Genomic DNA, 248,351 nt, shown 5'->3' on the forward strand with positions numbered 1-248,351 from the left:
ATCGCACAATTCATGTTTGTACATAAGGCATATGTGTATTTATTTTGACTGCACTTACGACACTTATGGTGATTCTGGTGCTTTATAGTAGATGATTCAAAGCTCATGACGGCAAGTAGGGAATGGTGTACGCTAAAGTTACAGTACATATCCCCGAGATGTCAAATTTTTAATCACATATATTACAAATTATGCAATGTGTTTTGTAACTATGCAATGCCTAGTGTTTTCCCCCTGTTCTGATATTCATTTTGATCTTGTAAACCCCCTTACACAATACCCTTTGGCCCTGTAAGGTTCAATAAATAAATAAATAAATAAAAGTAAACCTACAGTTTAATTGGACATTCTTCATTTCAATAAGTGTTGTACTGCTGAATTCAAACCTCAATATAAAAAACATAGTATAACAAATTAGGGTCAAAAGAAATACACTTGCACTGCATTTTATTGTTACACCCAGTGCTTTTAACTTTTTTTCTGGTGTGGGATGTTTTTCTGAAGCGCAACAAAATTAATTTCTAAGCAATACATTAGCCAGCTTGATATTCAAACACTATGTATTGCCGATATGTCACTGAACATTTTTCAAAATTTTTGACCTGAAGATTCAAGGAAGAGTTAAGACTTTTTGCTAACAATTTTAATTGTAATAATAAATGTATCTTGGGCAACATGACCTCTTTGTTGCTGCCATTTTCCCTTGAAGACACGTCGTAATGATCATTGAACTCTTCTGAATCAGTTATAACAAGTTCTTAAACTCCTGCATCTTTCAAAAAATGTGCAGGCCTTTAGCTCTAGTTTTCTGCCATGTCGGAAAATTCGAGACATGAGCAACATTGACAGTCGATAAACTTTGTCATGCCGTGTGTCGTATAAGAACAAAACCTACCATAGAATTTTAGTTTAACCAACTTTTGAGTAGATGGCGCAATGATTTCACTGATGTTTCACATTCAAAAACTATCTCGGGTATGGCCAGGGGTGTGCATTGGCGGTCGGACGAGTATACTCAGGCACAACACTGAAAGTGTTTAAGGCACAGGGTGGACCCTATAGCTGATATCTGTTCTTGTCCATGTTCATGACTCTTTTTTGCATGAACTCTCAGAGTTAAATATATAGTTTTATTACAATGTACAAAATTCTTTGCTCTTTCTATTGTACCTGAATTTTAGTTTGAGTGTCGCGGTCTTTTTGGGTTCTTTATGAGGTGTGTCAAATTTTTTGGCAATGCCCTGTCTTGTGTAACAAAATTTTTTCACCTGCTGTGGTAGCTCAGTGGCATTGCACTAAGCACAAGGTTGTGGGTTCGATTCCCGGTCACGGCAGCCACATTACGATAGAGGCACAATTAAAAAAATTACACCATCTTCCCGTAGGGGAACCCTGAGTAGTATGCATATGCGAAGCAGCCATGGGGTCGACTCAAGGTAGTTTTATCAGCTGTATAAACTTGGACATGCAGCAGCACCAGCAACGCGCAGAACTGTTGTCGACACCGTCAGCGTTTTGCCCGCGTTCGTGACTGTTGCCGGTGCCTCTGGGGCGCCTACTGTCGCGCCTCTAATCTAAGCTGCTTCGCATTATCACGCGTGAAGCCGCAGGTGTTGCCATTCGTTGCACAATCTGGAGAGGAGCGTCGGAGAGGAGAGGAGGAATGCCGAGAGGAGAGATGAGACAAGGAGAGGATGGGGAGCAGGATGTGCAGAGGAGAGGAGCGTCGGAGAGGAGGAATGCCAAGAGGAGAGATGAGACAAGGAGAGGAGGGGGAGGAGGGTGCACAGAGGAGAGGAGGAATGCCGAGATGAGACAAGAAGAGGAGGGGGAGGAGGGTGCGCAGAGGAGAGGAGGAATGCCGAGAGGAGAGGTGAGACAAGAAGAGGAGGGGGAGGAGGATGCGCACAGAGGAGAAATGAGACAAGGAGAGGAAGGGGAGGAGGATGCGCAGAGGAGAGGAGCGTCGGAAAGGAGAGGAGGAATGCCGGGAGGAGAGATGAGACAAGGAGAGGAGGGGGAGGAGGATGCGCAGAGAGGAGCGTCGGAGATGAGAGGAGGAATGCCGAGAGGTGAGATGAGACAAGAAGAGGAGGGGGAGGAGGGTGCGCAGAGGAGAGGAGAGGAGGAATGCTGAGAGGAGAGATGAGACAAGAAGAGGAGGGGGAGGAGGATGCGCAGAGGAGAGGAGCGTTGGAAAGGAGAGGAGGAATGCCGGGAGGAGAGATGAGACAAGGAGAGGAGGGGGAGGAGGATGCGCGAGGATGCGCAGAGGAGAGGAGCGTCGTTGAGGAGATGAGACAAGGAGAGGAGAGGGAGGAGGATGCGCAGAGGAGAGGAGTGTCGGAGAGGAGGAATGCCGAGAGGAGAGGAGATGAAACAAGGAGCGGAGTAGGAGGAGGATGCGCATGTGCAGTGTGGGTGTGGACGCCGCACGGCGGATTCAGGGAGGGACATAGCCTCGAGCATAAGATGCTTCGCATCTAAAAATTTGACTCGCCATCTCGGCCTTGCGAAAGCGGATGTCCAGCGGAGTGTTGAAAACCACCCCTACAACTGCTGAGCAGGTATGATGGTAGTAATGGTAATTTTGGCACCATGCCGTCGCTAGTCGTATTGCCGTTTCTTTTCCCTTAGCCGCTACTCGTATTCACGCTGCCCCTCGGGAGTCCTAACTATGCGTTACGTACCCATAGCAGTGCTACGACAACAATGAAATCGGTTGCTAGGCTGGTTCTTTTATATACGAAAGGCTAGAGACGTCATCCCCACGTCGTAAGCTGCCGTCGCCTTGGCAGCTTGCGCAACAGTAATCTTTACCGGGAAACGTATGTGAGGAGTGCTACGTGCTTCGTATTGTTATCAGGAACGCCTTATAATCAATTATCTGGTTCGGATGCTTGTTCTTTATTGAAACGAATGCTGTTCTGTATGTTTTATGCGCAATTCTAAAGAATCTATGCACTTTTCGCTTCACTTTGCTAAGTGCTTGAAGCCTCTGCCTTATGAGGGTACGAACCACTGGCTCCTGCCCTGCACTGCTGCCGGGATCGGCCCACATTTTTGCTCATGGACACAAAAATATGCTTACCACCGAGAGGCTAACACCGCTGTATAACACGTGTATCATGCTTTGGGTGCTCGTTAAAGAAACCCAGGTGGTCTAAATTAATTCAAAGCCTTCCACTACAGTGTGCTTCATAACCCACTGTAGTTTCTGGATGCTGAACCTTACAATTCAATTAAAAAATTCTTCAGTGGAATTTCAGTAATGTGTTTCAGTAAGGTCCCTAATCTGTTCACTAACCACTGGCAAAAAGTTTGATTCCTGGCACTTTGGGTAGCTATGACAATGGGACCAATGAAGAAATAAAAAACAGAAAATTTATCTTGAAATGAAAAAAAAGTAGTATTATACACCAAAGGCAGTCTAATGTCTTACCTTATAAAGCATAAGCTGATACTTATCACCAGGATAAAACTGTTTACTTTGCTTGGTGGCTTGCCTTCTGGCCTTCACCTACTGTACATCAATTGGATAGTATTACGAGTCGATGATACCGATTTCCATGGAAGTGGCACTTCTGAAACAACTTATTCAGCTTCGCAAGCCTTTTAGCTTTTGAATTCTAGCTTACAAATGAGAAAGCAATTTGCCTCCATATTGAATTACGCCGAAGGAAGGCCTGTCTAAACATTGTGGTCCAATAGCAGTTAGGCAGCATAGGGACATTGACTTGGCTCGAAATGGCTTGTTATTGCCCAGCAAAGATTGAAAATCCCTCTAAACATGTAAAACGTAGGTGCTGCAGGCACTGAGCGCTGCTACAAATAGCCGATAGGGTTTAAATAAGAGGACGTGGGGTGGTCTCTACAGAAGTTTCGATATACTACTTAATTACTCTCCCCAAAACGCCACACTTGTGTAAATGAGGTACCGAGTTTCGTTCACTAAAGCATGTGCAAATTAGATTGCAAAAAACAAAGTTGAGTTTTGTCATAATTTTGCTGGCCCTGTTATAAGTATTGCAAAAAAATTGTGCACTTAGAGATCCTCTGCTCTGTTAACTGAAGCAACTGCAGGGATTGTGTAATGGAGCTAATTTTGTTGTGTGCCACAGATGGCAGACACTTAAACGAGCCCATAGCAGCTGCTGCGATTAAGAAACAAGCTCCACTTGTTCAAGTTCTTGCGGCTCATGTCCCCTTGATCCCCCATTTTTGTTTTACGAATAAGAAAAATTTCAAAGAACATCCTTCTACTCTTGAAAGGAAAGTACATATATTGTCACCCACCTGACCGCGGCATGAAGCAACAAAAGAAACCCATACGGGTTTCTCTGAAAAAGCTTCGTAGTTGAATGCATATAACAAATTATCGCATATAATAAAGTAAATATAAATGTTCTTGCTGATATCAACATGTAACGGATGTACTGTATTTATTTGTGTGAGACCCACACCCCCTACTTACGAGGTTAAAATATTGAAGAAAAAAAAAAGTATTGCTCACGTTACCTGCCACGATGCATGCACTTGCACAATGACCATCTTCAGGAGTGCGATGTGAGGTAGTAAGCTTCGGTAACGACAGAAGCGACATCGCGAACGGGGGCATTGAAGAGTGAAATGAAACTTGATCAATGGAGCCGAATCTTGAATAAATGTGCATGTATTGCAGAGTGAATGCTTGCATTATTTTTCGTAATTCGTCACATTGGGGCTTGAGCGGGTAGTCATATGCTCGACTCACGTAAGAGCCACACCCTGCCAAGAGTCAGGAAAAAAGAAGCGCAGATCCTGCACGAGTAAGTGTGCTGTGCTTATAAAGAATACCATATTTACTCACATAATGTTCACAAGTCTTTTTGTGGAAAATTGATGTGAAGTTGGAGGGTGTAATAATTACATGGGAAAAATTTTATTGAAGAACATTTCAGGTGCTAAATAACAAAGTGAGTAATGAAGTGACTGTCACATGAGCTGCTGTGAGCTCAAACCAAATATTTCTTCCAAACACTTACCTTTTTAATAGGAACACTGGTTTGGAACCGGCACTATCCGGAACAAGTAGCTGCAGCAATATTCAAGGGTGCGATGATTGTGCAAGGGAAAAAAATTCAAGTTTTTGAAGGCCAGTGTGATGGGTGCAAGCATTATGCGAGTAAATACGGTATAGGATATAACGAATGTATTTTTCTGTCCACTGCAGCTTCATTATGGTGAAGTTAGAGAGTGTCTTGCATACGAATGTAAATGTAGCAACGTTTGTTGCGACTTTCTGATAAAAATTGCACTAACAAAGATCGTGGAAGAAAGGGTCTTGATACAACATTTATTGGCAGTTTATTGAGACACGTACGCATAATGTTAGCAAGGTCACCCTTCTTTGCTGGTGAACATGGACATACATACCACAATGTGTGATAACTATACCCGTTCATTCAGTCAGACGAGACAAACAGCGTATGTACAAATGGCAGAAGGAAAAATGTGTCGTTTGCACAGGGAGTAGCTGCAACATGCATTCCCATTGTCTTCAGGCAGGCTTTCTATGATGCTTATCTGCTGAGGAACTTTGACGCAGCTTACTGTGACAGCGATGTACCACCTGTGATAGAGCTTGCTGATTAGACAGCCATCACTTCTGCTACTAAAAGAGCGGGGGAGTAGGGTGCTATTATAGCTTGGCACTTCGGATGAAGGAAAGCTGCTGCAATAAAATTTACTCTGCTAATTTGCCAAGTTTTACCAATGACCACATTATATTCAACTCCTCGGATGAACAAGACAGACATCAAGGACTATTTGACGTGCCTGTCATATTTTGTTTGAGGAGTTAATTGCCGAGTGTAAAAGTGTGCAGTAACGTCATAAATTGAAAAAGAAGTGAGTACAACTGGTTTAAGTACTTCGTTATCAACCATTTAAAAAAGAAAAATAATAATGCCTGGATAAGCCAGAATCCATTGCAGTCATGAGGCTTTGCTTGTAGGCAGCACATTAATTTTCATATGATGAGAAAATTATTTCAATAAAAACATTCTCCTAAAGAACAAACAAGCTATAAATCAATCAGTGTGTAGTTCAGAAACTAAACTAGAACAGATTTCCATAATTCATCAAGAAAGCCACCGTAAACACAGGAATAGCGTGTAAAGAAGTTAACTACGTAGGGCAACATTTTTACAGGCAGATGCGCCTGTGCCCTACACAGTTAACTTGCAATCTACTAAGATGTTGCTAGTACACAGTCTTTCTCATGCTTGTGAGAGAAATTGCTGAACTTTCACACTGCATAGCCTGAAGCTTTCACAAAAGCATTCTTCTCAAGCAACATCAGATGGTTCGATGAATGACCCAGTCAAAAAAATATGTATACAGTTCATGGTCTATAACACTCTTGCTAATCCCAAAGCACAGTTGATCTTCATTTGTTTCAATTCATTTGTATTGATTCAGCTGTGTCATGGAGAGAAACCAATGTAATACATCGAATGTCTTTTGCTAGAAACCCCAGCAATATAAATATGGAGAAATAAACATTGTTCCGACTCTTTTTTCCACAATTCAAAGTAGTCTAACAAAACAAAAGCTATGAAAAAGTCACTTTGATCTGAAGCATCTTCAGATGTCATTAACGCACTGTTAGAAGCTGTGTGGACGGAACGATTGGGTTTCATAAAGAAACGCGACACACATGACAGAAAATGCATTTATCACGACACCGACAAGATTTTAGCGACGACAAGACATGACATCACATAAAGTGGACGGTTATTAGGTAGTGTGCCAGTGATATACGTAGGGTACCGCATTAGTAAACAGGAACATGGTTTCTCTTCTTGTGATATTCAACAAATATTTTGGCACTCCCATCACATATTTCGCACGCGAACAATTCAGTACGTATAGATTGCAGAAAGGAACAAGAAATGCAACCATGCAAATAAAGAAAGCACATGACGTGGAATTCTTTGTGAAACTACACTTGCTTATAATGACCTGCAAATTGTAGCTTCCAACATATAATATCAATAAATCGATATTAACAGCAGCTGTTTGCCAAATAGTTGCTGGGTGCACCTTATGAAAGGAATAATTGGCATGTACTCGAAAGTAATTCAAAGTTGCAAAGTAAACTCGATGCTGGTCCCTCTGAAAGAAAGCTTGACAGCTGAAAAAATATTCAGCTGAAAAAATTCCCTTTTCAGGACGGTTGCTCTACCAACTTTTCCGGTGGTTTCTACTTTCCGGGGTCTTGGAGCGACCGCTCTGGAAAGGCATTGATCCAGGGTAAGATCTTTGGTCCAGAAGGAATTTTTCTTCAACTGCGAAGCTTCCTGAGAAAACTGTATTGAGTTTCTTTTGTAGCTTTGTGATGCTGTCATCCACCATCGGTGAATGACAATTATCGATCTCATTAAATTTCCTGCGCGTTGCTGTTTCTGCACAACTTGTCTGCTATATTTGGTGCACCCTACTTCAACACTGTACAGTAGACACATTGTCGGCGCAAAGCCGATCGGATGACCTAGCTATGAAAAGCTGTGAAGCAGGTGAACATTCTGAAAATAGGTTTGGGTAGGCTATGTTCTACTGGCATTGAAAGATTACGAAGCCACAGGACCTCCAAAAAAAAAAAAAAGCTGAATTTCGACAAAGTAAAGGCACATAGCCTGGGAGTGAGAGTTGCTGTCAGCAATAATACTTGTAACCTATACAATACAGTTAAACCTGCTTATAACGAACCTCCATATAACGAATTCCTGGATATAACGAAGTTTTTCGATTCCCCGCCGTTACTCCATAGAAGCACATGTATTTGAGACCTCTACGTAACGAAGTGGCAGCGGGAGACCCCCTCGATATAACGAATTTTCCCCTCCGACCAACTATAGATTTCGCCCCAAATTTTGTCATTTTTGCACGAGCAGCAACCGGAAGCACCTTCTCCGCCGCGATGGAATGCGAAGCAAGCGCACGTGTGCATGCGTGCGTGTGCGAGGCGGCCCTGCATCCCTGACCCGGCGATCTTGCCGCCGCGGGCGTGACCTTTCCCCCTCTCTTCATTCAAATCTGATCCTGCCGCTTGCTGCAGCTGGCCTAGCACGCCAAGCCGGCACTCTCTCCTTTTCCAGCTGATGTTGCCGACGCGCTGGTACACGCTGTGGCACATCAGACTCGATGAGCGCGGACGCACGCGGTCAAACGCTGGCGGCGTGTGGAAGCGCCGCTGGAGAAGCGAGCGAAGTGACCTTCGTGCTGTTGTCTATCGCTTCAACGCAAACTGAGCGCCGAGAACACATAGCACGCAGAAAGCTACGAGCCGCCGACGCACCTACACTGCTAGACTCTGCCCCAACGCAGATCGCTTTCAAGATACGGCCTGCGCGACCGCGCGCCGCCCCGCTATCCCCTCCCCCCTCGCTCCCTCGCCGGTGCCTCGAGCGCAACGGAAGAAGGCGCGCTTCCTCCCTGCTTTTCTTGCGCGCGCGAGATTTAGACTCGGTCGTCGGCTCCCCTCGCACGTTTTCACTCGCACATACAGCATACGGCGCGCGGCGACTGCGTTATCGCCCTTGGACTTTAGGGTACCGCCACGCTAGCGGCAAAAACACGCAGCAAAAACGCGCGTCAGAAACGCACGGCAAAAGCGGCAGGAATCGGGGGTCTGCGTGCCGCGCGAAATGGGTTCTGCGGCAAATGCGGCGTGCCGCGAGATGAAGAACCAATCAAGAGCGACGAGGGTGACGTCACGGAGCCATCACAACCGGAACGCCGCCGGTCCGCGCCGGGTTTTCAATCGACGATCGTCGTCTCTCCATGTAAACAACGAGCGCTCGCGGTGTTGCTCGCCCGTTCGGAGAGCGCGGGAGATCTTCGCTGCCGCGCGGCGAGACGCGCGTGCCACGGTGGCCTCGCGGCAAGGCGTTGACGCGCGGTAACTTGCCGCTCGCTGCATGATGCGCGCGTTTTTTGCCGCTAGCGTGGCCGTACCCTTATATAAGGAATATCTATGAGCCAAAACCAATTTTAGGGCCACAACGCGTCATGGACACCATCTTTATATAGCAAATACGGATCTCAAGGGCCATACTTTTGCTGGCGGAAACCGAAAATACGTCATAGTTGTCGCCCCCGGCACTTTGGGCGGCATGCCATCGTCAAGCCACTAAGCCAAGCGACATGAAAAGTCAAAATGGCCGCTCGGGCCGGCGCGGGGTGGCAGTTCGCAACGTATGATGCGGGAACGGTCCCACAGTTGCGACGCAACAGCGGGGTTACCAATGCATTGAGTTCTATGGGAGCTGTGCCGGGACCGGTCGAAAACGACGTAACAGCCGGGAAAACGCAGCCCCCGGGAACGTAACAGCGAGGTTCTACTGTAACACTATACGACGCCATCGTGACGCTCGCTCTTCGTTTCCGATGCTACGCGCTTGTGCGAAACGACACGCTTTCACGCATCCGGTACCTGGTGTGACATTCCGAGGATGAGTGCTTCGACGGAAACGGAAAACGGGTGCGCGTTACAATTGAGGGCGCGTTAGAATCGAGTAAATACGGTAAACGTTTATTTTTCGAATTTTCATGCCGAACCTGCATATAACGAAATCCTTTTTATAACGAAGTTTTTCGGGAATTTGTCAATTTCGTTATATCCAGGTTTAACTGTATTTCATTTCAGGCTTCGTGCCACAACTGAACAGAAATTAACCCTTCTGCAGAACCTGTGCTTTCAATAGTTTCTTCCTGCGTCTCTTTGATTGCCACATGTACAATAAAGTCCAGTGTAAAAGGTAACAAGTGTGCGTGGCATCTCGTCTGATTGCAGCAGACATGCTGGCAGACGTATGTGCAGGAACCCAAGCAGCTGCTCTGTGCACTTACTGCTGCAGCTGCTTATCTGATGTCTGGCACATTGCAAACAACGGGCACATGATTTACCTTTCGACTTAACACATGCAACATAGTTGACATTGCACAGAACAGCGCAAAATGACTGCTGGCAAACTGTCAGGTGTTGACAGGCATAGCTTCGCTCTAACACCCTGGAAATTAGAAACTGCTTGGAAATTTGGTGGAGCAACCACCCCGGAAATGACCCCTTAGCCCAGAATGAAGTTTTTTTACATTTCTTTCTGAGAAACCTGCAGAAATTTGTGAAGTGGCTTTGTGTAGTGGCCATCACCCACCCAATCATGGTTTCTCAATTAGATAAATTAACATTTTGTAGACAAAAACGAAGAGTAGATGGCATCATGTTAAGACTCCCATTGGGACGGAAGAACCTGAGTATTTGTTTGTCACAATTATAGAACAAAACTGCATGCACACAATAACATGATGGGTTATGAGCATGTTAATACACCTCTGCACATGCTAGAAAGATGCTGCATCGATAGCACTTAAATAGGCAGCACCCTTCGCATAAGTAGTTGCCCGCAACTGCTATCATCTCTCTTGACAACTGACTCATTAGGGAACGACATCATTGTGGCATGGCTCTGCAGTTTATTCCTCTAATAACATAAGACATATGAGAACACCTGCAGCCCTTCCAACAATTGCTGTCTGTGTTGCAATTAAGATAACATACTGTGAGAAAAAAAAAATGTTAGTGCAGTTACAAAGCAGAATCGTCTGTACAGCTCTGCATAGACAAAACAAAATGTTCTCAAGCACACCACTAAAGTGAATGTGAAGTCAGTGCTCATGCTCCTGACAGAAACACTATGTACAAGCTACTTTCATCAATGGCAGTGCCTGCTCCTTGAAACTTCCGAAACGTAAAAGTCAGTTCGCCTGGAATTAGTGGTCAAAGCATTCCAGTGTGTTAGAGAATTGCACTGTGACATGCTTGACATGGGCAAACTCAGTACCATTTCAATGATCAGCAGTAATATGCATGCAGCAGGAGCAACACTGTCTTGCTTCGTTGCTTTTTTACTGAGCTTGTCCAGTAACTAATTAATGAATGCCATTTGGATATGGACCACCTCAAGACAGCAGCCACTGTGAGTGGCACGATCTACACACACACTGAAATGACAGTTCAAGCATGGTGGCCGTTCAAAGCCATTGCTTCTGTTTTAAAAGTGAACACTCGCAGCTTCCTGGCTGAGCGGAAATACTGCATTATTCACCCTGCATACTTCGGTGGTGAGTTGACAGTTCGCAGAAGTTTTTGAGGCACTTCAGTTGACAAGATGACCACGCTCTCTCCCACAGCAAGGTGCACTGGTCAGCCCTTGTGCTGTCTCACTCAGCAAGCTGATCTTCGGGCTGTCATCCAACAAGAGTGTTTTGGTGTCTTGGCAGTTTGGCAAGCGCGGCCACAGTTGATCAAAGCGCAACTTTCAGGGTTGAAAAATGCACTGAACTGCCTGCTTGCATACCATTTATGCTAGCTAAGGACTCCAAGAGCTTCCACCAGGATGCAATCGACAACACAGTAAACAAATGGTGAAATGCTCCAATCAATTAAGTCTGCAGGGTGCTTTCACCAAATCCAACTGAGGCAGGACTGCACAGTGCTGGTTGGGTTACCAGTGACCCTCTCGAGGCAACCACTCTTATAGTCATTGACAGAAGTGGCGCCGAGCGGTTGGTTCACTGAGACATTATTGCCAGCAGTGTGACGCTACGGGAATGAGAGGTGGCTTGTGGCTCTGATCGACCTTGAAGCTCTGAAGGGTCTCTGAGTGTCGCTGCACATGGACTGTGGCCTTTATGCCGGCTGAACCTTGAAGGCACTCGAAGCTGCTTGTCCAAGATGACTCCGTATCACCAACTTCTTGAAAGCACCGGATAACCGCAACTTCTAGGCTGGCACAAGCAACAGCTACAACAACCCACCCTGCAGTTAGCATCAGTGTGAATGTACCAGTCACGAATGAGCCTCTTACAGTTAGCCAGGTCATAATGCCAATCATTTAGAAACTGATACAACTTGTAAGCATCAACCTGAACCTCGTTCAGGTTGCAGGCTTGCGTGTGCAAGTCAAGAGCAGATGACGGTTCCCTTCAGTACCCACTCCGTTGAGACCAGAATGTTCCAGCACAAAAGCTGTCAGTTCGTAGCACTGCATTGAAGGACTGAATCGAAGCGAGCAACACGGCACCAGGCAGTTCTTGCATGAATAAAAAGAACACAGAATCATATGTTGACTCCGGATGCAGGAGGGCCGCTAGTGCTGGCCGGATTGCTAGGATGCGATGGCTTGAGCTCGAGGAACTGGTATGGCACGTGGTATGTCTGCCCTTTGTATTCGACGAGCAGATGACCGCGCCGAGGCGAGGCGCCCACAACCACCACGGTCTCACTCTTGGGCAGCTTCACCTCGCCCGCCGATTCTTCTAAAAAGAAGGAACAAAGAGGAGACATCTCAGATTCAATGTCAGGACTTGTTTGCATGGTCGTCACAATGTGGAGCTGTAAGTCTGTCATAATGAAGTGGAGTAGAGCAGAAATAATTCGAACTTTGGTAGTTCAAAATTTCAGTGGTTTAAAAATTCTATGTCACTCCAATGCAGCAGCACAATGACGTAAGATTTCTTTTAAGCAGCAAACACATTTAAAAGAAAACAGCTGTGATATAAGCAGCTTTTAGTGGAAAAGAGCGCGAGAAACCTAGACCGACGCACACACTGTCTTAGCCATTGTTTCTCGTGCTGTCTTTCACTACAAGATAGATTAGATAGATAGATAGATAGATAGATAGATAAGATGCAATGGCAACTATCCCAATGTCCCACTCTTTTGCAGATATAAGTACAAAAGAGTTCAAGGCTAAAGAAGAAAACAAATCACAGGAAGGCGAAGACCTGAAGTGATGGACACTGGGTAAAAAACAAAGGAAACCTCAACTGAAGCCAATGTTTCAACTAGTACATGGTCTTGTCTTTGTCAGGACAACATGCGGGCTTAACTATGTGATCAAGATAAGCTAAGTTGTCGAGGCATTGGCGCTGGGCCGAAGGTTTTATTTTTCACCCACTGTTACGGATAACATCTTAAGGGTTGAAATGGAACGTACATTTGATCATAAGACAATTACATTTACTTGTGTACATGCACAGTGTATTATGTGTCTGTTGACACATGTGCACAGTGCAATGTGTTGGTTTTTTAAACATGCATATTTTCATTGCCTACCAATCCAAAATTTTAATTCTCAGCTTAACTATCTGGCTTCACATCACATTCTGTTGGAACAGTGGCTGAGCATTCCAGCCATGGCTGGCAATCAAACCCCATGACAGCAGAACAACATAGTTGATGAGCTGCTACAGCAAGTCATGTGTTTGCTTGAGCAAAAAAAAGTGGGCTAAGGCTTCCTAAGGCACGGTGATAATGCTCTGCTTAGCAGAGTGAAGCACTTGCCAGGGTAGTTCATCTTCATCACTCGGGTCTGGGGGTAGCCCAGCTTTGTGTTGCCACTGACAGTGTATGGACGGCTTGGTGGTACAGGAGGTGGCCTCTCCTACATAGAAGAAGAGAAAAATGTAGTTGTCTTGTTAGGCAAACCATCGTCCTTGTTCATTTCACATCGCTCTAGAACTTTCATAAAGGAGACAACACACACCGCAAACCAAAGCGTCAGTTTAACAATAATTCTGCAGCATTGAGAGAGAGCTTCAACCGCAAGAGAGGCCGACCGCACGAGCTGTCCTTAGCATTCTATTCTCTGTAAAGGGAAGGGGGATCGGTGGGAAAGAGGAAAGCAAAGTGGAAGAGATGATGGTGGTAAATACAGAGAATATGTACACCAGCTCATCTGACAGAGTTAGGAGATGGAGGAAAGGTGGCAACAGTGGTGTAACACATGCACCATATGCCACCCATATTTCTAAAGATTAAGCAAATATAAGCAGTTGCAAGATACGTGAAGATGGGTGGCCACCTGCCACCCATCTTCTTGGAACTGGAGTCTGGAGTCACTGGAGTCTGGCTATTTTTGCATGCGTGTCATTTACTAATAGTTGAATCTTATTGTAATGAAGTTGCATCCTACCTAAACATACCTTCGTAATATCTGATATTCCTTATAAGCATATGTGCATTACATGTTTCATTGCGCATTTCACATTTACTTCATTATATCGAATAATTAGTCACATATGACGCACACTCAACTGCGCAACGTGGTTCTAGAAAAACATTCTCATTTGATACGCAACTAGTAGTGTTTTTTAGTCACCACCTGCATTGTATTCTTTAATGACCAACTTGTGCCAACTGCATCTTCGTAGATTTTAGCAAGGCATCTAACAAGTTATGTCACAGACTGTGTTTGTATAGGCTACTTTACTAAACCTCGACTGTAAAATTCTAAAATGAATTGAGTTTTTTCTTGCTAATTGGTAACTGCCAATGGTTGTAACTTGCCGCTTATCAAAGTAGAATCAGGGTTACCACAAGGATTCGTTTCTCGGACCACTTTTATTCTTGATTAACATCAGTGACCTTCCTTTTTCATTGTCTTTTAACATCCACTTGTTCGCTGATGATTGTGTTACATTTTAAGAAATTAAAAATACGACTGACACTGTTGCCCTTTATTGATTTAAATGCGGTATCTGAATAGTGCAACACTTGGCTAGTGTACTTAAATATCAACAAATGTAAAGTTATGCATGTATATCGAACCAATAACAACCATTTAAATACTGCTTCAACGGCACACCTTTAGATGCTGTTAGTTCATATGAATACCTAGGTGCTCACATCACTTCTAACCTAACTTGGGCAATCATACACAACATAGTATTAGCAATGCTAACTGCATTCTCGGCTACTGATGTCGTAAATTCTCCAAAGCACCATCTTCTCTCAAGTTAATGCTATATAAAACACTAGTTAGTTCTAAACTGGAATTCGCGTCAGCCAGTAGCGCACCTAGGAATTCTGCTAGGGGAGGGTTGACAGTTTGCCAATACCATATAAACAGCACTAATTTCAATTTCTTCACGAGAAATTGTAAAAAAATGCGCTTTGTGCGAGTGTGCAGACGATTGCGCGTCTTACATCTTAGTTGCAGTACTCAAATGCGCAAGGAAAGAAAAGGGGGTTAAACAAAAGGGGGGGTCAAGTCGGCCTCAGGGGGGGGGGTTACAACCCCCGAAGTTAAGGTGCCTGCAAAGGTCGCGTGCACAGGCGCAGACGACGAGATGCGATTCAGACGAGGAGCGCATTAAACGTGATCCCGATGTGAGGTGCATGCCAGGTACTCTTGGTACCTCTTTGGTACACGTTAAGAAGCGAATTGTAGAGCTATGCGCGCGGCTACAACCAAGCATCATCGGGCTCAGCAGACTGCTGTGCAGAGAGCATTACAAACTGCAGCTCGTCATCGATGCTGGGCGGACAGTTGAGATTGCTGTCGTCAAAACGAGGCAAAGAGACTTTGCCGCGAAGACCCTGGTGTGTGTGGTGCCAAAGTTGCTACTCTTAAGCTGCTCCACCAGCTTATGCTGTGACTGTGCTGCGTGTGCCGCGCAGGCCTGTGACTTTTTACGAAGCCTTAGCTAACATTGTATAACTAGGAGCAATTTTATTATGTAATAATGGGACTCACTGTATTCTGTTTATATGTACTTTGATGCTTTATACTACCATAACTCCTCTCTATAATGCCATATGGCCCTGAGGGTACATGAAATAATAAATAAATAATTAAACATCCGTGTTCATTATGCATATCAACGTTTGACTTACAGGTTAACTTAATATACTCCTCCTTAAGGTCCCTTCTATTTGTGATAGAGTAAGTGACTGTGGATCGTTCCTACAGCAAAATGCTACCAGCAAACCAAGCACACCACTTCTGATGCACTTGAGCACTAAGAGTTCTCGTACCAAATCCAGGCCAAACAGGGAGCAGGTCTGCTGGATGGTTTTGCTGTCACACCGTTCCATCTCTGGCGGGGGCGTTCCCGAGATTGGCTGCGGCCTTGGTCGGCCCTGGATTCCGACCCCCACCAGTGGTACTGCTGGCTGTGACCTGCATTAGGACAGAGTACAGTTGACTGATATGGCCAGATGAATGTAAGCACAATGTTGAGTTGGGTACTGGTTTGGGCGAGTTGGTATGTGTAATTCATGACGCCAGGCTTTACGCAGTACTAGGAGACAATAACACGTGAAGACGCTTGCACTTGTGTCTTCATGTGTTATTGTCTCCTAGTTTGTGTGCAAAACCTTTGGCCATGGATTATAAGCACAATGGCCACAATGTATAAGCACCTGTGGCCATAATGTGCAGTGTGATGAAAGTCTATTAGCAGACAGAAACCCTCTGCGTAAGTGATTGTGGTGGGACTTCTACGCTAATCACCTTCTTCCTCAAGGCAAAAAAGATGCGTTGCCTAATTTCAAGTGCGAGAAAAGGGAATGATGTGAGCTTCAAATATCAGATACATGCTGAGCAGAATACAGGCACAGTGGCCATAACCTCTGCAGTTACAGTGTACAAATTTCTGTACGTGATTCGTTTTGCCGGTTCTGTTGAGTCATAGCAAAGAAAACAAGAAGAACACAGTTTCACCCATAACGCACAGCCGCAACACGATAGCTGGTGAAATATTGACACGTATACATGTTTATCTTTCACCGGTGACAGCTCTTCACTGGCTAACAAATGTTATCGTTATCGCTCGGCGCAGGACGCGCCTGTATCGGAAGTTTCTAGAACGTTATCGATGCTTCTTTCCGTTGCCTCTTTTCACCGACGCTTATGTTATCTGATTGTATGACCGACGCGAATTGTCTAGAACTTTCTGGAAGACCCGCGGGCATCAGGGATTAATCTGGAACCTTCGATGACTCAGGTATAAAAGCCGACGCGTTTCGCCGCTGATCAGATTTTCTCCGACCGCCGACTGTGTTCGCCGCTTTCATTGTGCTTTGAGTGTAGCTTGCTTTTGTGGGCACAGGTTCGCCCAATAAAGAATCAGTTTCGTCATACACAGTTCTAGACAATTCGCGTCGGTCATACAATCATATAACATAAGCGTCGGTGAAAAGAGGCAATGGAAATAAGCATCGATAACGTTCTAGAAACTTCCGATACAGGCGTGTCCTGCGCCGAGCGATAACGATAACATTTGTTAGGTGGTGAAGAGCTGTCACCAGTGAAAGATAAACATGTATACGTGTCAATATAATGAACACCTTACACTGTTTCTTGTGGTCTTTGTTGGAGTGAAAATTCACAGCTGCGTGTGAGCAATCTCTTTTCAAAAAGGTAAAGAAGTGTGAGTACCATTCATTTGTGAAAGTCGTGCCTACTGCTGGTGAAGTGGAATGACACAGCTTTTCTTCCTCCTCTAACTTATCCAGACTTAGCCACTGGTCTCCACTAAAACTACACTTCAGCTTCTTACTGCTGGATTTGTTTGGCTTCTCTCAAATTTATATTTGGGCTAACCCATTAATAGGTGTCACATTATCCTTGAAGAAAAGAAGACAATGTGAGCGCCGTTCAATAAACACGAGCGCTAGAAGAAGACGACTAACAAAGACGAAGCAGAAGCAGTCAATCACTGTCATTACATGTAGAAGAAGAAAACTTAATTTAGGACTGCTTCCACATCTGGGAAGGCGACATGCTAGAACATGAAGAAGGTGCGAATGTCAGCTCTATCCAGGATGCAGAGGTTTAGCGGGCGTTAGCAAATCATAGCTGCTGGTGCAATCATGCTCTCCAAGATCAGTGTTCTCCTCTGCTGTAGCATCGGCAGAATTGCTGAGAGACTTCCAACCAGACTGGTATCCATTGTTGATGAAGTGTAGCCTTTTGCCTCCTTTTTAGAGAACTGTTTACTGTAAAATTGTACTGTGAAGTGCTTGTTTTGTGCTTGTAGATGCCGCTATGACTGTTTTAGCCACTATGTAAATACCTTACACATGTATGTTTCATATTCGTAATAAATACCACGAAAGAAAAAAAAAATAGCGAAGTGGCTGAGAGGTAGAATCTGTTGGTCATAAGTTTGAATCCTCTCGGCACATTAAATATTTTTGTTTGCTTCTTTTTTTATCACGAAGGATTGCGAGATTCCAGCAACGGAGAGTGGCAGACACTGGCAGACATCAAAACAACCAGGGGAGCAAGCTCATAACTGTAGAAATAGTGTCGTGAGGTCATAAGAAAGACTGTGTGAGCACGTACCTCATGTTGGCAACCCGTGGCGTCCTTCCATGCAGTTGCAGGCTCCGGCGTAGGCTGGGCCACCGTAGCCGCTGGTGCCAGCCACGCCACACTGCCTGTATGAGAACGGCAGCCGCATGCCGCCGCCCCTCACGGAGGTTCTCCAGTTGCTGCCGGGCATTCTCACTGCAAAATGGATGGGGTGAGTTAGCATTGGAAATCCGAAAGCCATGCATGCAAGGTGCAGCATAGCTGCATCGTGTGCGTATTCTAACACATGGGCTTAAAGTGATATGTACAGTCGTACCTCAATATAACGATCACTGATATAAGAAATTATCATATATAATGAAGCATAGCTAAAATGTCTCTTGCCGATATGACAGTGTAACAAATATATGTTTATAACAAATATTGTTATAACGATGTTCGACTGCATACACCAAGCACCCCAGTGCCAATGTTGGAACACAGCTGTGACATTTGTCCTTGTGTAGCCACTGTCTACTCCAGTTGTGTGTATATTGATGGTGTTTCCCCTGAAACCGGTCTTACCACGCTTTCTAGAGAGAGAGAAAGAGAGCAACACAACTGAAGAGTACTGAACTAATTGCATGAGCCTGGATTGAACTGGAAATTAACAAGGTTTATTAAGTTACACAGCTATTTGTGACATTCCTCTCTTCTTTTGTGCACCGTTGGGTAAGGACTGTGGCTGGGGGCCTGCCATCTGATTTGCTTCCCCATGCTTCGATCTCCTCCTCGCCGATCCTCGAGCTGCGTGCCGGGTCAAAGTGCGTGGCGGTGCGGGGCACATGAACCGTGTTCTAGAATCTAGCATGTCTTCTTTCTTGCGTTTGTCCGTCGCTTCGTTTAGTATACCACACTAACGGCCCTCCTTCCCCACGAGGAGTTTCGAAGTACAAACTGTCTGCTCGGGTTTATGTAGCTGCAAGCAACTCAACAGACATTTGTCTTCTACCCTCACGCTTGCTGCTTTAGCGTAGTGGCTATTGCATTGCGCTGCTAATCTTGAAGTCGGTGGTCTGATCATGGCCGTGACGGCAGCATTTCATTAAGGCAAAGTGAAAAAATGCTCGTGTACTTAGAATGAAATGCTCGTTAGCCAAAATTATTCCAGAGTCTCCCACTGCAGCATGCTGCCTAATCAGATTGTGGTTTTGGAATGTAAACTGCCAGAATTTTTTTTTTCTTTCACCCTTTGATTCTGCGTCCTACATAGTATCTAGTACAACAGCCAGCAGTTGCCAAAGGCCAAATGTCCTGACCACATGACCTTACGACAGCTTCAATACACTATTGTTTTAGTGAATTAGAAGAACAGCAAGAGGGCAAAATGTAAGCGATAATAACCTGACAATAGCTGAAGGCGTAAAAGAACCGTGGAGACGTTCAGTATGTATGGGAAAATATTATGAAAAAATCCAGAAAGCAAGCACTTTCTCGAAGACTGGTGGATACGTCATGGATAACAACCAGCTCTCAGCAAAACGTTTGTGCCTTGCGAAGAGCACAAAAGAGGAACAATTACCTGAGAAAGATGTGTCTCTTGCCCAGAGCCCAGTTGACAGCAGCATTGGACAGCTTGACGTTCTCGATCGCCTGACTGAAGTACTCCAGGATGAGCTGCAATGAACAAGGCTGCCTGTGTTAGTATCAGCAGTCACAAACATACATATTAAGTTACACAGTCGAACTTTGTTATAGCAAAGTCATACCTGACACAAAAATACATTCATTATATCTGGTATTTGTTATAAACATATTGTTACTTGCTGATATCGGCGAGGAACATTTTAGGTTTACTTTGTCATACGTGATAATTAGTTATGTCGAGGTTTGACTGTACGTGTGATAGACATCGAAGCTGCACCTTATATTGCAACGAAAAGTGATTTTCCCATGCGGCTCGTTTTTAATGCAAATGAGGCATGCAATGCAAAGATGTAAGAGGCACAAAACTGTTCACTGCATGTAGATAAAGAAAGTTATTTGTTGTCCCTCAGGTGGATACTAAGTTGTCTTAGCCTAACCCTGAAGCAATGATTAAGCGAGAGAGCTTGTGGCTGGAAACATGGCGTCTACCTTGCAATCTCCAACTGCCTTGTCCTCCGTCTTCTTGAGTATCTTGAAAGGTGCCAGGAGGCGGTAGCGCACGTTGAAGGCCTTGAAGCGCATCCGGTGTGGCAGACCTACGTGGCACAAGTGTGAACAGTTGAAGCCTCCCCAAAGCAAAGAGGGATGATCCGTAGCATGCCTAGGCTGTGCCTACTATGCTCAAGATACTACAGCGGTTCTTCGTATGGGGACTCTGCCGCCTTTGGATGTAATACAAACATTTTATAACTTATAACTTTATTTTATAACTTTTTTATAACTTTCATAATTTTATTTTATAACTTTCGTGTGGTGACGTCACGTTCATGCGCTGGTAAATGCCAATAGTGTTTGTATAACCAATGTCCAAACCTTCCAACCTTAGAAATCAAGAATAATTCAGTGGAAAGCAAGAAATACAAATTCGTTGAAGAACAGTAAACGTTTTTTGAACATTTCATATGTTTAACGCTTATTATAGATTCGCGGGCTTTATTCTGTAAAGATGATATGAACAGGCATGCTGCCTACGTAAGCCGCAGCAACAGTGATCTGTGCCGCAGTCAAGCAGAAACGTTTATGAAGTTTAATAGCATAATATTCACTAACGGCTCTCGGCCGTTTTACATTGGTTCTAGCAGTTGATGTCGATGTCGCACGGGTACGTCCGAGTAAACAATGGGTCCGAAAAACTGGGTCATGAAGAATCACTAAGTGACTGTACTTGTCTTTCTCTGGAAGTTATTTTTGCCCTAGAATATGCGCAAAAGAGAAATCGTAAAATATTTGTGTCAATACGAGAATCGCAAACAGGACTAAAAATCAGATATTTCACAATAAAATAGCAATATTTAGCAGGTATGCATGTTTCATGCCTTTGCACCAATAGACAAGCCAAGCCACATTTTATGCCAATTGCTCGGGGAGAACAAAGGGAGCTCCTCAAATCCTCAGGGAAATCAGTGGGTTTGTTTGTGTGTAGGCGACATACTAGTGAATGAGAAGAGGAACACAATGAGGGGAGATATTATTGAAAACGATGAAACAAAAAGAAAAAGCAATATACGCGAAACTGAAGACCTATTTCAGTGTCTAACACGCGATTAAAAAAGTGGTCGCAGTTTCACCTGAAAGGCGAAGCATCAATTGCGATAGCAAACTTGTAGAGAGCTATACGGAGTAATGATATTAGCTTTATCAGCTGTATAAACTTGGACATGCAGCAGCATCGGCAACACGCAGAACTGTTGTCGACGCCATCGGCGTTTTGCCCGCGTTCGCTCAAAATGTGTGCGGCGTTGGTGACTGTTGCCGGAGCCTGTGATATAAATAGGCACTTGGTGCCGCAGCTAAACGTCGCCTCCCTTCCCTCCCCCTCCCCCACGGCTTCTCGCGCGTCGGAAGAAGGTGCGTTTGCTCTACATATATGGTGATTGTAAAGGAGAAAAGAGACGCCTACTTCTGCAGCCCTTAAGCGAGCACGGCGCGTAACGCGCGTTTGTTCCCCGCCGTGCGTTCACTCCCCGTGAAAGACGCGCCCCTCGCGCCCTTTTACTCGCACATACAGCGTTCGGCGCGCGGCGACGATTTCTTCTCCAAATGACGTCATACGGAACCTCACGGCGACGGCGACGGCGACGCCGACGGCAGAAATCTGCTTTTGAGTGTCCATATAATTGCTATCGCAATAAAACAAAACTTGTTAATTATTTCTTGCTTGATTCATTATACTATATGATGATTTTGGAAGAATTCGCAAGAGTTCTCTGAAAATGCCCCTTTATAACAGGTTTCTCTGCTGAAACACCTTTTGAGTGGTGAAGCGCACTTTACACAAACGCTTCTGCAGCAATGTGGTGAAGCATCGGTTCATTGCAACCTTGCGAGGTAACGACGAGATTGTGGCAGCACACCGCTTGACTCAAGTGACTGATCGATGCTACGAGAATGACGCGACCTCAAGTTTGTCAAAGGTGTGGGAAGTGCACGTTTATGGAAGTGACGCGCGCCCAAAGTGCACCACGCCCGTCCTTTTAATTGTGCCCTCATCACAATGAGCCCAAGTACCGCTGCCTTGACTGCACCAAAACAACGCGTATAGCCACGCATGTCAGCAGGGGCCGTATTATTGGGCAATCACTTTCGGGGATCATTCACTTTTGCAAATTTCGCATGACTAGCACTGGACACGATAACGTTCCTGGCACACAAAATGCCGAGCGTGCTGTCCGGGGAATGCTGTTGCCCGACCGTGTAGATGCCGACGCATCCGGTGCTATGGTCACGCAAAATTTCGTGAAAGTGACTTCACATGTACATTCGTACACGTGAACATGCGGCATGCAAATAAATAAGCTACTGTGTCTACACTATTTCGCTACTGCAGCGTTTATCTGAATGGTTATTGCGCAGATAAGTTTCAATTTTGTGCATACCTTATATTGCGTGAACAGCGTCTCGAGATAATGCCACGACACACGTATAGAATACGAAAGAAACAAGCCGCACTGAATCGAGCCTCACCTCCAGCCATGAGGTTGACTGTCTCGAGCACCTGCAGCGCCCTGAGCTGCTTCATCACCACGGTGCGCTCAAAGTGACCGGGCTGCTCGTGCTTGTTGGCCTGCATCATGAAGAGAGGGAGAGGTTGAGATGTAATGAATGACGGAAGATAAACGTCAATACTAGTACTTACTGTCTTCTGCGAACACCCAGGTAACCTTATTTCATCTGCTATAGTGAAGACCGTTGCTTCTTAAACCACTCTACGGAGGCTATCCATTTTATCTAAGATAATGTTGTTTACGTGCATATTTCAACCTTACTGCCATTCTTCCGTGCAATAAAACACGGCCCGGAATCGCATGCCTGGTTACGTTACATAGCCCGTTTAAGATACCTGACTCCTGCAATTGTTAGGGCAGGACTGTCCTCTATTTTTTTATGTCACAGGACACGCGATGATTGTGGGAAAAGAAATTCGTCACTTGACCGGGGCTTACTGTATTAGATCTGCAGGCAATGAAAAGTGAATCTACTATTGGGTGGTGCGCTCAACTGCACAGATGTCGTCTAAAATTTTCCTACAAGCGTATGTGACATGTCTCTTAGAAACAGTACTGGCTACAGGGAACGTATTCGATTGACGTGGCAGTGCAGACACGGAACGCAGCAGCATACGTACCCGTATGCAGCGGACAAAGTGTGGCTTGGCGTGGACCAGGGTCCGCAGCAGGTTGTCCAGTCGTGTGTGGAAGTCCTGGGTTAGCGTGGACACGGGCTCGTCGCCATTTTGCCTGTTGCCAGGAGATGCGCAGAAGAAAAAAAAAGAATGTCAGATCACCCCAGCGCCATAGGCAAAACTGCACTGGCCACAAAGAAAATGAGAGAGAGAGAGAGAAAGGAAAGCTGTCAGGTCAACCAGGCATGCATCCGTTTTGTTACTCTGCGCAGGAAGAGGGCTGAGGAGATAAAAAATTTGGATGGATGATATATACATATATATATATATATATATATATATATAAAGCACTGCACACACACAGGCACTACATCACTTCTACCGTCACTGAGGTGACTGAGGTGATTTCAGAAGCTGTAGCGATTCCTGTGTTGCTCTGTCAGCCTGAGACACATGCGTCGATGGACTTTTGTCTCTTAAAATGCTCTAGGATCTAACCGGTTTAGTACTCAGTAGTTGGTAACGCTTGACATCATACTTCGACAGAAACACAGGATATGTTCAATCACCTCCTTATCGGCTGCATGAGGTGCATGTAAGTGTGTCTGCCATTACAATTAGGAAGAAGTAGGCTTTCACAAAAACTGAGTTCAGAGTTTAGAACTAGCTGCTTTTCCTATCAACGTGTGCACCGTGGAATTCAAAGGCACATTTTGAACTTCCATATGCGACCACTGCTATGCATGTCTCAGCTTCTCAGCCTAGGCCATGAGAAAGCGTAGCTTCTTCGTTAAATTTATTTATTTTTGTTTCATTGTATCTATGGTACGCAGACCACTCCAGTCACTAGTGCACCATTCCCGAGATTATTGCTGAATGCATTTTTTTTTTCATTTTGTTTCACCTGCCTTTACTGCCATTTCCAATGGCACAAGGCGCTAGCCGCGTAAATATTTGCAATTATCGGCTGCAAATAAATAGCTGTCTATTAATTTAAGTGCATAAATTTTAATTTAAATGACAATCAAGTGAGCTGTCGTGATGACAGCCCCTTCGAAACTTGTGTTAACTCTCATCCACAGAATGCAACACATGTTCTGGCCAACAGGCTTCACCCCGGAGAAAATAATTTAACAGAAAATAAATAAAAAAGAAAAATGTCTTGTATTCACATAACACTTACAGCTCTGTGTGCGCTGTCGGAGATACCCTGAAGGAGACACCGCGAGGAGCGACACCTGCAAAGGAAGCAGCACAAACATGATGCGATGAAAAGAAAGCTTTGGTACTGAACTCCATATGAAGTACGCAGTAAAATTTTTGCTCACGATGGAACAGACCCAAAACCTAAGACGTCTCAGTCCTCCCGCACTTGCTGTCTCACTACCAAGTCATCCTCAGCATTTTCCGGAATTTGTTTATTATTGATCGCTTATCGATTAGCAATTGATTGGCTATTGCAAGGTATTGGCCCCGTATTTAGGCTAGGCAAGCACTACCAAGTCAACCCCAGCATTCCCCGGAATTTGTTGATTATTTGTCGATTATTGATTAGCTATTGATTGGCTATCGCAAGGTATTGGCCACGTATTTGGGCTACGCTTAAACACCTCAGCTAGTTCATTCATAGGGGTTTGTGTCATTACGCTTGGACCCTCTCTGTACTACTGCCAGGATTGGCCCACATTTTCTGTTCACTCTGCACGGACTGACGGTCGGCCTAAACAGCTCCGCTGTTAAAATTTAGCTCGCTGCAATACGTGACTGCCGCTTGGCTCAATTAATGTACACGGAACACAGCAGCGTCCCTGAGTTTGTGATGTGTAGTCCCTGCATCATTGTGTCGGCTGATCGAAGGCTCGTGCCCGATGTCGTAATAGCGCAATTTAATGCGCATAGGCGTCAGAATAGAGAAGGTGCGGGTTTACTTCCGGAGAGCTGAATTGATTCAATAGCTTATGAATATACGCTTGGTGTTGTCTTGCCGAAGTCGGCAGAAACACGAACACGCATACAAGATTCCAAAGGCCCATTCGCATGTGAATCGAAATGAATCACTGAGTCAGGCTTCTCCTCAGACAAAGCCTTATTCTGGTGAAGCCACCTCTAGCGAACGCACGCACGCACGGACGCACGCACAGCCAACTGTCGTGGCGCTTCTAATATACCACCCACAAAGCCATACTAATAGCCCATGAAAGCAGTGAGAGCAATGAAAGCACGCACCATCGGCGAACAGCGCCTTGAGCTCACTGCCGAAGAGGTGCGTGGCGAAGCCGAACGTGCAGGAACTGCGGTGGAAGACGGCCACAACGTCGTCGGGAACCACGTCTCGGTTGGTCTCGAGGAATCCCGACGCCTCGTAGGTCACGTTGCCCGCATAGTGCCGGATGCCGAAAGCAGCGCTGCCGCACTTGGCCTCGAAGAACCTGCCGGTCGATTAAAATGGTGGAATCAGGGAAGGTCGCTGGTTGTACATTACCTACTGGACGCAGAACACGGAGGGGCCCAATACGAACAGCAACGGTTGACTGGACTACAGCAGCACGAACGAGAACGTCCATTGCTGCTACCTATTTGAGTATAGTTGTCGTTTTGAAGAATACGCCAAATAATACTTCTCGATTCCAGCGTTAGAAACAAGACTATAAACTAAAGATCGTGGATGCAAATTGAACAATAACTTTCACACTGATCCAACCAGTACAGGTCACAAACGTGGAACTGGGACGGGTGTTGTCGCTCACCTGGGACTAGTCTTGTGCTGCATGCGGACCTTCTGGACGTAGGTCTCGGGTGTACCGCGTAGCGAGCACTCCACGTCCACCATGCTCAGCAAACCGGTGCGCTGTGATGCAGAAGACGCGGTGCTCAGAGCATATAAGCACGTTTGCAACGGCCACTCACAGCCATTTTATTGAAATAGGAATTACATGAACGCTCAAGACGAATTCCCACCGCAGTCGTAGGCATTGCCGTAAGGTTCCGTATAAAGTCTGATAAGAGCGCGGCCACGCGCTGTATGCTGTAGGTTATGCAAGAAAACGCGTGCGAGGGCTAGCCGAGAAGGATGGTGGTTTGATACGCTGCATCTTCTCGAGCGCGCAAAAGAGGGAGGGCAGGTTAGCGTGCCATCTCTTCTAGCCCGGCAGTGCAGGGCACGGCCGCGCGCTCCCCATTTTGGAGGTAATCTGTGGTGGGTACGCAGTTTAAGCGAGCCGAGATGGCAATGGCTTCGTGTGCCCTGTGGTCTCACAAACCTAGTTCAAGTGGAAGCGAGAGGCATCATGAAGGGGAAATCGATCACCGCTACTGCGGCTCTTCTTCACGTCAGCATTTTGACAGCGAGTGTTCACTGTCATAGAGTGATATCTGCTCATGTTTGACCATGCGCACGTGACACCATGCTGCTAACTCAATTAGTGACCAAATGTTTACTGCATCTTACACGGCCGATAAAACTACGAACATTGCTTCGTGTAAGTTTAATACTTTGCTATCGCTCTCACTTTCGGGCGAAACTGCTCCTTTTTTTTTATCCCTGTAGCGGCTCCATCAGAAATTCAGAGTTAGCAATGTCATTTTTCAGCGAAAAGCTAAGAATTCAGTACGAGCTTAGCCCACAGAAACGTATTACACGTGCTCTCTGCGCCTCTACACCCCGAAACGTAGTTCCCGAGACGTTGGCCTCAGCCGTAACGCCACGTAAACGAGCGAACATGATTGGCTGGCGCATTATACAAGTTATTTTTGAAATTAACAGCGCTGTACTTGACACTGCATTTATGGGTTGTCGCCGACTATGTCCTCGAACGTAATACGGCACTACAAGCGGTCGTTCACGGTAGTTGCCCTAGCTGATTGGCCACACGTGAGTGACAAAAGACTAAAGATAGTTGCTGTAGGCGTACACCTATACCGAAGTGCTGTCGTGGCACGTAATGACCTGCTAGATTTGCGGAGAACACAGCTCGGCGGTGAGTGAGCAACAGCTCGATGGTTATGGCAGTTTTTCGTGCCAACATCTGCAACACAGCGTCTTGTCACTTAGAGAACTATTCTGTTTTTACTTGCATCTAACCGGTGTTAATATATTTGGAATTTTGCCCTGTAGCCACACACCGTTTTCATTCTCGCCTTAATTTTTAATTAAGGAGTCCCTTCGAGGTATATAACAACAAACAAGAAACAATGATCTGCTGTCGCACTAGCTCTATGTCGCCAATCCATAAAATAAGAGGTTGTTCCACGTACTAACGAAGATCAGAATAGCGGAGCTGTAAAATACAGGGTAACCATCACATTGCGGTGCTTTGAAGATTTATATGCGTCAAGAGGTATGGGCCCATGGTTCTTTGTAAAAACCATAAAACAGTGCATTTCTTTTTTCAATTTTGAACATTCACCTTAAAAAGAAACTTGTGTGCTTACATTCAGAAATATCGTGCAACTAAAAAAAGAAAAGAAAAAGAAGAACAAGTTCCGAGCGCAGCAAAGCTGAGCTGCGACGTACCAGCGAGGAGATGAGGTCGATGCAGGGCACGTTGTCAGCGTACTCGATCTCGAGGTCGGCTAAGACGCCTTCTTCGCGACACGCCTCCATGCTGCTCTTGAACACGTGAGTGTTGTAGAAGTGCTGCATCGTCTCGGCGCACAGGTTGATGCACAGGTGCTCCAGCTGGCTCAACTGCACCGCACACAATGACGAGGTTCTTTGAGATGGATCCGCTGATCACAGGGACTCATCGCACGTACACCACCGTAATTTACGTACATTTACAGGGTCAATAAATACTTGAAATGTGGTTCTGGCGCAACAAAAGTAAGAAGAAAGAAGAAGGGACAGAAAGAGCACCAACTTGCAACTGAATTTATTACATATCAATTAACACCCATATTTTATACAGTCAGGATTGACATGCGCAGAGCCATTGAGTGTACTACACGTGTACAACATTGTTTTTTACAAATCACCATAGTGACTAAAAATTTGTACTGATTATATTTCAATGAGAGCGACGGGACACAGACACAAGCATCACCATTTTTCTTTATGAAAAACGCCTCCAGCTGCTTTTGTTGCGACGCATGCGCCAAGGCACGCAGAGCACCACGTGACCACGCAGAGAACCAGTCACAACTGTTGCGTCATGTAGTGGTGACTGCTTACCAACTGTAGCGGCGAGAAATCGACAGGATCTCGGGAATCCCCACAATACGTTGTTTTTTATGTCCCTGCAAGGTCCAAGTGGGGAAGCGGCAGCACATAGGCAGGCGTTTGCTAGCTCCCTCCCTTTTTCCAGTAGTGCACTGCCAGGTCAGGGGGGTGTTCTTAGGCTCCTTATAAGGGGTGTTCATGTATTTGGAGTGTGTAATTACAGAGATTATTCAAATTTCGATGGGCTTCTGGCACCAAACAGCTCTCTAGCTACACAAATGCATTCCCTAAGTCATGAAGGTTTTATACCCTTATGCCTTCAAGCAGAATATGTGCGGTTATGGCATGACAGCTACAGAGTTACCTGTGTGGTATAAGTATAAAGTATATTTCATTTAATGAACGCGCAACAGAAGATGCGTCTCTCTACACTCTAGGGCGTCGAAAAGTACTGGCACGTAGGGGTGTAAAATAATGCATAAAGCCTTAGTGCGGCAGAGCAGCTTACCTTGACATCCTCGAAACCGAACATGTCGAGGATGCCGATGAATCCATCCGTAGCATGGCGCACGGCCGAGTTGAGCACGCTCATCGACTTCGAAGACTTGGCGCCGCTCGAGCCGATCGTTGACGCGTGCTGGCTACCGGTGTCTGAAGGCAAGGTAGGAGAGCGATAGTCCCTGCCCGTTAGTCTCGAACCAATGGTACACGTATACTTTTCAATCAAAGAAGACGTTCACTCAGACTCGGAGAACCGAAGTTACAAAGAGGGATGTCTTCACCTCGAAACAACGTTCTGACAAGTTGTTATTGTTGACGCGTTTGTTGTTGCCTGCCGCAGTGGCTCAGTGTATACATAGTTTTCACGTGACGTCACAGCGCCGTCTGCTAGTGGTCGTCCGCCATGTTGGAGCACTGCAACCGATGCGTGCGTTTGTTTGAGCGCCATCTGTGCAGTCTTTCGGCGTTGATTTTGTGATTTGCGAACTATCACATGTTTAATGACGGCGATGGCCAGGCGGAGAAATTCTGCCCATCATATTTTGCCGAGCTGGTGGGCCCGACGCGTGCTCGCTACGAAGCAAAAATCAACATGTGCGACGGTGTTGATCCGTACACATTGTGTGGCGGGACCGACACGACGACGGACATCGACCTGCTACCGGTTACAATGCATGCTGACATTTAAAATTATTTGGTGCTGTCGACGAACTACGTATCGCTTACTGAAATGAAAGCATACAAGTCTCTTGAGGCTCATAACTACTTCACAAGTGGCCGAGTAAGCAGTATGACAGCAATGCAGCTAGCCTCCAAGCGCCTCATCGTGTTGACCGAGGTAAGGTTACAAACATTTAAAAAATATATTTGTAAATTCGTACCGCTGGATTAACGTGGTTAACACGGTACCCATTTGCATGAACTCGTTTGTTAGCTGTTCATTACGGCACCGTGCACTGTTCCAAGTGCTCGATGCAGCCGGGCAGTAAGTACGACGCAAAATACCTTATTTCGCTATTCGCTTACCTAAATAGGCCTTCTGCAACCCTGGTTAAATATCGGCGTAAAAGGTAGAGCCCACTGCGATAGCGTTTCACTCCTTTTTTCAGTAGTTCTCCGTAATGGCGGCCACCTATCCCATACACCCCGGATGTGACGTCTGTGAAAACTATCATTGCGACGCTGAGCATGGGGGTCGTGTGTTCGATATCCTGCCGCGACGGCCGCATTCCTGAAGAAAGCGGCATGCTTGTGTACCGTGCTTTTTGGGTGAAGAACCCCAGGTGGTCATAATTATTCAAATGTCTTCATAACCCACCGTGCAGTTTCGAGACGTTGAATCCCGCAGTTTTCTTCATTTATTTATTTGTTATTGCACAAAGTGGTTGTTGCCTTGACCAAGACAAATCCTCTTATCGAAACGTTGGCTCCAACTTGAGACATCCACTCTTTGACCGGTGTCGATCGTGTGCCTTCAAGTCTTCCTCGAAAAGATTCCCAGCGAAAAGTGAGGCAGCATTAGCATTATGGAACATCGTTCCAGAGCACAAATAAACACGGACGGGCAGAGTAAGACAAGAAGAAGACATTGTTGTCTTTCTCTACTCGTCCGTATCTATTTGTGCGCTGCAACGATGTTTCCTAATGCTATTCACAACCAACTAGCACGCAGCTGTCTACGCTTAGAGGCAGCATTAACATACCTGTGTGGTTGTGGACCGACTCGTTAGAGTCAGAGCTGAGCGTCCCCGAGGTGGACCCCATGCGCTTGAGGCTGTTGGCGCGCCGCACGATGGTGGCCACGGTGCGGCAGTACAGGGCCTTGGCCAGTGCGTCGCGAACCTGGCTCGCCTGAGAACCGAGCGTTAGGGAATCTCATTAGGCGGCGTTGGGAACTGAATTACACCTGATGACCTGTACTGAGCTAGCATGTGTGGTTACACGATGAGCGTTAGCAGTGCGCGCTCAACGAAGAAATTGAAAATCAGCATTTCAAGCCTATCTGACCTTGTGCACCGAACGAGAATCAATGTCACCACTTGGTGTTTGATAATCGGTAAGTTCTGCGATAAGGTTACGTAAGATAAGAACTTTTACTTTCATACTTTCGCAGTTGTTAATATTTTGTGTTCGCAAAGTATGCTATCATCATCATTATACTATTTTACGTCCGCTGCTTATCGAACGCTTCTCCCGGCGACCTCTAATACCTCCTGTTTACCGGCTGCATGCTGATATTGTGCCTGCAAATATATTCTAATTTAATCTCATTTTATAATCCTCTGCTTCATTAGACTGCGTTTCTCTTCCCTTAGAACCGCTTCTTTAGCAGTTCACTGGTTACGTTATCTACGCACTGCATGACCTGCCACAAATAATTTCTTTCGCTCAATCTCGACTATATAGAATATCAGCTGCGCACTTTGGTCATCTTATCCCTACCACCGTCTCCCTGCCTGTTAACACTGTCACCGACCGTTTTCCGCCCACTATTCGTTGTGCTAGTAGTACCGGCGAATAATATGTAGCCACACCAATTCGCACATTTCTATAGAGTTGTGACTGGATATGGTGCAGAAAGGGCGCATTCAAAAAGCTCATAACCCATTGTTCTACAAAATAAGCTGCTAACAAGATTATAGCCCGTGCCGTCGGCTAATCCTTGGCAAACGTCCCTTCCCCGCAGGGCCAGGGGACTGACCGTGCCGGCGTCCGAGGCGGTCTTGACGAGCTGACCACGAACGGACCGGGTCCGTGACGTCAGTCCCTGGAAGAGCGCGCCGCTGGCGACGCCGAGCAGGGAGGCGACCGCCTTGACCTCGCCACCCTTGGGCTCCAGCTGGTGGTGGTCAGAGTCTGAGAACTGCACGTTGCCCAGCAGCAGCACGGCCGCCAGCACGCGGACCACGTCCAGGAACGGGATGCCCAGAACTGACAGGCACGTCTGCGAATTGGCACGCGTCGGTGTAGAGCGTTAGCTTTTATTGCGATAGCAATTATATGGACACTCAAAAGCAGATTTCTGCCGTCGGCGTCGCCGTCGCCGTGAGGTTCCGTATGACGTCAATGGAGATGAAATCATCGCCGCGCGCCGAACGCTGTATGTGCGAGTGAAAGGGCGCGAGGGGCGCGCGCTTTCACGGGGAGTGAACGCACGGCGGAGAACAAACGCGCGTTCTGCGCCGTGCTCGCTTAAGGGCTGCAGAAGTAGGCGTCTCTTTCCTCCTTTACAATCACCATATATGTAGAACAAACGCGCCGTCTTCCGACGCACGAGAGGCCGTGGGGGAGGGGAGGGAAGGGAGGCGACGTTTAGCTGCGGCACCAAGTGCCTGTTTATATCAGAGGCTCGGGCAACAGTCACCAACGCCGCACGCATTTTGAGTGAACGCGGGTAAAACGCCGACGGCGTCGACAACAGTTGTGCGTGTTGCCGGCGCTGCTGAATGTCCAAGTTTATACAGCTGATAAAGCTAATATCATTACTCCGTATAGCTCTCTACAAATTTGCTATCGCAATTGATGCTTCGCCTTTCAGGTGAAACTGCGACAACGTTTTTAATTATTGAGGTTTATTTACTGCGAGATGTTCTCCGGGGGGGGGGGGGGGTAGTATTCTGTAAGAGTCCACGTAGTGGACTGTCCATTTTGGCTGTCGCTGATTGGCTGCAGCTGTACGAATGAGGAGACAGGCACGGGACACCTGTCTCCTCCTCGCTCGTGCAGCTCCAGCCAATCAGCAGTGGCCGAAATGGACAGTCCACTAGGTGGACTCTTACAGAATACCCCTCCCCCCCTGCCCCACAGTCGGACATGCTGAAATCAAAAAAAGGAAAAAGGGTTTACTTAACATGATCTTTGTAGGGCAAGAACTCGAAAATAAAAAGGTAACAGTGAGAGACGAGAGGAAAGGAAAGACGAGCATACGATTGCAGTTGCAGCGCTCGTCTTTCCTTTCCTGTCGCCTCTCGCTGTTCCCTTTTGTTTTCAAGTTCTTGCGCTACAAAGATCATGTTAGGTAAACACCAACTCTGCCAAGAAGATATTCTGCAGTTTACAGGGACACAAAGGAAACCTCATGTAAGAGCCGGCATTTCGAAAAGCGAACTTGTCTTCGTCATGGCACCCGGCGAAAACACGACCCCTGTGGGTGCAAACGTTCAGGCTGGAACGTTCGCTCCAGCCTGAACCATCCCTCGTTAGACCATTTCTGATACCTTCCAGCATTTGTTGATCGCAGAAGGTTTGATAATTGACCTTGTTCATGCAATGAGGTTTTTGGAACAATGCTAAACGATGGGACAAGAAAGACAACACGTGTTGTCTTTCTTGTCACTTCGTTTAGCGCTGTTCCAAAAGTCTCAATGTGTAGATTCACCACCATCCATCACAAATGATTACAAAAATATATGTGCATCTCTACAACCGCATTGCAGAATAGTTACTACTGAAATGATGGACACAGTGCATTTAGAGATTGGGAGACTGGGCAAGGTACTTGGGTACCAACAATTAAGGCACAATCCAGAAGGCGAACGATGACGCAAGCGAAAGCGCGTTCTGCCTGATGCTTCTCACCTTCCAGGCTTCAAAGCGCGCGGCGTCCTGCGCCTCGTTCTGGCTGACGTCACCGCGGTTCAGGTAGCGCAGATTCTGCACCGAGTACCCGTCCAGGTGCAGTTTGCCTGCGGAGAGAGGCACGTGATGTAGAAACACGGGCACATGATAGTGAAGGAGGGAATCTCGTACGGACTTTTCTTTCCGCAGTATATTGCTAAGCAGTTGGGTGTACATCAGAAGAAGAGGAAAATGATCACGATGAGATTGGTAGGAAATCAAAAGCACAAGGCGAGGCAACACTGAAAAAATGTACCCAAGAAGCTCCAGATTATATGGCGCAGGTATATGGACGAGCGTCCAAAGTGCACTTAAGCAGAGCAAGAACCGCCGTGGCCCTGATGACCGCGAGGCTGGCACTGTTTTCTAAAAAGAAGACCAGTGTTTTCAGTCCCAAATCCACGACCAGTTCAGACCGGTGTCAACTGCAATCACCTGCCTGCCTCCGTTGTCTCTCTCACAGTATACCTGCATCTTTCAAGTCAGAAGTTGAACTACTGTAACAAAATGTACCTGCTCATACACCATTTTTGTTCACGCTTCCACTCCTCTCTGTAACGCCTCGCGGCCCTGAGAGTACGTGAATACGTAAATGAATGAATGAATGAATGAATAAATAAATAAATAAATAAATAAATAAATAAATAAATAAATAAATAAATAAATAAATAAATAAAAGGTGCAGTCCCAGTGGACCGGAGCTGCCCACAGATCGCTGCTTGAGGTGTGACAACGGGAAGCGAGCCGACGTCATTAATCTCGCGTGACTGCACAGCCTTAACCCAACACAAACTAATTATATTATAAACAGGCTACCCGCAGCCATAGATCCTGCACGTGGGGAGTCACAGCTCAGGAAGAGAATCCTGGACTCCCTGAAGTATCTTTGGGAGGCGTCTCTGTCTGCCCCACAGATATAACTCGCTCCTTTCCTCTCGTCTCTCACTGTTACCTTTTTATTTTCGAGTTCTTGCGCTACAAAGATCATGTCAAGTAAACCCTTTGTCCTTTTTCTGATTTCAACATGTCCGACTCTGGGGCAGGGGGGGGGGGGTATTATGTAAAAGTCCACCTAGTGGACTGTCCATTTCGGCCACTGCTGATTGGCTGGAGCTGCACGAGCGAGGAGGAGACAGGTGTCCCGTGCCTGTCTCCTCATTCGTACAGCTGCAGCCAATCAGCGACAGCCAAAATGGACAGTCCACGAGGTGGACTCTTACAGAATACTGCCCCCCCCCCCCCCCCCCCGGAGAACATCTCGCAGTAAATAAACCTAAATAATTAAAAAGCTCACGCTCTACACCGACGCGTGCCAATTCGCAGACGTGCCTGTCGGTTCTGGGCATCCCATTCCTGGACGTGGTCCGCGTGCTGGCGGCCGTGCTGCTGCTGGGCAACGTGCAGTTCTCAGACTTTCCCTTCGTTCTTTCATTTCTCCCCACCCGGTGACCACCAAGAGAGAGCGTCGTGCCCATTTGTAGCGAATAAAACAGATTCAGCATCAACTTCCAAATCATGGTGCATATGAGGGCGGCGCTAAGCGCCAGGAACGGTGCCGACAGAACGATGGTATTAAGAGATAGCATCAAATGAGTTGCTCTGCGGGAGAATGACGGTCGAGTTGCACATTAATTCCTTTTGATCATTTATATGCTACGTATATTCCTTAATAATTATTAACGGCTGACTACCCTCACCAAATCAATGCCAAGGCGATGTAAGTCGGTGGTAGCTGCGCAGCAAGCATTTCATTTGCAAAGAGGTGGCACTCACTTTTCTGACACTTGTGTCGTTTCCTAACCTCCGGAAGCTCCGTTCCCGGCCGTAGCGGCGCACTCGTTCTTTCAACACGCTAACCTACCAAATCGAGTGGAATTCTTTTTTTCCTGCAGTGACCTCAAGAAGAGAGACTCAAGTGCCACCCACAAAGAACAGAAAGTTTGCTTCTGCTGTTAGTCATTATCATAGAGCAAGACAGAGGCCCCCCACCAGCGATCTCCTATTAGCCCCGTCTCTAAAAGTCACTACGGTCTTTCCACCACGGTGCCACCCGAAACAACGGTGGCGGGCGCGACGACGACGTCAATCCGGCTCACATGTACCGGACCACGACACCTAATTTCAAGGTCACGACTAGTCACGGGCAAATGGATTTACATTCCTTGGCGACTTTTTGTGCCCCAACGTGGTGCTGATTAATTTTTCCAGCACTTAAACGGGCACATCAACAGACCGAGACAGCTGACGCTCGCAAAAAGTGCAGAGGGTTGAGCCACGGACGTCGCGCACCATGCGAGCATGCGTACATAAATAGATAAATTAATGAATAAATCAATCAATCATTCAAGACACTTGGTGGGTACAGACGAAAATCCATTTATCAGGCTTCACAGGGTTACCCCCCCCCCCCCCCATTAATTCGCAGACAAGGCGGCGCACGATAAACACAGCACTTTGGACAGAAATGAACCGAAGAGTGTACAGAAGTCAGGTGTATTAATTGAAATATCGTAAATCAGTTACTAATGCCATAAATACTACAAGTCTCTCTTCTCTACGTGCCTCTCTCCTCCTGGTTGAGGCCGGCGAGCATCTGGTAGAAGATGTGGTAGTTCTTCTCGTTGGGAAGCGGCCGCACCACCCGCGTCTGCGATTCAAGAAATCGTCATCACGCGAGGAATTATTATTACATTATTACTATTATTATTATTTGGTTTGACAACATGTACACACTTGAGACATAGCAAAGGAAAGGAAGAAGCAGCCTGGCAGCTGTTACCGGAAGGGGCACAGTGCCTGTATATACTTACTCTTCAAGAAATAGGGAAACAGAAACATGAAAAGGGAAGACAGGAAGAAGAGAAGGAAAAAAGTAAACAAAGAACAATATGACAAATCTCAAAGGATAAAGTGGAACAATGACAAAATATAGAGCACGACCAGTCACTGCTAGTCACGCAGCCAAAAGAATTTTACAAAATAGAAGAAATAATGCCCGAAGTTTTGTCACCTCAAAAACAAGAAGCTACAAATGAGAAGCAAGGTAGAGAAGCGAAAGAGAATATACGTAGGATATAGCTCTCTTCGAAACGTGATGTCTGCGGACACGAGCCACGCGACACATTACTCACCTGGTCTAGGAAGTAGCAATGAATTTTGGTCCTGTACAGGGCACCGTCGGTCACTTGCACCTCGATGAAGTGACCCTGCGCAAGGTGCAAAGGGGAACGAAATTAAAACAACATCAAACATGTAAATTAACTCAGCGATTGCAATGTGAGAATGCTCCATAATTGGTAATGACTGCGCAATAAAAACAAGGTAAGTTCGCTTATTCATGGATCAAGGTCAATTACTCACAGGGGACCCTGATCGTGAGAAGGAAATTTACAGAATCGTAAAAATGGGTTGGAGTGCATAAGGCAGGCATTGCCAAATCCTGACTGGGAGCTTACCACTGTCGTTGAAAAGGAAAGTGTTCAATCATTGCATTCTACCAGTGCTAACATATGGGGCAGAAACTTGGAGGTTAACGAAGAAGCTCGAGAACACGTTAAGGACCCCACAAAGTGCGATGGAACGAAAAATGTTAAGCCTAACATTAAGAGACAGGAAGATAGCGGTGGGGATCAGAGAACAAACGGAGATTGCCGATATTCTAATTGACATTAAAGGGGCCCTGATCCACCACTCGGGCTTGGTGAAATAACGCAGTCCGCGGGTAGCATACGCTGCTGTGAACATCTCAGCCAAGTATTACTGTCGTACGCGGCGCGTGGAGCTCGCAAGCGGAGCGCGAAGTCACCTTTCTCTCAAACGCCCTCATTCAACAGAGCAATGATCCTCACTATCTTCTGTGTGATTTATTGTGCAATAAAGCACATTCTAATACGCGAGTAAAGTCCGAGGTTCTTCTTGTACCACTCCTCCACTTCGGCGTCCGAGACGCTACGCTAGTGAGGAGGATTGCCGCTACGAATAGCGGCGACAGGATCGCTGGGTGCTTCTGGTAGATTGAAGTAGAGACAGATGACGATTGAAAAGCACTTTCTATTTACAACTATTTACATGGCATTACAAATACAAATACAAGGCGGGACTGGAACGCATAGGGCGACCCTATATCGGCGGAGCCGATGGTGCATAGCACCGTACTTTGTCCAGAACGCTTGGTCGGGGCAACGGGCCCACGTTTTCTACCCTTCGGTGCCCCGCCCCAAACATTTGCAGCCAAATCGCCACCGAGTGGCTTGGAAAGTGGTCAGCCGGCGCACCAATCACTAATCGTGCACTAGGATCGTCTTGTGAGGGGTTCGCCGGCATTTCCAGTATTGCACTTCTTCCAAGTGCCCTTTCCTCTACCACCTTTTACGGTGTTTTTCTCCCTCTCCGTCAAAACAACATACCAATAAAAACAACGCACCAAGGGGGGAGGGTGACAAATGCATAGCACGCGTACTCCCGCGCAAAGCCACAATGGGCACACTAAAATGCCAATAACACGTAGCACCTGCAAGCCGAAGCGATTGATCTTTGCTGTGACCCCTTCTCCGCTCGTACCTATACGAAAAATTTGTCGCAGTTTCACCCGAAAGGCGAAGCACCAATTGCGATAGCAAATTAGCAGAGCTATACGGAGTAAGGATAGTAGTTTTATCAGCTTTATAAACTTGGACATGCAGCAGCACCAGCAACGCGCAGAACTGTTGTCGACGCCGTCGGCGTTTTGCCCGCGTTCGCACCGAACGCGCGCGGCGTTTTTATATAAATATGTACTTGGTGCCGCAGCTAAACGTCGCCTCCCCTCCCTCCCGTCCCCCCACAGCCTTTCACGCGACGGAGTGTGAGTGATTCTTAGAAATAGGAGAAGATATATATATATATATATATATATATATATATATATATATATATATATATATAGGAGGAAAGATACGCTTAATTCGGCAGCCCTTGAGGGAGCACGGCGCAGAACGGGCGTTCGCTCCCCGTGAAAGCGCGCGTCCCTCGCGCCCTTTCACTCGCACATACAGCGTCCGGAGCGCGGCGACGATTTCATCTCCGTTGACGTCGTACGGAACCTCACGGCGACGGTGACGGCAGAAATCTGCTTTGGAGTGTCCATATAATTGCTATCGCAATAAAACCGATAGCGTAACAGCTACGGGTCATTCGCCAAAGAAAGCTGTCAACCGCCACTTTAGGCTCTGTTCAGTAAATGCTTGCCCAGAGAAGCTTTTCACGACGGTCAATTGACACCGGTCTCCGAAACGGGTTGTCAAAACGGTTACAATGGGAAAGGGGCACGCGGTGAATAATGAGTACTGCGTTCACGCGTTCAGTGCCGATGACACGCCCGGCACGCGCACCTCAGGAGACAGCGGTAGTCACGGACCTCTTAGCTTTTGCTGTCAGGGCGACTGCACGCGATGTACGTGACGAAGCACCGATATTCCCTCTTCTTGAGGTCCGCTTTGTGCACTAATGGGCACTAAACGCGTCGTCGTGCGCCGCCCCGTCATCGCTCAGATCCAGTAAGCCCGCAAGTACATTTGGTTAACCGTAATCGCGTCCGTCACGTTTGACACCACTTGAAAGCGTGTCTCCGAAAGAATTTCGGAACCGCGTACGCCGTAACCGACAAGGGTCGTTGACGCGTCATGACTTGCTGCCACTAATCGCCCCTCCACGTGCCGGGTATAATCGGGCAGTGTCATCAGCCGTTCGCCTGCCTAATCTCGGGCCGGCACCATGACAGGCAACCGCAGCTGACAATTAATTATCCTATTGCGCTTTGCATGTCAAGCAAGGACCATAGGCAACCCACCGCTAGCCGTTTCTCTCCCCTTTCTTCGCAGCCGTTTCGTTCGGCGAGACCAGGTTGAACAAAAATGCCGATCTTAAGCCCTCCGAGCAGAAATTAAAGAACTAACGAGCGCTTCTAGCAGCAGGGTTACACCCCCCACCCAAGACTAGGCAACAACTTGTCTACAGTGTTGCCTAAAGCAAAACAAGAAAAACGCCGGCTGCGTGTAGCATCGCAGTTATGCAGCAGTTGAACAGAAAACGTTCTCGGAAAAAAAAATAAATAAACATTGTCGTTTCCACCCGAAGGAACCGTGTGACATATAGGCTACACCCTTGGTAGAAATAAACCAAAAATTACCGCTTGCACTAGCTAAGAGAAAGAAAAGAAAACAAATAGAATACAGCTGAAACACTTCCTACACGCGGCATGTCATACAGAACATGAAAATATAAAACAAATATCTAATCCACGGGAAAATAGGGCATACCAGGAACATAGAGAAGGCACCCACGGCAAGAAAGAATCATGTCCGTTGTGTCGCACCCTCCAAAGAACCAATTAAAAAAAATTACACATGAGCGAAACAAACGGTAAACGTTTCACTGATGCTACAGAGCTCTTTACCTGAAAACAGCAGTTAACATCCTACAAGGCTGTAGTGTTGGGGAAAGAAAAAAAAAAAGTAGATCATGCAGCTTACAAGATGCCACTCAATAAAAGTAACGCACTAAAAGTACAATGTCCACACTGAAAATATGAACGCATGAGTTCATTGTCCAGTGTCGTACGCAAGTTATTTGCGTCATATCACATAACACTGCACTCATTTCCTCTCCTCCACTTCGTACACAATGAAGTTGCCCCCGTCTCACCACTCGTCCCTGATCGTGGTCGAGCCGTGACATGCCTAAGCTGACACTCTAGATCTGGCTAGACCCAAAAAATTGATCTGGGGAAATGTGGCGAGATTGCTGGCCCTTTGCAGGCTTACTTAAAATCTTACGCAGGCCAGCCAACTCTACACACGTTTATTGGCCCCCGGGGTCAAATACATGCACGGACAAAGTCGCGATGAACATGCGGACGCGGAGCGAGCGACATAACCCCCACTGCGAGCTAGCTCCCGACGCGCACTGCCGCCTTCGAGTAGTTAACGAAGCTCTAAAAGCACAAGGAATACCTCCACCACTAAAATACGCTAGTGGTCTACAGCTTTCCCTGACCACTTGTGTTGCTTCCGTAAAGCGGTGGAAAGACTCCCCGTCGTCTCTCGACAGCTGCCTGCCATGTGGATTCGATTGCGACCAACCGTGCCCCCGAAACGTTGGGTGGTGCTCGCGGTGCCTTCCTCACCACGTGATAGTTTCAGGCTCATACCTGAAACCATCTCGTCGTTGCTCGCGTCGGTGCTTGTCCGAATCGTTGCATCCGCACTCCTTTTCCAAATCACGTGCAGGACGCCATCGCAAGACTGTTTCCCCTCCGAGTCCGAAAGGCGAGCTTTGTCTGCCTCTTGCCGCAGTATTGTGCGATCGCCGTCAGCAGGCTGTAAGGACGGAGCTGTACAACGTGACCCGGGTGCGAGACAGACATGGTCATCCTCGTCGCGCGACTTATGTTCAAAGTGGGTCACGATTATGAAAGGTGATGCAGGTGTTGATTTGGCTGTCGTCAGCTCAGAGCCGCAACAACCATCACCGGCTGGGTCAGCGTTTGCAACTACCAGCTGGGCCTGTGAATCGTGCTCATCTTTTACTGAAGCACTTTCGCGCTGAAAGCTTTCCTCAGCCTTGCAACCAGCATCCGCCTCCTGATAACCCTCAACGGCCTGTGTTGCGTCGAGCGCAACTAGGGTCTCAACCTCCGACACTACCAACAACGCGCCCTCACGCCCTGTCTCGCACGCGCCAACCAACGCCGCTGGTGCCTCCTCCGAAACCACATCAGTGGAAGCGTCCGACGCCTGCTGAAGATCACTGTCAACGCTTTCCTTTCTACAACTGGTCCTGTTCCGCACTGGCAGCTTATTGCATATGTCATTCCGATCCAGTGCGAACCTCAACCCGGGAAGATTTCTGCGCTCGAATGCCTGAGTTCTACCCTCTAGTTCTGGCGCCCATTCCTTACTTCTCTGATCCTCCTGCAAATCTCTCGCTTGCTTTAGCTTTGCTAATTATAGCTTGCGTTCCAGCTGCTGGCGGCGCTCCAGAGCCAACTTGAGATGGTGCTGCACTTCTAGCTCTGAGAGCTCGCCTGTCCCCTCGCCGCTGCCGCTCATCCATTCTGGCCACACGTATCTCTGAAACGTCCCTGATCAGCCTAGCGACATTTCCCCCGGCTCGAACACGAGAACAGGAGCGACATAAAATGAGACCAAAGCAACTCACTCCGTTCTGCCGCCTGTTTCCATTGTCGGTGGCTTCGCCATGTGCGGTGAAGGGTGGTGCCGCGGTCTGCTGGAGGGGACTCGTCAAGGGCTGCCTTGAACCAGCCTCGCCACGTTGTCTTGAGAGAACGCACTGAATTCTACGGCCTCCAGCCGCTACAACTTCCTGCTGCCAAGTCCGTCTAGACGGTGTCGACCGGAGAAAGAACAACGTCTTCCGTTGTAAGTTCCTTCTTCGCCCGGGGTAATGTCTTGCTTTGCCCCGCGAACCCATCCTGCCGACTGCGCCAGTAAAGTCCGAGGTTCTTCTTGTACCACTCCTCCACTTGGGCGTCCGAGACGCACCGCCAGAGACGGTGTACGCAAGTGAGGAGTACTTACGCTACGAATAGCGGCGACGGGTTCGCTGGATGCTTCTGGTAGATTGAAGTAGAGACAGATGACGATTGAAAAGCACTTTCTATTTACAACTATTTAATGGAATTACGAATACAAATAAAAGGCGTGACTGGAACGCATAGGGCGACCCTATATCAGCAGAGCCGATGGTGCATAGCACCGTACTTTGTCCAGAACGCTTGGTCGGGGCAACGGGGCCACGTTTTCTACCCTTCGATGCCCCGCCCCAAACATTTGCAGCCCAATCGCCACCGAGTGGCTTGGAGAGTGGTCCGCCGGCGCACCAATCACTAATCGTGTACTAGGATCGTCTTGTGAGGGGTTCGCCGGCATTTCCACTATTGCACTTCTTCCAAGCGCCCTTTCCTCTACCACCTTTTACGGTGTTTTTCTCCCTCTCCGTCAAAACAACATACCTGTAGCGCCCACCGACGCCGCAGTGCTGAGCGCTTTGTTCGGCGCTCTCAGCCGGTGCTTTGGCGCCGGCTATCAAAGAAAGAGAAAAATAAAGAAGCGCAGCGCGTGCTCGAGGCGCAAGCTCGGCACGCGCAGTGTCGTTCTAAAGGCCAGCCACGCTGGTCGTCGCAGCCCCGTCGCTCGGCTCGCCGCCTTCGCCCTTCTGATCAGGGACGACGGCACGGCTCGTACAGCTGCCGTCACGTCCCTCCTACATTGGTGACCCGGACGTGATATGAACACGCAACCTTCTGATCAGGGACGACGGCACGGCTCGTACAGCTGCCGTCACGTCCCTCCTACATACCAATAAAACAACGCACCAAGGGGGGAGGGTGACAAATGCATAGCACGCGTACTCCCGCACAAAGCCACAGCGCCCACCACAATTGGCACACTAAAATGCTAATAACAGGTAGCACCTGCAAGCCGAAGCGATTGACCTTTGCTGTGACCCCTTCTCCGCTCGTACTTATATGAAAAAATGATAGCGTAATAGCTACGGGTCATTCGTCAAAGAAAGCTGTCAACCGCCACTTTAGGCTCTGTTCAGTAAATGCTTGCTCAGAGAAGCTTTTCACGACGGTCATTTGACACCGGTCTCCGAAACGGGTTGTCAAAACGGTTACAATGGGAAAGGGCCACGCGGTGAATAATAGACAGTTTTAGTTTAGCGTGGTTACCGGAATAGCGGGCGTACCGGAATAGCGGGATCGAAGTGCGCATGCGCAGAACGCTAACCGACCCATACCGTTTACCGTGCGCACGCTATTTCTCAGTTAACGTTACCGTGTTAGCGTGGTGTACGTAGTGTACGTAAAACATGGCGGCGGTCCCGGTAGCCCGCTTCGAACTGAATTTGGCGTTGTTTTTGTAGAATTCACTTCGTTCGTAGCAAATGACTGCGTAAACGGCTTTTGCTTAGTCTCATGCCGCTTCGCCGAGAGTGTTATGGCTAATCTTGAGGAATTTTCGAGATCGCTTCTCGTTTCGAACGCGCCTAAGCCTAACGAGAGAAATTTTTTTCTGAGATGCGAGCGCCATCTGTCGCTAAAGTCGGAAGATAGGCGCGACGACGGCATATGGCCTCTGAGATGGGAGGATGTCGGAGGCTATGGTAGACAGCTTGTACTGCTTGTCTGTTTCGTTGCAGATCGACGGACATGTGAAGTAAAAATACAACGCGCTCCTGGCTTCCATTGCGCTGCCTATCGCACTTTCCGGACGCACACACACATAGAATTATGTGCCCTGTGTATGCGAAATTCAAAGCGTAATGGAATAGCGTCCCGCACGTAAACTACGCTATCACGCTATACTAAAACTCTCTTTCTGCAAAGTTCGTTTGCGGAACGGTAACGCTATTTCCCGTAACCCCGCTATTACGCTAACGCTAAACTAAAACTGTCTAATGAGTACTGCGTTCACGCGTTCTGTGCCGATGACACTCCCGGCACGCGCACCTCAGGAGACAGCGGCAGTCACAGACCTCTTAGCTTATGCTGTCAGGGCGACCGCACGCGATGTACGTGACGAAGCACCGATATTCCCTCTTCTTGAGGTCCGCTTTGTGCACTAATGGGCACTAAACGCGTCGTCGTGCGCCGCCCCGTCATCGCTCAGATCCAGTAAGCCCGCAAGTACATCTGGTTAACCGTAATCGCGTCCGTCCCGTTTGACACCACTTGAAAGCGTGTCTCCGAAAGAATTGCGGAACCGTGCGCCGTAACCGACAAGGGTCGTTGACGCGTCACGACTTGCTGCCGCTAATCGCCCCTCCACGTGCCGGGTATTATCGGGCAGTGTCATGAGCCGTGCGCCTGCCTCATCTCGGCGCCGTCACCATGACAGGCATCCGCCGCTGACCATGGGCCGTATTCTGAAACGTTCGCCTAGGCGAAATCAGCGTGCGCGCTGATTGGCTGGTTGAGCAAAATTGAATGACGTCGGGCTCAACCACCCAATCAGCTCATCCAATTTTGCTAAAACAGCCAATCGGCGCACGCCTGAAAGCGAAAAAAGAAATTTCGCCTAGGCGAACGTTCCAGAATACGGCCCCATTTTGTGCTTTGCATGTCAAGCAAGGACCATAGGCAACCCGCCGCTAGCCATTTCTCTCCCCTTTTTTCGCAGCCGTTTCGTTCGGCGAGACCAGGTTTAACAAAAACGCCGATCTTAAGCCCTCCGAGCAGCAATTAAAGAACTAACCAGCGCTTCAAGTAGCAGGCTTACAACGCGGCTGCTATTCGTCGCTGCGGTCGGTTACACTGCGGCCGCCGCGGGGTGCCGCCACGAGTTCACTGGCTAAGCGCACTGCGGCTCTCTTAACACAACCGCGTTTTGGCTTACGTTTAGCGCGGCGTAGACACCAACATCGGAAATCTGAACTGCGCGCCACAGTGACCTTCTGAAGGCGGAGCGTTGTGGCCCCGCCCCACTCCGCCGTAGCGATCGCAGTGCAAGGGAGGGGGGAGACAGCGGAGGCTGTGTTTGATTGCCAGTAACCCCGCTTCTGCTAACGGATTGAAGTACTTTTCGCGGCAAATTTTATTGCGATAGCAATTATATGGACACTTCAACCGGATTTCTGCCGTCGCCGTCGTTGTCGCCGTCGCCGTGAGGTTCCCTATAGATAAAATCTTCGCCGCGCGCCGTATGCCCGAGCGGAAGCGTGCGGGGACGCGCGCTATCACGGAGAGCGAACGCACTCATCTCCCATGCGCAAGCAAGGAAGCAGGAAGCCAGCGCCGGAGGGAGCGGGGGGGGGGGGGGGGGGCTCACTTCTACTCTGCCAACAACCGCGCCCGTCGCTCGTCCGCACCGTCTCTTATCTCCACACGGCTCTGACCTTTATGCGCCGTGCATTCGCCGCTCCGTTTCCGTTGAAGCGATAGACCGCACGTACCTTCGCCCGCTGCGGCGTATGCGCTTGCTGCCAGCGTTTTGACAGTCGTTGTCTGCAGTCATTCAGTGTGATCTATTCGTGTTTGTTTGTGCGCGATCACACCACGCTTGTTCATTCAGTTAGTAATAGTCGGGCCACATTTTCCAACGCACGCTACACACGCAATGCTGCCCGGATCGGCAGTGCAGCGCTACAGGTGTGTCCCTTCGCACGTGCTGCCCACGGGAAGCGCTTCTCATCAACACCACAGTTTCACACGCGCCTTCTCGTGGTCATCCAGTCTCTCTTCATGTCGGTCTACTTACGCCGCAGCACACCTGCTTACTTAATCAGCTCATGTTTACTACAATTCATATTGCTACCAAAGCCGCTCACCTTACTTCGTATGACATTGCTGTGTTGCTATCGCATTCATTGCTTCGCCCTTAGGGCGAAACTGTGACATTTTTATTTCTGGAATAGCCTATTTTCACCTCAAATGTTTTTCTCCATTTCGACAAAAAGTGGTTCCGGGCACATTTAAAGAGAAATAAAATGGAGCTGGACATGTCATGTATTGCGTATAGGATGGATAACCGGTGGACCATTAGAGTTACAGAACAGGTGCCAAGAGAAGGGAAGCGCAGTCGAGGACGGCAGAAAACTAGGTGGGGTGATGAAATTAGGAAATTTGCAGGTGGAAATTGGAATCAGCTAGCGCAAAACAGGGGTAATTGAAGATCGCAGGGAGAGGCCTTTGTCCTGCAGTGGACATAAAAAAAGGCTGATGATGATAATGAAGCTCGCAGTTCACCCTTCGACAGCAGGTTCTACTGGTAGCCTATTTAAAAGCAAGAATTCTCCGAAGGACGCAATTAGATTGGAATGTTCGTCATTATCAGTACAGCTCCTCGGTGTACGAAGGTAAAAAAAAAAAAAAATCGGTTAGGCATCCGTGTTCACGCCGGTAGTTTCGTCAGAAGTGGCTCGCTGCATTGTGTCTAGTATGCAACGCCGTTCATAGCAGGTTCGCAGGACAGGTTTTTAGAACGCGTTTATGCTGTCACAGATTTGTTACATGTTACGCAAAAACATGTAAAGAAACAACCAGACCAGGAAAATGCGTCACTCATGACTAACTTTATTCAGAGAAGACAGGCACACGTTTAAAGAGGGTACCAGGATGCGCAGACAGACTAGATAGCAGTGGAATTGGAATCGGCAAATGCATGCTTATCGTAGCATACGCGCGAATGATTGATGTTCATCGCGTGCGCAGGGCCACGGGCGTATCGCTGATACAAATGTCTCCTTTGTTGGCGACGTAATATGACCACATTACCTCACGTGCCAAGGCATCTTCGTCTCTGCCGACTACGCGGATATTACGAATACTCGGCTCTGACGCGCAGGAATCACAATGCATAGGCAAATGTGGAGCAAGATGGCGAGGTGGCCGAGTTGGTTAGGATTCCTTTTGAACGAGTGACAAAGCGTAATCAAACAGGGTCCAAATGAAGCAAAGACGACGCTGATTCTCAACTGACTTTATTAATAAAATATCACGCGTATTAAAAGAAACCAATGGTGGAAAATAAAAAAAAAATTACTCGTCATCCAGGCCCTGCGAAAGTGGATGTCCAGCGGAGCTGTGGAAAACCGCTACTACAACTGCTGATGGGGGTATTCTTTAAATATACGAAATAATTATATGGTCCATGAAGGCGAAAAATCCGGCATTAACATCCGATGGTACCAAAACCCACGTGACCAAGTTGTGACGTCACATTTGACATGATGATGTAACGTGATTACGTAATGACGTTTGAACTTATTAATCACGTTAAACGTCACGCGATGACATCATCACGCCAAACGTTACGTGTAACGGCATCGTCACGCGACGATAGCGCCTGATCACGGAATCTGATGACGTCATCACCTGACGCGATGACGTCTTCGTCAAGTGATGATGCCACCTGATGACGTCATGTGATTCCTCTTGGAGAAGCACCACACGGTGCACTTCCCGCTTCTTTGCACTGTCTCCGGGATCGGCCCACATTTTTGTGTGAGCAAAGGTCGCGCATGCGGACACGAAAAATCCCGACCAACTAGAGGCCAAGAGGTTCGCTGTAAACCGGACATGCGCAGGACGCAGGGCAAGCACCAATGATGCAGTAAAATTTAAAAACAATCAAGATTGTGGAAGTAGTGAAATTCTTTTCGTGAAGAGTCACCGACGGTTCACTTATGCAACCCAATTCGTACGTTGTAGGCGTCGGCTATTTATCTTGTCAAGTGGCTTGCATGCTTGCAGATTGCTGTTTCTTTGAAAAGTGGAACACAGCCACATGATTTGCAATGCACTGCAAGAAGCAGTGCCCCAAACCTCTTCGGATTTATTTAATTCACGCCAAGTCGGACGTTAACACAGTGCTTCTTTTGTCAATTTCAAGCAATGTTCTTCTTCATTGAAAGGTGGAGTCCTTCGCTCTGTCATTACAATGCAACCACAGCTGGTTTAAAATATACATTATATGCACTTTTCGCGCACTGCAGCGACGACTGGTGACATAGAGTAAATAGATTACTGCTAAAAGGAAACGGCCCACCCAGGTGACAGACCAATCCTGCTGACCTGACCAACAGGCGCCACACATGTGCCAGGAATAGAGCACTATACACTGTCGCCGTTTGCGTTTGCGGTGGGGAAATGGGAGGCGCGGAACCCTGTATTCGAGTCTCGCGAAGAGCCCTCGTGATGCCACATCTTTAGCGAGTCGCTCTCCCTCGCAACGCGGCCGCGTCTCGAAGTAAGCCCGCGATCATCCGAGATTGCGCGGACGGCCGTCGGGCTCTTTGATGGGCGGCCGCGCTGCGGTCAAGTTGGCGCAACTGCGAGAGCTAGACGCCGCCCTCATCTCGCCAAACGAGATGGGGTCCACGTTCTGGCGCGTCAATCACGGCCGTCACTGTCTCCGCGGGAGGCGACCGGCGTGATAAGAGATCGGCCAAGCGGCGAAAAAGAAAGCAAAGAGCTCGCAAGTTCGGTGCCGCGACGGAGAACGTCTTCGTCAGGTGAGCGGACGCGTCTCGTGCGAGCACCGAAGCCCCACGACGCCGACAGCTTCCGGATCGTCCGCCCGAGCGCGCAGCGGAGGCCGTCACGTGTCGCTCGACGTGTGGACAATGGCGGAACGCGGCACTGGAGTACCACGGCTGGAGAAAGGCACGGCTGCTCGCACGCCAGCTGAGTATACGATCGGGCAGCTGCTTGCAGAGAGGGCATCGACTATAGCTTTCCTTGTCAGGATCGTTGGTACCGCACGTGTAGAGAAGGTCAGACGGTTCTGTTCGTGTCGTCACTATTCGTTTTTACAGCGCAAAGCAGCAATGCCCTAGGGATAGCCGAGTTTCAGCGTGACGCTGTTGTGTAAAACTGAACGAATGAAAACAACGGAGGTGTACGCAGAGGATGGAGGCTCTCTTGTTCCACCACCGTTCACCACTTAACGATTGAGCATTACACGTGCCGTAGTCGGGCCGCCATCTCCGTAACGACGCCATTTTCTTTCTTGTGTCGCTATTGTTGTCCTCTGAACTTGCGGCTGTTTACGCGCTGTTCGCACCGCGCATGTATTGCAATGCGTTGTTTTATCTACTGTATCTGCACATGTGTCCATGGGAGCCACGCGACATTACGACATGGGGCTTACATTAAACTAAATTCTGGGGTTTTACGTGCTAAAACCACTATATGATAATGGGGCACGTCGTATAACTGGGGGACTCCGAATTAATTTTGACCACCTGAGGTTCCTTAACGTGGCCCCTACGCAAGGTACACGGGCGTTCTTGCATTTGGCACTCATCGAAATGCGGCGGGTGCGGGATTCGATCCCGCGCCATCGAGCTTAGCAGCGCGACGCCAAATCCACTACGCCACCACTTCGGGTCAAGGGGCTTACATGCACAAACGGGGCTTACATGCACAAACGGGGCTTACATTGCATAAACGGTTGTGTATAAACGTTGGGACTTATTGAGTGCCTTCGGGAACTGGCTGTGTACATCTGAGTGGTTGCCGCAGCACGCGACAATACCCAGTATGGGGGATTGGCCAAGTGTCGTCATGTTGTCGTCATACGTACTGCAGTCTTCGGCGTTGGCCGCCTCTTGCCGTATCGACAGATTTGGGCTGGTGCGCACGAACACGTAACAGAAAATGTAAGCCACCAGTAGTGGGTTTCCTTGAGCAAAAGTGCAGAACATGTTCACGCGTAGATCAAAGAAAGAGAGAGAAACAAGCTATACACTGTTTCTAAAAAAAAAAAAAAAATGCGCTATAGCACTATAACCCGCCCAAAACGACCATCCGGCCTGTACACTGGAGAATAACACTGGTTTGATCGATTGATTTATTGAAGCTACATCTGTCGTCAGCTGACGGAGCACTAACGCGTAGCGTGAGCGCGTCGCCTCCTCAGTTTGGAGCGCTGGGCGACGCCTAGTAGTTTCCACTGCAGCGTCCCATCACAGCGTAATCGATTTCGTATACGTAAAATTACTCGCCATCCTGGTACTGCGAAAGTGGATATCCAGCGAAGCTGTTGCAAAACCACCTCTACAACTGCTGATATGCAATGCTTTATTGGTGGTTCGGATGCTTGTTTTGAGCTTGTTCTTTATTGAAACATACGCTGTTTTGTGTGATATATGGGTGATTTCAATGAACATATGCACTGTTCGCTTCACTATGCTGAGCCATTGAACTCCTTGCTTGCTTACGGGGGTATAAGCCATTGCATTTTTGCTCGCTTACTGGGGTATGAGCCATGAGTGATGACGATAGATGCTTGTTTTGAGCTTGTTCTTATTGAAACGTACGCTGTTCTGTACGTTGTATGCGTGATTCCAATGAATGTATGCGCCGTTCGCTTCATGCTGCTGAGTGCTTGTAAGCCTCTTCCTTGCGGGGGAGTGAGCCACTGCATTTTTGATGGTTCGGATTAGATTAGGGGGTATGAGCCATTGCTGATTATGATACTTCTTGCTCACAGACAGGACCCGAAAAATGCCGACTACCGAGAGGCTCACAGCTTCGCTATAAAATGCGTTGTAACAGCTATGCGTGCCTTTAATTGTCGCACGCGATGTGCAGAGCTCACACCATCGTCGTAGCGCAAGCCCTTGGAAATAGGACACCTCGCGTCCCGATAGTGGCTTCACGCCTCGTACATTCAAACGAGATAAGGTATCCTCGTCGAGTTCCGCACACGGCGTGCTTTGCAAAGGAGACACGAGCCAGTTATAGCCTAACGGAAAGGCTCCGAGCACGAAATTGTGTAAAAACTTAGCGGTACTGCCAAAACCCGCTGCTATCGGACACGTTTTCATTTGCGAGATGGCCGACTGATTTCGTAGGATTTACCTTCCTAAAGGAAGGCAGTGGCCACAGACACGCTGTACATGGAATTAATTAACGTGTACTTAATGCCTGGAAGCATTAGGGTTCACTGTAAATTGACAGAGATAGCGTTGCTAGACTGCTTTGAAGTTAGTTTGAAGAGCTTGAAGACAGCGGCGTACTGGCCGCATGCCGCAATTTCTCGATCCAGGACCACTGTGGGGTCTCGGATCAAGGTCGAATGGTCGTGGCAATCCGCTTAAACGGTGGTAACTGCAACAGTTAGCTAAAAACATTTTGTTTTGCTCACATTTCAATATTATGTATTTAGAGCGACACGCCCGGGTAGTTGAGTGGTTATGGCGTTTTGCTGCTTTGCACAAGGACACGGATGAGCTAGCTTGTGTTGAACACGTGGTGACCTTGAGCTCAGTACGAAGTCACCAGTCGGTCGAAATTAATATTGAACCCTGGTTATATTACTGCGTCTTTCCCAGCCCGTCTGTCACTTTCGGGAAGGTAAGCGCCATGACTCGTTCACTTTGAGCAGTGCTTGGGCAACCATATAGTCCGCATAGCGCGGGAGGGACAATTCGCATCACTGCTGCGTTTTACAGAGAACTCCAGAATATTTCTTCGAGGATGAAACACGGAGACGGGGATCGCATATACAGCGAACACTTTCAAAAATTCTTAAAGCTTGCCTGTGGCAGATAGCCCAATTCTAGTTAATGAGCTGGTCTACTTGAAGAGGCGGACATTACTTGCACGAAAAATTGAAATGCATAATCGACTAATTAACATAAATTCACTAATTAAGTTTTTAACTAATTGCCTAATGGCCCATATTGCAATTTACAAATTGTAGCCGTGGAGTTCGCAAGGCGCATACACTTGGAATTAATTCTCAAGATGACACCAGTTTGGAGATATTAATTTCTGAACTTTGCGGAGAAATGCATTGGCGTTCCAGTTAAATTCTCAACAAAATGTCGCTTTATGCATTTAAGCACACAACTAACTGGAACGCCAATGAATTTCTCCGCAAAGTTCGGGAATTAATATCTTGAAACTGGTGTCATCCCGATAATTCTTTACAGGTGGATCGGTCTTGCTAACTCCACGGCTACAATTTGTCAATTGCAATATGGGCCATCAGGTGATTAGTTAAAAACCTAATTAGTGAATTTTTTTTAATTAGTCGATTATGCATTTCAATTTTTTGAGCAAGTAATGTCCGCCTCTTCGAGTAGACCAGCTCAATAACTAGAATTGGGCTATCTGCCACAGGCAACCTTAAATAAATTCTGAAAGTGTTCGCTGAAACACCCTGTATGTCCCTCGTCTTAACACTTCTTCCGAACGAATCACTATAAAGTCCGCGCAGATGTAGCCGATATAGTATACATTGATAACAGTGGTAACGGATATAAGACGCACAGGGAGCGCGAATGTGCACACTATGTCGTTGTGCTTTTGCGCGGAACTCACTTTTGGCACTGCGCGTGCGCGATAAAAGAAAGACAGCGTCCTGTCCAACTCGAACATGGGAAAGGCTGAAAAAGGAATGATATCCACAATCACCAGCGTTAAAAGCGACTGCTATGGTCGCTTTTAACGCTGATGATTGTGGATATAGCGACCGATCCTTCGGCGGTTAAAGAACTCTCACGAGACGTGCAGCAAATGAGGAAAGTCCAATCGCGGCAGTCATTACAACGCTGCATGGAGCAATAACCTGCAGCACGTATGCACACGCACGCGTATTTGCACGGGTGCATACTTGAACATCTATCCTGCGCGTTGTCTCTCTGCTATTGCCATTGGTGTTTACGCTCTCTATCGTTCTGTACTTCTAACGACCCATCAATATTATCGCGGCTTCTTTGTGCGTCCTCAGGCACTTACGATCCAAACGAACCTCCACCAAACTGAACCTGCGGAAAACCTTGAACTGAACCTGGAACACGGCCGCTCGTTCGACACGAGACGGCGCCGCTGGTAGTCTGCCTGGCTTCCACCAGGGGCAACGCTCCTGGTTTACGAGCACCACCGGCAGCAGCCGAAGGGGAAAGGGTGCGCCGTAACAAATTACACGTACGTCTCTCCTCGCACAATCCAGCCCAGGTCGACGCGGGGAGCTCGCTTCTTCGGTGTTCCTCTCGAGGGGCCTCCGGGTGCAAAGAGGCGAGAAGGAACACCGCGCCAGAGGGCGCCTTTTCAAGACAACCACCGGCACTACCATTGGCAGCAAACGACGACGAGAAAGAATAAATAAAAAGGAAACCATGCGTGCGAACAACGGCCCAACGAACAGTGTACGCGATGCGGTGGGGGGAATATATAAAAGAGGGCCGAGAATGCGGCGGCGCATATTCGGCAGATTGGCGGCGGTTTGCCTCCCTGAGAATGGAGGGGGGAGGCCAAGGAATGCCGCCTCGGTTACGCCTCTCGCTCCTCCAGGGGGAGCTGTCGGCGCTGCTAACCCCTCCCCACTCGACGCGGGCCAGAGAGCACGCACAAATGTGCGTGTGCTCTAGGATTCATTAATCCTGCCCACTTTTGTTGGAAACCGAATACACGTTTCTCCTCGGATTGGAAGAACGCGCGTCTCGCGCCTGGACGTCCATTGTCGGAAGAAGCTGAAGTGACTGCGCCGAATATCCCAACGCCGAAATCGGGGCCACATCAAACGCGAGGCGTTGGAAGTCGTTATTTGGCCGAAAGCCCGCACTCCGTCGCGAAGCGGAAAAAAATACGACCGTTTGGTGACGCTGCATACAACTCGGAACAAGAGCTGTACGGAAAGTTTGCTCGGAAAGCTTTCTTTAGCGTCGTGCTCTCGATGTGGGCTCAATCGATTATCATTTTGATGCGTACGATGTTCGTGACATTCGTGCTCATGCGATCCGATTCTAAATCACTCGCCAGTAAGAAGGGCAACCGACTACATTGGCCGCAGTATAGGTTCAGAGAACAAAAGCTTACCAAACAGAAACTAACCCCCCCCCCCCTTTTTTTTTTGGCGGGTGGTTGTAAGTATACCGTTTTCCTTGGGGAGGCCAGTACCAAAGCTCTGGACTCCCACCCACTATTTGGACAGCCCATTTCTGTGGGATAGGTAACGAGGGAAGGACAATGATCAGGCTTACGTCTCCAGCAGAGGAAGTGCCGTCAGATGTAATTAAGTACTGATGCGAGAGAGACACAAAGTAAGACACTTACCATTATTGTTAAGTCTTAAATGGTCACAAAGAAATTGAAAGCAAAAGGAAAGAACGGATCGACAGATGACATCGTAAACTTCAGAACCACAAGCTTACACTTCTGCTATTTCAATCACAACACAGTGCCGACGGCATTCCGGAAGAGGGAGAGAGCAGACAGTAACGTGCCAATGCGTAAGAAGCCACGATACGTTACGTGGAACAGAGTTGACGATAAACCCGACAAAGCAGGGAAGAATGAGCGTGTCGGGTCGAAAACCGTTCGCCGGCTTCACGTAAACGCTAGCACGTCGGAGAAGCTTGTGTAGAGACCAATTCTGGCAACCCGCTTGCAAGGACTGGGTCGCTTAAGCTTCGCCTTTAAGAGCGGAACGCGATAGCATTCAAAGATCCCTGAATGCTTGTCAGGCTTCCCGGCAACTGCAGCTTTCTTTTTTTTTCTCCACCTTCGCCTCTGCGCGCCGCTACCGTTTTACGCTGCCGAGGGGGTGACCGCCATCTGGATGGGGTTTACGCAAGTAACCTACCCGGTCGCGCCGCTGTTGGTATGGTAGAAATGCTGCAAAAGGGGTTTGAGTTTCTTCGTAACAGAATTATGTTTTCTCGTACATTCAAATTACAGTCAGACTTTATCATGTCTGCAGGTTGTGGTTAAGTCGTACTTTACGATTTTTTCTGACTTATTTTATTTTGAGAAATCCAATTAGTTCACTATAACGCCTCTGCGCCATGCGAAGGACCTGCGTGGTCGCGGTGGTTCGGGATGATTTTCTCCGCCAAGGACGCCGACACCCATGCCGACGCCGGATTTTCTGCGACACGGGGCCCTTAACGCTCTCGCGTTAAAACGCGATCGGGTAGGATTGAGTCAGCTCGACTTCTGGCTCGCGTCGAGATCACGTAAACGAAGCCTGTGACGCGGTAGAAGCAGAAGAAAGCGCAAGGAAACCACAGCGACCGCGACGTGGGGCATGGGCTGACGAATGACATCGTTTTGAGCGACGGAAGTTCCACGACGATCCTTTGACGAGTAAAGGGCAGCGGTCAAGAGAAAGTGGCTAGTTGTGGCATTTGCGGAACGCGATTGAGACAGGATAAACATCCCCGTAAAGTATACTCCACGTGCGGGACGCGCCGAGTCACGACTGGTGCTCGTCTCAGGAAGCAATGTCATGCTTGGAAACGTCGCGTCGTAGCCACACCTGGACCACGAAGATGTGTTGTGGCCGACCGGCGTTTCCATTCAAGCTGCGACCCTGACCACAGCCACCCCTAGCGCTAGTGGGTGGCGGAATGCGCTTCTGGGACGAGATGCAAAAAAGAACGGTGTTGAAGGCGGCACTGGCTTAAAAGAACAACCGAACCAGCGGCCAAGAGGACCGTTGTTGGGAATGCTGCGAGCTTTTGTGCATCGGTGTGTGTTCGCGGGAGTGGAGAGGGGGAGTTCAAAGGTCGACCCGTCACAGACGCCACCACCCGTGCCGACGTGGTGGGACGCAAGGGGAGGTTGAGACGGGCGGCGTTGGAAGGCGAGCGGAAAGCCGAAAGCGAAGGAGCCCTTTATGAATCGACTCTCCGGTCAGAAAAGCGTTGCTCTCAACCAACCTATGCCGCCGTCGTAGCTGAGGGAGAAGATGCCGGAGAGGGGAGGGCGGCACGAGCTCTGCGGAGGAGAGGGAACGAGCTGAAAACGATGAAAGTATCCAAGCAAGATAAACACATAAAAAAAGAAAACGGGCAGAACGAATCGATGCAAACGAGAAGGAAATGATCGAAGTAGCGAGGAAAAAAGAAGTGAAAAGAGATGAAGTAACCGACTCAAATGTCGCAACCGAAAAAGTTTCCGAAAAAAAAAAAAAAGGTGAGAGGGCGCGAAAAATACCGAAGGTAAGGGTAGGGTCATAGGCTGAAAGCCCCGTCGGCGGAGCCGGTGTTCGGGACGGTGGCATAAGAGAAGCCACCGGGAATCCGGTTTTCGAGGAGGGCCCGCGGTGGGGCTGTCGCCACTCGTCACGCGCAAGAAGCGGCCGAGTCCTCGCCGAAATAGAGGGCGCCACCAGCTCTAGCCGCAGGCAACTTTCTGAAAGACGTTGTTTCGGCCCCGGGGCGGAGGCACGCACGTGCAGGTTGACGGCGGAGAGCGGTGAGGCCGAAATGGACGAGCGGGGAAGAAACGTATACATCGACGCTCAAAAGGACGAACCGGTGCCATCAAAGTCCCAGAGGTGCCCGCAGGCGATCGCTTAATCATCGCCGCCGTTTCGTCACGGGGGCCAGTTGCTGCTGGTTGTTTTATATTTCGGCCCCGTAGAGACTTGCAGGCCTCTTATACGCCGGACCGTAAAAGCTAACGGTCCGGTGCCAGGTAACGGCTCGAAGTATAGTGACTCCTTTTCTCAGTGGGTCCCCGCTATTGCTCCTGCAGCGTCCGCGACGCTGGGATTACGAGTTGTGACTGCTAATTTTCTCGTTTAGACTTCTCTTTTTTTTATTTTCTTCGAGGGACTGTAGGGTGGAATCTTGGGAGCCCAACGAGTCATTACCTTCGCTACAAGCAGAAAGCAGACACTAACGCGAAATCACTGGAAGACGCGATGGAAAAGACGCGGCAAATGCACCGTTTGCTCCTTGGTCAGAGCAAGCCGAGCACTAATGGACGAGTTGTTCTTCGCCTCGAAGATGAGTGAGTTAAGGCATCCAAAAGGTACCTGAGGTTGACGCATAAATTCGCCGAACCCCCCACCCCCTATTAAAAAATAAAGGAGGAACACCGGACGTATCGGGCATTACAAAACGCGCTGTGGCGAAGTGCTTACCGAAGTAAGCATCCACAGCAGCCTTTATTGTTTTTTAGAGGGAAATGTTACCGCAGCTCATCATTATCTTAGTAGCCGGTGAGGAGGCCATTGCTTTCGAAAAGAACTACGCTATCAGCTTGGGAGGCATTCATGCAGCGCCTGTCTGTGTTTTAGAGGACTACTGAAACGACATTGTCAACTTCCAATTTCTTACTCTAAGTTGGCTCATACTAGAAACATTAGAAAAATCATTGGCAACCTCAAAGCGCCCAAAATAATTTACTATATAGCTTTCTAAATGAACCAGTTTCGGTTTCGCTTCCCAGTAGGTGTGTGTGTTGTGACGTCGTGGTGAAGATGTGGTCACGTGGGAGCAGGACATCCTGACGTCATGTCACTCGCTCCGGCATAGCAGATTACCATCGCAACGTTAATGATTATGTTGGAGAAGGAACGCGAAAAACATGGCGAAGTGAGCAACATTGGTGACCTCGATCTATGACACCAAACACGTTCAATCGCCACGCTTTAAAACCCGTGAGCTGCAGGGTCCAAAAGCCCTCGAAGAAAAGAAAAAACGGCAACCAAAATGCGAATTCAGTGAAAACCACGAGTACAGTGTATTATTATGAGAGCTCCCAAAAAGTTCTAGAACGCAGCAACGTTTTTTTAAAATTATTATTGTTGGGTTTGTACTTAACGCCCAGAAAGTACACGGTGGGGCGTGAGGGCCGCCGTATGTGGGAGGGCTTCAGCGTAACTTTGTCCACGCGGTCAAACGCTGCACCCATAACTGCGCGAGCTTTTGTGCATTTCGTCCCCGCCGAAGGCAGTCGAACCGGCGACCTCGTGCTCTGAGCAGCCACTGAGTCACCGCGACGGGTTTCCAGGAACGCTGAAACAAAGATCAAACTGCCCACAAAGATGCCGTTGAGATATGGTGATTAACGAGAGCGTAATTGTTGTTTACTTTCCTCGTAGTCTTTGTCTATACATCTCTCTAAGTTTACATGCACACTTGTGGCCTCCTCTGAGCAAGGCACGGATCGCGGGGCGCCCTCGTCGGCCAGTTGAATCTGTAGCTTTTAGCCCGTCGATCCCAGACAATTATGTATATATAAACATTACGTAAATATTGAATGAAATTTTTCTACTGTTCTCGCGGGCCCCGTCTCAGCACGGAGACAGGTGTGCGCGACACCTGCTCGGGCCACGTGCATTGGCGCCACGTCCGCGTCTCACAAAAGGCGGCGACGCATCCTTGAACCCGACGGCGGACACTGTTGACGGGTCCGGGTGAAACCGCGGCGCCAGTGAATTACGTCACGAATGACTGAAAGCCCTTTCTTGGAGCGCGCAACGAATTCGAGAACAACATTTGGCTGTATACCCTGTGACGCCGTGATGTGAAACTGCCGGCGGCGTGACGCATTCGAGCAAGAGCCCTGGTGAGCCTTAAAATATTGCGAAAGTCGCTTGATTCCAAAGTACAAAAAAAGAAAAAAAAAAGTGCAGATCCCACGCACCGTGGGAATCGCCGTTACTGGAAGCATTTTCCAGGCAGCTCGCTTGCAGCATTGTATGGGGTTCCGCAAAGCGTTACTATATATAGGTTGACCAATGTGTTTGCGTAAACCCAGTATTTATGTGTGCGAAGCGTGTACGGTGAATGAGAATTAACGTGAGAGTACGTGTGTGTTACGGCAGCAGCAAGACGACCACGACGGTTACGACGATTTATACGAACGATCGAATTCACGCGAACGATCGACACCGAAGTGCGAGACGTGTAAGAAACGCCGAAACTAAATGCTCACTGAAGGCAGCACGTCGTATCAGGTGGAGGGCACAAGACAGGTGACTTGACGGCAAATCTGAAGCCCGTGTCTTTTTATAGCCATTCGGACGAGTGTGCAGCTGCTCGCCTTAGCCGAGCCGCGCTGTCATAGTTCATATAGTCAATGCTTCGCATTAAAGGAATGCGTAACCGCACGGCCGAAGATTATGGGCCCACTGGTCCAAGGTAAAACCTGGCTATGAGAGACGCCGTGCTCGGCAGCTCCGGATTAATTTTGATCACGTCAGATTCGAATGAATATATTTAAACAATGGTTCGGGACTATTTCGAGCAATGAGTAAAGGGAAGGCAGATCGAGGGCTGAATGTGGCTTCACTATGAAAGCTGCGCACGCGATGAGTGAGTCTCAAGTGTCTCTTCGAACTTAGCCCGTGACCGTAACCAGTCCTCAAACGACGCGTCAACTCCGGAGGCCCGTACTTTTTTTTTGCCGGAAAGCCCTTTATCTTGCGCATTCTCAGACGATGTCATGCGCAATCACCCCGGTTTCCTTATACAGTCGAACACGGATATATCGAATCTCAAGGGGATCAAAAAAGTTCGACATATAGATAATTCGATGTATAAAATAGAAATGTTACACAATAGTTTTCAAGGGGATCTTACTGTTGTTCGTTATACACAATAATTCCTTATATGTGGGTTCGATATATCCGGGTTCGACTGTAATAGCGAGGCGCTGACATACAGGAGTGTTTTCGACTATCGGCCAAGTAGGAAAGCGGCCGACGCATCCGGGAGTCGAATCCGCTACCTCGTCGTGTTCAGCAGCTGACTGCCCCAGACAGCCGCGACGAATATCACCGCGCTGTTAGCGTAACGACCACATGACAAAAAAAAAAAAAAAGAAGACCGATGGACGTTGTTCCACAGAGGCGATCGGGGAAACCAAATCAGAACGATCCATCGGATTAAACAACCTCGACAAAACATTCATTTCGCTAATTATACCGCTTACACTAGGGAGTCAGAACGACCGATCTTTATTTCTTTTTCATTTTTTTTATGTTGCAAACAGCTGAATAAAGGAAGTGACACATTCCCGGGGCTTGCGAGCACGCTCTTCGCGACCACTATAGAGCGCGAATAATGGCGGCGTCCGAGAGAACAAATGTGTCCATTCACATCTGCAGCCGTCCTGAGACAATTTGTGGAGACTATACAGAGGAGTAGCCCGAATGAGACACTGGTCAGCAATTGAATACAGCTTTAGATTATAGGACGCAAGAGTCTTGCGTCCCGCGTACGTGCGAATGATGCCGCTTGAGTCCTAGCAATACTATACAGAGCGTACTTTGGGTTCTCGGTATATAGGCAAACCGCTTGCATAGCCTAACCTAGAAATTAATACCTGTCTTTCACGCATCGGGTCGAACTTGCGCTCGGGAAACTGAGCATAGGTAATGATATGTCTGCTTCACTAACCCCCTTGAAAGAAGATATTGCAAGCGAAGCGCAAAAAGAAAAAAAAAATTATAAAGCTCTAGTTTAAGTTAGCGCATGTGTTGTTCTGTGTTCTTAGCGCTTCACTTGCAGTATGTCTTGCTAAGAAGGCCGAATATCTACCCTTATCAAGATAAACAAGCTCATGTTTATTATGTATCATAAGCGCTCGTTATCAGTACATCAGTATCAGTACCCAAGCTGACGTGACAGGAAAACGGTTCGATCCATAGATAGATAGGTAGATAGATAGATAGATAGAATGATGGATGGATGGATGGATGGATGGATGGATGGATGGATGGATATATAGATACTGAAAAGTGCGTGATACATCCTAAGAACGATATTCACATTAATAAGCTACCTTCCAAAGCCCTTTCTACACCTACAAGCAGAAACTTCGCAGCACGAGATCAACATGAATCATGCTTCAGTTATCGCCTGAGAAAGGAAATCGATGCAACGACAATATATGGAAGCTTCGAAAATTCAGACAACGAAGGATGCGCGGGAGCGACGGTAATACCTCCCACCTTAGATCATGGCATTTAATGATTTCCCATGACACTACACGATTGGCATAGCGCTGGAGCTTAATCGAAGTAATGTACCCGACTTAACTCATCGTGAAATGTGCCCTGACTTGACACAATGCACGGATCCAGAAATACAGAAAACGTACCCAAGACAAGACCCGTGGCCAACGGTGCACAGTACTTTGCGTAAAATACATCAACTAGCACTATTCAAAATGCAGCCATTAAACTACAAATTTAAATACTATGAAACAATCTAGCACTAGTGAGCTGCGACGTATTGTTGCGCGAATGAATACAAAAGAATGAGCACACAACGACATAAGTAATGTTACAAACAAATGAAGAATGAATGTTTAGCAAAATATAGGAACCTGCCATTTTGGTAATTAAATGCCGTCATTTGTTCTTGCTCATACAAAACCGGCGCCGTTCTTTAACTTTTGACGAGATCCCTCTATGTGCACATATCATCTACTTTTCATGGTCCATAATTAACATGGCAGCCGTGACATGGCCAGGGAAGACGGAGGATTGTTATGCTTTCAGCTGGACTTTTCACGGTATGCAGAACACCCAGATTTAAAGTATATGCCGGGCATGCGCAGCGACCGAAAGGCGAGTGCTAGGGCGCGTTTGAAAATACACAAGCAAGACAATGCTCTCGTCGAGAGAGGGACGTCCCGCTCCGATGCGCATCGCTGCGTAATCGTTGCACGCGTGTCCGAGGCTTACAGCGGTTCGTCCGCACCGGTGCCTTTTCGTCGCTCAAGCGTTTGAAACATAAGCAGCGCCGCAAGACTAGAAGGTACGCGAGCACCAGCTAAAACCTTCGACGAGCCGACGCACATGACCCGCACATGAGATTTCGGCCCGATCGCCGACTGTGGTCGCCACAAACTTTCGACAGAACGCGATTCGTCCACGCGGCAAGGAGTGTTCGCACGTGCCTCGTTCGCGAGTCGGCAAACCTCGAGAGAGTGTAAAAAAAAAAAAAAAAAAAAAAAAAGGGCGTCGTGAATGAAGCGACGACGTGCCTTCCTTGTATGCCCGTTGAAGCACGACCGCTAAAGGCCACTCCCTTTTTTTACCCCGAAGTGCCGAGTTTCCAAAAGCTCGGCGCGTCCTTTTAACGGCCCACGGTGCGCAGCGGTGGGTCCGAAGCGTCGTCGCCTCCCGCCCGCGGCTGGAACCACCGAACGGACACGCAGCGGGCGTCGCGCGGTTCCTGGAAGAGCTGCAGGAACGAACCGTTGTACAGTGCTACACCGCCGCAGTCTCTCGATCGCGGTTTGCGAGCGAAAGCAGCGCTGGCCCACTTCCGCCGTCGGTGCCTGCTGCTGTTATCGGGGCGGCCGGGTGACGATCGGGAGCGGCTCGCAGGGTGGGCCATAGCGTGCACGAGGAGAGCGGCCCCGCGTGGGGTTCTCGCCTCACTTCTGAGGGCCCGTCGTCAATCTGTCACTTTCCGTTTCGGCGCCGCTTTGCACCAGCCGTCGACGACGTTTTACGGCTCTCCAAGGCACGCGCGCAAGAGACTGCACAGGCACGAGAACAAGAAAAAAAAAAAAAAAAAAGGGGGGGGGGGGGGGGGCGAACCGGACGTAGCGTCTGCTCCACAAGTGCGTGTGTCTTGCTGCTGTATTTTTTAAAGAAAAGCTCTCTTTGCCTACACACTCCCGACCAAGCGCAAACTGACTTATGTCGCTGCGTTTTCGGTGATACTCGACAGCAATAAAAAGCACCGTTTTGATCAAAGAAGCCGTATACTAGAGAGAGAGAGGTCGCAAATGCGAGTGGTTAAACTAAATTTTCTGTGACTGCAAAAAAGAAGAAGAAAAAAGAGAAGCTTTCGTAGGAAGCCTAAAATTGCATTTTTCGCGATACGGAAGACAAACAAAACGAGCACATGGCGTACGAGTGAAAAAGACAACAGCGCTGCGCTGCGAGGTGCACCATCTCGTACGGAACACTGATAGCGCAACGACGAAACACCGCAAGTGCTCTGGTTACCGTCGATAGCCGACAACTGCACCAAGAAGCGTTGCGGCTGCCACATAACAAAACGCGCACCCGTCGCGCACTGCAGCTGGCATTCGAGTCGGCTTACACGCACGACTGCGCGGGCAAGAATAGCTTAGCAAATATATTGTGAATGGAATTGAGGGGCTTATGCAACGAGTTCCGTGCGCAAATCGTTCGAGACTTCTTTACCAATGAAACGGCACTGCTAGGGGCAGAGACGGCTAGTATATTGGGGCAGAAACAGGGAAAGACAGGAAGGCTAACGAATGTAAACACCGACCGGTTACCTTGTGCTGGTTTGAGTGAGTACATGGAATGAAATGTGGTCAGAGAGACGAGATAAACGAAAAAAATAAAACGAATTGAGCAGACAACCATCGACGATGATTGTCAGTGCAAGCGAATAGCCGAACACTTCCAGGAATTTACTCGCTTCATTAAATGAATGGTGCGCTTTATCGAAGGCCTATATTTGTTGCAGTGAGGAAGCAGCGCTTGTTGCTTAACTGCGTGATTCCGTGGCGAGCAGAGCCGTTAACCAGTGCATCTGTAGCTATAGCGTATTGGTGGACAGCGCGTGCGTCTCAGTGAACTGTATAATATTGGGCGATCGGCGACAAACACTGGTTTGCGCGAGAGCACGCGCCAGTTGCATCGGCGCCATTGTGTCGGCGGTGACAGAGCAACCCAGAAAACGAGCGAGAGTGCCTTCTGTCAGGCGGCGTGAGGCGATCTCCAAAGCCCAGCTGACGGTCAGCAGCTGGACCGCGGGATCCGAGCTGGACTGGACACCTATGTCCTCCCAGTCCAAAGGGTCATTAAGTTGGAGTTCCGCCCTAGGCTTTAGCCCGGGGCAGTCGCTCAATACGCGTGTCGGGTCCACTTTATGGGCGTCGCAGTACTTGTAGTTAGGTGAGAAGCAACCCGGATGTATTAGTGAATACTTGTAAGCGGGAAGAGAAATCGCGCTTCGCAGCGGAGAAAGAAGCGCGCGGAGATTTCTCGCTAACAGGTCCACGATGGATTGGTTGCTCGCTTCCGGTCGCGTCGCTCCGTTTAGGGTGGCCAGAATTCTAGGCACCCGAGCTTGCTGAGCCGCGGCAGCGCAAAAAAGAAACGCAATTTTTCGTCGCTGCTCATCCGGTGTCGGGTTACGAGCCTCAAAAGATGACGCTGAGCAGAGAGCGAAGGGACGAGGTATTTAAGAGAAAATCACCAGCCCTTCCCCTGTCGAGAAAATGGGGGTACGCGAAGCTTGTCGTGTGTGTATCTGACCTTCGTGGTGATCTTTTTTTCTCTCTTCCTCTCTCTCTTTCTGTCTCTCTCTCTCTTTCATTCCCTCTCTTCATTTTTTTCTTTCTTTCTTTCTTTGACGTTCGTGGTGACTTTATTTCTCTCTCTCTCTCTACCTGTCTTTCTTTCCCTGTCTGCATATTTCCTTCTTTCTCACTTTCTCAGTCTCACTTTCTCTTTCTCTTTTTGTCCCTGGTATATGCCATTGAGCTTGGACCTTTTGTGCACTATCGCCAGGACCGGCCCTTTTTTCAGCGTGACACCGCCGCCGCCACCACCACCACCGCCGACACTTCTGAGTGTCGTGACCATGACTGAGCAAAAATGACAATGACTCAGCGAAAAAACATAAACACTAAAAAATCTCTGCTGAAATGGGTTCGGACGTGGGTACTAAGTGAAGGAAACACTAAAAGATTGTGGTAGAAGTCATAGTCATGAGCATGACTAAGCCATTCGCCTTAAGGTTTCTTAGGTGTAGCTAAAGGGACTCCTGAGGGCTCATGACATGAATGTCATGACATGCGTGTCATGTAGGTCATGAAAGAGCCGCCTAAGTCTTAATGCTCTCATGGTAGTTTTGTTAACTTGGTAGGCATCCTGCACACTGCTTCGCATAACATCGATTCCCACAGGGCGTGGGATCTGCCGGCTTTTTTTTTTTTTTTTTCGCTCTACGTACACGATCAGTGCATTGTATCTGAAACATGGAGGACAAAAATGAAGCCAGAAATAAATTTTTTTAAGGGTCACGCAGCAGGCAATGGAACGATAATGATCAGCGCTATCTTAACACAGGGGAAGACAGCAGCGTGTATAAGAGAGCAAACGGGGGTAGATGACATTGAGAGGACAGGTAATGCGCAGGTCAGATAGCCGGTGGTATACAGAGTTACACAATGGGTGCCAAGGAAATGGAAGCACTGTCGAGGACGGCAGATAATTAAAGGGTGTGATGAAATTAGGAAATTTTGTTGACACGGAGTCAAATGACAGGAGTTATCGGAAATCGCTGGGAGACCACTTCGTCCTGCAGTGGACATAAAAACAGGCTGATGATGATGGCAACGAATGATAACATTATAATTCAAAGTAAATGGAAACTTAGCCTGTAGCTTTTGGTGACCTACTGCGCGCGCACCAACAGGCGAGAAAAGGCGCGAAAATACCGTGATATCAGCGGCGTCACACTGGGGTCATCGACGCGAAAGTAGAATGAAAAAAAGAAAGAAAGAAGAGAGGAACAAAGAAAGGATCGAGTGCGGCGTTCTTGAATTCTCTCTGCCGATTCTCGGCCCCTTTCGTTGAACGAAATGCAAATAGAGATGATATTACCCAGCAGTCGACATTGACTCGGTCCTTCCGTCCCCGCGTTATGTTGCCATATACAGTCGCATGCCGAGAAATCACGTAAAATAAAGGCGCAACAGCGATACTCGCGGTGACAACAGCGCCACCGATTGGATGCAGCCTGTCTCACCACGTTGCGCTTACTCCTGAGAGCCACGTCGGGCGTTACGCGCTGAGCAAGTACCACATAGCAATGGCGCACGCCCCCTGAAGCGCATACGATGCCGCGAGCGTCCGCTAGATAGAAACACCGAAGAAGTAAAACGAGAGGGCGAGAAAAAGCACGAGGAGAACGAAATGATGCGCAGAGGAAACTACCGGACGTGCCGGAGCGCGCAACACGCGAGGCCTCTCCGCTGCTGCCATTTCGTAATAGCGAGGCTCGGCAGAGGCTGTAATAAGGCGCCCATCTCCTTCGACTGCCCTCTCCGGAGGAGGGGTGGCACCTCGAAAAAAAGCCAACTCCCGGATGCGAGCGACCACGGTTGGGAGGCACAAGTGGGGGAGGGTCACGGGGGGACGCTGGCACTTGTGTGTAGAGCGGCAGCTTCCATCGCTGCGCGCTAACACACACGCGAATGCGCCATCGAGCACAGCGGCACATGCTCGGTGCAAAGAGGCCCACTTCGGCTCTTTGCACAGACGCACGCACCGTTCACTGCGCAGCCTTCTTTCTTCTGCCAGTGGAGAGGTGGAAAGGGGCTTCGGGAAAGGGGAGTTAGGAGGGGGGGGGGGTGACAGAGGAGCGCCCCGAGTCGAGCAGCCAATTTTCGCGGAGAGGCAATAATCAGCGCACACCACCACCACCAGAGCGGTAGGCACAGTACTTTGCAACGAGGGGGCGAGCAGGGCGATGGGTTTGCAGGTGTAGTTGAGCAGCGGTAGCGTCGCTGAAAATCGGCGATGGAGGCGTACACACGCGGCAGTGCGCGTAATCTGGGCGTAACGACAGCGACGGAAGCAGCAAGCTGTGGCAGCGGGGACGCTGATTGTGAGGGTCACTCGCGTAAAGGGAGAGAGAGGATCACCGATGGCATCTTCTGGGGGCGCAGTAGCCGCACGCTGGAATGTGTGTTCATCGTTTTTTTTTTTTTAATTTGTTTTCGTTATGTTCATCGAGAGGCGTTCAACAGCGATACGTAACCTGCAGCACGAACAACTTGAGCGGCCGCAGAGGCCACCGAACAGGAGATGGTCTGGGTTGCGTAAGGAGCCCGTGTCTGATGGCGGGTGTTTTGCCGCATTGCCCGTGCGATTGATTCTAACCTCATTATGCTGATCTCACGTTTCGTGCAGAAGCTGTAATATGAGCGGGTTTGGAACGAGAGCAAGGCGTGGCAACGGCCGGCGCAAACTGGCATCGCTGGGGATCATGAGTTGTTAATGACAAGGCTTGTCGCGAATTGTTCCCGAAACGTGCATTTGCTGGCTAAGCGAAAATCCTCGTTCGACTGACTGGCTCGAGGCAAGATTTTATTTCAAATCAATCGAATATCACGGAATGTCCTTTGCAGGACGCGTAACATCGGCGAGGAAGTGTTTTCCACTAGCCCGAAAACATGTCCGAATGCTAACCTGCAAACATGCTGAGATGCCGTAATTGTTCTGACGCGATAATAAAATGAGCAAGAGCAATAGGGGGAACTCTAGAAGACGCCGCCGTTAACAGAGCTGGAGCCCGTTTTATTTTCTAGGCACAGCCCACATATTTCGCACTGCGGTATTCACTCTGCAACAGCGGATTACAGCGTCGCGTACAAGCGTTGTTGAACAAAATATCAGAAAGCTTCCAAGTCGAGCTAATCCGCTAATCCCGCAGTTCGGGAAATCTAAAACCGCGATAAATCCCCCTGAATACAGGCTGCCGCGCGCAAATGCAGTCGAACCGGGATATATCGAATCTGAAGGAGATCACAAAAAGTTCGATATATAGGCCATTCGATATATAAAATAAAAAAATTATACCAAAAATTTCAAGGAGATTTTACTGATTTTCGTGAGACACAATAATTCGTTATATGTGGGTTCGATATATCCGGATTCGACGGTATACCAGCATGTAAATTTTATTGCATCTGTACAGCATACAACAGACTACGTATATATATATATATATATATATATATATATATATATATATATCAATCTCCATATTTACAGAGAATAGACGAATAAACGCCAGTCATAGATGTCATAATAAGCATGATAATGAACTGCAAAATAACTTAGACCACGTCGGGTTCTATCGATCGTGCACCTAAATCAAAGCTCAAAGAGCATTCCCGCATTGTCTGCTGCTGGAGGACGCGTGGCCGCCGCGGCCGGGATTCGGACCCGCGACCTTGTGCTCAGCAGAGAGCCGGCGTGTACAGTCGAGAAACCGTAGCTGTGGGGCGAGTTGAAATGGCGCGACTAGTGCGCACCACATGGCCCTGGAACAACAGGTGCAGGTACCGTTAAAATTATGCTGGTTGCCTGGCACATTCGGCACGTGCATAAGCTATAGAGTCGGGGAAAAGACACGACTACTATGCAACAACGAAAGACGGCATTCTCATAAAGCAAAATATTAGCGAAAAAAAAAAAGATCTTGAAAGTATAGTACGCATGCTTTTTAGTATACAGCATGCTTTAGCTATCTTCAGAAGCCTCTGGACAGCATATAGTGTTGCGAGTGTTTTCTTTCAAACAGCGATAGCGTAAGCAGCCCCATTATAAGTGATCACGGTATATACTGACGGAGGCACAACTGCGACGCAAGAAACCTCTCACGAAGAACACCAGAAAATGTGATTGCAATTACGATCATTCGTGATCGGGGTTGTTGTTAACATAAGTAAAGCTCCAGGGAGGCGAGAAAAAGGCTAAACGCGACTGACGAATGGTGCCTTATAGTATATATACGAAATGAGCAATGCGCAAAGTGTGAGATGTTCCACACTCCATGTACCCAAATGTTGGTGCATATGTCGCCATTTATACGCTTTTTTACGCATTTATACGGCCGCAGAGGGGAATCTTGAGTCTTCGCAGACGGTCGTGAGCTATAACGACGCCCGCAGCGAAAGCGGCTACCGCGATCACGTTCTCTCTTTGCAGCGAGCCTCTTTCCAGGGCGCGTCGCATTTAGAGCCTCTCTGCCCGACCAGTATTTAGTGCAGTGTCCGAGAAAGTGGGCTAATGCATCGGGGACGCGTTAGAGCGGCTGCACAGCTACCAGGCTGGTGACAAGCGCGTCGCTGTGGCGTTTTTATTCGGCCAATCTTATGTACGCGCACTTTCGAGTGTCGCCGCTTGGCATGCTAGCCCACGGGCACATGGAGGGGAGGAAGAGTTAAACGCAACTCCCCCCATGCCCTCTGAGAGAGGGCACAGATTCGCCTAATTACGTATGGCCTCCTGTAAAAGACGCAGGTCACAGCACGTTCTTCAAGCAGAGATCTCTTACTAAACGGCGAATCTTTCGCGTAAGGTCGTCATCGCCGTACTTTTGTTCACTCTTCTTCAAGTGTTGCTCTTATTTCGCATGCAGACAGCTCATTATTCTCTCAACAATGCGCTGTCGCATTTCGATGGGGACGGAATTTTGGAACGCTAGTGTGCTTAGCTGCAAGTTAACGAACCCCAGGTGGTTCGGTATGTTTGAGGAAGTCCGGTATATGGGGCTGTGAAAATTCGGTCGGTGACAGCATTTGTTTTCCTTCCAAGTTAGGTTTTGCCCTACACTGGACGCAAATTACAAATGGAAAGATCATCGCTGACACGACAACGATCGTAAACAAACTCTGAAAATCAGGCACTTCAGGATATTTTCGTAAGAGTGGCAGGTATGCAACAGATCACGAAGCCAAGGGGGAAAGCCTTGGAAGTGACTCATATTTTAAAGGTTACCCGTAGAAATAACAAAGTAGGTGATTAACTAAACGGATGAGTTAGAGAACAATTTACTGGGAATACACACGATTGGGCGCGCTTGTGTTGCGGCAACGTTCTCTACCGGGCCCAAACAGCGTCTGCAACTGCTGCGCGCGTCGTCTGCTACGCGCAGCCGCTGACCACGAGCCAGCCACACCCTCGTGCGATCGGGTTCCTCCGTGTTGCTGCAGGCAGGAAGAGCACGATTCCAGGGGAGGCGTGGACAGAGAAGCGCAGAGCGTTTATATAACGGGCCGGCCATTGACTCGCTCCCAAAATCGCGCATTGCGGTGGTGGTGGCGATGACGATGCGGCCTCCTTTCCGGGTAACGGGGCCACTGGGTCCTGGTCGTCGGCGACCATCCCCCCGGGGGCGATTGCCCGCCAGAGTCTATAATCACACTCCGCCCCCACAGTTCCGTGCAGTGGAGCCAAGGCTAGGGCTCAGTGCCAGGCACTCGAGGTTGTTTTCGTTTTCCATTCTTTCTTGCCCTTTGTCATTGGTTCGCACAATGTCGAGCCTCCGCTGTCGGTCGAGATCGGTCGCTAAGCGGGACGGACGATAAGATATGAATAAACTCAAACGAAAATAACTCTTACGTTATCCGGGCCCCGGTTGTGCATTCTCAGAAGTGGAGGAGGGTTCGCCCATCGTTCAGTACTATCCCTTCCATGAGGCTACAATACAGTTGGCGTCACAGAAAGTGTTATCAGTGGCGGACATTGGAGGAGCGAGCTCTCCTTCTGGTTCTATGTTCTCGTTGGCTGACTCGACGCCTAGCGTTCGCAGCACTGCACGGATTTAGTGAGGGGTAGCACGGACACACCTGACCAGTCGCACGTCTAACGTGCACGTGCAACCCGGTGCGTTTCACAACCAGGGGGTCATGCGCACGTGCAAGAGATACAGAGAGAGTCGTTCAACTCGCTGAAGCTTACTAGACTAATGGTTCACGCTACTTAACGTTGAAAAAGTAACAGTAAAAGCCCCACTCAGCGTCGAAAAACAGGGCGTCCCGTTTCTCCGAGCGTTCACTCATATTCTCGGCGCGAACGCTCTATATAACCCAACGTATCTACAAACGTTGCTCCAACCGTGACGGCCTAGCGTAAAGTGGTCAAAAGGGAGATGGGCGAGCTAACGCGATGAAAATAAGCGAGATCTGCTGTCAGTGCGCTTTTAACTAATTGTTTTCTTCCCTTCAGAAAGCGATGTGGGGGACAAAGGGGAGATAAAGATTAGGTACATCGGTATCGTGTCAGAGTTGTTGAATAGACAGGCTGGCAATAAAATCAAATCGTAGGCTCCCCGTACTCCTTCAATACTGACTGTACAATGCATCTGCAAGTGAAGTCCCCCTGATCGATTATCAGCTGAACGCTATAGTGGCCGCGCATTTCTGGGCAGCGCTATATCGCATGAATGTCGTTTATTTCACTTCGTGTTATTATTGAACGTGTTTCCGTTTCTGACGAAGCCGATGATAGGAAAACGACCAACGCTTCAAGTTACAGTCGAACCCGGATATAAGGAATTATCTTGTATAACGAATAACTGTAAAATCCCCTTTAAAGTTTTTGTATAAAATTTTTATTTTATATTTAGAATTAGTGATATAACGAACGATTTCGCGATCTTCTTCGAGTTTAATATGTCCGAGTTCGACTGTACATTAAAATTAATCGATCGGTCTCTAGCTTGCCGTTAAAGTATATAGGGCAGACACTGCGTACAAGCGTTCGCAAGCAGCACACGAGGGCACAGCGGGTCACGGTCGCGATTCGCAGTTAACAGATTGACAGATGCAGGTCCCTTTGTCCAGTCGCGAAATAAACCCGAAACTCACTGCGTAAGCCGCGCGTGACACTTTTCACGGCAAACTACGGTGCAGGATTTTGGGCGACGGTTGAGCTCGAGGTCGAGTGTTGGATCTACAGTGCCTAGAATATACTTACTATATATTCTAGGCACTGTAGTTGGATCCAGGCCGCATTTCGACGGTGGCAAGAGGCAAGAACGCTCGTGCGATTACACACCAGGCTTTGTGGTGTCTCTGCGTTTCCTTTGCGTTTGCGTCTCATTTTTTCCTCGCTGGTTTTCTCAAGTATAAGGATTAGATTAAGGTGCACGATTAAGGTGCGAAATTATTCCCAAGTCCCTCACTATAGCTACGGCGCGCCATCGTAATCAGACCTTGGATTTGGCACGTAACACCCTGGAATTTAATTTAGTTACTTAAGAATTATAAATCAGAAACGTACGCCATCTAAACAACAAGAAAGAAAGGAGAGAGAAACATCTCTTATTATCGCGCAATGTGACAGTAGAGAACAAACGTATACAGTAAACCTTTACTTCGTGTGACGAGCTGCTTGCAGTCGGTTCGCGACAACGCTGCTACATGTTATTCCGCTACGCTGTATTACGCTTTAACTGGCAAATCAGTTCTAGAAAATCCCGCAAGGTGGAGAAAGTATCATGAAAGGCAGAAATTGTCATCCACCCGAATGTAGCACACGAAGGTACAGAGGAAAACCATACGGGTTTCACAGAAAGAACAGCTTCGCCGTTGAGGAAAAAGTCGTCCTGGTCCGCGATCCGCGTTGGTCCCGGGTTCGAATTCCAGAGCAGGACGAATTTTACAGCGAAGCTGTACACCTCTACCAGCCAAGGAAATGTTCGTCTCGGCGTAAGCAAGAACGGCCAGGCTGAATATTGAATGCAAACGGCACATCTCCGTTAAAATCAGGCATACAGCATACAGCTCTCGTTTTCAAAAGAAAAACCTCAAAACAAGCATCAAAACCACATGATGGATGATAAGGCGCGTGTGAACAATGGGAACACCCTCCGACGCTTTCCGGTAAAGATTAGGTTTGCAGCTGCTTCGAAAGGGGTTGATATCATTCAAAACCCTCGTGAGACTAATGTCTCCGGTTTCACTCTTTGTAGAGCCACGTGTGTGGATTCAAGTGACGTCACAATGAGTAATCGTTGTGGGTGTCGTTTACAGCTTCGCTGTCCAACCACCTTCACAGCGTTGGATTGGAGCCACAGTTTTTCCTCAACTGCGAAGCTGCTCTTTCTGTGAAACCCGTATGCGTTTCCTTCGTAGCTTCGTGTGCTACATTCGGGTGGATGACAACTTTTCCATTTCATGCGCTTTAATAAGAAAAAGAAACAAACAAGTGAAACTGTCTTGCTTCTTCTGGCACAACACCGAGATGATATTTCGAACAGTGTTTGAGTGATTGACTGATAAGGCTTTTAACGTCCCAGAGGAACAACGGGGCTACGGGAAACACCGTAGTTGGAAGGCTGCTCCAGATTAATCTCCATAACCCAGTGTTATACGTGCGTCCAAAGCGCCTCACACGAGCGTCTTTGCACACCGCTGCCCCGTTGACAGTCGGCAATCGCACTCAGCAGCCTAATGTCATGGTTACTGAGCAACATCTCGGCGGGTACGTCGAACAAGGGACGTGCAGGTCGGTCTTTATATATATGCGCACTACTCCCGCGCTTCCCGAGTCCATTACTTAAAGAGGTGTGCAATTTAGTAACGGCAATCTTAGCCGGGCGTTCGATACTATCGTCGCCAGACAAGCATTTCGGGAAGGTTGCAATCTTTTGTGGTCCGCGCAGCGTTACTGAGGCGAAAATGGCCGCTTTAATGAGCCGCCCCCATCGAGGAGCATACGGGGCATGCATTCAGCTTTTTATAAGACTGGAATGCTTATTCCGATGACTCGTATTATGCGGGGTTTAGCGGACGCCTGTACTTGTATAACACTTCCGCACTGCGTTCAGTGCGACTGCGTGGCCCTACACGAAAGCGCGGCAGCGGCTGCTAATTGCTTTCGGAAGGGACGGGGCGGAGAGAAATCCAGTTTTTCGCAACAAAGCCTCCTCGCATTCTCGGCACGAAACTGCGCTGCAGTGAGAAAATGAGTTGCAGCTTTTTGAGCCGGTGCAGGTGACGTAGAACTGGAATATTTAATCTTCGCGGTCCTCGTCGGAGAGAGGTGTTCGTTCAGGTGAGTGGACACACGCGATGGCGTCTTCAACTGTCACGGCTACTAGCCAGTTAAAGGGGTAAGCAAAGTCAAGCAGGATCGGTGAAATAAACTTCCGCAATGCCAGAAACCTGGAAGTTTTTTTTTTTCTTTTTGAGCTGACCAGAGCCAATGGAAACCACAAGTGTAATAAGGCAACCAAATTATTTGGATGCTTGATGTTTGTGTGACGGTGTAGAAGAAAAATATTGAGTCCTCATCGCGAAGCAACAAATGAGCAGTACGTGTTCACAGGACGCGGACTCCCCAGACTTGTGTTTTCATCAGGATTATTTTTTTTCTTTTTTTCAACAATGTAGCTTACGACGAGTGTTTCAACTTAACGTGGTATGCATGAGAAGAATCACTTGCGGATATGTACAATGTGCCGAGTTATTATCCTTAATAACATTAAAATTTTGCGTTTAATGCTTCTTCGTTCTTTGCTAAAACTGTTTGCAATATTGAACTTTCTTCGTCAGCGCATCGTTCAATGTAAAAAGAGAGGATATTTGCTTGATTGGTTCGTCCACACACACACACAAAAAAAAAAAGAAAAGGAAAGGGGGGGGGGGGGGTGCAACCATCGTATATGTACATCTCGCTGTCGGAGTCTCAAGCTGCTGCAGGTACCTTGGCTGCCTTCACTGCCTTTAGGAAGCTAATCATCATTGGTTTGGGAGGCGCAGAAACAAACACACAGGCTGAAAGAAAATGACTTGAAAGAAGCAGGCGTCAACAAATAAACGCGCGGACTGTGCCGGCATGCAAAGACGCGAAATGTTTTGGTGAGCAACACGAAGTCAGACATCCAGCTCGGTCGGAAAGTTTTGAGGGGCAACCAAGCAGCGGTAAAGAAGCGATACGCAACGTCGACAGACCCCACGCGTGAGCGCCTCCATGGTCAAAGTGGCCCACGTGCATATAGAGAAATGTGATGACTCACGATGCGACTAGATTGCGCGTTCTGCTGCGTCTTGGCGCAGCCCAGTGAGCGCAGCACGGTGAAGGCGGCTGCCAGGTGCTTGAAGGCGTCCGTCTCGCATCCGCCGCCGGCCACGTCGAACAGCTGGCGAAGAAGAACCATCGACGCGTACGTCTTGCCGCTGCCGTTCTCACCACTGCGTCAACACGAAACGGAGAGGGGGGTCATACCGAAACTGGTACACTAACAGTGCGGGGAACGCGAGACGTTATTGTAGGTTTCTACACGTTTTCTTTTTTTTTTTCAGGGTTTATAGAGAGAGAGACAGAGGTGCAAGGAGAAGAAAGGCAGGGAGGTCAACCAGAAGAGGGTCCGGTTTGCTAGCCTATACTGGTGGTAAGGAAAAGGGGGAATAGAAAGAGGAACAGAGAGAGTACTGAGCACACGTGGGATGATGCACAGGGACACTATAAGCGGTCTCTTAAACCGGTGCACTTGAAATACTGTACTAATGCACATAACGCTTTTTGTGCCAGTGACGGGTGTAGCCACGGTCCGAGTATCTTTGACTCAGAGAACGGTCTCGAGTCCAGTCGGTTTAAAGTTGTCCCGAGAGAGAGGCGTTGTACGTCGTAGAGAGGACAGTTACCCAATAGGTGCTCGATGGCTCCCTCGCACATACAGGAGTGGCACATCGGGCTCTCGGCCATTCCGTACTGCGTGCACAAAGGCACACGGAAATAGTAGAAGCGACGCCGGGCTGAAATTCACGCTAAAGCAAAAAAAAAAAAAGTATATATTGGTATCGCATGACCCTTAAACGTTTGTTTATTTAAATTTTTATATGCGTAAAAGAAGCACTAAATTGCAGAAAAGCGGCAAATAAAGTTCAAAAAGGTGCGTCTATTTGACAGCAAAATCTACTTCCTCATCGCTTTTCTATCACTAGGGACCTTTGCTTTCTTCTTTTTATTCTGCGTTGTTTTCCCCCGCTTTTTTCGTGTTTTCCTTTCTTTCTTTTTTTCTGCAGCTAGCGATTACTTCACCCACGCGCATAGAAGCTTTTTGTATGACACGCCAGAAAAGTACCTCATTGTCGACTGTATCTTATCCCATATACACACGCGGCTAAAAGCGTACTCATTCACGAGAAGCAGCAGTTGGCGAAGTGGAACTCCCGAGAAGCGGAAATCACTGGCGCGAGGAAAATTGCTCCGAGCCGACGCTAGGCCTCGTGGATGGATGGAAGGGGGTGAACCGTGAAGCAAGGCCGACACCTCGGCGAGTTCAAGGTAGTTCATCTCGATACTGCGGCGCGAAAGCGGGAAATGGACGCCGGGAATGCAACAGAAAACGCACCAGCCACGGCCACCGGCGTAGATACGCCGAAGTAGGATTGCAATTTCCCTTTTGCTTTTTTTAGTAGCAGGCTACAGCAAGCTATAGCTCTATAGAAGTTAAGCTATAGCTACAGCAGGCGACAGCTCAGACCGACTTTTCTGCCTTTTCTAGAATAAAATCTCTTCGCCCCAAGAATAATAGCGCGCTCCCGTCTCCTCTTCCACATAGAACAGGCAGCGGAAAGAGAAATAGTCCTCCACCAAGTGACAGCGCTGCCACCTTCGAGAGTGCTCAAATCCTTCACTTTGTCAAACAAAGCTTGAACGACCTGCGACATAAAAAGAAGGAGAGGAAAGAAAGACAACATAGATCGGAATAGTCATTTAACCCTAGAATTCAGGTCCACTTTGCGACAATCGACATTGTCAATCAGAAAATAACGACATAAATAACGACTGAAACGATTAAGGAAACAACTTTGGCAGTATCGCACGAAGACAGCGATGACAAGCTTTAACCTTGCGCTCAAACTCCTCGTACGGTGTTCAAACTCTACGCGGTTGCGACGTGTTGGCGCGACGCAGCACGCGAGGCAACCCTTGATGCGCAAAAGGAACAGCGCCCCCGCAGCTATACCAGGCTTCTCACAACGTTGGCGTGAGGAGGAGCGTCGGCGGTGGCGTTGCAGGTGTCGCGCAGTGATACCGACAGGACACCGTTAGCAGGACGCGAACGCGCCTTGAGCCTCCGTATTAATGCTATCGCAATAAATGCAACCACGAAATCAGCAAGGAGGAGACTTGAAATTGGCGGGAATGTATGCCGTCAAGGTTAAAGACGGCAATGTCATCAGCAATTTCGATTATGAAATAGACGCAGCAGAGAGATTGTATATTGAGAGAGAGAGTGAGAGATAGAAGGGAGGAAGGAAAGGCAGGGAGGGATTAACCAGACTTTCGTCCAGTTTCCTACCCTACACGTGGGGAGAATGATGGGGGAGTGATAGAAAGAGAGAGAGAGAGAGAGAATTACACGAGTCTTGACGACACTTTCACGTGCACTAAGCTAGCTGCAGCATGTCTACAGTCGGGCACTTAAGTCTGTCGCGTTCGGGTACTGAAGAAGAACTCGAATGGCTTTCTGGGTTGATGAGCTGTGAGGCCAGGCTCCCAAGACCACCGAAGATGGTACATTGAACTTAACAGTTCGGAAACGAGCCCGGCAGCCCAGTTGCAGACTGAGAATGGAAGTTCCATTCGTGACTGTGGCCGAAGTTAGAAAAACTTTGTAATGTATGTCCTGTAGTGGAAAAAACGTCGAAGGCTGGAATAACGGTCGATGTAAACGGGGTTAGCTGCTGGAAAAGCTTGCACCTCTTTATAATTAAGGAAACTTGCACAGTGGGCTAGTTGGTCAGAAATAAAACGGTTGCGCAAAGCGACGAAGGGACAGGACAGAAGCGAGAACACAAAACACGACACTACACGACACTACACTTCAAAGTCTACCTGCGTCCTCTATCAGCAAAACAGATATTAGCTTAATGCGTCACAATAGAGGGCGAAGGAAGACTTGGAAGAGCATCTCTCCGCATGTGAGTACAGGCTGTATGTATTGTCGCGCTTTCTGAAAAATTAAACAGTTGACAGTTAGCGCTCGGGTGTCGTGTCCTGTTTTCTAGCTTCTGGGCCTGTCCCGTCGTCGCAACAGCATTATACACTTGCAGTCCCCACGACCTCGCATCCGAACAAAGACCCACCTAAGGATGATGGCCTGCGGGTAGCCGGTCTCGGCCTGCTGCCTGGCCGCCTCGTGTACCACCTGCAGCAGCTGAGGACACCGGGAGGCCGCGTGGGCGCTGCGGAGCGTCAGTGGGTTGCCGGTGTCCTGGTACGCGTTCACCGACACCAGGATGGGACCCACGTTGGTCTGCGGACAAGGCGCGGTTACACTACGTTGGACCCCCTCGCACCGTAAGTTCCTTCCGTAGCAAAGTGTAATAAACTATTCATAAGGTAGCATTTCACTTGTTCTTGGTTGGGGGGGGGGGGATATTGTGATCGAGAAGTGTACCATTGTTTCTCTATGCGCGCTCAAAGTTCAGAAATCGCAAAACTGGCGGAAAAGCGTTTTCGACGGCCGAAATTTAAGCATTTTTTTTCTGGCGAACAAACTTTTTTTAAATAAAAAATAAGTTCAGAATCATTGTTCTGGGCCCGAAACCTGCGCCTAAATTAAAAATTCATCAAAATCAGGAATGGTGACCAGGACCACCTGTTAGTTCTTATCTGCATTCACCCGATACTCTAATTTACCCATTCAAAATAAAGCCCGACTTCTACAAGATTTCGCCTTGTCCGAACTGGTTATAAATGAGCGGTATGAAAGGAATCGTGACGAAGCTGCAGGACTGGTAATTGTACAATTGTACTGACCCTCTAAAAAAGGCACTAATGAAAGAATGATTTGAACTGGACTGGTATAAATTACTCTTATAGAATAACACAGAAAGCCATGGTGACAAGAGGTTCGATGAACCAGAAAATACGCAGAAAGGAAATACGGGTGCCAACACCGCCTTCAAGATGTCATGAATTTTGACGGCGTCTGCTCAAATGTAGTTTCATTTCTTTGTCTGCATAGATGGACTACATTATATTCTAAAGGAGCCTTACACTGGACTTTGTCAGGATTCAAGAACCAGTAGTGAGGTACAATAGCTTGAATAAAAAAAAAAAAACAAGAAAACAGTGCGTTGAAATTCGTGACGTCAGAGTGACGTATCGGCGCTGAAATTAGAAAAAAAAAGTTGAACTTTCACTTTCACTTCTAAGAATTAACCTATTAACATGAAGTTGGCGAAAAAGGAGTTTTGAAGACTGCTTCATTACTCTACATTTATTTAGTGTTTCCTCTGGTGGTTGCCCCAGGTCCCGTCTGTCAAGATTTTCAGCGCTCCGCGGGCGCCACCTATATATAGCGTCGGAGGTCGTGCCCATGTCACCGCGCTTGTTCTCAACGTTCTGGGCTCTGTGCCATTTGCGCCGTCATGGCGGCGTTTTTCACTTTTCTTTCGTAGTTTCGGTATTAAATACGTCAATCCTAAATATGTATCTACTCTTAATTAGAACTAAAATTTTTGCGCGAGGATCTCTACACTATATCGAGAGGCCGACGGAATACCTTCGGCGAGGAGGATATACATACTGAATGAAGAATTAAAAAAAAAAAAAAAACAGAGCAAAATGCTTTTCTTTGGCGAGTTCACAAAAATTTGGCGAGTGCTCGTTTATTTTGTGTTTCAGCATATCTACACTATCTGAAACTAAGGTCTTTTGTGCGGCCCGAGATTTCCTTGCAGTAGTTGGCCTTTAACATTCCTCCATTGTGCACGTATAACGCGGGACACAAGCATGCTCGGCCAAAAATACTTACGAAGTACTCTCGGCTGAAGAACCTCGCATGGAGCGTCCTGAGCACAGCGTCCTCGGTCAGCGGGCCGGGCAGGTGAATGAGGTCGCGCACCTCTGCGCACGATTTGGCACCCTGGTGGTGCACCGCGGCCACCGTGGCTGCTCCGGCCGGTGGCCCCGGAACGACACCGGAGCTGGCTCTGCACGCCGCTAGCTTGGCGGTGTTCACGTCACCTGCGATATGCACCGTTTTGCACACATTGACGTCTTTCCTCGTGAATGGTAGGGCGAAACAGTGAGATGAAAAAAAAATATATGTGCAGAAATCACCGACGATTTGATTGTCAACGTAAGCGAATAGCCCCAACCAACGAGCGAGCGAACCAGAGAGGAAGAAAGAGAGAGAGCGAACAAACATTTTCGCTGCCGAGGACGAACACCGACCATTGACAGACCACCGACCAAACACGAAAACGGCTGAAAGAGCAAAAGAACGCTTTTCGGTTTCAAACAGAACATAAAACTGGTGCTAAACCAAAGCCTGGAATGACCCTATTACGAAAATGCGGACGACATGCGTCATTCATGCGGTAAACGGTGGATAGTACACGGACGATTCCCTTTCAGGGCGAACGGTGTAGCAGGTGTAGTCACGTACCTGTATATTTCGGCTGGTATGTGTGAAGTGTGTTTAAAGACACAGTAAAGACTGCGCTAAAGAAAAAAAGAAAAAAAAATGTCACAGTTTCGCCCTAAGGGCGAAGCGATGAATGCGATAGCAACACAGCAATGTCATACGAAGTAAGGTGAGCGGCTTTGGTAGCAATATGAATTGTAGTAAACATGAGCTGATTAAGTAAGCAGGTGTGCTGCGGCGTAAGTAGACCGACATGAAGAGAGACTCGATGACCACGAGAAGGCGCGTGTGAAACGGTGGTGTTGATGAGAAGCGCTTCCCGTGGGCAGCGCGTGCGAAGGGACACACCTGTAGCGCTGCACTGCCGACCCGGGCAGCATTGCATGTGTAGCGTGCGTTGGAAAATGTGGCCCGACTATTACTAACTGATTGAAGAAGCGTGGTGTGAGCGCGCACAAACAAACATGAATAGATCACACTGAATGACTGCAGACAACGACCGTCAAAACGCTGGCAGCGAGCGGATATATACGCCGCAGGAGCGGGCGAAAGTACGTGCGGTCTATCGCTTCAACGGAAACTGAGCGGCGAATGCGCATAAAGGTCAGAGCCGTGTGGAGATAAGAGACGGTGCGGTCGAACGAACGACGAGCGCGGTTGTTGGCAGCGTAGAAGTGCCCCCCCCCCCCCCCCCCCCCCCGCTCCTTCCGGCGCTGGCTTCCCGCTTCCTTGCTTGCGCGTGGGAGAGATAAGAGACTGTGCGGACGAGCGACGAGCGCGGTTGTTGGCAGAGAAGTGCCGGCGCTGGCTTTCCGCTTCCTTGCTTGCGCGTGGGAGATTGAGTGCGTTCGCTCTCCGTGATAGCGCGCGTCCCCACACGCTGCCTCTGGGGCATACGGCGCGCGGCGAAGATTTTATCTATACGGAACCTCACGGCGACGGCGACAGCGACGGCAGAAATCCGGTTGAAGTGTCCATATAATTGCTATCGCAATAAAATTATCTCGTGGGGTATCCCTCATTGGCGAGCGGATGCACCTTCGTGATCGACCGGCTTCTACTTTTGCTCACGACGAGTGTGACTCACATCGTGTTTTCGCTACATAAAACCACGGAAATTATGTTTAACTGTTTAACTGTCACCCGCCGGGGTGGCTCAGTCAGCTAAGGCGTTGCGCTGCTGAGCCCGAGGTCGCGGGATCGAATCCCGGCCCCGGCGGCCGCATTTCGATGGAGGCGAAATGCAAAAACGCCCGTGTGCTTGCGTTGTAGCGCACGTTAAAGAACCCCAGGTGGTCGAAATTATTCCGGAGCCCTCCACTACGGCGTGCCTCATAATCAGAACTGGTTTTGGCACGTAAAACCCCAGAAAGAAGTATGTTTAACTGTGACTGCCCGAAAATATGGCGTAGGCTTGCTGGCGCTAAAGGCCCTAGAAATTTTTTGCTTTCTTTAAGTAGCGACAAGCTTTGAAGCACCGCCGACGAATCTCATTGGGCGACGCTCATTCCGGCAGCCATGTTCTTCCTAACGTTGTTCCCCCGCAGTCACTTGCACGCTGCTGCGAGCAGCGTAGATAGCAGCGGTCGTTGACGGTCGCATGCTATCTAGGAAGATAATGGCGGCCGACTGAGTAGATGTCGCTACTTAAGAAAGAGCAGGAAATCTAGGGAATTTAAAAGAAAGAGCAGGAAATCTAGGGACTTTAGCTGACGCTAGCCATCTGACTCGTCGATATAGCAGCACCCAGACCAGTGTATTGCGAATGGATATTTTCGCCCCGTGTTCGTGGTCGACGCTTACCTCGAGCCCCACTAAAGCTAAGGGTTGGGTGCGTTTTCGTGTGGGAACGTTTACGCCGACAAGGACGTGTGGACAGTCCCTCGTGTGCGTTTGCTGTTTATTCCGTAAGCTTGAGCCCCGGATATTGCAGACCGGTCTCGATACGACGGGGCTCATCGCACTCTCCTCACTTTCCGAAAAGATACTGCCTTGGCTTCCTGTTTGAAGCGCATTTTACTCTTTTAGGATGGGAACAAACAACGCTTGGACGGGACGAAGTGAGTGGCTAGGCGCTGACTCCATTGTTTACGAGTGACAAGACCTCGCGCACCGTTTCAATTCTACATCATGATCATCATCATCAGCCTATTTTTATGTCCACTGCCGGAGGAAGGCGATCTCCAATTACCCCTGTCTTGCGCTAGCTCATTCCAGGTTGTGCCTGCAAACGTTACAATTTCATCACCCCACCTAATTTTCTGCCGTCCTAGACTGCGTTTCCCTTCTCTTGGTACCCATTCTGTAACTTTAATGGCCCACCGGTTATCCATCCTACGCATTACATGGCCTGCCCAGCTCCATTTCTTTCTCTTAATGTCAATTCGAATATCGGCTATTCCCGTTTCTCTGATCCACACCACTCTCTTCCGGTCTCTCAACGTATTTTCCGTTCCATCGCTCTTTGTGCGGTCCTGTACTTGTTCTCAGATTCTTTGTTTATCTCCAAGTTCCTGCTCCATATGTTAGCACCAGTAGAATGCAATGATTTTACTCTTTCCTTTTCAACGACAGTGGTAAGCTCCCAGTCAGGATTTGGCAATGACTGCCATATGCACTCCACCACGGCGGCCGCATTTCGATGGGGGCGAAATGCGAAAACACCCGTGTACTTAGATTTAGGTGCACGTTAAAGAACCCCAGGTGGTCCAAATTTCCGGAGTCCCCCACTACGGCGTGCCTCATAATCAGATCGTGGTTTTGGCACGTAAAACCCCATAATTTAATTTTTTTTTGCCATATGCACTCCATACCATTTTCATTCTGTAAATTTACTTCTCATGATCAGGGTCCCCTGTGAGTAAGTGACCTCGATAAACGTACTCCTGCTGATACTCCAGAGGCTGACTGGCTATCATGAATTGTCGTTCCTTTGCCAAGCTATTGAACATTATCTTTGTCTTCTGCATATTAATCTTCAACCCTACTCTCACACTTTCTCGGTAAAGGTCCTCTATCATTTGGTGCAATTCATCCCCACTATTGCTGAATAGGACAATGTCTTCTGCAAACCGAAGGTTGCCGAGATATTCGCCGTTGATTCTCACTGCTAAGCCTTCCCGGTCTAACAACTTGAATAATTCTTCTAAGCATGCAGTGAATAGCATTGGTGAAATTGTGTCTTCTTGCCTGACCCCTTTCTTGATAGGTAATTTTCTACTTTTCTTGTAGAGAAGGAAAGTAGCTGTGGAATCTTTGTAGATATTTCCCAAGATATTCACGTATGCCTCCTGTACTGCTTGATTACCCAATGCCTCCATGATTGCTGGTATCTCTACTGAGTCAAACGAATTCTCATAATCTATGTAAAGCCATATAGAGAGGTTGATTGTACTGCGGAGATTTCTCAATTATTTGATTGATTACATGGACGTGCTCCTTGGTAATATACCCCTTCCGATGGGAGTGAAATGGAAAAACAATCGTGTACTTATATTTCAATGCACGTTAAATAGCCCCAAGTGGTAAACGTTAATCCGAAGCCCCCCATTACGGCGTGCTTCATAATCATAACGTGGTTTTGGCGCGTAATTCATTAGAATTGTTCAACGGTAGCGAAAATAATTACCCGATTTTCTGTTCGTTATAAATGCGTAGCTGTTGAATGAATCATGTCGAATATACTTTCGATACTGTATCACTTTGTGGATTACGACAAAGAATGCAATAAAAAAAACAGCGATAAGAAAGATAAGACTAAATCATCATTGAAGTAACATCGACGCCGCTATATACAAATGCGGGATTCAAGACAGCTTTCAACTTTTGGTGAAGGAGGTCTTCATGTGCTAACATGGATGGTATGACCCAAATGCTAAGCTCAGTTCGAGCGCACCTAACAGCGCTGAACATACAAGCTACTACTACATACAACGTTAGAAAACACCTCTTATCGTTTATTTCTTTTGGTGTTTTCTTTTATACGCTTGTGAAAAAGAACTTGGCATCTTTACGCCGCGAACGTTATTTCTTGTTTTTGGGGGGTTAATATGAGTGCGAAAAATCAGTGACAGCTGCGGGACACAGCAACTATCAGTCACAGTCTCTGCTACGTCACGTGTATGCCCCTGCAGTTCGTTAAGCCCGCTGAGTCACCTTTTCCTGCGTTCTACGGTGAAACAACGTTGCCAGACCGCGCGAAGGAAAGTAAACGGAGCCAATTAGGGCGACACCCAAATGAGATTTTTCAATTACTAGTTCGCCTGTTCCGCTCGGACGTCGGGGCTCATTAGGGAAAAGCGCGTCCGGTTCTTATCGGAGGTGAAATTGATCGCCCGTCGTTCAACGGAAATTTACTGCGGGGCGAAACGCGGAAGGACGCCTACGCGGCGGCAGTTGCACGCGGGCAGGTCTCGCCATAGGAAGGTCGTCGTAGTTCATACAGGCTACTATATATAGTACGGGTAGAATCGATACGGATCAACCGCTTATGTCAAAAACTTAGCTAAGCAAGAACGATGTGCTATAAAGAGAGAAAAAAGAAAATGAGAAGACAGTGCACTGACAGGGCCCGTATTCACAAGCGACTCTCAAGATAGAATTGTTTGCGAAGGCGAATTCCACCCAACCTTGATGCTGGACACATTAATAAACAAGTCAACCAGCCAGTGGCAAATGTCACTTATGAACGAAAGGCTTTGTGGATCCGGCCCTACAGTAGGACTCAAACCTAACAATAAAGAAACGTGCGAGAAGTAGGACGAACAAAAATTAGCCTCGCTTTCATAGCCATACAAAAGGCGCCGGCCGGCGCACAATATCTGCCGTGTGTACTCGTGTCGATAGGTTAAAAAAAAGAAAAATCAGTACATGCGTCGCAGTGGCTTGCTCATTGCCTCAAAGGGCGAGAGACGGCGCGGTCACAAGTGGGTCTGCGATCGCGTGATAAGGCCCATTGTGGACGCATGCGAAGGCCGGAAGGGCGTTTCCGGAGGTCGCCCGAGCAGGGTCACGGACGAAGCCGAATGACATACGTCGACGAAACGCAAAATTAACTTCACCATGGCGAGGCTAAGCCAACTGTCCTTACATATATTTTTTTTCTCTTCCCGTTCGCTAGCTCTTGCTGGACGTATAGCCGTCGTCATAACGAAGCCGAACAACAAATGCAAATCTATAACGACTCGACTTTAGCAAACATCTAAGATCGCTTCATGTTATAGAATCAAATGTGATCGCCAACTTCCTGTTTTATTTTTATTTAGTACCCTAAGAGCACGTTAGGGCCTTAATTACTAGAGGGGGGGATTTCATAATTTTCTTAATTTATAATTCAACATCACCCTCCTCCTCCTCCTCCTCTCCCTCATCAGCCTATTTTTATGTCCGCTGCAAGAAGAAGACCCCTACGAGCAATCTCCAATTACCCCTGTCTCGTGCAAGCCGATCCCAAGTTGTGCCTGTAAATTTTCTAATTTCCTCATGCCACCTAATTTCCTGCCGTCCTCGACTGCGCTTCTCTTCTCTATAGGCACCCATTCTGTAACTCTCCACCGGTTATCTACCCTACGCATTACACGGCCTGCCCAGCTCCATTTTTACAGCGAAGCTGTTTTGATCCGCTGGAAAGCAGTCATATATTGCTTCGCTGTAAAAGCGACAGGATAGAGAGATATCATCATTATCAACATCAGCCTATATTTATGTCCACTGCAGGACGAACACCTCTCCTTGCGAACTTCAATTGCCGCCGTCTTACGCTCGCCGATTCCAACTTGCGCCTGCAGATTTCCTAACTTCATCACCCCACCTAGTTTTCTGCCGTCCTTGACTGCGCTTCGCTTCCCTTGGTACCCATTCTGTAACTCTAATGGTCAACCGGTTATCCATCCTGCAGATTGCATGGCCTGCCCACCTTATTTTTTTCCCCCACTTAATGTCAACTATATAGATAACGGCTATCCCCGTTTGCTCTCTTATTCACACCGCTCTCTTCCTTTCTCTTAACGCACGCCTAATGTGTTTCGTTCCATCGCTCTTTGTGCGGTCCTTAACTTTTTCTCGGGCTTCTTTGTTAACCTCCAAGTTTCTGCCCCATATGTCAGCACCGGTAGAAAGCAATGATTGTACACTTTTCTCTTCAACGAGAGCGGTACGCCCGAGTCAGGATTTGGTAATGCCTGCCGTATGCACTCCAACCCATTTTTCTTTGAATCTGTAAGTTTTCTTCTCGTGATCAGGGTCCCCTGTGAGTAATTGACTTCGCGCTTTTTTTTTTGTTTACCGTTAATCTGAATGTTTTGTTCTTCTTTTAAGCGTAATTTTGTATAGAATCTCTGCTGCAATTGGTACTTATTGCTTTGTATTTTCCAAGTGTATATTTTTGTTACTAACATTACACACTAGTTTTGCAGGACGTGTTCCCATAGTTCTTACTTTAACAGCTCTTTGGATGACTGTTTTCATGAAGTGTTCGTAACATTAAATTGATAAATAAACGTGAAGAAATTAATTTCGAGACAAAAAACACGGAATGCAAGAGCACAGATCTCATGATTAGGAAGAGGCATTAGGCTAGCACCCAGTCAAGTCATTCCAACCAGAAAATCCCCACAGCAGAAGCAAAAAGGGGTCTTAAGGCGTGTTCGGTTTAAGTTTAACGGCGGCCGTACAGTCTTACTTGAAAGTTTAAAGGCCAGTCTGTGAGTGACAATATCGAGCAAGGCACTTGCAGCAGAGCATCCGTATCGCGGTCTGAGCTCCGAAACTTCGCCAATTTTCTTATTACGCCAGCTGGCAAAAAAAATTCTTTCTTTCTCTGTATCTCTTGTTATGCTGAAGGTAGTGCAGCACGCATAAGAACGAAGATGTAACGTTACAGGAGCAATAAAAAAGACAAAAAAAAAAAAGAATACAGCATTGAAGTCGCAATCACCCAGGAAGCTCTTCTCGCGACGTCATTAGTGACATTTGGGCAGGCATGCAGCGCGAAGAGAGTTAGTAGCGACAGCTTGAAGCAGTGTTGTTTCAACTATCAGTAATTACAACGTCCTTACCTCACACTCATTTTGCTCGTGGAAAAGACAAAACCAAAATGATGCGCTACGAACGTTACGTAAAGCCTCCGTCATGCGTAACCCGCGCACACCTTAAGTGTCTTTTTGTTTCTCCTGCGAATTGTGTTGGAGAATTCTGCTTAGGGCCCCTTGAAGCTGTTAGCTTAATGCATCTTCCTTACAATGACTCGGATGTTTGTTACCTACAACCTACGATTGCTAGAAATAAACCGCTCGAGATGGACCTTGATTGGTCGGGTTATAAGGTTAACGGCAACTGTATGTTGCCGGCGAAGCATTCGCAGCAGCGAATAAGCTGAACACAGTCGGTGAGGGTAACAAGAGCCCAGCGGCCTTAGTCTAAAGGCAACTTCGCAAGGTGATTGAACACACTTGCCGCCATATAGTGTTGACGTAGAACACACAGAACCACTCTGTCACAAACAAAAGTCTCTGAAAATTCACAACATATATAAGTACAAATGATTAAAAACCTACAGATACGCCCCATTAGGTAGAAAGGACTAGCAAATGTTAAGCAAAATACAACTTCTTATCCCTTCCTGTATCAACCGCCATACTACGTTCCTTTCTCGCGCACCCAAGTTATGGGAGGGGAAGACTTGACTACAACCACACTAAATGAGCTAGACCGGAACACTGTTGACGTTCTAGTCATTAGTACCGAAAGCTTATTTGACCTATTTGTGTAACCGTATTGGAACTGCTCGTGTGTGCCACTGTACACTGAAATATGCGAGCTGTGTAATTGTTTTAGTAACTGCCCATATGTATAAGGGTATTGTGTGACTGTTTGTATATTTGCTGATTTGTTTGTATAACTGAACCATATAGCAAATCGTCGTGCCACTGCTGTTGTATGGGTAGCCAGAGCTTAGTCAAGCTACCCGCCGTGGTTGCTCAGTGGTGTTGGGCTGCTGAGCACGAGGGCGCGGGATCGTATCCCACCGCGGCGGCCGCATTTCGATGTGGGCGAAATGCGAAAACACCCGTGTACTTAGATTTAGGTGCACGTCAAAGAACCCCAAGTGGTCCAAATTTCCGGACTACGGCGTGCCTCATAATCAGATCGTGGTTTTCGCACGTAAAACCCCATAATTTTATTAATTTAATTTTAAGCTTAGTCAAGCTGCGCAAATGCAGTTTTTTTTCTCTGGCCCCCTACTTTCACTGTAACAATGTATCGTCTACCGCCTACAAAAAAGAAAAGAAATCGTGGTTGATCGATTGACGTCGCGAACGGCAAGCAGGTGATCGCCAGCAGAAGTCACAATTTCAAGGGCACGGATGGGTAGTGCGCAAGCCAACGCCCCCCTCCCCCCTCCAATTCATGCGGAAACGCTACACAATTTTCAGCCGCAGTGTCTGGCGCACGTGATCATAATGCACAGATGAACTTAGAATTACCTGAATTCCGTACAAGGCGGGGTGGGGCCCACTACTGCTGCTACTGCTACTACAAAGTAATAATAATAATAATAATAATAATAATAATAATAATAATAATAATAATAATAATAATAATAATAATAATAAGAGGGGCTTGTACGTTAATGTCCTGCGCTCTGGAATCGCTCTCGCACTCAGTTCACGTGCTCAGCAACTTGGTCATATATACTCAAAAAAGAAAAAAAAGAAAAAAAGAAACACCAGATAGAAAGCAAGGAAGCCGGAGCTGCGACTCACGAATGTGCCCACCCACTGAATCCGTGCAATCTTCCGTCGCATCGCCCCTCGGTGGTTCTCTGGAGAACCACGGAATACTTTGAGGGAGACGAAATGAAATTGCTCAAAAGGAGCGACCCCTTCCTCTTCCCTCAGCTCGCACCGATTTGACCCCTTCGCCCTCGCTTCGCCCCCTCCGCTGTACACGCGCATGAGGCTCTTCTCCTCAGCGGTCGTGACGGCGGTCAATTTCGCGGCGAAACCCGCGCGACGATCGGGAAAGAATAAAATAAAAAGCCCCCAGAAAACCGCGCGCGCGCCACGCGGTCGGGCGGAAAAGCGGCGGTGGGAACGCTCTTTCCGGCGCGTACACGCGCGTAATGATGGCCGCCCCGCGAGAATCAAAAGCGCAGGAGATGCGCGCATGAGGTGCCAGCCTGGCTCAGTACACACACGCTGTTCCTCGCGATGCGCATAAGAGGTCGTGCCGTATTGTGCGCGCACGCGGCCGCCATCACGTTCCGCCTGAATCGTGCTCCTTCCGCCGCAGACATCGCCCCTCCCCCCCTCTCTTCGCCCGATGTGCAGTTCTCGTTTCTGTGCAGTCTCAAAGTTTGCGTGCAGCCGGGGGAGGGGGGGGGGGGGGGCGGGGTAATTAGAAGGCAACAAATAAAAGTGAGCGAGCAGGGCGACGTTGCCGAACGACGTCGAGCTAAGAGCGCGGTCGTCGTCGTCGGGCCTGCCGCCGCCATTATGCGCCATTCGCCGTGTTTCGCTGCTGCTGCTCTCGCATTTCACGCCGAAAGTGAGAACCACGGTGCGAGGCCGAAGGCGCTAGTTTCGTGCAGTGAGTGCTGGACGCAAGTCTGGCGCACGTCTGAAGGTGACAGCAACCAGAAAATGGCAGTTCGTGCTTTACGAACGTTAGACCTCGCAGCTTAATTAAGCAATAAATTGCGACTACGGCGGCAGTTAGAAACGTGCGCTGGTAACGTTCATCGACCGCGCGAACGAACGGACCGCACGCCGGTGAAAGACGCCTACGTTCGTTAACGTCTTAAATTGAGAACCAACCCCAACTCCCTAACACTTGCGGTTCCATTGAAAAAATAAAAAAATAAAAAAACAAGTTGCGATAGAAGGATCCTATAGTAAGCTCATACTGACTTTACAGAAGCTGCCCTAGATATTAACATAATAAATGTGCCTGAAATGAATGAATGTCAGGTGTATTGAATTACTCAGATTCAGCAATAGCGTGTTTAGTGAATAGTTTTAAGGCAAATGTCCGTGTCCGAGGGTGTGTGTGCTGCTTGCGTGATTAATATGTATACCCTAATTCTCACTACCATAACACCCAATGCCAGGGTTCCGGTTCAAGTCCGTATCTCTCACGTGAGCGCTAAACGGTGCTAAACAGAGTCTATCAGGTGAACCTGGAGCAAGCATAAGCCTAAAGAACAACGAAAGAAACAGGGAATTAAGCCGAAGCGTGTTCTCACCCGAGACAGCGCCGAAGTCGAATCACACCGTTCGACGGACTTTCTTGTCTGGTATGTCCCGCTGAGGTGTGCGCTCTCAAGTCTAAACATAGACTACTACTATTTCGTCCACGTAGGCCAGCCGCCATCGTGTTGCAATCCTGACACAGCCGGCAGAGAAGACAGCTTCGTGGTGACAGCATCAAAGTGTCTGGCGATAAGACTACATGAACAGGTGATGTCTACGGAAAGCAACATAATGAAGTAGTGTCGACAGAGCGCCTTTAACCGGTTGTTTTAAAGGCCCGCTGAAGTGGCCGTGGGCTAAAATTTGAACCGCGAGTGCTGTTTAGGCGAGAGTGGAGTTTAGGCATAGCAGCGGTCTTGGGAAAACGCAGGCTTCGGAAAGCGATGTGCGCGAGTCGGTTCAAGCGCAGAAAGTGTGGAACCGGTCATCTGCATTGACGCAAAGGAGCAGAGACCAAAATGAAGCTCCAGAGAGTGTGAGAGAGATCCCCGATTCGGCCGCTGAGATGAGAGGAGGTCACGGAGAAGTTTGGAACACCGACAGAAAGAAGGTTCGGGGGACGGGAGGAGGTACTTGCGAGGAGGGAGCTAGAGACGCGAGAGGAGGCTGGCGACAAGGAAGATCACCGAGGCAATGCCAGCTGCTTCCGAAGCCGAAAGCAACCAAATCCTTTGTTTCAGTCAGCCTCGGCGAACCACCGTGTCGCCACACGACTGCCATGCGCCACCCTCTGACTAAATTATTTAGAGTAAGTGAGAGTAAATTTCGTATCGTTATAATAAAAGCTACGGTAAATAGAATTAGAGAAATTAAGCGCATTTCATCTCTCACGTGTCAGCGTCTAGACTTCTTCGCGATCATGTAAAGACGAAACCGCTATTACGCATGTGAAATGAAGCGTGAGGTCTGCGTCAACTTCATAGCGTCGGTATACTTGCGTGAGCAAAACGTAGGAATAGCGAATCGTGGAAATGCAGGCAATGTGTGTTTCATGACTTCCCTGCGGTGGCTACGCGGCAGTGACGTTTCGCTCCTGAGCACGAGGTCATGGGTTCGGCTCCCGGCCGCGGCGGTCGCGCTCCAATAGAGGACAGAATGCAGGAACACTCGTGTGTCGAGCACTATGGAGGTGCGCGCTCAAGAATTTCATGTGTTCATAATTAACCCTGACCCTTCCATGTCGCGGTCACTCGCGAGCCTCAGCATTGATTCGGTACGTTGAACCCTATAAGAATCATAGCGAACAGGTACAAAATTCTCTCACCTGGAGTCGCACCGCGAAATAATTATGCAGATCTCGCGAACTGCGGCAATCGATGTTGTGCGAAGCATTTTGGAGGAACTGGCTGTGCAGCATCGTTTCGAGTTTTGCAAAGCGTTGCCAGGTGGACCAACGTGTTTGCGCAGGGCGAGCAATTGCGTGTGACGTGAGCGCGCGTGTGATGCTAGCAGGAAGGCGACGATATAGTAGTAGGACGGCGATGGAATGACCACTTATTCGTAACACTCCGGCGAGGACACGTTGCGACCTGTTCCATTACGGCCTGGGCAGATCCCGAAGGCGGTACAGTATGCGGAAAACTGACCCGCTCTCTCTCTTAAAATCAACTTATTGGCAACCTATGCGAAGTGATGCACGCCACAAGAAATGTGCCTGCTTCTGTGGTCTAACGCCCGGGGGCTCTTGCGCTGGGAGAGCTTCACTGCACCCCGCCGTCGGACACACATTTTAATGCGATAGCGTTAATGGCCCGTGTCGCAGAGAATCCGGCGTCGGCGGTGTTGTCCGCCCAAGAAAATCATCCCACGCAGGCCCTCCGCGTGGCGCGAAGGCACTGGTGAACTAATTGAATTTCTCAAAGTAAAATGCGTCAGAAAAATAGTAAAGTACGATTTAACCACAACATACAGGCATGATAGCGTCGGACTGTACTTTTGAATATACAAGAAAACATAATTCTGTTACGCGGAAACTCCAACACAAACCCCTTTTCCAGCACTTCTACCATTGGTACAGCGGCGCGCCCCAGTCCTTGCAAAAATGCCATCCAGATGGCGCTCGCCTCCTCGGCAGCGGCGCGCCGAGGCGAAACTGCAGAAAGCTGCAGTTGCCGGGAAGCCTGACAGTCAGGGATCTTTGAAGGCGAAGCTTAAGTGACCTCTAGGAACCTACGGCCTGCAAAGTGGCTGGTATGCGGCAAAGAATGCTCGCATTAATAATGCGCGCATCACAGCGGCCCGGAATATCGACGCCGCTATCGGCCTCCCCCTACACCGCCGGTATCAAAGTGCCGGCCGAGCAGCTGGACGGCGCAACTTGTACAAACCCGGGGCAACCGGCTCGACTAGCGTCGGCCCAGCTCGCCCCGCGGTCCGTGGCGTGGTTCCAGAGCTCACGACAAAGCGTTTAGGAGATGAAAAGACCGCGCGGTGCGCTGCTCGGTTCCGCCCCGGCATTAGCACGCGGCCGATGAGCCGGAAGAAAGCGAAGCGCGCCGTCTGGGGCCACGTGGGTGCACTGCAGGGTGCGCGCGCACGTCAGTACTAAACCTGCGCGCAGCACCCACGGGCCGGTACCGGTCGCCTCGGCTCACCTCTGCAACGTGGCTCGGTCACGCGGCCTATGAGCTCACAGTCGATAAGGAAGCATGACAATGCACTGCCATCGCTGTATCACATCCAGTTGGGAGAAAGTTATAAATGAAAGGCAGGGAGGTTAACCAGGACTGAGCCCGGTTGGCTACCTTACATTGGGGGAAGGGAAACAGCGGACTTTCTATTCTCTTAATCTTTCTCCAGTTGGGCAATGTTCACGAAGAGTTAAGAGGGTAATTAACGAGGAAAATATGGTTGGTCTAAATTTCGTTTCATGTAAATTCAAGATTTTGGCCAATGATCCAAATTTTGTCTTTCTTTTACCCTTTCATTTCTTTTGTAGTTTAATTCCCTGCTGCGTATTGTGAATGCTTATATATTTTGTATTTTTATAAGCATTAGTAGGTTGTTCTGTTACTGACTGTTTTATATCTTGGGAAGTACTTTGAACGCCTACTTATAGGTACAGGAAGTTCGATTTTAGTCTTTGGCTCTGGGACGTTCTTCTGCATGCAACTATACGTAACAGTATATTGAGAATAACAACATTTATTGTGATTCTATGATTATGATCGTTACTCGAATGCAACGCGGAACGACAAGCGACAGGAAACGGAGGAACCTGAAAAACTCTGCCTCGCACCAGCAAAGTATCATTGAATAGAACGCACTCTAAAGAGTTAGGCTTGTTACTGCGTACCATACCAGTAAACTTTTGCAATTAATGAATCTGGGTGTTAGAACCGGGTGGAGGGGGGCAGGGAAGGAGGATTTGAGTAACAGAACGAGTGCCAAGAGACGGGATGTACTGTCAAGGATGGCAGAGGAATCAGGGGTGTGGTAAGGCTACAGCCACTAATTATTATTATTATTATTATTATTATTATTATTATTATTATTATTATTATTATTATTATTATTATTATTATTGGTTCTTGTTATGTATACTGCGCCAGCAATTAGACGTCATGGTTGTTCATTGGCACGATAAATGATTGATTGATTGATTGATTGACTGATTGGTTGATTATTATAGGACTAGCAACGTAAGGAGAAAAAATTGGAGACGTTGGGACAGGCTAATGGAAATAAAGTAAGCTGATAATGATGATGATCATAATAATAGAATCTGGCACAGTGCCTTCCCTTGTGACAAGAAAGTCTGTGTAAAGATGAACAAATTTCTGTAGAAAGACGAACGAATTGTAGGAGAAGTGGTGTGGTGTCGATTCATTTGCCACGAATACAGCAAAAACCTATTTTCTTTCAGAAACCTACAACTGACGTTTGTATCACTGGTATTGGAAGTTGCTACTTAAGTAGGGCACCAGCGCATATAGGTCTTAAATGCAAAAAGAAAAGCAGGATCTTTAACCAAATGTTAGTCACGTCGGAAACCGCTATATCGGCTTTCGAAGTTAGTCGCTTATTGACCCTTTTCGCGGCGATCCCGTGGGCGCTGCCATATTTGATCACGTGGTGACGCGTCCATTGCTTGCCTCAACTGCCTCCGTTGCCTCCTTGTTTACAATGGAAGTGTATGACGCCGGCGCGGCTTAGAAAACCTCTGTTTTCGGAGATATCGTAGTCTGTGACTAGGTGGACGACACAAAGCTTTGATCACAGCTTCAGAGAACATGCAAAAGCGCTTTCGTAGCTGATTAAGCTATGCCCAAACGGCGCAAGCAGCGTATATGGTGCTTGTTCTAAAAGCGGGGCTAAATATGTGTTCCAAGCTATCCAAGCTTTCCGATTATGAATTCAGTCAGGATTAGTGTGCTTTGATCCTTGTTCTTTATTCGGCAAATATTTTGAAGCAGTGGCTTGCCAGTTTCTGACTCAGTGAAGTTCCTCGGTGCGGCCACTATCTGATTATTTTCTGCATGGCTCGCGGGTGTGCTCAGTTCCGATAGATTTTTTATTGCTGCGCACAAGGCTCGAAACGTAGCTGTTCTGCACATTTCAATACCTTGTAGCAAATGCGTATTATCGCGAGTAACTCGCTTACTCTTTTGGACCGGCACGAAACATTCAGCTTCGACCATTCGTGCGCTATCGATGTAGTACCGTCACTTATTGTGCGTATATAGTGCGCATATATTCAAGTGTGCGCCCATTCACTTATTCTTGATACGTCGGCGATAGAGTGGGCGTAAGTTTTCCTGCCATTTGGGACAGATGTGTATAGATAACGCGCGCGAAACTTACTATGACAGGAAGCGCGCTATACTCCCTTTGTTTAAAGAGTGGTACTCACTCTTGCCGACGTTCTGGGGATGAAGCCCTTTCTTTGAAGGTTAGGGATACAAGGCTGGCGGATGAGCAAATTTCTGTATCCTCGAGGAAAGCCGCACATCACGAAGTGCCGGTGACACGTTCGGACAGTTGCAGCAGCGGTCCGCGAACTTGGACACAAAGATTAATTCTATTCGTTAACATGCCAGTCACTATTTTTGCAGCCAACTACTGTACACGTCTTCAATCCACATTATTCAATCTAGCATGATTTGAGCACAGTGTGTTAGCGAAAACTCAGTTGCATTTCCGACAGCTGATCGCACAGAAGCAAGGTAGAATCGGTAATGGTTTCGTATTCGTGCGCGGTCGCTGAGGAGAGGTATGGCGCGCCGCCGTGAGCGCCATCTCGTTTCTCTAAAACAAACTGCTCCGCGAAAAGGGTCAATACGCTTGTGCCGCTGCGGTTCTCCGTTGGCGAAAGAATGCGCACGCTTCATCATCATCATCATAAAAACTTTATTATATAGACTGGGGAGTTTGGCTTGAAATTCCTCATCTTCGAAGTTCGTTCAATTTTCCGATGCTCTCTCTGCCTCGTCCGCCTTCGTTTGACACTCGTTCGGTTGCTCTGAATGGCCATCGGTTATTTTTACTCCGCGCAACATGTTACGTGCACAAGGATGCTCCCTTCCCCGATTAAATGTATAGCGTATGCGTTTCCTGGCTAATCGATGTTTCCCATCCGTACGACCCCCCCCCCCCCCCCCTCTTAAAGCTTTAACTAATTTGACTTTAAAGAATATCGAACGTAGAGGAGCATATCTTAACGAAATGACGTAACTTGGGACTCTTTCGGGACAGTTGTTCACGATCATGCTGCATGAAGCAATGCTCATCACTATACACTGCTAGGTGACTGTTAGCACTGTGAGTGAAAAAGAAGACGTCGCGCTGACAAATGTGATGACGAAGAAGCGGTGGAGAAGGCGAGACGACGATGTTCCGCTTTTATGGCGTGTGTCCACTTAGGGGGATTGAGCAAGAATTGGGCGGCAAGCGGTAGCTTACGATAATTCTTATTTGAAGGGGAGAAATGCAAACTAAAAGGAAGAACAAAAGAAATACCTTAAAAGCTAGAATGGTATGCGAATGAGCAGTCAGACTAACTGAAGGAAAATAATGAAAGAGGTCAAGCATCAAGGAGAGAATAAAGGCAACGTTATGAAAGGATTGGGAGAAAATTTCCGTGAAACGATCGATGCGCTTTTCTACTTCTTCCTGGGGTTTTAAGTGCCAAAACCAGTTCAGATTATGAGGCACGCCGTAGTGTAGGGCTCAGGATTCATTTTGACCACCTGGGGTTCTTTAACGTGCACTACAACGCAAGCACACGGGCGTTCTTGCATTTCGCCTCCATCGAAATGCGGCCGCCGCGGCCGAACCGCCTTTCTTAATCTGTCGCCGTTTTTCTTATTTAACGAAAAACAATGGTTCTAACCCAGCTTGGTATATATATATATATTTTTCATTCCGGACATTCTTCGCGTTATATGAATGTCTCAACCCTTAAGAAACATTGCCCTGCATACTTTAATATCAAAGTTGTTTCCACGAACCACTTTCAGGCGGTGTTCAGAGAGAGAATGCGATGACCTCACGACAAACTGGCTCTTGCAGTTCCGTGTATCCCTGTGGCAGCCACACGCCAGCCACAAGGCGCGCATCACTCGCGTTTATTGTTTTATGAGCGACGCTACAACACTAGTGGTGAGCAGTGGTCGAAGAAGGAATGCCGCTGAAGCCAACGTTCCGAACAAGGGCACTTCTCTTCGCCAGGGCATCTGCTACCCTGACCAAGAGAAGTGCAGCATCCATCGCTTCGAAGCCTCCACCTTCTTGTAAACGTATTTCTTGTTTGGACCATCGCAAACCTATAGCCTTAATGCGACGCGACGTCGGCAAATTTCGGTCTGTGTCCACGAGGTCAGTTCGTGCATTTCGAGACAGCTTTAGTAGTAGATTAAACTATCTTATAAGTGTTTCCCAGCTTTCGTGCGTCTTGCTAAGTGTGATCCTCTTTTGCGTGCACGAAGTCGACGGTGGAGTTCCTACAACTTCAAAAAATATGCGTCACCACTCCTTTACGTTACCGCTTCTGCACATGGCTCGCGCTCTGAAGCCGAAACGTCACTTTCATCATTCATTTCCTCGTATTGTGATTGCACGTGCACAACAACTGAGACGCAGTGGCCTCACCTTGCCCGTAGGGATGCGTGGCGTTTCCCTGCTGAAGGACGTGCTTGTCCTTGAGCGCCGGGTGGGGCACGGTGGGTGGCTGCGGGTGGGACATGGGGCCACCGTCTCCCACGGGCACATGGCTGGGATCCTGCGCGGGGGTCGCAGCACAGCCTATATATAGCCCGACAGCCAGCGGCAGTGGCCAACTCTACCGAGGTTCGATGTACACACGGTGAAAGGAACACTAAGGACTAAGATTGAATCAGTTCACACTAGTAGATAACCGTAAACCCTCGTTATAACGAAGGCATCATAACAAGAAATATACTTCGTTGGCAGCTACATTTCCTTAATGGCAGAGACACTAATGAGCCGTACTATACAGGGCGGGACGCGCACTCACAGAGAAAACTCGTAATACGTATACTGACTATGACTGTATACATAAACGCATACATTCATATGACTGTGGAAAGATACAAGGAGAAATTATGCGTAGAATGGCAGGAAAGTTAAGCAGATATGTTTACGGTTGACTAGCCTCACCGGGGGCAAGTGGATATAAAGAGAAAGGTTTGCGCCGTATACAAACGAAGTAAACCGAGCACACAATCCAGCGGTATAGCAACGGTAGGAGGCAGTGTTCTTGCAATGTCTAGCATGCATATAGGCCCGTGGACCTCGCAATCTTCAACAACGTTGGTATAGCCGCCTGTATGGAGTTACTTTGGGAATACGGATAAGAGTAGTATTGAAAGAATGAGGTAGCACTGTCATCCCACTTTTGTCAGGAAGTGCTGTATGCTCAGTGCTGTGTGGGCAGAAGCGTTCTTGTGGTGCAGACGCGACTGAACGGGGTGCTTTGTTCCAACTTCGAACTACAACACACAACCGCTTGGCCCATTCAACGTAAAAACACTGGTTGGACCTGTCCTTGTGATACAAATTCAAAACGAAGAAGCTGATATCCAAGAAATTGTGCAGAAACCATGGACGTCAACGTAAGCAAATAGCCCGAACGAACGGACGAGCGAGAGAGGCGTAGGAAAGAAGAAGAGAGAGAGAGCGAACGAACGAAAACTTGCCTTTGCCGCGCCCAACCACCGACTATTGACCCTCGACCACCAACCACGAAAACGGCCGCAAAAGCTACAGAAAGCTATTCGTTGTAAAAAATTTGCAAGAGCGAACAGAACTTGGTCGACACACATTACTTGCCACAAGGACGCTCGTTGGTTAAGCGAGGGAGATGACATTGAATAGAACGCGCGCCTAGTGGCACTAGTACGTATCAACTTCCCTCGCGCTTCAGTCAAACAATTTTTGTTACTTTACGAGTCAGCCTCCGCATGTAAATGATGGCGCCAGGCCTATTTGGGAAGTGACTAAGGGTGATCGGGCTAAGTTTGTGCTCACTATGATGCGAAGCCCCGTAGTGAGTTAGGCGTCTATCGTTGGCCTCATGGCCGGACCCAGTCCTCGAACTACGTCACTGCCTTGGGACGGTATATACCTGTCCCGGAATACATATAGTCATCCCTCTTCCTACACGATGTCATGCACGCTCGCAGACACCTCACTTGCAAATGCATAGCATTTAGCCGTTGAATGAGGGCAGTCGTGATCACTGCGCTGCCAACGCCGCTTGCCATAAGGAGCATATACTTACCACGATGGCGGCACCCGGGGAGACACCACCGGCGGTGGCCGATGCGGGTGGCGAGCCGATGGCCCCGACTCCGGGCGCCAGCCCCGCGGTCGCCTGCGACACCGGTGCCGCGGAGGCCCCGGATCCGACCCGCGCTGCTGCGGCCGAGGCATCCTGCAGGATGGCCACCGAAGAGGCCGGCGGTGACGTCGCGACCTGCGGCTGCTGTCCCCCACCGGCCTCGGTGACGTGCAGGCGGTTGCGCAGGGTCACGAGCTCGCAGCTGAGACTCTTGAGCCTCTGCTGCAGGTGCACCGCCTCGTTGGACGAGGACGCATCTGCGATGAGACGGGACAGGGAGAGGCAGAGGTCAACGCGAGGCTTGTCGTGTAGGCTGGTTCGTACCCACTCGGTACACCGAAGAGATAAATAACTTGGTCTGTATTAGTAAACTACCTTTCTAAAGTACCAAATAAGATAACAACACACTGGAGGAGAGGCCTGGTAAGCCAGAAAAGAAGCAAAAAGGCAAGACAGGTGGCGACGCCGCCTTGAAGTTCCCGCACCAGCACGGCGTGACGTCATAGGTTTTGACGGAGTCTGCTGGGGCCCAGTTAAATTTTTATCGGCAAAAATTGAAAACAGTGTATTGTGAAACAGCGAAAGTCTAAACTTAGCACGTTTCAAAAATGTTTGCTATAGAACGGTCCAAATACGAAAAAAAAAAACGAAAAAAAAAAAACGTGTACGGTGCATTGGGTGCACGTTAAAGAACCCCAGGTGGTCTAAATTAACCCGGACTACACATCATGCCTCATAATCATATCGTGCTTTTGACACGTAAAATCCCAGCATTTAATTTCTAATCTGTGACACTTGTTGAGGGATGAATGGCGATGACAGGCGCATACAGAGAGTAGTAGGATATCTCGCTTCATTTAATAATTACGTATGTCTTCTAACCCAGTTGCACATGTCAATTCTGGAGGATTGGCGAACAGTGGTCACACACCGAAGCACTAAGTCAAAGAAGGTGACGTAAATAAATCAATACGTTTAACATAACGGGTGCTATTCCATTAAAAGGTCGGTATAAAGATACATACGAGTAGACGTTATACGTTCATATTTCATGGAGGAATTTATTCTTCTATTGCGCAGAACAGAGGTGCGCGTACCGGTACTATTTCGTCAGTCAGCATACAGGTCTTATAAGCACGTTTGATTTACAGTGGTGAGCACTGTTCCGCTGAACACCTCATAAGTATTCACGAGCCTAAAGCAGTTGATGTTTAGCACAAAATAAAGAAAACTACTACGTCATCATTAGGCATCGCATTCGGCACATTTCCCCCCTGAAGTAGAAAGTATGTTGAAGTTATACCAACTCGAATACTAATGACGTGTTCACCTTAACAGTGCTATATGTATATATATATATATATTCGCCGAGATACCGAGCCATGCAGCAGTCACGCCATACCCGGAGGGTATATATGGCTCTAAAATGGCCGGCGTCAAAAGCGTAGAGGGCTCGCGGCGCTATAGAAAAAGTGGATTCTTGTCCCGTAGTCTTTATAAACCAGCAGGCGCTCTGGTTAAGCCATGTCGCATGGTATATGTACTCTTACAGTTACATACTGGCTTATGCGAACTATACGGCATGGGCCACCACGCTAGTGCACGTGTTGACCGCCGGGTTGCAAAGCTGCAGTAGCCATCAACTATAGCAGCGCTCATCGCTTTCCAGACAGTGCGGGCAAGTAGATGTACTGCCGGACGAACGAATCTTTCCTTCCTATTCAACATTGACAGTTTTTACCAGAGGCCAAATTCTTCGTCATCTGGCAGGCAGTGCACAGACGAATGATCCGGAACAGTGGCACTTTTCTCACAACGCTACGACAAAGCTCCAGATGACGAAAGAGTCTCCCAGTCATAATGCTTTCGAGTACAGTATACTGAGCTAGTTGGTGTCGCTGCATATTGAAAATTCAGAACCTCTAATCGTGTCTTCTTTTTTTTTCTGTCGCTTCGCCCGTAAATCACGCTACATTTTTAGCATGAAAGTATAGTCAGACTACGCATAGCACAAGGGAGAAGAGACGTGACGGCGCGCTGCTGCAAGAAAACGTCAGCGCGAGCAGGCCTGCGCCTTCAAGATGGCGGCTCCCTTGACGCGAAACAGAAGTAGTGCGCAAGAGGCTTAAGGCGGCGTCCCGATGCACTGATCGTGCACCAGGCACCGCTATAGACTATATGTCGAGCAGAAGCTTCTGCCGAAACGTCACCTATCTCGGGCACCGTCGTTTATATTTCTCGCCCGGCGATGGAGGCCATAATGGGGGCCATAATGAACGCATTTCAGAATGCGCCCGCAGGCAGCACTGGCTGTTGTTGCTCGTTGAATATCAGAACCCGAGAAAATGGGTCAACGAAGGGCCGACAACGTCAATACTCGAAAAATAAACTACAGCGACTAAGGAATGTCAAAAAAGAAAAACCTACGAAACAGAAACAATGGGAGCAAGGAAAATATATGGGAGGAATAAAGCAGTGCATCACTCACGCATAGCTCGCTATAGTAATATATCTACTGTCATTGTGTCAGAGCGCGCGTTACCAGAAAGGCAATTATCTGCAAAGTGGCACTACATGAAAACAAAAGACTCGCACAAAACAGCGACTAATGGCCATCACTTCAAACACTATACATGTAAGATATTATACAGCGCTTGACTTTTCTATGCGGTCCTCCTTAAGCCTTATGATGCTCAACTTCGGCGACCTGACGAGATTCTGCGCCTTCAGTTACGACCTAACTGACGATACGACGGGTCGGATGCAATGCGTTTGCTCACTCGAATCACGTGGGATCGAAGCATGGCAAATAGAGAACGCGGCAGCGCCGGTGAGGATTGTGCGCCTCAAACTGTGCACAAGCACCGTCTGACGTTGACATTTACGCTTATTACAATGCGTTCTTACAGAAAAGCGAATAACCTTTCGTGTCAGTGCCTTTATGTGACACTTTCTTGTGGGTTGTCTTAAGTGTACTTATGTGACTTTAAGCTCGAATGTGTTCGATTGATTAAGGTGAGTTGGATTTACCTGTTCCTGTGTTACATATGAGACTTTTTTTTTCTAATAACGTGGGCTTCTATTGTATCGAATTCTAAGCTATAAAAATGTAGCCGGCGTCACTTAGGCGCCGGCTACTTCATTTACCAGATCCCCCCCAATATCGCGCGTTAAAAAAGAAAGGCGCGCTCTGAGATGAGCAGTTCTCATCGTAACAGCCGCGAAGCGAACCAAACCAAACCTCGTGCACAACAACGGCAAACCAGTCCGCCCACGGCGCCTCGCTTAACCAGCATACGCGCCGCGAACGCCGTTCGTATGTAAACTGCCTCCACCGTTTTGCCGTTGATCGTTTCCAGCTACGTTATATCGGGCCACTGACGATCGATTATGTTCGGCAGAACGCGAAGCGAAACGCGCGAGATTCTCGCGATGGAAGGAAAACCCAAGCAGGGACGATAACGGCGGAGAGGAAGAGCGATAAACGAAGTAAGAAGAAAAGAGTGCCGGACGAAGGAAAATTGGGCTGGGTCTCTGAAAGTAGGCCGCCGCCAGGCAACACCGCAAGCAGGGCCTCGCCGGCGCTGGGCGACGGGCAACAAAAACACACGGCCTCCTCCGCGAGGCCATTACCTAAACGGTCTGACGCAACACGACCGCTGCTGTGGGAGGGAGGCGAGGGACCGCGTGTTCAGCAGTGAAGACGATCATTTCTGGCGGCATCGGAGCGCTTCGGGACCGTCGCGTGGGAAACACGTGTCCACGAGAACTGTCTCGCTCTATCGTATGCGCCTCATCGTGGCGACAATTAAGGCACCGTCGTGTGGGTCTGAGACCGAAACGCGAAGCGTGAGAAATGCGTGCGCCTTCTGGGCAATAAGTCTCGAACGGGGCTCGTTTGTTCGAAGGGAGTGCTCGGTTTTAGCTGTTTCGGCTGCATATACGGTCCTTGTCCTAGTTTGTGCTGCCTTCGAACGCGTCCTGACCAAGGACACCCGACGTCTGTAGACGTGGCTCGTGGTCTGTTTAGTGTACGTTCGAGGCTGTAATATAACCGCGGCGCCGTAGGGTTGCACTAAGTGCGCTCCTGTGTGCACGCCAATAAACTAGCGCGTAAAACGCCTTCCAGAAGGTCAGCAGAAAACTGCCCAATGCGTCGAGCAAGCTGCCAAAGAAGAGGACGCACGCCGCGGTAAAACAAAGTGAGGTCGTTGGCTTTTAGCGATGCCATAGGCCCAGAGGTCAACAAAGTTTACCGCGAAAGCAGTTAAAGGCTCGAAGCTGGCTTAATTTCATGTGTCCGTCCGGTCGTTCTTCACGTTATGGCGTCATTGTCGACCGGTTGTTGCCACTTTTACAACACCAAAAAAAAAAAAAAAAACAGTCGTTGTAATTACCACTCATGGTTGTCACAGAATTCACTACCTTTGTATAGCTACAGATGCTAATTGTAGAGTTAGTAACATTACTCATTAAACAAGGCAGTCAATGGTATACTACTGGGTCTCAGCTCGGTTCGAGCCCTCGGTTCCCATTCTTTCGTTTATTCATTGCGAGGGTCTCGAATCTGGCAGCCATGATGTCATTAAGTAGCATGCGAGGTTTTATTAGCCACGTGCCTGCTCTCCCAAGATCACGTGTTACGTGACGCCATTGGGCTAAAAAGGATGTTCCACATCCGCCCGCCATGGTTCTGAGTGGCGCTGGCTAACACTCCTAGCAGCTACGTCAGCTAAGTTAGTGGACGAATTGATGGACGTCGCCGTAGCACAATAGGTAGTGCAACGCACGCGTAATGCGGAGGTTGCGGGTTCGGCTCCCGCCGGCGACAAGTTATCTTTTCGTCCACTTTCATTTCCCTTTTCTACATTCCAATTTCAACTACACTTAATTTTCCCGATGCTTTCCTTGGCTTCATTGTTTCTTGGCTTTATGTGGTTATGGGTCTCAACTAGCAATTCTAAACACAGTTACCTCACCACATACAAAGTTTCTAGCCTATAATGCATAGATCGGACCCACTCTGGTGTAATCCATAGAGGGTTCGATGAATGTGTCATACACTGCAAACTTTGCATCCGGTGGAGCTAATTACGTTAGGAATTGGTAGCTGAGACCCATTAGTAAGTAAAAGTGACTGCGTTGTTTAGTCAGTAATATTGCAAACTCTACCATTACCAGCTGCAGTTATACCAAGGTAGTGAATACTGTGACAACTATGTGTAGTAACTACAACTACTTCTTTTTTATGAGTGCAGGCTACATGCTCATCCTCACCCTTACGACATGGCAAAGAACTAAACTTTGCCAACGTCGACCCGCTGGATTTCCAATGCTATAACGTGCAGTTGGAAGCCGGACGCGCTAGCCACTCGGCTACCACGCAACACTATAAGTTTTGTATTTAGAGCAGGCTATTATGTGCCACGCGGACTCTGAGAGTGGTGGAACCCACGCACGCATTTCGGAGGCAACAGCAGGCAATCCAGCAAGACAGTGGACGAATACGACAATTGTAGGCCTCACATGGAAGTTGCTCTTGAGAAAATGGCTGTGTCTGATATGATAACAAGAAGCTGACGCGTTAAATGAGCTCAGAGCTGAAGAAATCACTGAAGTTTGCTGATTTCTCTTTGTTTCTTTTTAAAGTGTAGACAGAAAACACTCGGTACTACTGACACGCCAGACTTTGCCAATTAGTCTGAATGACATTCTACACTCACGCACTTCACAGTGATTTGCGTTTGAAGCACAGTTCGCATGAAACTGCTGCAGACGACGAAAGGACGCCCGAATCACGAATCCGCTTTAACACAAGCCTCCGATTTAAAGTGAATGAACCCGTACTAGGCAAAACCTTGTTAAAACAAATAATCATCAGATGTAGATCAGGCAAACATTAACGGTGTGGGACAAAACTGTTGTTTTTCCGCTGGGTTTACGTAGCCGATAACAATTCACCGTGCACTCGCTTGTGCTCAGAGAGCTACGTAAGAAACAACGCCGATTTCTTTAAAGGAAGTGCTGTAAGCAAACGAGGGTGTCTTTTCTTTTTAATCCACGAGGTCCTCTTCAGCTTAGATGCGTCGAAGTGTAAAGCGAATTTTGCTTCGAATAACATTCCTTCCCTCCACTCAGTTTGCCTCGACTCTCACTGCAACTTTATTTTTCTTCGCTATTACGCGCTTTGCAAACATTCATCGCGCGCGTGCATCGATCACGGATTACTACGACCGAAGTCCTCGACCCGTCCACCTCTCGCTCGACCTTTCTGTTTCGAGAGAACGTAGACAGACTAAAAAGGGTCGACGCTGCCGCTCAAAAGAGCTAGCAAGGACGGACCGAATAAACACGTTCGTTCCAGCTCCACCCGCGCGCGTGATCACGGACGACAGCACAAAGTCGATGAAGACGCCACGCACGCCAGGACTCGTCCGTATAAGAATTTGCTGGCTTTCCCGTAATCGAGAGTAGTGCAGCGCGCTCGGCGTCTGTCGCTACTTCTTGTCGCGGACCGCTCACGACTCACGGACCGCTGGCGTTCAAAAGAGCAGCGGCAACCTAACTGCCTTTTGAACGTCGCTATTGGAAATCACAAATAAAACTTTAGCGTACTAGAAGTTACAGCCTGAGTGATATTGTGAACAAACATTAGGAAGAACTCGGAAGAAATATTTTTTTGTAACTTGTTTGGGCAGTAACGAGCGTGTGTAATGCGGCCCTGTACAAAGGTATAGGTGGCCAGAGACCGCCTTTTCTTAACTTTTGAGCAGTTGCCCGGATGATCTCGTTTTGTTCGCACAACGATGCGCGGGTGTTCTCGTTTGAGTGCCCTGATAACGGCTCTGGCTTTTGGCTCAAGGTCACTCGAAGGTCGCCGACAACGGGAACTAGAAGCATTTCATTCTTAATATACTCACGAGCAACGCGACAGCTGTTGCGGCGTTGAAAAGCAGCGCAGCGCTTGGAGGAGTAGTACTTTTGCGGCTGGCAGGCCGCTATCGAATGCCTCCACTGTTGCAAGGGCATGGCTGCGAGCAGACGATGCGCCTCGTGTAGTCTGCTTCCGCACCTCGATCCTTCTCCGTCGACTCGAATGTACTCACACTCGAGAAACAAGAGCGTTCGTGAAGCACTCCGCTGTGAGCACTCACATTAGGAGGAGAAAACAAGGTGGCACCTCCGTCGATATCGCACGCCGTTCACGTACGGCGTTCATTGGCGGCGGGGTCGACGAGTCGACGCGCTACAAATTCGTCGCAGCAGGAGTCTGCGAGCGTACGGTGCGAAGAGGCAAGGACGCGGCGTCCTAATGAACTGGTATCGCAAAGTCTGGCGACGTCTTACGCGGCTTCCTGGCGGCAGTCGAGCATCTCAGATATTCCAGTCCTTGCGCGATGCTGTTGCCTTGGGTGAGCTATACAAAACGACGTCATCGCGAATGTTGCCCGGCCAAGTAGTTTCCATGCAGATCACTCTCGATATACACTGTGCCAAAAGTTGCGGCAGATGTAACACAGCCTAAAGGAAGCCGCAGATGTGATGACTGTAAGCGACTGTTTATACAGAAAAGCCGGAACAGCCTTATGGCCGGATTGTTTGAGGTTACTATCTTATAAACTTGCCTAAACAATAAAAAAAGGGGTCGCCTTTTATAAAGGCAATAAAATAAAACAAAATAAAGGGAAAACGACCAACTCTATTAATCTTCAAGAATTGGTTGTTAATTTAGACGCCTCTTCGAAGTCTCTTTGAAAAGCCATGATAAAAGTTCTGAACGTGATTCAACAAGGATATCACGGTTAGCGCTATCATATATGAGTTACACGGCTCTTTTTGGTGATTACAACAGCAGTTAGGTGAAGTTTAGCGCACTCAGCCTTCCATTACTGGTGAGCAACTTATCTGCACTAAAGTGCGTTCTATACAGGTGGCTAACGCGGACGGCTCGTCGCGGGAATGTCAGAAGGTGACAAATGAAAAGCTTTGCAGCGTCTGCGTCTATATAGAAGGTTACATATGTAACGGTTTGTGAGAGAAAATAATCGTTGAGCACTTCTGAATCTACACAACCCAGTTGCCACCTTTGAGACAATATCACCATAGTTGATGTGCTTGTATCACCGGTTCTAACTGCACCGTAACCTAAACCGATCAATGGCGACTGTCGACGATTCACTGTTCATTTCTTGCTTAGGTTTAGGCGTGGAAACTTCGTACGCGCGCAGTATGCGTCGTTGATTTTGCAATGGGATCGGCACAGGAACAGAACGTATACATAGACGATCACACGAGCACGCCACGGTCTTCTCAGTTGCTGGTCTGGTAGGACGTCAGGTAATTAACCATTTAAACATCGCAAGTGCAGATGCAATGTATTCCCAAGCAGTGCGGACTTCGTCGCAAGATTCGCTTGTTGTTCACAACGCTAGGTGAGGTGATTCAACGAGCAAAGAAAGCACGGCGTGACACCATCGGACACAGGGTGGTTCACTGCGGAGACGCGAACACTTCCAAGATTAACACCGACACGCACGCACACAAGACACACACACACGAGCGATTTTTCGTTCTGCTGCCGGAATGGTGGACACAGACGACCAGGACAACGAGGCTACCAGACGCTTCTCCCGAAGTAGGCGCCCGGAGGGCCGCTCGGTGGTGGCAACACACACACACACACAAAGGACAAGCAGATGGAGGCAGACAAAGGATGCCCGAGAACACTGTAATCGGCGATGTGAGGCTAGCAGGAGTAACACTCGAAGGCGATGAAAAAAAAAAAAAAAGTGCGGGGTCGCCAGCCGACCGGGAGTATACGTCTGGGCCACGACAGCGAGTCAGAGAAGCACAGGAGTTGAGGCTGCACGCAGAAATGCTCGTCGCGTGTGTCTGCTACTACCGGTGGCTCTGTGGCCGGGTGGCAAGTCAACTGACAGCTAAGAGGCGGCCGGAAGCCGACGATTTCGCAAAAGTCTTTTCGCAGCAGCGACTACGCCGGCACAAGTGGAACGTTCTCGCCACGCGTATGTCGGCCTCGACAGCTGGCGCGCACGGACGCTAACCGGCTGGTCTCGCGCGCGGCTGGCACGCGCCGCCGCAACTGCCGTCGCCGAGGCCCCCGGGGCGATTTTGTGCAGAGGTGAGCGGGTCGGCCGCAGAGATGTGGACGCACGCGAGCCAGGGCCGGCTTTTATGTCGCGGCATCGCGACGTTGCGATCGGTGCCGGCGCCGAGATTCAAGAGGTAGGCCAAAGGTGCAAGGGACAATATGCCCCGAAGCGCGGCAGTTGGACTATACGGGGACCGCGGGATTAACGCGCGTGTTATTAACAGCGTATACTTCCAGTTGTTTTGCTTTTATTAACGCGCGTGTAAAGATTAGGTGCTCGTGGAAGGCCCGGCTTTTCGTGATGCTTGCAAAAGGGACTACCGAAGAAGCAGCGAATGCGAGAAGTACAAAAAATGGTGGAATAAAAGAAACATCGTGGAAGGAGTGTAGTTCGGCCAGTGTTGACCAATTATTGCTCATTGACCACTCGAATGACAATGTCACTTTGGCGCATCAAAGCGACTTCCTGTACGGGGCTCGCACGGCAAGAACGTCGCTACATGCACAGGTACGGTGCCATGCACTGTCATCAGATCGATGACATCACAGAAGACATGGTCATTGAGCCAATGAAGACATTCCTTGTCGTCGTTCTTGGGCGTATCATTAAAGCGGAAAGGACACAGAGCACATGCTCTGCCATTTATACTGCGCGAACATCGCATGATCGTGCGTCTACGTTTAGGCTTTCACCAGTCGAATGCCAGCAAGCGGACCGAATGTGCACCCGCACAAAGAAAAGTACTCGAATCCGCTGCATATAGGCGCATTGTTAGCCAAAGATGATGAAAAAAAAAGCGAAAAGTGACGATTGATTGAAGGTGTTGCTGTAGCTCTTCCGGGGCGAGGGTCCAGGACAATGACTTCCACAGTACGAAGCGGTTTCTGAGTAGATGCATTCTTGTCCTTCGTGCACGCAAGAAAGAAGAAAAAAAATAGACCGGAAGCAAAAAGGCAGGTGGGGACCAACTATAACGCCATGTTCCCACCACGACCGCTACGCGGCGCGACCATCTGCGCTTAACTCGTTCGCTCATCTTCGTAATCGTCTGCAGCGCGTGTTCCGTTGACCGTATACGCGGCGCCGTCATCTGCCTAATCTGACAAACGTTCAACGCTTGCGTGCTCTCGCTAATTAGCGAACTTGCCGGACCAGAGGGAAAGCGGTGAGGGCACGGGACATCCGTCGACGTAACAGCGTTGGTGGCGACGAAAAGTACTTAGCGCACATCAGGTACAAAACGTCCCGTCTAGCTTCGTGAGCGAGCGTGAAAAAGGCGTCGTCAATTACTGAGAGAGAGAGAGAGAGAGAGAAGTCATAAGGGAAATGCAGGGAAGTTAACCAGGCTGAGCCCGGTAGGCTACCCTGCACTGGGGAAGGGGGAGAAGGGATTGGAAGAGGAGAAGGAAGAGAGAAGTTCACACCCTGCACAGTTACACAGTCAATCGTTCATCGCTGAAGTTTATCGGCTGCTACAGTAGGTCTGATTTGCATTTTCTGGGAATACAAAAGGATGTCGCGAGTTCTCACTGCAATCATACATAATCACCGCAAATTATGCTTCCTTTAGCGTTTCAGGACACTTGTCGACAGTCAAATGAAGAAAAATGCGAGCACGACAATTAAGAAAATAAGGTTACAACTTTGTAGCAGTAGCGAGCCACAAAGACACACTAAAGCTGGCCGAATATGCGGTAACTACACGACACGAAATGGTAAGGCCAAAGGTGACACGTTAAGTCCGAAGAAGTAAATGGCTGAAAAGTAATTGGAGATGAGCAGGAGGTCATCGTTCATAATGAAAGTTAAAGCTCTCTGGCATGCGTTAAGCACTTACCACATGACCGCCAAGGCCGCTACCGCGGCAAATGACAGACGCACGCAATGCGCAAGATTAAGAAAAAAAAAAAGATAGCACGCACTGACTAGTTATTGTGGGCAATTTTACAAGAAGGTCGTTCTACCATGTAATCGCGTAGTGCTTCCGTGAGGTTTACCTCGTCAAAGTAGGAATATATGAAGGAAACCCCTTTCTGAAGAGAAAATTGTTGCTCTATCCCAATTTGCGAAAGCTGCTATACGAACGAACGAACGAACGAACGAACGCACGAACGCACGAACGAACGAACGAACGAACGAACGAACGAACGAACGAACGAACGAACGAACGAACGAACGAACGAACGACGAACGAACGAACGAACGAACGAACGAACGAACGAACGAACGAACGAACGAACGAACGAACGGACGGGCGGACGGACAGACGGACGGACGGACGGACGGAAGCAAACGGCCGGCTGTCTTCGAACCACGTGCTACAAGCTCGGATGTCAAAATAATTTTTATTTATTAATTTTTTTGACACGACATGACACTGCCCGGTCATCAGGACAAAAGGAGATGATTAACCTCCTGACACGAGTTATTGCGATCCCGGTCCAGCGATCTTTTGCAGATAGTAAAATGAAATGTTTCGAATTGCGCTCTGACGAAGGCAAGAAACCAGCGTCTCGGCAATGCGGCCTCGGGGGCCGAGTTCACAAAGCGTTTTGTTCGTAAGTGCTCTTTGCCATAGGCAGGGCGCATCCGCAAGAATAATATGTATGGCATGAGGATTGCTGCAATATTATCTTATAAAAGCTAAGAGCTTTTTTTTTTTTTCTGGACACGGGCGCAGGTGTTTACACATGCACAGACGCACATACTATATCACACCAAGGCACACGCGCCAGCCTCACGTCGCTCCATTCGCAATTATTTATCGGGGCCCGTCGGTGTCCCCAGCGCAACTGCGATGCTCCCGCTATATAACCGATCCCGATCTGCATTGCAAAGCACTGCACGCGCCGCCAGTGTTTACAAATTGCGCCTGAAATCTGCGCGGACATCTTCCCCGCGGCGGCGGCGGCGAGCTTCCATCCGCCGCCGGCATGCAGAGCGCCGCGCGCGTATACTGTAATGACAAAACACTCGCGCGGTCCTTTCCTCCTTGCGCGCAGTCTCGACACGAATGCCCGCCGAGTGGCCATTTGTTTTTATTTTTATATTTCTGTATATTTTTTTGCTCGTAAAAAGAAGCAGCAGCAGGCGGGGATGCGCGCGGCATCAGATTTCTCGCGACGATTGGCCGGGCGCGTTTCGACGGATCAAGAGAAGCCCTGTGTGCTGGGGAAACTGGTTTCGCGCCATATCTCTGCTTGGCGCGTGTTCGTGCACTTAAAACGCGCTGTGAAAACAGCGCCAGCGTAGAGTTGTCGATCGGGGGACCGGCAAAGGAAACTGTAGCACGGGAGCGAGAAAACGCCAGAGATAACGTTTATACGTATATATATGTGTCTTCTTTTTCTCGCAGCTGTGAACGGCTAGTTTGATAACCGCGGAGCTCTATAGTCGGGCATTAATTATCATTATTTTTTTATTTTTGCCATGGACAGCACTAACGCGGCGTTATCTTGACAAGTGATAGGATTGTAACGGCAGTGATCATGATATGGATTTGTCACGGGTAGTCACGTAGGTTCGTTTGCGGTTACTGTACTTGTACAGTAATAAATACATAATAATAAATACTTGTACCCAGTGGGGATCAAACTCATGACCGGTTGTGAGCCACGTGTTCAAACCATTCTACCACGGTAGTACCGTAAAAGTAGCGAGGGCAGAATTCACAAAGCCGTTTGTTCGTAAAAGCTATTTGCCGTTGACCGGCGGCCTTTGCTAATGATATGGCCAGCAGGAAGATCGGCTAGCATTTGTTCTCGCGAGTAATTATAAAGCATTTCCATGAGTAAGGGCCCAGAATAGCGGGGGAATAGCCTCTATTTCGGAGCAATCAAACGTGCTGCTTTGCGCATGCCTGGCGGAGAGCTGGATGGAGTCTGTCTTTGCAAGAGCTGTCACTGCGCGACTGTGAAAAAGCAGACTTCTTTGTGTAGCTATTCCCAGTCAACACAATTGTTAAATGGCACTGAGTGGGCATTGTCTACACAAAGTAATACGATGTATTAACTGAATATATATGTGTAAACGGCGATACAGCGTGTTGTTCATATATAACGAAGACGTCTGCGCATGAAAAAGGACACAGCAAAGAAAAGAAAAATAGAAGAAAAGCAGGGTAATGGCGACTATACGCAGAATATTCGCTGTGTAGCAAAAGACTTGCCTGAAGTACAAGCTATACAATATAATGGCGGATTTTTGCATAACGGGATCTGTAATCCTGCGCAGTCGTAAATAACGCCAGTCGATTGCGGTTGCCAAAGCGTACCGGGTCCTTCGCTACGGCATTCTCGTCTTATCGGCCACAGGTAAATCTTTCAGAATCTAAAAAGAAAATTAAAAAAAAAAGTCGAGGTCGTGCGGGATACGTTGATAACAACATTTTTCTCTTCACTGCCACAAAACACGACAGCTGAAAGTTTGCGCCTTCTGGGGCCGAAGACATCGATATGTTAATCAAAGCCAACTACACCAACAAAAAGCTCTTCAGGATTATAGAATTATAGGATTATAGCCTTAATAGGATTACATCTGTGAGGGTGCCATTTGGACGAAGAAGGATTGTATAAAACGCAAGTGATCGTTCACATCTTTAAGCGGGTTTTTATGCAAGTGGCGTTTCTTCCTGAAAGGACATGCATGTAATATCGAGTAGTATAGTAGTACACTTAATCAGGGGAAGACATTAAGTGATGATTTAACACGGCGCAGCACATTAAAGAGACGATGTTCTTTTGAACAAATAATTCTCAGCAGCTGACGTTAAGATGCTACGCGATAATAATATTTAAACGAATTAACAAGAACTGGCTTTCTAGCTCTATTTGAAGGTACGCTTTCTAGAATGCTGGGAATAACGTCATTTTCCAGAAAGGCACTTACATTTGCATGGTAAACTACATTGTTCTTCCAGTTGACATTTTTAATTAGCCCATGTGGAATGATGTTTTGCGTTTGTACAGGTGACAAAGAAAAGCCCTTGCACTGGATGTCCTCAGAACGAGTGGACATTTAATACCGCAAACACAAGCCATAGTGTACAGGGACCATCGCCCTCGCTTTGATCACATATCGGTATCAGAGCAAATCATTTTGGAATGCCGACCTCATAAACCATCGTAGCTGCTAGTTTTTAAGGACAAACAGACATTCAAAAGCGGCTGTAGTCTGAACTAGTGTTCCTTGCGCACCATTGGTCTTGTGCTGTGATAGTCTGCGGTGATGGTGACACCGTCAAAAGAGGAAAACTATGTTAATATATAAGGAAGTTTACAGGTAGTTACGTTCTTATCTATTATCTCTAAACTTTCTTATATATTAACATTGTTTTTCTCTTTTAACCATGACCGTTTTTTCACCGGATTATCACTGTTATCGATTCGTCGCTCGGCGCAAGACGCAGCTGTCGCGCTGTCACGTTTCTAGTTTACACTGCTTCTCGACGTGCTAGTACCCGAAGATGGCGGCCGGAATGACGTCAGTGGAAACTCTTCGAGCGAGAAGCAATCGGAAGCGTATAGTAATCAAAAGTGAGGCGCCATCCGTCGCTGTGCCGCTTACCGTGTCCAACATCGAAGGTCCCGTGCGAGGACCGGGAGTGGAACCAGGAGAGAACGCAGCCCGCCAGAGCGCGAGTCACCTCCGACATGCAGGCGGCACCACGATAAAGCGATGAGCGCGACAGTCAGCGAGCGCTGGCGCAAGCTCTGATGCACTGAAACAGAGCTCGACGGGCCTTAGTTCGAGACTTCTTTTCGACGAATGCGGGGAGGAGGAGCAGCACTAGCCACGCGCACTGTTTCACGATGGTGCCCGTTTGCTGAGCCTGACTCTCGTCGTGTGGTCTCAACTGCGGGAAGCCGCGTCAGGGTCGAGCTCCGTCAGCACATTTCACTGTTCGTATTTAGTATGGCATACCAGAAATTACAGGGGTTCAAAGACGTATTCAGATGAGCAGGCGATGGTTCTGGGCGCTGTGGGGTTCGGTAGGTGCCATCTTGAGGCAATGATGATAGCAACCTCTGCACGCAGGTATTCTTAACAAATGCGAACTTTGAAGGAATGCTATGCTGGCTTCTGGTACGCTCTTCAGGAACGTCTCGCTGTCGACACTGGCGTCTGAAATCCGCTGCCGGTTGTACGACGTCAGTGCCAGAATGCATCCAGTGCCGAAGGAATACTCAGACGAAAACAGATCTTGAGTGAAGAGCGGACGAGCGGTGCGAAATACGTCCTCGTACACGACGAGCGCTGTCCTGCCAAACTTCGCAGGAACGCGTTGCTCTCGAGGAATCCTTCCCGATGAGGGCTCGAAGACCGGTCCGAAGACGTGAACGCGGCGTGCCTTCAAGAACATCGAGTGCCCGAGTTCATCCAGCACCGCAGAGTCTGCGGCGAGTTCAAAATCCCGGTGCGAATGACGTTTATACTTGGGGGGGCGAACGCGCTGGAGAACGTGCCGACGGCGTGGAGTGTTGGACTCTCCAGCCGCGTCGAGTCGAGCGACGATGCTCTGTGTCGGCCACACTCCGCATACGCCGTATAAGGGCTCATTCAAACTCGTTTCGATCGAGGTGCGCGGAGTGAGCGCGCTACAATGCTGACCCACCTCGCCGCTGTCTCTGCAAACGGGGAGGTTTTATAAAAATGGCAGCGCGCGCGCGGCTGTAAAAACGCGACCACTCGAGGAGCTTCGGTTTTTTTTTTTCTTCCACGGCGTCTGGCGACGCGCGCTTTTCCCTGGGAAGTACCGTGCAGTGCGGAGGAGGCGCAGGCCTAATAGGAACGCCGAAAGGCTTAAGAGCGTCATGTCGCTATTCGGCGCTGTATCATACCTCGCTTATTTTTCCACAGCACTATTCGGCGGCCTGCAGGCCGCGATAACTAAGCTTGCACGAAGTCATAGTTGAGAACTCTTGAGGTAACGCTCAAGCTGTTGGCAGAATAAACTGAAGTACACTTCTTAACGTAAGAGAGAAGGCGCGCCTTGCTACGCTCTTCGAACAGCGTTGCACGGAACTGGCCGCGTTGACTGTGTATATAGCTGGCCGCCGGTTCTCGCTTCCTGGTTCGGTCGGTGTACGAGCGGGGATTTCTACTTCACCGTTGCTCTGTTGCGTGCGAGCACAACTGAGGAACGGGAAAAAAAGGGGGGACGCCGCGGCGCCTGATCTATAAAATAATAAATAAATAAACAACGATACCTCACCCACGTGCGGACGATATACGCACAAAGGTTTTCGCCACTTTCCTTCCCATTTAACGGTTCGCACCAATGACCTTTCCCCTCCACTCTTTTGAAGCGCGCCGTTGGGGGGCGATAAAAGAAAAGCGCCGAGCTCGTGATAAAGTGCCGTATATTCTCAGTTTATGGAGCTGAAGGTAAAGCGAGAAATTGTGGCCCACAGCACACAGATTGAAAGCAACGCGCCAGATCCCCCCCGCCCCCCACCCTTTCATCCACATTCCTTGGAAATGTCGAGCTTCGCTGGATGGAATTCACCCGCCAAGCATCGACGTTTCTTTCCGCGTTTTGAGCTGAAGTGCCTTTATCAAAGAAATTGCGGCTATCAGGAAGAGCGCTGCGAACTCTCCGCTTCATTTGTTTTGTAGGTTCGTCAAAGTGTTGCTCATTGATATACCATTTTTGAGAAGATGATGGCCACACATAGATCCACGGGCATAGTTTTAAACTTCACTGACACAAACACCCCTAACTGGGTCTATATATAACTGATAATCAAGGCCCGTATTCAGAAAACTGTTCTTGCGCTACAGCTGTTCATAAGAGCAGGTGCCAGACATTCGTAGTGATGCACATATTAGCGAAAGCGGTCGGTCCATGGCAAACAATAGTGACGAACGAAAAGATTTGTGAGTTTGGCGAGGTAGAATGATAAGAATGCATGCAGAATGCGGCTCTCTCGTATAACTCTGGCTATTAAGAAACTACTACGAAAGAAAGAAAAAAAAAAGTATCTGCTTGCTCCCAAGGGCCGCCAGCGATATTAAGGAAATTGAAACAACCAGCACAGATCTTAAGAGGGAAGGAAGTCGCGCTGGGCGTGTTTTGAGTAAACGCTGGCTTCTCTGTGACGCCTTGCATCTTCACGTTCAGTGCAACAGCACGCAGGTACAGCGCGTTCGGGCAAATGTGGCAAGGGTCAGGCATCTGGAAGGACTGAGCACTGATTGTGGCACATTGGTCGACAAAGGTACCGTAAGAAGCGCACGCTTAATTTCCACGTTTCTGCGCCCTTACGGCTAGAACTGTTCGTAAGAGCGAATGCCGGCCAGTCGATCGATGCCTAATATATTATTAGCGAAAGCGACAGCCAATGGCGACAGTGCGAACACGAATTAAAAGCTTCGTTAATTTGGGTAGAATTAGGCAGCCAGCTAGGGCCGTATTCGGAAAGCTTTTCATCCGTTAGTGCTGCTGCTTTCGCCGGCTGCCTTAATACGCTAATAATATGTCCGTCATCTCGACTGGCCGGCATTCGCTCTTACGAACGGCTCTGCCGTGAAAACATTTTCGTGAATACGGGCCCCGATTATTACGCAGGGTGCCCGTACACTTTGACTGAAGTTTCTTAATGCTGCGCGAGGAGGTATTTTCCTCCCCGACTTTCTCGATGTTATATTTCATTCTGATATCTGTAAAGCAAGGGATACGGGGGCCGACTTCCTGAGCTTTTAATTTCGACTGGACCCGTGTTCGCTAAAAGCTAGCACGCTAGAATTGTTCGGAAAAGCAAATTTCGGGCAATTCTGATGCTCTACATATTATTACGAACAAAGAGTTCTGCGATTTCAGCCGTCTTTTTCACTGACCGACCGCTTTCGCAAACAAAGTTTTCGCTACCGTGACTATAACTCGTAAACGCAGGCGAACGGTGTCTAACCTTCCAGCTAACTGCTTTGTGCCCTGAGGGCTCAGTCCGGAAACCAAGCACACAGGCTGCGCGCGCATGTTCAGAGTCGATTGATTGCAGACGCTATAGCCCCGCCCACGCGCGCTCTTTTCGCCCCACCCGAAGCTTCCGCAATCAATGAACGCACCCCTAAAACTCCCGTATAAGTGCCGTCATCTCCCACTCCTTTCTCTTCCCTCGCCACTTTTTTTTTTTTTTTTCGTCTTCTACGCGTTTCTTTGGCGGCGGCGCTTCGCGCATGCGTAACGCCTCCACCGGAACGATTACGACCCACCGTGCGCGCGCAGAACCGAGACTAAGTGCGCGGCGATTTGCACGCGATCCGTCATTCCCTTGACCCCCCTATCGTGTTGTCGGGCTCTTTGCCCGAGCAGCGTCACTTTCCTTCCTGTCTGGCGTCCGCTTAGCGGGCACGTGCAGCGGCTCGCTTCCAAAGCGGCGGCAGCGTCTTGTTCCATCATCGCTCGACAAAAGCTGGGCCGCGCGGCGGCGGATCGCCTTGGATGTCGCTGAGCCGCCAGCGGAGGAGACCGGCCGTCGACGCGTGCGCTCCAAGCGGCCGGTAAACGCAGCCGACACAATGTCGCTCACGAGGGAAGGATAATTCGCGTAGCCAGTGTCCACAAAGTCACGAGAAACTGACGACATATGAACGTCTCTAGACATAGCGGTTAAGCCAGTGAGTACAAGCTAGGTAAGAAACGCAGACAAGCGCATGTCATATACATTGGCGGACACCCAGTCATCCAGGAAACATCTATACATGCAATCGGTGAACTACGTATAGTAAGAAACAAGTATATATATATATATATATATATATATATATATATATACATCCAAGTTACATCCGAGTTATACCGCGACTGTATATAAACATTATCGCTTATCAATGAAAAAAAAAAAAGCAGGTGCGCGATTTCCACTGCAGATTAGTACGTGAAGTTGGCACCTTGCAGGTCGGCAACGACAACCCTGCGTCGATAATATCTAGAACCCATCTAAGACAGGTGAAAAAAAAAATAAACATCATGGCCAAAACCACGATCTGATCATGAGGCACGCAGTAGTGGGGGGACTCCGGAATAATTTAGACCACCTGGGATTCTTTGAGGTGCATCTAAATCTAAGTACACGGGTGTTTTCGCATTTCGCCTCCATCAAAATCCGGCCGCCGTGGCCGGGATTCCATCCTGCGACCCTCGTGCTTAGTAGCCCAACAGCATAGCCACTAAGCAGCCATGGCGGGTTGCAAGAAAGCTGCAAATTTCGAATCCACGACCAAAGGTCGTGCATTTGAGTGGCCGAATTAAATCAGCTAGCGCAAGACAGGGGTAATGGGAGATCGCAGGGAGAGGCCTTCGCCCTGCAGTGGACATAAATATAGGCTGATGATAATGATAGTGATGAATTAGCTCTGAATTAATTAACTGCGTTTTAATTAGCTTCGCCTTAATTAACATTAAAGGTCGTTGGTTCGACTCCCACTTTGGTCGTGAGTTCGACCATCAATGGTGGCATCCATCAATTTTGATGCCATTGATTGTTGGTGCCACAACGCCGGACGGTCAATTTTTCGACCCACGAGCCATCTCGCCTTAACAAAGTACGACACAACATACAGCAGCACACGATTTCACGGATAAAGAGTAATAACGCGGCTTGCGGATTCTGGGCGGCTCCTGGGTGGCCGCCAGAAACAGTGGCCGCTGCCCGTCTTTTTTTATGGTAGCAGGGTCTCGCAAACGAGCCGATTCGATGCGCTCGTTGGGGGGTCGCTCTGAGATAACCTATAGGTTCGGGCAACTTTCCTCCGCAATGGATGGCGGAATGCCGGTGGGGGGGACCTGGGCAAGGTCGCCGGCGCATGGGGGATCGGAAGTCGCACGACCGCCCCAGCCCTCGCTGCGCGGACGAATTCAATTAGCGGGAAATCCCCTGTCCATACTCTGTGTACTCGATACGGCGGTAGTTCCGCACCACGGAATGGCATCTTTCTTCAAGTCAGTTGTATGCGCGATTCGTATCGCGACGACCTATACCCGCAGCGATACGGAAATCCTCCGCTTCCTGGCGCGTTCCCGATGATATAAATGTGGCAAGTGCGCACCCGCTGTCATAACCACGCGTATCACTGATCCCGCGACCAAGTTGCATCACCTGCGTTTTCTGTGAGGGTTGGTTGACACAGCTGAGGCTCTGAATCAGAGGTGGCCGGGCACATGTTATCGAACGGAAAAAAATAGTTCACCTTGTTGTTCAAGGGCGGCAGCAAACACTGGAGTCGGAAATTTTGATGTCAGAAAGGAACGTCAGATTACGGTACACAAGAAACTGTTATTCGAACTATGCTTGGGTTTTGCTGGAATCTAATCGGCTTGCGGACGCGCAACCCGTGTGCGTCCCCTATATAAAGAGCTCATTGCAGTAATTTTTCAGATAACAAAAAAATTTAGAAACACATAAATCGTGCCATCTCCATGTATTAAAGAGCATAACCTGAACTATGCGCCTGAGTGTACCTAATGCAACAAAGCTCAAATCCGAGGCTTTCTCTGTTTTTCTGTCTTGTGACTCTTTTGCTCAGCTTGTTACGAAACCTTCTTGTGGATTCAAAAGCACAGAAGACGGAACATGTAAACACTTGGCTAATTGTAAAATAAATTCAAGCTAAAATATTATCTTTGGCTGAGCCGTGATATCAGGACCACCCATAAAATTTGCCCTTGACATTCATGTTACATCCTGAAACCGGTGACACAACAATCCGTACGAAAAAAAAAACAACAACAGGTGGTTTAAACACGCCATACCGCTTGACGTCAGAGAGAGAGAGAAATAGAAGAGAGGAAAGGCGGGGAGGTTAACCAGAGGCATGTCCGGTTTGCTACCCAGCACTGCGGGAAGGGGGTATAGGCATTAAACGAGAGAGAGAGAACACGACTGCGCACACATTTGGTGGTTCGCACCGAGTCTGTCTACACACGGTCGCCAAGACTTGTCGACTTGAGCAACAACGCTTTCGTGGCTTTCTGTGCCATAGAGGCCTACGGACATGGTCCAAAGATCCTTCATTTCCGAAGATGGTCTAGAGTCCGAGCAAACCTCATTGGCTGTATATAACTAACTTGTGTATAATTGTGAGTGGACTCCTGCTGGTTCAGCTCCCTTGCAGAGGTGCAGGATAGGTACACTGCGTTTTTGCGAGTGGAGCTTGTTTGTAATTTTTAGGTTGTCTTCACTGACCATATGTGGCCATGGTCGCATCGGCGCAGGCTTTTCCGGCAGTCGACTCTTCGTCGTAATCGGAATCAACTTCTAGCAGCACGTCAGTTTACTCTGCATTAATTACTGCAGGTTACTTAATTAATGCAGATCACTCTTTGCATCTGCACGTGCAAGTTGGAATCAGCTAGCACAAGACAAGGGTAACGGAGATCGCAGGGAGAGGCCTTTGTCCTGCAATGGACATAAATATAGGCTAATGTTGATGATGATGACCCCGCACTAAAACCTTTGTTGAAAGTTAGCGCTTGTCTTGTCTCGACTTGTCGCTCGTCCTTACCGGGCTATGCTAGTTGTATTACATCGCTGTAAACTCAACTGTCTTCTTATCCCCAACAGACCAACATGAAGTGCAGGGCGTAATTATGTCTATGAAAGATAATTCCGCCTGTGGCCCCGACGAAGTTAAGCCAAAACCGCTAAAATAGGTAAGTGGTATAGTTGCAGTACCACTGGCGCACATTTGCAACCTTATTATGACGACAGGCGAGTTTCCAGACAAAATGAAGCAAGCAAGAGTTTTTGCCTTTCATAAAGGAGGATCCTTTGACGACTTAAACAACTATAGGCCGATTTCTATCCTCTCTGTATTTTCAAAAATAGAACACATTTACAAAATAATAACAGTTTTTTTTTAAATACTCACAACATAATCACGAAGGAGCAATAGGGCTTTTGGAAAAATAAATCGGTGGAAACAGCCCTTCTTGGAACTAAAGAAGAAATTCTCGAAAACATTGAAAATAATGTGTACACACTAGGTATATTTTTAGACTTTAGAAAGGCGCTTGACTGCGTGCAACATGAACTCCTCCTGCGCAAATTACTCTTTTACGGTATTGGAGGTATAGCACTTCATCTAATACATGCAAAGCTATTTAACTTCTAGGTCACAGCTCACAGTAATAACTAAAGTCGAACCAGAGATGGAAACTATTAAATATGGAGTACCCCAGGGATCTATACTCGGACCTGTACTATTTTTACTATATATAAACGATATTGTAAATATTAAAGGACGTAAAAAGATGGTGCTTTACGCAGATGAAACAAACGTATTTTTCTCAGGAATCAATGCACATGAAATATGCGCTGAAGCCAATCAATGGCTTAAAAAATCTAAACACGTGCTTAATTTAATATAAAATGCAACTAAATACAGAAAAAAACTAAGTATTTGTTGTTTAGGTCGAAAGGACCAACAAATGTACCAGCCTTACCTTTGGAATTTCAAGGAGTGCCTGCCAACACGCATCTACGGTCCGATTTTTAGGTGTCGTGTTCCAAGAAAATTTATCAAGGTCTCCTCAAGTGGATGCGTTAAGAGCCGACGTATCTCGAGCCATTGGCGTGTTAACTAAGATCACTCCTCCCGCCTAAAGCAAAACGCAAAATCTACTATGCACTTGTAAACTCACGTCCGATTTTCTGCTGCTTGGTATGGTCAGCAACAACCAAGACTAACCTTAATTATCTTTTATCGTTACAAAAGCGAGCTATACGAGCAATTGGAAACGTCCCCTACATTGAAGGCACTGCATCGCACTTTACCAGACATAGCAAACTTCAGATAAAACAATTGTTAAAACAAAAACTATCTCTGGAAGCCCTACGTCAATACCGAGAAAACAGAATGAATTTTCAAGAAACCTATCAAGTTAAGCAGCCCCCTTATGAACTACGACAAAGCTTAATAGTTAAGACAAGATCACGCACAAATTATGGTTTACAGAGGTTATAGTCACAAATACCAGAACTCCCCAATAAGTATCCTGACATATTAAATTTAATTCTAGAGTTTCTCCAACTAAAGAAGCAAGTTAAAGCCCTATTTCTATTTGAGTAGGCGTGAGATTTTAGCCCCTGAGCCAATTCTCGGTATTAATCTTGTGTATTATGTAGTATTTCATTGTGTATTATGTAGATTTATTGCATTACGTGTGTGCAGATGTATTATGTTTTGATTTTCGTTAGGAAAAAGAAAGTGCATATTTCACTGTATTTGCATTGATGTATTGCATCTGGGTCGGCCTATGATGTGTAATCATCTGTAAATAAGATTTGCTGCCTACGCTGTCCGGGTGGCACAACCTAGCCAGGCTTTCTCCGGGCCTTTTGTTGTGCCTCCTGAGCCGATTTGTATGAAATTGTCTCAAAAAGAAAGAAAGAAAGAAAGAAAGAAAGAAAGAAGAAAGAAAGAAAGAAAGAAAGAAAGAAAGAAAGAAAGAAAGAAAGAAAGAATAACCAACGTGCCGAAAGCTATTCCTATTCCCTTCTGTCAGTTTATCCCGGGTAGCCGGACAACACGAATAGAGCCGACGACACACGCAGGCGGCCACTTATAACGTTAAGAAGTATTGAGCGCGGCTTGAGATATAAAATTTAGACAGTTTTCGAAGTAGGTGCCTGCTTCTTTTTTCCTTTCTTTTTTTGTGAGTTATTAATTATTTTGTGGATTTGGTTTGAGATTACGCACTCCGAGTTGTCAGAGAAGACGTTTTGGAGGGCCTTTCGAATTAGTCTAGGTCAAACTGTAGAAACTATATATCTCAGAGCATGTGCTTTAAGCGTACGTCTCAGGCTTTTTAACGTGCCCTAAAATATTGGTTCAAGTTAGAAGGCTTTAGGTCCAAACGCCAAGACTGCCAAGAGCGGGGTGGTCACATTTCATACATGGGAGAAATGTCTCCTTTTTTTATTAGCATTGGAACCACGAACTGAAACCACAAGAAGCACCGAAATACAGTACATGCAGTAAATGCAGTGAAAAAGCCCGAGTACGAATAAAGTTAGGCTCGTTCTTAAGCGTGGAGGAGACTCGTACATAACGTTCCCTTCACGCTACCCCGTCTGCGATTAACCTTAGGGCTACGATCATCTCGTTGCACCGGGTGCATATGTATATATATACCTGGGACTAATGCGGCGTGTTCCCCACCGCTCGCACGACGAGACCCGTTCGAGATCCCACGGCGCGGGCGCTGCTAGAACTGCCAAGTCCATCGTACAGAACGAGCGTTTGCGCTCAGACTTGTGTGGGAATCCGGCGTAATCGAAACGCACTGGTGGGTGGCCTCGCCAAGAAGAAGGGCACCGCCAGTACATGAGCGGCTGATGACGGGGCCACGCGTGGAGCGCCGATACGACCCCGGCGGAGGTTAATGCGCTCGGAAATGGAGAAAACGGTCCGAAAGAGGAGACGCCGCGGTCACGCCAGTGTTGCTGCTTCTCAAAGCGCTTCAGGAGAGGAGAGCGACCGCGTATAGCCAGCTGAAGAGAGTTTCTGTACGCGATGGCGTCTCCAAACCACTTGGCTTGCGCGCCCGCCATAGCGTTTACCAGTGCTTCGACGATGGTTATAGTCAGTACGGCATGACTTCGCGTTGAGGGCAGCTCTGCTTAGGTGAGGCAGGTAAACACGAAGCGCAAGGTTTGTGTGCTTTTTTTTTTTCTTTAAGTGTACAGTGTCCCTGCGTGTGTCACCTAAACAAGTGCAACTTACGCACCATCAAGCCAGCACGGGAATCATGCAGGTACAGCACACGCATTTGCACAGACACTTCGTCTTTCTAACTTGAGACGGCTTTGTGACTTCGCAGATTGATAATGTCCAGCAAGATATTGTGTTTTTATATGCGACAATTCGCAACGATTATGTTGGAAAGAGAACGAAGCCGCTCTCACGCATCGGCCCATTGTGCAACGGCCGCGCCCCAAGGAGTCGGCCGACGGTTCATGTTTATGAAACACCTTAGTCTTAAACCACCTCGCATAGTCTCTAGGAAATCAAGCCTGGGAGGCTTCATTTCCTAGCGACTATGCATGGGCTCAGAAATTCACGGCCTTCATGGATGAAAAAGATATTCATGAAAAAGATAAAGCGTAATGAATAACGCTCTATCAAATCTTCTAGACATCAAAGACTAGACAAATCCATGTACTGCTCGTCCTTTCGATGCTACCTGAACGATCGTAGCGCCACAGTTCTCTCTAGTGTTGTTTGTAGGAAACATTGCGGCACCCGTTACAATACGCATGGTGAAAAATCAACGAGTGCTTGCGTACCGCCGCACTGAATGTCACCGCAGAAACTCTGATAACCTTGGCAGGGCTACAATCGACGAGCGGAATCGAATTTCACGACACCGTGCATACGAGTGTACGGCGCCGATGACATGCGTTATTCTGCCCCGATAAATCAGCACGCAACCCATTTTATCCGCGCAACGTGGCCGGTAGAATTGGCAGCCAAACTGGACCAACCACGTCGTCCGGTGCATCCGGGAAATATATAAAGTAGAGACCGGTGCTTTACGGCGACTGATTCAGGTTCGATTTCAGGGCACGTCTCGTTTTATCACGGCTCCGAAGAGGATCCACAATCTCCAGCACTGACTGTCGCGAAACGTGGACCGATCATTTATTCTCTCGAGATTATGTAACGAGGTGAAGTGTCGGTCTCTTCATTATTGATATTACTACTTAGACGATAATAAGAACAGTAGAGAAGTCTTTGGCGCAGTAGGCTAGCGGCCGGCGCTCACATTAGTGTAGTCATTTTAAAAAATGCCGATAAAAATACGGTGGCTCATTGGGCTAATTGGTAATCCCTACTAAACGTGATCAGATCTAACATTACGGAAGTGTTAATAACTAATAAAACCGAACCGATAAACGCGCTGACACCTACTTTAGCCGCTACACCTTTTATGTAGGTATACCGCGCACATAAAGCGGCGAGCCTGACTAAACTAACATCCGGCGTGAAGGAAACAGAGTGACCTGTTGTTTTTGCTACCTTATGCAGCGCATTATAGTTCCTGCAGTTTGCATAGTAAAAGCCGGCGGTCAAGGTTACGGCTCCGTAAATGCCTTCCGGCTACGCGTGAAACACTGCAGTTGTTATTTGTGGCTGCTTTACACTGAAGACCCAGTCTCTCTCTCTCTCTCTATGTTCTCCGCCCAAGAGCGAAAGGCGGCCGCATTCCGCCTTCTCCACTCTTCCGTGAAAGAATTCGGCCGGATCAGGACCCTGTTTTGCGTTTTTGCGGCTCAAAATGATGAAATGCAGCCATCACTCTTATATGTGATACATGACGTGCCCTTCCACCGCACCGCATACAGGAACGGGAGCACCTCGGTCACGTGGTCGGGCCAAGGGAGGCCCCGCAAGCGGTTCGGGAGGCCACATACCCTGTTCACGTCACGCTTATAGGGCGTGCTGACCTTCCCTCGTAGAAGGAAGCGACACAATGGAGAAATGTTCGTGGGAAAAACAGCAATTTGCATCACCACTGTGAGCGGGTTTGTGCGATGTTTATCAGCAGAGCCCCCCACCCCTTTCTTCTTTCTTTCCTTCTTTCTTTCTTTCTCTTTCCTCATTCTGGGCCCGTATTCGCAAGAAAGCTCGTATGCTAGGATCGTTCGTAAGAGAACATTTCAACCAATCCCGATGCCCGACATATTAGCCAAGGCGACCGGCCAAAGGGAAATAGCACTTACGCAATAAAGGTTCGGCTGAATTCGGCCACTGTTTCTTTTTTTTTCCACGCTGCACTAACGTTGTTACAACTCTTGCTTGCTATAACTGCTGCAGGATGAAATGCTAAACTTGGCTGTACGAAAGCCGGCTGTTGTGGTCACTGCTGCTGGTGATATAATTTCATACAATGGCTTACGCTCTACGGCGCATTGGCCCAGGTACGGTGGCGGAATTCGCAAAGCGGTTAGTTCCTAAGTTCTCTTTTTCATAAGTACGCCGTTGGACATTATACTGAACCTCACGGCGACGGCAAGAAATGCACCTGCAAGGAGTGCCCACATAATTGCTATCGCGATAAAAAGAGCCCGCAGAAAAAAGCACACGGCTGTGGCGTGTTCTGCGCGAAGTATATTGAAGTGCAGAGCACTGGCAATCTAAAAGGACACACCAAAACTGTATAGCCACATGGCCGGCGAGAACTTGCCATAAGGATATCGTAGTACACCCCGGTAGTGTACTACGTTAATGTTGCGCAATAACACACGCTAGTGACAGGGGGCACTTGTGAGACACCGTTAATGCCCGTTGCCAAATTTACCGACAGACGGAGAGGGCTACTACTCTCTTTCTCTCTCTTGCCGTTTACCGCTTGGCTTTCTTTCGCATTCGTTAGGTAGGTGCGGACTCAAAGCGCAGCCGGTGGACGAAATGAAGGAAGCAGAGGTCATTAACACCGCGCAGTGCCGCAGCGCGGTCGCGTGCTCTCAGCGAGCGCGATTAGCCACCGAGCGAGTCCCTCTCTCGCGCAGTCGAAGCCGCGCGTTTCCCTCGATGCTTATTTTTTCTCTCCGGTGACCCCGACGATGACCCCTTTGGAGAGGCCGCAGAGAGAGAGACCGCTCAGACGAGATGATTTCCCAAAACTTGCCACAAGGGCTTCTTTCGTACTTGCGTTTTTTTTCTTTCCTTTCAGTCATTCTTTTTTTTTTTTTTTGCTGCGGGGGGGGGGGGGGGGGGGGAGCGTAGCAGTATTCGCGTTTACTGTACTTTTCAATAGAGCGTTCACTGACGCTATCGCATCGACGACAATACAGCGTTGCCTCCTTTAGACTACATACTATGCGGCCGCTATCGACATTCATTCGGCATAATTTACTCACCCCTCGCGGTGGCTATGCATTTTGCTAATGAAGCCGTGGTCACGGATTGAATTAACTCAGTTTAATTAAACATTTTTATTTGAATTTCAAGGATCATGCTTCAAGGAAATACAAACATTTTTTGGAGCGATAGCCGTCGGCTAAGAGTGTTTAATCATTACTCAGAATCAGGGCAACTCATTGGTGATAGAATGCCAACAAGGGCAGAAGCGTTAGAAACTGTGTTGCGCAAAAAAAGATACACTATAAAAAAAGTAGAATACTCAAATGCAGGACGAAAGAAGTGTACTGAGAGGCAGCGGACCACAGACAAGAAATAGTAAGTAGTGTCATGCGATTAAAATTGAGTGCATGTAGTAGTGTTTCATTAAAGATTCAAGATTCTGGGATACTTAATCTCACGTCCGGGCGTGAACTGTTCCATAACCACGCTCTGGTTTTGTTCCAGGCTGCGGCTGCCACATTACGACGGAGACGGATTGCGAAAGCACTCACGTGACGATAATATATATATATATATATAAGGAATTCTCTGTTTTGCGGGCAAGAACCCCAATTTGACTATGGTGCGCGCCGTAGTGAGGAACTCTACATTAGTTTTGACCCCCTGGGCTTCTTTAACGTGCCCCTTTAACCTGCACTTTTATCATGCACACGCGCTTTTTTTTTTTTTTTTTTTCATTTCGCCCCCTTCTAAATGCGGCTTCCACAGCAGGAAATCGAACCCGCGACCTCAGCAGCCACTGCGCTGCCGTAGCAAGTGTGCAAACACTTCACACAGCAGTTTTCTAAAGTGTACATGCACTTTAGAACACTCCAGGCCTCAACATCAACCCGGAGACCTCCACTATATGGCGTCCTCCATATAGTCACCGTGTTGCATTGGGTCGTTAAACCTCCATAAATCGATAAATCGGCGATTTTCCCAGCGTTTCTCTGAGTAATCGAAAAATGCTGAATTTCGCGTATACATAAGTGAATGTTTTCTTTTGATACAGGTGCGAAAGTAAGTCATTCGCGCATAAACAGCATGGACAAACGATTTGCCGGCGTGTTCGCCTATTCTGTAGTACGGACGCTTATAAACTGCTCATTTCTATCGGCCCTGCAAGGATGCCAGAGAGGGAGAGAGCAAGGAGAGGAAAGGTCAACCAGAAGAGCGTCCGGTTTGCTACCCTCCACTAGGGGCACAAAGTTAAGTGAAACCCAGGCAGGGCGGTGGATATTGCAGCCTGCTTCGGTTCCCTAGGCTCTTTGAAACCAGTAACACCAAAAGAACGTAAAAATAATAATAGTAACACAAACGAGAGATTACTATATCTACGCGTGCTGACTGTGCGGAAACTTCGCTCGTCAGAGTGCTCAAGTCGTGGTCGTCATCATAATCATCATCATACCAATTAAGTCCGGTGTAAAGCAGCCGCTTAAACGAAATAATTATGCTCCATTCTCCAAGGGATATCACCTGACGCAGCCCTGAGTCAACCGAAGCAATCCTGTGACCGCAAATTGTGTAAATGATTTTTACATCCGTTATAAAAATTAACTAAGCCAGATTATGGAGTGTCATAAACTTCAAGGTGACTGTAAGGTCCACAGATTGCACGTAGACGAAACTCACTAGCGCGTCCACTTCCTGTCGTATATTTCGCTCTACACACTTTTAAGATGTGTTGTTCACACTTCTGCAGACATTACTCAACGAAAGGGCTGTAAAAGTAGAAGCCCACTGGATGTCAGTAGACACTTTATAGACAAATAAAGGAGCACGGTAGAAACAGAAAAAAAAAACGAAAGGCAGGAATGAATGGCTGCTTTTTGTAGTTAGTCTGCTTATCTATAACGTGCACCAACCATCAAAAATTAGCAGTATTATAGACTTTGTAGAAAAATCCCAGATAAATTTCGGAGATTGGACTTGGAATCCTCTTTCTAACTCAGGTATACGATGTGGTACGCCATACAACAGGTCCAACTCGACTGCTTGCACTTCGCCTAGAATGTCACTTCGGTTCTCTAACGAAGGCCACCGTCTTTTCAGATTTCCTGCCTTGCTGCCCATCAATGGCTGCGCACTATTTGCCCTCTTTTAAAGCACATATACCCTGTTATCCTCCAAGTTTCAGGTACACCGGCGATTACTGGAACAATACAGTGGTTAGGTACGATACTTCATTACTGCAAAAATCGTCAATCAGCAGCGCGAAGGTACAAAGGAAGACCAGCACTTGCACCGTGATGATTTCTACAAAATAGAATTGCCTGATTGATGTTAGGTACCCTCGTTTTTGACAATACTTGGGTAATCGAGGAAAAAAAAAAAGGACAATGTCAGCAAACTTAAATCAGTGTATGGAAATTCATATTTCGTTCGTTCGTTTTTGTGGTTCGACGAAACGCCGGGCACTTTTGAAACGCCTGCGTGGCTAATGCCCACGTCGATTTGATGCACTCTGTCCTTGTTAGCGCGAGCAGCGTACTCGAATTAAGCGTCCCTCCAAGGTATACCGCCACTTTCGAGGCAGACGGGGAAATGCACGGAGCGTTACAGAGTGCGGACAACCAATTGGTAGAGCGGGAAGCGTGTATCTGAAGATCCTCAGGGTCCACCACATCCGCGCAAACATATCGTCTGTCCCACAGGGCGGAACCGATTGCTTTTTGATTTCGCTGAGCAGAGACGACGAGATATGCTGGTTTTCGACGGGACATCGTTACGGAAAAATTGCGATCGTCATCCCACAGAACCAATAGGTGGAAAGCTGCGCAAAATAAAATTGATTTGCGTACACAACTTGCTGTGGTTGGTTGGCACGTACCAATCTTCTTCCCTTTCGGCTCTGAATCAGAGGCCATTGTTTTAACGAAATCGCGAGTCGAATGCAATCGAGGAGAAGTGGATACGCCGAGAGAAAACGACTCCGTGATAACCCGAGTATGTATATACACGCCACTAATGATTCTAACGGAGTGGGAGGGGCTCGAGTATCATCGCGAATTCATCCTCCGAAACTGTAAGCGGCGCACACAAATCACGAACACGCGCGAGCGAGTACGAGCGGTGTCGCTCATTCATTGCTTACGGATATCATCAGAGCCACCGGCGTCGATCGGCAGCCGGCGACCTTAACCGAAAATGGGTCACCGCGATTAAAAAAGGCCATTCAGACAAACACGGTCGCTGCATTGGGATGAATCGTTGCTCGCTTAAGGAGTTGTTTGTCGTGTTATAGCGAAGGACAGGGAAGTGTTTATCGGTACAGTGTTTTTGGCGCAGTTCACGGACAAAACGGTGATTTGAGTGCCAGAATTATCGGCACTCAACCCTGCCACAATATCTGCCGCGCGGCTTCGAGGACCTGCCCTGTAATGTTAAAACGTGTTCGTGTTTGTTGTGCACACAGGTACCGCTAATCCTTTGAGTTATGGATCATAGGTCATTGGTTTTCTATGAAAGCGCGTCTTTCAACGACGCGCTTCTCCCTTGAGGAGTAGTGAAGTGACAAGTAAAAAAGCAGTACACTGTGCTTCTCCGAAATCCCTTTCCACATCTGAGTTCCCATGGTGGACAAAAGGACGTGCTCATATGTGCCGGGCACTGATGCACAGCTTGCAGCTCTACCAATTGACCCAATCCTTTCTTGACGGTGTCGCGAAAGAGCGAAGGAAAAAAAATAGTTCTCGTTGGTCAGCTTGTTTGTTCTGTATCTTCTATTTTGTGTTGTCGCGCCCGAAGAACGGTTCTTTCGCGCATTCACTGACCTCCTTGACCGATTCTGCCGTTGTACATTGTGTCACACAGACTTGTTCGCCGGAGGACTTCGAAAAAAGCCCGTCATTAATGGGACCGCCGCCTCTATTCAACGGCTTTATGATATGCGCAGTTCAAGGGCGACGGCTCACGCAAAAATGACAAACCACATTGCCGAGCAGTTCGTTCGTCTTGTTCGAACTCTCGGGAGCACACGCGAACCACTCGCGCCACAGCCTTCCGCTTGGAGGCGCGCGCATAGGTCTCCCCCCTCTCTCTCTCGCACGTACAGCAGAATCGACCTCAATTAGCAGCCGCAGTGCGAGCGCGATCAGTCACACGCAGAGACACCTGGCGACGGCGCGACTTCCTCGACTCCGTTAGATGTGCGCGGGCACCCACCCACCGCGAGCCCCCCGAGGCACAAACCACAATACGGGGCGACGCCGCCAGAAGCACGCGAGATGCCAGCGACCGACCGGCAGGTTTTCAAGGGTCTTCGATCTACGGTAGCCGTGGACACGCCCTTATATTCTGCATCGGGAGCAGACGCCGGCACTGCACGAGACCGCCGATGTTGTACACTCGGTACGGGAGCGAGCGCGCAAATAATACAGCCGCTGCTGCCGTGCGGTTCGCCACGTTGCCGAGGTCAGCGGACAGGAACCGCTGCGGTGGTGGTCGCCCGCGTTCAGTACGAAACGGCACGACTGCGGTCGACAGTTTTGTGAGTTTCGAAAATCTCTTTAAAAGCCGTACAGTGGCCTAATGGACAATAAGGAACTTCGAAAAAGTGCAACTTACTCGGTATTTGTTGGTAGGTATGCAGCCGACATTACTTAGTAAAGTTATACTTATAAAATGTACTATCCACCAAAAATGTTTACGGACCAAGGGATGTGACAAAAAGCTGAATATCTCCTCAGCCTCAACACGCAGCCTGGTATTCCCATTTCTCTACTGGTATATGCGAACAACATTGTGACGTACGGTTTTACTGGCCACTTTTAAAGGCTGCTCGGATATTTAGCGCTTTCCGAGATCCCGTGGTCCGTTAACTTTTTTGGTCGATAGTACGTCCCAAAAACCCCATGTTATAAAATCCTACAGCTGCTTTCTTTCGTGTTTTTCTTTTTTTATTCTTTTTTTGCACGATAGGTTGCCCGTTCCAATCATTTGGAACTAGAAATAATGTGACAGGAAAGCCCCACGAGATGGCTGGCATTCGCAGAGCGCGAACAGCGCACTACTAGCTGCTATTCACCGTTATCGTGACATCGCATTAAGAAAGATATTGTTGATTGTCGGCTCGCTTTGACTGTCGTATACGCACTGTCTCAAGTGTGTCACACCGCGATTTCTGACGTTTATGCACGCACTGGCCACGATATGTTCACGAGGTTGGAGAAGTCCTCAGTACCGTGTGCTAACTCCATTAACGGCCATTGACCGACAGGTATTATCCGTGCATTTATCTTGCAATCACACACGAAGTCAAGAATAATTAGCCTCGGCCTGCTCTTAGAGTCGAGTTCTCATCGGCTGGTGCCTTTAAAAGATATATATATATATATATATATATATATATATATATATATATATATATATACGCCACCATTACCCAGGAATCGCCATGCACGTATTGATAGCTTTCACGTGACGTCACGCACCCACCTTATCACCGTGTCGGGGCACCAACATGGCGACTACGAGCGCTTCAGTCCAATCCATCTTATTGAAAGCTTTCACGTGACATTACGGACCCAGCTTATCACCGTGTCGGTGCACCAACATGGCGGCTACAATGACGTCAGTGCAAGCCATCTATATGTTAGCGTCCATTCTGCCTCACTGGGAACATCCCAGCATTAAGACGCGTTTTTTTTTTATTCTGCCGTGAAACTGCTAATAAAAAAATTAATAAAAATAAATATCACCGCCTCCTGTTCTTTTTTATTCCTTTCCTCTCCCGTCTTCAAATCACTGGAATTGTTTAATGATATCGAGTTTTTATTTACAAACAAATTTTCGCCCTAAATATCTAGATAGTTTTCCCTAAAGCAGTCAGCCAATATGAACCCATCATATTGGCCACAAATGTTAACGGAGTGATCATAAGGAAAGGTCACAGATGCTCAATGTCCCATGCATGCAGGGCCCTTGTAAGGTATTTTACAAATAAATAAATAAATAAATAAATAAATAAATAAATAAATAAATAAATAAATAAATAAATAAATAAATATTAACGACCACAAGCCACTGTTGCAGAATTAAGAGAAAGAGCGAAACAGTGTTCTCGGGACTGGCGAGAACGCGTGCATAATGCATCGGTATGATTTGCATACAATAAAGATCCTGTATATATACTGTGGTCTAAGAGGACGCTGAAAACACCGCAGTTGATCATTGCCAGGGCGCTGACATACTATTGTGTTTACACTTTGGTTGTTATTTTGGCACTTGGCCGAACATATCTATGACTAATGATTGCTTAATGACAAGAAGGGAGCTAGAGAAAAGCGCGCGCCAAACGATAAATAACTGCCGCTTAATAGACCAGTTTACACTGTAAGAACGGCGTAATCATAGCTGAATTTGGTGCGCAGTTATTATGAATGAAGCATACTTGAATAGAAAGTGCCCTTCGGGAATTCATGACATACGTCGTTAAGGCCGGGCGAAAGAAACGGGTGCCCAACTATATGCATGAGTCAGCGGCAATCGTACCTGTGCTGGCGTCGTTTCTTTCGACAAGGGCTGCACACTTAAAAGTACGCGTGTTCTTTATCGAGTCCAGCGTGTCACAACTTTCATTTTCTTCCGTGCGACGTAATAGGAATACTCCTGTACACGATGTCATACGCTTGTTCGTGCGCAAGCAACCTTTGCAAAGCGGCGCGCACTCGTAACGCCTTTCGTCCGCGTCATTTTTTTTTTCTTCCTCACAGCCAGATTCGGCATTAGGTTGTCCGTACCTGCTATCGCTTCTCGTGTTCGACGAAGGCCCGAATTAGAGAGGCGCCCCACTGGGCAGCGAAAACAAGCGCCGCGAAGAGATAATGAAAGCGGAATTTAATGGATACACGCGTCTCCTAAATAAGATAAGCGAGAGTAAAGAAAACGATCTTCGCGAGAGCTCAGGCGGGAAGGGGGGGGGGGGGGGGGGGGGCACCCCGCTGACCCCGTGAAACCTGCGCGCACTGGGCTAGCAGAGTGGGGGGAGGCCTGACAGCGGGGTGGCTTCTTTATCTTATCGAGACGGGAGCCCCGAAGAAGCGCGCTTCGCAAAGAGGACGTGCTCCGCATTTCGAGACGAGAGCCACCCCGCGGAATACACTTGACAGAGAGGCCGAAACCGGCCGAAGGCGATGCGGAAAAGCCGAACTGCGCGCGAAGAACGAGGTGTGCCATGCAGACCACCGGCGCGCCGTGGCGGCGGACGTGGCATGTATGCGTATTACCTTCGTCCAATGCCTCCAGCGTATTCGTGGCCTTCCAAGGACGGCTGGTGCCACTTCGCGCAGTCTATATTGTAACGTCGAGTGCCGTATATAGCGGCGGATCTCTTACGGCAATCGGTAGGAAGCAGCAATTTATCTGGAAAGAACGGAACTGCACGCAGCAGTAACCGATACCTAGTAACTAGTTGCGCGTTTCAGGCGCTAAGCATTTGATACGAGTCAGGAACAAAGCAAATGAGAGGTGCACCAAGGCAAATATCGCTTTTCCAGATTATACATTGCATTTTAGTGACGCGCGCAATACGTGGTACAAAAAGCCTAAGTTTATTGTCAGAAACCGAGGTGAGTGACAACAGATTAAGAGTATTCGTGAGGAAATTCTGCGCGAAATAGTTAGAAATACGACTTGAACAGAACGTGCCCAATTCTGAAAAACCTATGAAATAATAATTTATTAACTCCGCCAAAAAAAAAAATCGCTTGGTGGCCGGCCACACAGTTTCATTTTCGAACGTGAAGCGGCTAGACAACACCGCGTTATCGTATTGCAGATTACTTTTGGTACAACTAGTTACTAGTTAATCAATGCCATCATGGAAGAGTTCCTAAAGCACTGCTGGCATTCGCTTCACAGAAAGCGCAGTTGTCATCAAAAGGTCAGACATCGTTACGCTGCCTAATGTATAGATTAGTTACAGGAAAGCACACATTCACAAAAATTCGCTTTCGATTATAATTGGAGCTTAGCGACGTTCCGTAAAAGCCACTTGCAATGGGCAACGACTGCACCGCTGCTTTTGCCTCATGTCCCTCTCCCGCACTTTGAACCGTCGCGTTAAATAACGCAGCATTAATAACGATAAAAAAATGAAACCTATCGTAACAAAGAGCTGGCGATTCTAGGTGTCACAGCTATAGGTCGCACACAATAGAGGGAAGTATTCGCCGCGCAATAACATTGAGCAAACATGGCAGAAGTCATCACCCCAGCTGTGGCTCCTTAGGCATTATAGCTCATCTGCCAATCAGGACCCGCGTTCACAAAAACCTAGAATTGTTCGTCAGAGCGAATTCCAACCAATCACGATGCTAGCTGAGCATATTGTTAGCGAATTCGGCCGGCCAATAGCAAAGCGAACGAAAAGCCTTGTGAATTCAGCCCCAGAAAAGCTGTAGTTTTTTTTTTTCTTTTTTTTTTTTATCAGGGTGTGGTAGTGGGAGCGAGAGTTGGGGTCATGTAATAGTTCTTATGTGAGCCTTGCCACAGTTTTCAAAACGAGAACGGGAAGCCTATTTCAGTCGAAAGTATTGAGCGCAACAAATATTGCACATACATTGCGTACAAATCGTGCTGCATTGGAAAAAACGTTTGTACGCCTTTCGCGTGCGAGACTGCCTGGAAAAAAAAAGAGAGCTCGAAAACCGCGTTAGTAAAGGAAAAATGAAGAAAATAATAAAATAAGACACGAAGTCACAATCGTGTGTTGCCGATTCAAACACGAACGCAAAAGACGTAAGTGTTTCGTCGGTATATTTTGAAATTTCTTATCTCACACAAAGAAGGGCGTATCTTACGTCGAAGTTCTCATCAAGTTCCCTACCTAAAGTACATTCTCACGATTTCTTTGCTGGGTAGGCTTTTAATTTTTCCGGCCTCATTTGTTTACCAAAGTGCACAATAATAGCAATAAAAAAAAGAAAAAGAAAAGAAAGGCTATATAACAGCTGCTGCAAACTGCGGAAGGCCCAGATAGAGGCGCGTGCGTCTTTTTGGAAGCCTCATTTACATCCACGCCCTCGAAAAGCTGGAATAGGTCTATGAGCGATTAGTTTCACCCGCGGCACGCAGCGTTTAGAGTCGTGAGGTTGTGGAAGAGGCGCTGGAACGTGCATGCAGAAGTAGGCAAGACGAAACATTGTATTAGCCACCGTTGTTCTTGTAGATATGCCGTCTTGTTATGCGCGCCTTTCTTGAGCATTTTACGCGCTCAAATCAGGTTGCGCCGACGTTTCTCTTCTAGCTTTGTCTTTGGCCAGGTGGCAACAGGAATGCAGTGCTCGGAAGATGATCACGAGTTCCGAAGCCGCAATCGGCGAGCCCGCACGAACTTAAGGAAGCTATGCTCTCGCGTAAACAGGACGCTTTTGAGGACTATAATCAGCGAGAACGTATAGTAACAGAGTGAGAAAAAACAACACTGCTGATCAGTTCGAAGAGAGCTTGCATAGATGTGCCAGCCAATTAGATTATCTTATTTCCGTGACGTTTCCTCCTTTGGGTATCGGCGTCTCGGCAGGACTATGTTTTGGAGAACAATTGCACGTGACTTTGTGGGCGCAGCTTGCACTGAACTCTCAGGTTGCCGCCGACAATAGGGTCGCTTGATTCGGTGCAAGAATGCAGCATTCCCGCGCCCTCCATTGCGCTCTCTGTCCGTATCTACATTGCGCTCTGTCTGCCGACGCCAAGCGTGGCGCACAACTCTGTTGACAGCGCTTCTATTGGAGCAGAGACAACGTATGGCGCGTAATGCCGTTACTACAGAGCTGCGACGTCAATTTATATAGGCTTTATGCTGTTGTGAACTGCGATCACTTCAATCGCATGCCTCAATTACGTGCGAGATGGTGTAATTCAGTCCGCTAATTACCGAGGGCGAATTCTGCGCGATAGTGGAGTGGTTAGCGCGTCTTCCTCCCGGGTACACACTGGCCCAGTGACACCAGTTTGCCACCCACTGGCGGGAGTATAGGTATACCTTGTCTTGACCGCTTACTCGGCTTTTCTTCGTGCTTAATTTAGGCTACGTGCTTATCAAACACCAAACGTGTTGAAACAGCTTAACACGTACGTATACTATTTCTGGTTGAGCTAGTTGCTGAAGCTGATCGATTATTACAAGAGGGGCGCAAGCTAACACACGAACACAGAGGAGCGTATGTACACAAGACGAGACCCTTTCTGTGTTTGCAAACAGAGCTCCCCAAGGACTTCCGGCCAAGTGCTCTGCAACAACAAAACTTACAATAGCCTATAAGTACATAGAACTCTCCTGCTGCACCAGTTGTGATGCAGGGTAAGAATGTTTGATAAGCGAGTTTTACTGCTAAGTACAACTAGAAAGCCACGAGCATACACGAGCTGCACGACGCACTTTCCTTGTATTTGAACGCACCAAGAACATCTGCCTGCAGCATATTACGAGACAAAATACTTCTTTTTCCTTGACTAACTAGACTGTGAAAAATGCATGACCGAAAGGTTTATGGGGTCTTGGATGCACTGCTTCCCCAGCGCGGATAAAAGGGTCTATACGTCTCTGTGCATGTGTGTTGAATTGCGCACCTCTTCTGGTAGGCTACACTCACGCGTTCGGCGTGGTGATCCGGTTAAACTTACCCAGTCACAGGAGCCAGTGACAGTGCGCGTTTTAGTTGGATTCGCAATCGAATGCGACGTCAACGGCGTCCCGGCGCATTCGAATCGACGGAATGCCGCTCTCTCTCGGGCACGCACAGCCAACGACGCCTCTTCCGGGGCAAGCGGATCCCCGTGCGCTTAGAGCAATGAGAAGGGGGTCGCACCCTCGGTGCGCACACAGCGAGGGAGCGGTGTTGCTGCTCCGCCGTGGCCACGGGGGCAACCCGGTGGGCCGTTCCCCTCGAGCGAGCCAGCCGAACCGGTTTGCACTCTTCGGCGCTGACGCGCAGCCCTGGGCCGCCAGTGCTAGCTGATGCCACAGCGGAGAGAGAAGAAAGAAAATGAAACGTCGAAAAGACGAGATAAGTCTCTTGCTCACTCCGTCGAGGTTGCTTGAAAGGGGGCAACCATTGTTTGGTACCGACGCTGCCCCGAACGACTGCGAGCGACGCGGCTCTGGCCGCCTTCGGAACCAGTGAATCCCCCACTGCCGGAAAAGCATACTGACACCGGCGGTCGCGTTGCCACTGCTACATTGCCGGTCACCCAGAGAGTCATTGAGCGCCGCGCGCACCTGTTCGCTCCTCGCGTCTTTCTTTTTTTGTTTTATCTTAGCCGCGGGACACTCGCACAAAGACGGACTTCATATGGGCATCGCGAGAGGCCCTGCCGACAGCTAGTGGCATTCGTGCGGCGTCAAAGTGCGCCGGGGAGTCCAAAACCGAAATATGAGCGAGACGGCAAGCGACCTCCACGGTGCACGAATCCGAAGATTCCGTTGGCATTTGCGTCGTCTTCTGCAGCAGAGCGTGCTGTCGGTGTGGTCGAAGATGTGCATAAATACGCCGATTTTCGTAACTACTACGCAGCGTCAAGAACAATGTCGGACATTTTCGTTTCTTTTGTTTTATATCTCGTCTCCACCTGCCCTCCCCCCCCCCCCCCCCTTTTCTCCTCTTTTTTACCCCTTAATCCATCTAAAGATGCCAGTAGATGCTTACACTATATAGCTTCCTGTGCCTGACTTTCCACTTTTTAAAATAGAGCAAACGATAAAAAAAGAAAAAAAAATAGGAATTATGGCAATTAAAGCAATCTGAAACTAAAGGAGAGCACAACGGTGGGGGACGAGCTTACAATGGAGGAATTTCTTTTTTCCTTGTTGGAAAGTGACTACTCTGATAATGTTCGAAGCCATCTTTAATTGACGGTTCTTGCTTCGTCTGTATGCTTCGAATTTGCAAGTGATATGGGCGACGTTCAATGCAAGGTTTCCGTTTGCTCGATTCTACATTTCCTTCTTGCAATCCGCAACTCATAATTGCCTGATGCAGTTCATATTGTAGACGTACCACCGGTCGGATCACTGCCTGCATGAGCGCGAGGAGGAAGATAATTGGAATATGGTGATTGCTTCAATCCGGCCCTGCTTCACTGCTGTAAGGTTTTCATTCACTCAATTATTTAAATCGACGCTTTGTGGTTGCAGAGAGACCGGGGACGTGCTCGTTGCCATTATTTATATTATCACGATTAGTCAGCCCCCAATACAACGTTTCGAATAGATAACGTCTCTTATCCAAGCGGCTTCGTCGAGCCAATCTTCGTTGTGGCCAACAGTTTTCCCTCATGTTCAGCCTTTTGCTCGTTCAATTCAAAAGTTATTCTCCTCCAAGAACCCGGCTGCCATAAAATTTAAAAGGGACCAAAAGGCTGATACGTTGGTTGGTTTGGTGTTCCTACAGGTGGAGTCAGTCTGGAAACCTGAGTCGGCAATGTCTCCCCCTTCTGCGTCTCCTCAGCTGTTTAGAAACATGTTACCTCGTGTCCATCAGTTCATTGTTGAGTAGGTATGTGAGTAGAATGCGGGAAACCGCCTTTCGTGCTATCCTTAGTCCTCCAGGCAACACTGCAGACACTGAAACGGGCATTGCGTGTAGAAGTTGTCAAGCAAAGTATTCGTTTAGAGATTGAAGCTGGCCGGCAGACCCAAATTATGTGTTCAGCGTAGCCAATTTCCTTGCATTCTCTTTATAACGAAAAGATAGCTCGCTCAAATTTGAGCACCCGATGCAAGAGTCCAAGATGATGCTGATCGTATTCCATAAATTAGAGTTGCTTCCATGCTATTAAGTGTCACCACAACACAGAACTCGTGGTGGCTGTCAAATCGATCGAAAGAGGCAGCCACCAGCTCTCCCGCAAGAAACTTACGCAGACCTATATTGGACCTACAGGGAGCTTTTGCAGTACGTGCAAGGAGACCGAACTACGTCCATGTACACTACGTCCGACATTGCGTATCAAACACGGAGGCGCCAACTGGTCGCGTCAGCGAAGAATTCGACTCCGCCGATACCGGTGGGAAACGTGTACTGCAAAGCGCGCGCACTCGTGCTCGCAGCTTCTGCACCAGCACGCGTGTAATAGGGCTCCGTGGGAGCAAGCACCGTTCCAGGACTGACCCACAGTCTCATCCATGCATCCAATCAAAAGCTATTACGGTATACCACACAAGGGGCGCTTAAGGGTTGATAAGTCACGACAAACTGATGTTGATGAAGAGCACGAATAATACCTGCTAATTAGAAAGAGAAGATGCGCTTTTAAATGAGAACTGGCGAGGGCTTGCGTGGTCCTAGCACGCTGCTGCACACGAGCAAGATGACAAGCGAAGTGATATGCGAACAGGGCCAACCGCACGGCGGTGCCTTACGGACTACTTTGCGTATTTGCAGTGTCGGCAGCGAGAAACGCAGTCTTGCACGGATGTTGCGTGGGACGCGATACCCACGAAATTAGGGCAAGGTCGACGCGTAAAACAAGAGCAGTGCGGCAAAACATACGGTCAGTACAGAGACGGGCACAGGAGCAGATTTATATGCAACAAGCCTGTTTTGCTCTAGAAGAAAAAAACAAAGCCGGGTGACGGGCTGACACGCTCAAACTGTACAATCACGGGCAGACGCGCGTGGCAGCCTACAGTATAGCGCTAAGTATAATGCTAAAGGGTGCTGTGATTGGGCTGCTATATTGCTTTGAGAAATAACGGCCGGGTACTGCAAAATCTTGAGAAAATCTCTAGTGGTTTGGCACGTTTTTTTGATCTTTTGATCAAAGTACAAAAAAGAAACAACATTTGGCACGATAGTGCGCCAAAGTTATCGTAGCGCCGGAAGAAGGGCCCGTACGGGGCCAACGTAGTAAAACGTACGTTCAGCATCGGACAACGTTGGCCCAACGCTGGCGATGCCGCACTAACAGCAAAGCAGCTTCTCAACAAATTTACACAGACCATATCAAAATCACGCACTCGTTGCTCTAAAAATGCTTGAGAAGGCCAGTCATATTGCACACTATAATTATGAAAGAGAGTGAACGTAAAGACCCAGACTAGTCGGTATGATATGGCATGTATATCTTATCATTACATGGCATGTTCTATATATGCTATACTACATAGCATATACTATATGGCGTGTGACATGTGACTACATGACACTTCCTTTTTTGTGAGTATACTGGCCAAAGTTATGTTTCCTACAGTGGCATTTTGTGTTTATGTATTTTATGACGGATTATTTCCCCTAGCCTTTGTGATGTTCTGCGGCTTGTTAATAACTTCATTTCCTTTCTTTGCTCTCTTTACGCTTACTTTGAGCAGAACCTCGTGAATTGCTTAACTTCGCCCTGGTGCTGCAAAACACTACAGGGAAAACTCGTATATGAAGAAAAAAGAAAGGTAATTTTTTGTTCATACACGGAAGGCTGAAACAGATAGTTCACTTTGTAAATTTCAGCAACGACGAATAACACTTATTGGAGCCCAAACAAAATACAACAGGATTCATTTAAGGTGAGGCTTTATTTGAAAATAAGAAGACCCAATCCGGAGCCGAGATTTTTATGACGAAGACAAGAGCCCTTGTCGAAACGTCTGCTCCGCACTGAGGCTTCCCTCGTTTGTCCTCTGTTTATGAAATCCAATCAGATGCGTCTAATAATTTAGCCGAAGGAAAGAAACCCGGGACAATTGCCGAGCAACTCCGAGCGATGTGCAACGCTTTGGGAAAGTTCATAGGTTACCCCAGGGAAAGTAACAGTCAATACCCGTGATAGCTGGAACGCCCTACCCCAACACAGCTTTTACCTCAATGATCTGAGCACTGTAATTCCTGGATTAGCTCCGATGCTTATTCGCGGACTAACCGATACACAGTTTATCGAGACGTAAGGTTACCGGCGCAAACAACCAATACGCATAGGAGACAGCGCATGAAAGGACACGTGGTCTCCTTTGCTGAAAGGATGCAGGAAAAAAAGTGGGAAAAACTTGTCAGCTTACTTGTCGCCGTGGCTTTGTTACTGGAAGTGGCGGCCACTATAACGAGAAGGCGGCAGATACAAGAATCAGCGATTTGATTCACTTATGCGTGACAATAGTTGGCAATTTTATGCTCATTAGGTTTTATATGATTGGGCCCATTTCCACAAAACAAAACAACAGAAACTACCTAATATTCACTGCTATAGCACCTCCCTTACTGTAGCTTGTAAACCCACAGTTTGCCGAATATTGGTACTATTTAAGTACACCACGAAAATTTAAGAATATCATTAGCGTAATTGTGCAACGCCGCTGCGAGTAACACTGTGAAAAGGATAGCGCAACACCCAGTCACTGAACCCTATGGACATTTTTCGTGAGAAACATTGACGAGCAAGTTGCAGTAAAAAATAATAATAATAATAAATATATCATGTATACTAGACAGTTTTTTCTGTTTGATTGATCTTCGAGCGGGAAGTTTTATTGCGGGCAGTGAAAAGATAAAACTGCATGTAGTCGTGCGGTCTAACCGAACGAGACACGACAATATGTGATAGAAGGTTGGTGTTAGAAAAATTTCGATCTGTCGCAGCACTATCAGTGGCTACCAGTTAGCGGCTATAAAAGGATGGATAAATAGAGCCGCAAAAGGTTGCTTGCGCATGCAGCTGTGATATGACAACAAGGTAACGGCTAGCAGCAACCAAATAGCGTATTTGCGCAGCCTGCGTACTATCACGAGGAAATGTAATCAAAACAGGAAAATTCAAGTCAGAAGAGCTAAATCGAAAACCTCTACTAGATATATGGGACATAGTGGGCTTAAACTTGGACGTGTGATGAACCATTCTAGCAGAGGAGAACGAATCAATATGCGGTGGGCTGTCAAGAATGTCACCAGTCTCAGAAGGCCAGGACTGTAACAGCAGCGTCACTTAGGGAAGATAGAAGGCGAGCCTTGAGAGTGCTCCATTGAAAAGAACTGCCGCGCCCTACGCAGCGCAGGCAGATCGGATAACGCACATACCTATGTGAAGCGTTTACTGAAATGCTAAACTAAGCGCGATGGGTACAATTGTGACCATGTCCATTCAACATCTAATCTCATACGATGTTGAGGCCCCGCATATGTTCCAATTTTATGGTCACGCGAAGTTCACGTTTACGCACTACAAACCTCACAAGCTATGCCGAAATGCACTTAGCGCGAACGCACGCTGTGAGGTGTCGACGCAGTGACGTCACGAGCACGTAAGCGATGTTGGCTGTTCGTCGAAGAAAGGATGGTGAGAAGTGTATGCAGAGTAGCCACGCGGAGGCCGGCGGTAAGGTTGACTACAGACTAAACAATTTAACACCCTTGAGGGTCTAAAAAAGGTGTTTTCTCACTTTATACCCTTCATTACACCCGTTTTGCTTCAAAACAGATTATAGTAAGGATGCGTTCGTAAAAATCAAAACACAATAAAAAACTAACACCCTAAGGAAATAATGAATACTCTCAGACACGAAAGGTTCGCTACCGCTGAAATATGTCTCTGCAGTTATAAGAACGTTCGCTAGGTTTCAAGCATAACGAACGCATTTTCTTCGATACAAGATGTGACCTTGTGCAAGGTTTCTCATGAAATGAAACGGTTGGAGTTTCTGGACAATTTCTACATGTAGATACTAATATTTGAAGAGCTGAAAGATGGCTCCCGTGTGGTACTGTGGTTAGGGTGTCTGTTGTGGTACTGTGGTTAAGTTCCTGGGTTCGAATCTATCTCCATGCATTTCTTTCGTACCTTTGAATCCGTACCGATGAATTGTTTGTCATTTCATGCGGTTTGTGTAGTAATGCTAATACACAGCTCGTAAACAGTGGAAAGCATAACGCGCTGAGGGCAACATTTTTCTTTCATTTCGCTTCTACTTCAGCCAAACACTCTTCCTTTACGGTGTTAATCAAATAAGGGTACTTCTTAACTTCCTAAGGGTGCTCGTCTGGCGACAAATTGATTTACACCATTGGGTGATAGAACGTTTAGTCCGTATTATTCTTGCGTGCACTGACATATGAAAACTGGCTTGATAGCGGGCGAGCTGTAGTATGCACGTAGGCGGCTACGCCAGAACCGTCTTTGTTAAATACGAATCCGCCACGCTTGAAATTAGACCGGCGCTGAAAGAGAATCTAAACAAACACGCCTGGGCTTGCTTTGTCTGCCAAACTTCATACTTGTCATGTGTGATCCTTTTACGTGCGATAATTGTATGGTAGAGCACCTGCAGCTGCGATATAACATGTGTGCATGCACTCCTCTAACCAGCAATGAGACAGCAGCATCATTCGTAGCCCCGTTCGTGTTGCATGTGGAAGGTAGGGAATACCTCCGCTTCTGCGCAGACGAGGACGGCTATGCGTTGGTAAAAGGGCGTCTCATACGGCTTGCATCGAGAGTCGTCATCGGTGGATCTGAGCAAGGTGCGTTACCGGGCTATATTGTCACAAGCGCGGGACACTATATATATATATATATATATATATATATATATATATATATATATATATATATATATATATATATACTCGCACACGTGATCATCGAATTAAAGTGTCGCTCGCGTTGACTGCTCTGTTCTTGTTCAGTTTTGCAGCTTGGAAGCGAAGTACTTCGACTGGTGATCACGCGTGCAAACGCGAGGATGTGTATGATTCTGCGGTGTGTGCGTCCCTAATAAACACCTAAGTTGGAATCCCGCGCTTCCGTCCGTCGATTCTAGCGGTCCTCTGTCCGCTTGTGCGCCGTTCCTTGGAGAGAGCGAGAGAGAAACATTTATTTCAATCCGGCCCCTGTCCGGCGCTACTGGGCGTAGTTACGGTGGTGGTGAGAGGCTGCCGGAAACGGGGGTGAAGGTGCGACGTTGGTGTCGTCGACTCTTGATTGGGCTCGGTCCGTTTCTTGTGGTGCGGCGAGCCCAAGCGCCGTTGTAATTAAGCTTCGTTTTGGCGCGGTCACATTAGGTGGTGTTGGTTGAGCCAGCCACTCCTCAAGTGCGCGTGGTCTTTTCGGTAGTGTCCTAAGTGTAGATTGAAATGCGTGTTGACTTTCCGGGCAGTCCCAGAGTGTGTGTGGTGTATTGGGGGTTTCCGCCGCATGATGTACATTAGGGGGAGCCGTTTTTTCCAGCTATGCAGTGCCGAATGCGTTGTGTGGGTAGACAATGCGTTTGGGTTTGGCGCCAAGTGGCAGCTGCCTCGCGTGTTGGGGAGTGTGGTGGAGGTGGTAGAGTAGCTTCTTGTTCATGCCATTCCTGTACTAGGCGTCGCATATTTGAAGCTATTTTTTTAACTCAGTAGAAGTGAGTGCGTCTGTCCAGTGGAGAGGAGGTCCCGGAATATGTGCGCGGGATAGAGCGTGTGCCTTTTCGTTTCCCTCGATGTTGCTCCTTGGAGGATCGGAGTAGCGCGGTACGACGGCTCTGTTAATCGACGCCGCAGTGGTCGATCAAGCGCGGCGCGGCCACTCGCGGCAGTGATTACCGGCTGAGATCATCGGCCGCTGTACGGCCGGCGGACAAATGCCCGCCGGCCGCTATAGGGAGCCAGCTGCGGCTTTGCCGCCGGGCAGCGGGGCGCTATTTATACGCGACGCCTCGTTACGCAACCTCTCGCTCCGAGAGAGACACACACGCCGCGTCGTGTACCTCGCTTCCCCGCTGTGTGCGCGTGTCACGCACGAGCGATGTAGCGCGAACTGGCGGCGAGAATCGAGCCGCTATGTGTATACATCCAACGCCCCCACGTGGCGGGCTCCGCACTGTTGAAAGAAAGAAAGGGACGCTGAAGTGGATAATGGAGCGAGGAAGGGTGACGAGCCATCTCGGGTGTAAGAGGCGTGGTCTTGGAGGCTATCGCGTTGTAGCCATGTCCTGTGTCGGCGACGCCGAAGGCAAACGTTTACTGGGCGTTCAACGTAAAAGGAGAAACTTAATTAAAAAATCGTACGTCCAAGGTCGATGGCATTGATCAGGCGAAAATCATTTTCCTCATTGTCTCGAGCTACTTCGAAAACATTTGCAGTTCACTTAGCTAATTAGTTAAAGTGGCTCTACAAACCAACTCTCACAGATACAACGGTTTATTTGCTTCCACCCAACCCGCCTGTCACTTCATCATTGGAAGCTCCTTCGTCCTGGCCAGGTGTAACGCATTGCGCGCTCGAGATGCTTTACCAATGATGAGGGGCCATGCTAATTGACTTTATAAATAGTTTGTGTCGCTGATCGGACGGTATGCTGTTCAAAAAAGAAAATGTAGAGAATATTCAGAAGCGCCAGTACAAATTCCAAGGTAACCACGTCAGAACGTTTTTGCACGACTGCATAGCACCGCTCTAATGCGAGTTTACCACGAACGACGTAAGCGCGTTGCAAGAACAAAGAATACATGTTCTATCTGCTCCCAACGCCGTCGTCTTCGAAGCGGATGCTTTCATGTCATGTATACACGTCACATGAGCGAAAGGGCTACACGGGCCCCTTCAGATCAACGCTGCAGCTACGTTAGCACATACCGTTAATGATAGCAAAATGAATGCCGCACTCCTTGCTGTAGACAAGAAGTTCCAAATGAATGGCGCGTTCTTGTGCAGATGTATACGGAGACCTGTACCGCACGGCTGGAGAGAAATCAAAGGTGACAAACCATACTCCAGTAGAGGTTTGCATATAGGTATTTTTTTAAATTCTTCGATACCTTAAAGAAAACTTGCAATGGTGCCCAACTCAGCGTACATATTTTATTATATTTCAATTTGGTACGCTCCCTGTGTGCAGTTCCCTGATGAAGTATGGTGACAATAACGAGCATACGTATTTGTGGCTGGAAATTTTCTTGATGTTTTGGCTGCGAAACGTGCGGTGGAGAGACGGATGATGTCTATTTGGCATTTCCTGCCGTGTGCGTCTGAATTTCTAAACATAAAAAAATAGAAGTGCTCATGTCCTTTATAGCTAGGTGTGCAAGAATACATAACATTCTCGCACGAATAGAATCACATACTTCAATGCAAACACTTAGGTAGGCCTCATGGATAGAAACATAAATAGCTAGCGGATTCAATGAAGTGTCCAGCGGTGCGGATTGTTTTACCATGAGTCAAGATGAGACTCTATGCTTATAAAAAAAAAAGGATAATTCGTTCAGTGTAAATAAATTCCTCTTTAAAAATTATATTTTCATTCATTTGGCGGAAAAAGGTGATTAGTAGCAGAGAAAATTAAGGTGAAACTTCCGGTTTCATTTATTTCGCGCGTAAATAAAACGACGATACAGCAGTGGGGCGTCATAAATTTCAAAATGTTTTCTTCTATTTAAGCCGTTTCTGGCGCAGGAAAACAACAAGAAACCTGCTAGGCAGTGTCTTTGGCTCTTGTAAAATGCAATGTACTCCTCCTTTATCGATAAACAAATAACTTGACCCTGACAATCTGGAACATAGACAAATTCGTGACATCACGGCAACCTGAAATTGTCGCAAGACGAATACTTACAAAAATGTCGCAGTTTTGCCCGAAAGTCGAAGCATCGATTGCTATAGCAAATTAATATACAGCTATATAGTAGCTTTATCGACCGTATAAACTTGCAAACTTTCGCTCACTAACTAAATTACCAAGCATGGTTTTAGCGCGCACAGGCAAACATGAACACATCGAACTCGATGACCGCTGACACTCGCTGTGAAAATGCTGCCGTGAGCAAGCGCGATAGCAGTAGCGAGCGAAGTGACCTTCGTGCTGTCTATCGCTTCAACGCAAACTGAGCGCCGGGAACGCAGCACACACAAAGGTATGAGCCGTCTAAGCGCCTAGACTCTGCCCTAAACGCAGATTGCTTTCAAGATATGGTGCGCGCGACCGCGGAATACGCAGTTGCTGCGGGAGTACAACTCTCCCTCCCCCCTCCCTTCCCTCCGCAACCTAGCGCGCGACGGAAGACGGCGCGCTTCCTTCCCGCTTTCCTCCCTTGCGTGCACGAGATTGAGCCGCGATCATCGGCTCCCCTCGCACGCTTTCACTCTCACATGCAGCATACGACGTGCAGGGACGACGTTATCGCCCTTGGAGTTTGTACGGAACCTCACGGCGACGGCGACGGCAAAAAATGCGCCTGGAGTGGCCTCATAATTGCTATCGAAATAAAGTATCAGTACCATGTAAGGGAGGTGGAAAGCCGCTTCGTCGGTATGAGTCCATTAGACAGGCTGCAGGCGCAGCACACCCGCCCCGGAGGCTCAGTTATCTAAGGCGTTGCGCTGCTGAGCACGAGGTCGCGGGATGGAATCCCGGCCGCGGAGGCCGCATTTCGATGAAGGCGACATGCAAAAACTGCCGTGTGCTTGCGTTGTAGTGCACGTTAAAGAACCTTAGGTGGTCAAAATTAATCCGTAGCCCTCCACTACGGCGTGCCTCACAATCAGGAAGGTGTTAGCACGTAAAAGCCCAGAAAAAAAGAAGATGCAGGCGCAGCACCACATAAGCGCAGAAAGTTTTTCGTTGGCACAAGGCATCGCAGGTCGCAGTGAAGATGTCGGTGCCCGTTTGCTTTTTAGGCTCACCGTTCCTTGCCGTTCGGAGGGAACGCGAGGAGCGGCCGAGTTTCGGTACTTTTTACGTTCTTCACTCCGAGCGCGCCTGTGTCTTCTCTTCCTTCGACGAACGAAACGTGCCAGAGCAATTAGTGGCAAACTGCTTCGTATTATTCGCTCGAGTTTAAGAAATACGTTTCGTGCGCGCGCGCGGCCCTCTTCACTCCGCCATGAAGCCGGAAAAGAACGAGATAATAGAATAGAGACACTAAAGTGTAAGCGAACGGGAGCTGCCTACAAAAATCGTGGATAATAATGAAGGCACGAAAGCAGAACGGCCGCGGGCCTGATTGCGTCCCAGCATTCAATCAGGCAATTGTTGACGCGCTCCGTGCACAGCAAGCCGCGTTAAAAAAAAAAAAAAAAGAACCTGCTCGAAGTGGCCACGGTGGCCGCGAATGGCTCTCATGTTCATCGATGCACGCAGCCAGGCGAGAGGCGTCAAGCATCACCGATCGGCCTTTGTGGCAGCGCACTGGGAATGCGGATGCCGAGCACAGTGCATATCGTGAGTGTAGGACGGAGCGGTTAGAGCCTAGGTGCTAAACCGTTTGGCCGCCCCTCGTTATTTGTGCGAGACGAATCGACCCTTCGTGAGGAGCGCCGCGGAATCGCTCCAATTTGTATTCCAGTCGAGGGGGGACTTCTGATGTAACACACAATAACAGCTGCGGCTTAATTCACCATCGAGGCCGCTTTTCTGCTTGTCTTCATTTGTGGCGATCCTCTGAGAAAGAGACGCGAGGGTAACCAGAACGAACGAAAAGGCAGGGAAGGTAACCAGAACGACGCCCGGTTAGCTACCCTGCTTTGTGGAAGGGGAAACGGGAGCTAAAGGTCGAGGGGAGGAGGTAAAGTGAACAGCTGATGTGCACTGGAGTCTCCGGTGTAATGAAAATTCTCTGCGTTCAGGAATTGCGGCAGCGTTTTGGTGGCCTTCTGAATCTGTGGTATGCGAGATCATGGTCCCAAGGTCTTGTCCAATGAGAATGGTCCCCTGTGCTCTATATACGACAATCGCAGGAATGACCCAAGGAGACCAGCAAATTAATAACACGGCCGAATAAGCTACAACAGACGTTGCTTTCAAAATGGCGACTCGGGATGTAGTTGGTTGATGTTCATGTTGAAGATTCTTGAAGTTCTTTCTTTTTTTTTCTGCTAGAATAAGAACTTACAGTTGCGAGTGAAGCGTTTAATTGTCCAGTTTTATCCGCGTGTCCTAGGCTACTGTCTCTATATTTGCACTTCAAGAGAGTTCATCATAAATGTTCCTGTTTTCACGCCAATTACACTGTCAGCGGGTACGAAAAAGAAAACAAACAAAAACAAAGATAGAACTTCACAGCACAAGATGCATATAAATGGACAAGAGCAACGTCGAGCTCAGTGAACGGTGACGAGCACGTTTACAGCTATAGATGTCCGTTTTGGCTAAATCACACAAGGTCCGACGACTACCCGGTGAAATCTTTGCGGAATTTGATTTATCCGGAAAGTTCAGAATGTTTGTGCTCCAATGTGCGTACATGTCCCTACAATGCTAAATCTGTGAACTTCCCTCGCTCTATGGCGACCTGAGCTTCCGCGCTTTCGAAGTTTACTCTTGGGCGGAATCGGAGGGCTGTTTGCGAAGGTTGCATTTTCTAAGGCTGTCGGCCCCGTCAGATCCGACACGTGGACTTATAACGGCCCAGCTGAAGGAATATCACCGAGTTGCTTTTCAAGGAATATGCCAGGCTCTCCGCGCAATGAAACCCTGAGCTTGCAGCCTCTGAAGACACAAGCTGTTCAAAGGGCCTTGCGCTACACACAGATAGCCTCTGTTGGGCGCGCGATGACCTTTTCTTTTTGGGCGGGGCTATCTGAGCTGCAGGCAGTAGTCGCCCATATAGAAAAGGGCGTCTGCCTTTCTTGAGACTCGGAGGAGAAGTCGCTCTTGAGCGAGCTAACAAACCGTCCCCGAGTGCTGGACAACTTAGACATTCGATAAGTTCCAAATTAGACAGCAGTACTCGTCGTGCGTTCGCGCCGTCTGACAGTCCCTTCTAGAACACTCATGCTCGGATATTGGAAATCCGGAACTTACGTTTACGAAGGCAGTAAACATGCTTTCTATTATTTGCCGGGTTCTCTAGGCACAAAGTTATCACCAAATACAGCAGAATTCAGGGCGTCTCGACAAACGCGGGTTGAGTGGGGTGGGAGGGAGGCACTGAAACAAGATATTGGCAACAAGACATGCCAGAACAATGTGTTTCAAGAACGTACAAGTTAATTAAAGATGCGTTTGCGGCAAACCTAATTTCACAGCGTCACAAGGCCACACATAGGATATGAGGGCGACGGGCAGTGACGAATTCCGCCACAATTGTCACCACAAAAGTGTAAGTACACCTGCGCTTGGCGCCCGCATAGCAATGCGGCAGCGACGGTCGGGATTCCATCCCAGGACCTCGTCTTCATCAGCAAAATGCGATAACGTACCACTGAGCTATCGAGCCACTCAGCTATGACAAACTAATTCCTTCGGATAAATGTGAATTACAGCTGTAGCTAGTCGAAGCTGCACATTTGTTCGAGGGAATGAAGGGCAATTTAACACGTGATTTCGTCATCTGCTGACCAAAAGACATTTTAAGCAAGACAGCCAATCTGCGTTACGCGGGAAGAAAATCGTGATCTCCTATCCCGATACATGACAACAAGGAAATCGTTTTTCTCGGTATTCACGGAACAAGTTAAGGTGATATTTGCACAAAAAAAAATGGTCGAATGTAACAAATTTCGAGAAAGGGTGTATGATATAGGCCACTGTATGTTTTTTACAAAAAATCACCGCAAAATGGAAAATTTCAAGTAAAAAAAGCCTCCAGTTCACAAATTTGTAACAATGCAATAAAAACATCACAATTCTGAAAACTGCATGTAGAGAGATAAATAAAATGAGAAAGAGAAAAAGAAACATATTTTTTGATCACTCTGAAAAATATCCCTAATGTGTGAATAGGACATTCGCCCGGGCCTCTCTTCAACAGCGTCATTTGCGCTATACACCTGTAATTTTATACTTGTAATTTGCTGTGTTAACTGCAGGCTAGAACCCTCTAACCTCTAGGAAAATACTAGCATGCGTCGGAGCGGCATATACAATTTACCCCAATATTTGTTTCTACGAACCAGTTTCGATTTCAGTACCCTCGGTACTACATCGGATACGCCATGACGTCATTACACGCACTGGCTCGCTGCGTTCGTGCGGTCGCTGCTGCTGCCACGCGTCAGCACAACCGGAAGAAGCGCGCAGAGCACTCTTGCTCACTTAAGTTACGAGCAAAATAATTAAACCTAGTCCCATTGCTAAGTTTGATGGTGTTGTATACAATGAAACCTAGTTTATTGCTAGGTTTGATGGTGTTGTATACAATGAAATCTAGTCCCATTGCTAGGTTTGACGGTGTTGTATACAATGAAACCTATTCCCATGGCTAGGTTTGATGGTGTTGCATACAACGAAACCTAGTCCCATTGCTAGGTTTGATGGTGTTGCATACAATGAAACCTAGTCTCATTGCTAGGATTAATGGTGTTGTATACAATGAAACCTAGTCCTATTGCTAGGTTTGATGGTGTTGTATACAATGAAACCTAGTCCCATTGCTAGGTTTGATGGTGTTGTATACAATGAAACCTAGTCCCATTGCTAGGTTTGATGGTGTTGCATACAATGAAACCTAGTCCTATTGCTAGGTTTCATGGCGTTGTATACAAGGCCAGCTAATGTTGCTTAGTCTCATGACGTACTGATAATGTCAGTGACTTCAAAGTCCGCCATTCGAGACTAATTTAGAATCAAAGTTAATTTTCCATTTCTTTCTTTTAATTTTTGAAGAAGTTCTCTTCGTAGTTTTCCCTATTATTGACTAATATGCAACGTTGTTATTGTTTAATGCATTCAACTGCTGCTTTTCTTTTCATTTATGCCTTGTCTCCTTAAAGCTTTTATTATCGTAAGTTTCACAGGTTGCCATTGTTGTTTGTATTAATAATTGTTGTCATCATGCATAGGAGGTCCCATTTCAGTTTCTAACTATGGGACCTCCTCCGTGTACACTTATCATTAATTATTCCCGTTTTTGTCATCAGTAAACTGATTATGAAATATCTATAGATGCATCCCAACATTTCCAACCCTAACAGCTTGGAATAATGGAACAGTGTGGAATAATGGAAGTAAATCGGATGGTAAAGGTTGAAACCCTCCGGTTTAGTATAGTCTGAACACTACTGGATATGGAAGATATTGGAACACGTTGCGCCATTTCGCGGTTATTTTTCGCCGGTTAAAGGAAGCTGAATCGCCGACAGCGCGGAGCAGGCAAGCAAGGGTGTCGATACTTGGCTGCTCGATAAACGTAGGCGCAGTTTGTGCAAATTTTCGGATAGTCGAGAAGCACGAGAAACTGCCCGTGACGGTCGCTTGCCTTAAAACAGAGCATCGTGGCTCAACAGGTCGTTACACCTTACGAACCGCCGCCATGACTCATTTGGCATCAGCACGAGTGGCACCTTACGTAGCTCTATGGCGGGCAGATTGCGTGGACACGGCCGCTTTTGTTGTGTTTCTACTCGACCGTAGTTGTCTTGAGTCACCGGCCGCGTAAAATGTGGCGATAGGTGCAAGGCATTGCGCGGTTTCGATGCTTGCTATGACTGGAAATATAGGGTCAGTTTCTTCAAGGCAAAGTTGATGCCTACGGTCGCATCATTCGGCCTCCCAGTCGGGCCTATACTTATTCGAGGGACTATACATACCGTATGATGAACCTAGCTTTAGCCAAGTCGCTCAAAAAAAAAAAAAAAGAAATCACGGTGCAAGATACGATTATAAAATCTACAGTGTAGGTCTTATGTCGTAGATGATAAAATTGTACCTGGCACCGTGTTTGCTACATTTTTTTCTTTGAACGGCTTGGCTAACGTTAACAGGGACACTCATATATATATATAGTAACTGTATTTTTCAATGGGCCAAGCGTATTTAGGAAATTTTTGTCGCCTTCTTTCTCTACCTGAAGATATTAAAAGACTGTTGCGAGAATTTCCTGTACCCCTTGAAAAAGGTCGGTCCACCGACCGAAACTGTTGGGTAAATCATAAACCTAAGATAACCGCGAAGTTGTGCTCCTGATTTTCCTATATATATATATATATATATATATATATATATATATATATATATATATATATACAGGGTGTTTCAGCAAACACTTTCAAAAATTCTTAAAGGTTGCCTGTGGCAGATAGCACAATTCTAGTTCATGAGCTGGAGCTACTCGAAGAGGCGGACATTACTTGGACAAGAAATTGAAATGCATAATCTAATAACTAACAAAAAATCACTAATTAGTTTTTAACGAATTACCTGATGGCCCATATTGCAATTTACAAATTGTAGCCGTGGAGTTCGCAGGGCGGATCCACTTGGAACGAATTCTCGGGATGACACCAGTTTCGAGATATTAATTCCCAAACTTTGCGGAGAAATGCATTGGTGTTCCAGTTAGTTTCTTAACGAAACGTCGCTTTAGGCATTGAAGCACAAAATTAACTGGAACGCCAATGCATTTCTCCGCAAAGTTCGGGAATTAATATCTCGAAACTGGTGTCATCCCGAGAATTCGTTCCAAGTGGATCCGCCTTGCTAACTCCACGGCTACATATTGTATATTGCAATATGGGCCGTCAGGTAATTAGTTAGAAACTTAAGTGATTTTTGTTGGTTAGTCGATTATGCATTTCAATTTTTTGTGCATGTAATGTCCACCTCTTCGACTAGACCAGCTCATTAACTAGAATGGGGCTATCTGCCACAGGCAACTTTAAATAAATTAGTTTGCTTCGTTGGTTCCATTCTTTCCTTGAATCTTTTTTTATGGCATGTGCCAATGTGCGATGTTGTCACAAACTTCGTTACCGAATAACGTTTCGACTAGGGAAGTTCCACGAAGAACCAGGAAAAACTGCAACAGGTTGGTTACGACTTTAACATTGAAGTTACCACTGTGGCGTAGTAACACAATGCCTCCAATGCGTCTGCGTGATTAATTTTTTGTTTCATTTTTTTCCTCCGTAAAACAGCTCGAGCCCGCGAAACTGTCAAGTGAGGGTGTAGGCCGTGCGGTAATGTCTGTTACAAATAATGTATTTTGCCTCTTTAGTGCGATAAATATCCAAGAGCAATCCCCTTCCGTAAATTACTTTAGGAGACTTTCTAAAGCGACAACAAATATCCATAAATACTAATCTGCAAGAGAGGAAATTGCGGCGTTGGGAGGTCGCAAATTAAAAAAAAAAAGAGAAAAGAAAAAAAAAAGAAAAAAAAAAGAATGTGCAGTTGGACACTTCGAGTACATAGATGTGTTCCCTATTACCATTGGAAGTATTTCGTGTGACGAAGCTCTCGCATCTGTCGTGGATACAGCAAATGTCCTTGTTTATACAAACACCGCAGGGTGAGTTTATCTTTCGAGAGAGTCACGATTCGCAAACCTCATATATACGTAAAAACGCGTGAACGCAGGTGTAAATGTCACACTACTACGTCCACGTGAGTTACAATGCGCAGCTTCACTCAGAACAGAAAAAAAAGGAAACTTCGCCTGCACTGACATGATGGAAAGGTACCGCGTGTTATTTTTTTTTATTATTAGCTGGATTGAAGGAGGTTTTGGTGCCTAAGTTGCACCGGCTATTTGCCATGGTAATTCTTGGACATGATGATGGTGCTCAAAGTGATGAAAATGACAGAAGCAACGATTACTCAAAATACGATGACATAAGGTGTAAATTCCCATACAAAAGAATTTATGTTTCCTGGCAGTTAAGGAAGTACAAGTGTTCGTGGGCGCATGCTGATAAGTCACCGTGTATGTATATATATATATATGCATGCCAAGAATGCACGTGACATCTTGCGGGGGCGCTACAATCGTCGGCACTAGTTTGCTGTTGCATACTCGAAGCTAGGAGCTGTACAAGGATGTATATTTTGAAATCAGCGTCCGTATTCATAAACATTCTCTTAGGTGAAAATTGGCCGGGATTGGGCTTCGCCATGCGATACTGTCCTTAATACGCTTGTCACTATGGTAAGTAGGGCGTCTAAAATGCAAGAAAAGAAACAAGAACGATTCTAAAATGTTTTGTGAACATGGGCCGCGATCAGGCAGCGGCGATCATAGGAGCTTCACTCATAGTGCCATGTCACAGTGGCTGCGGAAAACCCATTTTTGAGAAATACAGCCCACGTTAACTGGTATATACGGGATAAATGAACACTAACGGTGGTTACTCTATTACGCTGTGACCGTTCTTTCATGAGCTGCCAAAGACCCCATAATAAATGTCTTCGACATTCCACAAAGACAGATTCTTCGATAATGATTATATATATACATTTACTTCATGAACCAGGGTCTGCTTCTCACAGCTTGGAGACAAGCCCCGGGGCAATTTTGTATTCGCACAGTGACAATGCCCTGCCCACTTTGAGCGTGTTGCAATTTGTTGATTTCGGCAATTTATTTACTGTCCAACACTATCGTGAAACACACGTGAATAATCACGATCAGTGGCTTTCAACACATGAATATTCACTAACAGACTTCTTGCGGCTCGACTTGCATGACTTGCACTCGTGATGAGACAAGCACAATTTTTATTTGCTAAAAAGGAGTTGTGACAGCTGCCTTCACCGGGCAATTTAATACTGACGTAAACTGTGCAAGCGCGAAAGGGTTGCGTACAGTTAGCACAAGCGATTGTTTTCTGCACCTAAATCCCTATTTCGTACATCGAATTTGTGCGCTCAACATCGACCCTCTTCTAGCAGATCAATGAATACATGGATTCTTTTGACTGCAGCCGCATACATATTCGTTCAATGTTTAATGGCAGCAAGAGGCGCTTTGTGTTTAGTATAAAACCCCACGCTTCCGTTATGCACCCGCCATCGTTAGAAAGGAAAAGCCCCGCACTGTGCGCATTTTGAAGCGAGAAGAAACGCGCGTCGATGCATGCGCGGACAGGTTTCACGCGGGCAGCCACACAAAACTGGGACAGGCCGGGCAGGAGGGATACTGAAAAAAAAAAAAAAAAAAACTCACCCTGCAGTTTGCGCTCCGTCTCCCAAAACTTCTGCAACTCGGCGAAGTACTTGTCCAGTATGAACACCTTGGACAAGCCTAGCGTTGCCATGACGACGGGCGGCCGGATGAGCACCGCCGCCGAGCTGCCGCCTCGTCAGGGTGCGACCAGCGTCGCTGCCGCAAGCGAGAAGCGCGCGAACCGACACAGACACCGGCCGTTGCCGAGGCCACCACACCGAGCACTGCTGGCACAGAACGCGGCGCAACAACGGACTCCTCGGGCCAGCGGGAGCAGAGTGGCGACGGACGGCACCTCACGTCTTCGACGCCACGATGAACGCCAAATCCACGCGGGCTCCGGTTCGAAGCCGAAGAAGACAAAGGAGACGGCGCGAGCCGCAAGCACCGGCCGAAACGGAGGGTATCGCGGCGGAGAGCGGTCGCGCTCAAATCAGAAGCCGCGCAGCCCTCGCCGAGCACCGGTCGACGGCCACGATCTCCGGGCGGGAGCGCCGAGTCCGGACCTGAGTCGGGTTCGGACGACGGCATGCTCCCCGTCGAGCTGGGGAGAAGAACTCATTCACGCGCGGCACTGGCTGCTGCGCACGTTCGACGAGCCCGAAGAACAAATCCAGGGAGCCAGAAACGCACGCCCGACGAGACTCGTTTTTTTTCTTTGGGGGCCGACGGAGGCTGCCGCGGCAGTCGTGCTCTCAAGTTGCCGCGAGCAGCACAGCTTGCTCGCTCGCTGATCGGGAGGAGGGCGAGTGCTGCGCTGGCGGCGGCCCCTGTCTAGCCGGGAGGCCGGTCGTCGCTAGCCGAACTTGCAGGACGGCTCCTTCGCCCTCGCTCGCTGCTGCTGGGCCCCCTCTGGGCAAGAAGCAAACGCCCAGAAAAGCAGTGCCGCCGCCGCCGACCGAATGCGCATTGGCCCAGGGGGGGAGGGAAGCCAATGATGACGGCGAGGGGAAGCTGCAGCAGGTAACGCCGAGAGGGAGAGCCCTGCTGGCTACTGCTGCTGTGCCGCGGCTCTTTCGGGGAACCGAGAGATGAGGCTCCTGCCGCTCGCTCGCTGCTGCCGGAAGAAAAAGAAGCGCACCCTCCCCCCCATCTCGGCGGTCAGGGCTCTCGGGGTGGGGGAGCGGCAAGCCTCGGGGGCACCAGTGGCTAGGCCGCGGCACAGCGGCCTGGCCCCAAGAAGATTCGGAAGATGGTGGTGGTGGCAGTGGTGGTGGGGCTCTCTCTCTCTCCTGCCCTCCTCTTCGGCGTGGACCCTCCCTCCCCTCCATTCTTTCCTCCCGGAGGCTCCAAACAACCGCCCGTTTCGGCGGAGATGACAGTCCTGTGCCGCCGCCGCTCCGAGGAGAAAAAAAAAAAAAAAAAAAAAAAAAACCGGCGGCCAGCGCCCCTGTTGCACGGACCATGTGCCCCCCCCCCCCCCTCCCTCCACTCATATCTCCGACGCCCCCCCCCCCCCTTCTCTCCCTAGCCCCAACTCCCCCCGCCGCCCCTTCATCTACGGCAGCCCCTAGGAGCCAGCAGAAGAAGCCCTGTCGCTGTGGCCTCGGGGGTAGGGGGGACTCCGCAAGAATGCGCTTTCGCGGGGCGACCGCCATGCAGGTGTCTGTATGCTCTGGACGACTCGGGCTTGGCTCAGCGAATGCAGTAGTTTCGCCGTTCACTGCCGGCGCTAAGAGAAGGGGGCTGGAAGCGGAGACCCTTCTTTCGCAAATGTCGTGGCGCTTCGAAGCCAAAGGATCTTCATTGTTCTCGCGTCCTTTCTTTATCGTAAGCCACCCAATGGCCGAACGACTACCCCGAGCGGGATAAGTAATCGAGAGCAGAGGAAGCGATTGTGTTTACATGACGACGCGAGGTTAAAGAACGTGCTCACTGTGAAAGCGAATAAGGGACGCATCGGAGCACGACTTCCCCGCGCGTGTTCACCTTGCGCCAGCGGTTTCCCCGATAACCAGCTCACACATTGACCGAGTGCGGAACACTTCGAGACCAAACGCCGTTTCGGTTCAATTTGCATCCTTCCAGGGCTAAGTGGACAACGTTTCGCTGCCGGTGCGCCACGCTGAGTTTGGACGTGATTGATTGCGCACCCGGTGAATTAGAATGCGTGACAAGTGAACAGAGAGGGAAGGGCTCACGCACCACTTTTTCTTCTTTCTCTTGGAACATAACCAATGAATACGGCTTCCAGCTCATTTTGTGCGGTGCCAAAAGAACGGACGACCACCTAGAGCTTTCGCGCTGCACGATATGACACCATACCAGCTCACTTAGCATCTCTTTTGCGCGCAACTGTGATTGAGAAAGGCTATAGAAAGTGTCTTTGAATGTAACGGTCGGTGAGCATCGATGTATTGTTGGACGGTATATTTGACGAGTGTACGTATGCGAGGCATGTGTAGTACTTTTGGTTTGCATAGTTACGTAGTTGCATAATATACGTAGTTATATAACACGTAGCACGTTGTGAGACATCCACAGCACTGACGTCACGATGTTTGTTGAGCAAAGCACGCTAATGAGAGGTGTATGCACAGAGAAATACGACGCCAAAGACATCGATGAGGATAGTGATCTACAGGAGGAAATGACGACATCGATGAGGCCTAATATGAACCCGTTCCATTTTTGCATCTGCGACCTATTGGAAACTGGCTCGCGCACACGTGCTCTGTCACGTGCTTGGCGACACGACGCACCCGCCAGAGCTACTTGGCATTGGGACGAGAGAAGTATGCGTGTGGTTGTGTCCTAATGGTACGAGAGGCTTCGCCAACACCATTACAATAGACAGCGTTAGTACTCCGTACGTTGCGTACGTAAGGTCTCTACGTTCTGCAAAGTGCGCATGTGCAGAACGCAACACGAACGGTACGTAATGCGTACGCACGCGTCCAATTCTTGCGCACGTACGTGGGGAGCCTAACGTGCTGCTCTCGTGGTCCTCATTTGTTCGGGAGAGCGCGAGACAAAAGAGCAAAAAAAGAGCGCGAGACCAGAGGCGCAGTATAGGCGCGTAGGCGTTTCCTTGCATTAAAAACGCTGTCGTGACACGCGCTGCCACATTCCGTAAAGCGCTCGCGTGCTGCGTACGTACTTATAATCATGCCGCAGTACTAAAACTTTCTAATGTTACGAGAGCTGTCAGTGACCATCTGGGTGTTTATTGTAAACAATGGTTTCCGTGTTGAATTCGACAAATGTCACATGTTAGCATAAAAGCAACGAGCCGAGCAATTATCGAAGACCACAAGTGTCAATATTGCACGAGAAATGCACCAGCGCGTCATCTGACTCGCTATCTGACAAATAAATTGCATAATTATCGGCAAACCTGTGACTAGACGCATTTACCATGCGCGCGCGTCATTGTTCTTTGGGTGACGAACCCCTACCTCTGTCTCTTTTATTTTTCATCTTTGTTGTGTCGTAGACGATAGGCTCTAGCGCATTAAATGTTCGTCTGTCGCAATAATGAATCAGCTGTTACAACGTCGTTCTGCAAGTGCCTTTATCAGCGTCTGCGTCTTTAGCGCTCTTCGCGCCTTGGTTAGAGCATCGGGCTGTTGTGCTTGGAGATTGAAGTTCGATCGGACGTACTTCGTACGATCGTCGGCGTACGATCGGCGAAGGCTCCCAGACTGCTAGTGTAGCTACTGCTGTTTTACTGAGTAGGATAGTACTAGTATAAGAAACCCCTACGGATTACCCCTAGACCTGCACTTATCCCTGGTGGTCGGCTCAGTTAGCTACGGAATTACGCATAAAACAACAAACGGGACCCAATTATATGTCCTCGGTGCAACCAATATATGAATTCAAGTGCATAATACCTTCATCAAGCTTGCTGTTTTATGTCTTCTTTCCCGGAAGTTTTGGCGGGTGCGCTCGGTCGTCCCCTTGCCGAGCCGGTCCTGAAGATAGTGCAATAGTAGAAGCTTGGGAAGGCTGCGTGATGAACAGAGGGCCGATCCCAGAGACAGTGTAATCCGCGGTAGCGTTGATCACGTGGGTCGCGCGCTAGTGGAAGGTACCCGCGTCCGGCTCATTTGCCGGGCAGGTTCGTAATCGATATTCTGCAAAAACGCGTTGCAATACTTGAACAGTTCTTTAGCGTATAATTAACCACTTTGCTTCGCACAGCTTTTAAAGTGTGTGTTGGGCGTGCGTATTCTTTAAATGTTGTGTTCGGTGTGTGAGCTATTTGGACAAGGCAGCGACAGCCCCAGCAGCTAAAGGAGGGCTCACGAAGCAAGTTCAAAAGAGATGGAACATCGAAAATGGTTGTAAATGTAAGCGAGGCCTCGCTTCTCGTCTCTTGCTAAAGCGGCTTTACGTGTTGCTTCACTCTTCCCAGGGAGACGGGCTGTTCAATCGACTGTTCTGAAAGTGTTCAGGAGCCATGTCTGTATCGTTAGTGCAGAGCCGCGCCGGAACTCGCACACGGCCGTAGGTAGTGCAATACGAAATAAATTTAAAAGAATAATGAGTAAAAAAAGAATAAATTAAATGAATAGATTAAAAGACGCGGAAGTAATTAGGAGAGTTGGATATGAAGTGCTGTATCATACTCCTGACACATCCACACTGACCCTGTGGAAGAGAGTGCCGCTTAAGGCCTGTACACGCTCGAGCCGCACATCGCCGCAAGCCGCACCGCATGCTGGCGGTTCAGTGGCAGCGGGCGGTTGGAGCAACCGGGCACAAAATTCGATTCACGCTGGGACCGGCGCGAGCGGTGCCGTACGCATGCGCCCTCTGGCTGGCAAAACAGATAACCAGCGACTGGCAACAGCGCGGTCGCAGCGTTTGTGTGCTGGCGACCAGCAAAATTTTGGCCCGAGCCAGGATTTTGTTATTACGTTTGTTTTCTTATTAGGTAATTTTCTGATTAGCGAGCTCGAGCGGTTCGCATGTGCCGGCATCCGCACTCCGATTTGGGGACGCGACGTATGTTAAGAGCCCGCAACCGAGAGGCGGGGCAAAGATGTTCTAAGTCGGCAACTATCGTCAACAGCAGACGACACTGGCATATTTTTGTCGGCGTGGGTTCAAGCTTCCGCGTCACGGCGAAAACGCAAAACTCTTGCACTGTCATACTCTGTTGACTGCATGTGTTGTGTTGGCGCGCTGAGCCACCTCTCGAACAGTATGCAGTGATCTTACCTGCGCCTTTTTTTTTTTTTTTCGTTTTCCTTTCTTTTTTTTTTTTAAATCATTGCTACCGCATACTGTTGTAGCAACATACATCGCTATGTACTCGGTTGTGTGCGGCGTGACGGCGCATTTTTTGTAGATGTGCTAGCGAAAGCTTGCAAGACCGCGCGTGCGTTTTTAAGCCAATGAACAAGGGATTTGTCGCAGCAACAGCGTAGCACGCAGAAGCGCCGCAGCGTTATACAGGGTGTTCATTTATAAGTTTTAAAATTTTTTTAGAAATCCTCTGTGGCAGGTAGCATAATTGTTATCGTTGAGCTGGGTTATTCGATGAGGCGGACATTAGTAACACGAGAAATCCCATATTGAACTAATTAAAAAAATGACTAATCAACTTCTTAGTTAATTATTGTACAGCACATATTGTGATTTACGAATTCGAGCCGGTGAGCTTGGCAGGCGTATCCACTTGGGATGAATTTCCAGAATGACGCCAGTTTGGAGATATGTGCCATCAAACTCGCCCTAAAAATGCACTGTTGTTCCACTTACTTTTTTACCAAAATGCTGTTTTATACATTGAAGCACTAAAGTAACTGGAACGCCCATGTATTTCGTCCCACACTTTGAAAAATAATATCTCAAAGCTGGCGTCATCCTGGAAATTCATTTCAAGTGGATGTGTCTTGCAAGCTCACCTTGCAAGCTTTTTGTTACTTGAATATGTGTTTTGATTTTTTGTGCTACTAATGTCCCCCTCATCGAATAACCCCCAGCTCAACGATAAGAATTATGCTACCTGCCACAGGCGATTTTAAAAAATTCCCTAACACTTTCAAATGAACGCCCTGTATATTAACATACTCTTATATCTATTATCGCGGAATACAGCTGTGTAGATCGCCAAGTCACTTCTCTTCATCACCGAGCACGCGAGTGAATATTCAACTACGGCTTGTTGATTTACTTACGGTTTTTTTAGTAGCTGCCAAGTTAAAAGTGAGCGTACAATTGATTACATGATGGAATATGACCGTGTCACACAGCACTCGTGTTTGTTCGTTCTGTGTTATGTCGTTGTTCCATTGATGAAAAAAGCCGGCGAAGCAGTGCCCCCGGACCCGACCAGAATCTTCGAGGTCAGGCCCTAGAGACGCTTCTAACCCCTTCAATGACTTTTGGACATCACGCAAGCTATCGCAAGAATGAAAAACAGCTGAAGTACGCTTTATCCCCAAACCGGGCAAGTCCCCGCACATTTACAACCTGTGGCTGAAATCCGTCACATCATGCATAAGCATAATCATGAAAAGGATAGTACTCAAATGCCTCCAACAACACCTGGACGAAACCCAGCAAATGCCAGACCCCATGTTTGGCTTTATACTACATCTTGAGACCCAGGACGTGCTAATGCAATTGAAGAAGGAGATCGTCATCCCTGCCACACACCACGGGCCATTCTCGTGCTAGACCTGAAGGGGGCATTTGACAATGTGGCACACGAGGCGATCCTTCGGAAACTCAACAACACAGGCTCAACAACACAGTGGCGTATTTAAGCCTCTGAAAAGTAAGGATGGATGTTCAGTTCAGCCTTGCTGGTGTGGCATTTCATAGGTTGTAACCTACCATATTTTTAACCAAGCAATAAGGAAATTATATGGTCATGCCGTACCATCAGTACAACTGAAGTGTTGCTTCCCCAAGGAGTCTCACTGCCACCTTCCCCATTTTGTAAACACTTTGTAAATACAAACTAGCACATGGTATGTAGTCACATTATATGCTGTCTGTATGCTTGGTGAAGTGCACCAAGCATTTTCTCACCCTTAAAACCTGGGCTAATGCTGTCTTTTTTAATAATAATTATGCAATAACCTTACTCAATACATTGCTGTGAGAACAATAGTTGGCTTAACAGTAGCACTGCACACATACCCTCATACCACATTGCAGACATACTCTATAGAGGCTGGCCACAATCAGCGTAACTGAAAGCCAGCTGAACAGGGTGCGAGTTCATGTGTATCAAATAAATGTCTGCTCCATTTAGAGGTTATATATCTGTCTGTGATATAATTATCAATTCAGAATACATATGGCAGAAGAACAATACACAAGACAACACAATCAAGTTCCCTGTGAGAAGCTGCTTTTTGCCACTATTACATGCAGCAAAAAGAGACTTCATTAAGCACCACTATGGCTTGCGTGCCTCTTTGTGCATTGTACAAGAAGTAAAGGTGGGCGAATGTAAACGTTTTCAAATACGAATTGAATAGAATATTATTTATCAAATATTCAAGAGTCATACGACAACACACGTACCTGTAGTAACAATATTTATTTTCATATAAAAAAATTGGGTACCACACCTTAACTAGTGCAAAAAGAGAGCTAAATATTGGGCACAAAGGATAAGTTTTAAATGCAAGACTACTAATTGTTACGTAAAAAATCTACATAAACAGTCTATCAACAACTTTAGAGCCTGGCTGCAAAGAAGCTTTTCAAGAAAGAATGGACTCTGAATGGCTAGCTTTCAAAAACGTGCAATATATTGTTCCCAAGAAAACATCAAAGTTGTAGAAAAAAAAAGAATAGCCGATGAAGGACCTACGTGTTGTAGACATATGTAAAACTACTCGTTGCAAGGAAAACAGCACAGACTTGTAGCATAAAAGATCAGTCTGCTAGATCAAGAAATGTGTGGTCACCTTTCGCATGAAAAAAAGTCTATGGGAAAGTTTTCTTGCCAATATGACTGAAAGATACTTTCGTAAACGTGCTTGCCTTTGGGAGGCTACATACACTTGTTCACATGCAAGTACCTGTCGCGTATTCATTGTTAAAGAAGTTCAATTAATATAATGACACGAGAGCCTCCTCTGATTAGGAAAAAATAATAGTTGTGTGGTCATATATAGATAACATTTAGAATGTCAAGGTACCCTTTTCCATATTATGCAAGTACTCATGAAAGACAAGACTGCAAGAAACAGCATAAAACTAATGCAAAATCTATAACTGATTATGTCAATGAGATTTCCATTTCATGTGGCAAAGTATTTCACAGGGCAGATAGGATGTGACATCTGTGATTCAGAGATACGTCATTGTATCGGGGCACAAGTATTGTACAACTGATAATTTTTGGAATAAAGAAATAACAAGCATTGATTCCCGGTATGTCACCATGCCACTTGTATCTTAAAAAGGACTAACACTTATATGTCAAGCTTGCACCATTATGTTTATGTGACCATACATGTGTACCCCATCTGTAAGGAACCATTGCTTTAAGTTATGACCACTGTTATGTCATTCCCGTACATTAATTGTGGTTTTCCACAATACACCTAGAAAACTTTTGAGCGGCATTGCAGTACTTTTTCTTGTATGTGCACACTGGCTTTCTGTCACAACATCCACTTCGCATCCATGATAAATGCTGCCGTCAAGCAAAATAGAGTTTCAGACTAAGGTACCTAAACTGCTTTCATTCCAGAAAACCCCAAACAAGGTTTAGATTCTTGAGGACACAAGTTACTTGCGTCCGTTGATGTAAGGCTGTTTTCTGCATGCAATGAATGTTAAGATTTCTGCTGTGCAAATCAATGTTAACCTGACAAAAGGGATGGCAAGCCAAAACTTGCATTCGTGATACTAGTTGCTACTGGGGCCAGATTAACCTATGGGCTAAGGGGGCTGCAGCTCCAGGCTAGGGGGCCTTGTGAGAAAAATATTTCCTTGAATTAAACTTTATTTCTTGCGTTCAATACAGAGTAAAACATAATGTGAACAAATACATTGGGATCATTAGCTCGAGGCCAGTTGCAAACCATAAAAAATGTAGAGGATGAAAAGCAATTAATTTAGCACAGACACATGTACTTAAACTCAGCAACAATATGCACTTTACATTAGAAGTAGAGAATACAATACAAAGAATCTTCAAAATGCAAACGGTATCATTGAACATTTACAAGGAAAATGCACCAGAAAAAAGAAAAAGGAAGCGTTGAATGTATTAATAAACATACGAAAGAAGATCACGAAAATGCTGTTTTAATTATCTCTGAAAATTAGCTGCATTTCTAACTTACGTGGGCTGAACGTTCCTCTCGACTACTCCAACACTTCAAATTCTCTGTTTACCACACACATTACAAGCCTTTGGAACCAGAAAATTTTGTTTTAGTGCACTGCGTGTACAGCGTCCTGATTCGGTAAAGTTGGTAGCACAGAGTGGGTAGTCAGTAACGATGCTACTATTAACCATTACAAGAGTTTAAAAATTTAGTAATGAAGTAAACGGTAAAATGTGTACGTGTTGAAAGAGCGGTGTCGTGTTAGCATTGTATTGTGAGGAAGTCATAAAGTGGGCAGCCCTATGAATGGCCCAGAGATGTAACACAGTACCACAGATGGCTGTGGAACAAGCTGAAATAAATTTCTCGAAGGGTTTCTGTATCAAAACAATTTCGGCTCTTGAGCAGAATATAACAAGCCTTGCCGAGATTTTTGCAAAGCTTGTCAATGTGAGGTTTACATCGAAACAACTCATCTAATTATAATTAGTACAACCCCTTGATGGGCCCCTCAGAAATTTAAGAGGACCGTTCACCAGGGCCCTGTGGAAAATTTTAGTTATACTATAAAAGTTGTAAAGTGTCTTCCAAGGAGTATTCTACCACAAGAATTCTTTAAAACAGCATAGTAGCAGCCGAAATAGAAGCAAAGAATCTGTAGTACAAGAATGTGACCTGCTCTTCGTGCACAGAGGCATTCTTTCTTTGCCCAACCAGCAACGCAAAGGACCTTTCTCTCTTGCCTACTCCCATCAATGACATTGTCAATGTGGTTATCACCCCAGTACAAATTCGTCTGTTTGCTGACGATTGCGTTCTGTTTAGAGAAGTTACCTGCCTTAGTGACCAATGTGACCTTAACTCTAACTTAGGCAATGTGTTAAAATGGTGTGAGCAATGGGGGATGCTTCTTAATGCAACTAAATGTGTCTATCTCCCCATAACGCGCAGAAAAGCCCCCCTAGACTACACTTACAATTTGGCTGCAGCACCTTTACAGAAAGTAGCCTGCTATAAATACTTAGGTCTAACAATAACCAGTAACTTATCGTGGAACTTACACATAAATAACATCTGCTCTGCTGCTTTCCGGAAACTATGCCTTCTACGCCACAAACTAAAAACTGCCCCACCTAGTGTTAAACTACTCTCTTACTTTTCCTTAATTAGGCCAAAACTTGAGTACGCTTCTATAGTTTGGGACCCTCACACAAAAATTAACATTAAGAACCTTGAAAGAATTCAAAGAAAAGCGGTCCGATTTATTTACAATAAATTTAGGACTACTGACTCCCCCACTGCATTACTAACCGCAAACGGCATTGAACTATTACAAATTCGAAGAAAGAAAAGTAGACTAGAGTTTCTATCAAACTTAATTAATCATAGGCTACCCTTAGACACCGCAACATACGTATCCCCCTTGATAAGCAGACCCACTCGACACCACTACTCTCATTCGCTAACACCAGTTTTCGCAAGAACTGACACTTTTCGGTACTCTTTTTTTCCACAAACAATAGCTGACTGGAATAAACTAACTGAAGCATTCCCCCCGCGCCCGTGATCTGTATGCCATTTGTGTAATTAGTGCTGTTATTTTGTGTTAGAGTTTTATTATAACCCAGTTAATTAAATTTTCTTAATCGTCTACCTTATGACGACACACATATTGTGAAAAGCTTGTTAGAAACTTGTTTCATTCTGTTCCTTTGTGATTATTCTTGTGTATCCTGCTCACCCTGCTTGGACTTCTTGTCCGCAGTATTCTTTAAATAAATAAATAAATATAAGAAATGAGGGTTCACCTCCTCTCTTTTTTTTTGCAAAACACCTAATGCACCTTTCATTTTTTTAATTTAGATCACGACAACGACATAATACATCCATGTTACATTTACAAGTCGAACTGCAATGAGTTTGTCGACATGATGGCAGATAATTAATGTAAGGAGATGGATCGTTGCGAAGGTGCATGAAGCTAAACATTGTTCCCTCGTCAATTCCACGCCTTACGTTTCTCATGTTGCCTAGCTTTCTGTTTTCCTTTGGTGCAGGCTACATGGTGACGTTCACAAAAGATTTACAGATGTTAGGCCCTTCTCGCATGCTCGTCTTGTACGATGAATTACTGTGGCGTTTAGCACTGGTAACATCAGTAGACACCCTAACCGTGATTACGCAGCAACATGGCACCGCCCATGCAGCCTAGACCACCCGCTTTAATCTCAATTTGCCCTTTTACTAGCTGTACGCCCTGATAGCAATAAATAAATGGTAAAATCCATCACTGCGTAGTCTCATCTCATGCTGAGGACGAAGCATTAGGTATTTCTTGTTGTTCTTATTGAGATCAGCTGTTTGTTTTGACACTGCTAGGACTACACAGGCAGTAAAAGTGGTTCGGTTTCTATTTAGCAGGTGGCACCACAGCAGTAGCAATGGTGATGCATTGACGATGCAGAACGCTACGAAGGCGTCATTGTTCACTGCATCATTAATTCCTACTCTGCTCTAGTACGGTACGTGATGACAGTGGTGGGCAAATGTCAAATACACGCTGAGCAGATGGCGCGGTGCATGTGAACATTTATCAGGGTGTTCACTTTTACTAAAACTGGCTCAGGAGGCTGTATTGAACTGCTCAGATAGCGTGTCGATGAAGCGAAGCCCAACAGTAGCATTCATGGAAACGCAGCCTTTAGTTACAACGTAGGAACATCTGTTGCGCCACTGCTCCAACAGTGGCTGATGTATCGAAAGGATGGCAAGCAGACGCTGAGCAGCTGACGCAGCATGGATGAACACATCTTAAGGGGAATTCAGCCTCCCTATTGGCTAAGAAGCCCTGCCGCTGCCCCAGTGCTGCAAGGACCTACTGAGATGCAGTATAACTCGCAAAGCACATTGTTCAGCATGAAAGGTTGGGCAGTGGCAGAGAAGGTGCGTTGCAGTGTCGTCACATCCGCAAAAAATAGCATGCAGCACATTTGCATTGTTTACATTACAGCACATGACACCTAGCACAAAATTAATAATTGCAATACGTGGAGCAGTGATATAACTTTTAAGCTGTTCCCTAGCCTCCCCTCTTCGTAAAGAGTAAAATCTGCAGTGACAACAGTGGAAACGAACAACACGCGTACAAAGCAAGGAAAGCTGGTTTGATACAAAACCCATACGGAGATGCAAAGAGCACAAACGACCAGCAGTGCTTCTGCACTGTTTACTTCAGAGCACATGCATAAAAAGCACCCTAAAGAGCTTGTAGTGTGTGTCCAACTCAGCAGCTGCTTAGCTACAAGAAAGTTCGGCCAAGGAGAAGGAGGTTTCATTATTTTTCAATGTATGTGTACAAGTACGGTTTGTTTCCGCCTCCTTGAATTTTGGTTTTGGCATCCTTGAATTTTGGGTCTAATGTTCTGTACAAACCGTTCTGTATGCACGGTTCACTTCGGAGCATATGCATATCGCATAAAACGAATACTTATACGCCTAGCACCACTGCGACACATTGCACGTATACATAACAGTACCCTTCACCTCGTACAGTAAGAACCCCAGCACTCAAACGCTCTGTACGTGTTCGCGGTCACCAAGGCGCATCGCAGCCCCCAAAACAGCTCACATGAAGCAAGGCACAAACAGCACATTACGAATGTCTGCGATGACGCGACAATAAAGCTAATCGCTACAGGTCATATGGTCACACAAACCAGCACTGCACAATGCACATACACGTATGAGCTTCGCCGCGATGAAGCGCGCACACACAACACCTAGGTACACCATACGCTGAGATGGGCGACCGCACTATTTTCGTTCTGGCGCGTACTGAATGCATGTGTCATGCTTAGAATGCGCGTGTATGTGATGGCCTTCGCGTTTGTACTGCTGGTACTGCACAAGCGAAATACGGCCCAACACACACGAAAGCGCCGGTTTCATTGCTTCCGACGCTCGCGTAAACACAACACATTTCCATCTGTTGCCGTTGACGATCGCACGCGCTGAAGAGGTCAGGCAGGGTACATCGGATTGCTGCGTTCGACGATTATCTCCGCGAGTGCTCGATAACTCTTGCAATGATCCCACAAAAACACAAAAATGACAAAAAAACAAACTGCCACAGCAGCCTAGGCGCCTAGGCCTCGCGCTTCGCTTCGAACCAGCGCCATGTTTGTGCGGTCGCCGCATACATGCTGCATACTGGAAAAAGTTCACGACCGCCTCTCGTGACGTCAAAGCGGCCATTTTAAGCGGACCGCGCGAGGGCGGTGCGGCTTGCGGCGATGTGCGGCTCGAGCGTGTACAGGCCCTTACTGACACAAGGCTCCTGGCGGCCTGCACCGTCTGGTTCCTCGTCAGGCGACGTCACCATGTAGCCCGCCTCTGCCGAGGAGATGACGCGGAAGACGCCAGGATGGTTATTTCATATGTCGATGCCAATCTTAATGGTGGTGTAGTGCACACGGAACTTGTTTGCCCACAGCTATACCTGAGGTGGACCAGACCTGCTCATATGCGGCCGACAACGTGCCACGGGCGCGGCTTGTTGAAATCGCCGCCGTACGCGATCGCCTGACCTCACTATACTGCCTGTCGCTGACACCGTGCCATATATACAGAACATCGTTCGCACGCATTCAACACAGCCGATCTATGATATTCGCAGAGTAGCTCGTTCCTCGTCGTTCGCTGATGCCATTCACCGCCTTGCCACCACAACGTCCATCCACATATACGCGTCCAGTGGTATCCCGTGCGGCTCCGTTCGGCGATATACAAAGTGTTTCAGCGAACACTTTCAAAAATTTTTAAAGGTTGACTGTGGCAGATAGCACAATTCTGGTTCATGAGCTGGTCTACTGGAAGAGGCGGACATAACTTCCACGAAAAATGGAAATAAATTGTCGACTAATTAACAAAAGTTCACGAATTAGGTTTTAACATATTAACTTATGGCCCATGTTGCAATTTACAAATTCTAGCCGTGGAGCTCGCAAGGCGGATTCACTAGGAACTAATTCTCAGGATGGCATCAGTTTCGATATAACAATTCCCGAAATCTGCGGAGTAGTGCATTGGCCTTCCAGTTAATTTCTTAACAAAACGTCGTTTTATGCATTGAAGCACATAAGTAGCTCGGTTCCTTGCAACACCATCCAGATGGCGCTCGCCTATGCGCATCCGCGGCAGCGGCGGATGCCGCCGTGCGGAGGAAAGAAAAAAAAAAAGAACCAGGAAGTTCGCCTTCGTGCTTGGCGTTCGCCGCCCGTGTTTGCAGATAAACATTACGGTTACATAAGCTGCAGTTACCGGGAAGCGTGAGAAGCAGTCGGGGATGCGTCTTTGACTGCTATCGCATTCCACCCTTAAAGGCGAAGCCTTAAGCGTCCTCCCAAGTCTTTCTCGCTTTAGTTTTGCCCTGTCACATTTTTGCTGGAGCTGCGGGGTATCAATTCGATACAAAGGAGCTCCGCAGCGGTCACCGTCTGGCTCTTTTCACAATGGCGGAACAGACGGCTCCCAGCGTAACAGTGTCACCGTCAACGGTTGTTGACCAGCCAAGAGACCCGGGCACGTTTTGTGGGACTGATGATATGTCGACAATGAATAGTGCTTGGCGATCTACAAGCATGCAAGTAAGAACAACCGATGGAATGGTACGGTCATGTTGGCCAACATCCTATTTTATCTGCAAGGGTGTGGGTCCAGAATCACGAAAAGGAAATCGGAAGCTGGGATACTTGCAAGGAAAAGATGCGTGCTCTGTTCGGCAAGTCAAGAGATCGCGGTGAAGAAGGAGCTAGCCTCACGTGCCCAAACATCGACGGAATCCTACCTGTCTTATATACAGGATGTGCTGGCCCTTTGCCGCAAAGTGGGTTATGGTATGGCCGAGTCTGAAAAAAATGGGACACACCCGAAAAGGATATCAGATTATGAGTTGAATCTGCTATTCTGCAGGGTCTGAGACGCAGTCGATGCCATCATTCAGGAGTGCAAGCGTTTTGAGAACGCCAAAAGACGTATTGCACGCCAGTTCGCGCGACTTGCCCACACACCAGCAACATCGTCGTGCGAAGGTGTATCTGACCACAGCTGCCGCTAACCGCGGAACACGTGACAAAGATTACACGGCGTGAACTTGAGGCTATGTCTTCTACTTCCTCGTGCTCCCGTGCCTGTGAGTCTAGCTCTCCCATGATACCATGCAGATATCCAGTTGTTCAAGTCATCGTTCGTCAGGAGCTATCCAATGTTGACCTGAACTCTGTGCGCCGCCGTTTTCTCCCGCCCGACTGACCGTTTCCCAGTTTCGTATGCCCAAGGCCACAGGCTGCAATCCAGCCTAGTGGAGAACTGCTGACGACCGGCCCATTTGCTTCAATTCCCGTTGTTTAATCATGTCGCCCATTATTGCAGTGACCGGTGGTTTTGGCCTCATGCGCCCTATGTTCATAACCGTCGCCCTGAGAACAATCCTGACCGATTCCCCAAAAAATTGAAAATAAAATTATGGGGTTTTAGGTGCCAAAACCACGATTTGATTATGAAGCACGCCGTAGTGGGGGACTCGGGAAATTTGATCCACCTGGGGTTCTTTAACGTGCACCTAAATCTAAGTACACGGGTGTTTTCGCATTTCGCCCCTATCGAAATGCGGCCGCCGTGGCCGGAATTTGATCCCGCGACCTCGTGCTCTGCAGCGCAACGCCATAGCCACTGAGCAACCACAGCTCACCCCGAGTCACCTCAGGTCAACGGTGATGGCGCTCCGACCACGTCGTACCATTGTTGGCCATTTCCGCGTGGTCACCAGTCCCGTTCGCCGTTGTCTCGTCGCCGATCATCTCGCTCAATTCCGCCGCCCTCCATCACCGATTGGACGCCTGCCTCGGGAAAACTAGATGATGCAGCTGAATTGGCGACTCGCCCGCAAAACCCTCTGACCACATTGCCGACTAGACGCTACTTAATGGACGTTAAGGTGGACGGAGCACTTGTCCCTGCTTTCGTTGACACGGGGGCGCATATATCACTGATGCATTCAGAGCTTTGCAATCGACATAAGAAAGTCCTCACGCCACCCACGTCACCGCTCATCCGAGTCGCCGACGGGGAAACGTTTCCCGTCCTTGGTCTGGGCTCCGCACGAATAAGTATCGCCGGCCGCTGTATGACTTCATTACTCGCTGTGCTCGAGCACTGCTGCCATCAACTCATCCTTGGCATGCACTTTCTATCTTCCCACTCCGCCCTTATTGATTGTGGAAACGGCTTGCTTCAGCTTGACCTACCTCGCTACTATGACGCTCCGACCACACGTCAACTGAGTTTGTGTTCTGTGGATTACATTCGCCAGGGATCTCAATAAGTTATGTATGTGAACCTAATGTCTCTCCCTTCAGTTCCCGATGGCGATTACGTCCCGACTCCCATTGTTGACATTCTGTGGGCCAGAAATTTTGCTGTTTCCCGCACCATTTTAACCATTACTAATAACCGTGCGTTCGTTCACATGTTGAAGTTCAGCTGGTGCACGCGACTTATCCGAAGTGGCATGATCCAAGCCAACGTCTCTTCTATCGATGAGTATGCCATTTCTGCATTAGTTGCCGACGGTACTAATTCATTCCCTGCTACATTCCTCACCTCAGGCAGTACAGCCGATTGTGATATTACCAAGTGCTCGCGCCTGACCACCTCCCAGGTAAGGCTGCCGACATGAGGCACACGCTGGTGCCTTATCGCAACATCCTTGACGTTGATGAACGGTCTTTGAGCCGAACGTCCACTTTCACTCACCGGATCCATATTAGAGATCCCGGCCCCATTAGACCACGTCGTCAATCTGTGCCCCATGATGAACGATAAGTGATTGAGCGCGAGGTCGAAACAATGCTCACGGAAGACGTCACTGAACCTTCCCGCAGTCCCTGAGCGTCACCGGTCGTGCTAGTAAAAACGAAGGATTGTAGCTGGCACTTCTGCTAGTAAAGACGAAGGATTGTAGCTGGTGCTTCTTCGTAGACTACCGTCACTTGAACAAAGTCACTCGACAGGACGTCGACCCTCTGTCGCGAATCGATGACGCCCTCGACTGTCAACACAGGTCTACCTACTTATCCTCCATCGACCTATAGTCAGGATACTGGCAGATTTCTGTCGACGACCTGAACTGCGAGAAGGCCGCATTCGTTACACCCGATGGACTTATTCAATTTAAAGTGATACACTTTTGCTTGTGTATTGCCCCAGCAACGCTTAAAAGGATGATGGACTCTCTCCTTCGCGGCTACAATTGGTCCACATGAAATTGTTATTTAGATGTGCCATCGTTTTTTCACCGATACATGGGAACAGGCGCGTAGCCAGATGGGGCGTCAGCCGCCCCCGAAATTTTTTCGTGCTGGCATGCACCACCGACCAAAACTACCACCGACGCCGGCAATCATTCTGGATTTTGTCTACAATGTCCTTTTCACGCTCGGAAAGACATTTCGGCGCGAACATTGCGAACTCGGGCTGGATTTCGTGAGAACGCCCTTGCACCTGGAGTCACTTAACGCAAGGAGCCCCATCCGAGCACAAACTTTCAACGGCTTTTCGATAGCGAGCGGGCGCGTTGCGGCATCTCGCAGCGGCCGCGGAATATACGGAGCGCATGGATTTCAATTACGAAACTTTATGGGTATAAAGTTCTCATAAACTTTTGACGCGAAAGGTGCGCTGACATTTCCAAACGCATGCTTTAAAAGATTTTCAATTCTAGAACTCCATGGGGTTAATGTTCTTATAAACTTGGGCCAACATGCGCGCACTGGAACGCTCGTGTCCAAGCCGTTCCATAAATGGAAGCGCGCGCTCGCGATCTCCCACACGCACGAAAATACTAAATATCACAGTGACTGTCAGCTAGCAGCTGATAATTTTCTCCAAACATTTTCAGGAAGCGTGCCCAATGTGATTGATCAGCTGGACCAGGGCAGGCAAAGTAAAATATGAGAAAACAGAAGAAAGTGAACGGCCTATTATTGAGTTTTTTTTTTTTTTTTTTTGCGGGCGACAAGGTCTGGCTCTCCGGGGCCACAGGGACAGGGGCCCTATGGATTTAAGCAATGCCCCTGCTGAAAATACAGGCATTTTCAGAGTGCTTCTTCGCATGCGAGCTGATTGTGGAGATACATATCTGAAGAACCATTTGGAAAGTTGCCCTAGTATTGCCTCGTATTTAAGCCCAGACGCACAAAACCAAATTATAGAAATCTGTGGTGACATTATCAAAGAAAGCTTAGATTCAAAAGCAGGCTGCTTCTCCATACTTCCTGACGAAACGACGGACATCGCTGGAATCGAACAGCCTACTGTTTCTGCAAGGTACCTAAACAAGTATGCCAACGACATCAAGGGAGTGATTTAGGTTTTAGCACCGGAATAGATGCCCATCTCTCTCTGCGACAGCAGGTTCTATGTAAATGTGTAAATACTGCTGCAGCTTCTAGTCACGCTTCCAGTGACCACTGCCAGCGCAGAGAGAATATTTTTATAACAAGAGTTTACTAAAAAACTACTTACGCTCTACAATGTCTGTGGAACGCATGGTTAGGCTGGCGCTTCTATACACCCACAGAGACGTCGGCATCAACGTGACGGTTTCGCTCAACTTTCCCGCCGCGAGGAGTTTGTCCTTTAGATAGCGAAGAAGCAAAAATCAATGCAAGTAAAAATCACTGTTCCTTCAGGTCCATAAGTTATTAATTATAACATTTAAAACCTCAGAAATTTTCGCCGTTTATTCTAGCAGTTGGCATCATGATCACAATTATCACGCGGATACAAAAATTACGAGGATACCAATAACCAATTTTGACCGACCTTGCTCATTGAAAGCCCGGCCCACGCGGCGTTCGCCAAAAACACTCGGATATTGGGTAGTTCAACTTACCGCATCATCTGTGGCCTTCGTTTGTCCTTTTCTTTCCTTTTCAGCTACCTGCTTTTATTTCTTTTTTGAAACGAAGGAATACCCTCCTTTAATTTTGGGTGCAGAATAATTGTTGGCGTTGTGCACGCACTTAAATTACACATTTTCGTACTGATTTATGCATTATTCCTCTATTACTCTACCCACATGGCACTGTCGCGACCGCTGCATGGCCCAAGTACATATCACGATTTCTGCGATCATAGTTAAGTTTTTGCCAGGATCATCTGTCTTTTTGTGCTCAAAGTTTACTATCTGTGACTGAGCAACATGTTTATTTGTCGTATTTGACGCATTATATACACTGACGTTTGCTTAAATACGTAGATTTATTGGAGACTCATACGTATTTTTAAATATATTTCTGCGAGGTTTTGTGTATACAAGCAGTGAACTTTGTTTCCAGCGACTCTTTTTTTGCCCTTTAGCGAGTTGTATCTTCGCATTTGTATATTCCATTCTATCTTCGCATTTCTAATATATACTTTGCAGAACTCCCACGTTTTATTTGTACTCACTGCTGCGAGTATTATCTCGGTGTAATTACAATACACGACGAATTACAGCTTCTCCTGCGCAATCGATTGCAACGAGGGATAGCGTCATTGAGGTTTCTTCCTGGCCGTTGCATATGTAGAAAAATGTAAACAAGGTTCTTGAATGACAAAGATTCATCGAAATATTTGTCCTCAACTTATTCATTTCATGGCCTTTACGTTTTTCATATAAGCTGCACGCACTGCTTGGCTGGTTTCGAACTGATATTGACCCTTTTCGCGGCGATCCCGTGGGCGCTGCCATATTTGATCACGTGGTGACGCGTCCATTGCTTGCCTCAACTGCCTCCGTTGCCTCCTTGTTTACAATGGAAGTGTATGACGCCGGCGCGGCTTAGAAAACCTCTGTTTTCGGAGATATCGTAGGCGGTGACTAGGTGGACGACACAAAGCTTTGATCACAGCTTGAGAGAACATGCATAAGCTCTTTCGGAGCTGATTGAGCTATGTCCAAACGGCGCAGGCAGTTTATATGGTGCTTCTTCTAAAAGCGAGGCTAAATATGCATTCCAAGCTTTGCGATTATGAATTCAGTCAGGATTAGTGTGTTTTGCTCTTTGTTCTTTATTCGGCAAATATTTTGAAGAAGTGGCTTGTCAGTTTCTGACTCAGTGAAGTTTCTTGGTGCGGCCACTATCTGATTATTTTCTGCCTAATCGCTCGCGGGTGTGCTCAGTTCCGAATCCGATAGATTTGTTCTTGCTGCGCACAAGGCTTGAAACGTAGCTATTTTGTACATTGTAATACCTTGTAGCAAATATATATTACAGCTAGTAACTTGCTTACTCTTGTGGACCGTCACGAAACATTCAGCTTCGACCATTGGTGCGCCATAGGTGTAGTCCGTCATTTATTGTGTGTATACAGTGCGCATATATTCAAGTGTGCGTCCATTCACTTATTCTTGATACGTCGGCGATAGAGTGGGCGTAAGTTTTCCTGCCATTTCGACAGATGTGTATAGATAACGTGCGCGAAACTTACTATGACAGGAAGCGGCGCTACTCCCTTTGTCATTGTTTAACGAGTGGTACTCACTGTTGCCGACGTTCTGGGGATGAAACCCTTTCTTTAAAGGTTAGAGATACAAGGCTGGTGGATAAGCAAATTTCTGTATCCTCGAGGAAACCCGTACATCACGAAGTGCCGGTAACACGTTCGGACAGTTGCAGCAGCGGTCCGCGAACTTCGACACACAGATTCATTCTATTCCTTAACATAACAGTCACTATTTTTGCAGCTAACTACTGCACGCGTCTTCAATCCACATTATTCAATCTAGCATAATTGGAGCACAGTGTGTCAGCGAAAACTCAGTTGCATTTCCTACAGCTGATCGCACAGAAGCAAGGTAGAATCGGTAATGGTTTCGTATTCGTGCGCGGTCGCTGAGAGGTATGGCGCGCCGCCGTGAGCGCCATCTCGTTTCTCTAAAGCAAACTGCTCCGCGAAAAGGGTCAATAGTTTTAAAGTTCATGAGATGTTTTCTTTACTTGTTAATTAGACAAAAAAAAAACACGGAAGCATTGATATCAGTTATTTATGCCACAATTTTTGGGGCATAGGAATATATTCTGTTATGAAAACATACATATTTTAATGGACAGTGCATAGCGTTCAATAATTCGCTTGCAGCATCTAATATACAATGAAATTGGCAATGCAGTTATTATTCATGCATTTGATCCCTCGACAAATTCTATAAGGAGGAGGCCGCGCTGCAACCTGAGCCCCCCCCCCGAACAAAATTTCTGGCTACGCCACTGCATGGGAACCACCTACCACGCCTATCGGCAGTACTTGATATTTTCAGACGAGCAGGCCTTCAGCTGAACTCTTCAAAAGGCAGTTTTAGCCATCGTGAAATCGCTGTGCTTGGCCACCTTGTCAGTGCGCGTGACGTACCACCTAGTCCCGACAAAATTCGTGTAGTCAAGAAGATTCTAGTGGGTCACGTTCGGTTAAAGACGTCCCGAGCTTCGTCGGCCTATGTTGCTATTTTCGACGCTTCGTCAAAAATTTCGCCTACATTTCCCCGTCCTTTAACGCTACTCCTGAAGAAGGACATATAATTTTCGTGGGGTCCTGAACAGGCCGATGCCTTTCCGTCACTAATTAGATTACTTATCAACCCGTCCATCTTGTCTCATTTTGACCCGTCCGCGGCCACTGAAGTTCGCACCGACGCCAGCAGACACGACATCGGCGCTGTCCTCGCCCAGAGGCAACAAGGACAAGACCGCGTTATCACCCATGTCAATCGACTCCTCTTCGCTTCAGAGCGCATGTTTTCGATCGCTGAACGGGAATGCCTCGTTCTAGTTTGGGTGGTCGCAAAATTTCGACCATACTTCTTTGGCCACACGTTTTCGGTCATCACAGATCACCATGCACTATATGCTGGTTTTCCTCCCTTAAAGACCCGACTTCATCACCTGACCTAGGTTTCTGCCGTCCTTGACTGCGCTTTGATTCTCCTTGGCACCCATTCTGCAACTCTGTAAATTCTGTAACCGCGATCCTGAATTCTTGTTCTCTTGCCAGGCTATTGAACATTGTCTTCTGCATATTAATCTTCAACACCACTCTTACGCTTTCTCGGTTATGGTCCTCAATCATTTTTGTAATTCGTCCAGGTTGTTGCTAAATAGGACAATGTCATCTGCAAACCGAAGGTTGCTGAGATATTCGTCGTTGATCCTCACCCGTAAGCCTTCCCAGTCAAAGAGCTTGAATACTTCTTCTAAGCATGCAGTGAATAACATTGAAGAGAAGTGCCGACCCCTTCTTGCCGGACGCCTTTCTTGATAGGTAACTTTCTACTTTTCTTGTTGAGAACCAATGTAGCTGTGTAATCTTTGTAGATATTTTTCAAGATATTCACGTATGCCTCTTGAACTCCTTGATTACGGAATGCCTATGTGACTGCTTATGAAGTTAGGGAATTTACAGACCAAGGTTGGAAGCAGCTAGCGCAAGACAGGGGTAATTGGTGATCGCAGGGGAGGCCTTCGTCCTGCAGTGGACATAAATATAGGCTGATGATGATGATGATGGGGATGAAAGACCCGACTAGACGACTTACTCGCTGGGCATTGAAGCTTCAGGAATATAGTGTTTAGCGAACACTTTCGAAAATGTTTAAACGTTGTCTGCGGCAGATAATACAATTCTAGTTCATTAGCTGGTCAACTTGACGAGGCGGACATTACTTGCACAAACAATTGAAATTCATAATAGACTAATTCACAAAAATTCACTAATTAATATTTTAACTAACTACATTATGGCCCATATTGCAATTTACAAATTCTAGCCGTGGAGTTAGCGAGGCGGATCCTCTTGGAACGATTTCTCAGGATGACACCACTTTTGAGATAATAATTCCTGAACTTTGCGGAGAAATGCATCGGGCGTTCCAGTTATTTTGTGCTTCAATGCATAAAACGATGTCTTGTTAAGAAAGTAATTGGACCGCCAGCGCATTTCTCCGTAAGATGAACCATCACGGCAAGCGCGCGTGCTTTGGGCGAGCGCCCCGCGAGGGTCAAGGGCAATCGGCCAGCGGAGAGTGACGATTGTAGGAAGCGCGGACAAGGTTGTTAAGCAGTGTTGAACTATTTCGTTGTGGGCGCAGTTCTTTTTATTTGGTTAAGTTGCTATATTAATTAGTGTTTTGTTATCGTGTACTGCTGCTGCCTCTTCCTGGTGAGGACTACTTCGGGCCCCGCCGACCTCAGGTTTATTTTAGTCTGCACTCAATATTGGGGCCTTGGTCCGCCGTAGTAACTTTTAGTGAGCCGTCTACGATTATTTGAACTAGAAATATCGGTCAGCTAAAAATTTAAGTTCCATTCCGGAGTTTTGCGTGGCAGAACGTCGATCTGATTATGAGGCACACCGTAGTGGGGGCCGTGCCTCATACATTTATTTTGACCACCTGAGCAGTGGCGTCGCCAGAAATCTTGTTCGAGAGGGGGGGGGGGGGGGGGGGGGTCAGGTTGCGGCGCAGCCTCCTCCTTATAGAATATGTCGAGGGATGACATACATGAATGATAACTGCATTGCCATTGCCAATGCCATTGCATACTAGATGCTGCAAACGAATTATTGGACCCTACTCGCTGTCCAGTAAAATGTTTATTCTTTTTCATAAAAAATATATTCGTATGTCCCCAAAATTGTGGCAGAAATAACTGATATCAATGCTTCCGCGTTTTTTTTGTCTATTTAATAAGTACTGAAAATATCACTCGAACTTTAGAACTATATCAGTTCAAAACCAGCAACGCAGTGCATGCAGGTGATATGAAAAACGTAAAGGTCATGAAATGAACAAGTTGAGGACAAATATTTTCATGAATCTTTGTCATTCAAGAACATTGTTTACATTTTTGTACATATGCAACGGCCAGGGAAAAACCTCAATGTCGATGTCCTTCGTTCCAATAAATTGCGCAGAAGCAGCTGTTGCCGGTCGTGTATTATAATGACACCGAGATTATAGTCGCAACAGTGAGTACAAATAAAAATCAGGAGTTGTGCAAAATATACATTAGAAATGCGCAGATAGAATGGAACATACAAAGGCAAGGATACAACTTGATAAAGGCAAAAAAGTGTCGCTGAAAACAAATTTCCCTGCTTGTATACACAAAACCTCGCAACAAGATAATTAAATATACGTATAAGTCTCCAATAAATCTACGTGTTTAAGCAAACGTCACTGTATATAACGCGCCAAACAAGACAAATAAATACGTTGCGCAGTCACAGTTAGTAAACCTTACGCATAGAAAGACAGATGATCCAGGCAAGAACAAAACTATGATCACAGAAATTGTGATATGTACTCGGGCCATGCGGCGGTCGCGACAGCACCATATGAGTAGAATAACAGATCAATAATGCAGAAATCAGTACGAAATGTGTAATTAAACTGCCTGCCGAGCGGCAACAAATATTCTGCACCCAAAATGAAAGAAGGGCATTGTTTCGGTTCAAAAAAGAAGTAAAAGCAGGTAGCTAAAAAGGAAAGAAAAGACTAAACGAAAGCCACAGATGATGAGGCAAGTTGAACTACCCAATATCCGAGTGTGTTTGTTGGGAAACACCACGTGGGCCGGGCTTTCAACGAGCAAGGTTGGTCAAAATTGGTTATCGATGTCCTCGTAATTTTCGTATTCGCATGATAATTTTGATCATGATGCTAACTGTTAGAATATACGGTGAAAATTTCTGCGGTTTTAAAAGCTAATGAACAGTCATACGTTTTCATAATTAGGAGTTTATGGACCTGAAGGAACAGAGCTTTTTACTTGCATTGATTTTTGCTGCTTCGCTATCTAAAGAACAAACTTCATTCGGTGGGGAAGTTTAGCGAAGCGGTCAATGACTTCGGACATGTTGATGCCGACGTCTCTGTGGGCGTATAGAAGCGCCAGCCCAACCATGCGTTTCTGAGACATTGTAGAGGGCAAGTACTTTTTTTAGTATTCTAATGTTGGAAAATATTATCTCTGCACTGGCAGTGGTCAATGGAAGGGTGACTAGAATCTGCAGCAGTTTGTACACATTTACATAGAACCTGCACTTGCAATGAGAGAGGGTATTTATTCCGGTGCTAAAACCTAAAAACACTCCCTGGATGTCGTTGGCATCCTTGTTTAGGTAGCTTGCACAAACAGTAAGCTGTTCGGTTCCAGCAATATACGTCGTTTCGTCAGAAAGTGTGGAGAAGCTGCCTGTAGCGTTTACTTTTTCATCTAGGCTTTCTTTGATAATTTCACCACAAATTTCTATAATTTGGTTTTGTACATCTGGACTTAAATAAGAGGCATTACTGGAGCAACTTTCCAAATGATTCTTCAGATATGTATCTCCACAATGAGCTCGCATGCAAAGAAGCGCTCTGAAAAAAAAATGTCACAGTTCCGCCCTAAGGGCGAAGGAATGAATGCGATAGCAACACAGCAATGTCATACGAAGTAAGGTGAGCGGCTTTGGTAGCAGTATGAATTGTAGTAAACATGAGCTGATTAAATAAGCAGGTGTGCTGCGGCGTAAGTAGACAGACATGAAGAGAGACTCGATGACCACGCGAAGGCGCGTGTGAAACGGTGGTGTTGATGAGAAGCGCTTCCCGTGGGCAGCGCGTGCGAAGGGACACACCTGTAGCGCTGCACTGCCGACCCGGGCAGCATTGCATGTGTAGCGTGCGTTGGAAAATATGGCCCGACTATTACTAACTGATTGAACAAGCGTGGTGTGAGCGCGCACAAACAAACATGAATAGACCACACTGAATGACTGCAGACAACGACTGTCAAAACGCTGGCAGCAAGCGCATACGCCGCAGCAACGGGCGAAGGTACGTGCGGTCTATCGCTTCAACGGAAACTGAGCGGCGAATGCACGGCGCATAAAGGTCAGAGCCGTGTGGAGATAAGCGACGGTGCGAGCGAGCGACGAGCGCGGTTGTTGGCAGAGTAGATGTGCGCCCCCCGCTCCCTCCGGCGCTGGCTTCCCGCTTCCTTGCTTGCGCGTGGGAGTGGTCAATGTGGTAGAGCGAACGTGCCAGGAATGCACGTTCGCTCTCCGTGATAGCGCGGTCCCCGCACGCTTCCGCTCGGGCATACGGCGCGCGGCGAAGATTTTATCTATAGGGAACCTCACGGCGACGGCAACGGCGACGGCGACGCCGTTGCCGTTGGAACCGCGTTGTATAGAACCGCGTTGCAGCGGAAAAAGTATGCCTCTGCAATTTAAACACTTAGTTATAAAATTTATGATGATGTGCTCAAGTACCTCACAATATAACTAAGTAAGTGAACAGAAGAGTGGAGAGGCGCTCGTGTCTTCCTTGTCCGAGTTTACTTTCTTGCAGATCTTCTGCAATCCTTCAGTAGCAGAAAAAAATCAAAGCCCCTTTCTTAAGTAAGTATGGTTGAACGCGAAGCTTTCTCCTATGCAAACTCAATCAAAGTCCAAAGCCAACGATCACGCAACGAACCCAAGAAAGGCTGAGCGACCCGATGCGATGGATATATGATTTGATTGCTCGTTTAGGATTGCATTTTTTGAACGTTCGAGTTGAATGAAGACACATTTCGTTAAGTTGCATAGCCTTCATTTTAGATAACGCAGCCGTTGATTACACGCACGCACGCACGCACGCACGCACGCACGCACGCACGCACGCACGCGACGCACGTACGCACGCACGCACGCACACACACACACACACACACACACACACACACACACACACACACACACACACACACACACACACACACACACACACACACACACACACACACACACACACACACACACACACACACACACACACACACACACACACACTTTCACGGACGACTCTACACTTGCACAGTATTGCCTTGTGATCGATGTGGTAGACGGTCAGAGGCTCTGCCGTTGCCGATACACGGGATCGGCCTTATGGGCACGATCGCGCTCGCGCTTACGTTCGCGTACGGCAGCTTCTTCTGCCGTGCGCTGCACTAGCGGCCTACCCATGGTGACGGCCAGGAATGCATTGCGTGACGCGCGTAATGCAATAGGAGACATATACAGTTCGTCAGGGTAGCGTGGCGTTGCAGTTCCCATTGTTCTCATCGGTACAACTGCGAATGTAAACTGTAGTGTTCTACGATACGAATGTCGTGCGTCGTTGTTCTATTGTGTGCGCAGATGCGCTAATAGTTCCATTGTGTAAGTTGGCTTTCATGCAGTGCGTTTTCGGCGCTCACGGACGAATCAGCGAGACTTCGAAAGCTTCGCTTTAACCGTGCGTCCACTCCGGACCTTCTCGCTATCCTTTTCGGGTTATGCTAGATGATACGTATGCAAGGGCTAGTGCCCTCATCCGAATTGGCCCTGTACTTTGTACTCAAGGGTAAGCGCCAAATAATCATTCTTTTTGTAGCACAGGGATGGCACACACCATTCGCTTTCGCTAGTCAGATGAGAGTTTAGCAGTCGAAGGAGATGCAAGAAATATGATGACAAGAAACTTGCGCCATCAAACTCGCCGTAAAAATGCACTGTTCTTCCACTTACTTTTTTACCAAAATGCTGTTTTTTACATTAAAGCACAGAAGTAACTGGAACGCCCATGTATTTGGTCCCACACTTTGGGAAATAATATCTCGAAACTGGTGTCATCCTGCAAATTAATTTCAAGTGAATGCGTCTGGCAAACTCAACGGCTACAATTCGTACATTGCAATGTGTGTTGTAAAGTAATTAACTAAGAAGTTCATTAGTCAATTTTTGTTAATTTGTTGAATACGTGTTTCGATTTCTCGTGCTATTAATGTCCGCCACTTCGAATAACCCAGCTCAACGATAAGAATTATGCTACCTGCCACAGGCGATTTTTAAACATTCCCTAAGGCTTAATTTTGAAGACCCGGCTTATAGCCCCCAAATCTCCTCTTGCCTAGCAACCGAGGACAAGTTGACATCTACTTTAGATAAATTTACTCTTTCTTTCAAAATGACTTGCTTTCAGGCAAGTCGGTTTATACTTGAGCGAGCCATTGTAGGGCAAATAAACCAGACGCAATGAAGAGACGTGGAAGTGGTCTTCGATTATTTGTGTTTGTATTAGTTGCTCTAAAATGGCTTATTGTGTATCCTCCACTATGGTTCACATCAGTTCGCGCCATGGGAAGGCCACACTGATCACGCCAATAGTGCATGTTGACACCATTGCATGGATGGGTCTCGCTACACTGCGTCTCCAATTTTGGCATTGTATTTCGAATGCGCTATGTAAGAGAGCAGGCACGACGAAAGGAGCAGAAACGCAGGTACAGAATGGAGCCTACCACCAGCCGGCTGCAAGAATATGCCGCCCGAGGGCGCTTCTATTCGAATTGCGTCGGCAACCGGGTATGCCGCTGTTGACGGTCGGTCAGGCAGTCATCTGTGGCGGCAATCAATAACAAACCTGTTTTATCTTTGAGGAGGCACCTCGAAGCCACTCCCATAAAGGAGGTGGATCGGTCCCGTACACAGTTTCAACTTTGCTCGTCGCGTGCCGCTGTTGGTGAAGCGAAGCCGTTAGACGGGCCTCTTCACTGGCGCGTTTGAGAAGGTGGGCGTTAAGCGTGCGAACGCACCGCTCTGATCAGCTATCAAGTTCCGATGCCTGTAAAGGAACAGTGCGCACATTGCGCTGCAGCCGTCGTCTCAGGGTTTTGTAACGTGAGACAACGGCGCACTATAGGGCACTTCGGAAAGATAAGTACTTCGGCCGCTCTGACACAAATGTATTCGATTAATTATTATTGCCTGTGATATGAATTTACCGAATGTATCAGTGAACGTACCCATTCAATCAACGAATAAACATATTACTAAATCACGCATGGACAATGACACCAGCTTCATTCCACCCCTGAAGAACAAGCGAATAGGTCCGTTTGAACCCCCTCCTAGAGGTTGGTCAATGGTTAAGGTAATAAAATGAAATGAAAGCAAACGGCGCCCGTATATGTTGGCGACAGCCATATATACTGTTTTGTCCTTCGACATCTACGCCTGTTCTGGGCGGGAGAAATCAGGGTAGACATTCCACAAAGTGATGACATGGGCATACACGATGAAGTAAATGTCCGGTATCGCCGCGATTAGCTCAAGCCAGTGGAATAAGAGCGGTGTTGAATCGTATCTGTGCAAGGACAGAGCCACGGTGTGAGGTGAACATTCCTTCTGTGTGCCTAGCCAGGAGGACAGAGAAGGTCCGGGCGCGAAGGAAGGCGTTGACGAACATGCACACGCCTCCTGGGAGCTGAAGCCAGTGGAGGATTCCCATTAATACGACCAAACAAGTATACAAACAAACTAGGCACTGCCATCCACAGGTCCGTGAACTGAATATCGACATGTGCGAGATAAAACTACATATTATATGGATAAGAAAATAAGCGTACATTACAAAGTATGAAGGTGCAGGTTGGGATGCGCAAATATGAAGGTTTCGAAGAAAACAGCACGAGCTTACAATTACTAGCATCGAGTTACAGTAGGCATTTGCGAAGGTCCTGAAGCGCCTGACCTACTCAGGTGCTTCAGGAAGTGCGCAGTGCAGTTCCCTCATGTAGCAATGTTTAGTTTTCGAGGACTGGGCGCATATTTACAGCTGCGTGCCGTCTACTTGCATTCGTGTTTCCCGCAAGCTGCTGAGGCTCAGAAGCAGTATTAGGCTGTGCGGCACACCACCCGTTTTCGCACACATGCACTTCTCTCGTGCCGAGGCCGCGTATGGCTCTTCGAGGCGATTGGTGATACGTCCCGTAGCAGGTGTGCGCGAGAGAAGAGTTTCTCGATAGTACTGCTTCACTTAAATTCTAACACGTGCTTTGGGTCTGCATATTTCTCTTTTTATTTCGTTGAGGAAAACCTGACTGTGAGACATGAGTTGCTTTGAACAGGCTATATTCACTACAATGTCGAATTGCCGTTTATGTGGGGTAGGTATGTGGTAAGCAAGAATGTCTACCATGTGCTGCTAGACGCCGAGTTCGACATCCTTCAGCGAAGGAGATCGCTGGCGACGTCGTTTTTAACAGATGATAAACAGGCGCGAATAGCCGGATAATAAGAACAGGGCGCGAACATAATCGCTAGTACACGTGACGCTTTTGTGTATTCTGTCTGTCCCATCATATATAATATTCGTTAATGATCGTATACAAAGAAAAAAAGAAATATACACCGGCTGGGATAATTTAAAGTTTCCAGTTCAATGCCATTTCGCGCTTCGTCAGAGGTCAGAGCGGGCTCCACCCACGTTATCAACGGGATCAGCCGATCGTCAACGGTCGATGACAAGAGTGGCCTAGAATCAAATGGAATGCATAGCTACAATATACTGGGGCGCTATAACTTAAAATGATTCCAAACTGTTTTGATTCCAAACTCCTGACGTCAAATTTAGGTAACCACCGACGCAAGCATCGGGCGGTGACCCGCAGCGTTGTCTGAACGACCCAATCAAACACTCTCCTCGTTTATAGGAGGTCACGTTTGTTCGCTTTCAAAACCAATAACATTGTCTACACTCAGCGGTTTTTCTTATCTAATTGGCTGACAAGAGGCTCGCTCTTAGGAGAGGGTTTCGATGGGGCCGAGCCAGCACAGTAAAAATAGATAACCGCATGAAGAGGGTGGTGCCGGCTTCTCCGATTGGTCCGCTTCGCCTTACTTAGCTTTCGGTGGCTGGTAGAAAATCGCAGCGGCGTGCAACGGAAGGATAAGAATGCCGCTAAAACAGATCCTCAGCAAGGAAGAGTTGGCAGAGCAATGTCGTATACGTGCCGAAAGGGCTCGATAACATTTTACTGCCAAGCAAAAAGGTTTATCATGCGCAAATAAATACATGATCACCGCCAGGTGCGAGTAGCCGAGGGCCTGAGCGATCGCTGGCAGCCATAGTATATTCCTTTCGGAACGGGGCAGTCTGTGGCTATTCAGAAAAAATGTTCAGTTTCGTTCGGCATAATAATGCATTTTTTTTCGCGTACACGTCACTTTGACGTGGTGAGTTTTCGCGGCTTTGTGAGGTCGCGTGACAGACAGGCGAAGTGGGCGTAGCCAGAAAACATTGGACCAATAGCAGAGGGCTATTGGTGAAAAGGCGTCGAATCAGGAATGATTATTTTTATTTTGTGCGGTTTAATCATGCATAATCAGTGTGTACACGTTATATCAGAAGGGGAGCTATCGCGGTTTCTTCGCCTGTCTGTCGCGTGACAGACAGGTGAAGTTGGGAGTGGCCCGAAAATGTTTTTACCAATCGTGGAGGCTCATTGCAGAAATTGGAATCAAAACAGTTTGGCATCATTTTACGTTATAGCGCCCCTGGTCCACGTTTTCTATTATTCAATTTCTGCCCCTTTGAGAAGGCTCCTATGCTCCCATGCAGTGTGCTCACGCTGCTGAGTCTATACGGATCATGCACGTGATGTCAATGACCCCGTGTTTAACTTCTACTGACTGCCTGCACAGATGTGCTAGTAATTTAACATTTTATTGCGATAGCAGTTAAATAAAAGTACTATCATTACTTCGTATGGCTGTCCACAAGTTTGCTATCGCAATCGATGCTTCGCCTTTCGGGCGAGAATACGACCTCTTGTATGAGACCATGGAGGCCGTGACAACGTCAATGAACAAGTCTTAAAACGTACGAAAACACAGCATTCACATTAGTTATTCAGCCAGGCCTCTATGCTTTGAGTACTACCAAATATATTACATAAAAGCACGCTACTACATATAAAAGAAGAGCGCCGAATTCAGGCCCGATGTTGGGAACAAACACTCGAGTACGACCTCAGATACACGCCAAAGACGTGAACAAAACTATGGAGAACAAATCTGAAATTTCAATGCACATAATTTCTCAACCGAGTGGACATAACGTGACAAAATTTCACTGCCATGAATGCAGGTCTAAGGAATAAGTAAAAAAATTATAACATAATGTATATGCTTTCTTTGATGAAGCGGATAAATTGATGTTATGATCTTTCTGTCTTAATTACGACAAAGTTCTGATTGAGCCGGCGATAGCGGCTCAGTCTCGCGCACGCACGTGAGGAAAGCGTGAAACAAGCGCGCCGTCTTCCGTCGCGCGCAACACTCCGGGGTGAGGGTAGCGAGGGGGCGGGGCATTTTTCTCCTGTTGGGCCGGGCGGCCGCCCAGACCGCTGTATCTTGAAAGCCATCTGCGTCGGGGACACTCCGCCGTACGCTGTGTTTTCGCGGCTTAGTTCACGTCGATGCGAGACGCAGCAGGAAAAACACAAATGCTGCTCTCGCGCTTCCTCACTCCAGCGTTTTGACAGCGAGTTTCCGCGGTTATCGAGTGAGATGTGTTCATGTTTGCTCGTGCGCGCGTGACACTATGCTTGTTTATTTGGTTAGTATGCCTATGCCTACAAATTTATACGGCTGATAAAACTGCAGTGCTATTCTTACTTCGTATAGCTGTCTACTAATTTGCTATTGCAATCGATGCTTCGCCTTTCGGGCGATACTGCGACTTTTCTTATCGACTTGTCAAATATGATAGCATATAACTGGCCTTTTTTCTCTATATTTTTTGTTCCATTGACATATACAAATGAGAAATGTAGTATTGAAATGCGTGTTTTAAATGTTCATACTTTTGCTCGCAATAGTTGCGTTGCATGTTATTTAATGTTTACGTGGAATCGTTTCAAACTGCACTTTCTTTTAAGAGATGTATTGATGACTGCTGCAAACGCTACGTTGCACGGTATTGGGGGTGAGCTCCATCACTGGAAAGGCTGGCGCCACCGTCGTCGCGACGTGGTATGAGGGATCACGTAGACACAGCGACCGCGTCGGCTGCTTCAGAAGTGCCGAAGAGAGCTGAAAACGAAAGTTTAAAGTCCCACCTGCACTGCGGTTCTGATTAAGCGGAAAGGTTTTCCCGCTTCGGTTGTCTGCTTGAAAACACTTGAAATCACAATAGGTAGTGGCTGCCTCTGCCTTTGAAGGCGTCCAACATGGTAGGCTACTGCTCGGTGCCGCAGTGCCAGACGTACACAACGGAGCCCGGTGTCAGCCTTCACACATAACCGCAGGACAAGAAGCTGCGTGAAGCTTGGGTGGCGAAACTTACAACCGGCAAGCAGCCATCGGCTACAACTCGGGTGTGTAGCAAGAACTTCCGCGAGGAAGATTTCTGTTAAGGCGTCGGGGCTGCGATGTTTGTCGAGTAGCAGAAAGCACGCACTAGCTGAGGCGCTCGCACGCCCGCGCGCGCTGCCCGGTTAACGATTTATCGCCCGCAGGCTGGAAGAGGCGCTGGCTTTTACCAGGTGCGATACCATCTCAGAACCTTCCGGTTCGACCTTTTGATCATCAGCCCCGTGCTCGGCGTCCACAAAATCGGCTGCAGACACGTAAGTCATTGTTTAGATTTGTTGAATGCAATGTGCAACACGACGTTTGCTGATGGATGTGCATAGCGAGTTAAACGCTGTGGCTGCGACTTATCCGATGTGTGCCGCATTTATCTTAGCAATAATTCTCTCTCAGCCAAGCTTTCGTTCTCCTGACACAAACGCTATGCGCTAAAAAGCGGTGAAGTTCTGTGTGAGCCGAGATTCGTGATCGATTAACTGCAAGGCAAGCTCAGTTTTTCTAGCGACGCTCCCTGCTTACGGAGACAGACCTGCTTTAAGTATACACATGTGAATATTCAATCGATGCTTCTCGTTTACAGTGGACAGACCTCTGGCCAAGACTTTCCGCAAAGGTGATTGTACGTAGTTTTATTGACACGTAGGCTCAAACATTTGATTCGCATGTGCACAATGTTGCAAACAGGCCATTTAATTGTAATCTTGGCAGCGAGAAACGAACAGCACAAAGGCATCTGAGGCCTTTCCTGGTTCTCGCATTTCACGGGTATGCCGGCGCAAAACAAGATATCATGGTACTTGCAGTCTTCCCACACTAGTGCGCATCTTCTACTTGGAGTTCAGAGCAGAATGGTTGCTGAGTTTTCGGGCGTTGGCGACAAAAGAGCTTTATGGCAAGCAGTATGCTAAACACTGTAAAGGAAAGTAATTGTCTAATGGCAATAGCAGCTAAAATAAATATTTTCCCCATTATGCAAAAACAGCTGTGCAATGCATGACCATTTCTTATGGTGCCAGCATATCAAGAAAAATGACTTACACCTGCACATTAAAATAAGCTTAAAGTAGAATGTAAAGAAGCGCTGTTGCCAAGGCTTGGTTATGATGCAATGATGAATCGCAATTTTCTGATACATGCGCCAAGATACTGCAGTCTTCACTAAGCTTGAGTAGTGATGCAGTGTGTAGTTCCCTGTACTGTAAGAAATGTGGCTGTTAGCTAACTCACTAGAGGGACAGTTCATGCACATCTAAAAAAGGTATGCACTAACTTCAAGTGATTATATAAGATGACTAGATGAGAATGTGTGAACTTATTAGTAATGATAAATACTACGCCAGTACCTATGAGAATTATTGTGTAGGCAATAAAATAGTATGATCGCATAAGTAAATGTTACCTTTTTTTTGCAGGTCGTCGTGAAGCATGCAGCATAAAAAAAGAATCCACGCAAACCGAGTACTGTTAACAGGAATTCTAGTTGGAAGGGAAAGAACGCTAACATCTCTGCCTTTAGTTTGGAATGTTCTTACTGCACTGTGGTAATACATGTTCTTCCATATACATTTAGAATCGGTGCTGGACCAAGTCATTATGCTTCATATTTGTTGTGGGTAATATGCTATGTGCTTTAAGTATACACATGTGAATATTCAATCGATGCTTCTCGTTTACAGTGGACAGACCTCTGGCCAAGGCTTTCCGTAAGGGTGAACCCGCAGCACTGAGTGATGGCGAGCCCCAGGCCAGCACCAGCTCCCCTACTATTCACATTGAGGAAGAGCAAGGTCGCAGTGAAAGCTGCAGCCAAGGTTTGTTAAGAACAAGGTTAATCTGTATTTTTAATTAAGGGTAACACCCGTAATAATTATTATTTTTACTTCAGCCATATCTGCCGAGGTCCTTACAATTACAACTGACATAGGTGTCCAAGTCAACACCCTTGACGCAGCACGAAGCCAGTCACTAAGCATTGCAGCATTCCAAGATAAAAAAATCCCCCAGTGTGCTTACTGGCCTGCCCTGCTTCCAGCTTTTCTACAACTTGTGTGATCTATAAACAGATTGTCGACTACTTGAACATGCGAAGGGATTTTGCATCTCAAATGAAGACGCTGTGCTGCCCACGTTTATGAAGGTGCAGCACACCTGACATTTTCAGATTTAGGTGTACTTTGCGGCGTTCATCGAACCACTGCAGCCGACATCATTGAAGGAAGTGTGACGGTCCTTGCAGCAATACTGCAAGAGGCAGTCTATTGGCAAAAAAAAAGAAGCTGTCGTGGAGAATACGACTGTGTACTTTAAAGATTACACCACTGTTCGGGCAGTACTTGAGTGTACTGAGATTCCATTGCAAAGGCCCAAGGCCATGGAGTCTCAGTTGCTGACCTAAAGTTGGTACAAAGGTACATACACTGCTAAAATTCTTGTCTGCGAGACACCGGGAGGACGCATCAGCTATGTCAGCCACGCCTATGGGGGAAGGGCACCAGACTCCTTCATAACTAAAGAATGTAAAGTGTTGGAGAAGTTTCTACCTTCCATAGACAGTGTCATGGTAGATAAGGGTTTTCGGATTGACAAATTATGCCTTGAACACCCCATTAAAATAGTAAGTCCAGCTTTTTTGAGGAACAAAAAGCAGCTTTCAAAAGATTATGCTGAAAGCAATCAAGGCATTGCTGCAGCACGAGTTCACGTGGAGAGGGCAATCCAGCGAATAAAAGCATTCAAGATTTTGGCACGAAACATAGAAATAGAGCTTCTTCCTTTAATTGATGACATTGTGCAGATCATAGCTGGAATTGTTAACCTTTCTAAGCCAATTTTCAATGATGACAAGTTTTCAAATTAGGAAATTATTTTTAACATAGCAGAGCACACAACAGAAAAGCCACGTAAACAAACTTGCATTTATTTTCGGTCGTCTTTCACATTGTCTAGAGAATAAGTAGATGCTGATGTTCTTGGATTTGCAAACAGTGGTTCAGAGGCGAACATGTACATGCTTGAAAACACTTTTTAATGTAAAAAATGCTCCCTAAGCAACCACTATGTTTCAGATTACTCAAGATGGAATTCAATAGTGCAATGAATGTGACACTATGGTTGTTTTTTACAGTCTGCACCTTTGCGATCAATGTTCTTTTCATGGGTAAATGCAACTGTCATATATTATGTTCTTTAATGAGTTGTGTACGGGAGGACATACGACTTTAAAAAATATGCAGCTCACTCCTATGACAGTGCTGAAAAAGTCTTCATCAAAATTAGCAGTTAGCAGCACCGCATTTTCGCTGTCCTGAAAGACAAAAAAATCGGCCTTCTCTACTTCTGGAAGTCCCATTTGCAATGGTTTGACAGAAATATCTGCTTGTTTTCTTAAGGCTTAAACTGCCATTGCTCAGTGTTGTGCGCTCCTTAGCCTGAAACCTTTCCAAATTAACTGGGCATTTTACTTCTAGCACTCTGGTATCACAGCAGTTGCAAGTGACAAGTCCATCTGTACTTGCTCCGATACAAAGGGGTTCTTTGGAAATTACAAGGCCTATGCTTTCTAGTTGGAGATTTTGGTTTGTTGTTGTGGCTAAGTAGAAGTATTTTGCCGTGTTCTCAAGCAAGGATCCTCTTGACATCGCTGGAGTTTGCACCGTTTGTTCTCTAATCACCGACTTAAGCAGCGGGCGCACGTCATGGGGGCCCATTTTTGTTTTCAGTGTATGCACTCGCGTGTAGACAGAGTAAGCAATAGATGCTGTTATAAGTCCTTTCCTGTAGAGCATCCAGTGTTGCGAGTCCACCTGTTGTTTTGTCAAATGCGTGATTGTCTGAATGTTTGATTGTGTGAATGTCTGCCATAATTGTATATAAACGTTTTCTGTTGAGAGTTCCCCCGCTTCAACTGCCTTGGTGATAGCTTCTGTTAGTGCTGGTGGCCTTGTGTCACAGGAGACTTCCTTATTGTGCTCTGGTATTTCTGCACCTGCACTGTGTTCATTTGGCATTAGGGTTGTATTTACTGCGTCTGCAGCTCTGCAGGCTTGTTTGTCACTTGAAAAGGAGCCGCCAGCTACATCTGCTGTATGCTTGTGGTTTCCTGGAATGCAAGTACGTTGTGTAAGTGCCAAAAATGAAGGCAGCAGCTTGAGAAAATGGCAAAACATGAGTGTATGGTGTATTGTTGTGCTGAAGTGGCACACAAACGGGAATTAACACAAAAAACAAGAAACAAACTCGGACTGTGTTAATGTGCTTGTGTGTGCAGCGCAACAATACACCATACAGTCATGTCATACCAACTAGTCCCGGTGAAAGCACTTCTGACAATACGTGTACAGTACAATTTTTGCTCATTGCATATGATCTACCTTGTATTATTATGCACACGTTTACACTCTATGACTGTGATTGCGCATTATGTCCACAATTTGTACAAGTAGTTGCTGTATTGTTATGAGTTTATTTACACCTGCAAGTTCTAGCAAAAGATCACTACATGCAGTGCATTGTTAATAAATACAGTTGGCTAGTTACAGAAACTTCATTTGTCTTTGTTTTCTTGTAAGCATGTGATCTAATGTGCAACTGGCAAAAAATTTTACAGGCCATGGAAGCAGAAATATAGTTGAAAAAACTTTGTTTTAAAGTCTTCCTGCAGCTTAAGTGGATGGCTCAAACATATAAAAACTTCCAACGATTACCTATGCAAGTAATGTTTGCAGCAACCAGCACCAAAATGTGTAGATAACATTAGGCGGTGTATGTGGATGAATCTGTAGTCAACCTTACCGGTTCAATGAAATGTACATTGCAATCCACTGTTAAAGGGGGCAGGCATTTTAGTGGTGCTACTGAATTGCACATCTCTGAAAGTTTCAATGTTCCTGGGTTTGCCGTTTGAAGCAAGCAAGGTGTAGAAGTAATAGTTCCTCTCTGTGTGGTTACACAGTGTGTTAACACAGCCTCGGCTTGTACGAAGAGCTGGAGTGCTTTTATAAAGAGTGATTTCACCAAATACATTCTCGTTGACAGCGGGTTGTATATTTCTTGTGGTTGGTATTACATGTACATAAATGGTGTTGGTCACCACTCACGCCCTAATGGAAGTGCAGGTATGCTTACTGCTTTCACTGTGCCGGAATGCTGTAGGACTGTACGGTAAAGCATGGATCAACCTGTTTAAGATGTTCCCAGCAGGAAGCATTACATGATCGTCTTCACCTGAAACGTTTCAGGAATAAACATCCATATTAGTTTTAATTTGTTATGCTGTATTTTACTGCTGTTATAACTTTAATATTCCAATTAACCAAGTGGAAAGTAACTTTTGTTTACCATTTTTGAACAAGATCCACAATCTTCCTTGGCGCATATTTATCTTTGATGCCTGCCTTAAGCTTTTTGCCCCACAGCTGAGGAAGGTCAGTGGAAGACAGTATGTCAAAGGTGTCTCTTGCATTAATGTGGAGGAGGAGTGCAACTACGTGCTTGCATTTGTGCAGCCTGAATGAAGACATGCAGAACCAGCTGTTAGCTTAGAGTACATGCTTACTGAATGAATTGATACCATACTAACAGCCAAATGGTACACCCATAGAAATGACATTCAGTCTTAAACATAGAGGAGCACAATAGAATGATCCTATGCTATTCAGTCAGCGGTGCTTTCGTGTGCTCACAGACATGCACAAGGTCTGCGGTCATCTTACTCACATTTGTAGAATACTTTAAATCTAGTTTAGAAGAAGGGTAACCGAGGGGGCAATTTTTTGCTAGTCACGACCATATGAAGCCAGCAGATAATGAAGCCAAGGAAAGCAGGGGAAGGTATTTGTAGTTTTTCTGGTTGGAATATAACATGAAAGTGGCCAATGATTTTATAAAATTTTAAAAATGGTTTGAATATGGGCTGAAAATGATGAAAGTATTTCAGAAAAAATACCTTTAAAATGTACATTAAAAGAAATTCAGAGAATTGTATCTTAATGCATAACGTTCTGTGGCTCGGCTCGTACTCTTTTTTCACTATGTTTACCCTAGTTCGTGCTTTTCTTTGCCTGTTGGCCCAGCTCAATTTTAGGTTGCCCACCCCCATATCACCCCCAAATTTAGGACGGCCCACCCCATATCACTCCCAAATTTAGATTGAGCCACCCCCACATCACCCCCAAATTTAGGTTGACCCACTCACAAATTAGAATTGGTCCACCCCAGCCCCATGTATTTTCTATGGAGCCCTATGCATTCCTATGGGAAAGGCACGCGTCACTCTTTTCACGTTAGACACGATTCTGCCACCAAAATTTCTGGGGTACTCGCCAAAGACTCCTACGCATTAAACATTTGCATTGTAGTCTTTACACCTTGGTTTCACCCTGCTTTGCAGCTGCAAGCTGCGGCAATGACTTCTTTCTCTTTCACTCCAATTTCAAGGTCATGCGGGTCCTTGTTTACTGCCGATGTTTGGAGAACAAGAGTGAACGTTACTGTGTCGTCCGTCTTGTTCACGTTACATGCTACCACATGTTTGGCCTCGTAGACTGCTTCTCCTTCCAACAGCAGTCACGAAGTCATGAAGCTTTGGTCTATGAACTTGTTAATACTAGATGCTGGCAAGTTCACTGGAATGGAAAGGGAATAGTAAGAAGCATATTAAAAAAAGGCATGACATATGCCCATGTTTGTGCTAGCACCAAAAAAAAAAAAAAAATGGATGTACTGGATTAAAAAAAAAAAAGAAGAAGCGGGAAATTGCTCGATGAGAAGACTGATAAACATATATTGCGACGGAACTTGAGAAATATAGATATTGATACGTCCAAGAATTTAGAAGAAAGTAAGAATATATATAAAAAGATTGAATCGTCGCGTCGGTACATCACAAGTCACCGTAGGCGTCGAAGCCCCTAGTTAAATGATCTTGTCTACGAACAGCTCTAATAGCGTCCACGCAACAATGGTTGCTTGTGTACTGTCAAGTGCTCACATGTAGTGGCCTAAAGCTCACGGCACTGTGCAAAATCACGCTCGCAGCGAAAGCGAAACATTGTGCACGGACATGCATGCCGACGCGCAGTCGTTCGCTGCGAACCCGTGCGATCGCTGCATTGAGGCTTCATTCTGTTGTTTCATTTGGCTATACAGACTGTAGGTATGTTACGTCTATACACTGTAAGAACATATCTCGCATAGTTTGCTCTGAGCCAACCTTTCACGCAAGAAGCCGGTTCGGGGGGACTCCATCGCGACGACCGCACGCAGTGGGCGTTCGCTGTATACGAATTCTGTATAGAGATAGCGTCTGTAAACCATTATGTGCTTTCTGTTTACCGAAGATTATTAGTTTGACACCAAAAAGCTTCCCTCGTTTGGAGAGTACTTACAGAAATGCCCAGGAGTGCTCCCGCGCGGTTTTTTCATTGAGCGCCGGCAGCCAAACCTGTGGGGAGCGCGCCGCGTTATCCCTCATACTACGCAAGTGTGGCGCTTCCGACAGAGGGCGACTCCGTAACTCCTCGCCCCCAATACCTATGCCAAACTGTTTAGGGTGCAGGGTCCTCTGTTAGGCTACGTGCCTTTAGTGCCTGCATCCTATCGAGTGTACGAGAAATCAATCAATAAAATCAAATCAAATCTACAGACGTCATTTTATTTTGATTTGCCCTTTAAAGACTTGTTTGTTTTCGCGAGCTTAAGTAAGTCTGAACTGTGTACGCGGCGTAGGGAACATCGCCGTACGAGCTGCACAGAACTTAACTTTCAGCCACTGGCGTGGTCGAATGCTAATTAGGAGACTTGCTCCTAATCCAGCTGAAATCGGCATTAATCCCAATAAGCAACCGAGCAGCATTTTGAGTCACAGTCTTTCAAGGTGCGTTAATTGTGCTCGTGCAACGGCGCGCGGTCATTACCGATGCTCGAGCGAAACTCGGAGCCTCTGGATTCGCTTGGCGCGCGTCTTGCCATCGGCCTGTATCAACTGTTCGTCGGCGTATATACACAGTTGCAGGGCCTGCAGCCGGCTTCGCACCAACCCGTCGGCTTCGCCCGAGGGTGGTCCTGTATAGGGGCCACCCTCCGTACACGCGTCGCGGCTGGCTCACACGCGAATGCACAAAAGCACACACGGAGGCAAGATGCGCGAGCCGAGGTGGTTGGCCGCTCGCAGTCGAGACCGGCAGAGGTCATTCCTATCCGCGGCCGGCCGACAATCGCCGCGGTGAACGCGTCGACGAAGAAGAGCGGCACCGACCCTTCGCTGAGCGCAAAAAAAGGGGGAGTCGCCCCGGCGTGTGACAGATGACGTAATTGCAGCGCTCGCGCGTAAATGCTGCGCCGCCGACTCGAACGGTGTGTCGTAATGCCGCGGCGCTGGCCGGGAAGCGGACACTCCCGGAGTCCAGTTGGATGCAGCGGGGTTCCATTGCAAGCTGCCTTCTTCATACCGCGACATCTGTGCGAGCACTCCGCTGGACGTCTGGGTTGAAAAAGGTGGAAATAGCCTTGTTCTCCCGATTATAGCGCCACCAGTGACATGAGTATCCCAGCGTATAGCCTAGGAAACGCTTGTAACTGGACGCTAAATGCGCATGCAGCTGCTCCGGTGGGTATGTTACGTCTTAACGTATTCTAGAAAAAGCTAAAAAAAAAGACACTCGCGGGTCTAGATTCATACGCATTATATCTTTCGAGTATTTTCAACTCCAGAGCAAGCTCGTCTGTTACTGCACTAAGAACTCCGGCGAACTGGCATGTTGAAAAATAGGTAACGTAGCAGGAAAGCTTGTCGTGCAGCAGCGGTAGGCAACATTTTCTTCCTACCGGTCCAGTGCATCTTTGACGCATTAAGCAGTAGAGCTCCAAGTCGGGCTAGTTGGTTGACATGCATGGTGTATTTTAACTGCGCTAACCCACACGGACAAGGACGAGGCAGACAAGACTGCGCACGTCTTGTCTGCCTCGTCTTTGTCCGTGTGGGTTAGCGCAGTTAAAATATACCATGCATTAAGCAGGCTTCTATCTATGTGACATTTTACTTCAAACACACTAATTCGCGACTAGCTAGCTCTCAGCGCATTCACAAACAGTTCCACATATCTTGAGATAGATTTAATAAAAATAAAAACTGAGCGGTCTGCTCCCTGTATCAAAAGCCAAGGTTCAGATTGGTGCACCAAAAGCAACAATATAGAGCGGCAGTTTAGCGCAGTTCTCACTCATTCACACCTGTCATTCGCCTGAAGTACGGAGTACCTGCGAAGTAGCGTAGCGGTTATTTGACGTACTTAAGAGAAGGTGCCCTATCGCTGAGGCGCACCGCGCTTACGTGGCCGAACACTGCACGCAACTGTCGTGCGGGATGGAGTGCACAGAGCCACCGAACGCCTGTTCAGCGTCTGTCGCCACAAGCAAAAAGCCTGCGATCAGGAAGCGAGCGATCGAAGCGGCAGACCAAAGCACGAAACGCATGCGTCACTGCCACAGAGAAATGCTGCCACCGGTGGGTTATACAACGGTGGCGAAATTCGGTCCTCCGTGTCGAGAATGCACGCCGGAATCTCCCTTCGTTTTTCTTATACTTCGGGAGCTGCCATGCAGCAGCATGCATACGTTTCGTTCCGCGAGGTGCTTGCAGAAGGAAACTTTTGGCCGCAGTTTTGTTGGCGCTAAGAAGTGGAGAGTGAAAATAATTTCAACTACCACGCCGACATCGTTCAAGTAGTTAAGAGAAGGGGAGAAGGGTTGTTGTAGGTTAACAAGTCTTTCGGAGAGAAAGAGGGGAAAGGAAAGGCTGGGAGGTTAACCAGACGCACGCATGGTGTGTTACCCTGCGCTGGTGGAAGGAGCTAATCGGAGGATAAAGAAACACTTGTTGCGCGCTCACGTGAAGGCACGCACCAAATCGGTAAAGTCGGAGAGACATACCGACTTATGATACTATAGCCTCGCTGATTTCTGCAACAGCGACGCGCACGGTCATGATCCAAAGATCTTCGCTTCCGAAAACGTCCTTAAGTCCAGCAAGTGTAATGTTGTCCGGTAAGTTCATGCTGGACGCCGCCGATAAGCAAGAAAACGATGGAGCAACATATCGGCTTCTACGAACGCTTGTCGATTCTGCGAAGCGATGCCAGACGTCTTCTATCTTCAACGAGGCTTAAGGGCATGTGGCTTGAATGCTGAGTTTCTTAGAATAGGGGCTCGGGGGCTCCTATCTAAATACATAGGAAAGGAGAAATTGTTTTTCTCGGTAACCGCTGCACCAAGTTTGATGAGGTCTGCTGAATTTAAAAGAAATAATTAAAATATAGTAACCGTTGGAAGCGGATATTTGATGTAGGCCGGGGATTTCTGCATAAAGATTGTTAAAAATGGCAAATTTCGTGAAAACAAAACTTTCAAATTTACAACTCTGTAGCTCAGTAGTCAAAAACGATATCAGAGTTCTGTCAATTGAATCTAATAGTACATTCAAAGCGGAAAAAATTGATGTTTTATAAATGGTAAACGTTGCAGCCAATTCGCGTATGAGATATAAATTATTTAGTCAAACTTGTCCGCTTTCCATGTAATTTACGAGATACAATTTACAGAACTGCCATATATGCTCTTGGTGCAGAGTCACGAATGTCCAAAACTCATGCTTCTATGGTCGCTTTTCTCGAAAGGCGACCGTTTCGTTCCAGTCGCTCGCTGCTCAGTTTTTCAGTCGCACGACCGCAGTCGCAGAACAGCTGAACAAATCAGATGATAAGGAACAGGACGTCCGTATTGACCCTTTTCGCGGCGATCCTGTGGGCGCTGCCATGTTTGATCACTTGGTGACGCGTCCATTGCTTGCCTCAACTGCCTCCGTTGCCTCCTTGTTTACAATCGAAGTGTATGACGCCGGCGCGGCTTAGAAAACCTCTGTTTTCGGAGATATCATAGACGGTGACTAGGTGGACGACACGAAGCTTTGATCACAGCTTCAGAGAACATGCCAAAGCGCTTTCGGAGCTCATTAAGCTATGTCCAAACGGCGCAAGCAGCGTATATGGTGCTTGTTCTAAAAGCGGGGCTAAATATGTATTCCAAGCTATCCAAACATCCCGCTCATGAATCCGCCTTTTTCATTTTCCTGTGCTGCCCTCTGCCGCACGCTACCGGAAACGTTTTGGTAGGGTGCCGGGGCTTTCGCCGGTTGATTTGTGAACCTGCGCCCTTGTTGAGAGCGCATCGGTTGTGCATTTCGTGGACCGCGAATAATTATTAATGGCTTCTGCGGGACAGCATGTCGTTCCTGGAAGCCATGTAGCACTCACCAACTATATATATAGGGTGAGCAGGCGTGATAGCGCTGTTTTGTTTATAGTGTGGCCTATAGGGTACGCTGAGTACCCTCTGCCGGCGCGGCTGCTTTGGAGTTTGTTGTCGATGACTCCTGCACTTGCACCTCGCTTTTCCTTCAATTCTTTTTGCACATTATTTAGACATTTTGCATACATAAGAAGTTTTCGAGCGCGCAGCCTTCCGCGTCGGATTTAGCAAAGCGGTGCGCTTGTTTACATCGATATCTACAGCCACATATCGTTGTTAGCGTCAAAAATTGGGAAAAGGTGCATCGCTGATATGAAAATAAAATGTCAAAAAGTCGAATAAAGCACACATACCTGCTCATATGAGCCGCGTTATTCCACCGTGAGACGAGTCAGTATGAGCGCCTGAGCTACTCAACGGCGACTGTGATCCAGTTACAAATATCGGGCTGGTAATTTATTACTGATTGTCGCTTTTCTTTAACTTTATCATACTTAGTTTGCGCGTGTCATAAAGCATTATGAGAGAAAAATGTGCTCACATAAGCGCTCATTTAAAGGCCGTGTTGTTCTCCCGCAAAAACGCGGATGCCATCGCTGACACCGTTGGTATATAACTGAGCGAGGCGGCTGTTTATGCTGCTGTACCGAATGTACTGTCTCTTGTTTCGCGTTTGACGCAGAGATAAACAGTACATCTCAGGAATTAAGAAATGCGTGAGCATACCAGTACGTACAAACAGACCCATCTACGTTGCGAATACGAGCGGCAGCCTACGGGAACGGTGACCTACAGATGTTGGCACAGCCGTTGGGCACAGCTAGCGCTGTGTCGCTGCTCGCAGATTATTGTGTACACACCGTGCAAAGCGAAGAGTAGTTTATTTCAAATCGCTAAGGCCAGAACTGAACTATAAAAGCAGTTTCCTTCGTCCTAACTTGCTTACTTTTCAGTACAGGTCCGCCGGTAGCGGGTGCACGAACTCGACGGAGCCAGGCCTAAGCTTCGCTGAAATCAACATTGGCTCAAACTTCATGTGCTCGGCTTGAGAGGGTCGAAGCCTTGCGCATTTCAACCTTTCAACTTCGTAGGCATGTTTTGACTCATTTTGAGCGCGATTATTTATATCTACCAACGAAGGCGTTGCGGCTATTTTCAAACCCGCGCAATAGGCCGTTTCGACGGCCTATTGCGCGGGTTTCGGTCGAACGATGGTAGGCACGGCGATTTTATCGGTGCTGTCGACAAGAAAGCCATTTGCAGTACAAAAGCCAGTCTTACGCTACGCACACTTTTAGTACTGCACTGATGTCGAGCTACCAGTGGAGTTTCAACGCGGTACACGGCACGAGTTGTAAGTTGTCAGTAGCGCGCGTCCGAGCGCTTTTTTTTTTTCGGGGGACGGGGGCCGCACGGCCGCGCGCGCGACCCTTCCAAAACGTTTCGCGACTAATCCGCCAGGGCAGGGCGCATGCGCCATCGGGCCGTGAAAAAGGCGGATTGAATCAGGATTAGTGTGTTTTACTCTTTGTACTTTATTTGGCAAATATTTTGAAGCAGCGGCTTGTCAGTTTCTGACTCAGTGAAATTCCTCGGTGCGACCACTATCTGATTATTTTTTGCCTAATCGCTCGCGGGTGTGCTCAGTTCCGATAGATTTGTTCTTGCTGAGCACAAGGCTTGAAACGTAGCTGTTTTGTACATTGTAATACCTTGTACCAAATATATATTACAGCTAGTAACTCGCTTACTCTTGTGGACCGTTACTAAACATTCAGCTTCGACCATTCGTGCGCCATAGGTGTAGTCCGTCATTTATTGTGCGTATACAGTGCGCATATATTAAAGTGTGCGCCTATTCAATTATTCTTGATACGTCGGCGATAAAGTGGCGTTAGTTTTCCTGCCATTTGGGACAGATGTGTATAGATAACGCGCGCGAAACTTACTATGACAGGAAGCGCGCTATACTCCCTTTGTAATTGTTTAAAGAGTGGTACTCACTCTTTCCGACGTTCTGGGGATGAAGCCCTTTCTTTGAAGGTTGGCGATACAAGGCTGGCGGATGAGCAAATTTCTGTATCCTCGAGGAAAGCCGTACATCACGAAGTGCGGGTAACACGTTCGAACAGTTGCAGCAGCGGTCCGCGAACTTGGCCACACAGATTCATTCTATTCCTTAACATGCCAGTCACTATTTTTGCAACCGACTACTGCACACGTCTTCAATCCACATGATTCAATCTAGAATGATTGGAGCACAGTGTGTTAGCGAAAACTCAGTTGCATTTCCGACAGCTGATCGCACAGAAGCAAGGTAGAAGCGGTAATGGTTTCGTATTCGTGCGCGGTGGCTGAGGAGAGGTATGGCGCGCCGCCGTAAGCGCCATCTCGTTTCTCTAAAACAAACAGCTCCGCGAAAAGGGTCAATACGCTGACGGTTATTTTACGCGGCGATACGAAACGAACACGCCGATAACGCTGCTCGGTCGGCTCTTCAAGGCGACGAAGAGGAACCAATACCGTTATCAAGGACAGATGCCGCTCGAAAACTTCGAATGCTCACCCGTGATATCGCGTTCTCTCTGTGGAACGCAGGAAGTTTTCAAAGCAACCGGTTGCACAACTTAGACTCCTCTCTACGCCTTTGCATCCCAGCTGGACTCTGCCGTCGAGAACCTACCCTACTTTTTCTAATATGGCTAGGAGTGGCCTTTACTAAGTCTTTTGCATTCCGAATCGGATGGGCCGACGACGCCTCGTGCACGTGGTGACTGTGGTAGCGAGGAGACTCTTCAGCACCTTCTCTGTGACTGTCCTCGCTACAATTTACAGAGGCGATCGCTCGTACACGCGATAGCGCATTTTGACCAAAGACCTCTAACAGAGCAACTTATTTTAGAATGCCGACATTACAAGCCATCGCAGCGGAGGGCGACGAGGGCACTGTTGCAGTTTTTAAGGGCAACAGACTTGGACAAGCGGCTGTAGCCCGGACAGATTGCTTATAGTGCTGCAAGTGCTACTGTGATGTGCCACCTGTGACCGATTGTGATTGTGTCTGTACTTCTTACTTTCTTTATCTCTACTTTGCTGTCACTTTACCTCCCCCTCCCCTCTCTCCCCAGCGAAGGGTAGCAAACCGGATCTTCCCATCTGGTTAACCTCCCTGCCTTTCCCCTTTTTTCTGCCTCTCTCTCTTACGCGACGATGACATTGCAAGCAGACGTGAACGGCATATCGCGAGACATTTTGGTTTGGCGACTCGTCGGTCGCATTTGTCAGTGTGAACATCGTTCGTCTTGAGTAGCTTTCTGGTTACAAGTCGCAATCGGACGCGGGACGTCGTCTAGTCGCAAGTGTGAATGCACCCTAAGGCGAGACCGACCAAGAGGACGTCGGATTCCGTACTGGCTACGAAGTGGTTGTTTATCGCTGTGGCGAACGTGCGAAGATGGCTCATTCCGTTCCATCCAGTTCATGCTCGTGCGAGAAAGTCACTCGCGTAAGAAAAGTGACCATCGGTAAGGGTCACATTGGAACCAGCACAGCGAATATATTGACAAGCATGCTTGTTTATCTTGATCCGGTGACCGCATGTCACCGCGGCTAACCAATGGTAAAGGTCATGGCACAGCGCAAGATGCGTCTTTCTGTATCGGAAGTTTCTCGAATGTTGTCGATGGTTTTATCTGTTGCCTATGTTGTCGCCGACCCTTGCGTAATCAAATACTTACGCGAGAACCAGTCAATAAGCTGGAAGGTCCATTCATAAATACCCAACGTGTCTGAACCGTAGATAAGATTTTCGACGATCGCCGACGTGACAATACATCTTTCGGGAGCCTTATGACCCCGAGAAACAGTAGGTGACACTATTAATATTGGAATAATTCGTCGCTTAGAGATGCTACGATTTAATTGTGTCTGTCAAACTGGACGCGATAACTCTATAGACCCGAGATTTGATATCCACGAATCTAGTAAGTAAGCTTTCGTTGATGTAGGGTCATTTCATGCCAAGTGATGCAGCAATTTTCCGACTTTAGCTGAGAACATTCTCACTTGTTTATTGAAGTGCGAAACAGCCCATAACTGCTTCTTGTTGTAAATTAAGATTGGCTTCTTTTCGTGAAGCTCTAAAGATACGGCTCATCCCTGTTTCTAGGGGAAAAAGTAAATTTTATTCTTACAAAATAAATAATGTAGTCATGCTGAGATGCTGGAAACACCTTTATAACATGACGATTATGTTATTTAGTTTTGTAGTAAATTGACTTTTTTCACCTGGAAAGAAAGATAATCCTTACCTTAAAGCTTCTGTAAAAGAAGGCAATTCGTTTTTTTTACAGCAACATAAGTTATATATACTGTTTCGCACTACCATAAGTACGCGAGGACATTTTCAGCTAAATTTGAAGAAGTCGCGAAAACACTGCATCATTAGGCGTGGAATGACCCTGTAGCAGCCTTATAATTACGAGCAGCTGATTGTGCGTACCTTCTAGAGTCTAAATTACAGGGGTGATAGAAAAGCTTTTGGCATTTCTAATCTCGTTTGTTTTGAGCAATATCTTTTAAAGGCGTGGAGAGAAATCTGTATATTTAAATTATAACATCAGCTGATAAAGACATCCATTTAGAATTGTTTATTCTATCTTGTTATTTTAATGGGACACCTTAGATAATAATGAGCGTTTTATTCGGCAAAATGCGGCTGTTTTGTATTTGTTTCCTCTGCGAAAAGACCCCCCCCCCCAAAAAAAAAAAAAGAAAAAAAAAACTTAATGGGATATTTTTCCTCGCACAAGAAAAACACTTAGTAAGAAATACCTGTCGTTCCCCAAAGTGAAATTATATTCGAAATGTTACGTAAACACAGCTCAGAATCCAAAGAGAACTTCGGAATGAGTTTGTCGTATGATCAGAACCCTTCAACAATATAAGCGTAAGGAACTCCTGATCACTCATGCCGTGATGTTGGCAGTTCTCCAAATTTTGCCTATGTTGACTGACCTGAATATTAATAAAACCTTTTTTGCTGAAAAATTCTTGCCCGGTTTGAGATTGAGAAAAAGAGATTATCCACGCAACATGCACGAATGTTGTGTTTGCAGCGTGCTAAAAAAAGCTGACAGTCACTTAAGTATCCTTAGGTGATTTGAATGCGAAATCATGATGACTGAAGTTATCACCTGAAATTAAAAGTCCATCTTAAACCACCTTAATCCACCTTGCTCTAGTTTGTTCCAACCTTAACCCACATTAATCCACTTTAATCCCCCTTAATCTAATTTTGAGATTGGGCCAGGTCGGTTTTTTGGGTGAGGGTCACGGCGTCCGGCCGACGCCGTGGCTGTTCACCGTGGGATTTCGCAGTGCTAGCCGTAGCAGTTCGCGCGCCGGGAACGTGACGTCATCACTTGGTCACTTGAATTTTCTTTCCATGTGATGTTAACGCCGGACGCCCGATTTACCCTTTCATAGCGCATATAAGGCGAAAAGTGTACAATCATTGCATTCTACCGGTGCCAACATATGGGGCAGAAACTTGGAGGTCAACAAAGAAGCTCGAGAACAAGTGAAGGACCACACAAAGAGCGATGGAACGAAAAATGCTAGGCCTAACGTTAAGAGAGCGGTGTGGATCAGAGAACAAACGGGGATAGCCGATATTCTAGTGGACATTAAGCGGAAAAAGTGGAGCTGGGCAGGCCATGTAATGCGTAGGATGGATAACCGGTGGACCATTAGAGTTACAGAATGGATACCAAAAGACGGGAAGCGCGGTCGAGGACGGCAGAAAACTAGGTGGAGTGATGAAGTTAGGAAATTCGCATGCGCAAGTTGGAATCAGCTAGCACAAGACAGGGATAATATATTGGAGATCGCAGGGAGAGGCCTTAGTCCTGCAGTGGACATAACTATAGGCTGATGATGATGATGATAAGGCGTTCGCCCTAATAAATGCATAAGAAGAACACGAACGAAACTCGGAATGGGGGACCGAAGAATTCAAATTTAAGGAATGTTGTAGGCTGTTAAAGAGTTCGAGCAGCGACTGGTCGCTGTTGACAACGCGAGGCTGCTCCCCCCCCCCCCCTCACCCACCTTCCTGGGAAAACAAGCAACAATGACAGTTATGACAGCAACCTCATTCTGCACAGCTTCACGTCAAAGGGTGGGCTTTTTGTGCACTAAATGCGTTGTAAGGGGTAAAAGCTGTCACAAATGCGAAATAGAGGACACTAATTTTTGCGCACGCAATATAGAGCGCAGCCTCGTGGACACCTCGCGCACTCGGCTTGCCATCGTTATCTGTGTTGGCACATGCTCGCCCCTGGCGCGCGAGCAAGTAAAATGTCTGCGAGTGTTGCCCTTAATCGCTCACATTGGGTGAGTGTGAGAAAAAGGTGTGTGAATCTGAACTGTCCTGCTTCATGCTGCAGACGGGAGCATCAAGCTGTACGTACAGTGAATTGAAGGCAGTGCTGCATGTAAAGGCAAGTGTAGCTCCTGAAAGGTGTGTTCGCTTTTGAGCACGACACTGCATCCTGGTACAAACATTAATCATAAGTAAATGGTCAGGCAAGTGATGAAAAACCGATCAAGAGAGTGCTTGTGTATTTATTACTGCGGGAAATATGTCTGTTCGTATGGCTGTGACATTTTCTTAATGCGATTCTTAACACTGGACAGATGTAGTACGGCGTAGATGTCTGTCCCAAGAGCTCATGCAGTGAGTCAGCAAAAAAAAAAAGAAAGTGGGAGACTTTGTAGCGGCCCCGCTTTGGAAAGGACCCGGTTGACCTCTACTACAAGCTGGACTCAAGTTTTACAAGGGACTATTTAACTTTTTACACAACCCATTTTAAGGCTTTGTCGAAATATATATAGAGATCGACGAACAGACAGCATGAAGGATAAATATGAAATTCATTTTTAAATTGGGCAAGAAAAGCGCGGAAATTCATCACGTTTTCAAGAAGCCACTCGAAAGAATATCACAAAGGAAAGAACTTTGTTGTTCATATGAGTCGCGCGCTTTACGGAAGGTCGTGAAAGCCCCAAGGACGATGAAGGATCAAGACGCCCTTCCACCGCGTGCGAAGATGAAAACACAGATCGTGTTCGTTGTCTTGTGCTCTGTAAGCATCGAAAGAGTGTTGGAATGATATCAGAAGCAGTTAGTTTGGGAAAGTCGCCCGTTCACTGGATTTTGACTGAACATTTCAAAATAAAGAAAAGCCTTGTGCCAATACTACAAAAGATAAATTGCGGGGTTTGACGTGCAAGTGGAGGCTCCGGAATAACTTGGAGCAACTAGGGTTTCTCAACGTGCACCCTAAACGTAAGTACACGGGTGTTTTCGCATTTCGCCCACATCGGAATGCGCCCGCCGTGGCCGGGATTCGATCTCACGACTTCGTGTTTAGCAGGCCAACACTAAGCAACCACGGCGGGTGTCTCATCACCGAAACTGCTGACTCCTGAGTGAAATTGGTGTCGAAAGAAATGTTGCATTGATAGGCAAACTGCAGACGACAACGATGAATTTGCAAAGGGTCGTCACCGGCGACGAAACTTGAATTTACAACTACGACATCGAGCTGTATAGTCGCACAGGAAGGAATGGAAAAAGAAAGGCGAGTTAAGGCCAGAATAGTTCAGAAGGATAAATAAAAAATAAAGTAATTTTGGTCGTGTGTTTCGACGGCCATGGAATGGTGCACCACGAATTTGCACCTGAAGGCCAAACTGTGAACATGGCAGGTGCTAGCATGGTGCTGAACGAAAAATACTGTGTCATACAGGAGGTCTTGAAATCAAAATAAAAATTATAAGCGTGACATTCGCGCTTTAATGAAATGCTACTACCCCTATACTTATGTCGTATTGTTTCAGGCATGGAACAAAAGCATGAGCTTGTAATGCAGTCTGAAATTTATTCTGCAATTGCTTTTGCTACAGCAATGCGCATGCGCTGGTTTCAGTGGAACGGAGCGTAAATGTCAAGCTGAATCTATCCAATCTTTTCATACATTGACGGTCTTCGGTCGGTCTCATCTCATGCACCATCGAAGTGAGACGCCACTGCTGGCGTTCCTTATCGCGTCACTGTTACGACACGCCTGGCAACTTAAGGGCACCAAATGGGCAGGGGGTGGATCAAAGCTGAAACCGCGGTCCAGTCCCGGTCCCAGATTTGGTGTCCTGTTTCCTCTCCGGTGTCTTGGAGGCGCCGCTCAAGTATACTAAATAATGACACGTTGCATCACTTCTCACTTGCCTTCACGGCAAGACACTGTGTATACTTCACCGCATTACCATCTGTATTGCGGTGAAGGCATCATGAAACACGTATAGGATCAACATTACGCAGCGATGGGTTCCAGGCGACGAGGGTGGACTTCACGGTATGAAACGTTATCCTGTGAAGTAGGCTTCCAAGAGTAGTAGCAAAGCGTCTCAGCGCGCCGCGCCGTGCTTGTGTTTCATTTAGTTTGAAAATAGATGTTTGCTTACTCGAGCGTTTAGTTGTATTCTATGCAGCCGGCTGAAAGAACAAAATACCGCATAATGTTGTCCGGTAACGTGCATTGCAAAAGGTCATATTACTTAAGAGAGACAGCTTTTACATTTGCGTGTAACACGAGGAACGGACGAGATGCTTACTTATTAATTTTATCATAGTGAACAAAGAAACACGTTAGAGTAAAATAGGCCTTCCCAGATATTAATCAACGATTATGTGCAATGCAAAACAGGATTTCATGTCCAATAAGTGGTATACTGTTAGTAACAACACGCACTTTGCAGGTGAACACGTATTTAATGTTGTGTGCTCTACAGCAAAATACAGTAATAGTAAAACGCAATATCACTTCTAAATAACAACGAGTGTGAGTGCCGCAAAGCGCCCGGGTGAGAGAATGCTGGCCGCCTGGCGCCATCTCGTGTTGGGGCACGAAAACGTTCAGCAACTCGCCGTGGAGCGCGCGAAGCCAAACGTGAAGCTGACCCTAAAGCCGACTGAGGCAAAACACTGCTGGTGAGGCGCAGTGCCCGAGAACAAGAATGTGACGAAGGCAGGCCAAAATATCGCCATGTTACGAATTACGTTAAGCAAGGTGTATCTTTTGGGGTATTGGTTTTGCATTACGACGACCAATGTACGACACCAGACGTCCGCGTCTCCTGTCGCCGTTTCGACTTGCGTCCCGTCATAACAAAATTAAGATTTCCGCCGTAATCTAACAAAGCCTTCTTTGGAGATCAAATATCTTTGTAAATGTGTGATATGGTTCACATATATAAGGTAATCGTAGTTGATGGCACGCATATACAGTGTGTTACAGCACATGTGTTCAAAATTCCTTGTAAGTGATGAAGGCGCGGTACTTAAGCTATTTTCTCGTTATTGCCCTTACCACAAATGCATCAACTTTAATATGACTCGAGGTAGTATTGATATATATATATATATATATATATATATATATATATATATATATATATATATATATATATATATATATATATATATATATCATAGAACAGCCAGACGGCTGACTCTAGTGCAAGACTTGAAGCTCGTCATCTGAGGATTTCTTAATCGGTTTCATAAACGCCAAAAGTTGACGCCGCTATTTTCTGCAAGGCAGTGAATTCCGGTCAATTTCCCTGTAAATACTGAAAGCCAACTGCGGAAGCGAGCGACTATCACGCCCTTGGCAGACGCCCACGAGTGACATGCTTGTTTACGTTTACCGTTGGGCGAAGTACGGAAGAAACGTCCTTATAAAACCGCGACCGCATGGACTGTGTCAAAGTGACAAAATTTCATTCGAAAGCGCCACTGACTTCATTGAAGGAAACTCTTGGGAGTAGGGTGATCCTTCGTGCATATTCTAATGAGCCCTCGCAATTATAGCGTAAATAAACCTTGATTTAGTGTGAACGATAAGCCATGTCACGTTTTCTCAAAAAATTAGTGCAGTCCCCAGCCCAAAGCAGGAACAGGTCGTGTAAACAATTTTCTCTACGTGGCTAAACCGAAGTCAATGAAGAGCTAGAAGCCGACACTGTTGACACCGCTGCGCGTGGTAGTCTAGCGCAGTCATCAAAAAAAAAAAAAAAAAAAGAATGCCGGCAGATACCACGCCCTGTGGGAATCGATGTTATGCGAAGCAGTGTGCGGGGAGCCTACCAAGTTAACGAAACGACCATGAGAGCACCAAGACGTAGGTGGCTCATTCATGACCTACATCACACGCATGTTATGACATTCATGCCATAACTCCTCAGGAGTCTCTTTAGCTACACCTAAGAGACCTTAAGAAGAAAGCGTTAGTCATGCTCATGACTATGACTTCGACCATCAACCTTTAGCCTTTTTCTTCACTTAGTACCACATCTGAACCCATTTCAGTCATTTTTTAGTGTTAATCTTTTTCGCTGGGTCATTGTCATGACCTACATGACACGCATGCCATGATATTAATGTCATGACCTATCACTTATGTTCAACATACACTCCTGTCATACTAGGCCAATCTTGGTACCTACCAAGTTAACGAAACGACCATGAGAGCACCAATACCCAGGCGGCTGTTTCATGACCTACATGACACGCATGTCACGGCATTCATGTCATGACATATCATTTATGTTCGTCATATACTCTTGTGATAGTATGTCAATTTTGGTACATACCAAGTTAACGAAACGACCATGAGAGCACAAAGACGTAGGCGGCTAGATAGATAGATAGATAGATAGATAGAAAGATAGATAGATAGATAGATACTGTCAAAATAGCAAATGTTCGCCAAGAAATGCGTCGCACTTAAAACCCTGATCATGTGCACACATCACATGATCTGAACGTCTTCCAGAGATGGCGCCACGGTGTGTTGTCGCTCGCAGTATAACGTATTTCACCGATACACCTTTCAGTTTGGTAGCCCGCGCCGCGCCCCATGTGTTTTGTTTATTCGACTTTTGCTTGGCGCTGGTTACTCCGAAATATTTACCGACTAGCCTGACTTAGTCGCGCTGCCACGGAGGCACTACTGCTCATGTGAACGTAGCGACGCCTACGGGGGTAGAGATGTTGGGCTAGTTGGTGCCGTGTGCGTCTATCTTCGTGGTTGTGTCCCAGCGATACCTTATCTCACTAAGCCCATATGATGGTGCGCATCACCCGCGTGACGGACCCTTGTGTTGCTATAATGTACGCGCAACTATTTATATTTGAAGTTCGTTATTTTGCATAGTTACTCCAATTTAAAACAAAAATATGACATGGGACACGAGGAAGATTCCCACTCCGTGAGCTAGACTGCTCTATGAGGTGGGCAAGGAGAGCTCATCGGCTTAAATTTGTAAACTGCATTATGCGCACCAACGCAATTAGATAAACACTTGAGTGGTGAAATTTAATTGGCTCATTTGTGAATTTATGCATTTTGATTCATTGTGTTGTAATGTTCACCTCTTCGAGTAGTACAGCTCAATGAGTACAGCTTTGGGCTATGTGCTAGAGGCGATAATAAAAATTCAGTCGGCACTACGATAAGCAAGGCACCTGGTATATGACACAGCAGCAAGCGCTGCGCTTTCTTTGGTCTCAGAATGTAAAAGTACCAGCATGCAATTTCCCCGATCATAAAATTACCAAAGATTATCACGACAAATCAAAAGGCGTTCACGAAGAGCCTAGATGTAGATTTGAGACGTTAGACATTGTGTCCTCGCAAGAACGTCTCGGCCTGCTGGGAAAACCCTCATGACGGCCACTTTGAAGCGTAATGACATTAAATTGTGGAGTTTAACGTCCCGAAACGGTGCAGTGGATTATCAGCGATGCCGTATTGAAAGTTCTTAACGGGTGCCCATATCTAAGCACATGAGCGGTTTTCCATCGTGGCTGGGAGTCAACCCTCTGCCTCGTGTGCGGCAGTACATGTTTACATTTAGGTTTTTGCGCTGGTCACATATAATCACGAGGAACACCTGCAGATCAAAAGTGCATGAGGGCCGAATAACTTTGTTTCGAAATTTATTGGCATCCCTTTTTACTGTTGGACTAAAGCTGTTCGGTTAAAAAGTCTTTGGTCCAAACCGGCCAATAGACCGCCTATTCAAATGAATTTTCAACAAAAGCTGCAAAACATTTGACACAGTCGCAGACAAGACCTCGTATCATCACATAACAATATCACTTACCGCTTTCGCTGCTTGAACTCTGTTTTCGGTGGTAAGCGGGACGACGCTGTGACGTCACATGCCTGCTTGGTGTCGACAGCACCCGAATACGCTGGTACGACGCGCTGCTGGAAGGCCTGGAACTTGGTTCGTGCAAGGATCCAAGTGAAGCTGCGAACGGTAAGGGGATCGGTCGTAAGAAGGTAAATAAAAAAAACCGTTATTGGACAAGTAATGTTCAAAATGGCCGAGCACAGAGCCTAAAAGTGAGGTAAATGAACGGAATCTTACGTAGCACTTCTGTCTTTGTAATGTGGGTTCACAGAATAATGTAGTACGCTTCCACTGAAGAACTTAAATAAAGATATTGCAATAAAAAGATCTATAATGAGCTACCACGACGTTCAAAGTAGCGTATTAAGAGGCATTCGCTGTAATCTAACGCGTGTAAATATAATCAGTGATACAACGGCCTGCCATAGAGGTTAGAACTAATAAAGTGCTTTAAAAGATAGAAATGTAACAACGAAACAAGAAAACTTTTAGAGACACGGGCGAAGCTACTTTAGCATAAACACCGAATCAGAACAGAGCGTAAAACAGTGGAGTTCCGCAGGGCGTGCGCTTGGTGCTTCGAGGTTAAGTGATAGAGAAGTGATTATCGGTAATTGATGTAAACGAAATCCAGGTACTCCATTTTCTCGTGCGCGAGAAGTCGTTATGTGTTCACGATGATGATCACTTGTTCCCAATTTTATGGTAGTGGTGACGATGCTGGAACAGGCCGGTTTAGCATCTTTCAGGGTATTCAGTTTTCGCCACACACCTGAAAGTCCACTGTTTCGAGGAAATACAGGCAGAATTAGGTCGCAATATTTATCTTCAGATGACCTGGCGGCCTTCTGGAAACAATGGACGTTGTACACGATCGTGTGGAAACACTTTTCTCCGCATGGCATCAAGTAATACGTTTCACTCTACAGTATAACGCCGGCAAGAATTTATAAAACACTACGCACCGACCAACTCGCCGAAATCTGCACAGAGTCCGCGAATAAGGCTCGCTCTCAGTATTAAATAATCAAGCAACCGGGTATGCTTAACCCGTTCCGTACCCCTCCCAACCTCCCCCCCCCCCCCCCCCCAAAAAAAAAAAAAAAAAAAGAAAAGAAAAAGAAATCGTGTGGCCTGCGGCCCGGTCACCCCCTTGATCGTGCAAGGCTCATGCGGCGTCATCGAGCAAACACCGTAGCCATTCGACCACTGGGCTGGGACTTCGAAACGTACATTGTACCCTGGTGTGCAATTCATTCACAAATTCCGCCATGCTGTCGAATTCGCCATTTTCGTTGTTACCCGTAATTGGCACAGAGCAGGCCCAGAGGACTGCTATGGGCTTCTCTGATTGAATCAATATGCCGTATTACCAAATTTGACTTTCAGTCACAATTTCACATCGTCCGGAAAAGGTCCGCTGGTAGTACTAGCTGCCTACGCGTTTAGAGGCCGTCGACATACACAGAACGCCTGAAAAAGCTTCTCAGGTTGGTAGCTAAGGCACATTTAATGGAGAGGAAAGTGCTGTAGCAAGTTTCGGCGTGCTTCTTCAAGGTCAAGGGCAGGTGATATCACGGTTCATTCAGATCATTCCCCGTGATACCAGAGTGATCTTTTCTTTTTTGTCGCCGCCGGTATTATACTTTGTGTACATAATTCAGGTGAAGTCACCGTGTCCGTTTCCGCTTTCAAACGATCTTTAGGAAAGGCCTTTCGCCTTGCGATCTCACCGGCGTGACACGGCGTCGTCTTGATCATACGATCCGCGCGCTCTGGGATTGCGGAGTGAAAGCGGGAGGGCGGCGCTGGCTTGGCTCGTACGCGAGTAGGGCTCCTGAATGGATTCGGCGTGACACATGGGAAGCTCAGGAAACGACCGAGTCACGACGTAGTCGCCGCAACTCTCTTCTCGAAATCGTGGTCGGCAGTACGCACGTCGTGGTTGCCGCTACAGTGGTGCTCATCCTTGAGGCGCCTGAAAAATATTTCCTCGTTTTCCGCTGTTTTAAAGCGGTCGTCCAGGCCTTGTCTACAGAGGTTTGACGAAGCCATACATGTGACCGAAGCAATATTGTACGAAACAAAGGAAGAAAAAAAATTACTGGTTCGCAGCTAATGAGAATCTAATGGCGGGAGTGCCACCAGGCAGGGGCTTTTAATTCTTTCCCTGCCATATATTTCCTGACTTGCTCTGGCGTTTCACGCATTCTTCATAACCCACTGCGCAGTTCTGGGGCGTTAAATCCCACTATTGAATTAAATTATCAATACCTTAGAACTCTTAGGGCCCTTAACGCACTTTCCGGCGGCTATGTATCTATCCCTCTATATATAAACATCGATGTATGTTTGTATCTATCCAGTTTCGCGCCATCCTGGGTTTCTGTGCTGTCCATGGTCGATTGGCTAGAACATCGGGCGGCTGTTCTTAGGGAACAGGGCTCGAAACGAAACACCAGACCAACTTGAGTCACTGAGTAAGTGGCAATCTGTACTTATGTGCGGCTCTTCAACGAGCCTCTTTCACGCCAACTGTAGATGCAGCACTGGGTATATACCGCTTTTCAATGAAACTCTGACACCGACTTGGAGAATCGGGTGTGCGCCAGTCGGCGTGTGCTGGTCTTCAATGAACGTTATCGATGCCAACTTGGGTCACTGGGTATATGTCAGTGACCCAATGAACGTCTTCGACGCCGACTTGTGTAACTATAGGTACGTGCCACTGGGAATTAGCCGCTCCATATGACGAAAAAAGTCACACGCCTGCGCGGCACACGCAGCACAGTCACAGCGTAAGCTGGGTGGAGCGGCTCAAGAGTAGCTCCAATTTGGGCACCACGCACAACAGAGTCTTCGCGGCAGTCTGTTCGCCTTGTTTTGAGGAGAACGATCTGAACTGCCCACCCGGTGTCGACGGCGAACTGCGGCTTGTAATTTTCTCTGCACAGTAGTCTGCTGAGCCCGATCAAGCCTTACAACTGCAACTTACATGTCGGGCGCACTGCGTTTTCAGGGACATTAACTAGATGGCGCAACCATACTGGCGGAGGCTCGGGTCGTGTGCCCCTGCGCGCTTGGGAGCGTTTTAGGGCATCTTTCCGCTACCCGATAGCAAGCGCTTGCGTGGCTCAGTGGTAGAGTATCCGCCGCCCACGTAGCGGGCCTGGACTCGATCCCGGCGGAGAGCGGGTGCTTTCTTTCGCATTTCGGGTGATAGCGGTTACACGGCGGGGGCGGCCATGGCGGACAACGACGCGAACCGAAACGGCTATTGGAATGAGCCGATGACAGCTTACGCTGTAAAAGACCCTTTAAATTTGCCCGATGATACGCGGGATCAATCCCACGTCGCAAGCGTTTCTCAAGGACAGCAACCCGACGATTTAACAGGATGCTCCAAAAATACACTGGGTGCGTGCCGCTTTTCAATGAACGTATTTCACGCCAACCCTTCAGCGAGCTCCACCATGAATGCACTTCAACGAAGCTCTCGCCAACTTGGGTTCCTGAGTATGTGTGTCACTGAGTGTGCGGCAAGCGAGGGAACAATTCGCCGGCACCGGCGCGCCACGCTTCTAGTTTCGGAGGCAACGCACGGACTTCTTGAAAGCGCCACTAGATGGCGCTGTTTGTACTGTTTGTGTGAGTGAAAGCGCGCGAGGGACGCGCGCTTTCATGGGGAGCGAACGCATGACGGAGAGCAAACTCTGTTAAGGGCTCAGTCTCCGATAGTCGTGTCCGCGTGTAGAAAAAGCTCTCATTGGCCGTATGCTGCATGTGCGAGTGAAAGCGCGCGTCCCTCGCGTGCTTTCACGGGGAGCGAACGCATGACGGAGAGCAAACTCTGTTAAGGGCTCAGTCTCCGATAGTCGTGTCCACGTGTAGAAAAATCTCTCATTGGCCGTATGCTGCATGTGCGAGTGAAAGCGCGCGTCCCTCGCGTGCTTTCACGGGGAGCGAACGCATGACGGAGAGCAAACTCTGTTAAGGGCTCAGTCTCCGATAGTCGTGTCCGCGTGTAGAAAAAGCTCTCATTGGCCGTATGCTGCATGTGCGAGTGAAAGCGCGCGTCCCTCGCGTGCTTTCACGGGGAGCGAACGCATGACGGAGAGCAAACTCTGTTAAGGGCTCAGTCTCCGATAGTCGTGTCCACGTGTAGAAAAAGCTCTCATTGGCCGTATGCTGCATGTGCGAGTGAAAGCGCGCGTCCCTCGCGTGCTTTCACGGGGAGCGAACGCATGACGGAGAGCAAACTCTGTTAAGGGCTCAGTCTCCGATAGTCGTGTCCGCGTGTAGAAAAAGCTCTCATTGGCCGTATGCTGCATGTGCGAGTGAAAGCGCGCGTCCCTCGCGTGCTTTCACGGGGAGCGAACGCATGACGGAGAGCAAACTCTGTTAAGGGCTCAGTCTCCGATAGTCGTGTCCAGCGTGTAGAAAAAGCTCTCATTGGCCGTATGCTGCATGTGCGAGTGAAAGCGCGCGTCCCTCGCGTGCTTTCACGGGGAGCGAACGCATGACGGAGAGCAAACTCTGTTAAGGTCTCAGTCTCCGATAGTCGTGTCCGCGTGTAGAAAAAGCTCTCATTGGCCGTATGCTGCATGTGCGAGTGAAAGCGCGCGTCCCTCGCGTGCTTTCACGGGGAGCGAACGCATGACGGAGAGCAAACTCTGTTAAGGGCTCAGTCTCCGATAGTCGTGTCCGCGTGTAGAAAAAGCTCTCATTGGCCGTATGCTGCATGTGCGAGTGAAAGCGCGCGTCCCTCGCGTGCTTTCACGGGGAGCGAACGCATGACGGAGAGCAAACTCTGTTAAGGGCTCAGTCTCCGATAGTCGTGTCCGCGTGTAGAAAAAGCTCTCATTGGCCGTATGCTGCATGTGCGAGTGAAAGCGCGCGTCCCTCGCGTGCTTTCACGGGGAGCGAACGCATGACGGAGAGCAAACTCTGTTAAGGGCTCAGTACTCCGATAGTCGTGTCCGCGTGTAGAAAAAGCTCTCATTGGCCGTATGCTGCATGTGCGAGTGAATGTGGTCAGGCAAGGAGACACAGATGAAAGGGGTCAGGCAAGGAGACACAATCTCTCCAATGCTATTCACTGCATGCTTAGAAGAAGTATTCAAGCTCTTAGAATGGGAAGGATTAGGAGTGAGGATCGATGGCGAATATCTCAGCAACCTTCGGTTTGCAGATGACATTGTCCTATTGAGCAACAAGGGAGAGGAATTACAACAAATGATTGAGGACCTTCATCGAGAAAGTGCAAGAATTGGGTTGAAGATGAATATGCAGAAGACAAAGATAATGTTCAATAGCCTGGCAAGGGAACAAAAATTCAGGATCGCCAGTCAGCCTCTAGAATCTGTAAATGAATATGTTTATCTAGGTCAATTACTCACAGGGGACCCTGATCATGAGAAAGAAATTTACAGAAGAATAAAATTAGGTTGGAGTGCATACGGCAGGCATTGCCAAATCCTGACTGGGAGCTTACCACTGTCGTTGAAAAGAAAAGTGTACAATCATTGCATTCTACCGGTGCTAACATACGGGGCAGAAACTTGGAGGTTAACAAGGAAGCTCGAAAACAAGTTAAGGACCGCACAAAGAGCAATGGAACGAAAAATCTTAGGAGTAACGTTAAGAGACAGGAAGAGAGCGGTGTGGATCAGAGAACAAACGGGGGTAGACGATATTCTAGTTGACATTAAGCGGAAGAAATGGAGCTGGGCAGGCCATGTAATGCGTAGGATGGATAACCGGTGGACCATTAGGGTTACAGAATGGATACCAAGAGAAGGGAAGCGCAGTCGAGGACGGCAGAAAGTCAGGTGGGATGATGAGGTTAGGAAATTCGCAGGCGCAAGTTGGAATACGCTAGCGCAAGACAGGGGTAATTGGAGATCGCAGGGAGAGGCCTTCGTCCTGCAGTGGACATAAATATAGGCTGATGATGATGATGTATGTAACTTCACCTTTGTTAATAGTGCTATAACCTCAGCATTTTGAAAATTAACATCAATTCTAGAGCATATCCATGCGTCTTTAACAAAGATGAACACTCCTCCACCTCTTCTGTTCTCTCGACATAACGCGTATTTTTGATAACCGTCCAAGTCATAGCAAGTCTGCCTGGTTGCATCCACATTTACTTCTTTTAAAACGATCACGTCAGTAACCACATTTCGCGACAAGTAAACACATAACTGATCCCAGTGTTTTCTTATGCTCCGTATGTTTATGTGCAGTATGCTAATTTCTTGGCTAAGTCCGTCTTCAGCGATTGCATTCTGGATGTTTTTGTCCCATTCAGCGAATGACTCAAAAGCAGCTATTAAACTATCTTTTCCAAATCATTCTCTATATGAACTTTAATCACTGAAGCGCCTTCCACCTTTCTAGCAAAGATTTTACCGTTCCGTGTTCAGACAAACTTGTAGTTCTTCAGGTTTGCAAGGCTTCGACATTGCCAAAATAAAGTGTTTTGATTTCGCGTCAAGTTTTCATTGATGAAAATCTTATCACCCCGGAGGGTGGTTCTCTTGGATAGCCAAAGGTCTCGAGTGGCTTGGTCAGTGAACCTCACAATGATTGGCGGAATTTGATCTTTTCCAGCTTTGATTCTGTGGATTGGCTCGAGTTATTGTTTTGCTGGTACTTGTATTGCGAGCCTTCTGCTCAAGTCCGTAAGTATTTGGTGCAAATCTTGTTCTGAGCTTTCCGGTATTCCATGTATTTCAATGTTTTTTCGCCTGGTATACCGTTCAACGCTATCCAGACTTTCCTTTAGTTGTGCAATTTCGGCGTCCTTAGAAGACAGTTTTTTGGCCAGTTCTTCTGATGTTTCTTTCAACTGTTCTATTGCAATTCCTGATTCCGCGTCTTATCCACAAGTTCATCGTATGTTCAAGCCAGCATTTCCATCAATTGACTTTTCTATTGTCTCTGTTGTTGCACATTGGCGATCTACTTTCTTTTCAAGGCATTCCAGGCATCCTAAAACTGTTGCAAGCATTTGGTTCATGGTGGCGATCTGCTCGTTTAGCAACTTTGACCCATCGGATTTTTTTTTTTTTTTCAACTGTAACCTTAAGTTCATCTTCATCGGTGATTCCGAAGACTGGTTGTCTTGTTTCAATGCCACACAACTTTTACACTCCCAGCTAGCGATTTCCGTTTGTGTCATACTCTTCATGTTCTTTTTACCAATTCCCGAGCACTTCCCGGCATGATACGAGCTTTTACATTATTTACATATAATGCATTGGGCATCCTTTTCAAGCAGTTTGGTACATGACGTGCATTCGTTTCTCGACATCGTTAACACAAACTAAACTACACAATAGCCACCAAAATGCGCAGTCCGGTGGAGCATAGAATTAAGCTCTGTTATATCTTAAATTTTCCTTACCTAGAGGCAAGAAGAAAACAGTCAGAGCTGTGTTCGATGCTCCACCGGACTGCAGGGTGGGATCCTTTGCCGTGTCCTTTTGAAGGGGCCCAGTCGGTGATGTCACGCCACTCCCAGTTTCCAGGGCGTCATCTCCAACGGTTGTTCATATCTGCGCCAAGAAGGTGCGCAGAATGCTGCCTGCCGTCAAGGAATTTCCACGTTGATATCCGAAATCCACCGGACCGCACGCCGCAGGCGCCAAGTCGATGGCAGGTGCGAAGACGTGCGAATGGGCCTAGAGGCAAGAAAAAAAAATGTCACAGTTTCGCCCTAAGGGCGAAGCGATGAATGCGATAGCAACACAGCAATGTCATACGAAGTAAGGTGAGCGGCTTTGGTAGCAATATGAATTGTAGTAAACATGAGCTGATTAAGTAAGCAGGTGTGCTGCGGCGTAAGTAGACCGACATGAAGAGAGACTCGATGACCACGAGAAGGCGCGTGTGAAACGGTGGTGTTGCTGAGAAGCGCTTCCCGTGGGCAGCGCGTGCGAAGGGACACACCTGTAGCGCTGCACTGCCGACCCGGGCAGCATTGCATGTGTAGCGTGCGTTGGAAAATGTGGCCTGACTATTACTAACTGATAGAAGAAGCGTGGTGTGAGCGCGCACAAACAAACATGAATAGATCACACTGAATGACTGCAGACAACGACCGTCAAAACGCTGGCAGCGAGCGGATATATACGCCGCAGCAGGGGGCGAAGGTACGCGCGGTCTATCGCTTCAACGGAAACTGAGCGGCGAATGCGCATAAAGGTCAGAGCCGTGTGGAGATAAGAGACGGTGCGGTCGAACGAACGACGAGCGCGGTTGTTGGCAGCGTAGAAGTGCGCCCCCCCCCTCCCCCCGCGCCTTCCGGCGCTGGCTTCCCGCTTCCTTGCGTGCGCGTGGGAGAGATAAGAGACTGTGCGGACGAGCGACGAGCGCGGTGCGTTCGCTCTCCGTGATAGCGCGCGTCCCCGCACGCTGCCTCTGGGGCATACGGCGCGCGGCGAAGATTTTACCTATACGGAACCTCACGGCGACGCCGACGGCGACGGCGACGGCGACGCCGACGGCAGAAATCCGGGTTGAAGTGTCCATATAATTGCTATCGCAATAAAACGGCCAGAGCTGTGTTCGATGCTCCACCGGACTGCAGGGTGGGATCCTTTGCCGTGTCCTTTTGAAGGGGCCCAGTCGGTGATGTCACGCCCCTCCCAGTTTCCAGGGCGTCATCTCCAACGGCTTGTTCATATCTGCGCCAAGAAGGTGCGCAGAATGCTGCCTGCCGTCAAGGAATTTCCACGTTGATATCCGAAATCCACCGGACCGCACGCCGCAGGCGCCAAGTCGATGACAGGTGCGAAGACGTGCGAATGGGCCTAGAGGCAAGAAAAAAAAAACATGGCCAGAGCTGTGTTCGATGCTCCACCGGACTGCAGGGTGGGATCCTTTGCCGTGTCCTTTTGAAGGGGCCCATTCGGTGATGTCACGCCACTCCCAGTTTCCAGGGCGTCATCTCCAACGGTTGTTCATATCTGCGCCAAGAAGGTGCGCAGAATGCTGCCTGCCCTCAAGGAATTTCCACGTTGATATCCGAAATCCACCGGACCGCACGCCGCAGGCGCCAAGTCGATGACAGGTGCGAAGACGTGCGAATGGGCCTAGAGGCAAGAAAAAAAAACGGCGAGACCTGTGTTCGATGCTCCACCGGACTGCAGGGTGGGATCCTTTGCCGTGTCCTTTTGAAGGGGCCCAGTCGGTGATGTCACGCCCCTCCCAGTTTCCAGGGCGTCATCTCCAAGGGTTCTTCATATCTGCGCCAAGAAGGTGCGCAGAATGCTGCCTGCCGTCAAGGAATTTCCACGTTGATAGCCGAAATCCACCGGACCGCACGCCGCAGGCGCCAAGTCGATGACAGGTGCGAAGACGTGCGAATGGGCCTAGAGGCAAGAAAAAAAAAACGGTCAGAGCTGTGTTCGATGCTCCACCGGACGGCAGTGTGGGATCCATTGCCGTGTCCTTTTGAAGGGGCCCAGTCGGTGATGTCACGCCCCTCCCAGTTTCCAGGGCGTCATCTCCAAGGGTTCTTCATATCTGCGCCAAGAAGGTGCGCAGAATGCTGCCTGCCGTCAAGGAATTTCCACGTTGATAGCCGAAATCCACCGGACCGCACGCCGCAGGCGCCAAGTCGATGACAGGTGCGAAGACGTGCGAATGGGCCTAGAGGCAAGAAAAAAAAACGGTCAGAGCTGTGTTCGATGCTCCACCGGACGGCAGTGTGGGATCCATTGCCGTGTCCTTTTGAAGGGGCCCAGTCGGTGATGTCACGCCACTCCCAGTTTCCAGGGCGTCATCTCCAACGGTTGTTCATATCTGCGCCAAGAAGGTGCGCAGAATGCTGCCTGCCCTCAAGGAATTTCCACGTTGATATCCGAAATCCACCGGACCGCACGCCGCAGGCGCCAAGTCGATGACAGGTGCGAAGACGTGCGAATGGGCCTAGAGGCAAGAAAAAAAACGGCGAGACCTGTGTTCGATGCTCCACCGGACTGCAGGGTGGGATCCTTTGCCGTGTCCTTTTGAAGGGGCCCAGTCGGTGATGTCACGCCCCTCCCAGTTTCCAGGGCGTCATCTCCAAGGGTTCTTCATATCTGCGCCAAGAAGGTGCGCAGAATGCTGCCTGCCGTCAAGGAATTTCCACGTTGATAGCCGAAATCCACCGGACCGCACGCCGCAGGCGCCAAGTCGATGACAGGTGCGAAGACGTGCGAATGGGCCTAGAGGCAAGAAAAAAAACGGTCAGAGCTGTGTTTGATGCTCCACCGGACTGCAGTGTGGGATCCTTTGCCGTGTCCTTTTGAAGGGGCCCAGTCGGTGATGTCACGCCACTCCCAGTTTCCAGGGCGTCATCTCCAACGGTTGTTCATATCTGCGCCAAGAAGGTGCGCAGAATGCTGCCTGCCCTCAAGGAATTTCCACGTTGATATCCGAAATCCACCGGACCGCACGCCGCAGGCGCCAAGTCGATGACAGGTGCGAAGACGTGCGAATGGGCCTAGAGGCAAGAAAAAAAAAACGGTCAGAGCTGTGTTCGATGCTCCACCGGACGGCAGTGTGGGATCCATTGCCGTGTCCTTTTGAAGGGGCCCAGTCGGTGATGTCACGCCACTCCCAGTTTCCAGGGCGTCATCTCCAACGGCTGTTCATATCTGCGCCAAGAAGGTGCGCAGAATGCTGCCTGCCGTCAAGGAATTTCCACGTTGATAGCCGAAATCCACCGGACCGCACGCCGCAGGCGCCAAGTCGATGACAGGTGCGAAGACGTGCGAATGGGCCTAGAGGCAAGAAAAAAAAAACGGTCAGAGCTGTGTTCGATGCTCCACCGGACGGCAGTGTGGGATCCATTGCCGTGTCCTTTTGAAGGGGCCCAGTCGGTGATGTCACGCCCCTCCCAGTTTCCAGGGCGTCATCTCCAAGGGTTCTTCATATCTGCGCCAAGAAGGTGCGCAGAATGCTGCCTGCCGTCAAGGAATTTCCACGTTGATATCCGAAATCCACCGGACCGCACGCCGCAGGCGCCAAGTCGATGACAGGTGCGAAGACGTGCGAATGGGCCTAGAGGCAAGAAAAAAAACATGGCCAGAGCTGTGTTCGATGCTCCACCGGACTGCAGGGTGGGATCCTTTGCCGTGTCCTTTTGAAGGGGCCCATTCGGTGATGTCACGCCACTCCCAGTTTCCAGGGCGTCATCTCCAACGGTTGTTCATATCTGCGCCAAGAAGGTGCGCAGAATGCTGCCTGCCCTCAAGGAATTTCCACGTTGATATCCGAAATCCACCGGACCGCACGCCGCAGGCGCCAAGTCGATGGCAGGTGCGAAGACGTGCGAATGGGCCTAGAGGCAAGAAAAAAACGGCGAGACCTGTGTTCGATGCTCCACCGGACTGCAGGGTGGGATCCTTTGCCGTGTCCTTTTGAAGGGGCCCAGTCGGTGATGTCACGCCCCTCCCAGTTTCCAGGGCGTCATCTCCAAGGGTTCTTCATATCTGCGCCAAGAAGGTGCGCAGAATGCTGCCTGCCGTCAAGGAATTTCCACGTTGATATCCGAAATCCACCGGACTGCACGCCGCAGGCGCCAAGTCGATGACAGGTGCGAAGACGTGCGAATGGGCCTAGAGGCAAGAAAAAAAAACGGTCAGAGCTGTGTTCGATGCTCCACCGGACGGCAGTGTGGGATCCATTGCCGTGTCCTTTTGAAGGGGCCCAGTCGGTGATGTCACGCCACTCCCAGTTTCCAGGGCGTCATCTCCAACGGCTGTTCATATCTGCGCCAAGAAGGTGCGCAGAATGCTGCCTGCCGTCAAGGAATTTCCACGTTGATAGCCGAAATCCACCGGACCGCACGCCGCAGGCGCCAAGTCGATGACAGGTGCGAAGACGTGCGAATGGGCCTAGAGGCAAGAAAAAAAAACGGTCAGAGCTGTGTTCGATGCTCCACCGGACGGCAGTGTGGGATCCATTGCCGTGTCCTTTTGAAGGGGCCCAGTCGGTGATGTCACGCCACTCCCAGTTTCCAGGGCGTCATCTCCAACGGCTGTTCATATCTGCGCCAAGAAGGTGCGCAGAATGCTGCCTGCCGTCAAGGAATTTCCACGTTGATATCCGAAATCCACCGGACCGCACGCCGCAGGCGCCAAGTCGATGACAGGTGCGAAGACGTGCGAATGGGCCTAGAGGCAAGAAAAAAAAACGGCGAGACCTGTGTTCGATGCTCCACCGGACTGCAGTGTGGGATCCTTTGCCGTGTCCTTTTGAAGGAGCCCAGTCGGTGATGTCACGCCACTCCCAGTTTCCAGGGCGTCATCTCCAACGGCTGTTCATATCTGCGCCAAGAAGGTGCGCAGAATGCTGCCTGCCGTCAAGGAATTTCCACGTTGATAGCCGAAATCCACCGGACCGCACGCCGCAGGCACCAAGTCGATGACAGGTGCGAAGACGTGCGAATGGGCCTAGAGGCAAGAAAAAAAAACGGTCAGAGCTGTGTTCGATGCTCCACCGGACGGCAGTGTGGGATCCATTGCCGTGTCCTTTTGAAGGGGCCCAGTCGGTGATGTCACGCCACTCCCAGTTTCCAGGGCGTCATCTCCAACGGCTGTTCATATCTGCGCCAAGAAGGTGCGCAGAATGCTGCCTGCCGTCAAGGAATTTCCACGTTGATAGCCGAAATCCACCGGACCGCACGCCGCAGGCGCCAAGTCGATGACAGGTGCGAAGACGTGCGAATGGGCCTAGAGGCAAGAAAAAAAAACGGTCAGAGCTGTGTTCGATGCTCCACCGGACGGCAGTGTGGGATCCATTGCCGTGTCCTTTTGAAGGGGCCCAGTCGGTGATGTCACGCCACTCCCAGTTTCCAGGGCGTCATCTCCAACGGCTGTTCATATCTGCGCCAAGAAGGTGCGCAGAATGCTGCCTGCCGTCAAGGAATTTCCACGTTGATAGCCGAAATCCACCGGACCGCACGCCGCAGGCGCCAAGTCGATGACAGGTGCGAAGACGTGCGAATGGGCCTAGAGGCAAGAAAAAAAAACGGTCAGAGCTGTGTTCGATGCTCCACCGGACGGCAGTGTGGGATCCATTGCCGTGTCCTTTTGAAGGGGCCCAGTCGGTGATGTCACGCCACTCCCAGTTTCCAGGGCGTCATCTCCAACGGCTGTTCATATCTGCGCCAAGAAGGTGCGCAGAATGCTGCCTGCCGTCAAGGAATTTCCACGTTGATAGCCGAAATCCACCGGACCGCACGCCGCAGGCGCCAAGTCGATGACAGGTGCGAAGACGTGCGAATGGGCCTAGAGGCAAGAAAAAAAAACGGTCAGAGCTGTGTTCGATGCTCCACCGGACGGCAGTGTGGGATCCATTGCCGTGTCCTTTTGAAGGGGCCCAGTCGGTGATGTCACGCCACTCCCAGTTTCCAGGGCGTCATCTCCAACGGCTGTTCATATCTGCGCCAAGAAGGTGCGCAGAATGCTGCCTGCCGTCAAGGAATTTCCACGTTGATAGCCGAAATCCACCGGACCGCACGCCGCAGGCGCCAAGTCGATGACAGGTGCGAAGACGTGCGAATGGGCCTAGAGGCAAGAAAAAAAAAACGGTCAGAGCTGTGTTCGATGCTCCACCGGACGGCAGTGTGGGATCCATTGCCGTGTCCTTTTGAAGGGGCCCAGTCGGTGATGTCACGCCACTCCCAGTTTCCAGGGCGTCATCTCCAACGGCTGTTCATATCTGCGCCAAGAAGGTGCGCAGAATGCTGCCTGCCGTCAAGGAATTTCCACGTTGATAGCCGAAATCCACCGGACCGCACGCCGCAGGCGCCAAGTCGATGACAGGTGCGAAGACGTGCGAATGGGCCTAGAGGCAAGAAAAAAAAAACATGGCCAGAGCTGTGTTCGATGCTCCACCGGACTGCCGGAATGCGTCCCCCGGAATGCGTCAGCGGCGTGTTCTCATGATGCCGCCACCATCACATAGCGTGAAGCCCTGTATCGAGCTGCCGCCGCTAGTAAAGCCGTGTATCCGTGGCTATTCGCTTGGGAGCGCTTGAGTAGCGGCGCGCGAGCGCATATCTATTTCGTATTTCGATGTTTCGCGTGCTTTTATTTTTTCTTGGAAAAAACAACGGGGCCAAGCTGAGCACGAAAGAAATGCTTGATTTGGAGGTTATTTGAGGTGCCCTACAACTTTGTAACTGATATGTTTGCGATTCAAGCAATAATTAGGAGTTCACTAATTAAAGGCAATGAATTAATACTTCGTGATGAAAAATATACTGGCTGTAAGTACTCACGACTACGGCTACTATGCAGTCGGTAGGATTTCTCTAGAGTTCTTGGGCTTTTTTAAAATATTTCGTCCAAGTTAACTGGGACACCCGGTATACAACCAACGCTAACGCGAACACCTCTGACAACCTGCTCCTCCGTTGGCCTACTTTTCTCCTACACCGCCATTGGTTGGTGCGCCTCACGCTCTCCCCCTCCAACGCGAGTATTGGATGGCGCGACTTACGTCAACCCCCCTCTTCGTTCTCCTTTTCATCTGCACCCTCTCACAGCATTCTCACATGGGGAAACGGGTCCCTACAACCTCTTTTTCCCTGTTGAGCTCTTTTTATTGCGATAGCAATTATATGGACACTTCAACCGGATTTCTGCCGTCGGCGTCGCCGTCGCCGTCGTCGTCGCCGTCGCCGTCGCCGTCGCCGTGAGGTTCCGTATAGATAAAATCTTCGCCGCGCGCCGTATGCCCCAGCGGAAGCGTGCGGGGACGCGCGCTATCACGGAGAGCGAACGCACTCAATCTCCCACGCGCAAGCAAGGAAGCGGAAAGCCAGCGCCGGAGGGAGCAGGGGGGGGGGGGGGGGGGGGGGGGGGGCGCACTTCTACGCTGCCAACAACCGCGCTCGTCGCTCGATCGCACCGTCTCTTATCTCCACACGGCTCTGACCTTTGGGCGCCATTCGCCGCTCCGTTTCCGTTGAAACGATAGACCGCACGTACCTTCGCCTATGCGGCGTATCCGCTTGCTGCCAGAGTTTTGACGGTCGTTGTCTGCAGTCATTCAGTGTGATCTATTCATGTTTGTTTGTGCGCGCTCACAGCACGCTTGTTCATTCAGTTAGTAATAGTCGGGCCACATTTTCCAACGCACGCTACACATGCAATGCTGCCCAGATTGGCAGTGCAGCGCTACAGATGTATCCCTTCGCACGCGCTGCCCACGGGAAGCGCTTCTCATCAACACCACCGTTTCACACGCGCCTTCTCGTGGTCATCGAGTCTCTCTTCATGTCGGTCTACTTACGCCGCAGCACACCTCCTTACTTAATCAGCTCATGTTTACTACAATTCATATTGCTACCAAAGCCGCTCACCTTACTTCGTATGACATTGCTGTGTTGCTATCGCATTCATTGCTTCGCCCTTAGGGCGAAACTGTGACATTTTTCCTCTCCTCTCCCGCTAGGTCACGTGGTGATGCCAGAGTTGGCTAATTCTATCCTGACCCAGGGCCGTGACAGCAGAAATTCGCTGACAGCTCATTTCATTTCACTCAGTTATTGTAAATGTTAGGCTAATTGTAAAACAAAAGCTCGTGGTTTGTGGCTAAAATGTTCCTTTTGGCAGCGTATTGAAATCATGATGTGCCATAAAATTGACAACACTTTAGGCTTCCTTCTGAAACCAGTGACACAAAGAGAGACGTAGAACAATATCTGTACGGCAAAATTAACCATCCTAAATAGCGCGGAGTAGGAAGAAAGCCCTTCGTATAATCCCCACTGTTCGCTAACGTTATTTCGTGCCTATATGGCAAGATGGCGGCGGTCCGGCTGCACATTTGAGACATCTCTACCTCAGCAATCCTTAACGCGATATCGTTAAGGGTCCTGTATCGCAGAAAACACGGCGTTGGTGTCGGCGGCGTTGTCCGTTAGAGAAAATCATCCCGAACAACGCAGGCCGTCCGCCTGGCGCATAGGCGCTACTTAACTAATTGAACTTCTCAAAGTAAAATGCGCCAGAAAATGCATCAAGTACGACTTGCACACAACCTACCGACATGATAGCGTCGGATTGGAATTTGAATATACGAGAAAACATAATGCTGTTACGCGGGAACCACAACACAAACCCCCTTTTCCAGCTGCCGTTTGAGGTCTGTCTTAGTGGGAGCGGCGCGCCCCGCTCTGTTCCTTGCGGCACCATCCAGATGGCGCTCGCCTCTGCGCAACCGCGGCAGCGGTGGCTCCGGCCGTACGGGGAAAAACAACGAGAAAGCTCGCCTTCGTGCATAGCATTCGTCGCCGTAGTTTGGTGGTAAACATTACGGTTACATAAGCTGCAGTTGCCGAGAAGCGTGAGAAGCAGTGAGGGATCTTTGAATGCTATCCCGTTTCACCGCGAAGCCTTAAGCGTCCTCCAAATTTAAAGAAAAACCTCCTTGACCTCGCCGGTAACACGGCAGGACGACGGAAGCGATGTGGATGGCGTAAGCTCGCCGCGCGTGCCCCTATTCACAATATGATGGCCCTATATGGGCCTCAAGCACCAAAAATGAAAAAAATATGCATGCTATAGCATACTTACACCATTGTGGCGGCCTCACGGTCGCACAGCAGCAGCCAGACAGGCTCTCCCATCTTTGACTCGGTAAAATCTTATTGCGTTGTGTGCGGGAAAGGGAAGTGGTGCGAGGGTGCGCAACCGAGCCTATGGTTTTTGTAGTGTAATCAACACGCCCACCTGCGTATCTGTACGTAGCCAGTCTGCTCTTGACAATTTCATTGTTAGCGTGGACACGTCAATCCTCGCGGCCGGTACTATTAGCTGTGGCATTAGTGACCACTGTCCGATTTTCATCGTGTGCTCTTACTCTACTCGCAAGAATCAACAGCGTAAATCAACCATGCTATACAGGCCTATGTCAAGTGAAAGCATCATTTCATTTCGCACATGCGTGCTGAACTGCGACTGGTCTTCCATATATTCCAAAAATGATGCTTCAGAAGCCTACAATCAGTTCCTGTTGATCTTTCGTCGCATATACAACATTTCGTTTCCATACAAAACATTAAAATTGAAAAAGAAGATTAGAAAGCCGTGGGTCCGTCCTGAACATGTAAAAATGATCAATGAAAAAAAAAAACAAGTTATTCAGGAAATTTCAGCGTTCGCGCGAACCTTCGGACCTTACAACATTAAAAAATACAGAAACAAATTAAACAAAGATCTCAGAAAAGCTAAGGATTCTTATTATCATGACCTGTTTTATGATGCGCAAAAGAAACCAGACATAACTTGGAGAATTATCAACGATGTACTTAATCCAAAAAGTTCCGATTCTCCTGAGTTGGAAATAGCTTTAAATAATAACAAAAATCTCTGGAACTCCATTGGCCGAAGAATTCAACCAGTACTTCACAAACGTGGCGGCAACTACACTGGGCCCCATAGACGCAGGGATCACAGATAAGTGCACGCAAACTATTTTTTTGAAGCCAACAGATAATGCAGAAGTTTGCCGAACATTCATCGGACTGAAAAACAGTAAAGCAACTGATATTGATGGGTTCCAAGTTAGTCCTGTAAAATACGTGATTGATATTATTGCACCCTACTTAACACACATATTTAACTTGGTTTTTGAATCTGGTTCTTTCCCTAGTGCAATGAAAACAGCCAAAGTGTCAGTCATATTCAAGGGTGGTTATAAAAACGACTTAGGCAATTACAGACCGATCTCAATACTGCCAATATTTTCCAAGGGTCTGGAAAAAATTATTTTCTCTCGTCTAAATGGCTTCCTTATGAAACATACGCTCTAAACGACTATCAACATGGTTTCCGCAAAGGACGCTCTACCGAAACCGCACTGCTTATTCAGAAGGAATTAATTATCAATAGCCTAGAAAAAGGAAACTTAGTTATCGAAATATTTATTGACTATACTAAGGCATTTGACCGTCTACAGCACGAAACTCTTTTAACAAAGTTGACGGCCTACGGTGTTCGCGGAGTGGCTCATTCTGATGTGTTCGTATCTGCTTGATCGTAGGCAGAGCGTTGTCATAGGAAATAGTATTTCCTCCAGCAGGTCAATACGGTCAGGTGTCCCACAGGGCAGCGTCTTAGGCCCCCTTCTGTTCGACATCTACATTAACGACATGATAGACACGCAGAATGAGGCAACAATCGTTCTATACGCGGATGATACCAGCCTGTTTGTCTCTGGTCCGGTGGCTGACGAGGACATTCGTAAGGCGAACGCGTTCCTTTCCACTTTATCAGAATGGTCCAGCCGCAACGGCCTCAAAATTAATAACAAAAAATCCAAAGCAATCCTGTTTAGGACCAGGGGTAGACAGGTATCCCTATGCGACGAACTGCTGCTTGATAATGTACCAATTGAGATTGTAGCGAACATAAGGTACTTGGTGTCGTTTTCAATACTGTACTGAATTGGACACCCCATGTTGACATGTTGTCGAAATCCTTGGTATCAGCAACAGGTGCCTTGTCACGATGTCGCCATTCTTTCCGGAAAACGTGAAATTACAAATTTATCAGGCACTATTTGCGTCACACATTAACTACTGCACGCTTGTGTGGGGCACCACTGCAAATACTAACATACACAAACATCTTGCTCTTCAGAAACGTGCACTTCGAATTATAGCTAACGTTCCGTATCTCCACACAACATTACACCTTTTCACCAAATTTAACATAATCAGAGTTACTGAGGTGTATCACTTTCGTTTGCTGTATTCATACTTATTTTCCTCTAAAAAGTTCTCCTCACTTCTGAAATCGCTGTCAGGACTACAACGGCAGTTAAGTGACCAACGCACCCGTAGCCAGGACAAATGGCTTGTCCCGAAAAGGCGTACTAATTACCTAATGCAGTCACTAGTCTACAATGTCCCTTCTCTTTTCAATAAATATGAAAACGAAGGTATTGACGTTCATGCCTTAACCCGGAAAGAAATGAGACGGCATTTTTTGTTTTCCAATAATGCATGACGCCTGTGCGTGAAAACAAGCGCGCAGATCTAATAAACTGTTGTAATTGTATCGCTATCTTTCCTGGTATAATTATGGTATTTACTCTAGTTTTCATTATGACATGAAGTTGCGTTGTTTTTCTGCTTTTTTTCTTTTCAATAACTCTGTTAAATGACCACTGTTCTGCACAGACTGATATTTAATATGTTTTGATTAATACAACCCATGTATGCTTATATACTTCATTTTGTTGTACGCTGTCTGTAGTGCTGTCATAAAGGGCCTTCAGGCACTTTCAAGCTGTTTACACAGCTTTTCGCCTGAAGGACCCCCAACAAATTGCAACAAAATGTTGGAAATAAAGATTTGATTGATTGATTGATTGATTGGATTGTTTTTCGGTGCCTATCTGAGCACGGCATTATCGTCAACGCGGCCAAGAGTGAACTCGGCGTGCCTGAGTTATCATTTCTGGGCCACATATTTCGAACTCGGGAGTACGGCCACACCCATGTAAAGCGCAGGCCATACAAGATTTTCCACTGCCAACCACGAAGCGCCAACTACGTGAATTTCTCGGATTGCTGAACTTCTACCGCCGCTTTGTGCCCAAATGCGCACATATCATACAACCATTTCACGGACTGCTGAAGGCAATGCAAGTATCTTCGAATGACCTGCCTTGGTGCGAGGAAGCGAAAAGGCTTTCAACCAAAGCAAGCAGGCCTTGGAAAATGCGGCTCACCTGGCATACCCACTGCCAGGAATTCCCCAGTTTTTAATGGTCGATGCCTCACACATAACGATCGGCGCCGTGTTGCAACAGCTGAGCGACGGCACATGGCACCCAACTGCATTCTTTTCGAGGAAGCTGACGCCTATACTGAGCGCCTCTACAGCACCCTCGGGCGCGAACTGCTAGCCGTCTACTCAAGTATACGCAACTACCAGCATTTCTTGGCAGGCGTCGAGTTCATTTTAACCGACCATAAGCCGCTGACCTATGCTCTCCGCTCTATGCGTTCGGACGGTGGCACGCACACGGCCCGTGAACTTCGGCAACTGGCATACATCTCCGAGTTCACGACAGACATCCACCACGTAAAAGGGAGCGACAACGTTGTTGCCGACGCCCTGTCGTAGAGCGCTATAAACTTCGTCAACGATCCAGAAGGAGTCAACTTCGACGCGCTGGCGGCAGCCCAAAGAGAAGACCGAAGAGCTAAAAAGCCTCCTAACAACAAAAACGGCCCTCAAACTACAGTGGATGTAGATTCCGGGATCAGACGACGAGATTTGCGGTGACACCTCCACGGGCAAGCCACGCCCCTTCGTTCCTGCCAATTTACGTCGCCGCATTTTTCTTTATGTTCACAAGCTATCGCATCCTGGAATCAAAGCTACGCAAAGGTTGCTCACAGCAAGGTTCATCTGGCCAGGTATCAACCGAGACGTTCGATGCTGGGCAATAGGATGCATACCATGTCAGCGTGCCAAAATTCATCGACATATATACTGTGACCCCGTTGGTAAAGTTCGCGCCTCCAGACGCGCGTTTCGACCAAGTCTACCTCGACATTGTCGGACCTCTGCCGCCTTGCCAAGAGCATGCCTATTTACTGACGTGCATTGATAGATTCACGCGCTGGGCGGAGGCCATACCTATAGCGGATATCACTGCTGACACGGTTGCCCGCGCCTTTTTGCACCACTGGGTTGCTCGTTTCGGTGCACCATCCATAATAACAACGGACTGTGTAAGGCAGTTGGAAGGCAATTCGCCTTCCAGGAGAATTTTTCACTAGCAGTCCGCAAAACGGCTGTACAACTACCGCAGCCTACGCACTTAGGCTACGAGGCATAGTGGGAAACCTTCGCACTACTCCACCGCGACGGGCGAAGGGGGGCCGGACTCGCCGCTTCAATCTCACGGCGAACGATACGCGTGACGTTCTCTTGAAATGGTCGTGTGGCAGGAAGAGCGGAGCAAGAGGACGTGGCAGGGGTGTTTGGGAGCCGGGAAAACTGTGGGACGACGCGGCGGCTTTTGGCTAACTCGAAGCGGCGGCATTCTTTGACGATGGCGTCGACAGTAGAAACGTCGATATAGACGAGCAAATTGAAAGCGTCGTCCGCGATGCCTTTTAGGATACGGCCCACCTTGTCAACCTCGGTCATGTGCTCGTCGACTTTCCGGCAAAGCGCGAGCACTTCCTGTATGTAGGAGACATACGATTCTGTCGACGACTGGACACGGGTAGCAAGCTCTTTTCGCGCACCCTGTTGGCGACCTGACGGGTTGCCAAATAGGTCGCGAAGCCTCTCTTTGAAAGTGTCCCAGCTGGATAGCTCAACCTCATGGGTGCGAAACCCGACACGCGGTGTCCCGTCCATATAAAAGATCACATTGGCAAGCATTATGGTAGGGTCCCAGTGGTGGCTTCGGCTAACACGCTGATACATGCTGAGCCAGTCGTCGACGTCAACGCCATTTTGGGTGGAGAATGTCCTAGGATCACGGAGACTAGGAACCGTAACGTACGTTGTGGTGGGCGCCGCTGGTGTAGGTGGCGACGTGGTGTTTACATCGGACGCCATGGCTGAGAACACGACGGTGCGGTCGCTTCGGAGCTTCATTGCGAGGACGGGGAACGTTCCACCTCCACCACAATGTTACGCGAAGGACGAGTCAGTAAGACGAGCACCTATTTACAGGTTATATTTACAACAACGGTTGCAGCGCCGACCGGTTAGATTCACAGCGCGAGCCCAGCTCGTTCTTCCTCTTTTCTCGAGTGATGGCGCCCGCGCGCCTGGTTCAAACAATCAAATACCACACGCGTATAGCAATATTTTATGGTATTGTTTGAGATAAGTCGGGTATTTTCTACACTATATATGTAAAAGCGAATTGCCTTTGTTTGTAATGCCACCCATTCACCGCTTTCGCACGTTTCGCCTCTACACGCACTATTCCTATAAATAAATACCAAATGACACATGCTTGTAACATGCTGTTGCATGCTTGTAAATCTAACATCTTTGTAATTTTCTTTTCAGCTGATGCCGTCCGGTGGAGCGTCATACGGGATCTACTGCTTACCTGGGGTCACAACGTTGGATGAACGCACAAAAAGCGCCGAACGAGCTTTTATATAGAGCAAAATAAATGTTTCCTCATTTCACAAGGAGTCTTGCGTCTACTTTGTGAAATTTCACGTGACACAGATTCGATGGAACTTGACAAGATCGTTCGCAATCATTTTTACTAAATAATAAACTGATTCCGCACGAAGACCGTAGCCGGTCGGGCAAAAAAGAAACGCAGCCGGCGTGCTAGCTAGAGTACAAACTGCGCGCGCCCAAAACCGAAAACGGAAGTGATTGATGCCGCCCGCTTGGCATGCTGCCGTCAATTCGGCCGCTGGGCTCTATGGGAGTGCCCGCTCTTGTTGAATTCCTTTCTCTACGAGTTCCCTATCGACGTGCGCGGTCGTCACGAAGTCGTATCACTCGATCAGCTGAAGCCTGCACATACCATGTTTCCTAACATGGTATGTGCAGGAAGCCACGAGCAAAGCCACATGATATCGGGCATACTACTGGATGCAGACACTGTTTCACATGCAACGTCATCTGTGACACCACCCTCCAAGGCTCTACTCGTTCAAACACGCCAAGTCACAAGGACACGCATGGTCGAGTCTCCAGGGCGCCCCGTCGTATGCACTTGTGAACAATTTAAATCGTCCTATGAACGTTCGTTAACTCACTAGGAGGGGAGGTGATGTGGCGGCCTCACGGTCGCACAGCAGCAGCCAGACACCCTCTCCCATCTTTGACTCGGTAAAATCTTATCGCGTTGTGTGCGCGAAAGGGAAGTGGTGCGAAGGTGCACAACCGAGCCGTAGAGGCTGTATGATTAGAAAATAAAGTTAGTTGCTGCTTGTTCTTCAGAGACTCGCTTCTATCTGCTGAATTCCAGCCACGCTCGCGTCCCACACAACACCACATATGCGAATGGAACAGTGGCGCTCACAAAATGCTCGCTTAAAGTAGAATCCCTATAAGAGAGCGAGTTCAGGATTTTTGTACTTTATTTGCTGTATTCTGACAGAACATCGTGAGAAACACAGTCACCAGTAGTTGAAGGGTCAAGAAGGATGAGATGATGAAGTCTGGATTGGAAAAAATGCTTTTTTTTTTTCTTCTTTACTTCATTCACAAGCATTTGTCGTCGCAAGATGTCAAGGACATTTTGCAATGTACAAGAGTCGCATCGACCAGTGATGAATAGGAAAGAATTCTTATGTGGACTGAACAATCACCATCGTTACAAAATAAACGTATGCGTGCAAGTCTAGAGTATCTGCTCATGTACAAAGGCTAAAAAATGAAATGTGTTTCGTCAAAAAAAAAAAAAAAAAATTGGTCACGAACCTTGCCTTGTGCTAGGAAAAAGAAATCACAACACGACAGGAGCACGTGGGGTGTTATGCTGGAATGATAAACTTTCTTCCATGTCCTTTTTTCTCCGCTTGTCGCACGTCCTGCAATGACTTGCTGTTGGTCCATATTTTTTAAGTGTACAGTCCAGTCATCTTCAGTCGTCGCTGAGAATAGCTATATGTATGTGGCCAATGTGTGGTTTCGAATTTGGTGTAATATGAGGTGTCGCCATAGTCCACAGCTTTCCTAACATGGTATGTGCAGGAAGCCACGAGCAAAGCCACATGATATCGGGCGTACTACTGGAGAATTCACGGTCGCACGCACACTACTCACCGAGTATCGAATGGCAAGCATTTTCTTGTGGCAGCAGACAATGTCACGCGCCTCTTGCGCACGACTGCACAACATCGCCAGCAGTTACACCTAAAACAGCCGACATATACGTTCTCCTTGCCGATATGCCCACGACCGATATGTCTATGGTATAAAACACTTACGCAGAACAGGCGGCAATTACGGGCACACGATAGGCACAACAGTAATGTCAGCAGAGAGCACCCAAAACACAACTTCGTACACGATGAGCAGACGACACAGGTTACCTTCTTGTTTACGCTTGTCCATGCATCGTCTCATTATTGTGCCCATTCGCTGTCACCTCAAGATACCAAACGGGTCGGCTCCGTGATATCGCTCCGTGATATCGCGAACTATACTTTCCCGTAACAGCGGTGCGCGCACACACATCTACGCGTACAAGGCGGCGCTGCCGGTCACGTGACCCGTACGTGTAGTACATGGCATCAAGTGGAGCGGTACGAGGGCGCAGTTTCAGAGCTCTTCGTTGCGGATGAAGCGGTTCCCTTCGGAGTGCTTGCCGGTGTACTTGTACTTGAGCATGCCGTAGACGGTCTTGCGCTGCCGGCCGATGCCGTGCGTGGGTATCGGCGGCAGCGGCGTGTACCGGTAGGCGTCCGCCTCCGAGTCCGAGCCGCCGTCGGCCCAGGGCACCGATCCCCCGACGTGTAGCGGCGGTCGGGCGACCCGCATGAAGGCGCCCACGCGCCGAGCCTCGGCCCGCTCGGCGCTGGTCACGGCGCGGGAGTCGAGGAACTTGAGCTGCCGGAGCTTGTGGATCACGTAGTAGCGGTACCTGCAACGATCGAACGGCCCCGATGTCAAGGTGTTTGCCTAATGCGTAGCGTTCTTGTCCGAGTCGACCAAGTTTTCTGGCGTGTATCTGGCCTCTTTCGTGAAGCATGCAGTAAAGAGGAAGAAACATCCTGTTGGAATAGTCACCGGACATGAATTCTGTCCGAATTAGATTAACCCTGCAATGCCCATACAAGCACAATTCCACATCAAGGACATTTAGAACAACTTGCTAACCTTTATTTCTGGCCATATGTGTGCAGATGTATACAAACAACAAAACAAAGAACAATGGCAACAATAAAATCTTATTGCTGGTATAAATTATTTAGCAAAGTATCCGCAGTTTGAAAACTCTCTCCAGGGCCGCGATTTTGTAGCGATGCCTTATGACTTATTCTACTTTAGTCTTATCATCCACCGCTCACGGCCGGCTGATTCCGTTGATAACGCGAGCGGACCGTCGCTCCGACCACTGACAAAGCGCGATAAGCGCGAAAAGGCATTATTACCGGAAAGGCATCGCTACAAAATACCGGCCCAGTGCATCAAGAGCTCTACTGCAGGCTATAGATATGTGCTAAAATCAAGAGTTTTGAGATATCGAAGCACCGTATAGCATATATTACAGATTGGGCGTTTAAAAGCTTTGTGCCCCCTAATGATGTCAATGGGCCTCTTGACAAGCTTCTTTGAATCAGTGGCAGGGCATCCTTGCTCTATAGATTCGAGGTGGCACTTGTATTTGTACGAGAGTGACAGCTCGAGTGCGGTCTCGCTTTGCTCGGGTTGCTCCCAGAATGCTCTGGTGACGCACATCTTGCGTTCGCTCATATATAGGCGCCTGCGGATTTTTACGAGACCCAGACACCCCAGTTCCACTGCATATGCGCCCATAACGTTTCGGCAGTGCCAAGGCCGACACTAAAGAAACATTTCCTTTCAAACGTGTGCCACCTGCCTATGCTTTATATGTGTCAACACCCGCACCTAGGATCTTTCCTTCAAGCATATATATGATACTCGCTCGCAGGAACAGTAACCGTTCGCTGCAGAACACTTATATGATTCATAACAACCATTATCTACCATTCGCATTACGTATAGCTGGAGTTGAGCCTGCTTAACCATTATTTGTTCTTTTTTTTATAATCAGTCTCTGGATTACCTAGATCCGTTCGACCGGACAGCCGCTTCAATTGCACAATAATAATAATAATAATAATAATAATAATAATAATAATAATAATAATAATAATAATAATAATAATAATAATAATAATAATAATATTAATAATAATAATAATAATAAAGGAGAAGTAGCGGCATATAAAATAACGCACACGCTAGAATATGTGTCAAGCGAATCTTTAGTGAAGTGGCTAATTAAATGGCATACAGCTAAATGCGATGCGTACACTTTTGTCCTGTGCAACTCGTAATCCCAAGCAATATTCGTGCACTACACAGGCGTTCACAGGCTCTACCCAAATGCAAACACCAAATCAGGCAGATGCGTGCACGGTGCGAGACGTCGACGCAGCGACATTGCCACGAGGAAAAAGCCCATGCATGTTCACTGCGGGAGGAAGAAGCACGAGAGGTGAATGCACCGAAAAGCACAACGCATATCTTAATAAATCTTAGGATTCTATACCCTTGCGTCACTGCTGGTAGCACACATAAATGGACACACAGTCATACCCAATGGCTCAAGTGAGAGAAAGGTGGAAGGAAAGGCAGGGAGGTTCACCAGACTTAGTCCAGTTTGCTACCCTACACGCGGGGAGGCTAATGGGACCCAATGGCTCAAGAGTGGTGGAGCCCAAATATATAGGAAAGCTAAGAAAACCGAAGAAGCCGTTGAACACCATGCGCTATTCCAATGAGAGGCAGAGCTTCTTAGATCCCCGAGTCTACATTATACAAGTACAGGTGCGATTAGGAAGAACAGAGGGGCGCTCTCTGGCACTGTATTGTATTACAGGGTGTTTCTACGAAGACTTGAAGCAATATTTAAATGTAGCCGTGTTGAAATAGAGGGGTGGTCCCTTTCGGAGACATGCCATCAGCGGTGGTGACCACGTAGTGACGGGTGATAAGTGGTAATTAGTCGCGAAATAACAATATATTAATTAACTTTCTAACTTATAATTTCAGCGGGCTCACCGTAAATGGGAAATTGAAGTAGGCTATCTGTACAAGCTATGTCAACTTTATGATGTGGAAAAATAAGATTACCCACTGAACGACGAATTTCGGCTATCAGAGAGTGCGAAACTAAAACTGGAATTTGTTGTTGTTGTTGTTATTGTTATTGTTATTATTATTATTATTATTTAGTATGTACACACAAAGGACACGAAGGAAATAGGGAGGGAGCAAGCTGACAACTGCCACCGAGAGGGGCACAATGCCGTGCCCACTCTTTCAGGAGGAGGGATTAGAGGAAATTAAAATAGGAGGAAAGAAAAGAGGAAATAAATGACGGAGACACAGACAGAACAAAACAAAACACAGATAATGTCTATAAACGGGAGGCCAAGTCAGTATCCTCCAGAAATGTTAGCAGGGTTCGATGGGCCTGGTCACGTCGAGCAGCGCACCCCCTCGGAAACAGGCAGTCGTCACGGGTCGCACATCGCAGTCCAATAGGTCATTATTCCTTAATTAGCAATGCGCGCTGCGCAACGAATGCGGGGCGCTCTATAACGAGATGTTCAAGCGTCTCACAGGAGCCACAAAACGTACACGACGGGCTGTCCACTCGTCCTTGTCGGTATAGGCGTTCGCGCACCAACTCAGATCCAACCCTTAACTTGTATAACAGTGCTCTAGCCACGACGGGGCAAGCCTCGACCACGAACACGGGGAGGAAACGATCCGTTTGCAACACGCCGGTCTGGGTGCTGCTTTACGAGGTGTCGGCGTATCAGAAGACGAGCGTTTTCAAACATACACAAAATTCCAGCGATACCCACGTGCGAGGGTATCCACTGGGCAATAAAGGAAACTCCACGCGAAGTAATTTTGCCGGCCGATTCTAGGATTCTGCATAAAATTGGGCTATCAGCATCTTGTCTCAGTCCGCTGAGGGCAGCACGGGAGTCTAAGAATGACGACCTTCAATGCGTTTAATTCTTCGTGTACGTACAGAGGCACCTTACGTACATTGAATGTGAAAGCATTCTGACTCTTCCGCGAGATAGTTTTCACTTGGTCGTGTGCTCGAATTGGGCAAGGTGAATTTAGAGGGTAGGGCCACACATATTTTGTGAGTGGGCCAAGTAAATTTTGTGAGTGGGTCAGGTAGGCCAAGTCAATTTTGGGGGCGTGGACCACCCAAATTTTGGGGGTAGGCCAGGTTGATTTTGGGAGTGGGCCAGGTCGGTTTTGAACGTGGGTCGACTCAATTTTCCAATTGGGCAAAGTCAATTTTTAGGACATGGGGCCACCCAAATATTGGAAGTAGGCCAGGTCTATTTTGAACATGGGTCAACTCAATTTTCGAATTGGGCAAAGTCAATTTTTTAGGTGTGGGCCACGCCGTCCATGCGACGCTGTGGCTTCACCGCGCAATTTCGCAGTGCGAACTGCCGCAGATGTCCTGCGCCAGGAACGTGACGTCTTAATTCTCTTGGTCACGTGGGTTTTGGTACATCGCATGTTAACGCCGGATGCTCGCCGTATTTTCTGCTTCGCGAGGCATATAATGCCTTCACATTAAAAACCGCGCCCCTGGAAGCGGCGGGCAGCCAGCGCGCTGCGACAACGAGAAGTACGGAGCCGCAGCGCGCTTGCGGCTATTACTCCGCCTTCGGGATGAGTTGGCGGCGGACAGGACACGCCCCTGGAAGTTGCGCGTCGTTCAATACTTGACTGTACCTAGCAAAAGTGAGATGCGCGTGTTCGTGGCAAATAGCCACGCGTTTCGCTCTTGTGCCTGCGGTGGACTGCGAGCTGCAGCCATGCAACCGCCGCCCAAAACGTCCACGCTTCCATGTTCGGCGGCATCAAGCATCGGGAGAGCGCGACACCGAGTTGGGACGCAGACGTCAAGCTCGGCGTCGACCGACAACGACGCAGGAATAACACAGCATGCCATCATTATAGATAACAAGGCTTCGCATTGCATTGGTTACCACATGGTGTAGGATTTACGCAAACTTATACTTCCCAAATCTACGCATCCCGGATAGGTATGACGCGCTGTACTGCTCGAGTTGCTTGCTGGGGCCACGGCATCGCTGATTCAATGCCGTGTCACTCACCCATCATGTTCTTCCAGATAGTGCTGCTGGCTGTGAATAGCTCTTTATCGGCCGTTGCGTCAACCCTGCCGCCGGTCTACCCTGCTGATGCTGCTGCCGCTTTCCTAACCGAAGACGGCCTATCCCGGATTCCGCCACTGGACGAGCCGCCACTTCTGGTGAAGACGCGCTTCTTCGTCTGGCAACGTGCTACCCTGTCAGCTGACCCGGAACCTTTAAAGCGCGGGGATTCGAGCGGAGACACGGGCCACGGCATCGCTGATTCGATGCCGTGTCACTCACCCATCATGTTCTTCCAGATAGTGCTGCTGGCTGTGAATAGCTCTTTATCGGCCGTTGCGTCAACCCTGCCGCCGGTCTACCCTGCTGATGCTGCTGCCGCTTTCCTACCCGAAGACGGCCTATCCCGGATTCCGCCACTGGACGAGCCGCCACTTCTGGTGAAGACGCGCTTCTTCGTCTGGCAACGTGCTACGCTGTCAGCTGACCTGGAACCGTTAAAGCGCGGGGATTCCAGCGGAGACACGGGCCACGGCATCGCTGATTCAATGCCGTGTCACTCACCCATCATGTTCTTCCAGGTCAGTTACTATGAGTGCAGTTGTTACCGCAGCACTGATGTCTGTCTGTTAGGGGTGTCATGGCCCCCTCATGTTTTGAAGCGTTTCCGAGCGGTTTCAATGCACATGTGGCGTCTTTTGGTTCTTGGAGGCGATATTGAGATGAATCCTGGGCCGATGACTAAGGCCCAAGAAGAGAAGCTTGAAAGTGTGCTCAACACAGTACAGCGGCTTGAGGCCAGTAACAATAACCTACTTGAAAGCGTTAACAAAACTTTACAGATTCATCTTTCACTGCAGAATGATTTACAGGCTCTAACTAAACGTGTCGAAGAACTAGAGTCAAAAAGCCAGGCGACAGCATCACCCGGGGCTTCTACTTCCTTTCAACCTGACATTTCAAAAATGCAAGAAAAAATAGACGACCTGGAAAACCGCTCACGCCGCTCTAATGTTCTTTTTTACGGTATTAGCGATACGACCAAATCTGAAGCATGGGACATCTCCGAGCGTCTCGCCCGTGAATTTTGCACTAACAAACTTGGCATATCCGTATCCACCATAGCTAGGGCGCACCGCATAGGCCGTTATTCACCTGATAAACCAAGGCCTATCATTGCTAAGCTGTTCAACGAAAAGGAAGTTGAAACAGTCATGGCCAACGGCTTCAAGCTGAAAAACACGACATTCAGCGTTTCCCGTGACTACTCAGAAGCTGTTCGCGATATCCGACGTAAGCTGTGGCAGTTCTCTAAAACGGTAAAGAAAGATGGTGACTGCGTGCACCTTTAACAAACTTACTATTAACAATGACACGTATTTCTGGGACACTGAAGCTGAATGCGCTGTACGTGCTTCTCAGCCTGTTTCAAAACCATGCAATAGCGACAGCCATTGACACTCTGCAGTCTTTCGCCCAACTACTAGGGCTAATCAGCATTTTTGCTCACGTGTACGTCTTAATACGAACATGACTACGAGTTTTTTGTTTACTAATATCCGAAGTGTAGTGCCCAAAAGCGTGCCTCTTTCCTCGCTGATCGATTCATGCTCTGCATCGGTCGTCGCACTAGCGGAAACATGGCTAAATGACAGCATTCCCGATCATTCCATCCTTCTCGCTGACTCTGAATTTAAGTTGTATCGCTGCGACCGTGAAAACCGCCGAGGTGGGGGTGTTCTTCTTGCCCTTAGTAAAGACCTTATTGCTATTCCCATTTTCATTCATACATATCTCGAGTCTACATGGGTGTCTTTGAAGAATGGTGCTACCAACATAATTATTGGTACTGTTTATCGTCCCCCTGATATGAATATGTTCACAGTCGAATTTCGCAGAGTATTAGTCGAGATATCATCGAAATTTTCTAATCCAACGCTAGTCATATTTGGTGATGTTAATTTTCCCCACTATCGATTGGTCTACCTTATCTGCAGCTTCCTTGGAATCGGAGCCTCGTGCTTTCCTGAACATCTGCCTTGATTTCTCATTGTTTCAATTAATCAGTCAGCCCACACGACGTTCTTCAACCTCGGCTAACATCCTTGACCTAATTTTAACAAACCATCCCAATCTTTGTTCTGATATTGTACATCATGATGGCCTTTCCGATCACGCCATTATCACAGGAAACCTGAACTTTTCACCCATTTCAAAAAGCGTTACTAAAAAGCAAATTAGGTGTTACCGTAGAGCTAACTACGATCGTATCAACGAGGAATTGTCTACTTTCGCAGGAGTGTTTCTCGACGATCATGAAACCCGATCAGTAGATGAAAACTGGAGTTTGTTTAAAACTAAATTTGCCGACCTCATAAACAAATTTGTACCCGTCATAACAATTCCATGTACTAACACAGTTCCTTGGTTTAATAACCAGCTTCGGCGACTTAATAACAAAAAGAAACGCCTTTACAGGCAAGCTAATAAAAAGAAAGAATCGGCTTCCTGGTCCCGGTACAAATTTTGTGACAGTCAGTACCAATCGCTGCTAAAATCAACCCGCCGTAACTTTTTCACTCACGATCTGCCATCAATGTTAACCAACAACCCAAGAAAGTTTTGGCGCACAATAAACCCTTGTAATCATCCCGACATCACCCTTTCAAATGCTACCGGTGACGCGATTCCCGAGGACGAGTGCGCGCAGGTCCTAAATAATTTCTTTTTGTCAGTGTTTGCTCGAGAGGACGTTACGACATCGCCAACTGTAATCCCTCTTTCCGTTAACTCAATGCCCGAAATAGTTATTGACGAAGCCGGTATCTTTTCCTTACTCAGCAAACTTAAAACTTCAGCATCTGATCACCTTGGATTCAATAAAAAGATACTAAAAAATGTTGCTCAGGGCATTCATCGCATCTTATCTGCTCTCTTTACTCAGTGCTTGTCGTCTGGTTTAATCCCTGAAGACTGGAGAATCGCTAAAATAACACCCATCTTTAAATCTGGAGATCGTTCATCCCCACTTAATTATAGGCCAATATCATTAACTAGCACCATTTGCAAACTTCTCGAACATATAATTCACTCGCAGGTAATTAACTATCTGGAAGAGCATAACATCATTTTCAAATACCAACACGGCTTTCGAAAGGGCTACTCGTGCGACACTCAACTTGCTGGGTTCGTTCATGATTCACATTCTTCCGTTGACGCTGGCATACAAACTGACGCAATTTTTCTTGATTTTTCCAAAGCCTTTGACCGTGTGCCTCATCACAGGTTGCTAATCAAATTAACACAGGTTAATATTCATCCGTTTGTACTCGCATGGATTAAAGATTTCCTTTCAAGAAGAGTCCAATTCACATCCGTCAATAACAGTTCCTATCCCTTGGGAAAGTGTACTCAGGCGTTCCTCAGGGCAGCGTCCTGGGCCCCTTGCTTTTTTTAATTTTTATTAATGATTTCCCTAACACAGTTTTATCCAAAATCAGGCTCTTCGCGGACGATTGCGTGATCTATCGCAAAATGTTACGTAAAGATGATGAACGGGCACTCCAGGCTGACCTGGACTGCGTAACCTCTTGGTGCTCTAAATGGTTAATGTGCCTTAATACTTCTAAAACTAAGTTTATGTCCTTCACTAAACGCCCTAATCGCATCGCCACCTCGTACTCTTTAAATAATACTGCAGTTGAACTTACTACTACTTACAAATACCTTGGTGTTTACCTGTGTTCAGACTTATCCTGAAATTATCACATCAACGTCATACTCGCATCGGCTAACCGGTCATTAGGTCTCTTAAAACATAACTTGAAGCACGCTCCATCGCACCTACGTAAAGTTGCTTACATCACCCTAATACGGCCTAAAATCGAGTATGCATGTGCCATTTGGGACCCTTACCAAGCTTACTCAATCAATAACATCGAATCACTTCAAAACCGCGCACTTCGCTTCATCTTTTCAGACTACTCCCGTCATTCTAGTGTCTCAGCATTGAAAATTCGTGCAGAACTGCCAGACTTGTTTCAACGACGCACAGTTTCACGGTTATCACTGTTTCACAAACTTTATCATCACCCATTGCTTCATGACGACTTCTTTTCTTCACCAGTTTCCATCCTTCCCAGACGTGACCATCCGTTCAAAGTGAAGCGTTTTGCGTGTCATACCTTTAACTATTCACAATCATTCATTCCACGTACAATCGTTGACTGGAACGCACTGCCATCACACATAGCCACCGTCATTGATTCTGTTAAATTTCATGAACTAATAATAATGACGGAAGTTGTGAAGTGAAAATAAAACTATTGTTATTTTTATTGTATAACTTCGGACACATTGTTCTCTCTTTGTCTGTTGTTGCTTCTTCCATGTCTATCTTTGTGTTATTTGGAGCTAATATTATTTTGTGATATTTGTGTTCGCTCATGCGTTGTTCTTTCCACGTTTGACTAATCCCACTTTATAACATTTTTTTGTTGTATTGAACACCCCATATGTAATACCCTCCTGCGCGAGGGCCTTTAGGGGTATTTTGAATAAATAAATAAATAAATAAAGAATCAATTTCCACCACAAAATATTTTTAGAGCTAAGCTTGTTCGCACTATTTCTTGCGGAGGGCGTCGTCCCCCTGTTTTCCCTAGTAACCGAGCGAACGAGCACAGCGAATGATAAGAGCGAACGCGGAGCGCGGATGAAAGACGGCGATAGCGAAGAGAGCGGGCGGAGGCAAGCGGAGGAGGAGGGTATGGCGAAAGCGTGAGAATAAAAACGTAGCGCCGCGCAAGACGGGCTCTCCGGCGGCGATGGCTACGAGATGGCGCCAGAGTAGCTCGCGCCCCCTGTTCACTGATGAGTGCTACCGATACCATATATGAAAAAAAACGTGCTGCATGAGCGGAGGTCTGTCTGCAACGGCTGCTGTGAATCGCGCCCATGCGTCACCCACGCTCTGCCTCTCCAGATCGCCCGATTAGCGAGGCAGTCGCGCCACACTTCGCTCCGTTTGAAACGTACCGCACGAGACATTGTCCGCGCCAGCCAATATATCGCGAAATGAAAACACGTATACAGCAGCGCTCAAATTTCGCATTAGAGAGTATTGTAATCATTGGCGAGTTTTTTTTTTTTTCAGAACTTCGTTGAAAACATGTTGGCGTCTGTAAATAGTGCCAGTTACACCTTTTCGAAGAAAGTGCCGGAAAATATTATGAATTCCTAAGTTGTCATCACCTGTAGTTTCCTTCAGTTTAGTTCATGCAAATACACCGTAATCTACAGTATGAAGTACCTTGGTGATGCTGTGTGCAGAGACCTCTCGCCAGCACTCACACACCGGCAACATTGATGCCTTCAGGTAGCATATGTGGGTTTATTGACCAGTTACCTTCACTCAAAAAGATCACGTACTCATGACGCCTGCGGCAGAAAGCATGTTCCACATCCGCCGCCTGGGATTGTGTGTGGTGGCGCTGGCTAACACTCCCAGGGTTAGATCTACTTGTAAAACATAAATACCCCAGAAAGTGGATAGGAAAACGGCGCCGCGGTAGCTCAATGGTAAGAGCATCGCACGCGTAATGCGAAGGTATGGGATCGTTCCCCACCTGCAGCCAGTTGTGTTTTCATCCATTTTCATTTTCTTTAATTCATCATTTCTTTGATTCAGTTAGCAAGTAC

The 248,351-nt window shown here is 47.7% G+C and overlaps 2 protein-coding genes across 2 annotated transcripts; both read right to left on the minus strand.

Annotated features, from left to right (window-relative positions):
- Positions 1 to 8,033: 8,033 nt before the first annotated feature.
- Positions 8,034 to 157,328, minus strand: LOC119453855 (unconventional myosin-Vb). The gene is made up of 24 exons (XM_037715902.2): positions 156,696 to 157,328; positions 98,888 to 99,204; positions 97,237 to 97,366; positions 79,283 to 79,494; positions 77,607 to 77,776; positions 74,528 to 74,702; positions 36,865 to 36,939; positions 36,296 to 36,380; positions 33,695 to 33,801; positions 31,818 to 32,060; positions 30,820 to 30,967; positions 29,124 to 29,266; positions 27,971 to 28,144; positions 26,205 to 26,305; positions 25,684 to 25,886; positions 24,641 to 24,695; positions 23,461 to 23,572; positions 22,800 to 22,899; positions 20,265 to 20,371; positions 19,711 to 19,805; positions 18,180 to 18,344; positions 15,866 to 16,010; positions 13,391 to 13,490; positions 8,034 to 12,363 (listed from the first exon to the last, which is right to left on the minus strand). Exons 1-24 carry the CDS (start codon positions 156,784 to 156,786, stop codon positions 12,164 to 12,166), a joined length of 3,453 nt encoding a protein of 1,150 aa, XP_037571830.2. The 5' UTR covers positions 156,787 to 157,328; the 3' UTR covers positions 8,034 to 12,163.
- An 80,731-nt stretch (positions 157,329 to 238,059) lies between these two features.
- On the minus strand, positions 238,060 to 242,527 carry LOC119454531 (leucine-rich melanocyte differentiation-associated protein-like). Its single transcript, XM_037716435.1, has 2 exons — positions 242,523 to 242,527; positions 238,060 to 238,381 (listed from the first exon to the last, which is right to left on the minus strand). The coding sequence occupies exons 1-2, from the start codon at positions 242,525 to 242,527 to the stop codon at positions 238,060 to 238,062; spliced, it is 327 nt and encodes a 108-aa protein (XP_037572363.1).
- Positions 242,528 to 248,351: the final 5,824 nt, after the last annotated feature.

Source organism: Dermacentor silvarum, chromosome 5, assembly GCF_013339745.2.
Source record: "Dermacentor silvarum isolate Dsil-2018 chromosome 5, BIME_Dsil_1.4, whole genome shotgun sequence".
In the NCBI taxonomy this organism is placed as follows: domain Eukaryota; kingdom Metazoa; phylum Arthropoda; class Arachnida; order Ixodida; family Ixodidae; genus Dermacentor; species Dermacentor silvarum.

Excerpts from the sequence above, each read along its gene's own strand:
- LOC119453855 (XM_037715902.2), bottom strand. The coding sequence starts at position 156,786 with ATGGCAACGCTAGGCTTGTCCAAGGTGTTCATACTGGACAAGTACTTC. Across the intron at positions 79,495-97,236 it reads CACGCATCCCTACGGGCAAG|GTGACGTGAACACCGCCAAG; the intron begins GTGAGGCCACTG and ends TGCATATCGCAG. Across the intron at positions 26,306-27,970 it reads TCGACCTCATCTCCTCGCTG|CGCACCGGTTTGCTGAGCAT; the intron begins GTACGTCGCAGC and ends TCTGCATCACAG.